This window comes from Anolis carolinensis, chromosome 5 (assembly GCF_035594765.1).
Source record: "Anolis carolinensis isolate JA03-04 chromosome 5, rAnoCar3.1.pri, whole genome shotgun sequence".
In the NCBI taxonomy this organism is placed as follows: Eukaryota; Metazoa; Chordata; class Lepidosauria; order Squamata; family Dactyloidae; genus Anolis; species Anolis carolinensis.
Window position 1 is genome coordinate 149,886,726 of NC_085845.1, and position 243,793 is coordinate 150,130,518.

Here is a 243,793-nt window from a genome sequence, read left to right on the forward strand (position 1 = left end):
GGCTTTTTCAGCCCCCAAAAAGAGATAAAAAAACCTCGGCTTATCTTCGAGTATATATGGTATTTCTCTTAGCTGAATTCTCAAGATGTAAGAGGAAGTCATTCATATATTTCTTCTGTCATGGGTGTAGGAAAAGTAGATGTTTGCGCCCTTAATGAGATTAAACTAGAGGGGCCGAGCTCCCCTGAAATGATTTAAGAAAACTGATCCTGCGCCTAAGTAGCTGAGCCTCTTCAGGAATTATGAAGCAAAAGTATACTAAATGATCAAGCACTAAAAAAAATCAAGACACTGATTGCCATTGAGTATAATAAAGCCTGCCTGCAATCTACTATATGCACAATTACTTGGGAATAAGTATATGGATGACACCCCTACAGATATATTGTACAGTGCTTGCAAGAGTCTTCAAATTTAATTATGCTTGAAGGATATAATTTGCCGTCCTTCTGCAAATATCTGTAAGTAGACAACACTAATTACAATCTGACTATTCATGTTTACTCTCCCCCCTCAAAAAAAAATTCAAGACTACTGGTTTCCCTAGAATGACTTGAAAGGAAAAGGGATATAACAATGGAAAATTAACAGTTTTTCTCTTCTTTAAGCACAGGGAAAGAAGACAGACCTTGAATACTTCTGCAGATAAATATAGGCAGAATTACATATCAAAATAAAAGGATAGGGGGGAGACAAAGGGATATAAAGTAAGGGAGGTGGCCATCCCGACAGAAACAGAGATAAAAACCAAGGCATGTCTGTATACATTTTTCATTTTCATTTTCAGTCCATTTCAGAATCTATAAATTTATAAGGCTACCCTATACTGAATAACTCTATTGTCATTGTACATTGCACAACAAAAATAAATGCTTTCCCCAGCACACATCACAAAAACAACACACCCATCCCTCCACACTCCAACCATCATGGCATAGCCCCCAATGCCACATCAATGCGAAACCATGAAGTTCAGTATAGTTACAGCTCTAGGATAAAAGCTTTCTCAACAACAACATCATTTTATGATGGTTCAAACACCCTTATTGCTCTGTAAGTGTACAAAGTATGCAAGGTTAATAAGATTAACAACAGCTGACTGATTTAACACACATTTGGATGAAATTAGCAGCAGTTAAAACTGATTAAAATATGGAATTAAAACTGATTGGAGCCATACAAGATAGCTATGAACATAAGTAAAAGACTACAGAAGGCACCAGGCATGTTTCAGCCTGTGTCTAAAATGGAGAATTGTCTAATCCTGGCTGCCACGGAAAGAAACTTGGCAACAGCCAGGGTCACGTGGGGAAGATCATCACCAAGTAAAAACTTCACATAAAATTTCATTGGACGGGCCGGTAAGTTTCCCAGTAGGGGATTAATTATGTGTGCCTGTGCTTGTTCATAAAAACTGCATGACAGTATAATATGGTAGCTGCATTCTACTTTCTGCTTGTTATGTGGGTAGAGTCTTTCATTAAATGGGATACCTGCAAATCTCCCACACAGCAATTCAGATGGGAGCATATTACACCTTGCCTTGGAAAATAGGCAGTGGTTTTTGGCCAACATCAAGTTATTTAGATAATTTGCTGCATGGAAAGGCCCAACATAATGTATGGACAGGGCACTTGGGGAGCAAGATGCATATGAACGAGAGTGCAGTTCACAAAAAGCAATATACCACAGTCCCTGATTGATTTGAGAGCCATGGTGAATTAAACTGGATCCTAGACTGAAAACTCTGATCTTGAGCCAATATTTAATTGCCCACCACCAGACTCTGATTCAGTGGTTCTCAACCTGTGGGTCCCCAGGTGTTTTGGCCTACAACTCCAAGAAATCTGAGCCAGTTTACCAGCTGTTAGGATTTCTCGGAATTGAAGGCCAAAACATATTTCCGTATCCACTGCTCTAATTGGTAAGGGTGGTTCCCCAGATTCAAGTAGCAAGACACAGGATGGTACACATCTGGGGAACTGGAAGAGGGATCTCAAAAACTGTGTTTGCTGTTGGTCTAAATTTTTATGTTAAGCCACCAATCCAGCAGCAGGAAGTAAAAGCTATCTCTCAGTCTTTTTGTTCTTGTTTTTCTCATTGTGTATCGTCTGCCAGACCAATGGTGCCATGTAGTCCATCCATGTTTACAATTGGACCTCCAAAATCTCTGCCCTTCCTTGTTGCCTGTTCCTTTTTGCTTGAGATGGAACATCAGATTTTCTGAATGCAAAGCACGTGTTTTCACATGAACTCATAGCCTTCCCATTGTAATTACCCCCTCAAACTAGATTCAACATTTTATTCTATTTTTCATACATGAATAAAAGATAACACATTTTTCTTATATCAGATGTCAATAGCAGCTACTTATTGCCATTTTGCATATAAGTACCTTCCAAGCCTCTTGTTCTCCAGACACACTAGCTAGAACAAAATTATATGCTTCATAACTTTGTCTTTAGTCAGATGCACAGTGTTTACTCAATGCTAGGTTTTACATATGGGACATGGGATAGTTTGAGACTTCTATTGGGCACAGGAGTAGCTGCATAAGGTCTAGAGAACGGATCATTTGAGTTCCTGTTTCATGTTTCAGATGCAATCCGTTTAAAATGTATGTATTTTTTCTGCATCTGCCAGTTGCTCACTTAAACTGCACAAAGTGCTTAATTTGTATGTGATACCAAAAGGATGTGAGAAAGATGCATTTGCTCATTATCTGCCTAGTTAAACATTCAGAGCTACTCAAACTAAAATGAGGGTTCTATCCAGAATGCTCATGAGACATTATGACTTAACCTTTTTGCAGAGTGTAAATTAATACAGTACTAATATGAGTTCAGCATAAGCATTTTGATACAGAGGTGAAAGAAAAAGATTTATAAGATCTTCTAAAGTAATGAATTTTAATACTGACAGTTCTACTTTTTTATATACCATTACCATATCATCTAGCTAGATCTGGAAAACTGTCCATTAGAAAATTGTGAAACTGCTTTCCTTAATTAAAAAGAAAAAAACTGACAGCAATGTGTCAGTTGTATTAGAATTTAGTGATAGTCAATTTCCAAACAGATGTCACATTCTCCAGCTGCTGTGTGATTAATTTTACTTCCATAATGGCTTGGTGTCACACACTCTCTCTCTCTGAAAACATTAATCATTTACCTTATAATTTTAATAGTAATCCATGATAATACATACCAAGGCAGCCAATGAAGATTGCTTTTTGTAACCCTAGCTGCTTGGAATTGAAGTAGAGGCATACTTTATCTTGCAATCTTGTCCTATCTTTTCTCCTGGGTTCAGGAACTGCTTTCATTAGATTTTCCTGCATTTCTAATTCTTCTCCATCTTAAATACACAATTTTCCCATTTTCAAAGCAACTCACATCAATGAACTTTACACACACACATATACAGTAGAGTCTCACTTATCCAACATAAACGGGCCGGCAGAACATTGGATAAGCGAATATGTTGGATAATAAGGAGGGATTAAGGAAAAGCCTATTAAACATCAAAGTAGGTTGTGATTTTACAAATTAATCATCAAAACATCATGTTATACAACAAATTTGACAGAAAAAGTAGTTCAATACGCAGTACTGCTATGTAGTTATTACTGTATTTATGAATTTAGCGCCAAAATATCATGATGTATTGAAAACATTGACTACAAAAATGTGTTGGATAATCCAGAACGTTGGATAAGCGTTGGATAAGTGAAACTCTACTGCAGGGGTCCCCAAACTAAGGCCCGGGGGCCGGATGCGGCCCATCGAAGCCATTTATCCGGCCCCCACGGCACAAGGGCAGAAGGGGGTTGGGCTAAATGACCCAAGAGGTCTCTTCTTCTCTTAAAACCATTATTATTATTATTATTATTATTATTATTATTATTATTATTATTAGAAACACAACAAGATGAGTCCACAGCAGACACTCTGCTGGCTGTTGTATTGGATCATATGTCGGACACTTCCCAAGTGTCTAGGACTGTGTGATGTATCGGCGAATAATGCGTGCAGATCCCAGTAAGGTGGCCTTCTGCAGCTGACAGATGGTAATTTTGTTAGCGCCGATTGTGTTTAAGTGCAGGCCAAGGTCTTTAAGCACTGCACCCAATGTGCCAATCACCACTGGGACCACCTTGACTGGCTTGTGCCAGAGTCTTTGTAATTCGATCTTTAAATCCTCATATCGTGTCAGCTTTTCCAGTTGTTTGTCCTCAATCCTTCTGTCACCTGGGATTGCAACATTGACAATCCATACTTTGTTTTTTAACACAATTGTGAGGTCAGGAGTATTGTGTTCCAAAACCCTGTATTATTATTATTATTATTATTATTATTATTATTATTATTAATTAACAACATTGAGGCTGGGTGGCCATCTGTCAGGGGTGCTTTGCTTGTGCTTTTGGTGCACAGAGGCAGAAGGGGGTTGTACTAAATGGCCCAAGGGGTCTCTTCCAACCCTCTTTATTATTATTATTATTATTATTATTATTATTATTATTATTATTATTAACATTGAGGCTGGGTGGCCATCTGTCAGGGGTGCTGTGCTTGTGCTTTCGGTGCACAAAGGCAGAAGGGGATTGGACTCAATGGCCCAAAGGGTCTCTGCCAACCCTCTTTTTTATTATTATTGTTCTTCTTCTTATTATTAATTATTGCTCAGTGGCCAACTATAGTCCGGCCCTCCAATGGTCCGAAGGATCATGACATGGCCCCCTGTTTAAAAAGTTTGGGGACCCCTGCTCTACTGTATGTATATATATACACACACACACTATATATATATATATATATATATATATATATATATATATATTACAATTCAGTAATCGTTAATGCCAACAAAGGGTTGCTGTGAGTCTTTCAGACTGTATGGCCATGTTCCAGAATGTTTCACCTACATCTGTCGTAGGCATCCTCAGAGGTTGTGAGGATTCATAGCAACCCAGTGATTCCGGCCATGAAAGCCTTTGACAATACATTAAAACCAACAAAGTTTAGATGTTGGACCAGTGTTCAAATCACAATTAAGCCATGGAAACCACTGAATGATCTCAGGCAAGTTATTCTCTCTCAGACTCAGAGGAAAGCAAATGTGTGTGATTCCACCAACAACGGATGATAGGTGATCCTGCTACTAGGAGTTGCCAGATGACTATAGGAGGTCAATGGTTATAGCTGAGGACAACATTTAGTTGTTCCCAACTGAACAAATCTTGCCAAGAAAACTGTGATAGGTTTGGCTTTGGGTCACCATAAGTTAGGAACAACTTGAAGGCACATAGAAACAACAATCCACACCACAACCTAACCACTGAAATACACAAAACCAGAGCAAACTAAATGTCTCCAGCTATAATCATTGAACTCCTACAGTCCTCTGGCTATAGCATGATCATCTATCATCCTTTGTTGGTGGAATTACACAGAGATATGTCCTTCTAGAAGAGATGGATTTGATTTGACTGAGTTATCTTTTAATCTATGGTTGGTTTTAATTGTTGTTGCATTGGACATGTTCCCCATGTAAGCCGCCCCAAGTCCCTCCGGGGAGATGCAAGCGGGATATAAAAATAAAGTTATGTTATATTATTATATAGAAGTGAATCAGACAGAGAAAAGGGAGTCAGCTCTTCCAAATTCACAACTCTCAAATCAGTCCTTTCAATTAGATGACTCTGAAAAACAGTGATTGGACTACGGCAATATAATTCCAGGAGGTAAGCAAATGGAGTTGAAAACTCCATAGTGAAGCTTAAAAATGTTACTTTTTATGCACTTCCAAGCATCCAAGAGGTGATATTCTGTAGAACAGAAATTGTAGCTAACCAAAAATGATAGACAATGAAGGCCATAGTACCATGGAGCTAAAAAAAATTAGGGAACAGCATCATTTCCAAAAGAAACAAAACAAAACAAAACCATGGCATTGTGTATCTGAGCCTTTAAGATCTAGGATGCAATGTATACCACAGTCATTATACATTGGCTTCAGAGAATGGAGTTATCTATATACAAATTAACCAAGAAAAGATGTATGCTACAGAGAAATGCAGATTTTGGTGCCTCCTTATGTTTTCATTTGGGTAGCATTTTCAACAGTGACTTGTCACAATTAAGATCATGCATCTGAAAAGAAGCCAAACTGAATGGGATATTCTGGGAGTTGTAGACAAAAATAATAATTTTTCGAAGCTGTCACTTACAGAAATCAGACTAGTTTTATTTTCTTGTCATCACAACTGTGCAATAGTAATTTTTCAGTGTCATTAAGGAAAGAGATGCCCATAATCCATTACAAAACGGGACACACTTTTTATCTGCTGGTATCATAACCTAAATTGTATTTATTATAAAATCTTATACTTCTACAATCTGTCTATATTCCAATGCCGGATGAGTTATTACTTTCTACCTATCTTCTCCATTTTTGAGCAGAGAAAATGGAAAGAACAGCTTGCTGTAATTTTAAAGAATGCCATTTCAATATGCTTGATGTAATATTATTGTTTTTATTTAATTGATTTTTCATGCTGTAATTAATATAGATTTTTCTTCCCTCTTTATGGAGCTCTAATTATTGGAAAATAATGTCAGGATGTGCAGTGAATATTTTCTACTATATTTTGCAAATGATGGTATTCTCTTCTCCCTGGTGGCAAGATACAGATAAAAGATCTAAGAAAAGATGGTAAAATAGAATTTGAACACAATTCAGTAATCAGAAATCACTGAGATTTTCAAAGCATTGGCCTGTATCCGGTTGGCTCTTGAAGTAATTTGAACCCTAGAAGTAATAGTTAGAGAGAAGCTTAGACCCATTCTTTTCTATCAAAAAATGTAGTTCTTATATGTATTTTAAATAAAACTTTTGAAACTTTAAGGATTGAAGTCTTTGCCTCCTTAGCACAAGAATTCTTTGACAGCCACAACACTACACCTTCTGCTTGCTGTGAGCTAACTGCTCAGTTAAGTATCCTGTTTTGTATTTTTAAATACGCTGCTATTTTGGAGATTTCCCTAACAGGGAGTGGGTTACCCAGTGGTTTCCATGGCCAAGCAGGTATTCAGACCCTTGTCTCCAGAATAGTAGTCTGGCATTCAAACCACTAGATTATGTTGGTTCTCACTGGGGATTACACTAGCACAGTGATTCTCAAACTGTGGTTCCCCAGATGTTTTGGCCCTCAACTCCCAGAAATCCGAACAGCTGGTAAACTGGCTGAGATTTCTGGGAGTTGTAAGCCAAAACATCTGGGACCCACAGGTTGAGAACCACTGCATTCACATATTTTTTTCTAGTGTTGTGCAAGGTGGTTTCTAGTGCCTTTTACTGCACTGTGTATGACAGTCAGAGGGTGCCCATGAACAGTTCTTACCACAAACAAAATGCATACTAGTTTCCAAGGGGAGCAGTAGGAAATCTTCTTCAGTGCCACCAACCCATTGATGACCATCATCTACTTGAACCTTCATGTAAGTACATTGGTGAAGCTTTATGCTCTGCCATTGTTTCAAGTGAATTTTACCTCTCAATGTAGCGTCTGCATGCTCAGACGATTTCCTCTAGGAGCCTGGAACCTCCATAGCCCACAAAAATTGGAGGGAAGGAAAATATCTCATTGTGGTCACATTAGGGTGTCTGAGAACTACTGATCAGCTTCTGTCAGAGCAAAAGTCTAGTTAGATCCTATATATAATCTTTTGAATACTGAGCTCTCCTACCTACTTGAGACTTTTCCATTATGGAGCAGAGTTTTAGCTCTAATTCTTGACATTCTAAACAGTTTACATTGCTGGTTAAAATACTGAACTGGGATTCTGTTCTCGCTTCCCTGTTCTTATCAATATGACATTAAATGAGCAAGAGATCAGATGAACTTAGCCTAACCTAAGAGAACCCAGGTTGAGGCATCCTCCCAGAATACAAATAGACAGGCCAGATTGACACCGAGAAGCACAGTGATAAACAAGGACAAGCCATTATTTTTGCTTCCCAGTGGTATGAGCAAATTATCTGCAGCAGAGCCAAAATGAACACAAGATTCAGCACTGTTAAAAGAATACAGAGTTCAATCCCATCCCCATTCCCCAAATGATTTCTTCCAAAAGTTTGTCAGATTAGAGGTCCAATTTCTCTGAAACTGACAAATGTCGATATTCTGTTACAAACCTATTTGCTACAATGAGTCCTTATTTAGTATTATTTCAGACATTGGAATTGCATCTTGCACCAAATCAAGGCAGGCATCAGTTTTTAAGTACTGCAGAGAGTGGTGGAGATGGATGTAGTCTTATATAAAGGTGTGAAAAGAGAAGAAGAAAATAGAGGCACCAACCTCCACTAACTATTTTTTCACACTCCATTGGGATCCTACTCCAGAGGAACCGAACTCGAATCCTGTGGTGGCTTTACATTGTCATAAATGGACATGGCTTGGAAGATACACAAGGGTGACATCCTATTCAGATTTGTGCAAACGATATGAGCAGATGCAGATTGTAGTCATTTACCCAGTTCCTGCCTTAAACTTTAGACTTACAAGGTTTGCCCTAAGTCTGAAACAACTTGAAGACACACAACAACAATACAGTAGACTCAAACCCAGCCAGATCACCTCATCTTCCAGACTCTTCTCTTCCCCATTTCCAATCCACATGCCTTGTACTACGGTATAAGAAACATAATAGAGATGCCATAATCATAGGAGCTATAGCAGTTGTTCTTCCAGTTTGCTGGCTACAGTCCTGGCCCTATAAGAAAAAATGGGTTCCCAAGGACTTGAACTAACAAGTGTCTGCTAAATGGAATAATAACAAATGTATTAAATATCATTATACATTGTGTTATACACAATAAACAAATATAAAATTCAGATAAATGATTACAAAAGCCAATCAAACTGTTGCATTCACAGTATGATGAATGGTAGTTACATTCACAATGTAATCAACTTTCTTGGTTATTTTCTTGTTTCTTCATCAAAGAACAGTCCTGGCTCTACCATTAGAAAGTGGGAAGCAATCACCTCAGGCAACAGGTACTAAGGAGGCAACAGTAATTCAGCCTAACAAAAAAAATTCTCATTGTCTTGGCTTTTAGGCCTGTCACTGGTGTTGATTGGGGCCTTGATTTGGAAGATTGCATTTTTTTTCATGTCAGGAGCAACCTGAGTTACTTCTGGAGTGAGAAAATTGGCCGTCTGCAAGGACGTTGCCCAGGGGACGCCCAGATGTTTTGATGTTTTACCATCCTTATGGGAGGCTTCTCTCATGTCCCCGCATAGAGCTGGAGCTGATAGAGGGAGTTCATCCGTGCTCTCCCTGGGTGGGATTCGAACCTGGCAGTCTTCAGGTCAGCAACCCAACCTTCAAGTCACAAGGCTTTTATCCCCTAGGCCAACGGAGGCTCTGGAAGATTACATTGAATAGACCATATCACTCTGGTTTCTTAGATATGGTTATCATGATTTTTATGGGTGAGCAGATGAAGACTGGTATATAGCATATGCTCTGCATCTCAGAAAATAGAGCTGATCAGGGAAAACTGGTGCGATGTTTGGAATCAGCATGTCAAAGATACCCATAAACAGGTCTAACATGCGAGGCCTCAAAATGTGTGTTGCCAGTGTAATGGCAAGCTTTCGACTATTCTTTCTGGGCTTTTCAGCTGTGGCCTGTTTGAGTACATAGCTATGTGTGCCATACAACCAGTCGTGAGGTCCCTAAACTAGAAACTGTGTCAGGTGTAATGGGAAACTATCCTACCACCAGTGTGAAATGCCAGTCTGTCCATTTTCTATACATGAAATGGAAGTGGGAGGCAACCTGTCCTTATGTCACCCAGTGAAATCTTTTGAGCCATCCCTGCTGGCTAAGAAAAACTGCAGAAACCGATTATCCATTCATCACAATTCAATTCAGTTTTCTTGGCAGCAGCAATTTTGTGCCCCAGTAATTATTTCTATTACTGTGCCTACTTTCTATAGAAAGACATTGGCTTGACAGGGTTTACGATGGTTGCTTCTCCAGCTTTTTACCTAAATCAATATTAGAATTTTACTCTGAATGAAACTGCAGCACCAGTGAAACATATAGAGAACACCTAAATTTACTTGGATGAGACTGCATTTTAATGATGCAGTGCAAACCCTTCCTTAATTTGAAACATTTGTTGAGCTAATGGGGAAAAGGACAAGCAGAGACTACTATCCAGACTGAAATTGTCATTATTACCCAAGGCAGATGGAAAATAGAGAAGAGGGAAATGTCAGCTCTTTAACACATAAAACTTTCTTTCTGCAAATGGACCTTGCTATGACAATTTGGTTTTATTGCCACTTAAAATACTGAATGATGAAATCATGATGTCAGGAAGTCATTTATAAAATAGTCTAACATTCCTCAAGCAGTTGGCAAAAACCTAGCAAGACAGAGTATGGAATTAAAAACTGCATTTCCCCCAATATTGTAAAAGATATATATTACAGTCTTATGTTCTAAGCATTAACCTCTCACAAAAGCTAGCAAATAGTCAAGTGGAAGGCTCTTATGAAAACAAGCATCTAGACTGGTGTGTTGGACCAGGACTCTGGGAGACCAGGATTTGAATCTCAGCCATGGAAACCCGCTGAGGCCCCTTCAATATTGCCCCTATATCCCAGGATTTCACCCCAGATTATCTTCTTCTTCTCCCAGATTATCCGGCAGTGGAGACTCATATAATCCAATTTAAATCAGATAATCTGGGATCCGATCCTGGGATATAAGGTAGTGTAGAAGGGGTCTGGGTAATCCGAGGTATAAACAACGATGGCTTCATGGCACACTACATATACAAAAGTCCTCACTTCTGGACATAGAACTCAGAGTTTTTGAACCCAGGGAAACCTGAGTTGTCTGTGTAGCATAGAATGATTCCGTTTTATCGTCCTCATAAAGGACATTAGTAACTAGTGACAGCTAGAAGCTAATTTGCTAATGTATTTATTTTTTATATTTATTTATACCCTGCTTTATGACTCAAATGCTAAGCATTTGGTTGTGTAGAAACATGAGCTTGGATCTCCCAGGTTAAAGTTCAACACTATATACTGTGTCATACTTTTAACTCCAGATGTATTAAAGAAATCTGTATTCATTAATTTTCAAAATTGGTTTGCAGTTACAGTAGAGTCTCACTTATCCAACACTCACTTATCCAATGTTCTGGATTATCCAACACATTTTTGTAGTCAATGTTTTCAATATATCATGATATTTTGGTACTAAATTCGTAAATACAGTAATTACTACATAGCATTACTGCGTATTGAACTACTTTTTCTGTCAAATTTGTTGTATAACATGATGCCTTGGTGCTTAATTTATAAAATCATAACCTAATTTGATGTTTAATAGGCTTTTCCTTAATCTCTCCGTATTATCCAACATATTCGCTTATCCAACGTTCTGTCAGCCCGTTTACGTTGGATAAGTGAGACTCTACTGTAATTGATTTGTTATGTAAAGGCTCCCCGTAGAAAAATGTGAGGGTTTTGAACTACTTTGTACGAGTAGATTTTGAGAGTATACATACTGCCAACGAGTTTAATTATCTTTCTTCCCATGTATTTCAAACATTACTCCTGCTCCTTAGAAGTTTTCTTTAAAATATGGTCATTTTAGGTACAGTTCCCTATAAACTAAAAGGCACTAAAGGACAGACTAAGCAATTGACTACTCAATAGCCAGATGCTGAATTGGTGTCATTCACTATTTAGCTCTTGTATCATTATTTAGTTATAACTATGCTATGGTTTTGTTTTTGTTTAAAAATTAACTTTAACTTTAAATGATTTTGATGTTTGTGTATATTGTATCTGTTTGTTGTTGTATAGCATTGAATATTGCCAACTTGGAAGCCTCTTTGAGTCCCCTTTGGGGTGAGAAAGAGCGAGGTAAAAATATAGTAAATGAATAAATATAGTAAATAAAAAATAAATAATCTCAAGCAAGCCACCCTCTCTCAATCTTAGAGGAAGGCAATAAACCTCTTCTGAATAAATCTTGAAAGAAAACTCTGTGATGGGGCTGGCATAAACTGAAGTCAATTTGGAGATAGATAACAATAAAATATGCGTTTTTCAATTGTTTTCAGGGGATGAATTTGAGCTTTATGTTTGGAGTGGAAGAAAGATAAATACATCTTCCATACAAGCTTCTGTAAGCCAAGGCTTATTTTACCACAAATGCTGAATGGTGGAAGAAATCAGTCTCTAACTGCCAATATGTCATCCTGGTAAACATTTGGAGTAAGTCTGGGGACTGGCATTGGGTATAGTTTTGGGATGCGACTGTGTACCTAACCACTTGAAGATTGAAAGATTGTAAATCATAACTACTAAAGAAAGTGTACTGATATTTCAGTTGTAATGACTCGGCTCCCTAAATTCTTCAGTTAATACTGCATTTGACTCTAATGGTGCAATGGAGTTTCACTCCTCAGGCCACACCATTTGGGCAGCTGGCAAACTTTCCTGCCTCCAAAAGCTTGCCAAGGACTTTATAGGATTCTTCCCCAAAATTTAGAAGCTGTCAGAAGGATGCAAGTCTGAAGAAAGATAACTCCCTGCCGGATAACTGGGGGACAACTTCAGTTCTCAGAAAATAATACACCCTTATCTGAAAAATGAGGTAAGATGTAATAAGTGCTTTGTAACTGACAAGTATGTGTTTATACTTCATGTTTGGCACTTCCTGTGCTAAGGCTATGCTAAGTCAGAGGAAAATCAAGCCTAGGTGGAGGATTCTTGCAAGTTCACTAACTCTTCACAATCTTGTAATATTGATCCCAAAACAGTTGGAATTATCATTGGTTGAGAGCATGCATCAATGACATTACAGACTAAACCAAGATACTGCCTTGCAGGGCCGTAGCCAGAAAAAAATTTCAGGAGGGGTTTTGAAAATTTCGGGGGGGGGGGGTTGAACCCCTAGCACACACCTCTCCCCGCTACAAACCTGTCAATATCTGCTTGAGATAGTGCCTGGAGGGACTCTTAATGTTTTGCGTCTCATAGACTTAGCATGGAGATTTGGTTAACCAGTTAAAATTCATGAGTAAACCAGGTTTTTTTTATAACCTGAAAAATTTCGGGGGGGGGGGGTTTAAACCCCTAAAACCGCCCCCTCGCTACAGGCCTGCTGCCTTATATGCTGCCTTTTCCCTCAATGCAGGATCTCAGATAGGTTGCAATATAGGTTTCATCTACATGAAGGAATGTATTCCAACAGCACTATGTAATATCCTACCCTGGTTGGACCTTTTTACAGCCACACATACCTGTTCTAATCCAAAATAAGATCAGTTTGGAAAGCCATATTGGTTCCCCATTGTGTAACCACCCTGGTGCAAGCGGGTGCTTTAAGTGTATGCACATGTTCATGGTATCAGTTTCTGTCTGAGTGTATGGCTGCAGCAACTTTAACAAAATCCTGCAATGCCTGCAAATATTTGTATATTTACTTAATCAAATCTGCTTTGTTTCCCCTTTGTTCTGATTATTCACCTGCACATCTATAAAATGAAGCTTGAAGAGCAGTAAGAGCTAAAATGTCAACTTTCAAACGCGTTCAGTGAAGCTGGCAGAAAAAGGGAGATGAAATGCAAACCTATTTGCATAATAGTATGTATATAAAGATTTACATACAGACATTGAATCCAAATAAAAGGCAACACTGATATTTTTATGCCAGTTCAAACAAATAAGCTAACCTTCCTTGGTGAAAATGGCCCTGTGACCTTGGTGACATCCCACCAACTTGGCCACACTTTCCTTCAACCCAGTGGTTCTCAACCTGTGGATCCTCAGGTGTTTTGGCCTACAACACCCAGAAATCCTAGCCAGTTTACCAGCTGTTAGGATTTCTTGGAGTTGAAGGCCAAAACATCTGGGGAGCCATAGGTTGAGAACCACTGTTCCAACACTAAACCCATTTCCACTGCAATCCCAATTCACGAGTAAGACCATACATTTTAAAAACCTGATTTTTCCCAAAACATTACAGTAAACTGGATCCTTTTTGAAATTGTTTTAAAGCCCTCTGTCACTGAAAAGAAGGTGAAGAACACTGTGACCAATAAGCCTGTGAGTGAGGTGAAGACACATTATTTATTCTGTGTAGATTTAGCCATAAATTAAAACAGAATATGATTGAATACCACCATAATATTTTTAAATGAAAATTTTAGCTATCACATTTAAAACAACCAAATTAAAAACAGTATTTAAAACATAACACACAAAAGTGCAGTGTTCTCCATAAAAAAGTCCACAGCCATGACAGTTAAATGTATCTAAATAAAAATATTTCTGCCTGCCCAAGAACATGGGGGAGCCATCTAACTCAGGCTGGATCTACACTGCCATATAATCCAGTTTCTGAATGCAGATGATCTGCTTTGAACTGAATTATATGAGTTTACACTGCAAGGCTGCATCATGATTTCATAGATAAACCTTGGCTAGAGAACAATGGCTAGAGAACAAGCAAGTGCAGGAAGTTTGCTTTGTCCTTTTCTTTCAGAAAGGCCATCTACGTGAAACTGAGACTAAGTTGGTTCCATTTCCTAGACAGAGAAGGAACTGCTGCTCTATTGCCTACTGCCTTTTTCCTCATTGTTCCTTTTTCCTTTACTGTGAGCTTTAGGCATGGACAGTGTTTCGGAAATTTTAGTTGCTTGATAAATAATAATGAAGAATAATATTTCAGTATGTGCACAGTGCTTAAGGAATTTTAGGGACTTGATAAACAATAATTATAAAAAATAATAATTGGATAAATGTCTTAATTCTTGACTTAGAATCATAGAATCTTAGAAAGGACTACAAGGGCTGTCTAGTCCAGCCCTGTGCCATGAAGAAATACATAACTACTTCACTCCTGAAAGATGCCCATCCAAATTCTATTTAACCATCTCCAAAAATGGAGAGTCCCACTCTCCAAGGACAGAATTCCAAAATGATGTTACTATAAAGGACACATTAAACATATGATGACATGGGTACAATTTCATGTAGATCTAGGCTTTCTGGCAGAGGCTGATTGGGTTTCACCTAATATTTGCAAAATCAGTTTTTATAAGTAGGGAGTGGAACCTGGTATCTCACACAGTTTAATATTTACTGCTCATGACACAGTTCTAGTCCTCTGCTATTACAACAACTGTACAGGCTACCAACCAGTTCATTTCTGTAGGGAACCTCAGTGATGCAATGGGTTAAACCCTTGTGCCATCTGAACTGCTGACCTGAAGGTTGGGTTGCTGACCTGAAGGTTGCCGGTTCAAATCCGTAATATGAGGTGAGCTCCCGTCTGTCAGCTCTAGCTTGCAGGGACATGGGAGAAGCCTCCCAGCAGGATGGTAACACATCCGGGCATCCCCTGGGCAATGTCTCTGCAGACTGCCAATTCTCTTACACCAGAAGTGACTTGTTCTCAAGTCCCTTCTGATACCATTTTTAAAAGTTCATGTTGGTAGCAATATTATTGTTCTAAAAATCTGACTCCTTCGTTCTATTTGGTGATATTACATTTCTGACTTATTTTCTAGGTGGTTACTACCACACTTCTGTTATATAAAATCATAAAGTGTGATACTAAAATAAAATATATCGGTATACAGGTCAATAAGGTGGTAAAGATCTACCTAGTACAGTATTTCCAGTTACCATCCCAGACACCCTTCCAGAAAAATACTGTAGTCAGTAAGATATTTGATTGCTAAATAGCCACTGAGGTTTTTCTAATAGAGTGACCAAGAGTTATTACAGTGCTAAACTTATACTTTAAACAAACTGAAATGATTTGTTTGCATGTGCTAAATAGCATTATTTGATTAAATGATCCAAAGATTCTCATAAAAATTAAATGAGAAAGTTATATGACTTTAAAATTTTCATTATAATATGAACAAAACAGAATTTCATTAGACTGAGGCATAATTAAATTCTCCTCTGCAGCCAAGAGGAGTCAAGCTGTGAGAAAAACAGGTAAATTTTGGCATTGTAAAATAGAAAAATGCTACCTGAATTATAATGCACATGCCCTTCTTAAAGAGCCCGAGATAACGTAAAACTTTATTTATGTTGTCTATTGCCACTCTTTTGAAGAATAAATTATGCTATTAACTGACATTATAACTGTGGCTGCAGTCAGAAACAATTTTGTGGGTAAAATACTGTTATACTTTTCTTGCTAACCTTGACTTTTGAATAGCTATATAATGACTGTAAGATAGTTCTCTATATCTCTAATGGTATGGCTTCCTAGAAGTTGTTTCAAGGTCAGTTGGTTTTCAAAAATGCACTAAAACTGAAAAATGAAGCATTAATTAACTGAGAAAGATAGTTATTACTACTATTAAGCATTTAAAACACACTATATATTCTAAAATCACTAATCTAATGGGGTTTTATGACTGGGATACTGAAAATCTAAATTCTAAATAAGCGGGTCTGATGTAATTAAAAGCTAACAATTTTTCTATAACATAAGCTTTTTTCTATGCTAGTTTTCATGCTGGTCACCAAATGACTTGTTGGAATTTGTGAAAGATTTATTGGCAAAAGATTGCAGAAAGAGAGATCTATGAAATGGGCTCCTTGCTGGAGCAAAGTAGGATTCTTCCATGCTGCTGTCCAAGGATTATCTAAGACCACTACTGTCTTGGACCATCCTTGAGCTACATACTTACCCTGCTATACGCCTGTGAAACGTGGACTGTCTACAGATGTCACACTCAACTCCTGGAATGATTCCATCAGGGCTGCCTCCGAAAAATCCTGCACATCTCTTGGGAAGACAGGCGGACAAATGTCAGCATGCTGGAAGAAGCAAAGACCATCAGCACTGAAGCGATGCTCCTATGCCATCAGCTCTGCTGGACTGGCCACGTTGTCCGAATGCCCGATCGCTGTCTCCCAAAGCAGTTGCTGTACTCCCAACTCAAGAACAAAAAACGTAATGTTGGTGGAGAGAAAAAGAGATTTAAAGATGGGCTTAAAGCCAACTTTAGAAACTGTGGCATTGACACCAAGAACTGGGAAGTCCTGGCCCTTGAGCGCTCTAACTGGAGGTCAGCTGTGACCAGCAGTGCTACAGAATTTGAAAAGGCACAAATGGAGGGTAAAAGGGAGAAATGTGCCAAGAGGAAGGCACATCAAGCCAACCCTGACCAGGACTGCCTTCCACCTGGAAACTGATGTCATCACTGTGGAAGAACATGTGGGTCAAGAATAGGTCTCCACAGCCACCTACGCATCCACCACCAAGATACTACACTTGGAGGGCCATCATCCTTAGGCTATGAGGGATTGCTTAAGTAAGTAAATAAGTAAGTAAAGTAACACAACAAAATGCCTGAAGAAAGCCAGCTAAGTGCAAAAAATTCTAGAATTCTACTGCACCCATCCCTAGAATTAAAAACATAATAGTAAGATGCTGAATACTGTTAAAATATAGCCAAACTATCTAAAACATTTAAAACAATGTAAAACTCCCATCTATAGATCCTACAACAATAAATGACAATGTCTACATCACAAAGTGAGTGATATTTCTTTACCATGACATCATGGTAAACCCTTCAAAATTTGATAAAGTAGAAATTCTATATGTAGGTATTTGTAAAACAAAGCATTTACCACACTGTCACATAGTTTATGAAACATCAAAGCTTGAAATGTTATTTTGAAGTGGATTGTGATTTTAAGGTGAATACAATGACATGCTGTAGTAATACATAAATGAGCAGCTTTTTAGTCTTAAAAGTAATTAGGGAAAGTTACTCTTACAATTCTACTTCACAGAACTATATGATGAATTTGGGAAAGGTTATTAAAAAAAAGCAATTTCCTGAGCACTGGATAGTATTGTCTGATTAATTTGGTATGTATAGAGACACATATGAAACAAAGAAAAGACTTTATTTGTCAGGAAAGTGAGAACTTTCCTGATGGGACAGGAAAGGTTAACCAACATTCACCAAAATTTGTAGAATCAATTTGGGATATTCCATTGCTGTTTGGGAAGTGGCATTCTCAGATATGAATCATCATGGGCTTTTTGACCTCCCGAGTTCTTCTATAGTTTAATTAAGACCCACTTGGGGATTGGAATGCCTTAAACCTCAAGGGTAGCATTGGGGTTTGGACGGGTCTTGCATTTTATTCAGGATGTCCTGGATTTCCATTTCCTTTGTGGTCTATTCTCCTAAGGGAGGTTTGCTTTCTTGCTCAAGTTGTTCTGCCCTTATGTGCCTGGAACAATCAAGATAGAGGAAAGAGCTGGTGGGAAAATGGGTTGCTAGAATTATGCAGGCACCTTTGGCTACTAAGTACAGATTTATGTTGCCGCCTACTAATTTGAATGATGATGTTAATTTGTGGTTGACAAGTTAGTCTTTGCTGAATCCTGTTTCACTGCTCTCCAGTATTTAGCAGGGGAAATATAGGTAATAGAGCTTTTTCATACAGACACATGGCTTCTAGCACTACCAGCCAAAAGGTTTATCTTTCTTGATAAACTTTCTTAGGGGGAGGGAAAAACTGGAAGAAATGGTTGTGGAAAAACACTGCAAGGTTAGAAATACAAAAGAATGGTATCTAGACTTCCCATAAAATTCCACAAACAAGAAAGTGGGGATGCTCATACAGGCAACCCAATAATTCTGCTGCCTAAATTAGAGAGGTAAATAATATCCAAATCAGGACATCTAGTACCCAAAGCAAGCCAAACTAGTTTGGTCTATTAAAAAAAAATATCCTGCAAGTTTTTTTCCTTTCTCAGGCAGTAAAAATAGGATAGCAACAAGTTATTTGCTGCCTTTCATTATACTGATAAACTGACACAACTGTACCACTCAGCCTAATGGTTTGTTGTGATGTCCCTTCACATAATTTCTGACTTATGGTAACTCATAACCAAATCTATAATAGTTTTTTTTTCTTGGAGGTTTTGTTCAGAGGTGGTTGGCCATTGTCTTCCTCTGAAGCTGAGAAAATGTGGCTTCTCAAAGGTCACCCAAAGAAGTTCCATGGCTGAGTGGGAATTTGAAGCCTGGCCTCCCAGAGTCCTAGGAGACGGGCTTAGCACAGCAGGCTAAACCACTGTGCTGCAGAAAAATCCTGCCGATTGAAAGGTCAGCAATTCGAGCCCAGGTCGGGGTGAGCACCCGCCATCAGCCCCAGCTCACCTGCCCACCTAGCAGGTCAAAAGCAAAATTGCAAGTAGATAAATAAGTACCATTTTTAGTGGGGAGGTAATAAAGACACCCTTAAGAACATCAATCAGAGAAAAGCTCCTCAACATGGAAGATGGAGTGACAGCCCCTCGTGGCCAAAGTCGAGCACAGCCTCCAAGATGCCGGAAATAAGATGGGGAAAACTGCCTTTACCTCTGTTTGTGTTGCCTGTCTTTGTTAATTGTATTATTGGCATTGAATGTTTGCCATATGTGTGTTCTGTAAGCCGCTCTGAACCCCCTTTGGGGTGAGAAGGGTGGGGTATAAATACTGTAAATAAATAATAAATAGTGCAACACCCAAATGAAACATCATGTTGGCTCTCTGCATAACGTGACTGCATCATAAAATACTTATTTGGAAACACCCAAAGTTATTTGAAGCTATTCTTTCCAGGGCTTTGCATAAGCTGCCCACCAAAAACATGCTTTTTAAACACACATATACAGCAATTTACATAATTTGGATACCACCTTTGCATACTGATGTTTCAAGAATTTTAAATACTGCTTGTTACATAATGTCACCAAAACTCGGAAAAACTAATTTTTGGTATACTCCCAGAATTCTTTAGCCACCAAAGCCAAACTCTGTATCTCACTATTCATATAACACAGATTCACAATAGCTTCAACATCTATTAGTGCAGTGGACCTACCTCAACCTGCATAAATTAATCATAAGACAGTGCATTATTTCAGAACTATCGGCAGATAGTAGAAACCTTGTCAGTGAGGCACTAAATCTATTCCAGATTTTAGTGCAATCATTAAAGGAGCTATCCAAGGTACTTAACTAACGTGAGGATTAGCATTTGGTATCTTGGATAGCTCCTTTAAATTGTGGATTTTCCCAGAGCAGTTTCACTGTCTCACTAACCTGAAAGCCAGGACTAAAAATAATAACCTAAAGTCTGATTTCTCTTGCTAAGGCCAACTAAAATAGACCATTAATTGAAAGTTTAATTAATGAATTTGCATAAGTCTTGGCATTGATTTAGTAAGTCTGCTCTAGTTGGGACCAATGATAGATTTAGGCCTATAATAGTAACACAGTCTTATTTGTCATGTTTGGTCAATCCTTTCAATTCATAATATAGCACTCCATGTATCTCTTCCTGCCAAGTCTTCTCCATACTCTGCTGGAATAATACTGCAAATCAGGACTTCCACAATAAATTGGTTTGTAAAGGTATATCACATTTACAGAGGCTGTAGGACTGAGTCTCTCCCAACTGCAATTTCCATACATGAATCATAATTATTTTTCCTCTGGTTGCTGCTGTTCAGCTGCTGTGACTGATTTTGCCTGTGTAGCTGAATTAGGTACCAGCCACATAAAAGACAAAGGTATTGCAGATAGCAGAACAAATATATACTGTACTGTATTCTTTAAAAAAAATCTCAAGTAAAGGTTAGTACATGCTAGTGGGATAGAATGTGTATTGAATGCTGTACATTGTTTTTCTGTAAAAAAAAGAAGTGCTAGATATTGTCGTGAGCCTCTGAGGTAAAGAGTGCTTAGGTTAAGAGCCTGTGGAAGAGAGGTCTGTGAGGTTTTAAAAGCCTGTTTTGTTCTCTTGTGAGGGAACATAGTTTCTGAAGAAGCCAAGTTAAAAAAACATTTTACGTAACCAGCCTCCTTTTTGTTCAAGTTCGAATAAACATCTCAATTCTGTTTTTACTTCACCTCAAGTTTTCAGTGTGTCATTCTGTATATCAATATTAGGAGGTGGCCTGTCTGCTTATTAATCATCACTCTAAAAGTCAGAGATTCCCGCCATTTTTGGGTGGCTCTGTGTGCTGGCTCCGGTGAGCGGTGGCACATATGTTATAATTGATGGCAGCAATTGTACATATAATAAAATTGGTGGCAGTAAACGGCTATCATCTGCTAGAGCATACTATACTTTGCGTGGGCATGAGTGACTAAAGCTTCCCACCAGCAAATCCAATGAAAAGACACACACTGTATTCAGATAACAAAAGGCCGCAACTTACATAAGGGAATCAGGGTTGGCAGTCCTGCATGGGTCCTGGATCTGGGGATCGGACCGCCCACTGCTGTTTGATACCTCTAACCACTTCAGGGGGTGCTCCTGTTACCAACTGCCACAATGCCATGATCCTGACACCGTTGCACCCTTGGATAACCACCGGACCTCCCCGCCTCCAATACCGGGGGGGGGGGGGGGGTAGGCAAGCCAGATCCATAAATTTGTGTACTTTTTGATCAGCCAGCTGGTAGTTCTTGTGTGTTTTTAAATCTATATTCTCTAAAAACAATTTTAAAAGGCATAGCTTAGAAAGGCTTTATTATATCTGGAAAAGCATTTTTGGTAAAGATTTCTGAAAAGACTTGAGTCGTGACTGACCATACTGAGTCATACTGATGTAAGTGGAGGTTTGCTCCTCACCTGCACTCAAAAAACTGTTTGCAAATGCCATTCATTAGTCAAGCATAAACAAGAATAATGAGAACTTTGTTCATGTCTGCAACTTCACTGCAAAGCAGAGCCAACCAAGAGTGCAAAAGCAGATGTATTATGCCAGTTAAGTCTGGGACGTTTCCACAACAACACATCTATACCTGCTGTTATATAAAAGCTTATGTGAAATTATTGGGCAAATCCTTATCATTGTGCACCAGAACTTTTTATAAAAATCAACACATTGAAGACCATCAGTCACCTTGGATCCTGTACAAAAAGAAGGATGGGATATATATTAATGAAGTAAATTATATGCAAATTAATTAAATGGATAGCATTGTTTCTTTTTTAGGAGTAAGCTAGAATGCAGTCAGTGATGATGATTCCAGAAGCCTGTAATTAGCCAAAACTATAGAAATAGCTAAGAGTATAGAAAAACGGTTAAGTCAGTCAAATGAAAACTCTTGTGGCCAAAAGCAAAAAAATATATAATTAGAGAGTGTAAATCAGAACAGAATAACCCAATTAGGCCTATCAGTGAAAAAGGAAACACAGGTGCTCTACATAAAAATACTAAGCATGATTACAATGCACACTATTAACAGACAGTGAGAAGGAAGAAAAAACTACAATAAAAAGCCATTAGTCAGATGGAACCACATCTGTGCTCTTTACAGGTGATCTAACTTGTTTAGGACTTACAGGAACATATAAATAAAAAGCTATTTCCAGGTGTATTTAACAGGAAAAAGTTGACATTCTTTCAGGATTTGAAGAGAAGCTAACCTTTTCTAATTGGTGCTGTATCCCAATTGTTTCTTCTGAAAGAGAAAAATTTCCTCAAGGTTTCATATGTGCAGAAAAGAGAGAGAGGCAAATGTAGCCCAATGGTCATGAGTAGACATAAGGAATGAATAATTTCCTGAAGACCCAGATAATTGGCCTAGGACTGTCAGATTTTCAAACTGAACATGATTTAGGAAAATGTAATATTGGACTCCTTAATTTGCCTCAATGTAGTCAGGAGGAGCACTGAAATAGTTGAGATGGGGAGAAGGTATTAAAGCATGACAAAATCATTAAGTGTAGCCTCTACACCAGGGGTCCCCAAACTAATGCCTGGGGGCCACCTGCGGCCCATCAAAGCCATTTATCCGGCCCCCGCAGCAGTGGCGACTCCTCCTCCACGCATGCCTTTCCCACCTCCTCCCTCACCTGGTGAACACCTTCCAAAGCTTTGCTTGTTTATAATGGTATTTTAATTATTTTTAAATTAATAATTAATTATTAAGGGGTGCTTTGCCAGTGCTTTTGGTGCACAAAGGCAGAAGGGGGTTGGACTAAATGGCCTAAAGGGTTTTTTCCAATCCTCTTTATTATTTTATTATGATTATGATTATTATTATTATTGACACAAAGACACAGTATAACACAGCAAACAAGATATATATATGCTGGATTTTGTATCATAAAATCATAAGTTGAACACTTCCCCAGTGTTTAGGACTGTGTGAAGGATGATGATGATGATGATGATTAACAACATTGAGGCTGGGTGGCCACCTGTCAGGGGTGCTTTGCTTGTGCTTTTGGTGCACAAAGGCAGAAGAGGGTTGGACTAAATGGCCTAAGGGGTCTCTTCCAACTCTTATTATTATTATTATTATTATTATTATTATTATTATTATTATTATTATTATCTGAAGGACCATGAACTGGCCCCCTGTTTAAAAAGTTTGGGGACCCCTGCTCTACACTAATAGCAGCTGATTATGATTGCGCTTCAGCACTGCTTGAGAAGTTGCACCTTAAAGGTTTTCATTATGACATAAGCTACTTGCACATTATATAGCAGTTACTCCAGTATTTGATTATGTCCTCATTTCTTACTGATTTAATAGAACTGATGGGATATCATCAGGGATATAAGGAGTCCAGAACTGATAATATACATGATATCTTGTGGTTTTATTTGTTTGTTTCAACAACCAAATTACCCTCCTGAAGACAAGTTGCACTATCATCTTACTAAATATGGTGATAGTATTTTACCTTCCACCCAAAGAGTTATTAGGACTAATCTTGGAGTGTTGTTTCCTGTGTTCCAGTTTGGTCTCCTGTGTTCCAGTTTGATCCTGTGCCTTCAACTAACTTCAATACCTTGCTTGGACTAATTTTGATACCTTATTGGGACTAACTTTGATATCCTGTTTGGATGCAGCAATCACTTCATTGATATTAGTGACTTCCGCTGCATTGGAAGCATTTAAGTCTCATGTTAATTATCTCTCATGTTTTATCTCTATAGTTCCAATTCCTGTAGAGATAATACTGGCTAAAGCAGATCTTTCCAAGCTATGTGTTGCAACACGTTAGTGTCTTGGCTGCAGTGTGTAGGCGTGTCACGCAAATGTAGCCAGAAATCTCTGAGTATATGTAAACTAAGGAATAAATAATACATATTTAAAAATACAAATGAAAGGTTTTTATGAGATATTTCAGGAACCCCCGGTGGCACAATCGGTTAAACCCTTGTGCTAGCAGGACTGCTGACTTGAAGGTTGGGTTGCTGATCTGGAGGTTGCCGGTTCGAATCTACGGACAGTATGGATGAGCTCCCTCTGTCAGCTCCAGCTCCCCATGTGAGGACATGAGAGAAGCCGCCCACAAGGATGGTAGAACATCAAAACATCAAGGCATCCCCTGGGCAACGTCCTTGCAGAAGCCCAATTCACTCACACCAGAAGCGAAGTTTCTCACACAACACACAAAAATGAGATAATTCTTTGTTCCCATATATTTCATTATTACAATTTATGTATGTGTCCGTATCTCTTATAAGATTGGTTTACCCCCAGGTTTGCTAGTAATGAAATGTCATGAAATGTTGCATGTCTAAAAAGTGTTTCACCAACCAACATGAAATGTTGGAAAGCTCTGGGGAAAAGGATAACATTGCATTCAGCAAATGTAAGATATGCAACAATTTATGTGTTGAAAGTTGCTTATTACACTTTTAGATGATAGATGATCAGGAATTGTTTTCAATGGTCTGTATTGTTTTAAGTGAATCCTGCCCTGTGATCTCGTGATAGAGATCTTTTAACATGAAACATAGAACAGATGGGCAAATTGTGGTCAGATTGTACTGCAGCTCCTAGCATTCCTCATTGCTGGTTTTACCAGAGTTCATGAGATCTTCAGCCTAAAGAAATCCGAAGATATATACTTGCCCATTCCCAATTTAATTTAAAACTTCAAGATGAAGAAGAAAGATACCTTTTGATTCCTTAAATTTCATGAAAAAAAACTTGCTTTTAGAAACCAAAAGAGAACTTACTGGAAACAGATTGTATCTGACTCTGCTCATCTCAGAAGATTATCCACACATCAGCGAATTGTCAAGTTTGTACCGCAAGTCTGTTTTAGGAGGGACAAGTACCTTGGTTTTTCTTGCCAAATGCTTGAAAGGGAGATAAAATTTCATGAGGTTTTATTTGAGAAGGCAGATAGAAGTGTCTTCCTGGAAGAGGCCCTTATTAACTGGATTAAGTAGAGTTTTTAAAACAATGGATGTTGATCATTCCTACCCACTTTTTAATGTTTCTGTTGCTTGTATTTTAAAGACACACACAAAAGCTGTTCACTGCCTAAATCAAGGCATACCTAGTAGACAGGCATTTCACTGAAGTAGAGCCAAGCCTTCTCCATGGACGCTTTATTTTCTGACCCCGAAAGCAGGAACAAATGCGTACATACTGGCATGGTTGCTACTTGTACATACACAGCCCAGGTCGTATTTCCTGAACAATTTCCATTCCTTTCTTTATATATTTTGTGAAACTGAGTGATTCCTTCTGGCATGCAAAAAAGCAAAAGAAAAAAAGGGAACAAGCAGGTTGCTTTTAGCTAACCCTATTCTGCTGGGATTTATTCACAATTTTCCCTACACAACAAAGCCCACTGAGCCTCAAGTCTGGCCTCAATGTCTTCTTTTTAATTAGTCCTAAATAATTGATTATTTATGCGTTGAAATAATGTATGAAAGGTTGTAGAATTTTTTCCCTTAAGAACTTGAAACCCAAGTGCACAACACAGCTATAAATAATTCCCTTAACGTACAACAAGATTTTTTTTTTTCAGAACTCTTTTCCTGTCTGAGAAACAATTACAGTATAAACAAACTTGTGATATAAGGCTCCTGTCTTGTCACCTGTGCTTAAAACCATTCCCTAAGATATGATTTTTCAACCATTTCTTTTCATCTCCCTATTTTAAGTAATACATACAGTACCTCCATCTTGCACAAACATCTTTATCTCTTCGCTACATTTTCAAAAATTATCAGGGGATTTGTGGAATATAAGTGAATGCTATAAATATGTTTTAAAGATTTAGAAATAACTTTTTCAAAGGTTTTTAATCTTTAAATTCCATCAGCAAGCAATTCATTATTCTTGTTATGCAACTAAAACAATATATGAACAGAAGATGAAAACAGATTACTTTGACTCTAAGCAAATCAAGCGACTATTCCATGGCCCATATTTGAAGACTATACCATGACTGAGCAGCTGCAATAGCGCAGCAGATTAAACCACTGAGTTGCAGAACTTGCTGATCTGAAGGTCGGTGGCTCAAATCCATAGGACATGGTGAGTTTCCGTTGTTAGCCCCAGCTTCTGTCTACCTAGCAGTTCGAAAACATGAAAATGTGAATAGATCAATAGCTACCACTTCAGCGGGAAAGTAACAGTGCTCCATGCAGTCAGGTCAGCCACATGACCTTGGAGGCATCTACGGACAATGCTGGCTCTTCGGCTTAGAAATTGAGATGAGCACCACCCCCCGAGTCTGATTCGACTAGACTTAATGTCAAGGGGAAACCTTTACCTTTACTATATTATGCCATGATTGCTTTCATTGTGAAGAAAAAAAGACTAACAATAAAAAATTGGTTTAAAGCATTTAGCTGGAAGCCAATTCCCAAATTCATTGAGACTTCCCAAGGAACTTGGGCTTTGTCAGAGGCCCTAACATGGTAGATGATGAGACTGGATTTTTGTTGTAATTATGAGAAGTACAAATATGATGAATATCTCATCTTAACGAATACACAAGCATAGTAGGCATCAACAAGTTAAAAAAATACAGAAAATCTTGGAATTTGTCCAGAACATGAAGACAAAGGTGAAAAACATCTGGAAATCAACTATTGGGGATGGATCTACATTGCCATATAATCAAGTTTCTGAATCCAGATTATCTGCTTTGAATTTGGTTATATGTGTCTACACAGTTATATAATCCAGTTAAAGCAGATAATCCAGATTCAGAAACTGGATTATATAGCAGTGTAGATGAGGCCTGGGTGTCACGACCCAGGCTGTAGAGCACCAATAACCATACACAGAGGCCAGAATCTAACTAATATCTTTATTAAGGAATTGTATAAGGTAAATAAAAGCAAGTGTAGGAAATAGTTCAGGAGTAGACCTTTCAGGGAAGGTCAAAATTAGTCCAAAGAAACAATGTCCAATATGAAATATTAAGGTCCAAAGTTGTAATCCAATAACCGAAACACTCACTTCGCCAAGCGAAGTGAGGGGAGATGACAAGGTCCTTTAGTCCATGAAACTTGAGCAAGGCTAGGTAATAACTTGATACTTGGAACACAAGGCTTGAACAAGGCAACAAGAAACGAGGAGCAAAACCAAGATCCGTGGAATTTACTTGGCAAGGTCCGGGAAGCAAGGCAAGATCCGTGGAAGTAAACAAGGCTGGGAACGAAGGCTTGGAAACAGGAACAAGGCTTGGAAACAGGAACGAGGCTTGGAAACGGAGTAGCTGTCCACACACGCTACTCCAGTAGCTGACGAATTGACTCCGCAAGATTCCAAAAGGGGCAAGGAACCTAAATAGGGCCTCGTTTCCCACCAGAGAACACTTCTCTGGGGAAACCAGAAACGAAAGTCAATCTCTGTGTCCAGATGTATGACTCCCTAAAATTTCTCATGAAAGCAGGCTTAATCATCAGAATGCTTTGCTGCGATTCTCAGGCTTCGGCGATTAGCCTGCTGAACTCCTTTTTGTTGTAGATAATAATTACGGCGAGAAAATGGGGGAGATTTTGACTCAGGGCTTGTTTGGCAGATTTCTGGAATACAAACCTCCTGCAGGTGCAAGGGCTCTAATTCAGGCTGGGAAAGTTCCCTTTCTGGCTGAAAAGGTGGAAAACCCAAGTTTTCCTCTTCATCTGTCACAACAGCACTAGGAACGGGACTACATGGCCCATGAGTCATCACACTGGGAGAGCTGAGTACATTTGAAGCAGTGAAGAGTGAGAGTGTCATCTTTTTTGTCCATAGAAGTCATAGAAGTGTACATTTGGTTGTCCATCTGGACTACAAATGCTGCTGCTAGGTGAAGTGGCCCTCTGTGATGTCACTGGGAAACAAAGGTTACATGTATATGAGGGGAAGGAAGGAAAAAAGGAAGAATAAAGGAAGAGAAAGGAAAGGAGGGAAAGGGAAAAGAAAGGAAGGGCATGAGGGAAGAGAGAGAAAGAGGGGGAAAGGAAGAGAGAGAAAAAAGAAATAAGTGTGTGAGGGAAATGGAACAGGGAAGGAAAAAGCCACAAAGAGTTTAGGTTGTTGTGAGTTTTCCGGGCTATATGGTATTTTTCCAGAAGCATTCTTTCCTGACGTTCGTCTGCATCTATGACAGGCATCCTCCGATGTTGTGAGGTCTGTTGGAAAACTATGCAAGTGGGGTTATATATCTGTGGAGTGTCCAGGGTGGGAGAAAGAACTCTTGTCTGTTTGAGACAGGTGTAAATATTGAAATTGGCCACCTTGATTAGAATTGAATGGCCTTGCAGATTCAAAGTCTGGCTTCTTCCTGCCTGTGGGAATCCTTTGTTGGGAGGTGTTAGCTAGCCCTGATTGTTTCTTGTCTGGAATTCCCATTTTCTGAGTGGTGTTCTTTATTTACTGTCTTGATTTTAAAATATTTTTAACACTGGCAGCCAGATTTTGTTCATTTTCATGGTTTCCTCCTGTCTGTTGAAATTGTCCACGTTTGTGGATTTCAGTGGCTTTTCTGTGTAGTCTGACATGGTGGTTGTTAGAGTGGTCCAGCATTTCTGTGTTCTCAAATAATATACTGTGTCCAGATTGGTTCATCAGGTGCTCTGCTGTGGCTGAATTCTCTGGCTGGATTAGTCTGCAATGTCTTACGTGTTCCTTGATTTGTGTTTGGGCAATGCTGCATTTGGTGGCCCCTATGTAGACTTGTCAACAGCTGCATGGTATACTGTAAACTCCTGCAGAGATGGGAGGAGCCCTCTTGTCCTTTGCTGAACGTAGCATTTGTTGGATTTTCTTGGTTGGTCTGGAGATAGTTTGCATGTTGTGTTTCTTCATCAGCTTCCCTATGTGGTCATCGGTTCCCTTGAACATTTTTCCTCTGGGTGGATCTTTGTCTTTACTCTCATAGCTTGCTCTTGGCCTTACAGCTCTTCTGATGTCTGTGGTGGAATATCCATTGGCCTGTAGAGTCCAGTTGAGGTGGTTCAGTTCACCTTGGGAGGAGGTGGGGTTTGCAGATTCTTTTTGCACCGTCTGCCAGGGCTTTGATTGTGCTTCTTTTTTGACTTGGGTAATGGTTGGGAGTTTTTATGTAGGTATCTATCCGTGTGTGTAGCTTTTCTGTAAACTGCGTGCCGCAATTGTTGATTGGGTTTGTGGATGACTAGGGCATCTAGAAATGGCGGTTTTCCTTCGTTTTCTTTTTCCATGGATGTTTGGGTGGATGCTGTTGAGGCAGTCCAGGAACTTATTTAGTTCTTCCTCGCCATAGGGATTGTGGGAGTTGGGAGTCCAAAGCACCTGGAGGGCCGAAGTTTGCCCATGCCTGCCCTACATTGTAGAATTAATATCGGTTAACACCCCTTGAACTCAACGCTAGGGGACTATGGGAGATGTAGTTTAGTGAGGCACAATGCTCTTTGTCAGAGAATGCTGAAGGCCTTGTCAAACGACAACTCCATAGCATGAAGTCATGGCAGCTCTTGTATCGATTCTACATTATAGATGTATCCAGAAAGGGGAATTTGCTTGAGACTTCCCATTAAGAGTAACCAGCTGATGCTGAGCAATTGAATGTAACCTAAAGAGAATTGGTGAAAAGAGCTCCTCATTGAGGCTCCCTTCCTGCGCTTTTCCGTCAGGCGAGTGCAGTAGTCGCCTCAGCGCGTCATGCCGCGGGGGTCTTTCTCCGTCCCGGCAAGATGGCGGCGCCCACCGGGCCCTGAAAGATGAGGCTGACTCGGAAGCGGGTTTGTTCGGCGCTGCTGGCGGCCTACTTGCTCTTCTCCCTCTACGCCGCTTATAGCGTCTTTCTGAAGCCTCGGCGACCTGTAGCCCCGCGGGCGGGGCAGAGAGAGAAGCAAGGGCGGGCAGGTAACTGAGCCCTCTCCTCCCCAATTCCTCTACCACAGGCATGGGCAAACCTCGGCCCTCCAGGTGGTTTGGACTTCAACTCCCACAATTCATAACAGCCGGTAGGCTGTTAGGAATTGTGGGAGTTGAAGTCCAAACCACCTGGAGGGCCGAAGTTTGCCCTTGCCTGCTCTACATCTTCCAGGATTTCATCTAATTGAGCCATGGCAGTTAAAGTAGTGTCAAGCTGCATTCATTATACAGTGTAGATGCTTCTAGAGGAAAATGTCTCGATTTAAGCACTTTCCTGCATCTCTGCTTTGTCTAGTAGTTATATTTTACATTAACTCCATCTACTACAACGTTGGACTGATTTGAATCCAGCTCACGTGTGCATACAGATCTACCCAGCACAATAATGTTAACGTATATGGTTACATGACTAATGCAGGTGTAAATGTTTGGGACCAGGAGTGTTTGGGAGTTTGGATTCTTTTTAATAAAGATTTCATAGAATCCTAGAGCTGGAAGAGTTGGTCATCCAGTCCAACCTCCTGCCAAGAAGCAGGAAAATCACATTCAGAGCACCTCTGACAGATGGCCATCCAACCTCTGTTTAAAAGCCTCCAAAGAAGGCGTCTCCACCACACTCCAGGGCAGAGAGTTCCGCTGCTGAACAGCTCTCACAGTGAAGAAGTTTTTCCTAATGTTCAGGTGGAATCTCCTTTCCTATAGTTTAAAGCCATTTTCCCATGTCCTATTCTCCAGGGCAGCAGAAAACAAGCTTGCTACCTTCTCTCTATTTTTAATTATGTCAGAAGTGACTTGAGAACGTACTGCAAATCACTTCTGGTGTGAAAGAATTGGCCTTCTACAGAGATGTTGCCCAAAGGACGCCCGGGAGGCTTCTCTCATATCCCCGCAAGCTAGAACCAACAGATGGAAGCTCACTCCATCTCGTGGATTCGAACCGGCAACCTTCAGCTCAGCAACCCAACCTTTAGGTCAGCAGTCCATCCGGCACAATGGTTTAATCCATTGCACCACCACCATTCTCCCTATGACTTCCCCTCACATATTTATACATGGCATCATGTTGCCTCTCCTTTGGGATGCCAGTATTTGCATACGGTATGCATAAGTAATCAGGTATCTTGGAGATGGAACCCAAGTCTAGACATGAAATGTATCTGTGTGTCACATGCGCCATGTACACATAGCCTCAAGATAACATTAATAATTTCTTGCATGCAGTAAAGTTTATCTGCCATCAAAACCTTCTGAAATCAAAACTAAACTCTCACTATCTCAACCAGGATTTTGGAATTTGAGGTACGGGTGAGTGCAACCTGTCCACAACTACATCTGGTGCTCCTCTTACATGTGGCTTGTAGTGGTTTAGCTAGGCATCTGTATTTAGAATCAAAGCAGTTTGACACCACTTTTAATTCCCAAAGCTCAGTGCTGTGCAATCCTAGTAGTTATTTTTTGGTGAGGCACCACTACTCTTGGGCAGAGAAGGTTGAAGATCTTGTAAAACTATAACTCCAAAAATTTGAATAGCATCGAGCCCTCCCAGTGAGAGTGGGTCCAGCTGCATTAATTCAAGTTCTCCAGTTATTCGGCTCCCATAGTGTTGAAGCATCAGGTATAGTCAGCCTTCCATATCTACAATTATTACCAGAAGGCAGCTGGAGATTCAGGCTCTAGTACCACCACTATATTGGGAATGTTCAATTCTATCTCTGCTTTCCCCACAGAGCTGTTTCAGTACTAAACCACAATCTTTTGTAAGTCATGGACTGGATAATGACAAACAGATTGAGGCTTAATCCAGACAAGACAGGGGTGCAGATTCAGCCTGTGCTGAGATCTTGGGTGTGCTCCTGGACTCAGCCTGGAGGTTCAGATTTTGGCAGTGGCCAAAATCACATTTTCACAATTAAAACTAGTGCATCAGCTATAACACTATGTAATAAAATTGGAAAAAAAATCTGATCCTGGTTTGAAAGTATTATTTCCTGTTTCATTGTGAAATAATTACTTTGAAAGTACTGTAGTTGTTATACTCCTGAAACTTCATTTTTGTGGCTGCCACAAACTAAGTTGAATTGGTTGAGACTGTGAGATATTGATTGAAAAACTATAGCAAAATGTGCTGCAGTATGTCCCGCAAAAAAAAGTTTTTGCAGTTTGATAAACTTTTTCATGTTTTTATGATAGAACCAACTAGGAAATGACATTTATATTCTAGAAACATAGTGCAATCTGTTCCTTGAGATATCAGATCTGACCTTGGCAATATATGTCTTGATTAGATTCACACTGCGTTACTGTAACACATTTTTAGAGCTATCTTTGGGAGCTGTTCAGAAACCTTAGCTGGTCCAATATGCTGTGACAAAACTGCAGGCTAGGGCTGGTTACAGAATGTGACTTTCTTGATTAAACAGCTTCACAGGCTTACCGTCCATTTCCAGGCACAATTCAAAGCTCCTGTTCTGACCTATAAATCTTTTAAGACTTGTGACCAGGCTGTCTAAAAGCCATCTCTCCCCATATAAGCCTACTCACTTTATGATCTTTGCAGGAGGATTTGCCCTCTGGATGTGGGTAAGCCTATATGTGCCTACTTCTGTGAAACTCTCATCCATTGACTCCATGCCCCCCCTCTGCGCTTCTTTACTGGCCTCCAGGTTTTAACTGATTGAGGCAGAAGGATGTGTGGTTTTCATTATATTTTTGTTTAATGTTTACATTTTTGTAGTACATATTATTTTAGCTGTCTTAATTTACCCTGCAGTATAAGCTACATTAGGGGTCAGTGTGGTATAATTGTTTGAGTACTGGGCTATGACTCTGAAGACCAGAGTTCAAATCCCTACTCAGCTATGTAAACCTGCTGGATGATATTGGCTAAGTCATACCCTTTGCCGCAGACAAGGCAATGTCAGCATCCTTCTGAACAAACTTGGCGAAGATAAGTGCTGTGATATGGTCACCTTAGAATCACCGTAAGTCAGAAATGACTTGAAGACAAACAACAACAAATACAGAGTTTTGGCTTCTTTATCATTAGAAAAGCAGGATGTAAAACAAATGAAAAAATATGGCACCATAGCAGGAAGCCTTACAGAGTAATTCACCCCTTCTATTAAGGGAGAGCAAATATGACAAAGTCATTGTAAGCTAAAGTAAAATGAAGAGACGAAAACACTCTACAATTCAGAAATCAGGGATTACTTAATGCTGTTATTAGCACATATGTTTCACTTACCTACCATTGTTTCCATAAACTAATCCAGTTGGTTGAAAACATCCTGTGATAGATTGGAAATAGCAAAAGTTGAAGAGAGAGAAGGGTTGGGATTACTGTCTATACTGAAGGAAACCTTAATAGAGTTTTGACTGCAGTATGATCCTTCATATTCTTAGGAGATAGGTTCGTGAACTTCCAGTGAAGACAGGAAACCATATTAAAATAGACAACTTCTGCAAGAAGTTTACATAGAGCAATGGTGCTCAACCTGTGGGTCCCCAGATGTTTTGGCCTTCAACTCCCAGAAATCCAAACAGCTGGTAAACTGGCTGGGTTTTCTGGAAGCTGTAGGTCAAAACACCTGGGGACCCACAGGTTGAGAATCACTACCATAGAGGCTCACTGAAGATCTAAAAATGTTCTAGAGAGGTAACGTCATAGGAATTTGCTGAGTCCTCCAGGGTAACTCTGGTAACTTACAGTAAAAGCATACCATAGAATCACCTGGAGGACATAGAAAATTTCTATGTAGGACAGATTTTGTCAGATTTGGCAAGATGAAACCATAAGTTTTGGTCTCATGGGTAGTGGTTGAGTAGGTTTGGGGATTGTATTGTTATTTGTTCATATAGTATCAGAGCATTGCTCCATCTGGTTCAGTATTGTTTCCATTAGCTTGCGGTGGTTCTGCAGATTTCAAAAGCAGTCTTTCTAAGATATATTTTAAGTTGCCAGGGATTGAAACAGTTTGCATACAAAGTGCTGCACCAACCTTGTTTCCATGGTTTAGGAAAATATTTATGTGTTTCTGGCATTACAGATTTAGCATTTATTGGTCACAAAATACTGTTATAGGAAGAGGTTTAGAATAAATTGCCTGTGTTTGTTGTCGAAGTAGTCTTAATCGTTCATACTTAGAGCATGCTGCTTTGAGAACTGATGAATGGAATCCTTGGGAAGTTGATGAAAAGAATGATTTGCAACAGAAGTCGGCAAGCAACTTTCACCTATTGAAAAAGATGGGAGGGCAAGAGGAACAAGCAGACCTCAGGGTACAAATCTGGGGGAAAGCTGCTATTGGTAAGTCCTGTACATTAATATTGTGATTACCATATCCAAATATAATTGCTTCCTGTTTCAATGCAATCTGAAATATTTCTACTGTGAAATTTTAGTGTAGTCAGATATTTACCTCTTCGTAAATTTTGGACTGTAGCATTTACATGGAAATTTGTTGTATTAGCAGCAGGCATGAATAAGCTCAGAAAGTCTGTCTGTCTGTCTGTCTATCTGTCTAGCTATCTATCTATCTATCTGTCTGTCTATCTATCTATCTAATGGGCCATAACATTATCTGCCAACTTGACACTTGACTTTTACTAATAATTTCTCTGAGTAAAATGATGGATGCTATTTCAGTAATATGAACTTGATATATTCAGTTAATACGCAGTTATTAGATGTTGTCAACAATTGATGAATAAATCTTATGAAAAGTAGCTCTACTCCAAATACATATCCTATTCGGATTTCTGTATTGAGAGTTTGGCGGTCCTTTTCAGTTTTAGTGATGTCAACAGCAAAACAGAAAAGATCCTTCTGTTGCCTATGGAATTTCCATTCTCTTTCCATTTGATTTCACGTGCATATGTGGGTTCTTATAAGTATGTATCTGAAACCCTCTCATAGAATCATAGAGTTGGAAGAAACTACAAAGACCACCCAGTCCAACTCCCTGCCATGCTGGAGCACACCATCAAAATATTCCTGACACAAAAACCAAAAGAAGGAGACTCTACCACACTCTGAGGCAATACATTTCACTGTCAAACAGCTCTTACTATAAGAAAGTTTCTTCTAATATTCAATTTGTTTTTTTCCCTGCAGTTTGAATCTATTGCTCCATGTCCTGGTTGAGCAGCAGAAAACAAGCCTGCTCCACATTCAATATGACATCCTTTCAAATATTTAAAGATATTTAAAAAACACCAGAATCAAGATACTATATAATGAACATGACTCAGAAACAGGAGAACTCCAGACAACAAGCACTCAAGGGCCAGTTAACACCTCCCAAACATAGGATGCCTCCAGGCAACAAAGCCCAGTCTACCTCTCTGTAGATACCCTCACTGATATGCAAACTTCTTGGCTACTCAAATGCTAATTCAAGCTTGCTAATTGAAACATTCACACTTGCTTTAAACAGATAAGAGTTCTTTCTCCAACCCTGGACATTCCACAGGTGTGTGTATGTATGTGTGTGTGTGTGTGTGTGTGTGTGTGTGTATGTATATATATACACACACACACACACACACACACGCACATCACTTGCCTTACTGCCAACAGAACTTCTGATGATGCTTGCCACAGGTGCAGGGGAAACGTTAGGACAGAATGCTGCTGGAACATGGCCATACAGCCTGAAAAACTCACAGCAACCCAGTTATTCCAGCCATGAAAACCTTCAACAATATTTAAACATAGTTATCATGTCCTTCTGAAACTTTCTCTTCTCCAAGCTCAACAACTCAGCTCCCTAAGCTGTTTCTCAAGGGACATAGGACCTTTGACCATTTTGGAAATCCTTATCTGGACATAATCCAGCTTGTTCATCTTTTTCCAGAACTGTGGTGTCCAAAATTAGACACAGTATTCTAGAAGAGGTTTTGCCCTCTCTGTGCGCAAAATTAAAAACAGTGGGCTAAGAAAGGATTTGGATAGGTTTTACCATAAGCCTGGTCTGTTCTCAAAATTGCCACCCATTCTAAAATATTTTTCCCATTCAAAATGTGCCATGGAGTATTTTGCTATGCATTGATTTGTGCCTGTTTGTGTGAAACGGCACAACCCATATGTGGAAGTATCACACTGTTCTTCTACCGTGTGTTCTCCTAACTTTTGTCATTCATTCTGCATGTTGTAAGCCATAAGTCTTTCTTCATAGAAAGAAGTAGGTATCTTCCCCTCTTACATAGAGGAGAAGGATAAAAACATATTCTAGTAATCTCATAACTCTCAGGAAATTTAGCTATCTTCTTACTGATCGAGTTTACACTCTTACAAGGAGAGAACTATATGCAGATAGATAAATTCTTTAGCTTTTGTTCAGTGAGTCTGTTCACCTCTTCAGTTTCACCTCTTCATAGTATAAGGGCTGTAGGTTTTTGTTTCCATTCTCATTTAATCATTCTTCATTGTTCTACTTTCTTTAGAATGTGTTTGCTTTGATACCAGGAGATAGCTTGCTGCAATTCACATTTATCCACGTCTTTGTCTAATTTATCTTAAAAGTTCCAGACTGCAGGCATTCAGAGGTATTATTAACCATGATAAATTGTGTTTTTATAGGTCTTTACCTGTGGCAACATATCTTTGAAGGTCCGCTTAAGCCTGCAGATGTTTCAGCTCAGTGGAGAGAAGGAAGCATAAAAACAGGAAGCTCATTTTTCAGGTACAGTTTGATGCCTCTTGTCAGTTTCGTCCAATAGTTTTACATAGTCTAGTTGTTGTATGTCAGCCTGTTCAGTCTGTGTCTGCTCCTACTGCACAGCTCGAGTCTGAAGTTCATGAAGGGAATGATACTTCAAGTGGGGGGCTTGGGCCTGAATTAAGAGTTAATGAGAGGCCTGAGCAGCCAAAATTAAGTGTAGATAAGCAAGGTTCATATGAGAGACCTGAGCAAGGGGAAGTGTTGGGGGAAGACTTTTCACCAGAGTTACAGTCTGGTAGTGACTCGGAGTCTGGTAGTGACTCAGGTGACAACGAGAAGATAACCTTCTAATTGGCCTTTGGGATTTAATGTTTGCTTTTAAAATTACTTTATCCAAGTTTTTCCTGTGGTTTTGTTTTGCTGTGTTTCCTGTTTTCACTTGCCTTGCTCCATGGAATTTCTACAGTGTGATGGTTTGGATTTAAACTTTAAAGACATTATTTACTGACTACTTTTTGGATTGTACCTTTTACTATTTTTTACTGCTTTGCTTTTATATATATAATATTCTACAATAAACTGCTTGCTTTTTAATCAGTTGGCATGTTGCTTACAGTTAAAGGGATTTCTGCCTTGGAGTGCAACACTAGTGCCATAACTATGCTAAGATTGGAAGTCATGATAAGCCATGGTGAATTGAAAATGGAAGCATAAACTTCAGATCTCCTCATAGCCCAGTAGTTCTCAACCTGTGGGTTCCCAGATGTTTTGACCTTCAACTCCCAGAAATCCTAACAGCTGGTAAACTGGCTGGGATTTCTGGGAGTTGTAGGCCAAAACACCTGGGGACCCACAAGTTGAGAACCAATGTCATAGCCTCACCTCATGGTGCATGAACTCATAAGTCACAGTTTTGTGTTGTTTCTGAACATTCAAATTTAGAACAAGTTACAAGTTGGAGTAGGTGGCTTCTTATTTCTCTAGATATGGTCAACAACAAAGCCTTTATCTTACAGAATTCCTCAGCCAGGATGGACAGTAGCCATTTGGGGGGAGTCCCCCAAAAGTTTTTTCTTTTCAAACTCTGAGCAGAACATGTGTTGCGTGTGGTTCTTGCAAGTAATCTCCCTCCATTCCCTCATATGACAACTTTGATTTTTTTTTTTACTTGGGGGGGAAAACAGCAATAACACCATCAGATTTGCTGCTCTTGCTGGGCTTCTCTCTGGTCAATTCCCTTGAGTAGAGTTGTAGATGTCAGCAAATGCTTGTTAACGTTCCTGGTTTCAGTAGCCCATGATCCAATGACGAGGGATGACAGTGGATAGAGGAGGACTCCACAAGCAACTGGTTGAATTAGATAAGGCAGCTCTTTAACATCTAGTTAAAATGAGTTGGGAGAGATGTTGTTATAGTTTAATTATAATTCTATAGTGCAATGAAATGGATGACACACTAGGAGCCACATTATCTATGTACTGTCTTCTGGGCACAAGTCATGGGCAATCATTTGTGGCCAAGTATAATTGACTTCTAGAGTTTTGGTGGTGGTTCTGTAAATGGAGACCTATTCTGGATCTTTTATAATGAAGACATAGATTTCCAGATGGAAGGTGGTCATGACAAGGGTTGGTTTGACCCGCGTTCCTCTTGGCGTGTTTCTTTTTCTCTCTCTATTCATTCCTCTTCAAAATAACACCGTTGGTAATAGCTGAACTCCAGTTACAACACTCTAGTGCCAGGGCTTCCCAGTTCTTGGTGTTTATACCACATTTTTTAAGGTTAGCTTTAAGCCCGTCTTTAAATCTCTTGTTGTCCACTGACATTCTGTTTCATGTAGTTAAGTTGAGAATAAAGTAGCTGCTTTGGGAGACAGTGATTGGGCCTTCGGACACGAATTGGAGTGCTTGCTAGATTATTTTTCAGTGCTGAGAATCCAAGCATATCTTGTGCTTCTTAGAATACTCAGTTTAAAAGTTAGACCTTGTAATGTGACATAAGAGAGCCAGTGTGGTGTAGTGATTTGAGCATTGGACTACAACTGTGGAAACCAGAGTTCAAACTCCTGCTAGATCATGGAAAACTACGGGGTGACCTCTGGCAAGTGCCAGTCACTCAGCCTGAGAGGAAAGCAAAAGCAAACCCACTCTGAATAAATCTTACCCAAAAAAATCCCTCCTGTGATATGTTGCCATGAATCACAACTTGAACCCAGGAACCCATTTACTTAATATGTAACTCAAGGACTGCCTGTATATGATAATAACAACAGTTTAAAAAGTTATCCCTCTAACCTTCAACATAGTCATAGACAATTAGGAAGACTTCAAATGCAGTATGAAATGCCCTAAGAAATCAATTTTCCTATTAGGATTGTTCTGCTTAGCTGCAGTTTAATACCTCACAATAAGTCACATTAAACTCAGTGGGAGATATTACTGAGTTAATATGCATAGAATTGCATTTTAGGTATTCAGTGCCTTCGTTTATTTCAGAATTTACCACTACTAGTAAGGCAAGCAGTTAGCAAAATATAAAAGAACTTTTATTTTAACACACACCAGCTGACGGCAGAAGGTTGGTTTTATTGAGCAACACATACATCTGTTTCCATATTAGCACTGTACAGTTTGATCTATAGACTTACAAAGTTGTTAACAGAAAATGTTATAGCTATAGTATGCAATAAAAGAGAATCACTAGCCATCAGCAGTTTACAACAGGAAGACTAAGCCAAGCAATAAGATCAATAAAAACACCACCAACATTAAGAAAAAAACAGGACTCAACAAATCCTAAAAGGTTGTATGAAAAAGAAATTGTGTGAAATCTGGTGCTTTTAGGATAGTTAGGCAATTGTGGGACTATACTAGCATAATTATGTATTTTGGTGTAGACTTTAATGACAGTACAGCAGAAGGTGGAGTAAAAAGGCATGTTTCCAAGTCAGCATTTTTTATTTCAAGAACACCGTTTCCCATGCCTTCACCCAAAAAGCCAGTATTGGCAAAAGGGGGTATAATTAAGTTGGTGAAAAATGTCCATGTAGTTAGTTAATGTAGGGACAATTGAGTACTACCTTCTGGAGGAACTCCTCACCATGCTAAGTAGCATCTTAGTACTGGTCTCAGTAGCCATTTTGTGAGCAAGAGGGCTCAAGTCCTGTCTGCAATGCTGTAGCTGGGAGAAAAAAGACATTGTTGCATATAAAATAAATATCATTCAGCAAGTGATGTCTGTTCTTTCCCCTCAGTTCCAGAACTGCAGTTGGTTTCTTCTCTCTGAGTGATGCCTGATTTTTTACCTCCAGGCTACAGAAGTGCAACCAGATGTTGTTCAGATACCCACACCATTCATCTATTAAATGTGCTGAGCAGTTGTGCTGCATTAAGACATTGCCTTGTACACCGGAGCAACAGAGGAGCTCTGTAAAAATTATACTTACAGAGCTTTACACTGTTAATATCACCTAAAATTGTCTCATTGCCTTTGCAGTTCTATTTAATTCAGGTAAAAATGATCTATGGACAAACAACATTCCAGTCTTTATATGCTCCATATGGCCTACCCTTGTTAACACCACAATGAGTACATTCTGATCCAGTGGTGGTTTTTGACTGGTACCCAATGGCTCCACATCTTGCATGAAAATACTCTAGTCTTGATACCATTGAGGCATTAATGGCTATGACTGTCATTTTTTTTCAGATAAGGATGCAACTAGGGATCCAAACTAAGTTAGTGAAAATCATTTATGGACTGAAGAGCCTTTATAGAGAGTATCCTTTGTAGAGAGAAAAAGTGGGGTATAAATAAACATCACCATCTAGAATAAAGGCATTGTCAAGATGACTCTTTAAACAGAGGAGAGCTGCGTTGTACAGTACACAACCCCAGTCACTTCCATCTCAGTTCATATGACATCGTCTAGTATAGGGGTCCCCAAACTACGGCCCAGGGTCCACATGCTGCCCATTGGAGCCATTTATCCGGCCTCCGCAGCGGAAGCTCCCTCCTCCTCTGTCGAGGAAGGTGCATGTGGCGCGAGGGAGGGGGGAAAGGCGCACACCTTTCCCGCCTCCTCCCTCACTCCTCCCTCGCCTTCCAAAGCTTTGCTTGTTTATAATGTTATTTTAATCATTATTTAATTTTTTAATTAATAAGAGGTGCTTTGCTAGTGCTTTTGGTGCACAAAGGCAGAAGGGGGTTGGACTAAATAGCACAAGGGGTCCTTTCCAACCCTTGTTGTTGTTGTTGTTGTTGTTGTTGTTATTGACACAAAGACACAGTATAACACAGCAAATGAGATATATATGCTAGATTTCGCATCACAAAATCACAAGTTGAACACTTCCCAAGCATTGTGTGATGTGTTGTTGTTGTTGTTGTTGTTGTTATTATTAACAACATTGAGGCTGGGTGGCTATCTGTCAGGGTGCTTTTTTGTGCTTTTGGTCCACAAAGGCAGAAGGGGGTTGAACTAAATGGCTCAAGGGGTCTCTTCCAACCCCCTTTATTATTTTGATGATGATGATGATGATGATGTTGATGATTAACATTGAGGCTGTATTTGTTCCCATTTTGTGTTTTTTTTTACTTCAAAATAAAATATGTGAAGTGTGCATAGGAATTGTTCATAGTTTTTTTTTTTAATTATAGCCTGGCCCTCCAACAGTCTGAGGGACCGTGAACTGGCCCCCTGTTTAAAAAGTGTGGGGACCCCTGGTCTAGTACCTCATTGATTGTGAACACATATTTAAAGTTTCAGCATATTGTTGGCTACCTCAGTTTCACTTTGACTCTTCAATAACCCTGTGAAACTCCTGGCAAATTGACATTTGAATAAATGAAAGACATTCAAGTTGGGCTGGTTAAGACACAAGCTGCTGGTTTTTGTGTTGACCCTAGGCTTATAACGGGGGCTATAGTTAAGCAGAATGGACTGTTAGGAGAAAAAAAAACAGTGTTATCAGATTTTTGGCTGAAGCAGAGCTTGGGATTGATGACAATAGTAGAAACACAATGTTGATTAGGGCTAATGGAATTTACAGTCCAATCAAATCTGGAAGGTCAAGCGATACCTATTTCTTTTATAGAGATACAGGGATTTACGGATATCTGTAGCTAAAATTTGTTGGCACACGCTATGAACTCCATGTAAAAACCAACAGATTAAAGTTATGAAGGAGTATGGGATGCTAGGTTGTCTTTGGCCAGTCTTACAGCTATGCCCTCTGATGTTACAAACACAGGAAAAAGGCCAGCTAGAGGAAATAGAAAGAAGGATTGGTTAACTCCTACATAAAGAGTTATTACATTCTGATGGAAGGGGATATGTAAACAATATTGTTAGTTACTGTCAGTTTTGAGAAATGCTACCCATGTCAGAATTCCTGACCTTATTTTGAACACTAGCTTAATCAAGCCTCCCATCTACACTAACTAAAATGTAATCTCAGAACTCCACATTAAAAAGTTAGCATTCTTCATGTTTCTCCTTTATTATCGCTTTGGGAATTTGTCTGAAAAAAAAGCTAAATCAGAATTCCTGAACAATCTCTACATTAAAATATTACCCAGTTTTCTTGTGAATCTATGATAGCCTCCCCTATGTGGTACCCTCTGGATGTTGTGGACTACAGTCCTCATCTGCCCCAGCTAACATGACCTGTAGTGTGCAGTCATGGGAGCTGAAGTCCAAAATCTGGGGAGTACCAGTAGTCTTTGGAATCAGTCCCCAAATCAGAGCAAACTGAATTTAATTATTCAAACTTACTCTAATTCCATCCTTCATTTTCAGCTGAAGTTTTAATTTTACATTGTGAACCTCTTGAACTCAGTTCAAGCTAAATGTTAAAGTTGCAGTCCAGTTGAAGAAACTCAGATGAACTGCATAATAAACAGCAGTTCTTAATATGCATACTGGGAGCATTTTAGCCTATTATACTGCTGCTCAACTTCTCTTTGTTTCAGTATATTGTTTCGGGAAACCTTCATGAAATAAAAAGAGTTTCTGCGGTTGCTTGTTGGATTGAGCTTTCTTATTGAATGTGACTGTGCTAAAGAAGACATTACACTCACACAAATCATGAACGTAAGCATTAATCTGCAGTGCTGTTGTGACGCATGGTTGTCAGCAGTTGGTAAATTTAACGCTGTGTACGTAATGTTGGTGCAGCAAGCTCCGGTCAGGACATGAAGACCTGACATTGACAGATTATGGAGAACTAAGCTTTATATTAACCTTACTGTCATTTGAAGAAGTCATACGCAGGTTTTACATTTCACAAGTGCTAAACGAGGAATACAGAGCATAAATAAAACAGCATAACAATGATTATTTATAGCCTTTCTGCTGTAACAGAGGGCTACCATGGCATTGTGGTTCCCACTCAGCCATGGAAATCCATTGGGTGGCCTTGGAAATTCCTACTCTCATCCTCATAATGGCAGATCACCTCTGAACAAATCTTGCCAAGAAAATCTTGTGATTGGTTCACCTTTGAGTTGCCATAAGTTGGAAGTGACATAAAGGCACACAATACCAACAGTCTGCTATATTATACAGAAAGCCCCTGCTTATCTGATGGGTTAGGGGCTGGAGCACCATCAGGAAGAAGAATCAGCTGAAAAGTGAACCTAGATTATTGTAAACTTACTCATGCATTTTGACTACTACAAAACGTAAATATAATGCACTATATGTTACATGCTACTATGTACATATTTCAAACTTGAATGAAGAAGGGGCTCACTTTTTCCATGGGTAAGCTTTGGGACCATGCATGTGCTCATGAGCACTTTCATAGGCAAGTAGAATGGATGAAGAGCAAACCTCTAGTCAGATTAATTGAACTCTTCTGAAATTTGCAAGCATTGAAAGAATGAGGTGTCTGAAAACAATGTTTCGAAGGGTAGTGAAGGCCTGTTATGTTGTTGTTTATAATATCTGCAATAGCTAAAACTTTTTATGTTTGTGTTTTGTCATTCACAGTTTCATCACAGGTCCAGCAGTCGTCCCTGGCTACTTCTCTGTAGAAGCTGACAATGTGGTTTTAGTGCTGAATGGCAGGGAAGAAGGAAAGATCTCCTCCGCCACCCAGTGGCTGTATTATGCACAAACATTAATAGAAACGCACAAGCTGCGGCATGTTGCTGTTGTGTTGCTTGGAAGTGAACAGTGTAGAAATGAATGGATTTACCCATACTTAAAAAACAATGGAGGGTTTGTGGACCTCCTCTTTGTAGTATATGACAGTCCCTTAGTGAATGAAGAAAATGTTTTCCAGTGGCCTTTGGGAGTAGCAACGTAAGTATTTTTGTTAATATTGATTAAGATAGAATGCAATTTGAACATAAGTCTTTGTGAAACTGCTGTTCTGCTATGTTATGCAAACGGTTGCTTTAGTACACTAATGCAATACTACAATAATTATTTGACCATGATAATATGTTTGTAGGTTTCACCTTTTTTCTAATGTAATCATTTCCTACCTAATTTCAGTTTTTTTGTGAGTGGACTGCTAGACTTACCTCACATTTAACAAGTAAGCTCCATTGGATACAATGGGACTTACTTCTAAGTCAATACATACAGGATTGCACTGAATGTTTAATCTTCAGAGATTACATTTGGTGACATTTAATATATATTTGTGCTATAGGTAGAATATAAAAATTTTAATGAAAAATACTGGTGTGTATGTAAAATTTAAAGAAGAAGTTGCTGTGAGTTTTCTGGGCAGTATGGCCATATTCCAGAAGCATTCTCTCTAGATGTGGGCAAAACATCAGGAGAGAATGCCTCTGGAACATGGCCATACAGCTTGGAAAACTCACAGTGACACAATGATTCCAGCCATGAAAGCCTTCGACAACACATAGTTAAAACATTTCTAAATCATCTTTCTGGAGTTTCCCTTAACAGAGAAGGAAGTACATATAATCATAATGTTGCCATGATGGTCTTGATAGAACAGAACTGCAGGGAAGGACTAAAATTTAAATTATGTAACTGTAGAATCTATATATATATAAATGTAATGTGCATTTTATTATGGAGTAAACAACAAAACCATTGAACCAAATCACACCAGATTTGGCCACAAAAGACATAGTCATCCAAAATACGTCTTTCAAACAAACAAAAAAAAACCCTAGAAAAATAAAGTCCAAATTAGAGGAAAAGGAAGAACTGTTTTTTTCCCTTTGCTGCCAGTTAGAAGGGGAGGCTCTGCCCACTTCGTCTCCTAGCAACCCACTCAGCTGGAATGGCGACCAGGGCCTCTTCACTCAGGCCTCTTCCACACTGCCTATAAAATACAGATTATCTGATTTGAACTGGATTATATGGCAGTGTAGACTCAAGGCCCTACCACACACCTATATAACCCAGAATGTCAAGGCAGGATAATCCACAGTATCTGCTTTGAACTGGATTATCTTGAGTCCACACTGCCATATAATCCAGTGTGGATTTTATACAGTTGTGTAGAAGGGGCCTCATATAATCTAGTTCTAAGCAGATAATATAAGATTATAAATATAATATTTAAGATTACTGTGGTATAATAATATAGAACAATATAATCTCTAAAATCAGGACAGTAAATAAAGAGCAACACTCTGAAAACAGGGAAATTCCAGAAAAGAAACAACCAGGGCCAGCTAATACCTCCCAACAAACAATTTGCCCAGGCAGGAAACAGCCAGGCTTTGAAGCTGCAAGGCCATTAAATGCTAATCAAGGTGACTAATTACAGCATTCCTACTTGCCGCATCGAGACTATTCATTGCTATTCAACCTGGCCAACCAAAATTTCCCCTAGATAGAAAACCCTCAGGTTTTGAAGCCACGAGGCTACTCCATCCCATTTAACCTCACTGCTATTCCACCTGGCCAACAAATGATTCCCATAAGCCACAGCAATGCACAGCAATGCATGCACAGCTAGTTTACTATAATTGTGTAGTCTTGTACATATATACCCAAAGATTCAGTATTATAAAATTCAGTGCAATATAGAGTTATGTAGTAGCCCTCAGATGTACTGGATGGCAACTCCCTTTATCACCATCCAGCACAGCTAATGCATTGTAGATTGGACAGGGCAGATACAGTGTATGTGTGGTGAAATTCTACTCATTATAAGTGTACTTATGCTGTTTGTTTGTTTGTTTGTTTAATTTCAGCTACAGAAATTTTCCTGTAGTTGAACCGAACTGGTCAATGCTGCAGTCACCAAGGTTGTACCAGTGTAATTTCTTGGGAACGGTATATAAGAATTCAACACGTGAGATCGTAATGAAAGTTCTGTTACAGAATAGACTTAATAAGCTCTGTTGGATTTCACCCAGAGAAGAGTAAGCTCAAAATGCTGGTCATTGCCTTTACAGTGTTGGCACCATGATATTCTGTTTAAAATAATATTGTTGAGCAACATAGGATGTTTTTATTTTAGGCATTTATATGAATCTGTTGTCAGTGTTTACAGTTGACTCTGCAGGAGATGCTTCAGTTGTGTTTAATAGGAAAATCAGACTATCATGCCTTGCAAATGCTGATACATCTGCTCCAAGTGCAAACAGATGACTCTGATGGAGCAGAGGATCCAACAGCTCGAGCACCGTATTAAGACCCTTAAGGACATTCAGGCACTTGAGCTGTTCTTGGACACTGCACAACACGCTGCTGTAGATCTACAGCCTGCATCACACCAACACCACCATGACCATGATCAGGAACCTTATGGGGAGATCAACTCAAAGGTAGACAACCCTCAGGCTTGGAAGGAGGTCACCCATAGAAGGAGACACAGGACCAGGCAACCTCCGCAGAACTCCTCTGCTCAGCTGCATTTACACAACAGATTTGAAATTCTTACATCATTAACATACAATCAGGAAACACATCTTGTGGAGGACCACAGTTTCTTAGATACCACTCAGTGGACCACCCTGGATCAATGCGCAGGGGATAGCCCTGACGGGGACAGTGCATCACCACATTCACACTTATGTAATCATGCAAATGCTCCATCCCCAATCGTAGACCAGGAGCAACAGGAACATCCTTGGGAGAGTAATGGGCTCTCGGATGTATCTCAATGGATTGTCATTGATGAATGCACTGGGGATGTTGAGGAGGAGGACAACACTTTACACCTACATGATTCACTTCAACAGGAACACTCTTCAGGGGACATACACACTGTCTTGCACAAAAGGGACCCTGTCAATCCTCAAAGGAAACAGGTCTTGGTAGTAGGTGACTCCCTCCTTAGAGGAACGGAAGCCATCATTTCCAGACCGGATGGGATGGCTCGAGAAACATGCTGCCTCCCGGGGGCAAAAATACACCATATCACTCAGAGGCTCAGCAGGCTCCTAAAGCCCCATCACCCTCCCCACCTTATGTTGATTCATGTAGGTACCAATGACACCGCTAGGCATACTTTTCAAAAGATCACAAATGATTTTCGAGCTCTGGGAACAAAGCTAAAACTGTATAATGTACATGTGATCTTTTCATCCCTCCTCCTCGTTGTAGGACACGGCTCTACAAGGGCCGGAAAAATAGTACAGGTCAATAACTGGCTCAGAAAATGGTGTCAAGAGGAGCATTTTGGCTTCCTTGACCATGGTCTACTCTTCCAAGAGGATGGACTACTGGCAAGTGATGGGGTGCATCTCACACAAGTAGGAAAACATCTTTTTGCACACAGACTCACAAACCTCATCAGGCACACTTTAAACTAGATCCACTGGGGGAGGGGAACAACAGCCTGGCGAACACTATATTACCCACGACCACAGGGAACCGCCAAAAGGCTAAATGGAGGGCTGCACAAACACAGCAACGACCAAGTACAGGGAGCACAATAATCCCAAATAAACAGCTCGAGGGGAGGTCACAGGGGCTTACATGTCTTTACACCAATGCTCAGAGCATGGGAAATAAGCATGACGAACTCCAACTCTTAGCACAGCACCACACGTACGACGTCATAGGCATCACTGAAACCTGGTGGGATGACTCCCATCACTGGAATGTAGCCATTGAGGGCTATAACCTCTTTCACAGAAATAGAACAAAGGGGAGAGGAGGGGGAGTAGCTTTATATGTCAAAAACAGTTACGATGCAGAAGAAATGCAAGACTGTAATCTGGGAAACCAGCTTGAAAGCATCTGGATAAGAATCAAGGGAACCGGGACTCAAAAAGATCTTGTCGTGGGTGTCTACTACAGACCTCCGAGTCAGGATGAAGGACTTGATGAAGCCTTCTGTCAACAGCTGACCAAACAGGCACAAAGAAGAGATATAGTCGTCATGGGCAATTTCAATTATCCCGATATCTGCTGGAAAACAAACTTAGCCAAGAGTACAAAGTCCAACAAATTCCTCACTTGCCTTGCAGACAATTTTATGGTACAGAAGGTAGAAGAGGCAACAAGGGGATCAGCAACTCTTGATCTAATCTTAACAAATGTGGAAAACCTGATCAATACAGTTGAAGTGGTTGGATCCTTAGGGGCAAGTGACCATGTGCTTTTGCAGTTTGCAATACAAAGAAATGCTGAAACTAAGACAAGTCAAACACGCATTCTGGACTTTAAGAGAGCTGACTTCCAAAAAATGAAGGAATTACTGAGCGGCATTCCATGGACGCCGATATTAAAAAACAAGGGAGTTAAGGATGGATGGGAGTTTTTCAAAAATGAAATACTCAAGGCTCAAATGCAAACAGTGCCAACAAAGAAGAAAAATAAGACAAGTGCAAAGAAGCCAGAATGGATGTCCAAAGAACTTCTAACTGAGCTAAAGCTCAAAAGTGACATGCACAGGAAGTGGAAAGGGGGAGAAATCACCAAAGAAGAATTCAAACGTATAGCCAACTCCTGTAGGGAAAAGGTTCGCAAGGCTAAAGCGCTAAATGAGCTCAACCTCAGCAACATGGAATGGACGAAGGATTGGGGGAAATCCAACCCCAAATAGGGAAACAAGTTGTCCAGGAACACCTGGCCACTCTAAACGAATTCAAGTCCCCAGGGCCAGATCAGCTACATCCAAGAGTATTGAAGGAACTAGCGGAAGTTATTTCAGAACCACTGGCAATTATCTTTGAGAGTTCTTGGAGAACGGGAGAAGTCCCAGCAGATTGGAGGAGGGCGAATGTGGTCCCTATCTTCAAGAAGGGAAAAAAGAACGACCCAAACAATTACCGTCCGGTCAGCCTCACATCGATACCAGGCAAGATTCTGGAAAAGATCATCAAGGAAGTGGTCTGCGAACACTTAGAAACAAATGCAGTCATTGCTAATAGTCAACACGGATTTACCAAAAACAAGTCATGCCAGACTAATCTGATCTCTTTTTTCGATAGAGTTACGAGTTGGGTCGATACAGGGAATGCTGTGGATGTAGCGTACCTGGATTTCAGTAAGGCCTTTGACAAAGTCCCCCACGACCTTCTGGCAAACAAACTAGTAAAATGTGGGCTAGACAAAACTACGGTTAGGTGGATCTGTAATTGGCTAAGCGAACGAACCCAAAGGGTGCTCACCAATGCATCATCTTCATCATGGAAAGAAGTGACAAGTGGAGTGCCGCAGGGCTCCGTCCTGGGCCCGGTTCTGTTCAACATCTTTATTAATGACTTAGACGAAGGGTTAGAAGGCACAATCATCAAGTTTGCAGACGACACCAAACTGGGAGGGATAGCTAACACTCCAGAAGACAGGAGCAGAATTCAAAACGATCTTGACAGACTAGAGAGATGGGCCGAAACTAACAAAATGAAGTTCAACAGGGACAAATGCAAGATACTTCACTTCGGCAGAAAAAATGGAAATCAAAGATACAGAATGGGGGACGCCTGGCTTGACAGCAGTGTGTGCGAAAAAGACCTTGGAGTCCTCGTGGACAACAAGTTAAACATGAGCCAACAATGTGATGCAGCAGCTAAAAAAGCCAACGGGATTCTGGCCTGCATCAATAGGGGAATAGCGTCTAGATCCAGGGAAGTCATGCTCCCCCTCTATTCTGCCTTGGTCAGACCACACCTGGAATACTGTGTCCAATTTTGGGCACCGCAGTTGAAGGGAGATGTTGACAAGCTGGAAAGCGTCCAGAGGAGGGTGACTAAAATGATTAGGGGTCTGGAGAATAAGCCCTATGAGGAGAGGCTTAAAGAACTGGGCATGTTTAGCCTGCAGAAGAGAAGGCTAAGAGGAGACATGATAGCCATGTACAAATATGTGAGGGGAAGTCACAGGGAGGAGGGAGCAAGCCTGTTTTCTGCTGCCCTGCAGACTAGGACACGGAACAATGGCTTCAAACTACAGGAAAGGAGATTCCACCTGAACATCAGGAAGAACTTCCTCACTGTGAGAGCTGTTCGACAGTGGAACTCTCTCCCCCGGGCCGTGGTGGAGGCTCCTTCTTTGGAGACTTTTAAGCAGAGGCTGGATGGCCATCTGTCAGGGGTGCTTTGAATGCGATTTCCTGCTTCTTAGCAGGGGGTTGGACTGGATGGCCCATGAGGTCTCTTCCAACTCTACTATTCTATGATTCTATGATTCTATATGTTAATCAGTAAATGTTTGATTTTTATACTTATTTTATATATCTATATATTTGGTGTCATGTATAAATTTCTTGGGTCAAAGGGGGTTAAGATTGCAGAAGTTTAAGAACCCCTGAGATTTTTTTTCTGTGTCAGGAGCAACTTGAAAAACTGCAAACTGGTGTGAGAGAACTGGCTGTCTGCAAGGACGTTGCCCAGGGGATCCCCGGATGTTTTTTATCATCCTGTGGGAGGCTTCTCTCATGTCCTTGCATGGGGAGCTGGAGCTGATGGACAGGAGCTCATCCTGCTACCCGGAATAAAACTGTCCTGCCGGCACAAAGATACACCTGAGCTAAAGGATACTTAAACCTTATCAGACTTTTTATACAAGTGACCCTGAATCCTGTGGTATCATTTTGTCAAATATGCTGTGGAAACTGAGTCTTACACACACACACACACACACACACACACACACAATGACTTGTGTCACTCACGTCTAATTTTATACTAATCAGTTCCATACCCAGTACCTTTTCACATGTGAGAACAGGGTGAGATCTAACTGAGCACTTCAGTATAGTTATTTCTTCATTTGACCTAAATCAAGCTTTCGCATCCATTTTCCGAAGCACTTTGGTGAGATTAAACGGTGACTTTGTGAAAAGGATTTTTGACTGCTTGTGGAAATTCCCTTTTAGAAAACTCCACAGGGTACCCGGTCTGCCTGTCGACTTGCTCTCTTCAGGAAATAACTTGCCCTCTTTCCCTGATTGCCTGAGCTCTTGAAACTTTTTTGGAAAAAAAATCCACTTGCAGCAGAGCATGAAATGCCAGTCTGACGTAATCATTAGTCAGTGGGCTAGAAATTACTTTATAATCCTGGATAGATAAAGGTTACTGATTTTATACAGTGCAAACACATGCCATTCTCAAAAAAGTAGAGTGGGGGCATTATTGAGCTATAGAAAATGCTTGGCAACTGTTATTTTCCATAAAAAGGGTATTTTCTTAGCAAGTCATGAGTTTGGAGTCCTACATATCAAATTATTTTGCTATTTTAATGATGTTCAATACCTGCTATACAACCCTATGGTAAAAAATATTGCATATTACTATTTTATTATCCTAATGTTTTCATTCAGATGAATAGAAGAGCAGTCTCAACATAAAAATTAATAACAATATTTATAATTATAATAATCTAATATAATGCAAGATATTAAGTAATGAAATAAACCTTTTTTCACAAAAGCGTTCTGCAAAGTGAATGGTGTAGATAGGCCTGGAATTTTGCACCAATACAAATTCATAATTCGAAAGTCACAAGACATCTTGATTTATTATCTGCATAATGCAGTTAATGTAAATTTCTTTGGATTGTAAGTATTCTTCTACATAAATATTTGAAAATATTTGAAATGTTCAGCCCTCAAGTTGTAGATTTTTCTGCTGCTTCTGCTGCTACACTTGATGAGTATGTTGAAAGTGTGACTTTATCTTTTGGTCACTTCTGAAGGCACAGACTTGAGTCCTTATATCAGGAGAAAGACAGCATAACAATGAAGTAAATAAATAATAAATCAAATTAATAAATATTTTCAATCTCCTTTTTTATTTCTTAGGTGGTGGCCTCAAGAAACCAATGAGAGCCTTCGAAATTATCAAGACGCATTGCTGCAAAGTGATCTCACACTATGCCCAGTGGGAGTAAATACAGAATGCTATAGAATTTACGAGGCTTGTTCCTTTGGTTCTGTTCCTGTAGTAGAAGATGTAATGACACCAGGAAATTGTGGCAATTCTTCTGTGCACCATAGTGCTCCATTGCAGTTACTGAAGGCCATGGGAGCTCCCTTTATCTTCATTAAAAACTGGAAAGAACTTCCCGCTGTTTTAGAAAAAGAGCAAAATATGACCCTGGAACAGAAAATTCACAGGAGAAAAAAGTTAATGGAGTGGTATCGGCAGTTCAAAATACAGATGAAACAAAAATTTATCAGTGCATTGCAAAAATCATTTTTACATAAGGACAGAGGAAGTTAACTATTGCTCTGTATACAAGCATGAGTAAAGTGTAATTTCTCTTGAACTTTTTGTAATGATGTAAATTTTCAAAAGTCCTTTCTTGCAAGTTGGAACTGCCTCTTAAATGATTGTTGTATTTGTATATACCGGTAAAATAATATAATATATGTAGATAAATGTATTCTGGCAGACGGTTTGTTTCAATGAAAAAGTCTTGTCTTCTAAAAGTACTTTGTTCATTAACCGATAGCAGAGTCAATCAGCACATGAGATTCTTTTGTCAGAAGTGAAAATCCCTCCAGAATTAGCCTTATACAGGCTTGCTACTCCTGGAGTCATACATTTTCTGTCTAGGATGCTCTCGATCCTGTAGAACAATAATCAATTTTCACTTGAAGCTGACCATAGAGTCGCACTGAGGGACGTAGTAATTTCTAGAGAGAACATAATAATCAAATCCACAAAAAGTGAAAGCCACAAATATGGAGGCCTGACTGTATGTATATAGATATGTGTGTGTATTTATGTATATATGAAAAAAATGTGTCCATCTCTAAAATAGACTAGTTTGCTTTTCATTCCCACTACCTTTTGAAAAAGCATACCTGTTTTAGGTTGCTTTCATACACACATTGAAAATATCAGTTCACACTGGATAATTCTTTCACTTCTTCCAGTGTAATCTAGCACAAGGAAGTGCTCCATCAGACCTAATGCTGCTTGGAGATTGTCATATGCCCTAGTTAGGAAGAAAAAGAACAAAAATCCATCTTTGACCTACCTTGACAGGTAGGCATGGACACAACTTTTTATGAGTAGCGCATAAAATACAAGGTAGGGTAGGAAAGGGTTCAAAAAGCAACACTGATGCATTTTATGCCGAACTGAACAATTTTGCTCCTTGTTGTGGAAAAGTGATTTGTTACAGGCAATGAGCATTTCTGTAATGAATTATTTCCAAGCACTGGAGAACAACACAGGCCAATCCTTGAATTATGTAATGTTCTTCCTCTATGATTTATTATTATTAATCTTTAATGAAACTATATCATCCTTGTAATTATAAAAGTAACTAAAAGTTGCAATTATATCACAAAATAAAGTTACTGGTTTTTATTGATTCTAAGACTCACCTTTTTTTATGTAAACATCTCATAAAAATAGGTGTGTCTTAGAATTGCGGGTGATATATATATTTATTTCTGTTAGTGCAGTGGTTCGCAACCTGTGGGTCCCCAGGTGTTTTGGCCTACAATTCCCAGAAATCCCAGCCAGTTTACCAGCTGTTAAGATTTCTGGGAGTTGAAGGCCAAAGCAGCTGTGGAACCACTGCATTAGTGTGTGTCTTACAATCAATGGCATATTAGAATTGATGAAATACGGTATATAAAAATAGTAGAAATTAGGACTATACTTTAGTTTCTGGAACAGTAATTAGTTACTTCAGCGCTGAATGCATATCAGGGCTGACCCTGCTTAGCTTTCAAGATTAGATGAGATCTGTTGCTTCTAGTATTCCAAAGTAATGGGCAAAATCCCTGGACTGATAGCGGCTTGGATACAATATGACTTCGGTTGTCCTGAACCCTAATGTCAGTTCAGCTTGCCCTTAACCCACATTGTACTCTAAAAGTTATATTCATTTGCTTTTTCTGATTTATTCAACACAGAAAGATGTATTTTAAAGTATTGCTGATCATAATTGAATGTTAACTATGTGAGATATGACCTCATTTGTGTGTCAGTCCCCAAAAGTCTTACATGATTGAGATGAAGTTCACAGTAATAACTCAGATTCATAGGAAATTCTGAGTTTCAAATGCATCAGATCTATAGCATTGCTTTATATATCAGATGTTACATATCATGTGTGACATTTAATCATCTACTGTATTCCATTGGCTCAAAGTAACACATACACCTAGTACTTGAATATCTAGTTGAGCCAGTGATGGGGACTAGTCACTCTCTTTGTTGTTGTAGAGATCTGTTTTAAACTGAAATGTTACTGATTTTTTATCTTTCTAAATGTTATGATTTGAATTGTGTTCTCATTGTGAATAGTTCAATTCTGTTTTTGTATGTTTTGTACTTATTTTAAGGCCTTGAGTTTCAGCTGAGGGACAGGATGGCAGGAGGTGGAGGATTGGTGTAGATTGTCGTGTAGGGTGTGTATGTAGTCCTGGGACCAAACTCCAGTGAATACCAAGGGCCCACTGGGTTACATGGGGAGAAACTTAGGGATGCATGAGTATGTCTTAGGCTGGATGTATATTTTTCCCTATGATTATCAGTACAGTAGAACAGTTTGTTGATTTTGTTTTCCTGTGTCAGGAGCGACTTGAGAAACTGCAAGTCACTTCTGGTGTGAGAGAATTGGCCGTCTTCAAGGGCACGCCTGGATGTTTTTACCATCCTTGTGGGAGGCTTCTCTCATGTTCCTGCATAGAGATGGAGCTGATAGAGGGAGGTCATCCGTGCTCTCCCCGAGTTGGATTCAAATTCGCAACCTTCAAGTCAGCAACCCAACCTTCAAGTCATCAGTCCTGCTGGCACAAGGGTTTAACCCACTGCACCACTGGAGGCTCAGTTTGTTGATTACTTTATTACAAGAACTTTGGGCACTTTAATGATGAATGCAAATGTATGTGGTGCAAACCAGTGTCTGGTGGAACCTGGCTATTTGTCTGGGATTGCATCCTTGAAAGTATTTGTCTAGCATTAATTAGTACTAATTAATGTATACTATGTATTAATAGCATACAAATTAATTTATGTTCATGATTTTCTGACTCATTTTACACATATAAATTCCAAAATATTTTTCTTTTCCTCCTGTCGAAGCACATTTCCAATTACTGTCTGGCCTAGTTTCCTAAACCCACCAACACAGTTGTAGCAATTTTGTCCTGACAGGCCTTAAATGCTTTTCTGATTACTTGGCAGAAATGTGTCACATAAAGCTGTTACACATTATTACATGTACACATTGGAAGAAGGGGTGACATGCTGAATTTGGTCCTGTCAGCCGTTAAAGTATTGGAGTAAAATGGAATTCCGAGCTCAAAGCTTTTAGTTCTTATTGATTTAGTTCACTTATGTCCTATTGATTCTATACACAATTCTATTATTACTTCCAATTAGAGTAGACTCATTGAATCAATGGACTTTAACAGAGTGGGGATTTACCATTAAGCAGTCGATTGGGAGTAACCAACATGATTTTGAGAACCATTCATGAACTTTCTCACCAGTTTTATCTTCACAATTCCCTGAGCTGTGTTGGTGGACCAAGATTACCCAGTGACCTTCATGATAGACTACACAGCTGAACCTGGATTTTACAAACCCTATTTATTATTTTTTCATTTACAGTATTTATATTCCGCCCTTCTCACCCCGAAGGGGACTTAGGGCGGATCACAATGTACATATACATGGCAAATGTTCTATGCCATTAGACATACGACACAGACAAATACACAGAAGCTATTTAACATTTCTAGCTTCAGGCTTCATGAGGGCATGCACGATTCCAGCCACAGCAGGAGCTGCTGCTTCATCATCCACTGTGACACCGAGTCCTTGATGGAGTACTTCCTCATCTTCCAGCATGCATGTTGCTGGACATTTTTATGGTGACGTAAATTAGTTAAATTAGCCTCCCCGCATAAGCGATCCCTAAATTTCCTACTTGACAGATGCAACTGTTATTCGGGTTGCTTAGGTAAATAATGAGCTGGGGCTATTTAATGGTCGGGCACCCAATCCAACCCAGGCTTTGAACTCATGGCCTCTCGGTCAGTAGTAATTTATTTCAGCTGGCTACTAACCAGCTGCGCCACAGCCTGGCCCCTAGTCCAGCAATAATTAGATCCGGATGGGAATTCTGTAGTCTTCCAAATATTTTTCAGCTTCATCTTTCAGCATTCCTCATCTCTGGCTATGTTGATTGTGAATTCAGATTTTGAGGAAAGATGAAGTATAAATAAAGAGGAGAAGGAGTAGGAAATTATGATAATGTAAGTGTTATTGGGCAATCGAACATCATCTGAAGGGCCACTAATTCTCTATCCTGTAGATATTGCTTGCAATACTTTTTACTAACACAATTGATAAGTGCTTAATATGACCAAGAGCAAGTACCACATTAACATGAATAGATTGCCCTCTACCAAAGCCCCTTGCTTACTTATTTTGTATGCCTGCCTTTAAAATCCTTCCAATAGCTGATTGTGCAAGGGAAACAAATTTATATTGCTTACACAAGCTCGACAAAGCAAGAAGGCACCAGATCCTTTTCCACTCAGTGTCAAATACCTATTAAAGGTTAAAAGCAAATCACTGAAGCAGATTTGGGTACTCGTTTCTCTTTCCTCATACCAGCTTAAAAATATATAATCATTTCTGTTGATTTTGTTTGTGCTTCTTAAACTTTGTAGAATGGTTTCCATCAGGCTGCTCTAAATATAGCATGATTTTATGCTTCCCTGTTGATGAGCACATTGCTTGAAGCTTCTGGTGCCCTCAGCCATTCATGCTTGTTTGTTCCAGTAATTTCTCTCAACTAATTACATTTACTAATGTAAAATCCTAAATTGCTAATCAGGTCTCCAGGGTTCTGAGCACTAGGGTTGCAAGCAATTTCCATCAAGCTGATTCCAGTCTAAGATTTTGTAATGGGGGGTCCAGAGTATGTAGTAAATGTTAATACCTTTTGTGGAGAGGTGGAATAAAATGAAATGCATCTGTAACAAATAAGGTTAGATCTAAAAAGCAATTTTTACAGTGATGCCATTGAAATCTTCCATCCTACCCCCCGAGAGACCTTTTATAAAAAGTGGTGGCATAAATTGACAAAATTGATTTCAATGGAAAGGTGCTTGTAATGGAATCTTTTTAGGACCCCAAATGAACTTTATATTTCCCTAAGGATATAGTATAGTAGTACAAAAAGCATCAATGAATATAGGAGGTCACAAATTCAGTTCCCAGTGGCACCATCTGTTTTCTCTAAGGCACACAGCACCATATACTCAATCATTCCATGTTGCCTATGGGTGAGGTCACCTCTATGTACTCAATTCCTTCAGTGATTGTAGTCCACACTTCAGAAACTCCCATTAATCCTGTGAACACAGACAGGGCATATACAACCTCTAAAATGCGAGATTATTCTTATGCCTTGCTTTACAAGGAAATTTGGCTTCCAGGAATATGATTCACCATTGGGAGGGGACTGTTTTTCTCGCTGAGAGCAGAAGAGGATGGGGCAGTGGTTGGCAGGGCCTCAAAATGAATGGGTCCGCATGTTACCCACAAACCACATACTGCCCAACATTGCTTTACGCCCTGTTAACCATGTTAATGTTGCATGAAGACTAAAAAATCATTTGAAAAATATGCATACCAATTACTTGAACATTGTACAAAATAACTGAGTGGTGCAATAGATCCCTCATCTAAAAAAATAAATATTATAAATATTTTGCAGTATTTGCATTCTGGGAATTGTGGTCAGCTGAAGGAGGAGTCTAGCCCCTGCATAAAAGGCATTGCAGCAGAACTGAGCTACAGCTAACTTCCTTCTATAGATGGTTTCCCTCCTCTTTTTGTTAGAAATACTCAGGAGAGTATAACAAGTAGCTACTCATGCTAAATCCATCCATTCAGCCAAAATAGCTAAACATCTAATGCTAACTTTAAAAAACCTGTAGCAATTTGGGTTAAGCAATGTACAATAGATAGGCCCTGAAATCTATCTGAAAGATGACTTGATGCTTCCAGGAAGAGCTGTCTAGTATCTACCTTTTTTTTCTCCTGCCAAAGGTATATGGAAAGAAGATTGGGAACCAGAGCTAACATCTTGGAAAAACCTGCAAATTAGGACTGAAGTATACCTACCTATACTACATATAGGTATATGTATATATACATACATAGGTAAAGGTAAAGGTGTATATGTATGTATACATACATACATACATACACACACACACATAGACAGACAGATAGATGATAGATAGATAGATCTTAAGCAAATATTTTTAAACTTATACTACAAAAAATAAGCATTGGCTTTTAGAAGCCTAGAACATTTTATTTACTGTATTTTACCCCGCTCTATTTCAACTCCGAAGAGAACTCAGAACAGCTTCCAAATGGCAATAATTCAATGCCGCATTAACATAAGACAAAATACAATATACATTGTGCGTTAAATCATGAAAACCATAAAACGCTAACATATATACATAAATAAGCTGTTAAAAGATCACACATAAACTAAAAATTGTAATCTAGAAGCCGTTCCAATCACATTGCCATTCACTTCATAGCTGTATATATCCCTGTGCTACTCTCCATAAGTTAGGTTCCATAACATAACAGTTAACTCTTTGAATTCTGCATATTAGTCATGCATTCCTTAATTTTTTTCTAATTTCCAATATACTAATATATTGTATATACTAATATACCAACAAGCTAATAATGAGAAATTTGCATGTATATTATTAGGTAATATGAAGAGCATTGTGAATTAAGGGTGTATTTCTTTTATACTTCCACTTGTCAATCCAGTGGTTACTAGTGGTCTCCATACCAGTGGGTGATTAATCTATTTTAAGTCTTAGTTCGAGTTAAGGAGTTAACCAAAATGTATATACAAATCTGAAAATCTGAAATCCAAAACACTCCTGGTCCCAAGCATTTTAGATAAAGTGATACTCAATTTGTACCATTATCCACAGAGACATTGGTAAGTTTGCTATGTTATGTACACCTGGTACTTCCTTTTTTAATAAGCTAGGTGATCATTATCATGATTTGCCATGTTAATTCTTTGAAGATGAAATTATTATTACTCCAAGGTCATGTTATTGCTCCCCTGGTATGCATAAAATCATGCCCAACAAGAAACATATGGGATTTTGTTAGCACAGCTGTGCAACAAAAGGACATGAAAGATGATGGTTTCCTGTGCTGGAGGGAAGATATTATTCTTGTCGGTATTTAACAGGACACTTCAGTTTCATAAACCTTGCAGATGGTGTACCTATCATTGCAGCTGCTCTCTCTCTGGACTGAGGCATAGATTAATGATTTTTTCTATAAATCATTCCCTTGTTTTCCATGTAGGTAAGGGCTGATTAGCTCTACCTGACAATACCTCTGTTTCCTTAGGTATGTTTAGCCAGCCAAACGGAGGAGACAAAAAGAAATCTGTTACTTCTGCACAATATCTTGGTTCAAGTTCATGTTCAAATATATTTTAATACCAGTTACTAACGTGATCTGCAGCAAGAGGGTATGGAGTTTTCACTGAGTAGCTCATCGCTTCTTAATATTGTGGAAGGCTTGTGAGGATGATATCTGTGTCCCTCGGCTACAACTGTTTGTTTCCTTCCTAAATGTTTGCTGTGGATTGGCAGCCAATAGCTCACAAGCCAGCCCTGGTACACAGACCACCACTTGGAGTAGCACTGGAATAGTTTACAGGTTTTTGAATTCAGTTCTTGTTCTGTATGAGCAAAGAGGGAGGAAGAAAAAATAATAAATCTCTTAAGTGGGTATTGTGGTCTTTGTGTTGGAATCCATGCAGAAAATATGGCTTATTGATTTGAAAAGCATTACCACTACCACTATATATAAAATCAACTATCTTTATAAATGTTTAAACTAGATTGATCCCATACCTTTCCATGCACTTAATACTGTGTCTGTGCTAGCTTTATTCTTTTTCAGCTTATGGCGGACTCCTTAGTCAATCCTCCACAAGGTTCTTCCTGGTCCACAAAACTTATATGGAATCTTAAAAAACCTCTCCCTTGACACATAAACTTTGACAGATCTTTCTGCCATTGCTTGAGTAGTACATCACTCATCAAAATTAGTATAATTTGAAATAGAAACAATGTTCTAGCCTGATCTTGCTTTAGTTAACATCACCAAAATTGTGTCTCAATGAGATGTACAGTAGACTCTCGCTTATCCAACTTTCACTTATCCAGTGTTCTGTATTATCCAATCCAGTCTGCCTTTTAGTAGTCAGTGTTTTTGTAAGTGTTTTCATACATTGCAATGTTTTGGTGCTAAATTCGTAAATACAGTAATTACGACATAACATTACAGTGTATTGAGCTGCTTTTTCTATAGATTTGTTGTAAAACATGATGTTTTGGTACTTAATTTGTAAAATCATAACATAATTTGACATTTAATAGGCTTTCCCTTAATCCCTCCTTATTATCCAACATTTTCACTTATCCAACGTTATGTCGGCCTGTTTATGTTGGATAAGCGAGACTCTACTGTACTTAAAATATATAGTAGCATGTCTCTGTGTACCTGTCTGTCGGTATTATAAAAATGTAAAGAAACATATACTTATGAGCCACAGGAGAGACATGTAATAAGTATATCACTGTTGTTACTGTTATTAAATAGTGAAGTGACAATAACAACTTTCTCTGGAATGTGGATGAACCTCAAAAGAGGATCTCAACATTAAGACAGGTTTATACAGAACCTAATAAGTGCAAATTCATCTGTTTACTGCATTGAGAAATGAACTTTATCATTAAGATTGCCATTGCACTCAAGTATTTCACCAGGTTTGGAGGTTGTTTGTTTTCACATGTTAACGTACGTCAATTATGGGAGAAACAATAATAATAGAGAGGTCGATTGTTGTGTGGCTTTCAAGGTGTTTCTGACCTATAGAGATCCTAACAACCCATCACAGTGTTCTCTTGGCAAAATTTGTTCAGAAGTAGTTTGTCATTCTCTTCCTCTCTGGCTGAGAGTCTGTTACTTGCTCAAAGTCACCCATAAGTTTTGTGGCTAAGTGGGGATTTGATCTCTGGTCTTCATAGTCCAAAGTCAAAAATCTACACCAGCTTTTCTCAACCTGGGAGTCGGGTCCCCGGAGGGAGGGTTGCGAGGAGTGTTTCAGAGACCATCAGAAAACACATATTTCTGATGGTCGTAGGAACCCAAATCCCTCCAGTATTTTCTGTTCATCGTGGGTGTTCTGTGTGGGAAGTTTGGCCCAATTCTGTCATTGGTGGGGTTCAAGGGGCTCTTTGATTGTAGTGAACTATACATCCCAGCAACTACAACTCCCAAATGTCAAGGTCTATTTTCCTCAAATTCCACCAGTGTTCAAATTTGGGCATATTGAATATTCGTGCCAAGTTTGGTCCAAATCCATCATTGTTTGGAGTCCACAGTGCTCTCTGGATGTAAGTGAACCACTGATCTACATACACCATGATGGCTCAAGAAGTGGAATTGAGTGTGAATGTTTTTATTTCAAAAGAAGTTCACAAAATTGCATCAATCAGTAGAAAACACCAAAATAATGCTTCCTTTTATCTGTGGTTAGATGACCTTTGTTAGAATTTGTCTTCTTTTGCCAATGCACCGTGGAAGGTTTCCTATATTCAAGAACATGCATTACAACATTGATTTCATTCTTTGATTCTATTTTGTTCATTTAGAAACAACAGTGCTTTCTGCACAATCTATATTTGCAGGAGACTAGAGATTTCTAGATAGTTTTTCAACCGTATTTCTCATCCACACCAAGAACAAAGCTGCTTTCTTTGCTATGTGCCCTTATTGTTGATATTTCTTATGAGAAAAAAATAAAGTGAGTGAAAAATGAAATATTCATTAAAATATGTTTACCAAATCCTTTTGATGTGTGTCTTTGGAGAAAAGATTTAGTGACCATGTTTGTTTTAACAGTGCTTGAAAGGATTAGCCCATATATTGTGGCCTGTAGCAATCCCAGCCAATCTCGTGGTTTTCAGAACTCCCTCCTGCACTCAAACAAATTATCATCAGGAAGTTTTAAAATACCCTTCAATTTTGAGAAAATTACAGACTGCATGGAACTAAATACTACATGAAATGTAGTATAATGACTTTGTCAGCAGGGCTGGAAGCAAGGCTGTACCCCATAATTTAAAAAATTATTATTTCCATATTTAGAAAAACACAGCAAGGTTGGCGTTCTGCTAATATTTTACTATCGTTATATAACCAATTTGAGACTGGATTATTTAAACTATTATATTTCTAATATTTTTTTGACTTCCTTTGCACAGAAATTTTCAGTACAGAAGAAAGTGCTTTGCCTCACTTACGTATTACAGTTAAGCTTCCAGTAAGTCTGTGGGCTTGGTTAGGCTGAGATATGGTCACAGAGACAGAAAGACTATAAAAATAGTCAAAATTATAATGGAACAGAAATTTAAAGATGAATCTTGCCAGTTCCCAAACCAATGTTTGGAGAAATTCTAGATATTTTAGATCCCTTCTCCAAACACTGGCATAATGCTTCTTCAGATTGGGAGGCCCTTGTAAGATAGCTCTCCTATATTATTCTTAACTGATGCATTGACTGTCATATGACATGATTTGAACACCCATTGAGGTGGTATAAGGTTTAACTTTAGGGTGGTCATCTTGGCGACACTGTGCTCCACATGTACTATGCTGCTGCTTAACATTTCTTAATGCAGACACTGAATTTTGTAATCAAAAAAATGTATTTGAACGGTTTCATCAGAATGTTTAGGATGCTTGGTGTTGTGTTGATGTCATTATCCATATTAGTTGAGAGGAGCATAGCAGGTTGAGTGTTGGATTAGGAAAATATAGGAGACTCGGGTTCAAATTCCTGCTTGGTTATAGAAACCTAATGCACGGCCTTCAGCCTGTCATACTCTCTCAGGACTTCATCCCACAGATAAGTCAAGCATTTTTCCCTTAAACTTCACCATTTGTAAATTAAATGGAAGATTTTCCTACCTTCATTACACTGTTTCTGCCCTCTGCTTTCTTTAAGATTTATCTGTTCGATTTGCCATCACACAGTAAAGACTTGCTCCCCCCACTGTATCTCCCCCATTTTCTTTTCTTAAATTTTTTTTCTCTAATCCTGAGAGTTCAATTTACAGCCCAAAAAACTCACAAGGGATTATTCTTCCATTACAGTTCTTACGTTACAGAGTACAGAACAGGAGGGGGGGGGGGGAATGAAGCTTTATCTCTCTTATATGTCTCTCTCTGCTAGCCTTTTGATAGACAAAACAAAAGCCTGACAGCACAGCAGAGGCAATTGAAAATGTTTAAAGAGGGAGCTTGCTAAGGTTATAGATACACTAGAACAGTGGTTCTCAACCTGTGGGCCGTTCCCTAGCGGTGCGCCACAAGAACAAAAATCCAGTCTGTGAACCTCCTTCCTCTTTATTTATTTATTTTATTTTATTTATTTTATTTCTGCCTCTTTCTGCAGAGCTGACCATTGCATTGGATAGACTACATCAGGTCTAGATTATTAAATATGGTTTTCTGTGGGAGAGCAGATGGCAACTACTGGATGGCATATGTTCTGTTTCAGAAACTAGAGCTGATGTGGTCCATCCAATGCAATTTTCTGAATCAGCACCCCAAATAACTAAACCAAATCTAAAGTTGACCAAAAACTGATTCGTAACCCTTTTGGTACTAATGTTGGAGAGTAGGCCCTGGTTAAAGTGGGCCCTTGTCAAGTGGGCCCTGCCAAAAAAAGGTTGGGAACCACTGCACTAGAAGAAGTTCAGGATTTGCATGCTTGCTATTTTCTCCCAAATGTTTTTAATATCTTGTTTGCTATACCTCCTCAGTCCCAAAATGGTAATGGTGGCAGAAATGAATTGATTCTGTCAATCTGGGCTCTTCCCTCCATGATGATGTCATCATTATCTTTACAAACGGGCAAGAGGTAATTCCCATCACATGGTAAATTCAACATTTTTATAAGTCTCTACACATGGAATTGAAAAAGAAGTTGATTGCCAATCGACTTAGGAATTGTGGGGAAAACCCACACTTTAGAAACGGCATGATACCTCTACCCCACATTTGAAGCTTGCATCATGTGAAGGCACCATTAACGGCAGTGTCTTAAGTGTGCAGAAATGCTTATTTAATTGTGTGTGATGAAGTCCTCAGTCTCAGAGAATAGCAATGGTAAACAGATCTTGTTAAGGAACTGTGGTTATAGGTTCACCTTAGAGCACCCATAAATTGAAAATAGTAATTCATCTGCAGGTCATCACTCACTATAGTACGTAGGTGTGATGTGCTTTTATATCAGCAGTATAATCTACTATAATTTGGAAAATTGTCTCAGATATCTTTAACGATTTCTTCACAAGAACATGATGTATAAGATTTGGAACGTTCTGAGATACATTTTGTCTTAGTTTTTCATAATATATACAAATGAGGTTATTTTAAAGCTTTTTCATAGACCCCGAAGTAGTTGCTGGAGACTTTGCTTTGCCAAGGAATGAGGAGGACATGGGCACACTTTTCAAGGTGATTTTGAAAAGGGCTAAAAATAAAATTCTTTCCTCTCCCTCAACATGCTATTATACCGCTCACCAAGTGCAACTTTAAAAGGCTGGCTGATGGCAAGAGAGTGGCCTTTCTTCTTATATATGTATAACAAAATGTTTTAAAATACAGTATTTGAAATGGCTCTTGGAGAGCTCTTTTTGAATTACAGAATTGTCTGTTCCGCTTGACAGATTCAACTCTTGTCAACTGATAAAATGACTGGCCTTATCATTCACTTCTTTAAAATGTAATCTCCACTGGGTCGAGGGAAGTGTTCAATTTTCTGGAAAAGGTACTGTAAGTGTGAGCGTATGATAGAAAAGCTCCCAAAAATTAGTTTAATCTAGCTCACCCTTGCAGATCCTTAGAGCTTAGATGGAAGACTTCTCTTAATATCTGGGCTCTTGTCTGAGTAGGTAACTGCAGTTGAGATCAAATATAAAATCAGTACATTTTTGTAATAGTGGACAAGTGCAAAAGATTGAAGGGCACTTATGAACTGCAAGACAAGTGAAGCAGAGGCAGGTAAAATGAAGCAAAATGAGGACACAGCAGGAAACACAAATAGCAAGACAAGAAAATCACATATGGTGGAATATAATGAGAAGCCATGCTGATTTACAGATGAGTTGAAGGCTGAAACCCGTGTATCATTCTGGCTGATCCTGAGGGGATGTGGGAGTCAGGACAACATGCCCAAAGACTTTTGTCTCTCAAGGGGAAAGATTGCTAGTGCTTGAAATGAAAAACTCAGGCCCAGGAGAACCACCCCCAAATTCCAGGATGAGAAGTAAGGAAAAAAGTGGTTTAGAGATCAAAGAAGAAGGGAAATCTTTTCTGGAAACTGGTCCCAATACACAGATACATGAACACATAACATTATTTTTTTCTAAGATGCAAGCAATCTTTTGAGGGCACAGCTATGGTGTAGGATTAATGCAGTTTGACACCACTTTAACTGCTATGGCCAAATAGAATTGTGGGAGTTGTAGTTTTACAAAGTCTTGAGCCAATGCCTCACCAAACTATAAGTCTCAGGTTCCCACAGCAAAGAGCCATGGCAGTTAAAGTGGTGTTAAACTGCATTAATATAACAGTATAGATGCACCCTGAAGCATTGAACTATGTGAGCCAAAAGGAAGTTCTGAAAATTTACTTTATTTGTAATTCAGCCTTCACCCTGGTGATGCTGGCTAAGCCATTCTGGGAACTGCAGTTCGAAAAAGGCAGTTTTCCAAGCTCTGATTCAGAAGTTCGGCCATTCAGAGTTCGCTTGCACACCAGTATCACAGGATACTGCAGGGTGCATCCAGAGACCCACTGTTTTGAAATACAATCAAGTTATCACATTTCTTATGACTATCCCAAGACTGATGATTAAAAGCTTATAGAAAGTTACAACATTCCTTAACATTAACATATGAGTCATACAACAAATGCTTTTCAGTTTTCCAGCATTTTTGTGTTTATTTCTTAACTTATTCTTACATATTGCCAGTGGCTGTTGCCTAGAATCCTAGGTAAAGGTAAAGGTTTTCCTTTACCGACTCTAGGGGTTGGTGCTCATCTCCATTTCTAAGCTGAAGACACCTCCAAGGTAATGTGGCCAGCATGACTGCATGGAGCGCCATTACTTCCCGCCAGAGTGGTATCTATTGATCTACTAATATTTGCATGTTTTTGAACTGCTAGGTTGGCTGAAGCTGGGGCTAACTGCTGGAGCTCACCCCGCTCCCTGGATTCGAACTGCCAACCTTTCAGTCAGCAAGTTCAGTAGCTCAGCAATTTAACCCGCTGCACCATCGGGGGCTCCTGCATTTTATCCTAGAAAGGCCATATTCATCAGATCCATGAAAGGTCTATCAGAGTTGAGCTTGCAAATGTGGAGGACCAACTATACAGGGTAGTTACAAAATAATGCCCCAATTTCAAAACTTCATGGTAAACGTTTTAGTGAACACACACGTATGAAACCTACATCAATGTGAAGGGGAAGTCTTCAAGTTTTTTTCCACACTCATACATACCACCCGGATGGGGTAATTGCACGAGTGGCCACCACAAATAGAGCTAGCCTGGAGATGGGGATACCTCAACCAAGGATCTGGAAGGTGCTCAGGAAGCATCTCCGCACACACCTATATCACCTGCAGTTAGTGCAAGCTCTCACATGCAATAACCACATTGTGCGACGCAACTTCTCAACTACTATGTAAGAGCAAATGGAGGATGGCGGCTTTTCTGCAATGCTCATCTTTAGCGACAAGGCTATGCTTCAGCTTAGTGGTAAGGTGAATCGGTGCCATCAACCATGACATGTTGCAACGTGTGTGGCAAGAGTTGGACTATTGTTTAGATATGTGCTGCATGACTGGCGGCAGCCATATTGAATATCTTTGAGTGTGGACAAAAATGTGAAGACTTCCCCTTCACATTGATGTAGATTTCATATGTGTGCATTCACTAAAACATTCACCGTGAATTTTTGAAATCAGGACACTCTTTTGTAATAACCCTGTATTCATCACCCCATGGTCCAGCCTACGCCAGAGCTCCCTGTTGGCCATCGCCACCCCCACTCCTTCAAGGTCAAGCCAGTCACTTCAAGAACAGCATCCATCCATCTTGACCTTGGTCGGCCCCTCTTCCTTTTTCCTTCCATTTTCCCCAATATCATGATCTTCTCCAAGCTGTCCTATCTTCTCATTATGTGGCCAGAGTAATTCATCTTTGCCTCTAATAACCTTCCCTTCAGTGTGCTGTTGGGCATTATTTTCTGGAGAATTGACTGGTTGGATCTACTTGTGGACCAAGGCACTCTCAGAATTTTCCTCCAACAAAGGTGTCTATCTTCCTTCACTCAGCCTTCCTTATGATCCAGCTCTCGCATCCATAGGTTACTACGGGGAATACAATTGCTTTAACTATGCGGACCTTCGTTGCTAGTGTGATGTCTCTGCTCTTCACTATTTTATCGAGGTTGGTCATTGCTCTCCTCCCAAGAAGTAAACGTCTTCTGATTTTCTGGATGCAGTCTGCAACGGCAGTGATCTTTACACCTAGATATATAAAGTCTGTCAACTGCCTCCATGTTTTCTCCCTCTATTTGCCAGTTATCAATCACCAGTATACAGTAACTAAATTAAAACATCGTCTTCATCACCACTACCACCATCTTCATAATAATGGTTTGATCAAAACAAAGCTTCACGACCAGTTGTACTAAGCAAAGAAACAATGCAGTGACCAGATAATTAGAGATTGTTGCAACACTTTTTAATCTCCAGGCAATATATGTAGTTATTTGCCTTTAAAAAAGCAATTGTAGCTCACCTAAAATCATGGAGCAGGACACAATAAAAGCTCCCTCAGTGAAACGAAGTCACTGGACTTCCCACATTAAGAAATGTATTTAGAACTTAGGTCATGGGAAGATAAGAGCTTTCCTATCTTTTTTTCCCCTCACTTCTAATGCCACACGAGGGAGCTGTAGTATCTGAAATACAAGCAAGCTGATACAATTAATATGAACCAACCAAGGTCAAATCCTTTTAAATTCCATTGATTTAAATGGTCCCTTTCCACTGAAATCAACAGCATTTTGAAAACATACTATAATACCCATTGCATCTGTTCACTCTGTAAGTATACAGATTTGTATGTTTCTGACTAATTCGGGATATTGTACATTTTCTGTACAGTTGACATTAGAAGACAAAACATTTTAATCTGCAGTGTTGCAGGATTTAGTTGTGTAAAGGAATTGCAACAGCTAGAATAGGAACAGTAAGCTTTTTCTATTTTGCAAGCCCATTTTATTTAATCATATCTGTTCATAGCTATAACTTCTCATCAGAAAAACAGATAGGGAAACATGTATAAATATTGCTGGAAGTTTTATCCTGACATTGTTTCTCTTTGTGTTTCCTGAAAGGAAATATTTAATTTATGAATGTTTTGGATATTGTTCTTCAGCCATACTGAGGTGTTGTGACAGGACAAGCAAATCTTTAGTTACATAATTGGTTGTTACTGTAGTTTTACTTCCATTTATAGGGAGAAACGTTTTCTACTTGTAGAATCTTCTGTATCCTGCATCAAAATGACTTTTTTAGCCCCCTGCTTTGTGACACTTGATGTTTTGCGTCAGACAATAATTCTTTAAAGACAGAATAGCAATGTCACGGGGCATACTATTCCAGGCAGCAGTTTTTTCAAGTATGAAAGATACTTAAAAGGCAGCCATTTAGGTTGCTGCTTCCTTCTTCCTTCATAGTTTCCACATCACATCTGTGATGGTAGTGCTGGTAATTGTTACTGATTTATGGTTTGTATAAGAACGGAAAATTGTCACAGTGAAATAATGGATAGAAGTATTATGATCATTGCAGGTGACATCATTCAGTCATAGTTTCTGTGATGGGTGATGTGGAAGGTAGGCACTTCTTCAATGTCTCCTCTCCAGTGCTTTCTGCCTATACAATTATCCACCAGAGGAAAATCCTAGATTTATAATAAAATGTAGAGCTTGGAGAAGCCTTGGGGGTCATCTTGTCCAATCAGTAGTCAGAAATCCACAGCTTGAGCATTTTTGACAGATGGCCATCCAGCCACTGCCGGAAAAACTCCAATGAAGGACAGTACAATCTGGACGGAAGGGTGGTAAAGCATATTTTTAAATTACTGTATGAGACCAACAACAAACATCCAAAAGTTGCCCTATACAAGTGCTCTGCATATTATCTCTGCTCAAGACTGTTTCTGCATATTTGTTGGCCTTTCTTTACAATAGTGTTTACTATGTTATGTAGTTTCATGCGGCGTGGGCGGGTTGACATTTCAAGCCAAGATCTTTTTCCTGTTCACAAAGACACAATAGATATATGTTCATAAAGAGTTCATAAACAATGATTCTAGGCCTCACAACCTTCCAATTATTTCATAAGATGAGCCAAGGCGGCAGGCTCAGGCAACAGGTTTGGGATCTCATGAAGGGATAATAAATTGTTAGTTGTTTCACTGTATTTTTACACCTGGGGTAAAAGAAAGGTGCATAAAGTATCATCCAGTCTCCTTTGACCAAAGTAATTTGCGTTTGGGTGGTTATTAAACATGGGTGAGTGGAAGGGGCCACTTTCTGTGCTAACTCAGGCGGCATGATGAGCAGCTTTTAACCACACCTTCCTATCCTTTCATAAAGCTGCCTTCCAAGGGTACACATGCAAAACAGAAATGCTTATTTCACCACCAATCTCCCTTTTATTTCAAAAATCCCCTTTTGATAATTTTACAGAGTCTTCCAAGATATCCTAAACTGCAGAACACACAGGAAGGACTCAAGTTCCCAAGTCTAAAAAACCAAAAGACATAAAAAGGTCTTGTGCCACTGCTATTTCTGTGCCCCTTGGGCTCTGAAGTTTTCACTTAACTTGCTTCTGCTACTGCTCTCCTTTATGTGCTGCCAAGTTCTCGAAACCATAACCACCAATGTTTAGAAGAGTGGAGGAGAAAATAGGTATGCAGGTCAACAACTAAGTGAGCCCATCTGTATGTCCTGATTAAATACATGCTAGCATGTCTACATTCAGCAGCCCATCAGGAAACCTCGGTGAGTTCCTTTCTTCTGTGGCTTCAGCTGAATTGCTTCAGACAAAGATGCTATTAATGAGACGCAAAACTGAAACACTGTCATTTGGTTATTTTCTCTCCTATACATATATATATTTAAATTCCATTTTGGAAGTCTGTTTGACCCTGGGGCCCTTTAACTATGCTGAGGAAGCATAAGTATAATTGTAGTTTGGTAGCTAGATTTTAATCTAGTCAAAACTGGAAAAGTTGTTTGCAAAAAAATTGTTAGCTACAGTCATGGGATGATTCTACACTGACACTTAAAGCAGGCTTGAACCCCGGGGTCTGGCAGCTTGAACACGTTCAGGTTTGCCTCCAGGTTAGTTCAACCACCGTAAAGCCATGTTAAGTGGCTTTGTCGCAGATTAATGCTGATCAGGCCTGTGCAACTACAAACCTAAATCTAAATCGTCAGTGTAGATAGAGCCCAGGTTGCAAAATTCAAAAAGTGCTTAGTTACCATTATAGCAGCTATCTCAAAACAGGAATGTAGTTCTCATTCGTCAAAAGTAATTTATTGGTTTTACTTACTTTTTTAACATTCAGGATACTATGAACAGCTGGCCTGTCATAAAAAACTCACCTAAGTACTGAGAACACAAACATTTGTCATATAAAATAACTCAGCTATACCTACAATAAAAAAGAAATAATTATCCCCCATTAAGTTACAATTGCACTTTACTTAGCTATTATTTATTTCAAAAAAGGAGCTAAATAGTTTTATCTAGTTATTTGACATGCGAGTGTGGAGAAGGGCAAACCACAGACCACATATTACAATGCAGTCTGAGCCCTGCCACATGCTCAACCGAGGACCTTCTTATAGCAACACCAGAGGCACTCCCAAATGGCCAGATACTGGTCAAAGGACATCGAGTATAATGCCAAATTTTTAACTTTATGTTTTCAAATACATTACAACTGTACCCTTGGTTCACTTCTGACATGATAAATAAATCTAGTTATTTATATCTAGTTTTTTTTGAAGTGTTAACTAGCTTAATATGGAAATGCATTGGGCTTCCGGATGTTTTGAGACCACTCTTTTCTATTGGCCATTCTGATTAGGGCTTCTGAGAGTTGAAATCCAAAACATCTGGAAGGCCAAAGGACCTTCCTAACCCTGATTAGGGGTTATTATTCTCATTAAATGACACAGCACCCATACAAATAGAAAAAGTCAAAGTAAACAAACTTGTGGCTTTGCTGTAAGATCCCAAACAGGTTTACCCAGGAAAAACTCCCAATCAGTTCAAAAAAATTACTCTGTGGCTTCTCCTTCTCCAAGATATGGACTGGTATTACTTAGTCCTTAAATTGTACCATGAGCCATTTCCTTACCAGGTATAGCTATCTTACCGTGTTTCCCTGAAAATAAGACAGTGTCTTATATTATTTTTTGCTCCCAAAGATGCGCTAGGTCTTATTTTCAGGGGATGACTTATTTTTCCATGAAGAAGAATTCACATTTATTCTGGAACAAAAAAATTAACAATATATACTGTACAGTAGTTGTCATCACAAACCAGCATAACCAAACTGTGAATCCTATCAAGAATTTCTTGTTATTACCATTATTTCCAAGTGCAAGACTCTATGATATGTACATTTACCAATCCCGCATGCTCTGGTGTTCTGTTCGGCGAGAATGCTTCCAAACAAAGACTTTGCTAGGTCTTATTTCGGGGGAGTTATATTTAGCAATTCAGCAAAACCTCTACTAGGTCTTATTTTCCAGGGATGTCTTATTTTTGGGAAAGCAGGGTACCATTTGCTTCTCCTTAGAATGAGTTTTATTATATGAGTTTTTAAAATCTTATTTTAAAAATAGACTGAAGTAAACCTTTATGAAAATTTTACATCTTAATGGCCTAGAGTGATTTAGGGTGTTCTTTCCCAAACAAGGCATTGGAGAAAAAAGAATGCCCTTGGGAACAAAGAACAAAATGTCCTTGTAGCTACGAATCTGGATGCCAGCCAAATGATCGGATTCTCCTTTAACTTTCCTTAGTGCTGACTCTTCCATTAGCGAGAATAAAGCAACCACTGTGGGCAACAAATACTAGAGGACAACCAAGTCAAGTCTCCGGCAATTTCCCCCTCAGTTTCCAGCTATTTGCCTATGTGGGAGGCAATGGTGGTTCATAAACTCCTTCTCAATGTGGCAAAGGGGGAGGATGGTTCCCTGAGCAATCCACAAACCATCTGTAAAGTGGAGAACAGCCCCAGATGGCCCATGCAACTGCATACAGTCTGTCCTGCCACCCAAAAGGAGCCTCCTGTCATCAGGTACAGAGGCGGACAGTCCCATCAGCATTGTGTGTATTCTTATCTGCATTCACGTCATTATGATAACCCACTATATTATTAAAACAAAATCAAACTGTCAATCCAGGTTGATTCTTCAGGCAAAAGGGGAGAGTGGGGCACCATCATGTTCTTTCCAGGAGCCCCCGATGGCGTAGTGGACTAAAGCCTTGTGACTTGAAGGTTGGGTTGCTGACCTGAAAGCTGCCAGGTTCGAATTTCATCTGGGGAGAGTGCGGATGAGCTCCCTCTATCAGCTCCAGCTCCATGCGGGGACATGAGAGAAGCCTCCCACAAGGATGGTAAAAACATCAAAACTTCCGGGCGTCCCCTGAGCAATGCCCTTGCAGACTGCCAATTCTCTCACTCCAGAAGCGACTCAAGTTGCTCCTGAAACGAAAAAAAATGTCCTTTCCAGATAGGAAAGCATCTCAAGTCAGTGCTGAGTCCCAACCAAATAGCACAGCTTTCTAAAGCTGCTTTGTTCCCCTTTTTGCCCATTCATTATTTCCAGGTGTAACTCCTGAACACAAAGCTGTATTACAGCTAGTAGTGCTGCTAAATCATTTTAGACTAGACATGGGAATGGTGTTGGACTACATCACCTAGCCACCTTAACCAGCACAGTTAGTGCAGGTTATTACCTACAAAGCCCTAAATGGTTCGGGTCCAGCCTATCTTAGTGGCCACATCCCCCTCACCCCACATGAACTGATGCGGACTCTGAAATTTCCTGGGGAGGCCCTCCTCTCAGTCTTGCCACTGTCACAAGCACAGTTGGTGGGCACGAGGGAGAGGGCCTTCTCGGTGGTGCCCCCCGAGCTCTGGAACGCCCTTCCCAGAGAGATTAGCCAAGCCCCCACACTGTCCACCTTCTGTAAGGACCTGAAGACCTGGATGTTCAAACAAGCATTTGAGAACGTCTCTAGTTGTTCTACGCAATTGCTATGCAGCTTTGCACTACATCCCATGCCCTCGTCCCATGGTTGCACCTTGGCACTTATCCTATTCCCTGCCCATTGTTTACAGCCTGGCCATGTTTAGAGTTGCTTACTGCCAGATGAGCGTCATTTTAATTGAGTTTTAAGTTGTTTTATATGCCTATTTGTTTTATATGCCTATTTAATTGCATTTTATATTGTGTTTTATTTTATGTTCTTTTTTAGGCACTTTTGTGCCATGTGTAAGCTGCCCCCAAGTCCCTTCAGGGAGATAGTGGCAGGATACAAGAATAAAGTTGTTGTTGTTGTTGTTATTGTGAGGAATGCTGGGAGTCGCAGTCCAAAAGCTCTATAGGATTGGGACTTTCCAGTGGAACTCTCTGCCTTAGTGTGTGGTGGAAGCTCCCTCTTTGGAGACTTTTAAAGAGAGGCTTTGAAGGTGCTTTTCCTGAACACCCATGTGGTTTCTTCCAACTCTACGATACTATGATTCTATGATTGCACAGTCCCTGTCTTTATTAGGCGAAATGCTTTTGTGGAATCCATCATGTTTTAATACTGAGGCAGATTATTCTTGCACCTCTTACCCCTTTACTATGCTACACTTTACAATGGGTTTTATGTTCCTGTTACATTAATGCAGTTTTATTCAGCTCTGTGTTTATGTCCAATGAGCCCTTTCCACTTTTACTGCTGTTCCTACACATATTTTTTACATGTACTATCTATATCTATTCTAGCCAGATTTGAACCAAGAAACATTTGCACAGTCTAGGATTCTATGTTAAGTAAAATACAATAACAACTGTTCAAAGAGGGTATGAGAAAGCTAAGGGAATATAACCTTGCACTAACCCCTGAATTCAAATTCCTGCTGTTCATCCCTGAACATGCTGGGTAGCCTTGGGCAAATCGCTGGTTTCTCACTTAAAATTGTTCCCTGGAAAATCATCTTTTCTTACAGATTGCCATGAAGAGGAATGAGATAAAGGAAACACTGTACAAATTATGAGTAATAACTTATGCTGTGAGGCAGCACTGATATTTTCAAGCACTGTAGCGATATACATTATTAATACTGAAGCCATAACAGAGTACATTATTCAGGTACTGTGGATTTTTCAAAATCTGATCTTTAGAATTTCATTAATTTTCAAGTTTCCAAAGATTTAATAGCAGCCAGTTGGGGGAAATTAAGTTAAGAAATCATTTCCCCTTCTTTCTTCTGAAATTAAGGACACAGACAATAGCTGTGCCTAATAGCCAGTTATTAAGGGCTGGAAAATAGATCTAAATTCTTCTTAATACCTATTTGAAAGAACTTATGTACAAGTGATGTGAGATTGAATTTGATAACATTAGCATCTCTGCAAATTGTTTATTACCTGTATAGAATGGGAACACATAAGAAGGTGAGTGAAAACAAGATATGTCTGTTTCCTAATAAGTGTCTGTTACCACACTGCCAACAGCTAATCTTGTGTGTATTTCATCATCATCATCATCATCATCATCATCATCATCATCATTTAATTACTTATTAATCGCCCTCCATCCACGATGTTCTAGGCGATTTACAAGATTTACCCAATAATCAGCAACTGATCTTAATGGGATTTACTTTCAGGTAAACAGCTAATTGGGTTAACGTAATATGATGGTCTGAGCATTGGTCTATAATACTGGGGACATGGGTTTGAATATCTCCTTGACAATGGAAACCCACTTGGTGACCTTTGGCAAATCACATGTCCTTATCCTCAGGATATCAGCCAGCATGTCAAGGCCTTAAATCAAGAAACAGCCTCCTAAAATCCACAGAAATACTCGCAGGAACACATCAGCAAGTGCGAGTCCAAAAGAGGCAGGCTGAAACCGAGAACCTCAATCCTTGGCTGATATCAGATGAGAAACTCCTCCCTGGACACACAGAAGAATGGGTGACTTGGAAGGCATTGAACAGGCTGTGTTCTGGCACCACAAAATACAGAGTCAATTTTAAGAAATGGGGCTATAAAGTGGAGTCCACGATATGTGAGTGTGGAGAAGAGCAAACCACAGATCACTTGCAACAATGCAACCTGAGCCCTGTCACATGCACAATGAAGGACCTCCTCACAGTGACACCAGGTATTCCAAGTGGCCAGCTTCTGGAATAATGCCAAGTTTTAAACTTTGTGTTTTTAAATACATTATAACTGTATCCTCAATTCACTTCTGACACGATAAATAAAATAAATCCTCAGATGAAGGCAAAGAACCCTTTGAACAAATCTCGCAAAGAAAACCCTGTAATATAATTTCCTTATGGTCACCGTAAGTTGAAAATGATTTGAAGGTACATAACAAACGATGACTGTTGGGAATGTTCAAATCTGGCCACAATAATATGGAAGGATTTGATTGCACAGACATTATCTTATTCATATTCATGATAAAAGAGGGGTGTGACTTCAATTTCTGAACAACTGTACTATCATCTCCTCCCACAAACTTTCTTCAAGAAAGCCCTTGCTATCTTCTTTGGTATCTCTTTCTTAGGAAAAGATACTGGCTTTCTTCTCTGTACCAAAGTGCACATTTTTCTCACTATTACTCTAGAATAAAATACTGGGGAACAAATCTGGATCGAGACTCTATCTGGCTTTGGTTTTTGCCCCCTGCACCACGCCGCCTCATTTTCAATCTTATCCAGGGTGATCTACACTGCAGAAGTAATGCATTGACACCACTTCCACAGCCACAGCTCAATATTATGGAGTCACGGGAGTTAGTTTTCAGGGTCTTTAGCTTCTCTGCTAAATAATGCTGGTCCCTTATCAAACTACAAAACCAAGGATTCCATGTATGAAGCCATGGTTGTTAAAGTGCTGTCAATCTGCACTGATTCTATAGTATAGATGTATCCTCAGACTCCTATACCTGCAATTTGCATTGCTTTGATGCAGTAGTTCTCAACCTGTGAGTCCCCAGATGTTTAGGCCTCCAACCCCAAGAAATCCCAACAGATGGTAAACTGGCTGGGATTTCTGGGAGTTTTAGGCCAAATCACCTGGGGAACCACAGATTGAGAACCACTGCTTTAATGCTATGCCTTGTGGCAAACAGATCTCTTTTTGATAATATAGCTGTTTCTGAGATGCATCTTTGTTTGTTTAAGTAGATACTGGAGACAGAATTGGGAAGATAAAGTGGCTTTTCTTTTGATTTAATAATTCAAAATATGTGAATCAAATCTTGAATACACGCCAAAAAAATGATATACTGGGTTACAAAATGGTAATGTGGCTTTATAACTTACTTTCAAAGCAAAATATTATTAACTTACAGCCATATTTAAATGGAGTAACTATGACTAATGTCTGGATCAAATCAGAATTAGTAAACTGCTGTTTATCCTTTTGTTTGTCTTGGTACATATGAGATTTGTATACAAGCTAGAATAGTGATTACTATATACAGATAACATGTTAGTATCTTACATAATACCTTAAGTTGTAAATAAAGTCTATTCTGTCAATAAAACATCCAGACATTTGTTAATGTTGCCAACATTGCACAACAGTCCATGTGTTTCAACACTGGCAATTATTAGCACTTTGGAGTAGTAATAATAAAAGGTTTTTCCTTTTTAATTAGTGTTTGTTCTTTTATTTACACGCAATGACCAGGCAAAGGATAATTTATTAAACATTTTCATGAGGCATGATGATTTTATTTTTGCCATCTGCTCTTTCTTTGAAAAATTAGTGTCTGGTTTTCTCATTTAAGGAGGCTGATGGGATTCATTTTGCTGTAAGCTTAGTCTGTTTCAGAGATGTTCCAGGAAAAGCACTCGGTTAGAGGGTGTTGTTTTATTAGTAGCATAAGCCATCTATTCCAGCAGCTAATGAGAACATATACTGTAATGAACTCTCATAATGAAAAAGCTTTCTGTACCATTATGTTATTGTTTTGCATTTAAATTGAGTTTTAACACAAATCATTGCTTTATTATGGAGGCAATTAAGTGTGCCAACCCCTGTAAATTAAAGCTCCCAAGTCGAAGAGCCACTTTTAATGCATTCAGGTAATGCTAACCAAATATAACTGATATGTGCATTACAGCAGTATGAAAGGCTTTGTTTACGTGCTTCACTTTCGCATTTCACTCCCATCAGGAATTATCCGAACATCAGGCAGAACGAAGCAGCTATCTTAGTCAGCAGCAGATGCAAGATATAAAATGGAAGCAAAATATTTCTTATTTTGTTAGTTGTTGTATGTTTATTGTAAGAAATAGTAAGATATATTTATGTTTTGTTTTTGTTTTTACAATTCAGCGCACAAAATGAGATGGCTAGCTTTGGGTGCTGCATACAGTACTTTGATGGAAATGAGGAGCAACATAATATACTGTGTGTACTGAGCAACAAGCTGCCTTGGGTTTACCTTATCTTTCACAAATTCTTTGCTAATCCCAATTTTATTTATTAATTCTTCAATTATACAATACAGTTGTATATATCTATACAGGCAGTCCCCAAGTTACAAATATCTGAATTACAAATGATTCATTGCTAAGAACAATGGTGAAACAACAGAAAGTGAGAGAAATCAACCCCTAGAAAGGGAAATTCATCCCTGAAAGAGTTGTCCTGGGGACAAGGTGTCTCAACATAAGCTTTCCCACCAATCCTGGTTTCTACAACAAGACTTTTTTTTTTCCAAAATTGAATTATCGCAGAGACAGAAACTGAGGTGAAATCTTATAACAGGGGCAGAGACAGCAAAACAAACACCACAAGGGTGTTAACCAGTCCCTATGCTATATGTACGTGTATACATATATGGACTGGCTAACACCCCTGTGGTATATATAATACCTGTTCCGATTAACATACAAATTCAGTTTAAGAACATACAGAACTTATCTTGTTCGTAATTTGGGGACTGCCTATACGATGCTCTGAATGACCTTGGTACCTTACAGAATCTGCTATGCAAAAAATAGAATTCTGCCTCCATCCTTTTATCAGCAAGGTGAGGTTCTTTTGTGTGTAAAGTACATTCAAGTTACCTGTTAACTTATGGTAACACCATGAATTTCATAGGATTTTCTTAGAGAAAAGATACAAGAGGTTTTGTCAGTTCTTTCCTCTGAAATACAGCCTACAGCACCTGATGTTTATTGGCAGTTTCCTATCCAAGTCCTGATCAAGACTGACCCAAGATGAGATGGGATCTGATGCTTTTGGGGTATTTAGGCCCTTATATGGTATATACCCGAGAGTAAGCTCAACTGGAATTTCTAAGGAACTGGGTATCCTCAGCTACATTGGTTTCTATCATGCAATCAAAATAGTTGAATGTTAAGACCACAAACTCTAGCCACCCTTATCTGGAATCAGTAGCATTAAACTTAATGAAGCATGCTTCTGAGTATACATACATATATGTGCATGCAGAATTCGAAGAGACATGAATAGAGGGCTTAAGGGAGAAACATGCCAAGAGGAAGAAGCATCAAGCCAACCCTGACCGGGACCGCTTTCTGTCTGGAAACTGATGTCTTCACTGCAGAAGAATATGCGGATCAAGAATAGGTCTCTACAGTCACCTGCGCATCCACCACCAAGACATTACACCTGGAGGACCATCATCCTCGAACTACAAGGGTTCACTTAAATAAGTAAGTAAGTGCAATTGTATACTCGACTTGCCATTCACTTGTAAGACCTATAGTACTGTACCAACACATGAAACAATGAGGATCTAAACAAAATATTGTATTGCCATTTGAAGTTTCTGTGTGTCTATTTAAGACTGAAAGCTGACCATAAAGAAATGTATTAAATAAATACAGCAATAAAGACACAGAAAATGATGGTCATATTAAATAGATGCTAAGGTTCCTGGGGAGAATCCAAATAAACGATGGTCCAGCATTCCAGTCACTAACATCTCACAAACTGTGAGTGGGTTTTTTAAATGCCAGGGGGTTTCGTCATCACTGAACAATAAAATATTACTTTATATATTATATTCTAAACCGGATATTGTAGCATATTGAAGTAGTTAATAAAGCAAGTTAAAATAATCAAATGCCCATCAAATGTGGATGATAAGACAGGGTTCATTCGCATTTGTTTCTTCATACTACCACAATTGCATAATTATTCTTTTGGCATGTAGTCTATACTGTGTGTCCTGGCTTGTTGATCGCAAATAAGCTAGGATTCATAACTAATAATAAATCCTGGAATATAATTCTACCTTACAAAGAGCGCAATAAAACAAAACATGGATTGTTTGTTTAGTCTGTCATGCTATTGAGCGTAACGAAATGGAAAGGAATGAGTACATGCACTAGGACATAATCACATTCACAATAAAATGGGCTTAGGGACAACTGCAGCTTATTGTTCTGTAGGAGTGTAGTGTAGTCAATGTTTGATCATGATTATATCCTTTTTCCTAATCTGCTGCACCCATAAGTGGACCTCTGTCACAAACTGTGCAATCTAAAATTTATGTGCTGATAAACAGATTTTTTTCGTAAAGGGAAAACTAAATAGAAACAAAAAGGTAAACACTGTGTGGAGTTAAGCCAAAATGCTTTTTTTAAAAAAAAAAACCACAAATTTTAATGAGCTCAGCTTTAAAATGGACTCGTGCAGGAGTACAGCTTGATCAGCTAAAAGGAATGAAAAACACAAAAACGCAAAAGGCTTTTTTTAAAAAAAAAACCCAAAAGCATTATATTATGAGATTGCCTTCCCTGTTTTGTTTAAAAGGCTTTCTATAATAATCAGGCACGTGTCCTCAGAAGTTCTCTCGATCTTCATCTCTGGTATTTAAAAAAGCCTAAATTCTCCTGTGACTTACACTCTATGATCCAAGCCACCGCAATGTGATTGCATGTCATGTAAATCAGAGCCGACTTTAGTCTGAAGCCGTGAGCTTATTGACTCTTTCAAACATCTTGGAAGAAGATTACACCCATGTAATAACATACAATCCTTCTGCAATCCTTGGGGAGGGGGTGGATGGCCTGGGCATGCTTATTTCAGTTAATTCAACTGAGTCACTCTGGAGTCCAAATATAATTCCCAAACTAAATTTTATCTCTGTGGCCCGAGGAAAGCTTCAACCCCTGGCAGGTTTCCAAGCCAGCCCCGAAACACAAATCCACATGTCATAGATGGGAAATGGCTCTCCCTGAAAACCCTTCTGGATGGACTGCAGGAGCTTGCAACCTGGAGATAGCTTCAAAGGCAGCCGCAAATGCCTGTCTTTCACAGACAATTGCTCTTTCAAATAAATGTATTTTCTTCAGCTTTAAATAATACAAGTCTCAAAGTGTGTGATGAACTTCCTGAAGAACACCAGAGCAGACACCAGATGGGTGCACGCTTTTTCCTGTCTGCTCCACATCCAGGCAAGAGATAGCTTGTTAAGTTTGAAGTCCTCACTAAAACTGAAAGAACCAGTGTGAAGCAGTGGCTTGAACACTGGACTTTGGCCACACCTACACTGACCATTTAATGTGGTTCAAAACTAGCTTCAAATTTCAACGGCCAGAGAACAAACTCCTACAAAAGTGTGAAAGAAAGCCCTTTGTGCACATCAGCGCTCTGTGATTTGTACAATTGCCATCTGTACTTCAAACTGGTTCTAGGATTTCCTATGTAATGGCACAATGGGTTAAACCCTCGCACTGGCTGAACTGCTGACCTGAAGGTTGGGTTGCTAACTTGAAGATTGCTGGTTTGAATCTGTGAGACGGGGTGAGCGTCCATTTGTCAGCTCTAGCTTGCAGGGACAAGAGAGAAGCCTCCCAGCAGGATGGTGACACATCCAGGCGTCCCCTGGGCAACGTCTCTGTAGACGGCCAATTCTCTCACACCAGAAGCGACTTGCAGCATGTTCTCAAGTCACTTCTGACACAGTAAAAAAAATAATCTGCACAGTCAAAATGTTTTCTTCAATACTGTTTTGAAACTGCATTAAATGGTTTAGATGGGGCCTATGGCATTTGAGAATCCCCTGCTCAGCCATGGACTCCAACTTGGTGACCTTGGGCAAGTCACACTCTCTTGGCCTCAGAGAAAGCCAAGGGCAACCCTCCCCTGACCAAATTTTGCCAAGGAAAAAAGCCCTGTGATGGATTTGCCTTAAACTGACATAAGTCAAAAACAACTTGAAGGCACGTGGCAATAAAACGGAAGCCCAATGGCCTTATCACAGAGTTGGTTATTAATTTCAAGCACAAAGGAGGTTACTTAGGTATTCATTTAATGAGAATGGGAAGCAATGGTTTGTGCCTGTGGGTTTTACCACTGGCTGCTTTGCTTAACCCATGATTGCCTAGCTAGCCAAACAGGCTTTTTGAAGCAACTTCCAGCATGGTTTTTGTACACCACCACAGAGCCGGTTCAGCACTGTCCTACAACTCTGAAGAGACCAAGGTTCGAATCCCTGCCTAGCCATGGAAACCAATTGTGTGACCTTGAGTAAGTCACTCTCTCGGCCTCAGAAAACCCAGTGAGAGGGTCTCCATTTGCCAGAAACTCCTCCGAGGCACCCTTCAACAAAAGCAAGCAAAAGTTGTTGTTCATTCGTTCAATTGCTTCCAACTCTTTGTGAGCTCATGGATCAGCCCATGCCAGAGCTCCCTGCCATTGTCACTCCCAGTTCCTTCAAGGTCAAGCCATTCACTTCAAGGATCCCATCCATCTTGCCCTTTGTCGGCTCCTCTTCCTTTTTCCTTCCATTCCCCCCAGCAACACTGTAATCTCCAAGCTTTCTTGTCTTCTCATTATGTGGCCAAAGTACTTCAGCTTTGCCTCTAATATCTTTCCCTCCAGTGAGCATTCAGGCATTATTTCCTGGAGTATGGACTGGTTGGATCTTCTTGCAATCCAAGGCACCCTCAGAATTTTCCTCCAACATCACAGTTCAAAAGGGTCTATCTGCCTTCACTCAGCCTTCCTTATGGTTCAGCTCTCGCATCCATAGGTGATAGGAATGCCATTGTTTTAACTATGTGGACCTTCATTGCCAGTGTGATGTCTCTACTCTTCACTATTTTATCAAGATTGGTCATTGCTCTCCTCCCAAGAAGTAAATGTCTTCAAAGGCACTAGAGGAAGTAAAAGATACAACTGGAAGTGACAATGGGGAAGAGCCATATATGCTACTGCAAGGACCTTGGAGGCAAGATGGCATAAAGATAAAATAGGGTGAAGCAAGAGAAGCAGAAGGGGTAGGATGGCCATCTCTCGGGGGTGCTCTGATTGTGCTGCTCCTGAATAGCTGCAGGTTGGGTCCTCTTCCAACTCTAGGATTCCAAGTCTCAATCACTCCCATTTCCAGCTTTGCACATGTGAACACATTCTCCGCAAGGATGGGTGCGGTCACGTCGCATTACAAAGGAAGCCGCTTGGATCTATGCGGGAAGAAACTTTATGTGAATATATATAGAGAGCTATATCCATCTATCTATACAAATAATAAAAGTGAAAATCTGTAAGTGTGCATGTAGCAGAGGTGTCCACTTACACAGACAGGCTTCCCGCCTCCCCAAACAGCTACAACTCACAGTGCCGAAGAGCCACCAAAGCCCTCCCTCCACTGACATTGCAGGTTATAGCAAGCACCATGAACACACTGCAGGGGTTTATGAGAATTGACTTTGATTTTGGGAGTTGAACCCAGCCAACGTTTGGATCTGCAACAAACTTGGCACACAGATCCAAAATGGCCCACTGTGCATACAGTCCTGGTTTGGGGGTGATTACCTTGGCAAATGGGACTTGTAGTTCACCCTTATCCAGAGAGCCATGAACTCAGCCAACAAATAGCCCAGCCATCAAATGCCTTTTTCAAATAACCCAGGCACCGCTAGTCTTCAAGCTAGTCAGTAAATATTACTCAGTGTTAGGCCCTTACTTCCTGTGTGTCCCCCAACATGGGCAAGTGCACAGAAGACATAATGGACAGCTGCTTCCAGAGATACCATCTAGATTGATAAAATCCTTTGGGCAAGATCTGAACAACCCAGAACACATAGACTGAAATAAGTTGTCTACAACTGAGAATGAGAGGGCATTGGATGTCTATTTCCTGAACTCTCTCCTTCTCTAGTTTTGATGATATTGTTGAGACACGGGGGTGTCATCCTTTGCATGTCTTGAACTTCACGTATTTGAAGGGAACCTCCCAGAAAAGTCTAATACCACTAACATCAACTGGAGATTAAATCAACCAAGTGATAATCTGCATACCCACGTTATCATCTCCTTCAGTCTCAGGTGCCTCTGCAACAGAGTGGACCTTTAAACCAACCACTAACATAATAATGATTTTTTAAATCCATCTTATTACCTTAAACTCAACAGTTTTGTCATTTTCAATATATAGGTAAAGGTTTTTCCCCCGACATTAAGTGCAGTCGTGTCCAACTCTGGGGGTTGGTGCTCATCTCCATTTCTAAGCCGAAGAGCCGGTGTTGTCCATAGACACCTCCTAGGTCATGTGGCCGGCATGACTGCATGGAGTGCTGTTACCTTCCCGCTATTGATCTACTCACATTTGCATGTTTTCAAACTGCTAGTTGGCAGAAGCTGGGGCTAACAGTGGGGGCTCACTCCGCTCCCCAAATTTGAACCTGTGACCATTTGGTCCACAAGTTCAGCAGCTCAGCGCTTTAACACGTTGCGCCACCGGGGTTTTTCAATATATGTCAATATAATAATATATAATATTGTGTTGTGCCATGCTAATAATATATTATATACACATATAATATTACTAACAATATTATTATAATATAATAAAATATAATACATACTACTAATAATACAATATAATAATATGTACACATATAATACAATACTAATATATTAAAAAACAATACCGCTGAATATATATACAGTAGAGTCTCGCTTATCCAAGTTTCTGGATTATCCAACACATTTTTGTAGTCAATGTTTTCAATATATCATGATATTTTGGTGCTAAATTTGTAAATACAGTAATTACAACATAACATTACTGCGTATTGAACTACTTTTTCTGTCAAATTTGTTGTATAACATGATGTTTTGGTGCTTAATTTGTAAAATCATAACCTAATTGGATGTTTAATAGGCTTTTCCTTAATCCCTCCTTATTATCCAAGATATTCGCTTATCCAGGCTTCTGCTGGCCCGTTTAGCTTGGATAAGTGAGACTCTACTGTAGTTGCATTGTATTGTAATATTTTTAACTGTGAGCTACTTTGAGTCTCCATATGGAGAGATAAAGCGGGATATAAATAAATAAATAAAACTCGGATCTCCCCAACGAAGAAAGCACGCTGCTCTATCGGTGGGTGGAAATATTAATCGCCTCCCCTCAAAAATATAATAAGAAGGGGCTGCAACCCTGCTTTAAATCGGCCCCTTCGTTAGCAGAACACCCCAACCGCCCTGCTCCCCCGTCAGCGACCAACTGAGCCCTTTCGCTCTCGGAGGCGGCTCACTCAAGCTAAGTCCCGCCCACCGCCCTCGTGCCATTGGGCGGCACTGGGAGCCGGGTGGTGGCGATTGGAGGAGGCAGGCGTCGCTCACGGCGGGGAAGAGGGCGGGTGCGTGAGGAGAACTCGGGCGGCGCTGAAGAGATTGCTGGGCGCTCGGCTCCCCTCGGTCCCGGCCTGAAAGGAGAAAGTGAGCGCGGAGGCCGGCGGAGAACTTAGTTTCTTAGCTGAGGCTCCGCGGAGAGAAGAGAAGGGGCTTCGCTGGAGGACGAAGTTGGGGAGAGGAGGCGGGTCTCCCCTCAGGCAACGCTGCGGGCGTGCGGGCGGCGTGACTCTGGCGCGGAGTTAGCCCGGGAGGAGCCTCTCTGGAGGGGGGAGGAGGAGGAGGAGGAGGAGGAGAGTTCGCCTCAGTTTGGGGCCCAGAGATGGTGCCGGCGCCAGGGTTATCCGCCTGAACTCTCTCCCTCCGCGTCGTGCTCTAGCTTCTTTGCGCCGCTTCGCCCTCAGCCTCCTCTTCTCGGGAAGGGTTGCGGGACCAGGGGAGCCTCTCCCTGCCTCTTCAAGCAAGGAAGCGCCGCGGGGAGCATCATCCTCATCATGTCCACCCCGAGCAGATTCAAGAAGGACAAAGAGATCGTGGCCGAATATGAAAGTCAAGTGAAAGGTAAAAAATGGAAAAAGGTTGGGGTGCGGCTGGGTGGGGGGTGGATGGGTGGGCGCCTCTCCCCCCCCTTCCCCTTTCTTCCTTTCTTTCTATCTTTCCTCCTTCCCTTCCTTTCTTTTCTTCCTCCCTTACTTCGTTTCTTCCTTCTTTCCTTCTTTCATTCCTTCCTTCTTTTCTTCCTTCTTTCCTCCCTCCCTCCCTCCCTTCCCTTTTTCTCCCTTCCTTCCTTCTTCTTCTTTTCATTCTTTTCTTCCTCCCTTCTTTCTTTCCTCCCTCCCTTTTTCTCCCTTCCTTCCTTTCTTCTTCTTTTCATTCTTTCTTTTCTTCCTCCCTTCTTTTCTTCCTTCTTCCCTTCCTTCTTTTCTTCCTTCTTCCCTTCTTTTCTTCCTTCCTTACTTCTTTCCTTCCTCACTTCCTTCCTTTCTTCCTTTTTCTCTTCTTTTTCTTCCTTCCTTCTCTCCTTGCTATTGACGAGCTGGAAAGCGTCCAGAGAAGGGCGACTAAAATGATCAAGGGTCTGGAGAACAAACCCTATGAGGAGCGGCTTAAAGAGCTGGGCATGTTTAGCCTGCAGAAGAGAAGGCTGAGAGGAGACATGATGAGGGTCATGTATAAATATGTGAGGGGAAGTCATAGGGAGGAGGGGGCAAGCTTATTTTCTGCTGCCCTGGAAACTAGGAGGCAGAACAATGGCTTCAAACTGCAGTAAAAGAGATTCCACCTGAACATTAGGAAGAACTTCCCCACTGTGAGACCTGTGAAAGCCTCTGAAGCAGGAGCCTCCACCACATTCCGAGGCAGGGAATTCCACTGCTGAACAGCTCTCACAGTTAGGAAGTTCTTTCTCATGTTCAGGTGGAATCTCCTTTCCTGTAGTTTGAATCCGTTGTTCCACATCCAAGTCTCCAGGGCAGCAGAAAACAAGTTTGCTCCCTCCTCCCTATGACTTCCCCTCACATCTCTATACATGGCCCTCATCATGACTCCTCTCAGCCTTCTCTTCTGCAGGCTAAACATGCCCAGCTCTTTAAGCTGCTCCTCATAGGGCTTGTTCTCCAGACTATTGATCATTTTAGTTGCCCTCCTTTGGACACATTCCAGCCTGTCAACATCCCCCAAAATTGTGGTGCCCAGAATTGGACACAGTATTCCAGGTGTGGTCTGACCAAGGCAGGATAGAGGCGTAGCATGACTTCCCTGGATCTAGACACTAGACTCCTATTTATGCAGGCCAAAATCCCATTAGCTTTTTTGCCGCCACATCGCATTGTTGGCTCATGTTGTCCACGAGGATTCCCAAAATCATTTTCACACATACTGCTGTCGAGCCAGGCGTGCCCCATTCTGTATCTGTGCATTTCATTCTTTCTGCCTAAGTGGAGTATTTTGCATGTGTCCTTGTTGAACTTCATTTTTTTAGTTATGGCTGTTAATCTGTTAAGATCGTTTTGAATTCTGCTCCTGTCTTCTGAAGCATTGGATATCCCTCCCAATTTGGTGTCGTCTGCAAACCTGATTATCATGCCTTCTTAACCCTTTATCTAAGTCATTAATAAAGATGTTGAACAGAACCAGGCTCTGGTTCTGTTCATCCATTCTTCCTTTCCCTCCCTCCCTTCTTTCCTCCCCCCCCCCCCACCTATTAGTTTTTCCTTCTGCAAATGCTTCATATCACATTAAATTTACCTGAAAAGACTCACACACCCACCTGGTTCTGAGTGTGCAACTGTTGTTACGGTGACTCTCACCGGAAGTTTAAAAATGGAATCGATTTCTAATGGGAGTGGGGGAAGTGTACCTTTGGACCGCTCACTGATGGTGAGCCTGGCAAATGGCTGTTCTGGGGGGAGGGGGATGCTGGACTCCAACAATGATGTGAGATCAATGTTCCGACTTATAAGTGGAGAGTCATCACAGAGTCATCAGGCTCATAGGAGTCAGAAGACTCTCCACTGAAAAGGAATGTACTTGTGGGTGGAAATCTGGAAGACCCTTCATTTGATTACTCTTTCCCAGCCATCCTGTAAGAGTTAACCTTGAACCAATCTGCAATTGGAATCTGATACTATTGGATTATGCTGTTCTAACAACATAGATCTCACTCTTTGTACTAAATCACTTTTATTGTGCTCTCTGAGTCGTGTATGTATTGTTTTCTGTATGTATCAGTGCTCATTTAAATTCTGTTGAACATCAGTTTAACAAAGGCAAAGGGTGGGGATGTAATTGGTTCACAGCTCCTTCCTAATAGTGCAGTGGCTGACACCATGCGTACACCATCCATATAGTCAGTTCAGAGTGCTCAGCACCTTTTCAAATCCATTTTGCAACAATGGAAGACACAAAAAGAAAGAATTGATCATTGCGCTTTTCATATGGCAAAGCAGTTGGGTTTTTCCTCAGTTGTTACCCAGAAGATGTATTGTAAAATTTCAGAAAATCGTTTGACAAGTTTTGCTGTCCTATTCTATCCCTTCATCATAATCTGGCTTCCTGATAAGTAGATCTTTTCCTGTAGACTTTGGAAGCATTTTGATTAAAAAAATGTGTCGGGGGTAATAAAAATACATTTTTTCTGAAATGTGGAGTTCATAATGTGTGATGGTGAATGTTCTTTACTTTGGTGACTGAATCCTAATGTGGGTTATATCTGTACGTGCAATAAAGTTCTGTATTTCCATTTTGAGTGTGTCTTTAGTATCTACTTGGAATATATGATGGATATTCCTGGGGTGGGCAAAGTGTAGCCCTCCAAATATAGTTGAACTGCAACTCCAACATTGGCAATTATGAGAAAAGCTGAATTTCAGTGCAACAACATCAAGAGAATTTTAGTTTGCCCACCTCTGTATACAAATGCAGGAGATGTGCATTAATCTCAAGACCTCATCCATATAGCTAATGTTCCTGTTGGCTTCTGTCTAACTCTTTTCAGTAGCTCAGCTATGACCTGTGGTGTAACACTCCCCACTGGCTTGCTGTCTCTGACTCACTGTCTCTTCTTCATCCTCCAAGCAAGCAGTCTCGCCTCACTAGTTTCTTGCCCTTGTTGTTTTCTTCATTAGAAGGCTATGTGCATACATTTTCCATGAGTTGTTGTAATCTCCACCTCCCCCCTTTTTTTTTTACAGGTTTGCATTGGTTTGGGAAGGACAGTGGGTTTGAATGCTCTGGTTGGCTTCCATTCCCCCATGTTCCCTGACTTTTTGTTACTCAGAGCTGCATAGAATAATGCATTCTGACTATCAATTTATTTGTTCAGCAGGGTAGTGCTTAAAGGTGCTTATATCCAACCAGGTTGGCAAGTTTGTTATGTTGAGCCAGACAGAAAATGGGGAGAGAGAGGAAGAAGGGAAGATGCTGCATTTCTTCAGGTCAGGTATGTAGTGCATGAGGAAACAACAAAAGTGTAGGGCAGTTATTCTCAGGTTGCCTGATGTGATGGTCTAGAAGTTATTTTTTCCAGTGTGCAGTGAACTGAGCTAAATTTGTGCCCAATTCATATAGTTGTTACTTTCCTGGAAATTTGCCAAGAAATGTTATCAGGCCATGGGCCATCATGTTGACTTGCACTGATAAAAGGTACAGAAGACCTGTTGGAGGGATTTATAAAGCAGATTTGTAGCATTTGTTCATGCCGAATCAGTCCTAGTTTTTCTCATCTGACTACCTAAAAATATGCTTTTTAAAGCTCAAATTCCTGGAGTTAGCACCCAGTATCTATTTTTGCATTTGTGCATTCCAAGTGAATAATTAAGTAACAGATTATGTGAGTTAAAACATCATATAAGAAAAAAATAAATTGTTATAGAGAATTGGCTGTGTAATTGATTTATGAATAAAAAGTGCATTTTTGGTTAATTGAATCAATTAAATTAGAAGTAAAGGTAGCAGTGATACATTGCTTAGCATGTTACCAGGTTGCAGGGATCATATGTGTACATTATTTTAATAGAAAGTAATTAGAAACATACATTTTTTCATTCTTCCTTATGAAAAAGACATTTATGAGAACATTTCAGTTTCTTTTAAGAGTAGAAGCAGGATATAAATAAATAAAATAATAACATGACATAAAATATTTGCCTTGTTAGAAATGTAAGCCCATCATATTTGTTTTCACAATAGTTCTCTAGGTGCCTGTGTGGAAAGTCCACAAACAGCATTCAGGTGCACTCAGTTGTCCATGTGTTTTTGTAATTTATATGATTACAACATTTCAATAAGCTAATCCAGTGTACAGTTGGCCCTCAATACCCAGACTCTGTATCCATGGATTCAACCATTTGTGGCTTGAAAATATTTTTAATTTTATATTAGGATGCTATTTTAGTATGTTGTTCTATATAATGGAACCAAACCCCAGCAGGGACCTGGAGCCTGTTGTAGCGTGATCTATAGATAAGTTAGATGGTGAGCTACATACTATGCAGCATTACAGGCTGAGAGACTGTCTTTTCGAGACTCATAGCATAATTGGGTAGGTAAAATACTGTAGTTATTTCCCTTTTCAGATATCCTGAAAAGCAGTGATGATGGGTTGGTGAAAAGTAAATTAACTACCATTCAGGACTTGATAATGGATGTCCTTGCTAACCTGGGCTGTTGTGTACCAAAGAATTGGGCAGGGTTAATCTCTTTCATCTTTGTTCTCCAGGATTCTCTGCCTGGGAGCATCTGAAGCCTATGGGATAGGGAAGTTCCAACTTGGATGCCACAGTTGATATAGTTCCAGTGGATATAACTCTGTCTACCACTTCTTTGATGATAAGAGATACTTTTCAGTGTGTACAGCTAAGGAATGTGGACAGGTTCCTTGGAGAGTTATTAGATACCATAGCTGTACATGTACTAGATCTTTGCCCCTCCTGGCTTGTAAAGTAGAACAGAGGGTGATTAGGTGAGTGAGTAATATGTGTGTATGTATGAGTGTCTTTCAAGTCACCTGTTGACTTTCATAGGGTTTTCTTAAGCATGGCATAGAGAGGTGTTTTGCCTGTTCCTTCCTTTGAAATATTACCTACAGCACTTGACATTCATTAGCGGTCTCCCATCCAAGTACTAGCCAGGGCTGACCCTGCTTAGTTTTAAAGATCAGATGGGCTTTGGCCCTGACATCTTCCCAGGTTTGTTTCTTGGGAACAGATGAGGCTTTTTTGGCTGCTGTTCTCAAAAATTGGAATGTCCTCCCTAAGGAGACCAGAAGAGCTCTCTCCTCGCTTTCCCTCTGCTGTGCAATTGGAACTTTCCCTTTTATTTATTTATTTATTACAATATTTATATCCTGCCCTTCTCACCCAACAGGGGACTCAGGGCGGCTTTTCATTGGGCTTGTAGGAATCCACTGTGATGGGTTTTTAATGATGTCCTGTTTTGTTTATTTTTATATTCTGTTTCTAAAACAATATAAATTGGTTTTAACACAATTTAACTTAATGGATTGTGTGATTTTAAAAAAATCAAATTAGTTACTGTATATAATAATACCAATTTATTTGCATATATTTAATCAATATTAGTTTTTAAATATTTTATGGAGTTTCTGTAAGAAAAAAAATACATCACTAAAGAGGACATAGAAAAGGGGCATAGCTGAACCAAACAAACACAACATAGTCCAATTAAATAATATTTTAAAAGACACCACTTCTGTGTCTTTTCTAGACTTCCTTCCTTCCCTTTGAGATGGACGTTCTTCTTTAGTCTTCCTGTGTTCCATTTGGTGAAAATAAAACTTAAATACCTAATGCTTATTTTGGTCACAGAGACTACTATTGCTTCTTTATTTCCTCAAACTTTGAAAAACTATATAAAAAGAAGGACTCAAAAGTCTTAAAAGCTTCAATATTAGTTTAATAATTTGTAAACTGCATTGATTCCTAAGATTGGAGAAAGGTGTGATATAAATCAACATATAATAGTAAAGTAATGTTACTGCTGTTGTTATCAAGAAAAACCATGGCCGTACAGCCCGGAAAACTCACAGCAATGCTAAGAAAATAACCACTTTTTCCCTAATAAGGTTTTAACTAGCTGCACATATCCAAGGAAAGGGTCAGCTACTTTTGTCTATTCATCTTTATAGAAACCAGCGATTATAATTGCAAGGGCCAGCTTACATATTACAGCTGTCAAGTCGAAGCTCCTCCAAGTTGTTCCATCTGGCAGCTGTTTCCACAAACAAGCTCTATTTATTTAGCATTCAAGATGCTGATTTAGCATTCTTTGTCTGAGTCCTGCAAACCCAAAAGGTTTGGTATAGTCTATGCTGTAAAAGTATGTATTCAAACATCTTACATTTGGAATAGCTTTTAAAAAAATTGATTTCTGTTGTGACAGTTAAATGTTTTCTCTTCTTACCTCAGGGTACAGTAGATCTCTCTTCTGACAACATGAGTAATGCTCTGGAAGAACCAGGAATAGTATCATTGTGAAAAATCTTATCTAGTATGTACTTGCCATACTAGTACATCCATACTAGTACAGCCTTTTTTACCCACAGTGAAGATATGTTAAGGACTAGTAGAACCTCATCCAATCCAATTTGGATTGAGATGGCTCAGGACCATCAGTGCTAAGAGAAGAGAGGCATGGGAATAATATTGTGCTCTTCCAATGAAGTAAAAATCTAGTGGAATATATATACTCCACAATGAATTTTTGAATTTAGTCAAATGATATTTCCTTCAACATCCAAAAATATTCAAGGAGAAAAATTGAAAAAGGTATTGAGGACATACCTATCCCACTGAAGTTTCAAATATGGCCTAAAGCCTAACGGTAGACATAAGGAGAATATTAAAATTGGTTTTCAGATTTTTTTTTCTAAACCAAGAACAATTAGGGTCAAAAATTATGTTGTTATATTTGTGCTTTCGAGTCATTTCTGACTTATGGTGACCTAATACAGAGTTTTCTGAGTCTAAGGTCTAAGCTTATCTGTCCGAATGTGTCTCCTGCTACGACCCACCTTGAAGTTTAAGATCTTCAGGTGAGGTCCTGCTCTCGCTCCCGCCAGCCTTACAGATGCGGCTGGCAGAGACGAGAGACAGGGCCTTTTCAGTAGTGGCTCCCTGCCTATGGAACGCCCCCCCAGCGAAGTCAGACAGGCTCCCTCACTCTTATCCTTACGTAGGAAAGTTAAAACCTGGTTGTGGGACCAGGCCTTCGAACAACAATAGCAACATTAATTACTACTATGTGTGCTGGAACTCAATTGACAGACCCGTATTTTTAGACCTGATTGCGCCCATCTGTTTATTTATCACTGTATTTTTATGAATGTTGTTGTAATTAATTAGTTAATTTTAATTGATTTGCAGTGTATTTTATATTTTTATATATGTATGTTTTATTGTAAGCCACCCTGAGTCCCCTGTTGGGTGAGAAGGGCGGGATATAAATGTTGTAATAAAAAATAATAAAATAATAAGGGTATGATTTACCCAAAATCATCCAGTGGGGTTTAATGTCAAGTAGGAATTTGAACCCTGTTCCCTGCTAGTTTGAATAGTTTCTTGTTTCCTTCTTCCAGAAACCTGAATGTTTTACATGTCGAAACTGGATTGAATAAAAAATTCCCCATAGTTCAGTGATAGGCATATACTTCTGACAGTACTGCAATGTTTTTATGAAGCAGAGAGATCTGAAAAGGAAGATAGATGGATGGATTTCTCAGGGGATAAGTAACCTCTGGAAAGTATCAAAGCCAGTCATTTCTTTGATAGATTGTTCCAGGTGGCTAGCTTCTTGTTTCCTTTTGTGGCAAACCCTGTAATGTATATACAGAATGAAATGGTAAGGCAGTTTAAGAATTATTTGGGAAAGATTAGAAAACTAACACACACATAACTTCCCAGTGGGGTTATTTGGGTGCTGGCATCTTCTGTGCTCCTTTGTAATTCACCATTTTGGGGCTGCTCCAGAAGCCTGTGAAGATTTTGCAAGCTCTCGGGATGGCAGGTAGACAGCTATTGTTCAGGCGAGACTAGATTCCCCCCCCCCCCCCCCGGCTATTAAACGTTATACATTCAGCTTTATACGCTTACACATTTAAGCACTGGGGTTTCATCCTCCCAATTTTCTCTCTCAAGTGCCAGAAGAGGACACTGGAAGTGCTTGCTTCCAGTTTTCAACTCAACATGGGTCATGATGGACAACTATGTCTTAAGTAATAATTTGTATGTAGGCCAGGTGAACATTTTGGTTTTGGGCGCTGGCTTGTTTTCACACTATAGTTTAACCAGCAGCTTTGTATGCTTAGTAAGGTCATTTTAACTGAAAATAGAAATATAGTAGTCAGTTTTTCTAGCATGCAGAATAATGAAAGGTACAGGATGTATGGGAGTCCACCATGGCTCAGTCACAAAGTCAGAAACCATGCTTGCAATTGAGTTCATCCATTAATGTCTTTTAATTGGAATTGTGTCACTAAGTACAGTTGTGTACACTTTCATTTTGTAGTACAGTAGACTCTCGCTTGTCCAGCATTCTGTATTATCCTACGCAGTCTGCCTTTTAGTAGTCAATGTTTTTGTAGTCAATGTTTTCAATACATTGCGATGTTTTGGTGCTAAATTCGTAAGTACAATAATTACTACATAACATTACTGTGTATTGAACTGCTTTTTCTGTTGATTTGTTGTAAAACATGATGTTTTGGTACTTCATTTGTAAAATCATAACATAAGGCTTTGCCTTGATCTCTCCTTATTTTCCAACATTTTTGCTTATCCAACGTTCTGCTGGCCCATTTATGTTGGATAAGTCAGATTCTACTATACCTAGAAAAGAACTGGGAATAATTTTTTTTTAAAAAAATCAGATGCTGTCCCTAAATTTGTTTCAGAAAAATAAAGAAGTTCTGTTACATGAAGTATGCTGTAATGAAGCTCTTTATGACATGAAATATTATTTGGAATTACAACAACTCCGACTAATTTACCAGATGATGGCTTCCATGAAAGAATAATTGTAATTTAATCACAGTGGAGAAAATAAAAGGAGTACAGCATTTTAATATAAATGGGGTATCCAAGCTTTTAAACTGATGTATTCGTTCTCTTAAGTGCTGCCGATAATGTCCTAGCTATCCTATGGATGAGGTAGTGTTAGAGCATTTTTAGCTTGGCAGCAGATCTATATATTTCTGAGAATGCTCTCCTGTATGCACTTATCTGGCAGAAAGAGTCATTGTAAAGCCTGAGTAAATGTGTGTGGGGTTGCACTGCACATTGGTCAAAGTGTTTACTAAGGATAATTTTGTATAGAAGCTGTATCCTAAATACAGTTCTTTTGAAGTATATCTGTTGATTTCACTTTAAGTTGCTTTATTATTTATTTAATTATCTAGCTACCATGTTGAAATATTTGCATAATATAATAAAACAATTCCAGCCTTTCAGGCTTGCTATTTTAAAATCCCAGATTTTTTTTCTTGGAGGTTGTATCTTAACTGTACTGTGTTGCAACAAATTACCGGTATTTTATCCTGAGAAGGAACCTGCCATCAGTTCACACTCTCCTTTTTGTATGGCTCATAGATTTTAAAAAACAGCTGTTTCCCAAATGAACATTTACAAAAATTAAAATCTTAGTACTTATATATAACAAAAAGGGGGAGGGGGCTAAGACCAAAGGTGAGTTTTATTACTTTTGATCATGAAGATCAGTTTTACTTTTATCAGGGGTGGACAACTTTTTGATGACTAAGGGCCAGTTCACTACACATACCTCCTTCAAAATACCATTGTTGTTTTCTACAGAGCCCAGCTCAAAATGTTGGATGGAACTTATATCACATCACTTCTTAGGGTCCCTCTACATTGCTATATAATTCAGAATATCAAGGTTAATAATCCACATTATCTGCTTTGAACTAGATTATCTGACTCTATACTGCCATATAATCCACTTCAAAGAAGATAATCTGGAATTTATACAGCTGTGTAGAATGAGCCTTAGTCACCATATTGAGAAACGGTTAAGTGAAAAAATATGTATTTGGGGTGAGTTTGAGGGATATTTTTTTCCTTTTTTGATATTCGTGGGGGTCAAGTGTGTGTTGGCTTCTTTATACGCATGGACATAGTGCCAAAGTGGTTTCCTCCTACATAGAAATTACAGCCAGTAAATCTTGAGACACAATTTAATGAAGGGTGCAAAATACAGTATCTCATATTTAAATGCTATACAGAAGTAGTAGGATTATTATGAGAAAAGCAGAGATGTGGCAGTATTGGGTTCTATAGGAGATGCAGACTTAATTTAACTATTTCAACATTTGGATATTTTAAAATATAGATAGTAAATATGTATACATTTGAAAAGTGTTTTGTGTTTTTCACATGCTTTTTGTTTCTGTTTTCTTTTTAATTTGAGATTTGACAAACTTTCAAATGACTGCTGCTATACACTTATCATTTGGCAGATTTATACATATATGATAAAAAGCATTTTAAAGATGATATAAAAATGAAACCTTATCCTAAGCCATGAGGTGGTTTAAAATATGAATTATTTTACTTGGCAGACTTGGTTTGAAATTGCTGTCTAGCAGAATGTTGCTGAGCCAGTGTATGTTGATATTTGAGAATGAATAATTAGTCTTAAATCCTGTGAATTGGCAAGCTTACATTCTCCCTTTCCAATGTCTTTATTATACACTAAGCTCCTGCAGCTTATCAAGCAATGTTTTTGTGCACCCTTTCAGCCTGATCACATTTCTGTCATGCACACTGCATATTTTAGAGAAAGGCACTGCAATTCAAATGTTGGACTTGGGGTTTTGGGGTTGTGCAGCTATATCGTTAATTAGACGACCTATTACATCGCATGTCAAGTATGTTCTGACTTTAGTTTGCTGTAGAGTAGCCTCCGCCCTGTGCAAAAGAGAAACTTGTTCTTTGAGACCTTTTACCCTTGCAATTGATTTTAATAATGTTAATAGGTCAGAAGGTTAAAGTCACTGAAACATTTTGTAAACGAGAATTCTCTAAATCTTTAATTCCCTTATGGAGAGTGCAGCAGAATGCTAATAAGATCGTTCCAGAATGGCTTGAGGGGGATTAGCGTTAGGACATAGAATTTTTACCCTAAAGGCAGCCAGCTAGAGGTCAGCTATAGATCAGAGGCTGACTATAATATAGGATTTCCCAGTTGTTTGAAAGTATATTTTGTGTTTTTATGTTTTTTTAAGCTTTTAATAGTACCAGTTTTTTATTTCTCTATTCCAATATATCATTTAAATGTATTTATTGATGACATCTTTATTGTCGTTGATATAGTAGAATAGTGCACAATAACTCATGTTGGATATGTTGGTAGCTGTGAAATCTCTCTCTCAAGTATATATTTCATAGAATCATAGAATAGTAGAGTTGGAAGAGACCTCATGGGCCATTCAGTCCAACCCCCTGCCAAGAAGCAGGAAATCGAATTCAAAGCACCCCTGACAGATGGCCATCCAACCTCTGCTTAAAAGCCTCCAAAGAAGGAGCCTCCACCACAGTCCGGGGGAGAGAGCTCCACTGCAGAACAGCTCTCACAGTGAGGAAATTCTTCCTGATGTTCAGGTGGAATCTCCTTTCCTGTAGTTTGAAACCATTGTTCCACATCCTAGTCTGCAGGACAGCAGAAAACAACCTGCTCCCTCCTCTCTATGACTTCCCCTCACATATTTGTACATGGCTATCATGTCTCCTCTCAGCCTTCTCTTCTGCAGGCTAAATATGCCTAGTTCTTTAAGCCACTCCTCATAGGGCTTGTTCTCCAGACCCTTGATCATTTTAGTTGCCCTCCTCTGGACGCTTTCCAGCTTATTTATATATGTCAGGATTTTATGTATTAGAATAAATAGGTAAAGATGATGATGATAATTGAGAACAAAATACATGCATACACCCTCTGGGTAATGGGCTAGCATCTGTAGAAACAACACTTTTCATATAAATTAGCAAAGGTGGAAGACAAAAATAAGGTTTTATAGGAGGTGAGTAACCAGTCTGTTTTTACTTTGTGTCACTTTTCTACATGGCCACTCATGAAGCTATTCCTTTCTGTTTCTGCATTCACCTGCATTTCAGAGAAATCATGTTTACATTTTCATTTAGGTCAAAATACATTGTTAGCAACATGTTTTCTCTTGTACTATGTATTTTACTGTGTTTCCTGAGCAAAGAACTGTGGGAAAAATTTGAATGATGGATATGTCTGGAAGTCTGTTGTTCCCTCTTATCTGATGGCTTCGCCGATTTAAAACTTAGCAAGTTTGAATTGAAATATTCAATCTATTCCTCATCTATGTGGCATGGGTTTTAGCATACTGATTATGCCACTTCTTAATTGGTCATTTGCTGTTGAAACATTTGGTAAAGATTAGAGTAATCAAGCATTACATATTGCTGGTTGCTAGCTGCCTGGTCCCATGCTGTGCATAGAATTGATTCCCTGCAGAAAGTTTCCTGAACTTGTTTACTATTCATAAGTGCTCAGGTTGATTTTGAGATTTCCATATGTCTTATTAATTCATTATGATAGCATGTTACCCCAACCCCTGTCTCTATCGCTTGTCATTCTCTTCATGTACTTCATGTCAGAGAGCTTCACTTGTGCCTAGATACTCTTCACACAATTGGGAACCCTTTCAGTTCTTGTTCCAAGTGCATGGAAAACACTTGTAAAACAATTTCTCCTATTTAAACTTTTCACTATCCAGATGAGTAGAATGATCGAACTATGCAGGTCTAGCAGGTTCCCTTCATCATATGTTGATAGAACCTGTTGACATCACAGTTGAATAAAACTATAGTCCCTTCAATACACTTTGCTCACTATGCTTATCATAAAAGTACAGTAAAAGCCTGTCCCATATGAGCCATGTGGTAGATTGACAGCAGGATTTGGAACTTCTGTCTTGCAATAAGTGATGACAAAATTACAAGGAAGTTTTAAAATTAACAAGTGGGGAAATAATGTAAACTGATGACTCCTATAGTGAACTCTGTGGATATCGTAGTGACTATATGAAAAGGAGGACTAATAAACGGCATATTTCATCTTCTACTGGAGTGTTTGAGCCAAGGAGTGTTGGGGATTGGCTAATGGCGGAGCCAAGCACAATATTTTGAAAATGCTTAAGTTTGGCAGGAATCTGGGATCCATAGGAATGAGGTAGACTGTGATATATTATTGGTTGATTTTTCTAATTAAGCAAGAAGTGAAGTTTGAAATTGTTTGTCTCTTTAAACTTAATTCCATTTAAATGAGAGGGGAAATGGGGGAAAAACCTCCACAAATAGACATAGGCAGTCTATCAAATGTATCAAATACAGCAGTTTAGGAAAATACTGTAAATCATTGAGGGAATGGCTGAGCTGAGAATGAAAGTGTAGTGCTATCAGTTAAACAAGTTAATCTGATGATCAAAATGTTACCAGTTATTTATTTGTACAGGTTAGCAGTTCTAAGAAAATTCAGCATAGTGAGGGAAGGACCAATGGCTTATATCAATGGTGTCTTTTAGTTCTTGTTGATAAGATCAGCCTTGCTACTTTTTAGCTTTTCCTGTTGAAGACTTACAAGCATCATTCACTTTTCTGCAGTAAAAAAACTGGGAAATGTGTTCTGTATTTTTTACAGCATTTACATCTCTCTTTGTGTATATGTCCCTATGTACTTTCAAGTTACCTGTTGAGTTATGGCAACCCCATGATTTTAATAGTTCTTCCCCTCAGGCAAGGAATACTTAGAGGTGAGGGGAGGTTTGGCAGTCCCTTCCTCTCTAGCAGAGCTTTCCGTACTTTTCATATTAGTGACATGCTTTCTAGACATATCCTTTTGCAACACGGTAATTCAGTTTAACTAGAAAACCAGAGTTTCATAGAATAGAATACAGTAAAAATGTTTCCTTTACTCTTAAGTACAGTACTACAATTGATTCTTCTGTAGTATCCTCTATAGCTGTTGAACAGTGGAACTCTCTGCCTCAGAGTGTGGTGGAAGCTTCTTTCTTGAAAACTTTTAAGCAGAGGCTGGATAGCTATCTGTCAGAAGTACTTTGATTGTGCTTTTCCTGCATGGAGGGGGTTGCACTAAGGGTCCAAGTGATCTTTTTCAACTCTTATTCTATGATTCTATTATTCTAATACAGATGCAATATGTGCATTACCAGCTGCAACACTGAGCATCCTGAGTGCAGCACAAACTGTAGTTTCCAAACCAAGATGCAAACCAAACTAGTATTAAGGCTGGACCCATACTTTTTGAAACAAAACAAAATGGAAGTTACTATGGCCCGTTCTACCCTGCCATATAAAATCCAAGCTATCTGCTTTGAACTGGATTATATGGCAGTTTAGACTCCTTGTTCTTCCAGACAGGCACTATATCCCAGGATCTGATCCCAGGTTTTCTGCTTTAAACTGGATTATATGAGTCAGCACTGCCAGATAATCTGGGATAAAGAGAAAACCTGGGATCAGATCCTGGGATATAGGGCCTGTTTGAGACCCCCTCCACACATTTTAATAAAATCCCACATTTTCTGCTTTGAACTGGAATCAGATACCTCAGTTCAAAACAGATATTGTGGGATTTTCTGCCTTGATATTCTGGGTTATATGGCTGTGTGGAAAGGGCCCTGGAAGGGCCTTCATATAATCCAGTTCAAAGCATATAATGTGGATTATCTTCTTTAATAATCTGGATTATATGGCAGTGCAGAAGGGGCATTAGTTTCCAGCCTAGCTGATTACAATAATTTTCTTTGCCAATTTTCCCTTTCTTACTTCACTCCATAACTTTTGGGGTAGTTGAAACAGCTGAGAATATGGTCCATGTCAATTTTGTATCACCCTGAAACAGCTTAAATAATTTTAAAAAACGAAAGAGTCTAGTCACACAATGTTTAAATTGAAGTTTAAGAAGGAAGACAAATCATTGGAAAGCTACTTTGCTGTTTGTGAATATGAACAAAACATGAACCTACTAACAAAAAGGTTGACATTTTTGACATTTGAATCTTTTAAAACCCTTGTAACATCTAGAGACCTACTTTAAATCAATTGGATTTTTTTACAATGCTTCAAAAACAGGGTTATAAAATTATGAAAGCTAAAAGATTTAACTGCACAAAGCTTTGGGTGCTGTTACATAAATCATGCCATAGAAAGTATTTCTCAGCTGCTATCAGTGAATGTAGACATTTTGTTGACTTCATTACATTGTTATTATCTTCATCATCTCATCTTTTTTCACAATGTCTTCTTCAGGGTAGAATGTGCACGTGTGTATGCCTACAAGTTGCCTTTTGACACCATGAATTTTATGGGGTCAAGGAATACTCAGAGGTGGCTTGACATTTCCTTGGAGATTTTTAAAACCAGTACAAATTAAAAACCAAATAAAAACATCATATGTTGTAGTGTATCATTTAAAAACAGTTAACAATCTACAGAGCTTAAGCTATAATTCATTAAAAGTTTAAAACGCAGCAAACCATTGAAAGCTGGTTTATAGTTGATTTCTAAGTCTGTCACAAAAGAAAATGTATTAATTGCTGATGGAAGGAGAGCAAGGAGGGAGAGATCATAAGCTCCCTAGGGAAAAGTTTTAAAGTTTGGAAGCAGCCATTGAAGTTTCCTCATTTGTTCCTACCAAACAAGCCCGGGGAGGTAAAGTGACACAGAAAAGGAACTCTCCCGAGCATTTTAGAACACAAATAGGCTCATGTAGGGAGAGGAGTTCCTTCAGTAGCGTGGACGTGAGTCAAATAGGGTTTTGACAGCATTTTGAATTATACCCAGAAACAGACCAGTAGCCAGTAGAACTGTTGCAACAGGAGTGTGTTATATTCCCTGTTGCTAACCCCAATTAACAATATTGTTGCATCTCTTTGAGCTAACTGAATTTTTTGAGCACTTTTCAATACAGCCTCAAATAGAGTGCATTACAGTAAATCAAACGGGATGTAATCAAGGCATGTGTTACTATGGCTAGATCAGAAATCTGGGGTAATGGGAGGAGCTGTGCAGATTCATTTTTGGTCACTGAAGAAAGCTGAGGCTCTTGGATCAGGGCTGAGTCCAGGAGTAAAGCTAAGCTGCAACCTATATCTTCAAAGTGAGTGTATTGCAGCACACACTGAATCCTTATTCCTAGATCTGCTTTTGTATGAGCAGGATCATCTCTTGTATTTGTTGGATTAAGTTTCAGTTTGTTGTCATGCAGTACATTACATAGGCCGGGCACTGCTATAGCACAGAAACAACGTTCATGGGATTAGATGGAAAGGAAAGATAGAACTTGATCTTATCATGCTTCAAAATGGTAGATGCTTTCTTCCAGCATACAGTATATTGAATGGCATAAGAGACAAAAAGGAACCCAAAGGGACTCATCAGACAAGGTGTTGAATAGGAATCTGTCAGTACCACCTTCTGGGAGTGCCTCTTCAGGAAGGATTAGAGTCACTGTAAAATAGTGTTGCAAGCTAAAATACATTTAGATAATCCATCTCATGCAGGACCCCTGAAACTCAGAGGCTATCATATACTCTAGCACAGTGGTTCCCAAACTTATTTGGCCTGCTGCCCCCGTTCCAGAAAAAATATTACTGGAAAGGGGGGCATGGCTTAGAGGGGTGGGCATGGCTCCTGCTCAGGTGGGCGGGGCTGAGCCTCTCCCCTAGTCCAAGATGCAGGGCTGGGAGGGGGAGGGGGAGGTGGGCGGGGCCACAAATGGGCAGCCAGGACTGGGATGGGCAGAGTTACAAGCTTTGAGGCAGGGCTGAGCTTCTATCCCTGTCCTGCGGGGCCTGCCAGGACACAGGGGGTGGGGCTAGAGGAGGGGGCGGGGCCTCTTCCCAAGTGCCTGATGGAGCTGAACCCCTATACCCTGCCCCCGTGTTCTAACAAGCTTCACAGGGAGGGTATACAGAGGCTCAGCCCTGTCTCCTGCTCTTGGGAAGAGGCCCCGCCCCCTTCCCTAGCTCCGCCCTCTGTGTCCCAACAAGCACCTCAGGAGAGGTATAGATTCTCAGCCCTGTCTCGGGCTTTTGGGAAGAGGCCCCGCCCCCTTCCCTAGCTCCGCCCTCTGTGTCCAGCAAGCACCTCAGGAGAGGTATAGATTCTCAGCCCTGTCTCGGGCTCTTGGGAAGAGGCCCCGCCCCCTTCCCTAGCTCTGCCCTCTGTGTCCCAACAAGCACCTCAGGAGAGGTATAGATTCTCAGCCCTGTCTCGGGCTCTTGGGAAGAGGCCCCGCCCCCTTCCCTAGCTCTGCCCTCTGTGTCCCAACAAGCACCTCAGGAGCGGTATAGAGGCTCAGTCCTGTCTTGTGCTCTTGGGAAGAGGCCACGCCCCCTTCCCAAGCTCCGCCCTCTGTGTCCGAACAAGCACCTCAGGAGAGGTATAGATTCTCAGCCCTGTCTCAGGCTCTTGGGAAGAAGCCACGCCCACTCCTCTAGCTCCACCCCCTGTGTGTCCTAACAGGCACCTCAGGTGCTCAGCCCTGTCTCCAGCACTTGGGAAGAGGCCCCACCCCTGCCCTGGCCCCACCCCGAAATGCACCTGTGGCCATCACCGCCCCCCTGGATCGCTGCAGCCCCCACCAGGGGGCGGGTGCCCACTTTGGGAATCACTGCTCTAGCACGTTGCCCTAAAATTGAAAATTTGAGATTACTATATGGTTATCCAATCTAGTAGAATCTAGGGTAGTGAATCTCAGCTTGTAGGTCCCCTGATGTTTTGGCCTTCAACTCCCAGAAATCCTAACAGCTGGTAAACTGGCTGGGATTTTTGGGAGTTGTAGGCCAAAACACCTGGGACCTATAGGTTGAGGACCACTGATCTAGGGAATGATTTTTGAATAAAGATATTACATCTGTATCCTTCAAGTACAGTATGCTGGCAGCTGGCCTTTCTATAAAGAACCATTAATCGTTCCCATTACTCAGCTAGTCCTCCTTTGGTCTGCTCTTGCCTCTCCAAGGATCATGCCTGCATCCCCAGCTGCCGAATATGAAAAATAACAATTTTTACTGGACAAGGAAGGATCAGAGTTACATCCACTGGACCTGTATCAATTATAGCATCCAAGTCAGAGTGATTCTGAGTGACTTTATCCGCAAACTGCTAGACTGCTTCTTCATTGCAGGCTGTATAATTTGCATACTTACAACTCTATTAATACTCATTATGCAATGTCAATAGGGATAATGTTTGTTAAGGGGAAAATATTATTGAGACGAGAGCCAGTGTATTGCAGTGGTTTGAGCATTGGACTGCAGTTCTGGAGACCAGGTTTCAAATCCCCACTAGGCCATGAAACCCAATTGTGAACATTGGACCAGTCACACCCAACCTTGAAGGAGGGTAATGACAAACTTCTTCTGAACAAATCTTACCAAGAATATCCTGGAATAGGATTCATAAGGTCTCTATCAGTCAGAAACAACCCAAAGTCACACCACAATAGCAAAAACTTTTTATTGTATATAGAACATCCAGTATGGTGAACAGCAATGTGTTCCATGTGTGTGTGTGTATGTGCATGAAAGGGATTTGGAACCTGTTCTAGTTTCTCCTGTTTGAAACACAATCTTAACCTACACTCTTACCTTGTGTTCATATATAGTTTAGTTTTAATATCTATATTTAAAGATACTTTATAAGGTGGTTTCATGACAACTAAAATGTAATAGAGAAATATTCAAAAAACGGTTCATCATCAATTCTATGTGAAAACTGCAACTTTCTACAATGAATTGGGTCGCATGCACTAAATATAATCAGCAGGTTTTTTTGAATTTTTATTTAGACTTGCATGTGTGAAACCACAAACATAATGGAATTAGAGAATTGAACAAATCTATCAGAAGCCCAAATGAGCAAATGCTAACATTTACCATGCTGTCCGAATGATGTAATGCTGTGTTGCATAGGGCCAAATTTGATGACTTTCAAGTTCTGAATATATCTGTTTTCTTCAAAGAATCTGAAACTCTCAACAGGAAGGAATGTGGTAGCATTGAATTCAAATTTATTACAGACCCTATAAGAGTATTTCACAGTCACAGATGGTCTCCTCTCTTGCCCCTATCCGCTTACCTCCAGAGTAATTCATGTAACACAAAACCCGTAACAAGAAAGGGCACCCTCCAAAGAGTGGAAATATAATTAATCTATTTGCTTCATAGCCTACATTGTTAAAATACACAATGTGCTTCTGACAAATGCATGCTTGAAGTGTTACTCTTATATATAAATGTAGAGTTTCTTTTGAGGTGAATAATATTATCTGACTAATAGTGTAGAAGTGCTGTGTCACATTTTTTCAGCCAGTTTGTAAATTACTTATACGGGCATATGTCTTAGCAGGATTTTTTTTCATAACTTAAAACAAAATAATAGAAACATAGATTTGGAGGGGACCTCATGGGCTATCAACTTCAACTCCTTGTGTAATCCAGGATCTCTAGCTAAAACCTCCACGGAAGGAAGCTGTCCATCCTCTTTTTAAAGATATCTATGGAGTTATTATTGATACGTCAGATAGTTCTGGGAATACTAGATCAGTTTTCATCAGCTGGAATGGAAATGCTTGTATTTGGTAGAGACAATGTACCATATATACTTGACAAAGTCAGTCTCGTGGATAAATTAGGGCAAATGTTGGGTCCAGAATTACAGAATTTGCTATGACCAGTGAATAGGTCAATGGCATAGCTTAGGATCATATAAAAAACAACTACTTTCCTCTCCTTTTAAAAATGCATAGTGGGAACATACTTAGGAAGAGCTAAAGAGAAGAAAAGGATTTGTATGAGGGGTTACAGCTGGGAGGACATGTAAATTGCATCATTGATATTAAAATGTCTACCTCTAAACACAGCTAGGGAAGATATTAAAGTGGGGAAGAAGCCGTATCACAGCGTGGGGGGAGCCTGAAGAATGTGACACACCTAGGGGCCAGGACTGGTTTCTACTTTCACTCCTGCCCTAAAACATTTGTAATAGAGGCATACTGTAGAAGTCTTCTCTTGCATTCACAGTCTCTTTGGTGTAGAATAGCTAAGAAGGTGATTAGTATGCTTCCCACAGTTGATCCCAATGTACAGCATTGTGTACATTCGAATCCAAAGTGGATTGAATTTGCAGAACATGAATCTGTGGATAAAATGGGTCCATTGTACCTGGCTCTGGGTATGAAGAGATAGAGGAAGAGGAAGATCTTTAACCGCTGCTCTGTTCCATCGAAAGCATTCCAAATAGCTGGGTCACACAGCTCATTGAGCCATTGTCACCATCCAGGATTGACCCATGGATAAGTTGATTCAGGTTATTAAACTGAATTTTAGACCATAATTTCTTGATTTGCATATACAGTAAATATTCATATTTGAGAAATGATCACATAGCAGGTTAGTCCCTGATTTACATAAACCCCTCTTTTACTTAGTGTATCTAGAAGAGGTGTTGATTCACTTTAGAGATTATGTCTATCATGCTTATCTCTAGCTCATTCAATATTAACCTAGTTAAAGGACCTGGTTAAAAGAAGCAGTCTTTGTATACTGGGGTGTTATGTGATTTCCGGGTTGTATGGCTGTGTTCTAGCAGCATGTGTGATTGGCATTTTCAAAGGATCTTTTATATTTTTAAAATCTATATATATAAAAGAGTGATGGCATCACGGCGACCCACAAAACAACAAAACTACAGGCCCCCCAACCTCGAAATTTGACAACACAACCCATCATCCACGTCTCTAGGTTGATACAACAAAAAGAAAAGAAAAATAAAGTCCTAATTTGAGAGAGAGGAATAATTGCTTTTATTACAGGGCACGTTCAACGCCTCTGTTTAAGGAGCTCCACTGGCTGCCGCTTACTTTCCGAGCCCAATTCAAGGTGCAGGTTCTTACCTACAAAGCCCTAAACGGTTTGGGACCCGCCTACCTTAGAGACCGCATTTCCCCCTATGAACCCGCACGATCTCTTCACTCGTCGGGGGAGGCCCTCCTCTCGCTCTCACCACCCTCGCAGGTGCGGTTGGTGGGAACGAGAGAGAGGGCCTTCTCTGTCGTGGCCCCCCAGCTTTGGAACCTGTTCCCTAGGGAGATTAGGCTGGCCCCCACCCTCCTCTCCTTCCGGAAGAATCTGAAAACCTGGCTTTTCCAGAAAGCCTTTGATGAGTGACTTTTGTTGGTTTAAGATGCCTGCCTACGTAATAATAGACTCACTGATCTGCCCTCTTATTGCCACTATTGTCATTTATAGTACTTCATTGACTATGTCAATTATGTAACTATCTCCCCCCGACTTGACACATTCACCTTGGCCCAGACTTGTGTTTGATATACCTGTTTTAACATTTTATCTTGTAAGATTGTCCTTTTCGATTGTTTTACCGATATTGTTGATTTATTGTTGTAAATTTGTGTTTTTGTTTTGATTTTATATTGTGATGTTGGGCAAGGCCCCATGTGAGCCGCCCCGAGTCCCTTCGGGGAGATGGGGCGGGGTACAAGAATAAAATTATTATTATTATTATTATTATTATCCAATTGCTGCGAGTTAGAAGGCTAAGCTCCTCCAACCTGGTCTCCTAGCAACCCAATAAAAATAATAAAAAACACTAAAATTAATACAATAAAATACTATAATAACAGAAAATAACTAAAAAATAATACAAGAAAATAATAAAATATAATAAATAAAACTATAACTTACAATAAAATTAATAAAAAAATTGCAAATAACGTCAAATAAAAATTACACAACAATTTTTAACCAATACCACCACCACTTTGCCACAGCAACGCGTGGCTGGGCACAGCTAGTATCAAATATAATGTTTAAATATCAAAAACTAATTGAGAACTGATCTCATCAGAACAGTTTGGGCTTTTCTTTCTAAGAACAATTGTCTGGAGTTCATTAATCTGTCATGGCTCCTATACATGTCACAGTAAAGTTACAAACTTCCACATGTACTGCTTCAAGCTGTTACTCTGAGATTGCGCCATATATTGTCACAGGTTTATAGAGTATCTAATCATCCTTCTGACAGGGAAAAATAACTGTTTATGGATTATTAAAGGTGACAACATGAAGACTGACGATGTGAAACCAAATCATTAAATGCTCGCAAGTGCATAGTGTTTGCTTTTCTTTAAGATACGTTCATTTGCTTCTGTTGATTATTTAGGTGAAGCATCTGTAGGACATTTTCTGCTTTTGCTTGATAGCATTTGAGACAGAGGGTCTTTTTTCTTTTCACAAAATCATTTTATTTTTCTGTCAACTTTTCTATGCTATTCACTCAGCAATAGCTCTTCTTGCACAGACAGTTGCTTCATGCTGTACTGTACTATACTTTGTTGTACTGTTTGGTTAGCTAATTGCATTCAAGCCTTTTTGGAGAAAGGATGTAGAATTTCCCTTTATTTGTTGCACCTCATAGCCTAATATTCTTGTTGTTTTTTTTTACTCAAATAACCACACAAATTATTATTTGCTGGAAAACTATGTCTCTGAAAAAGTTTTTACTCAATTTTGTCTTCTCTTTACCATGGATATTTTAGACAAGTTTATGGATATGACTACATGGGGGATGGGGAGATTTCTGAAGTATCCCAAAAATGGAGCTGAACATGCTTATATTCTATGAAAACCTGTATTCAGCCATGTTAGTCTATATTATACCTTGCATCCTCCACAGCTGCTTTGCAATGATAAGGAGGTAATGAAGTATTCATGCTGACCTTGTATCCAAAGGAATTCTATCCTGGAGGTACTGAAAATAAGGAATAATTTCCTGTGACATACTGCTAATGTGAGCATTTGCAAGGGAGTAGAATGAAATCCCAGGGCATGAAACATACTGTGTCTAACCACACAGGATTTCCTGTGTTAGAAAGGAAGAAAAGCTTTGTGGAAGCCACATTTTTCTTTACCTCCTCTTAATTCATTAAGAAAAGCAGAGGTCAGTGGTATCATTGGATTTGGCTAATGCTGCTACTGTTAAAAGCTTAATTCAGCAGTTGCTAATGGGATGCAATCTGATACTGGAAAGATTCTTAGAGGGTATAATATAATAGAGTTACTGGAGTCTTTTCTTTTAAAAAGATTTTCTAAATCAATATAAGTTTGGCAATTGTATTAGCTGTAAATATATTTCCTGTTGGATTTTGAGTTGTTTTTTTTATCATATTGGATTATTTTAAACTCTTTAAGACTCTTTGGAAATATTCAGTATATCCTGTTATTTAGATTTTTGAATGGGATAGGAGGGATAGGTATTTTTTTGATGTATTCTTTCAGGTCTTTTCCAACCTGAATATTTTCAAAGTGTTTTCTTTCTTTTTCTTTTTGCAATATTTCTTCAGTTTGCCATGATCTTATTTTGTGGCTAAAGAGTGTGACATGCTCAGACTCATCTGTTGGGTTCCCATAGCTGAGTATGTATTTGAACCCTAGTCTCCTGGAATCTTAGACCTACTCTAAAACCACCACACCATGTGATATATTTAAATTTTAAAAGATCCTGAGGCCTGTATCAGTTATATGGAAATAAGAGACAAAGTTGGAAGCAATGGCCAGAAAAAGAAAGCTGGGAACAATGAGGAAAGGAAAGGGTATGGGTAGCACTGGTTAAATGGGGTGTCATTCTCCAAGTTTTGAGGTATACTTGGCACCATTACTAACACCAAACCTTACTGAATTTTCTTCCAAATTGCTGTTGGTGAGATATCTGACAGAGATAATGAAAAGAAGGCAGACAGAATAAGAAAACCTTGATTTAAGAAACCTGCCTTGATATTGGTTCTGGATCTATTTTGAATTAAACCATATTGATTTAGGAGGCCAATCAACACCAGATCCTAGTCTTCTCTCTATGTGTGTTCATTCTCTTTTTATTGCCTCAGCCTGCTTATATGTATTCTGCCTTTCAGTCTCATTTCTAAGTATTTCCTTCTCCTTGTTACTCATCTGCTAGATTCTTCTCTCTTATATGTCCACAGGTACTGTGTATCACTAACCACATACAGTAAAATAGTGTTCTTGCTAAGAAGTCAGTGTAAGAAAAGGTGTCTTGTAATGGAGAAGAAGAGTTTATAGCTACCCCAGATAATAGCAAGTCAAAACAGATTGGTAACAATGCATCATTAAAATGGCATTAGCGGTTAAGGAAAACATTTGCCCCCTTCTTCACAGTATCTTCACAGTAGTTCCAAACACTAGGTCTCCTGTAATTGGAACTATTAGTTGGATTTAAGCCTAAATACTTTAAAAACAACTTTTCATTTTCAATTTACATATTCATAAAAACAATGAAATAGATCTATATACATGTATATTATACATGAACCAATGCAATACTACCTAACATCTATACAATATTCATGTTTGGTTATACCCTTCTGTCGTCCCACCCCTCCCATTTTGATGCCTTCCAGTCCCTTGGGTTGGACATTCATATGTAATTCTCCTCTTCCTTCCTATTATATTATTTTCTATTCTTCTTTCTGTCCTGATAGTTATTATTTATAAATTCCCTACACGGATTCTAACAAATTAAATTATGAAGCCTTCTATAAAAAGTTTTCCCTTTTTCTTTTTTACAAAGTTTAGAAAAAACTTGGCTAACTTTTTTGGTGTTTTTTCTTTGTTCATCATTGCTAATTTGCCAATTTCTGCAATTTTAAAATTTCAGCCATTCATTCTATTGTTGGGAAGTCCTCCTTCTTCCAAAACTGTGCATATTATCCTTACTGCTACTATTATTATGTAGTACTTACAATAATTTATAGTTTAATTATTTGTTTGTTTATTTGACATTTCCAATAGAAATAATCTGGGCTCCAATTGAATATTTGATTGAAAAATCTATTGCAGTGTTTTTTAAACCTTGCCCCAGAATTCTTTTGCTTTTTTATAGAACAGGACCACCACATGTGGAAATCTTGTTTTTTACATTTCCAGCACTTGTTGTTTTGTCCGTTATACATTTTATCTAGTTTTGCTGGGATCACAGGTACCACCTGTTCATCATTTTATAAAAAATTTTCCTAGGGTCGTAGCACAGAATTTTCTTTAAGCCAGTAGTCCACATTTTTCCCATTTATCTAATTTTATGTTATGCCTGACATTCTGTGCCCATTTAATCACATTCTTTTATCAGTTCTGTTTTCATTTCCATCTTTAGTAATATAAACATACATACTTAACACATTCTGAAGTGTGCACTTTTTTAAAGCTTTCTTATTCTGTATGACTCCATAACGAATCTGATTTGTTGGATGATGTTGTCTCGACATGTAATTGCTGCTGGGTAAACATCTGACATGCGGAGAGGTCCTGAAAGCAGATTTTCAAAAAATGCTTTTAAACAAAGTAATTACTCATTCTCTCATCTGTTCTCCCCCCCATACTTCCTCTTTAAATAATTAATTATAGCAAAATTAGCGTGACAAAAATCAAGAGAAAGAAATAGACTTGCAAGTCTCATAGGAGAAGTAGATCCCACAGTTATTTTTCATTTGTCTCCATAGGTATATTAAAAATATGGAAAGAGTCTAGATATAGAGTCAATTTGTATGCAGACATTGAGTAGAAGAAACACTTTGAAGCTTGTGTTAAGTCAGTGATTGGGGAAACAAAAATGATTTTAGAGGAAACATTCACATTGTTGTTTTTCTTTTGCATATGTAATGCAAGAACCAGAAATCCAGTAGATTTTTTCTTCTATCCAAATGAATTGTTTTCACTTTGACAATAAAAGTCTTCAGTGGTGGTAAACTTATTAGATGACAAATTGACATGCCATCTTGTAAGTAGGGAAGAAGAAACTTTCCATTTTTGACAGACATACACTGCAAAATTTTATTGTAGTTTAATAAATTTGTCAGATACCTTCCTCATTTCTTTTGGGTACTCATGGAAATGAATTTTGACACTTTTTTTTTTTTTTTACAAAAGTGGAGGTGGATTGTCTTGGTTCCCATGAAATGGGATGTTCTTTCCCTTCAACTCTTCCCTACTTTATAAAGTGTAGACTAGTGAAAAGCTGGATAGCCTTTGTATCTATTCTGTGATCTAAACAACACATCATTTACATTCTTTTGGTTCCCTCTGTACTTTTGGTACCATTATGAATTCCACTCATGACATAGTGCATGAGAGAAAAGAGGGAGAGAAGAAAACCCTGCTCGTATCATAATTGACCAAAGTTCAAGCAGAATAAAGAAGATAGATGAGACTGTGGTGTGTTTATTCTATGACTGGATACAGTGTTGGAAACACTTGCTTTGAGGTATGCAATCAAGAAACAATGTAGTCCAGGCACGAGCAAATTTTGGCCCTTTGGGTGTTTTGAAATCCAAAATACCTTGAGGGCCCAAGTTTGTCCATGCCTGGTGTAGTCTGACATTCACAGTGATTATTGATTGTCTGGAGGACCCCTCAGTTAACTGCAAACTGCAGCTTTATCTCCTTGTTAAACCTAAAAAGATAAGCAGTAGGAAGGACAGGGAGAACCAAGATGGTGCCAGAATAAATTCTCTATCCGAGCCAATCCTTCCCTCTGTGCTTCCCTTCCACCTGGACTCCCTGATTTGGTGATCCAGGGTGTTGAAAGATGCACTGGGGAGTCGGCTTGGAGGGTACTAAGGCTGGAAATAGGGTAAGAAAAGAAGATTGGGAGGAGAGTCGGTTCAACCTTGCAGCTACCACCATTGCCATCACGACTGAGATCACTAGCACTCTGATAGTGCTCCTGACAGTGAGATTGGAGGTTTCCTTCTCTAAAGAACTCTAAGGAATGTATTAATTTACCATCCTTCCAGACACTGTGGAAAAGGACACTGTGTTGGCAGATGAAGGTAGTCTGGTCGCTACTTAATCAATTGAGTGGAGAGTTGCTGGTGTTTTGTGGCTCCACGGCCTTTTGTGGCCTTTTGCGTCCTGGCCTTACAACCCTACCATCGTGATGCCTCACCACTGTTGCCGCTGCTGCTTGTTTGGGCCGTTGCCGCAGTCCTTCCATCATTCCTGCTACCTACATGATGCCCTTCCCATCATTTCAACATCTCTGATGACCCTTGTCTTTGTTGATAAGTCTTGGTTTCCCCTGTTGTTCCTGAACACCTCCTGGTTCCTGGCTGCCAGAGTGTCATCATTTCGGGGGTCTTGTAATTTTGTCCTTGGTTGACTGTTGACATTGCCATGGCTGCTTCTGTCCAGCTGGACCCTGATGCATTGTGTTGTTGAGACAGGGAATTTTCCAGCTTCCTGGCCATCTTAGTTTGACATCATAATTCCACTGGGGTCCGGGGGGGGGGGGGGGGCTGCTATCGGGAGGACTTGATTTTATGGAGGAACTGTGTGGTGCAATTAGATAGTTGCTTTGTGCCCAGTGTCATTGGTGGCTGTGTCATCAAGTGACTGAGGCCCTTTGGGGCCTATCTGTTGATCATGCCGGCAGTGCCATTTTGTCCTGCGTCTTGGCCCGATTTGGACCCAGTCATTCCACAAAATCAGGGGTCCCCAAACTAAGGCCCAGGGGCTGGATGCGGCCCTCCAAGGTCATTTACCTGGCCCCTGCCCTCAGTTTTATAATATAACATTTTTATATCAGTTTTAATAATATAATATAATATATACATATAATATTGATAGTAATATTATAATGTAATACAATGTAATACTAATAATAATACCATATAATAATATTAATTATATATTATATATTACATGTAATATTATGAACAATATTACAGTATAGTGGTATAATTCAATATAGTATTATATAATGCTAATATTGTTCTGTGCTAAACTATAATATATTGTATATACATATAAATTGTAACCCACGCTGAGTCCCCTTCGGGGTGAGAAGGACAGGACAGTATATAAATGTAGTAAATAAATAAATAATAATAAATAAAAATTTGACTTAGGCTCGCCCAGAATTTGAAATGACTTAAAGGCACACAACAACAATAATCCTAATTAACTTGACTGTCTTGTTGGCCAGAAGCAGGTCCACACTTCCCATTGAAATCCTGATCGATTTGAGTTGGTTAAAATTGTTTTTATTTTTAAATATTGTATTTTTCTTTCGTTGTTGTTGTTGTTGTTGTTGTTGTTGTTGTTTTTGCACTACAAATAAGACATATGCAGTGTGCATAGGAATTTGTTGGGGTTTTTTTCAAATGATAGTTCGGCCCCTCAACAGTCTGAAGGATTGTGGACCGGCCCTCTGCTTTAAAAGTTTGGGGACCCCTGCACAAAATAAATGACCAATGCCTACAGGTATAATCAATGACTCATCATTTCTATTTTTCTCCAGGGACTATTCATTGACTCCATCTGTGTGTCACTGCTTCTGGTTTTGAATGTCACTTGGAGTTAGTTATTAATTTTGTGACTCCCAGTACAGTACTTCTTATTAGAAGTCTAGCTGCACTAGCACTTTATGGATATTGATACTAAAAGTGATTGGCACCTATCAACCTGACATTTATAATCCAATACTAATATTCTGATATCTTAACATCCACCCTCATCTTGCTGTAACAACTATAATACCATATTCCCTTGGGTTTTGTGGGGAGTGCAGAGGGGGAGGGGAAAATGGGAAGGAGTTATTGTAAATTTGGATTACCATTTTATATTTTATCATTCCTTTTGATACTAGTCAGGGGGAGGGTTTTGGTTGGGTTTGCAATGAGATACATTCATAGTTAATGTACTGGCTACGTTAATAAGTCACTGCTTACCAACTTGTTAGCCAACTACAAACTGCCAACTACTCTTCCTATATAGTGGTATCCTTGGGGATGGGAAGTTCCAGGGATGTGGGGCACCAAATAGAAGTCCTGCAGGGGAGGAGGAGATGTGGTCGAAGATTCCACAAGGGGAAGCCCAATAGAGTCCTTGTGGCTCTAAAACATGCTCCTATTATAAATAGTTTGTATAACCAAAATGGCAGGCCCGCTAGGTTAAAAGTCCTGCTGCTAAGCGCCAAGTTCATAAACGGTAAAACAGCAGCCATCCAGGATCTAATCCTGGATGAACATTCGGACCTGGCTTGCATCACCAAAACCTGGTTGGATGATCTGGGGAAGGGGTTAATCTCTCCCAACTCTGTCCTCCAGGTTTCAAGGTGCATCAGCAGGCTAGGCCTGGGAGATGAGAAGTTTCGGTGGTCTATCGGGACTCCCATCTCCTTGATCAGGTGCTCCATCCTGAAATCACCCAAGTTTGAATGCGCCCATATCTTGAAAAGCCGGATTTGGCTATGGTGGTCCATGCCTTACTTACATCTCATATGGATTACTGTAATGCACACCACATGGGGCTGCCATCAAAGATGACTCAGAAACTTCAAAGATCAGCAGCCAGGCTGATCTTTGAACATACCATTCCCATGCTAAAACATCTCCACTGGTTGCCTATGTGTTTCCGGGCCCAATTCAAAGTGCAGGTTATCACCTACAAAGCCCTGAACAGGTTATGTCCAGCCTGTTTATGCAATCACATCTCCTCTATGAGCCTGCTCAGGCTTTAAGATCAGCCGGGGAGGCCATTCTCACAGTCCCACCTTTGTCACAGACATGGTTGGTGGGAACAAGGGAGAGGGCCTTCTCAGTAGTGGCCCCCCAGCTCTGGAACATCCTCCCCAGGGAAATTAAGCAGGCTTCCACCCTATTGATCTTTAGGAAATACTAAAAAACTTGACTATGGAAGCAAGCTTTTGAAAATGGTTAGACATTTTATTGTTCAGTTGATGGGTGACTTAATGGGAATTTTACAGTAGACCTAACTAAGACAGTGGCAAGGTTATTTTAAGTGGTTTTATGGCGTACGTATTGTTTTATATTATTTAAAAATAGATCGTTTTTTATGTTCATCTCTAATATGGCTGTTCTAATTTTTGTTTTGCTTGTTTATTGTCTTGTTTATTTAATTTAAATTCTTTTATGCTATCCATTTTATTTTGTTTATATTGTTACATTGTTTACTGTTATACGTTGTGAGCCACCCCGAGTCCCTTCAGGGTGTGGGTTATAAATAAAGTATTATCGTTAGCTACTTTTGAGTAAAATTAAGCACATTCTAACATTGTTCCATTTCACATTTGTTGTAATCAGAGCTTCTGTTACTTGAAAACTCAAGAATGCTTTCTTTCCTTTCATCTGTCTGCTTGGAAGCAGGTAGAACAAATGAAAACTCTACAGACAAGGTCCAGCATCTTCATTTTTCTTCCTGCTGTTTTCTATTTTGGCTGTTTGTGCTCCTTTTTAATGTCTATAAAAGTTTGGAATGGCAGGGCTTAGTATGCTCTTATGTCTTGTGCTCTTTGCAGGCCTTAGCCAACGGATCCTATCCAAATAACTACTGTGCAATTCATTTAGCTCTCAGTCTGTTTCAATCAAGGAAAGTTCCTTAATCCAGATTCAAACATATGAGCATCAACAGCTTGGCATGCAAATGGTTGTCTAGAGTCTGTTGTAATTTCATGAAAAATCTAAGGAAAATTAAACTGAGTTTTTATGTTAAAGAGGAACACATATGTTTCAGATGTCAATGAAAAGCAAATCTAAGTGAAATAGTTTCTCATTGTTGGTCACCTATATTTGCTTTGAAAGTTCATTTCGAGTAGAGGTCTTTACTTTCTGTATAATTAACTGGTCCTAAATCCTAGATTTGCATTTTGATATGTTAACCAAAGCAATTTCTTTAGAAGAGAGTGCTTGTTTCCAGTTTGTCCTTTGAATATGTTTAACGTTGTAATGATTTTTGAATTTTGCATATTTGTTTGGAAGCTCACTCCATTGATTTCAATAGGTTTAGTCCTTAGTAAATTTTTGATTGCAGTCTAAATCTTCTTTTGAAAGATATTCACATGTTTAATTCGCTCTGATAATTATTAATCATATTCCTTTCAAGAATAAAGATAAAAGTCAGAAGGAGTAGATATCATAAGTGGATACAACATACACAAAATCCATGTATACAAAAAAAATACAAGAAAATCCCCAAAAAAGAGAGAGATCTTTTTTGGTCAACAAAAGTGCAGAAAATACATCATGCAGGCCTTTGACGCTTTGCTGGCTTCCTCATTAGGCAAAAATGTTAAAAATCATGAACGAGAATACAATGTAAAATGTCACAGGCCTACAATGTCTAATTTCTACAGATAGTAGCCACTCTGGTGTCCGCTGTGAAAAAAGTGGGTTACAGATAACAACAACTTCTGCCATCAGTTGACAAGACATAGAGAGATATCATAGAATCATAAAATAATAGTTGGAAGAGACCACATGGGCCATCTAGTCCAACTCCCTGCCATGCAGGAAAAACACAACCAAAGTACCCCTGACAGATGACCATCCACCCCTTTTTTAAAAGCTTCCAAATAAGGAGCTTCCACAACACTCCGAGGCAGAGAACTCCACTGCTGAACAGCTCTTACAGTCAGGAAGTTTTTCCTAATGTTCAGGTGGAATCTCCTTCCCTATAATGTGAACCCAGTAATCTGAGTTCTAGTTTCCAGGGCAGCAGAAACAAGCCTGCTCCCACTTCCTTATGACATCCTTTCACATATTTATACATGTCTATCATGTCTTCTCTCAGCCTTCTCTTTTTCAGGCTAAACATACCCAGTTCTTTAAGACGCTCCTCATAGGGCATGGCCTCCAGACCTTTGGTCATTTTAGTCACCCTCCTCTGGATACCTTCCAGTGTGCCAATATCTCTTCAGTGAGACAAGTTGCTAGGTTTTGAACCAATTTAGGTTCAGACATAGTTTTGTGTAAACCGTCAGGTTTGAAAATTAGATTGAAGCCAGGATCATTGTGAATGTGTGTGTGTGTTTTATTTTCTTTTGAAAAATCTTTTATGTTTCAAATAGAGTCAACATTTGTGAAATGGGTAGTAAGCCATTTCTGTTTAGGAAGTACCTGCTGCATCATCTAATGAAATGAAGTGTATAAAGATACACATTTAGAAAGACATATATGGAAAGAAAATAAATGAAAGCACATAACAACTATCTAGGTTACATTATTTCTCTCTCTCCTATCAGTATTTATCAAGTGATAACTATTACACACTATGTGAAACATCTGTCACAGATACCAATGATGAAATGCTGCAACCATCAATAGAAAAGATTTTATCTTAGGTGATAAGGCCTTATCATTTGAAGAACTACATTTCAGAAGTTTGTGAACTGGCCTTGAGGAAGAAGCAGATTCAAGTGTCTATTAATAGATGATGGTGGTATATATTCAATGTAATTTCAGTTCTTCAGGAACTAATTTCAAGGCCACTGAAAATAAGTATAATAATTATATTGAACTGGGTTACATGGGATTAGGATTAGGAAGTTTGAAGTCTAATCTTGCATGCATCCAGGCTAATCCTGATCTAGTGTGAAAACCTTTAGTATCAGAGAAATACTTTACTACCTGTTGTTACCATAAGTATATCAATGGCTGATGTATCAAGCCTAGGAACATAACTGTAATGTAAATTAAAATGCTTTTATAGAAACTGGAAACAGAGCTTTTAAAAGCCATGAGAAAAATAGATGGCACAAATTCATCTTCCTGGTGCAAAAATAAATGAAAAAGATGAAAGGTTTGTGGTTTATTGTCTAGAGCAGAGATCCCCAAACTAAGGCCCGGGGGCCATATGTGGCCCATCGAAGCCATCTATCCAGCCCCTGGGGCAGCAGCTTCCTCCTCCTCCACCGAGGAAGATGCGTGCGTCACGGGGTAAGAGGGAAAGGTGCATACCTTTCCCGTCTCCTCCCTTGCCTAGTTCGTGCCTTCCAAAGCTTAGCTTGTTTATAATGGTATTTTAATTATTATTTAATCAACAATTAATTATTAAGGGGTGCTTTTCTAGTGCTTTTGGTGCAGAAAGGCAGAAGGAGGTTAGACTAAATGGCCCAGGGGTCTCTTCCAACCCTCTCTATTATTTTTACCATGATACGGTTATGATTAACATTGAGGCTGTATTTATTTCTGTTTTGTTTTTACTTCAAAATAAGATATGTGCAGTGTGCACTGCATAGGAATTTGTTCAATTTTTTTAAACTATAGTCTGGCCCTCCAACAGTGAACAGTTTAAAAAGTTTGGGGACCTCTGGTCTAGAGAGCTACACTAAGACAGAGGTAGGGCTTGATTCAAAAAGTGAGCTTTGAAAACCTAGCACAGCAGCTGTATTCTGAGCACTAGTATCTACTATTAATACTGAAGGAGATCATAGCAACTATCACCAGGGAAATAAATGACCGCTCAAAAAATGCCAAGTCCTGGCAGGAACAATTATGGAGGTTTCTGATTCTGTCTGTTGGATTTTTCACAATAGAGTCACTGAATTAGCAAATCATTCATCTGGAACTACCCTGTTGGATGGAAAATGTATTTCTTACACTCATAACTGCATTAGACTTAAAGATATGTAGAGTGCAGGCACTTTTTAAATATTTTTACAAACGCTTACATTTTTACTTTGTAGACAATGATGTTTGGTTTGTATATCTAGCTTAATGACAATATAATCCATCTAATTACAATAAATTATCATTAAACAGAAGTAAATAAATTTGTAAGACTTCCTTCTGGGCCTGTAAGGGGGGTTAAGGATTCAAAATGTTTCAGGTTAAAAAAAACACTGGTTTACTCATAAATAAACCAGGTTTAACCCCACCCCACCCCCCATGGCTACAGGCATGCTTCTTTCCATATTTATGTATTATCAGATGTATTTCTAGTTCTTGTTTTCATTTGATCTTGATACATGAAACAGATGCTATAAAAATAAAATCTTATCAAATTAAATTGTTAATGCTTAATGTTAACTGATTGCAGGCTATTAAATCCTTCCTTAGTTCTGCAGTTATGGCTGGCATGTCTGATAATTTTTTTAGTTCTTCTGCTTTTGATAATCTGGTTTAGCCCTCGCAGAAGCTTCCAGTCGTGATCTCTCTTTTCACCTTTGAGTTTATTGTATGCACAGTATACCTGATCTTACTGCTTCATCTTAATGTGTCATTCTTGTTGTCAATCATCCCAGCAGTTTCTTTTCTGAAAGCTTGTTAAGGAAACCTCCACAGAAAATACACTGCAATGATGTAAACTTAAGTTGGCTAAGTAATGATTCACTATGGACAACTGCCCTAGGCACTACAGTGCTAGAAAAAAGAACTCCTGGCCACTGCTGCCACTGGTCCTTGCAGAAGCAATGCAGGCTTAAGCTGTTGGCATGTAGCAAGCTACATATCTGATATTTCTTAGAAAGTCCTATCAGAAGAGATTGTTCATTGCAGTCGTGAATTAGAATGTTTATTGATCCACAAGAATTCTTTCTTTCTTGAGCCTTGAATCACTTATGATCCAGTTTCTTATTGCATCCAAACGATAATTTAGGGCATCTACAGCCTCCTTGACATTTGAAGAAAAAATGCCATATTATTTTTTTCTTACCTCCAAATTGGAAATAATCTCTTCCAGTGGTAGGTCGTCATGTCACTGTAAAAGAGCATAAGGAACAAAATAGAACAAAAAGCTAAGGGGTTTCCTGAACAATCTTTTGGGATGCTTGGTGAAACTGAACAGGAACCCGCATTAGCTAGACAGAGCTTACTATGTTTAATATTGCATGCTCCTTAATAATACTGAACGTGCTGCGAAGCATGACTTTAATACAAAACCCCCAAAATATAATTTAGGCATGCATTGGCAAATTACTTCTTTTGCCGGGGTTTGTAATAGTTGGATGATCTTTTCTCATGTATTGGTGTGTATTTTAATTAGCCTTGTTTTATTCATTTGTACTTTTTTTGTAAATCCCCCTAAGTCTCATGGAGAGAGACAAGATAATATCAAATAAAGATATTCTTACTCATCATTTCTCCAGTTTTCAGGAGGCTTACTTCACCCATCACAATATGTGAAGTAGGTAAGGAGGTGGTCGGTAGGGATCAAGGACTTCATCCGATGAGGAGGGGGAAGCATCACATTACCGTCGCGTTATGTCCCGTTGTGTTAGAAAGCAAATGGTATTGTTTCTCATTTTTCATCACATGTTGTTTCTGGCCCCGAGTTCTGAAGTTATCTGTTTTCAGATTTATCACATGGGTGAGTTCAGTTCCTGCCCAATCCCATCTTTTTATTTTTTTAAAAAAAATGTTGTGGACTTCAAATTCCCAAAAGAAAAGGCAGGAAAAGCACAGTTGCTAGTATGTAAAGGAACACATATAAGGAAGAGATGGAAGCTATAGTTGCTTGCCCTCTACCAAATGTGCTATTTGTAATAACATAACAAAGAATTACTAACATTTGAAAAGAGCTAGCAGGTGGGTCACTTTTAACCAGCTTACACATTGTGTACCTTGCACAGTTGTACTAGGCATGAAAATCAAAGAAATAAACAAAACCATACAATATTTGCCTTTTTGTGAATGTATGTGGAAATGTGGCCTCTGAAAACTCTGCAGTAAATATCTGAACCACAGAAATTATTGGTTTTGTCTTTGTTGGTAACATAGATCTTTGGCTATAGTATTGATGGTTCCGATACATTCCTCTAGAGATCTGATGCAATATCACTCCTGAACTCGTAATACATTATGAACTGCAGCAATATGAAAACACGTTTTGTGTGTGTATTTTATAGCTTTAAAAAAACACAATTCGTTTAGATTCATTAATGGCATTTGTCTTAAAACAAGTTGTTCCTGTCATCTTCAGTAAAAGAACGCAAGTAATCATTAAAATAAGCTGTTTCAAGAAAGGAAAACTTTAACCGCACAAAGGTAGGATATAACATACCAAATCCTGTGAAACTTATAAAAGGTTAATGGAAGTGAGATAGGAATTTAATGAGGCAATCACATGACTTGAATGGAACTTCTGATGAGTCATTGAGATGTGAAGTAATGAGTTGAAAGATTGAAGTGATATTGGACGAGTAGTTTGAAGAGTGAGAGGTAAATTAAAGTCTTAAACATTGGGTATTAAACTTCAAGTTATATCCTGTGAATTAAAATAACACAATTAAGTTTATATGGGTGTTGCTTTTAGCATCAATAATTAGAGGTAGCAGTTGTGGCTCAGATTGCATCCATTGTCAATTTTTATTTTGACTTTATTTAGGACTAGCTTGGGGAACCAGAGATGCCCGGGCTATTAGAAGAAGGCATTGTATGTTTTGGGATGTTAGGTAATATCACTGAAGTTTGGTCCAGATCTGTCGTTGGCTGGGTTCAGTGCTATCTGGATAAGGGTGAACTTCAACTCCCTGATTCCCAGGCCAATCACCCCCAAACCCTGTCAGTATTTGCAGTTGGCCATGTTGGGTCTGTGTGCCAAGTTTAGTCCAGAGCCGTTGTTATCTGGGTTCAGGGCTCTTTGGATAAGGGTGAACTACAACTTCCAGATCTGAGGTCAATCACCCCCAAATCAGGCCTGTATACACAGTTGGCCAAGTTGGGTCTGTGTGCCAAGTTTGGTCCAGATCTGATGTCAGCTGGGTTCAGTGCTTTTGGGATGCAGATGAACTACAACTCCCAGAATCAAGGTCCATTCCCCCAAACCCCTGCAGTATGTTCAGTTGGTCATGGGGCTTCGCTGTGCCAAGTTTGGTCCCGGTCCATTGTCAGTGGGAGTCAGTGAAGGTACTGCAAGTCCCATTATCCGTGGCAAGTTTGGTCCAGATCCATCGTTAGGTGGGTTAACAGTGCTCTCTGGATGTAGATCAAATACAACTCTTGTAAATCATGGTGAATTCTCCCCAAGCTTCTTGTTAGTTGCTGATCAATACTTCTGTTAACTGTGTGCCATAGGAAAGGGTAGGAAAGGGTTAAGGTAGAGGCAGTGGAAATTAAGGAACCCTGGGATGTGAATTCTGGAAGAAAAACAGAACAACTAGGATGAAATGGTCCCCTCATGATAGCCTTCACTTGCGTGGGGGGCAGAATGGTGCCCGGGCTTGGGCTACATGTTCATGGCTCTCACTATGTCAGTGGAAGGAGGGCCATTGCTGTCTACTGCTCAGTGGGAACTATAGCCAGTTTGTGGAGGTGGGAGGCTGTCTGTGTAAGTGAACACTGCCTCCACATACACACATACACATTTTCACTTTTATCATGTGTATAGATTATGCTTTCACACCAAACCATAGCAGCTAAAATAACATTACATCTGCATTTCTGTTGGTAATGATAATAAGTTGTTGGAAAAAAAAAGATCTTATTTCCCATTTCTTATGACCATACTTTTGACGGGGTGATGTCAAATTGCATTAATTCTGCAATATAGATGCACCCCTCATCATTAAGGAGTCAAATTAATCATTTTTGCATTTCCCTAAAAATCATAATTCAGTCATATGCCTTATTTTCACACTTAGCAGACTTTTGTTTCTAAATGTATGCCTTACATTTATGTGCTTATACATGTATTGTTTTGTTTTAAAGATTTTGTGTAAATTCAGTTTGTTGAATTACTGTATTAATTATAGAGCTACTGCATTAAATGGTGTATTCAATATTTGTCTTTTGAAAGTGAGCATTTATCAGATTATTTTGAGGAAATGTGTGATGTAGTAGTTTTGAGCAGTGGGGTTTTTTTATCGTGTCAGAAGAGACTTGAGAACATACTGCAAGTCACTTCTGGTGTGAGATAATTGATCTTTTACAGAGACGTTGCCCAGTGGACGCCTGGATGTGTTACCATCCTGCTGGGAGGCTTCTCCCATGTCCCCACAAGCTAGAGCTGACAGACAGGAGCTCACCCTGTCTCCCAGATTGGAACTGGAAATCTTCAGGTCAGCAACCCAACGTTCAAGTCAGCAGTCTAGCCAGCACAAGGGTTTAACCCATTGCGCCACCGTGGCTCCTAGCAGTGGGCTGGAGACCAGAGTTAGAATCTACACTTGGTCATGAAACCCACTGTGTGACCCTTGGGAAATCACGCTCTCTCAGGCCCCTTCTACACTGCCATATAAAAACCAGATTATCTGTTTTGAACTAATTATATGGCAGTGTAAACTCGCATAATCCAGTTCAAAGCGGATAATATGGATTATAGTAGAGTTCCGGTTAACCGACTTCCAGTTATCTGACCTACCGTATTATCCAAAGTGCCAGGCCGGCCCTTGGGAAAGGCCCAGTGCATGTTGCTAGGCAGCAACACACACGGGGTTTCCTTAAACTGAGTGCTTGCTGGAGGGATGAGGGTCATCCGTCCAGCAAGCACTTGGCCCTTTGGAGAAGCCCCATGCACATTGCTAAGCAAAGGCAACTCCCCCCCCCCCCCAAACAACTCTTGCCAAGAAAATTCTGTGATAGGGTTACCTTAAGGTCACAGTAAATTGAGAATGATTTGAAGGCACTTAACAACAATCAATTTGCTGATCTGCCATCATGTATCTCTCTGTTGTGGCCTCTTACTACTCCAGTTGCCACAAGAAGGGCCACTGGGGAGCCCTTTGTTGCTATGACGGTATAGAACTCATCATCAAATATCAAAACTAGAAAAAACACAAGAAAATAAAAAACCAGGAAGGGGACAGCAAAACATGTACAAGCTAAGGAAAGTAGAACACAAACCATAGTGCAAGCATCCATTCATATGGGCAACTCAATTCATCTTGTTTTTTTTCAGGTAGCAATGGCATAATTGATGTAGTAATTGGTAACATATTTTACTTTTTGTTGTATTTTTCCAAGAAAGGAACAAAAAAAAAACTCCACAAAGCAGAGTGACAAGTCATGAAATCATGCAATCTTTTGCATAACTAATTACTATTTAAAAAATGTCTGTCTCAGTCCTACTAATGCCTTGCTGGCTTTCCTTTTCCCCAATTTCCTATGTTATATAGCTGCTCCAGACTTTTAACTATTGAGCCTTCCTTAGAAGCTTATGTGACCAATTGTCTTCATCAGGAAATCTTTCCTTGGTGTCAACTCCCCTCAGAGCTCCTTTGCCTTCATTCCAGAACTAGTTTTCTAATTTTCCAAACTGATTTACTAACAACCTTTGTTTAGCTTTTTACAGAGAAATTTCAAACTGCATTGGTGCACTTGCTTATTTAATTACATAAGAGGCTTGATCATATCTTCCAAAAACCAGGAGAACTCTGAACATAGTATTAAGAGGAAACAAATGGCACCTTTAAGAATTTTGAAAATAATGTAAAAGATAACACTATGTTAACACGATTTTTGTTCCTGGGTTATAAATGTCATTTTCTAATTGGTTCTATCATAAAACATGGGAAAAGTTTGTTAAACTGCAAAAAAAAATTATTTTTTTTGCGGCACATCCTGCAACACTTCTTGCTGTAGTTTTTCAATGAGATCTCATAGAGTCTCAACCAATCCAACATAGTTTTTGGTTGCCACAAAAATAAAGTTTCTGGAGTGTAGCAACTACTTTCAAAGAAGTGTACTGCACAATTAAACTGAAAATAATACTTTGACACTAGAAACAGATTTTTTTTCAAATGTTGTTACATAGTGTAATTTGCCTTTTAGTATCCCAATGAATGCTAAAGGATGCTTATTTAATAGCATGTGGCATCATCTATGAATTATGCACAGGCACCATATGGAGAACGGTGAGAGTCTGAGGGAGTCATTAAACCTGTTATCATAACAATAGTTGTATATTGCTTTTATATGTCTGGATAAGAGAGTTACATCATAGGCCAGGACTGCGATTGTTGCTTTCAAAAATAACAATTAATGGAAACATTGGAATACATTTTAAACATTAAACTAGTAATGTTAAACTTTATGCTGTTAAAAATAGTTCTGGTCATCTCCCCCCCCCCCCTTGTATTGCAGAGCATGTGTATCTGTGTGTATTTTTAATCTGTTTTAAAGCCTATGTTTGTAATCTAAATCTGCACTCCAGATGGATAGCTTTTAATCATGCAAGTTTTCATTTGATGATTACTGCTATAAATGGCATTTTAAAAAGAATAGCTAAGTGTTATTAATGTGGGCTTTAACCTTTCAGTTAATATCTCATATTATAGTTCTGATATTTGATTGTGTAAACTGCACATTTTGTAACGAGCATTTTAAAACATTGGAATGTATGAATTAATAGTTAAACAATGGCAATTGTTTAAATGCGAATTCTTGGGGGGAAATGTGAATTCAGAATTTAACATAAATCCTACCAATTGCTGGTAATAAGCAATATGTGCCTCATATGAATATAGCTAACAAGCCAAAATCTCATTTAGTAGACAGATATTATCATATATAATGTATAAGTCTAGAAATTGTAGTCAAAATCAACTAAAAAAACCTGGGTCAGCTGATCTAGGTCAGTGTGAGTACCGTACTTGGCTGTGACTTCCATGTCAATGGGACAACGAATGCATTCTAGTGAATGCATTTAGTCCAGACTAGATAGTTTATACTAAATGTAGTCCCCAAAAACATTTTACACTTTTTGAATAGTTTGTTTAAAGTCTGTACCCAGAGCAGATTCATTTCCCCACAGACCTGGGAGCCATGAATAGCCACTGAAATATAGGCACCATTGGCTGATACAAAATGAGACAGGCCATCAAAGATATGATTACCTCATCAAGTAAATGATTTAGCAATTCTGCTTTTCATTAAGCATTGGGATCTTCCTTCAGAAGCTTCTGTTTAAAATGCATCTTCTGCATCAAGCTTAGAAAAGTTAGTCCTAAGAGTCTCCCAGCATGGCCACAACTATATCTTCCAAGTACTGTTACTTTACTTGTTTTTGCTTCATCAGCATGTATTGATTCATGATTGTATAGTTTGATAGTATAATCCCTTTTTATGTTGTATATGCCACTTGGAAATAAATGACCTCTAGGATTAAAAATTTGTTTTTCTGGCAAACCTTTCAAAATACCCTGACAGTGACAAGCTCACAGTGGGATCAAGTAGCATGTGTGTCAGCACAAATTCAATTTGGTCAAGGCTCCAATAACCTAGATTAGTATGATTTCAGGATGATGCCACTGATATATACAAAACTAAATAGTATTGGGAATTCTGTTGACCAGGAGGAAAAGCCATAATCGCTGTGGGAATTACCAGTGACCTGAAATAATAGGCAAACAGAGTTGACAAGGTATGAGGAAGCAAATGAGGATTTATGAAAAAGAATTGAAATGTAATACATTGACATAATTGTCCCATGGCATGTTGAGAGTTCCAAGGAGAGATTTTAAGGCACAGTTCATCAGATCCATTGAAAAGGGAGAAATGTAGAATGGAAACTCAGGGATGCATGTCAGATGGGCATTCAAAGTTCTTGTTCTCTCATTCTTTCTGTTTTGGACTCGTTCTTGGAGGGAGAAAGAACAATGCTGGCTGACCTTCCTTAACCCCTCCCGCTAACACTGTATACTTTGGTGGTTCTAATCATCATGTGTTAAGATGAAGATGAGAAAGGGTTGTTCTTGCATACAAAATGTGTGTCACTCAGGTTCTAATCATACATGCATTTCCTGACCCTGGGCAGGAGATGCATAGAATCTTTTCTTATCACTTGTGCTGTATCCAACATCAGAAAATGGAAAATATTGTTTAGTTATTGGTAGAAGGAAAGTTACATTTTTGGACCACAGCTCCCAGAATCCCTCAAGCAATACTACCAACTTCTGGCTTGGAACTGATAACTTGTAAAACAAAAAAAATTTACTTTAAAAGGTTTAATAGTTTAATATAATGATTACTAATGAACAAAAAGGACTTTCAGGTAGAAATTTGCACATTGTGTTTTATTTGTAAATACAAAAGTGCAGTAATACCACATTTTCTTTCAAAAGGAGAGAATGCACATATTACTGTCTTTTCACCAACTGGGTAACAAAAACATTTTAAGGCTATGAATGATTACAGAAGTACTCTTTCATATTTTAAGCAGCTTCTCCACCCTGGTCCTCCTTTAGTTTTTGCAGAAATTTGAGCATGACTACTTTTAGATAACATATTAAACCAGGTACGAGTAATGAGGATGAAGAAATACTTCTCTGTACCACTTCCTTAACTTTTTTCTTGAAAAACTTTTTTCTTCAAAAAAAGTACTCTTTGTATTTACAAAAGCCTCCTTGTACTATATAATAATTTCAATCACCACACATCATCTCAGTTGCTGAATGTGCAGGTAAACAGCTGCCAGGCACTGCTGCCTTTTTAGAGTTTTGACAATAAATCTCCTGAGACCTAGCAGATGTCTGTCGTTTGTTAAATTAAAGGAAACATTGAGGACAGTTTCCCTCTCTACTTCTGACAGCTTTTACTGACCTAAAATACTTCCATGTTCATTTTGAAAATATTTGTTTGTTTGAGCTACATTGTTGAGAAAGATTTCTAATGCAGTATAAACACCTAAAAGATTATTCCTAAAAAACCAAGAAGCATGTATCTTACTAGTTTTTTTAGATAGTGAACTGTTGACATCATTACTCTTGCCATTACTTGAGGCTGTGGCACATTTTAGAAAACATGTTTTTCATAGTTTTAAGGAGGAGGCATTCAAGAATTCAACATTTTATCTTCAAACATAAGCAGTGAATAAAGGAACTTCTAAGCAATAGCTCCCCAAAACAAAAATATGGTATGTCAATGTAGTTGATGAGATTTTGTAAATATTACAATTTCCCCCTTTTTTGTGGAAGTGGAAAGGATATAAGTGAACTGAAATATGTCATTTGTCCTTTCAATTTCAGTAGCTGATGTTTACATGTTACTTTACCATATACCAGTACTCTGTTGCTCCACCTGAATTCTTTGATACATCATCCATGTCTTCTGTTAAGTGCAAATTGTAATTTGCTGCTAATATCTAAAAAGTAATGTATGGTTTATGTTTGGCCTTCAGGTCACAATTAGAAACACAAATCAAACCATGATTTCCAATTCTTAAGAGATCAGAACAGCGTAGACTAAAACCTATAAAATATAATAAAACAATAATAAACAGAACAGTTTTATTGTTAAGACAAGAGCAAACCCTATTTTGTGCTAAATAGGAAAGTAAAAAAGCAAATGGGCTCATATAATAGCTCATGAAGAGAATCAGAATTTCACTTAATCTTCTACTACTGAAATCAAAGGACATCAGGGTATATCTGGGACTGAATTATGTTGCATTAAAATGCAGGGAACAAAACCAACCTCTGTACATGGCATTCATTGACCTTGCAAAGGCATTCGAAACAGTGAATCGCAGCACTCTCTGGACCATCCTCCAAAAAATTGGGTGCCCTGACAAATTTGTGAACATCCTGCGGCTCCTCCATGATGACATGATGGCAACAGTCTTGGATAGCAACGGCTCCCAAAGTGACCCATTTAAGGTGGAATCAGGTGTCAAGCAGGGATGTGTTATTGCCCCTACCTTATTTTCCATCTTCATTGCTATGATACTTCACCTTGTTGATGGGAAGCTTCCCACCGGAGTGGAAATCATCTATCGGACAGATGGCAAGCTATTTAACCTCAGCAGACTGAGAGCCAAAACCAAGGTCATCACAACATCTGTTATAGAACTCCAATATGCTGATGACAACGTAGTCTGTGCGCATTCAGAAGAAGACCTACAAGCCACTCTAAACACCTTCGCAGAAGCATACGAGAAGCTCGGCCTCTCACTTAACATCGAGAAAACCAAAGTGCTCTTCCAACAGGCACCAGCTGATCCCTCTGCAAAGCCAGGAATACAGCTTAATGGTGTAACATTAGAAAATGTTGACCATTTCCGCTACCTTGGCAGCGACCTCTCCACAAAAGTCAACATCGACACTGAAATACAACACCGCCTGAGCTCTGCGAGCACAGCATTTTTCAGAATGAAGCAGAGAGTGTTTGATGACCGGGACATCCGTAGAGATACCAAGGTGCTTGTTTATAAAGTCATTGTCCTCCCAACCCTGCTCTACGCCTGTGAAACGTGGACAGTCTACAGACATCACACCAAACTCCTGGAGCATTTCCATCAGCGTTGGCTCAGGAAAATCCTGCAAATCTCTTGGGAAGACAGGCGGACAAATGTCAGCGTGCCTGAGGAAGCAAAGACCACCAGCATTGAAGCGATGCTCCTACGCCATCAACTCCGCTGGACTGGCCATGTTGTCTGAATGCCCGATCACCGTCTCTCAAAGCAGTTGCTCTACTCCGAACTCAAGAACGGGAAACGTAATGTTGGTGGGCAGGAAAAGAGATTTAAAGATGGGCTTAAAGCCAACCTTAAAAACTGTGGCATAGACATGAGAACTGGGAAGCCCTGGCCCTTGAGCACTCTAATTGGAGGTCAGCTGTGAACAGCAGTGCTGCGGAGTTCGAAGAGGCACAAATGGAAGGCTTAAAGGAGAAACATGCCAAGAGGAAGGCCCGTCAAGCCAACCCTGACCGGGACCGCCTTCCACCTGGAAACCGATGTCCTCACGGTGGGAGAACATGCAGATCAAGGATAGGTCTCTTCAGCCACCTACGGACACCCCCCCCCCCCAAGACAATAGAGATGGAAGACAATCTTCCTCGAACTACGAGGGATTGCCTAAGTAAGTAAAGTAAGTAAGTGAAGGCATATGGAGAATTTCCAGAATTCAGCAGTGAGCACAGTAGTGGCCAGGAAGATGGGGATTCTAGGAACCACAGAACAAAAAAGTAACATTCCTAAACTTGGTTGCTGTCAATTACTATTACAATGTGCTCATCTTTAGTAAATTTAGAGCACTGTTAAAAGGGAAGATCTTTGTCTATCATTTAGCTTACAATTTGTTATTTTTATATGGTGATTTTTCTGTCTCATATGGATATCCTTGGCTATTTCTGTGGGGAAAAGCAACCATAAATTGGTGTAACTGTTTTTTTTAACAAAAAGTGTACATTTACTTTAAAAATGTAAGTATATATTGCAGATATATAAAACTGCAGGTTTGAAATAATTGCCCTAATAACAACAGCCCATATTGCTTATCTGGGGATATCAACTATCCTCTCACAATATCAACAGTTAAGAGTGAGGCACATGATTTTTAAAAATCCTTAATTTTCTAGTTAAAACACACAGAATGTTCATTCTTCAAGATTTAATGCTCTGAAAGAGCAAACCAAAGCTATCAATCCACCAACTAATGTCAAGGAATAAAACTCTAGGAAAGAAGCAGTCATTTTAGCACTAGAAACCTAAAGTGCTTATAAACCTGTCATCACTTCTAGACATTTTTTGATCTCTTCCATTTGCATTTTTAGTAGAATGATTTGTTTACAGCATGAAGGAAACCATGTCCTTGTTTTTCAAGATGTCATTCACTCTATGTTTAATCTTTCCAAAGTGCTCTGCCATATCTCAGGCACTCACCCTGAGTATTTATTTGCACTTCTTCCTTTTAAGTGTGCAAGGGAGAGACAGTCGAGCAGCTGCTATGTTAGAATGCCAAATTTTTTCTTCCTTGCTGGTTGTAATTCACCCACAGTCAACTCTCATTTGGATTATCGTAAGAGTGATTTGCTTCTGCATTGTACTTATTTTAAATGCCACAAAGCGTTAACTGACATCTGTCACGCAACACTACTGAGACTTTAAAAATGGCCCTTTAAAGTAAGCACCATTTGGCAAATCTAGTGCCTCCAGACACCCAAACCTCCCTCTATTGTAGTATGCAACAAAAAGGGGCTATAAACATTTAGGTTGAAAGTAAAGATGTTGAACACGAAGAGACTAACAACAACAGAGAAATAAAAGGTTCATCAAAAGAGGGCAAAGTCTAACAGAACAGAAAACCACAATAATCATCCATTCTTATTAAAAAAACACATAAAAGCATGTTGTTGCTTCTATTGCTAACATAATAAACTATTGAGTAGCAGTTGTTATTTAAGGGTTATATTCTCAATGTTCAGTGACATTATCAGAGATGTTAAGTTGGGTTACATGGCAATGGATAAGGGAAATAATGGAATACTGCTGATTCAGGTTGACCATCCCTTATCTGAAATGCTTGGGACAGAAGCATTTTTTATTATTGGGGATACGGATATTAGAATACCTGCACATTTACATACATTCATAATGAGATAATGAATGAGGATGCAAACCTGGGAATAAACTTCCAAGAAAAACCAACTGCACTCTTACAACTGCGGGAGCAAGAACAAAGCGTCCCATGTAGCCAAGCAAGGGATATAATACTTTATGTATGTACATATGATATTCATACTCCATCTTTCTCCCATAGATAGGATGTAAGGCAGCTTCCAATATAATTAAATAACAGGTACTGTAGGTACATAATAAAATACAAATTATGGTAGTAATAAATACCAATTTAAAACACAAATCACGTTGCAACAGGGTAAAACTCTTCAACAATAATAAATTATATTAACATATTAAAGAGTCAAACTCATTCGTCTGAAATGCCTATCTGTACCAGGGAGACAGACAGTTGTTGAAGACCCACTTTAATAGAAAGGCTTCTCTTGCGCATCTCAAAAGCCCAAGCAGGTCTGTGAGGAAGTATACAATCTTTTAATCTGGATACAAGTTCAAGGGCCTTATAGTTCATAATCAATACCTAAATTGTGCCCAGAAGTAAAATGGTATCTAATTGAGCTATTTTAATAAGTGACTAATGTATTCGTTGTAACCAGCTCTGATTAACAATTTAGCCGAAGCATTTTGGACCAGTTGAAGTTTCTGAATTCTCTTCAAAGGAAGTTCCATGTATGGAGTGTGACAGTAAATAAACTGGAGATAATTAACCATGTTTTACTGTGGCCAGATCAGACACACCTCAAAATATGATTTGCACACATGTCTTCTGAGTTAAAATTGCCAATATAGAATGGATACCTGAGGACATAGTAGACACCTTCTCTTCACTCTGCCCCAAGTAGCAGTAAAATCTCACTTACAAGCAACAAATGCACACCATAAAGAAAAAGGAACACTGTGCTATGCTATACATCTGCAAGCATGAGTAAGCTCCTCTGCATCAGGAAATGGGCAATGAAGCCAGAATTCAGAGCAAACACCTTGAAAGCAATCCTAACATCTTTACTTTGCTTAAATATCTTTACTTTGGCTGCAGTAGCAAAACAAAACCTTAGCTCACAGAGGAGAACATCACTATACTTAGATTTCCACGGGATGGGTAACTGTCTTGGCAACAACATTTAAAACAACAAGGATTTTTAATGTAGATGTCAGAAGCCACCATGAGCGCAGAGAGGGAGTTTGAAACTGGAAAAATACCAAGAGAGTATTGTTTGTTTATTCCCTTACGAGATATATAGGAGCAAGCACGAGATATTGAACTACTGATGTCCACATCTTTATTGTTTTCTGGCAGACCTCTTACTCGGGTTCGGCTCCAGATTTGATAGGGGTCCTATGTAAAAGTGCCATCTTATGGGCTCATTCTTTTTGTTGACAGGCCCTGGTAAGCTTACTAAACACCAGGGGGCATGAATGTTGATGTCCCACAATATCCATGTCTAAAGAAGGGGTGGGCAGTAAGAATGTTTTCCATCCCTAGTGCAATATTGATTGTAAGTCAGGGTTTACAATGATGTGAATCATTGTTAGACCTGATGAAAGCAGGCTTATTGAATCCATTGGATTTGCCCATACAGTGAAACCTCTACTTAAGAGCATCCCAACTGTGTTTTAACTAAAGAGATGTCGCTTGGCCTGGGTTTCGCTTTAACACAAGAGCAGCATTTTGAGTTAAGAGCTAGCATGAGAGGGAGCTTTGGAATGAGAGTACAGAGCTTTAGGGCTTCAAGGGAGCCGCCTCCGTGCCTCATGCTCTTGTCTGCTCTGGGAGATTGTGATTCGCTTTTCTCTTGTCCACTTTTAGGTACTTGGGTTAGTTGATTTTGTGTGGTTTTTCTTTTTGGTATGTTTGATTCCATGAAGAGAGAGAGCAAGAGAGGGAGGGAGGCTGGCATGAATACAGTATGAAGAAAATGCTTCTGCCTCTTCACATTGTACTTTGTGCTTCCTTGCCACAATTTTGTGCTTCTACCATTTTTAAAGTTTTTTAAAAAGTTGTTTTTGATTGTTTTATTGGAGTAAGGCAATGACAAAAACCACCTCTGAATGTTCCTTATCTAAGAGAGTCCTATGAAATTCATGGGATCACCATAAGCCAATAGGTGATTTTAAGGCTCATAAAAACACACTAGCACCAACTGCCTAGCAACACACTGCCTAGCACCAACAAAGATATTCTTATTCTTCTAGGCTTTTGATGCATTATTCTCATATAACAACTTGGTTGTTGTATTTTGGAAGTTGCTGCTAACTGTGAGAGAAATAAGGTTGAACATTGTGAAAGCCATCCACTGCATGGCTATCAGCCTCCTCCCTGTAGACTCAAATCAAGGAAAAGCTTCATGACAGCCACCACTCCTCTCAATGTTGCCCCATCAACAGCTAGAGTATCCCTCTCGGCAGCTAAACCAGGCCCAACTGGATGCCCTCCCATGAGAGTCTACCTTCAGGGGCAAACCAAGAATGGGTAACTTGGAAGTCCTTGAACAGACTCAGAGCAGAGTGGGCAGAACAAAAGACTATCTGGTAAAATTGTACTACCTAGAAGAATCCTCCACTTTGTGTGACTACAGAACAAAACAGACAACTCAGCATCTGTATGCTTGCCCACAATGCCCTGCCTCATGTACAGAGAAAGAATTGTTTTAAAACTACAGACAATGCAATTGTGTTGCCCGCTTTTGGTCTAAAACTATTTAGCTGCTTGTGATCCCTTTATTTTATCAGTTTTAAACTTATTATGTAATGCTAGTGTTGCTACGTGCAGATGCCATTTGTTTGTTCCAACAAGGCTCCTTTAAAATCTGCTGATCAGACAATGTTGCAACAGGTATAAGCAGTATCTAGCACCAGAGGCTATTAATAAGAAACTTGTATCTATTGGACAGCTATCAGGGACATAGGACTTTGCTAAAACAAGATAATTTAGAAGCCACATTTGTCAGTATCTGTTTCAAATCTCAACACATTGTTGAATTTTCCAGCTACATAACCACTTTTCCTCAATAAACCTTCCAATAACCCACTGTTAAATCAAAAAGGCCTTCAAAGGTCATTAGCAGTTGTTTAAATTAGGTCTTAGAACAATTTGTAGGGTAGTCAAACCAACATTGAAGACAATGAACAGGCGTGGCCATACTGGCTAAAGGATTATAGGATTGTAGTCTAAGAATATCCAAGCTCTGTCAAAGAATGAGCTTTCTCTAATAAATTCAATATTCCTTCACAATATCATTTGAACCATCTTCCCATTTCCTTTTTTAGTTATCCTTCCCGCTGAGTTACCAGTTCCTGTGCCTATCCAGTCATGGTTTACGTTCTCCCCTGTGCATCTTTTTGCTAAAACTTTGCTTCCCTCTTACACGCAGACATACAGTACAGTCACTGTGAGTTTCTACTGGCTCTATGAAAGTGGTATGCCCTATAGTGTCTCTATCACTCTTTTTTTTTTTTGCATTTGCTTTATCTCTGACCTCACTGTTTACCATTTTTCTTGCAACCACAGATGCATGTGAGGGTATGCATATGTGTTTATGTTGTCTGTAATGAACACATATGTGTGCTGTCTTAAATCTGTTAGGCCAGAATCCTATTGGTGATTTCTGCTGGAGTAATGTGCAGGGCTGTAGCCAGAAAAAAAAATTCAGGGGTGGGGGTAGAAACTTTTTTTTAGTGAATCATGAAGAGTAGTTCCATAATGCAAAATAATTCAGAAATCAGGCTCCATTGATAAAATTCAGTGGACAAGACAGATAAACTTCAGTGGACACTCATGGTGATTTGGTTAACCAGTTAAAATTTATAAGTAAACCAGGTTTTAAAAAAAACCTGAAAGATTTCAGGGAGGAGGGGTTGAACCACGACACATAACCCCCTTGGTAATGTGGTTTGAGATTTTGGACTATGACTCAGGGTTTCATTCTCCACTCAGCCATGGAAACCCACTAGATAACCTTGGTTGAGTCACAAACTCTCAGCCACAAAAACCCCTGTGATAGGTTCACCATAGCGTCGTCATAAATCAGAAACAACTTGTAGATACACAGCATATGCTCCACTGTTCTCTTGTAAGGCACTCTTTGGAGCAGCAGGCAATGACAGCAGGGAGAAAAGTATGTCAGTTCTCTCCAGCTCCAGAGCAGCTCTGGGCTTACCCTGTTTCCCCGAAAATAAGACAGCCCCGAAAAATAAGACCTAGTAGAAGTTTTGCTGAATTGCTAAATATAAGGCCTCCCCTGAAAGTAAGACCTAGCAGAGTTTTCGTTTAGAAGCATGCCCAGCCACCTGCCAAACAGAACACCAGAGCATTCAGGATTGGTAAATGTACATACTAGTTGTACATGGAAATAATGGTAGTAACAAGAAATTCTTGATAGGATTCACAGTTTGTCTGGTTATGCTGGTTTGTGATGATAACTACTGTACAGTATATAATAAATGTTCATTTTTTTGTTCAACAATAAATGTGAATTCTTCTTCATGGAAAAGTAAGACATCCCCTGAAAATAAGACCTAGCGCATCTTTGGGAGCAAAAATTAATATAAGACACTGTCTTATTTTTGGGGAAACACGGTAGTAGGCTACCTTTCTTTCTTGGTTGAGATTATTTCCTATATTATCCTTCCCATTATTACACAAATGGACATTTTACTCACTGCTGCAGTGTCACTTATATTAATGTAGTTACATCTGCCAACAGGATCTCAGTCTTTCCCTTTAAATACTACTACTTATTTTACCTCAAACTGATATGGTCTCTATGACTAATTTCACTTTAAAGCATTCTCCCAACAGGCATGGAGAAAATTTAAAGAATGTCTGAAACAAGAAATGGGTTTAAGGAACAACTGGAGATCTCCCCCTGTCTAAGGTCAACAGGATGGTTGGTTGTAGAGCTGGGGTGAATAGAGGAAATGACCAAAACATTAGGAACAATGAATTAGAAACAAATAACTTTAGTACAGCTGATGTCAGAATTCCAACTTCCTGATCCCACTATAACTGCAGGATAAATAGAAAGCTGCACAGTAGACTAAAAATGATGTGCTGTTGTCACCACAGATATCAAACCCACATTGTGTTACTCACTGTTTCCTACAGAACAAACCTTTTCATTCTTTGTTTTCAGCTTTACCCAAATGAAGAAGTCTTCATGTGTGCCTTTCTATATTGATATTTATGAGGTAAAAGGGAGTAAGTAGTGCTAGAAAAAAATGCCTGCAAAGATTCAGCAGTTGTCACTGGGATTAAGTACTGAAGAAAAGCAAATTCATCAAACAATGTCATAAAATGCACAAAAACACAACGAAGGAGAAGGCATGGCCACACTGATCTCCCATTCTCATGACAGGAAGATATATTAGACAGCCACTGAACTGTAAGACACATTAGGATCCTTTTTAAACATCACTTTTAATTTACAACAAAGTAGAAACTCCAAAAGCAGTACAGAATCAAATTTGATGCCTATAGTTAATGCAGCATTACTTACTTTACTTACTTACTTAGGCGATCCCTCGTAGTTCGAGGACGATAGTCTTCCATCCTTGGTATCTTGGGGGTGGGTTCTTAGGTGGTTGAAGAGACCAATTCTTGACCCGCATATTCTCCCACCGTGAGGACATCGGTTTCCAGGTGGAAGGCGGTCCCGGTCGGGGTTAGCTTGACGCTCCTTCCTCGTTTCTCCCTTAAGCCCTCCATTCGTGCCTCTTCGAACTCCGCAGCACTGCTGGTTACAGCTGACCTCCAGTTGGAGCGCTCAAGGGCCAGGGCTTCCCAGTTCTCAGTGTCTATGCCACAGTTTTTAAGGTTGGCTTTGAGCCCATCTTTAAATCTCTTTTCCTGCCCACCAACATTCCGTTTCCCATTCTTGAGTTCGGAGTAGAGGAGCTGCTTTGGGAGACGGTGATCGGGCATTCGGACAACGTGGCCAGTCCAGCGGAGTTGATGGCGTAGGAGCATCGCTTCAATGCTGGTGGTCTTTGCTTCTTCCAGCACGCTGACATTTGTCCGCCTGTCTTCCCAAGAGATTTGCAGGATTTTCCTGAGGCAACGCTGATGGAAACGCTCCAGGAGTTTGGTGTGACGTCTGTAGACAGTCCACATTTCGCAGGCGTAGAGCAGGGTTGGGAGGACAATGGCTTTATAAACAAGCACCTTGGTATCTCTACGGATGTCCCGGTCATCAAACACTCTCTGCTTCATACGGAAAAATGCTGCACTCGCAGAGCTCAGGCGGTGTTGGATTTCAGTGTCAATGTTGACTTTTGTGGAGAGGTGGCTGCCAAGGTAGTGGAAATGGTCGACATTTTCTAATGTTACACCATTAAGCTGTATTCCTGGCTTTGCAGAGGGATCACCTGGTGCCTGTTGGAAGAGCACTTTGGTTTTCTCAATGTTCAGTGAGAGGCCGAGCTTCTCGTATGCTTCTGCGAAGGTGTTTAGAGTGGCTTGTAGGTCTTCTTCTGAATGCGCACAGACTACGTTGTCATCAGCATATTGGAGTTCTATAACAGTTGTTGTGGTGGCCTTGGTTTTTGCTTTCAGTCTGCTGAGGTTAAATAGCTTGCCATCTGTTCAATAGATGATTTCTACTCAGGTGGGAAGCTTCCCATCAACATGGTGAAGTATCATAGTGATGAAGATAGAAAATAAGGTAGGGGCAATAACACATCCCTGCTTGACACCTGATTCCACCTTAAATGGGTCACTTTGGGAGCCGTTGCTGTCCAAGACTGTTGCCATCATGTCATCATGGAGGAGCCACAGGATGTTCACAAATTTGTCAGGGCACCCAATTTTTTTGGAGGATGGTACAGAGAGCGCTGCGATTCATTGTGTCGAATGCCTTTGCAAGGTCAATGAATGCCATGTACAGAGGTTGATTTTGTTCCCTGCACTTTTCTTGGAGCTGTTGAGCAGTGAAGATCATGCCCACTGTTCCTCTGGAGAGACGGAAGCCATTCTGGGATTCTGGGAGGGTGTCTTCTGAGACAGGGAGAAGGCGGTTTGCAAGGATTTTTGTGAGGATTTTCCCAGCAGAGGTTAGAAGGGAGATACCGCAATAGTTCTCGCAGTCTGTTCTGTCCCCTTTCTTGAAAAGGGTGATGATGGTGGCATCCTTGAAGTCTGCTGGGATTTTCTCGGTCACCCACACCTTTTCAATGAGCTAGTGGAGTTGTTGTAGCAGCTCAGGTCCACCTGTTTTGAAGATTTCAGCAGGGATCCCATCAGGTCCGCTGGCTTTGTTGTTTTTTTTGTTGTTGTTGTTGGCTGATGGCATTGCTAACTTCTTCCAAACTAGGCAGTGCTGCAAGCTCATCCCTGGTTTGTTGTTGCGGGATTTGTGAGAGGGTCTCTTCGGCCACATTGGAGCTGCGATTCAGCAGGTTCTGGTAGTGCTCTTTCCAACGTAGTGCAATTGATGTTTTGTCCATCTGTGTTCCATCTGGTTCCATCTGATGAGCGTATAGGCTGTATGCCATGGTTTCTTAGTCCGTAAATGATCTTTGTGGCTTTGAAAAATCCCTGAGCATCATGGGTATCTGCAGAGTGTTGGATTTCTTCAGCCTTCTTTGTCCACCAGATGCTCTTGAGTTCTCTGGTCCTTCTTTGGACCTCAGCTTTAGCACTGGCATAGATCTTTTTCTTGGCAGCACATTTGGTGTCTCTCTGCCATGTTTGGAAGGCTTTCCTTTTGTTATCAATTAGCTGTTGCATCTCTTTGTCGTTATCGTCAAACCAGTCTTGATGTTTCTTAGTTTGGTATCCAATGGTTTCTTCGCAGGCTGTGATGATGGAGGTCTGCAGTTTGTTCCAATGTTCCTCAACATTTCCGGGGTGTTCTGTGGGTAGATGATCCTTGAGTGTTGTTTGGAGAAGGGCTCGTTTGGAGGGCTCCTGAAGGGCTTAGGTGTTCATTTTGCGCCTTGTTTTTCTTCGTTGGAGTCTGCATTTGGGGACAATCTTGATAGCCATCGTGGATCGGATTAACCTGTGGTCTGTCCAGCAGTAATCGGCACCTGTCATGGCTCTTGTGAGAAGCACATCACGGCGGTCTCTGGCACGTATAATAACATAGTCCAAGAGGTGCTTTGACCGGGGGTGCTTCCATGATGTCTTGAGGGGGTGCTTCCATGATGTTTTTCTGGCGGAAGAGCGTGTTGGTGATGACAGGGTTGTGCTCTCCGCATTTGGTGAGAAGCAAGATGCCATTCGAGTTGCTGTTTCTGACCCCATCTTTTCCTATGATCCCTGGCCACAGGTCGGAGTCCCGTCCGACTCTGGCATTAAAGTCCCCCAGGAGGATGATTTTGTCCTTCTTAGGTATCTCCGATAGGATGGTGTCCAGCTGACAATAAAAATTTTCCTTGATGTCTTCGTCAGCATCTAGAGTTGGTGCATAGACACATATGATGGTTGCCTGTTGGTTTTTGGCAAGGTTAATTTGGAGGGTTGAGAGTCGTTCATTGATGCCAGTGGGTGCCTCAGTCAGGTGTTTCACTAGATCATTTCTGATAGCAAAGCCAACTCAGTGTATTCTTTGCTCTTCTTCAGGCAGTCCCTTCCAGAAGAAGGTGTAGCCTCCTTTTTCTTCCTTCAGCTGTCCCTCTCCTGCTCTCCGGGTCTCCTGAAGGACTGCTATGTCGATCTTAAAGCGTCCCAGCTCCCTTGCAATGATAGCAGTCCTGCATTCGAGGCATTCGCTGTCACTAAGGAATTCCAAAGTATGGATCTGCTGTCACTAAAGGAATTCCAAAGTATGGATCTGCGCTCACTGACCTATCTGTGCTTGCCCATTTGTATGTTTGGTGTTAATTAGAAAGAGGTGTGTGTACATATATATGTATATTATTTCAAGCTAGTGCTAAAGACATGGATGTCAAAAATTGCTCAGCAGATGTGGAATTGCCTCCTTTCAATGAGTTCAGTATCCATGTGGAGTTTTTTTTTGCATTTCTCTTCTTTTATTTCTTTGTATAATAATGTATTTCTAAATTAAATGCATAGGTTTCTGATTATTCCAGGAGCTGTAATATTGCTGACCGTTGAATACAACCTATCTTATATGGGGGAAAAAGCATTTTATCCAGGGTTGATATTTAAGTGTTGATATTTAACACTTGAATATCAACCCTAGATGTGAATTCAACATTTAGTCTCACAAACAGTTTTGACAGGGGCTGTTGTGCATTTCAAACATACTTGATTTTTATACCCATGCTGTGTTGCTTATTGTTTTGTTCTAATCAAATTTTAATTTGTGTTACATTGGGTCTTGAAGTCTCCAGCTTGGATCGTTACCTTGACGTGGTGTTGGGGCTTGAGTGCCTCGATGAAGCCATGAGCTATACCGTACAGGGCCACCCAAGACGGGAAGGTCATGGCAGAGAGGTCAGACCAAGCACGATCCCTGGGGAAGGTAATGGCAACCCACCCCAGTATTCTTGCCATGAAAACTATATGGATCAGTACAACCAGAGAAATGTCGGTGTACCATCGGAAGATAGGATCCCCAAGTTGGAAGATGGTCAAAATGCTACTGGGGAGGAGCAGAGGATTAGTCCAAGTAGCCCCAGATGTGATGACGCAGTTAGCTCAAAGCCGAAAGGAAGGCTAACGGCCGACGGTGCTGGAGGTGAAGGACGATTCCGATGTTCTAGAGATCAACACACTATAGGAACCTGGAATGTAAGATCTATGAGCCAGGGCAAATTGGATGTGATTATTAGTGAGATGCAAGATTGAAGATAGACATTCTGGGAGTCAGTGAACTGAAATGGACTGGAATGGGCCACTTCACAAAAGATGACCACCAGATCTACTACTGCAGACAAAAGGACACCGAAGAAATGGAGTAGCCTTCATAGTTAATAATAAAGTTGCGAAAGCAGTGATTGGATACAACCCAAAAAATGATAGAATGATCTCAATTCGAGTTAAAGGCAAGCCATTTAACATCACAGTGATCCAAACATACGCCCCAACCACAGCTGCTGAAGAAGCAGAATTAGATAAGTTCTACGAGGATCTGCAGCACTTAGTGGGTAACACACCACAAAGAGACATTATTCTCATTACAGGAGATTGGAATGCTAAGGTGGGCAGTCAAATGATAACCGGGATCACAGGCAAGCAGGATTTGGGACAACAAAATGAAGCAGGACATAGGCTGATAGAATTTTGCCAGGAAAACTCAATGTGCATAACAAACACTCTCTTCTAACAACCTAAAAGACGGCTTTACACATGGACTTCACCAGATGGTCAACACCGAAATCAGATTGACTACATCCTTTGCAGCCAAAGGCGGCGGACATCCATCCAGTCGGTGAAAACAAGACCTGGAGCTAACTGTAGTTCAGATCACGAACTTCTTATTACAAAATTTAGAATCAGACTAAAGAGAATGGGCAAAATACACAGACCAATTAGATATGATCTCACAAATATTCCCAGTGAATATGCAGTGGAGGTGAAGAATAGATTTCAGGGACTAGATTTAATAAATAGAGTCCCAGAAGAACTATGGCCAGAAGTCCACAACATTGTTCAGGAGGCAGCAACAAAGTACGTCCCAAAGAAAAAGAAAACCAAGAAGGCAAGATGGTTGTTTGTTGAGACACTGGAAGTAGCCAAAGAAAGAAGGAAGGTGAAAGGAAATGGCGATAGGGGGAGATACGCCCAATTAAATGCACAATTCTAGAGGCTAGCCAGAAGAGACAAGGAACTATTTTTGAACAAGCAATGCATGGAAGTGGAAGAAGACAATAGGATAGGAAGGACAAGAGATCTCTTCCAGAAAATCAGAAACATCGGAGGCAAATTTCAGACAAAAATGGGCATGATCAAAAACAAAGATGGCAGGGACCTAACAGAAGCTGAAGAGATCAAGAATAGGTGGCGAGAATATACATATCTGTATAGGAAGGATAATAATATAGAGGATAGCTTTGACGGTGTGGTGAATGAATTAGAACCAGATATCCTGAGGAGTGAGGTTGAATGGGCCTTAAGAAGCATTGCTAACAACAAGGCAGCAGGAGACGACGGGATCCCAGCTGAGCTGTTTAAAATCTTGAAAGATGATGCTGTCAAGGTGATGCATGCCATATGCCAGCAAATATGGAAAACACAAGATTGGCCATCAGATTGGAAAAAATCAATTTATATCCCCATACCAAAAAAGGGAAACGTTAAAGAATGCTCAAACATCTGTACAGTGGCACTTATTTCCCATGCCAGTAAGGTAATGCTCAAGATCCTGCAAGGCAGACTCCAGCAATACATGGAGCGAGAGTTGCCAGATGTCCAAGCTGGGTTCAGAAAAGGCAGAGGAACGAGAGACCAATATCCGCTGGATAATGGAGGAAGCCAGGGAGTTTCAGAAAAACATCTACTTCTGCTCTATTGACTATTCTAAAGCCTTTGACTGTGTGAATCATAATAAATAATCATGTTCTTGGTGGTATGGGGATACCAAGTCACCTTGTCTGTCTCCTGAGAAATCTGTATAAAGACCAAGTAGCCACAGTAAGAACAGACCACGGAACAACAGACTGGTTCAAGATTGGGAAAGGAGTGCAGCAGGGCTGCATACTTTCACCCTCCCTATTCAACTTGTACGCAGAACACATCATGCGGGGCTTGAGGAATCCAAGGCCGGAGTTAAAATTGCTGGAAGAAACATTAACAACCTTAGATATGCAGATGATACCACTCTGATGACCGAAAGCAAGGAGGAGCTGAGGAGCCTTATCACCAAGGTGAAAGAAGAAAGTGCAAAAGCTGGGTTGCAGTTAAACGTCAAGAAAACCAAGATCCTGGCAACTACACCTATTGATAACTGGCAAATAGAGGGAGAAAACGTGGAGGGAGTGACAGACTTTATATTTCTAGGCGCGAAGATCACTGCAGATGCAGACTGCAGCCAGGAAATCAGAAGACGTTTACTTCTTGGGAGGAGAGCATTGGCCAACCTTGATAAAATAGTGAAGAGCAGAGACATCACACTGGCAACGAAGGTCCGCATAGTCAAAGCAATGGTATTCCCCATAGTAACCTATGGATGCGAGAGCTGGACCATAAGGAAGGCTGAGCGAAGGAAGATAGACGCTTTTGAACTCTGGTGCTGGAGGAAAATCCGGAGAGTGCCTTGGATTGCAAGAAGATCCAACCAGTTCATCCTCCAGGAAATAATGCCTGGCTGCTCACTGGAGGGAAGGATATTAGAGGCAAAGCTGAAGTATTTTGGCCACATCATGAGGAGACAGGAAAGCTTGGAAAATATCACGATGCTGGGAAAAATGAAAGGAAAGAGAGGCCGACCAAGGGCAAGATGGATGGACGGTATCCTTGAAGTGACTGGGTTGACCTTGAAGGAACTGGGGGCGGTGATGGCCGACAGGGAGCTCTGGCGTGGACTGGTCCATGCGGTCACGAAGAGTCAGAGACGACTAAATGACTGAACAGCAGCAGGGTCTCGAAGTTACTTCAGTCTGTGGTATCTTAATATTCATTAAATTGTTTGGAAACTTCTTTCCCACTCTTGTAATTTTCATTGCTTATTTTTAAGCAATAGTTGACTGAAGACAGAAAGGAAGGGGCACTACTAATACTGAAACATCAAGAGAGGAAAAGTCAGAGATGCAGTGGAAAAAGGTTTCATTAAAGCATGTGTTTTAATTTTTTTTATACTTTTTAAGGAGCACCAGTTGAATAAAGCAGCCATATTACATTATCTCAAGAGTTATTGGGCTGGGTTATTGTTTTAGTCAATGCCTCTGAAAAAGAGTTATTAACTTGAAAATCACTGTTGTTAAGAAGAGAAGCTGACTGATTTTAGCAAGACACTAGTTGCATCTGTCAAGTAGGAAAATTTAGGGACCACTTACGTGGGTAGGCTAATTTAACTGATTTACAACACCGGATGAGGAAGTACTCCATCAAAAAGGACTCGTCGTCACAGTGGATGATGAAGCAGCAGCTCCTCCTGTGGCCGGAATTGAGCATACCCTCACAAAGCCAGGAGCTGGGAAGTTAAATAGCCTCTGTGTCTGTCTGTCTGTGTGTTGTTTGTCTAATGGCATTGAGTGTTTGCCATATATGTACATTGTGATCCTCCCTGAGTCCCCTTCAGGGCGAGAAAGGCCGAATATAAATACTGTAAATAAATAAATAATAAATAAATAGTATATTCCAATCCTTTCCCCATTTCTTATCTCTGGCTTCAACATTGGAATATACTGTAAATGTTTGGTGCATGCTCACTTGGATAATCTGAATCTTAAGAGGCATGTTTTATTTTTAGTATTCAAGTAAGAGAATTTTAGCTGGGTAAGCTTGCAATAATTTATGAGAATTTGAGTTGCCTTAAATGGACTCTACACCACAAAATATATCGAGAATATGAATTGGATATGAGAGGTAACTGACTGGACCTTCTGGGAAGGTTCTGGTTGTCTATCTGGAATATTCAAATACAGAAAACATCAAAAATAACTTCAACAAATCAGGATGTAAACTTGATTATTAAGAAGAATCAAAATTTAGTTTGTGAGAGCAAGTGGTAGACCTGAAGCAATTTGTCAAATGTCAGGTGGCAGTGGCATGAATACAAAACTCAAAACGGAAACCTTTTAAGGGAGAATACAAATTAGCAGTTATTCAGCATGCAGAGCTATTACTTTTTGAAACAAATATATATCATGCATTTGCAAGAATTAAGTTTAAATATACTTCTGTTAATGTTTAATTTCTTCAGTTTAATATTGATTTAGAAAAGAAACTGGGACATTTTAAAAGCAACTGAAAAAAATGGTCTCTGTTAAATTGGAGGGTATGCATTTGTTGTGTAGTGATCTTACTCGTTGGGCTGTAGGCATTTCTCTGTGGTTTTGTACATTTTAAAGCCAGGAATTGGAATAGTGAAAAGTCTGCATCAGAAAGTGCTATAATGTATTTATTGAGATTTTAAAGCAGAGATTGGAGGGTACTTTCTTCAGAAGTGCTTTAGTTGTATATTCCTGATGGCAGGGGTTGAACTAGATGAGCCTTGTGGTCCCTTCCAACTTTTATGATTTAATTATTCTTATTATTAATCTTTTAAATTTGTTCCTACTTGGTGAAAAGTAATTTACAACTGTGTTATTTGGTTTGCTGATTTGGAATATGATAGGAGCAGTTAGTTAACAAATTATTTGATTGTGGAATGACCATTACTATAATAAAACGTAGTTGTATATGTCATTAATAGGTTGAGTCTTCACACTAGAGCTTCAGGAGTAGGTAAATGTTATGCATTCCACTTTAAATCATGTGGCTGCCTACTGCAAAATGCCAGGTTTATATTTAGGGAGGAGCCTTTAAACTGCTCAGCCAGAGAGGGAAGCTGGAGAAGGTTTAAATTGCCTCTGCATCTCTGTCTCTGTTCTATATTATATGGCATTGAATGTTTGCCTTATATGTGTACAATGTAATCCGCTCTGAGTCCCCTTTGGGGTGAGAAGGGGGGAATATAAATACTGTAAATAAATAAAATAAATACATTGGGTCTCACTAAACCAGGCATGGGCAAACTTCGGCTTGCCAGTTGTTTTGGACTTCAACTCCCACAATTCCTAACAGCCAGTAGACTGTTAGGAATTGTGGGTGTTGAAGTCCAAAACACCTGGCAAGCCGAAGTTTGCCCATGCCTACACTAAACTATAAGCCCCAGAACTCTGCAGGAGGCAGCCACACAGGATTTCAGATGGGATGCATACTCTTTGCCTACTCTTAAAGCTCTAGTGTGACAAGGCATAGGGACCTCAAAAAAGACAGCATCTCCTTCCTTTATAACATGTTAAATTTAATTAAACAGACTCCTCAATCCAATTTTAAATTTCTAGCAGTGGAAAGCTAGCATTACACATCTTCTTAGCAATAATCAAAGTGTGTCATCCTCTCACCAGCTGCTTCGTCCCCTTTGAGGCAGGTTTTGGACTATTCAGACCTACCACACTGGTTTCATTTAGAGTTTAAGACCCAACTTTCTGGCTCAGAAGCTGTTAAGTCTTGTAAAATGTTAATTTGGTAAAAACATACATTTTGAAATTATAGATTTCTCAACTGCAAATTGTACAACTTTAAATGCATTCTGATCTTAATCAGTTTTCCATCTGCATATAATCTTGTTGTCCTGATTTCTGAAAAAGTATCTATGTGTATATGATTTATTTACTTATTGAGAATATATATACCTCACCCTTCAGCTAAAAGAAATTTTTTCCAGAGCATTTTACAAATAATTTATTTGACAGTTACCTGCCCTCAAACTTACGACAGGATGCCCAAGGAAAAGTGGAGAGTAGTATGAGAGTCAGTGAAGTCCAGCAGATACTGCCTACTCTTCATTCCCTCAGTAATTGTAGCAGGTTGAGGCACGATGTAGCTGGACCTTCCTCTTTTTTGCCTCCTCAATGGACGTAGAAGTGGCAGGTTGAATGAAGATAGGGCCTTTCATCAGCTAGTGGGACCAAGGCATGATATAGCTGTACTTGCCCTTTTCTCTCCCCCAGGGCCCACAGCATTCTGTTTAAAATTAAATAGTCCAAGATAGCACTAAGGAATATCATTAGACACAGTTCTGTGCTTTCAAATATTTTTCCCATTTTCACGAAAATTGATTATCTGGAGGTCAGCAAAGAATATGAGAAATACTCTCTTTGTTTTTGTTATGTAGTTTGCATCATAGAATTGTGAGACCCATTAGGGCATGCCGTCCATATACTGTGTGTGTGTGTGTGTGTGTGTGTGTGTGTGTGTGTGTATACACACACACACTTTTGCAGTTTTATATTTTGTTGGGACATTGCTTAATATTTCCTCAGTCTCTCTTATTTTAAATTAATAAAAGAAACCTCTTATATGCATAGAGATTACTTCATAAAAGAGAATGTAATGCATCTGCTTATGTGTCCATATATGAACATTTAGACTGTGTTCCATGCTTTGCCAAGGAAAAGCAAGGGCTCAGAGGCAAAAGAAAATGCTTGCAAATAATTGTTCCAACTCACTGCAAAAGGGATATGTGTGCAAGAGGTGAATGAAGATAGTCTGTTGGAGCTCTCTTTCATATCACCTGCTTCATTTTCTCCTTCAGTTTCTTGTATACAAACAGTCCATCATGATCAGGAGAAAACTGTTTCTCTCCTGTCAAACAGCACCTCAAAATGCCAAGGATTGTGAAAGGATTCTCATTTGCCTGTGTTTTATTTTCTGTCTGCCACCAGAGTGGATTGATCCTGTAAGGGAGAACACTGACTTTCAGAAATGACTGGTTCTGTTTTGTATGCTCATGCAGTTCCATGAGGCAACTCTTTAAGACAGTGCTGTACTTTGTAACAAGGTCAGTGCTTTAAACATCCTTGCTGAGCTTAGAAATAAGAAATCTGATTATAACAGTATTATGTTTCGAATGCTAGCTTCATTGTGGCAGATGTATAATGTCAGGTTGGCAGTATGCCTGCATGTTATTTTGTCCTCTTTAGGAGTGGCAAAGACAAAAGGTTGGATCCAGAAAAATGCAAGTAGATTTTCTCCGTCCTTTCTGCTATAGCCTGCTCCTGCAAAATTACTCCTGAGGGCAGGGGAACTCTTATGAACAACATGTGATGTAATTATGCAAGGAAAAGTGCTTTCCACTCATACAGGCTTTTTGGCTTCCAGCCAGAATCTATAGGAGGACTAAATGGAGGCAATATTGGCAATATTGTTCTGTCTTTTCACATACCCTTTAGTTTAATTTAGAGTTACAGAGCCGAATGAAACTTCCTGCCAGTTAAGTTTGTGTAATATTGTATACCTAGCGTGTGCGCCTTCCTGTTGCCTGCTGACCTATGGCCACCCTACCACATTAATCTCATATGGTTTTCTTAGGCAAAGAATACTGAAAGTTCTTTTTTTCTGAAAAATAGCCTACAGCACCCAGTATTTATTGGGGTCCTTGTCTTAACACATTGACTTGAAGCTCGTTCCATAGGTTGTGTTTTAAACTTGTGGTCTAATAACCCAACCTTAAACATGCTTCCCCAGCACTGCTGCCTTACTCACTGATTGAAACAAAAAATTCAATGCTAAAGCACTTTGGAAAGTTGGGCAAATTTGGGCAAAAGCTTATTAATTTAAAGATTTCTTGTATCTCCTCGGTTATTTTAAACTGGGTGTCATTGCTCTGTCATTGAAATTGCTTTATACACTGCAGTTGTGTCTGGTCTTCCATTATTTACCCCTTTTATTTTAATTGTCTTTGGCAGTATGCCTTAAATACAGAGGATTTACAGCCTTGCCTTTGGAGAGAATAGAACCAGTAGCAAAAAAAAATGCTAAATATTTTAATAGATGTAAATAAATCTTTCAGAACACAGTTGCAGCAGTAGTAGAAGATTACCCTCCAAAATGATCTTGTCAAAAGATTTTAGACACTTGGTATTTCCAGCAGTGCTACAGAAAGAAAAAGTCACTTGAAGGAGAGTTATTGAAGTCCTTTTCTTTCCCGTTTTTAGAACTCTCAGAGCACAGGAGGAGAGGAAGGTAAAGTACGAATATTAATTCTAAAACATCACATGACTGAAAACAAGATGTCAAATTCATTCTGGCAGCTCTTCAAACATTTTCTAGCCATCTCTTGTAATTCATCTGAGTTAACTGTAGGTACAGGTTTCCTCAAGGTCCCTGCTTATATTCATTCTTTTGTGTTTTAAGGATTTCCTTTCAGGTTTTAGCAATGCCTTTGATCTTTTTGACCTTTGAAATGATGACAGAAGCCTAAGATGACATAACATCAGAACTGGTCAAGTGCTGCAGGGTTCGGGGGCACTTGTCAGGTTGATCACCTGCTCAAGGGACACACACCCTTTTTACTTTGTTTTTGATGTTGAGTGTGTTAATAAAATTTATATATATGCAAATCTGTTAAATTTAAAATAAATTCATTATCATATTAAACCTTTCCCCATTATTATTAATAATAAATAAAATCCCTACTTCCTGTTACTTGATTACTCAATATTTATTTCAATATGACAATAATAATTGGCCCTGAACGTTCCTCTGTATGCATTTATGTCATATTTTACTTACATTGACTGTAGTGCCGACTGAAACAACAATGTTTCAGACTAATTCTGGACTATGATTTTGAACATGTGTGATTTTAATTGCTGTTTCAATATTTAGTTTTAATTTTAATTGTTATTTTTGGAATTTGTATGTTTGGCATCGAATTGCTGAGTCCCCTTCGGGATGAGTAGGGCAGGGCATAGGAATGGAAAATAAATAAATAAATGTGTTTGGGGGTGTAGGACAGAGTTAGATATCCATAATTGGAGTAATGGTCTTATTGGGTTCTCCATGTGCCATTATTTGCCTTTCCAGAAGCCATCAGCTCTATTCTTATATCCAAAAGCTACTTCTAATGGTCATCTTACCTCCTAAAACTAAGAAATAACGGTTAAATATGATAGGGTATTAACAGACATCTCTGCTTCCTTCAAGTAGTGATGCTTGCAAATCAGGCACAGAGGATTGATTTAAGAGAAGACATTGTTCTGTTCCTTCATTTGACCTCAAATTCCCAGACCTCTCCAGCCAGAGAGCAGAAAACAGACTTTGCTGTGTAATCAACATGAAGTACAGATGTAGTGCCAGCATTTAATTGCTGGCACAGATGGCCTGTTTCTGCAGAAGAAGTGGTTCTCAAAATGTTACTCAGCATTGCCACTGTGATGTTTGAGATCTACCAAAATGTGACAGGCAAAGTGCCATCCATTCAGATGTCTACCAGTGTAAGCAGCCAAATGACTATTAGCTGTGATTATGAATAGCTAAGAACAAAAAACCAAAAGGTCTTGCAGCTACAGGAAGTATTTTGGCATTATTCACTATGTCTTAGTGAGTAGCATCTTAATACAGTTTAAGCAGCAGCTAGGAATTTGTCTGCTAGGATCCTGTTGATAACTGCAATGCAAAATTTACCCTTCATGGAGAAGAAATATTGTATTAATCTCTAGCAACAACAAAAAAAAACAAATGTTGTGGATCTTCTGAGCAAAACTAATTTATTTTGGGAAGAATTTCATTAGTGTCATCAGATGAGTGAAGTGGCCTGGGAAGATGGTATGTGTGTATATGCAAAAATAAAGAGAAAGAGACAGAGATAATTCTATATATTGTGCAAATTACTATCAAACTATGTATTCAAATAAGCAGCTATTCAAAGTGAGAGAACCACCAATAATCCTTAGGCAAACCCACTAAATATTGTTAGTCTTGTTGCTTTCTGTTTCTAATATTTCTTGGATCATAATGGGTTCGTGATAGTTGCAAGGTTCAGAACCAAAAGGAAAGACTGCTGATTCAGGTGAAGGTGGAATGTACCACAGCTAGCTGTAGCCTGAAGACTCAAGCAAGGAAGGGCATCATGTTATCCTCTAGATATGTTTGAGCCACAACTCCCAGCATCATGGGTTTGCTGGCTTGACTCCTGGGAATTACATTCTGACGATATTTGGAGAGCCATATGATTCTTCTTATTTAGGTTTAGGATATGTGATAGATTTAGAGATGAACAGATGTTTGAATCACCAGAGATCATATTTTATTCACAGATTTTATCCCCACTTTTGACATCCCAATTATTATTTCAGACTTGATCTAAATTAATTCACTTTTAGCTATTCCTTTTCCTTGTGTATACAATTCAGTACAAAACCAACATGATAACAGGTATTTAAGTAAAAATGTAGGCCAGTATTCTTTTGCCAGCTAAAACATTTGTGTTTCCCCCACTGCGGTGAAGCAATGTGACCCATTTATTATGAATGTGACAGAATTTAATCCTCACATTTCTTTTGAAAAGGGAATTTTTATATTACTATAAGATATCAAAAGTACTAGAGGAAAAAGATATTCAAACTGATTTGTGCATATGTTAAGTTAGTAGTCAGAATTTGCTGTGGCTGACCTAGGTGCCAAATGTCTGTACTCTTTCAAAAGTTCCTGAAAGATTGTTTGGGGCAGCACAGCAAATTGGGAGCAGGGTGTTTTGTACAGCACTTGGATAATTAGTTCAGACTCTGGTTATATGCCCCCAAATGGGTCATGAGGATTGGCTCTTTGTTGTAGTGCACTGTAATTATTATGTAAAAAGGCATACACTGCAAGTTATTCTTGTGTTCAACATATTGAAGAATGAGGATACCCAAAGGGTTTTACTTTGCTTGTAAGCAGACTGGTGGATGGGACTATAGTTGTCCTGCTGGAGTTAAACATAATCCTGGTCCTTAAAACCTGCAAAGTAATCAGTAGTAATTTGCTGTTTGCTTCTGGTAATAACAGGGCACAGTAATTTGTTTTTGTTATTTCAGCAACTTTTGGAAATACAACTTGTGAGACAAACAATTGTAAAATGGTTTAACAAACCTGGTTCCACTGCATGTATTTTTTCAGGAAAAGGAAGGCACCTGCAAGTAAGGAGAATTGAAAAGAAAACTGTGACTCTGCAAGGATTGTAATTTAAATCCCCCCCCCCTCTCTCTCTCTGAAAACAAAGTCCAGAGCTCCCATAAGAATGTCCTCTTGCAGCTCTTCTGCAAGTTGTGAACAATTTCTTCAGCATCTGCTGGACAAATAACAGCCTGAGCTGCCTGACTAAAATCCTGGCAAGTTGTAGGAGACAGAATGGATTTTGAAACAAAGATAAACCAGAACACCTCTCAATTTAAAATGCACACAAGTCATACAAACCTGTTTTAAGGCAGGCTTACAGGTCCGGGTGCAAGTAGATAGGAACTGGGCTTTTTTTTCAGACACAGTTTAGGCAAATGTACACACATTTGGTGTTTCATTACTTAAAGACCTAGAGGTGAAAATGTCAACCATCAGCGCTTTCCCTGAAAAGTAGTGTCCTTAAGGTGGTGACAGGGGATTTGAAAGCTCTTTAGGTTTACACTCTAAGCTGTTTTACTCATGCAAGTGCCATTGCTTAACATTGTACTTACTGTGTGCTTTTCCTTAATGCCTCCTTATTATCCAACATATTTGCTTATCCAACGTTCTGCCGGCCCGTTTATGTTGGATAAGTGAGACTCTACTGTAGTTTTATTTACATAAAAAGTGGGGGAACATAAGGTTGATTACTCACTTCACACATCTTTGACAATAGGAAGAATATCCCAAATAAATAAAGATCAATTCACATTTGTCCATATTGACATTGTGAATCACTTCCTCACACTTCAGTTCCATATTATGCTGATAATATGTGTTGGCTAAAGAGCCCCATTAGTGACAAGAAGAATGTGATTCCTTCCATGTACATGTCACTTTGTTTCTTAGCAAAGCAGCACTGAAAACTGTAATCAAAAGTGACAGCAGACAAGTTTTTAGATAATAGGGTTTCATAATAGAGATGGCATTTCCAAGTAAGCTCTCTTTCTAGTCATCTCATGCATTTTCTTGGTTGGCTGGAAGGAGGACTTGTGGAGGCTCCTGTGAAAAAGATGGTTCTTCAAATCACTCGGCTCCATGTTGTTTAGGGCTGTCAACAATTTGAATTGTGTCTACAAATAGACCAGCAATAAATTCATTTGCATTAGAGTTATCACCAAATGAATAAATGTTCTATAAATCATTTACATAATCTCGTTTAAAAACCTTGATAATACTGAAACATTTAAGTCTCACAATGAATATTGATGTGTTACAGCAACTGTTTTAGGAAAGATCCCAGGAACACTATAAGTAATAAATGCCTCAGGAATCTGTATTTCATTTCCATTTCTTACTTCATCAGAAGTCCTTACAACATGTCAGTTTGGTAGTTACATATGCCACTTATAAAGTGATGAGTTAACTCAACTGAAGTACTACATTATCCAAATGACAAATTTGAAATTTGAGATCATACCATGGGTTCATATATTCTCTCTTTCCCATGGATTCCATCCAATCTTTTTTAGTTTGCAGAACTATATTTTGTCATGCTACCCAAATAGGATCTGGAGTGAAGTACATGCATACACATATAACACACACACACACACAATTAGTCTTTCTAAGCATATCTATCCCTTCAGTAATTGCTAGCATGAATCTAACACAGGTGTGGGTAAAGTGCAGCCTAGGACAACATGGGAACAGAGCAGTTTTTGTGACCCCTGAGATTCCCTCATATTTTGAAAAATACTTTTGCTCCCTAAAGAGCCCTATCATGTTGGGGGAATTTCACTGTGTTTTTGTTATCCCTGGATTTCCAAAGAGGGGTAGGTTCTGTGGGGTCAATAAAGACACCTAACCTGTGATAGTTGCTTACCCCTGATCTAATGGGACTACTTTCCTATTCAGGCTTACCTGGAAATGTTTGTTCTGTTTAGTAGCAATGAAAAGTCCTATACCATTTTTCGAAAAATCTTGTTGCTGTAGATTAACACAACTGTTCTTTTCTGGAATACAGCATTATAGAAACATAGGGTTTGGTTTGTTGTTGCTTAATTCTTGTTTATATTTCAGATGTTCACAATTAACGATTACATTGGTTCATCATTATGTTATATTTATATTATGTTAGCTTTTGTGTTATGCCAAATACCTTTTCTTTGTGGAAGATCATGAATTTGTGTTATAAAAGAAAAATGAGGTGAAAGGAATGTGAATGTTTAGAACTTGGAGTCATAGTTTCTGTTCTGCTAAATTTACATCTGTTGTGTTTCACTGGTGTTTGAAAAGATATGAGAACTAAATATGAACTATGGCAAAGACACTCTGAATTGTTTCCCTAAGATGCTCTCATAATCAGAGAATTACTTAACACTCTCTACCATAACAGAAATATGAGCTTTAAATAAAAGTTACCAAATGCTAAAATGTTTGTGCCAGCTGATGAGTAATTCTAGTGGGGAAAGTGGAAAATATGTGCCTTTACTTTTCATTCTAGATAAAGAGGGTAATTCACTTCAAGGCAAAACTGGATGTTTTAACAGAAATACCACAATTCCGTGTCTTCTTTCTTTTGTAACACTTAACACAAATGGAATACAGCATATCATTGCATTATATGTTTTCTTGACCTCTGCAAATGATGTGAGTCAGAGAAATGTGCTGTGCAATGACATTGTGTCATATGTTATTTGTGTTTTATGATGTAGCGAAGTGAATTGGGAGGGGGGGATGCAGAAGCAAGTCTGTTTAAACATCTAATTTAGCCTTTGTATAAGTCACAATTAACTTTGCCCTACAATTTTAAGAACACTTAAATTGCAGTTCTTAAGCTACTTACCATATCTTTTTAAATTTTTACCCTGCCCTTTAGTTTGTACCATGAACCATTTCTAAATCACAATAATAAGAAAACATGATATAAAGTAAATGATTATTTTTTCATTTTCTACAATTAGCGTCAAAAGAATTTGCTACATTTTCTTTTAAAACCAACAAGAAGTGAAAACACTATACAATAATTAAACTGGTCAACTTTAGATATTGAAACTGTCACCCTGAAATAGTTCTGAGATTTAGTTGATAAGGAGTGGAACTCCTTCAAGATACATTAGAGTCTCGCTTATCCAACATAAATGGGCAGACAGAATGTTGGATAAGTGAAAATGTTGGATAATAAGGAGGGATTAAGGAAAAATATATTAAACCTCAAATTACATTATGATTTTACAAATTAAGCACCAAAACATTATTTTTTACAACAAATCGACAGAAAAAGGAGTTCAATACACAGTAAAGTTATGTAGTAATTACTGTATTTACGAATGTAGCACCAAAACATCGCAATGTATTGAAAACATTCACTACAAAAACATTGACTACTAAAAGGCAGATTGCATTGGATAATACAAAATGTTGGATGAGTGAAGGTTGGATAAGCGAGATTCGAATGTATATATGTTTGCCTAGAGTCTGTTAACAACTAGATTTTCATAACTATGAGGATGATTTGATTTTGAGATATTTTTCAGGGGGAACATTATTTTATCTTTATGAATTCATCACCTTTTTGTAGTAACTTTTTTGTGTTTCTTCTTCTAGAGATTCGAGCTCAATTAATAGAGCAACAGAAATGTCTGGAGCAGCAGACTGAAATGAGGGTGCAACTTCTTCAAGATCTGCAAGATTTCTTCCGTAAAAAGGCAGAAATAGAAACAGAATATTCTCGCAATCTAGAAAAATTAGCAGAAAGATTCATGGCAAAAACAAGAAGTACAAAAGACCACCAACAATACAAGTAAGTCTAAGTTTTTTATATAATCAGTGGTTTAGTTTGCATGTCCATCCAATCCAAAGGAATGGAAGAATAATAAAGCTTATAAAGTTGAAACAATCCAAAATAAATTCAGCAACCAAAAAAATCATTGGTTTGTCCACCCCTGATCTTACCAGATATGTACTTACAATGAGTTGTTTTATATTGTAGCCCTTCCACATTTGCTGGGGTTAGAGGCAGAGGTCTCCCATGAAAGTAAACAAATCCTTTATTTTCACCTGAGAGAACACCTCTCAAGGCATTTGTGGGTTTTCCAGTACGACTCTTTGTGGAAGTTGAACATACAATCGCTCTAGAGAACCTACAAATGGCTAGAGAAATGCTCTCTCTCTAGGACTCTCTAAGTCCTCTAGCACACTGCTTCTTAAATTCTGGGACCCAACCCCAAATCAGGTCCCCTTAGCTCAATGCTGGGGTCCCTTTTTCCCCCCTGAATGTCGCCTAGTGGCTGTTTTAGAAAATTACATGAATTAGTTAGTAACAATGTGCAGTGTTAACAGTGGACTCTGCAGATACTTCAGCTGTATTTCATAAAAAGGGAAAAACAGTCTGTTTCACAAAACTTGCTAATGCTGATTTATTATCAGTAAATGTTGGTTTTTACACTTATTTTATATCCATACCTGGAATCATGTAAAAAATTATTTGGCCAAAGGGGGTCCTGAGTGGAAAAGTTTAAGAAACTCTGCTCTAGAGTAGAGCTGATCATAGAGTTGTGCTGGAGGACCTAGAAATTCCTAGAGAGGAATGCCATATAAACTCATGTATAAATCAAGAGCAGGTTTGGGGACCAAAATTATGGACTTTGTTAAGACCCATGGATAAGTCGAGGGTCATTCCGAAGTGATAGGAAAGCACCAATGCTGCTTCGGGACCAACCATCCCTGGCCACCACCACTTTTCCACCCAGGCATTTTAAAAGGCCAAATTGTCAATATGATGAAGAGAATAGAGTGGGCCGGTGCCTCTTTTAGGTTCTCCCAAAATGGACAAGCTCCTTTCCTTTTGCCATGCTATTTAGAGAAGGGATGGTTTCCTTTTTGATAAGGGTTAAAATGAAAAATTGGCCTGTGGAAAGTCAACTTAGATTTTTGAGGTTTATTTTTTCACTAAAATTTCTCAACTTATTATATGAGAATATAGGGTATTAATAAAATTCACAAATAATCAGTCCTTCAAAAGTCAAACCCATAAATGTGGAGGACTGACTGTATATAAAAATGTTTAATACAAGAATGATATAAACCTATATAAGTGATGGTCAACTAAGTATGAATATCAACAACAGTATCCTGATAATTAATACTATGAATAAGGTACAGTATAGGAAAATGACAGGTCTCAACATTTCACAGTTCAGTGAGCAATATAAATGTTACTTATTTCATAAAGTCCTCATTCCTAAGAGTGAGAATCTAAAATATTTATTAAAACATAGTTATGCACAACACAACATATCAAACTTTTGATTGAAAGGCCACCAAGCTATCAGTCTTGAGATTCTTCATACAACAATAAACCTCTCACATGTCATAACCTGAGACTGAAGCAGAGAGCTTTTATTTATATAGTTAACCTTCTGGTGTAGCTGCAATGAACCATATGCTGTCAGTCAACACAATGAAGCTTAATAAATCCTGAGACAAGACTAAGATTATACATATACTGAAGACATATCAACTCAGATATTGAACTTTAATAGAAGTATATAAACATGCCAAATTACTTATCATAGCCATGAAAGGTAGCAGAAGACTATTACATTTCAAAGCATATCTCAGTTCTATTCACACAAGAATCAAGTTCAATATGACATATATCTCAAACATACTCTTATGTTTTTTAGACATAAATGTATTTTTTTAATGAGTAACTCCAATTTTGGACTTGAAACAGTTTCACAACCTGGTTTCAAGGGTGCCCTTAAACCAAAGTTTTTTTTAATCTATATGCCAGAGAGAAGTGTTGTTCAAGAAACAAAGGTGTCTTTTCAAAGTCCAGACACACACAAATATAATAATAATAATAATAATAATAATAATAATAATAATAATAATAATAATAATAATACTTTATTTATACCCCACCACCATCTCCCTGCAGGGACTCGGGGCAGTTTACATGGGGCAAAAGCCTGAACAACACAATTGAACAAAATAAACAACAACATAAACAAAATTCACAGTATAAAAAGATAAAAATAGTAATACAATGTAAAATGAGAATATTATAACAGTTAATATCAGTCAACCACCAGGCCCAGTTCTATCATCTACATAGGTGGAGAAACTGAAGCAGCAATGCAAGAATAAAATGATGAATTAAATTGCATAAATGATAAGGACCTACTAAAATACAGGATAGAATTATAATACCATCTGGGGCTGATTATCTAATGACTGTCTCACCAAAGACCAACTGAAACATCCAGGTCTTTAGTTGTTTCCTGAAGGAGGATAGAGAGGGAGCTAACCTATTCTCCCTGGGGATGGAGTTCCAGAATCTGGGGGCCACGGCCAAGAAGTCATATGAATGGTTCTTGTTTTAGTGGTTATCTGTTTTGTTGTTTCATTTTTTCCTTTTGTTTTTTTATACATAGTATTTATGAAATCAAAAGCCAATTTGGTTTACTTATCTTTTGTGCTACAATAAAGCTATTTGGCACTTCACAGTGTTGAATATCTTATGTACATCTTGTGCTGACAATACCAATTAAATCCATTTCAGTTCAAGGTTGTAACATTGAAAAATGCTAGAAAGTAAAGGAGGAGAGGGTGAATGCTTTAAGATTATGTATTTGAGTTTAAAATTAAAGAAGGATCTGAAGCTGAAATAACTCATGTTTGCTATCTAATACTCTAGAAACTTGAGTATGTTATGTACACAAAATAACGGTACAAATTTAAACAGCATCATTTGCATAAAGCAAGTATTATTTTTATAATAGTTCTGTAACATACAAAAATAATTGGGAACCAGAAGATAGCTATGCTTTCCATTTGGGAATGCACATGCACAAAACAATCTGCTTTTTACAGTCTTTTGTACCTTCCAAAGAATGATTTTCCTGGTCTAAATGACGAGCTTCCCACAAAAGAGAGTGGGGATGTCCTGTCTTTAAGTTACTTCCCATATTTCCAGCTGCAGGCTGTAGGTCTATGTGGGGAAAACTAAAGCATGCCATCTGGACATGACCTTATTATGTATTGTTTGCTGACTTCCTGCAGTGATATAAATGACGTTGATGAATGGAGATTGACATGTCAAAGGTTATGGATTATCCTAAAAATGAAACATATTTAATTTTATTTTATGGCTAACATGTTTATGCACTCTGTTAATTAAAAAAAATGTGCTTTCCTGATAGGATCTATAACCATTAAGTGGCTTAGAATCCCAACACCTTTAAGTATGGATGGAAAAGATTAAATTTGTTCTTGAATCATCATAGTTTTGAGCATGAAATGGTACTTAAAGTGTGTTAAGAATTAATTAATAAAATTCTGAATGTTCCCTCCAATATGTTATTCCCTAATTGCTTAAGCAACAATATTTTTGTGGCTATGTTCTTGTTTAAACTGATAACATATCTGCAGCTATCACTAATTATGTAAAATATCTGTTCTTACTAGAAAAGACCAGAATCTGCTATCTCCAGTAAATTGTTGGTATTTACTACTCAACCAAGTGAGACGGGAAAGCAAAGATCATGCAACTCTGAGTGATATTTACCTGAACAATGTCATCATGCGCTTTATGCAGATAAGTGAGGATTCCACCAGGATGTTCAAAAAGGTACTAAATTGTGATTTTGCCAATGTTTTATTCAAATGAAAATTCTACCAGATATTCAGCATATTACTAAGTACTGCCTCATAATATTTGTTTCCATCAATGTAGAGAAGAAAGTGATTTTTGTGATGGAGGTTTCAGAATCTTATTTCTAAATATAAGAATGATAAATGAGCTTTTATTTATGAAAAATATTAAGTTCAAGAAAATGAAAATGCTTTATACATTTAATTCATGTTCTTTTAATACATATTTCTTGAAAGAAAGTTTGAAACTTGAAAAAATTAGAGAAAAAGTTTGAAGCAATACTATTTTTCCATATACCAGCATCAGCTTAATTAGAAGTTTGTTTTATTACCCATAACAGTAAATAAAAGAGTAATATGCATTGTAAAATCACTTTGGATTATGTTCATGACCATCCAGACACACTCATTTGCTATACAAGGACACATCAACTTGACTGTAAATCAATGACTGATATTCTGTTGATCAGTCTTAACTGAGGCTCATCTACATGGGCCATATTATTCTGTGCAGGGGTGCATCCACTCGATGCATGGGGCCCATTCACCTTAATGTAGCTTTGTCCCATTTTTAAAAAGGTTGTAGGGAAGTTTGAAAAGCTAGGCTACTTCCTATTTGGAAGCAATGCAGCTGTTTGCACAACTATCTCACTCTCTCTGGGGACAGGGGATGGCATTTCCCATCAATCACAAAACTGCAGGTGGTTGTCGCTAGGTACCTGTAATGATGCTAACCAGAGCGATGTAGCGATAAGAGAAGGGAGGGGGAGAAAGGAGGAAATGGTTTTTTGCTTTTTTGCTTTGGCTAGTGTCTCTACATGTACCAAGTGACGGCCACTACTAGTTCTGAGCCCAGTGGTAACTGCTAAAACCAGATCAATATGGAGAAAGTAAGGATGGTGGTCCAGTGGCACCTCACAGATTCTAGGGACACTAGGCTGTGCAGACACTATTTGACTGCCTGGCCAGCTTAGTGCCACATAGTGCAGACACCCACCAGCCCCTGAGCTAGCTCAGTTACTGGCTGTGTAGACTTCAGCAATGGTGACCCAAGTACCCCACTCCAGATCAGCATCAGCATTTGTAGCACATGTAGGTAAAAGGTAAAGGTTTCCCCTGACGTTAAGTCCAGTCATGTTTGACTCTGGGGGTTGGTGCTCATCTCCATTTCTAAGCCGAAGAGCCGGCGTTGTCCGTAGACACCTCCAAGGTCATGTGGCCGGCATGACTGCATGGAGCGCTGTTACCTTCCCGCCGAAGCGATACCTATTGATCTACTCACATTGGCATGTTTTTGAACTGCTAGGTTGGCAGGAGCTGGAGCTAACAGCGGCCGCTCCCCCCGCTCCCGGGGTTTGAACCTGGGACCTTTCGGTCTCCAGCTCAGTGCTTTCGCGCACTTCGCCACCAGGGCTCCTAGCACATGTAGATGATCCCCAAATTAATGGTTGAAATGAAGAGTTAACCCATAGGTAAATCCCATTGATTCAGTAGTTCTACTTTAGTCAGAATTGACAATAGAATTCAGTCTATTGTTGGAGGTGGTATATTTTTAAGCAATGAATGGAGTAGACAAGGATATTTAACTCCTAGCCTCTTCATTAAAGTAGACAGCAACACCCTACTTTACTGCCAAACTGGCAAGTGTGTGTTAACAAACACATATATGTCTGGTTTGGGCCTCATTTATGGATTTGTATTCATGTAAAAAGCCAAAGGGTAGCTGCATTGTGTGGCCATTTTTTTCCATTGTTATTAAGGTGAAAAGTACTGCCATTTCTCCTACAATGATATTTTTCATCCTTATATACCTGTATTACTCTAGCAACTTAAACAGAGCATGTTTATGTTTGAATCAATCAGAGAGAGATGGTTGATATTCTAATGTATATGCACAATACTTGTGGATATTCCTTATTCAAGGGGCATACAGACTGATGGCATTTTATACAGCTGAATACATTTAGATTTTTTTCTTTTGTTGTTATCCTAATCCATCTTAGATGTTATATCCCATTAATCACAATATCGTGATGGGAAGCATACTGTGTCACAGCAAAATAGTCTAAAAGTGTGATTATGACAATAGACCCTAAGCCGTGTACTCCATTACAACTTTGCATGAAAGAGATGTGCAGGTCTGTAGGTATAATGCCCCTTATACCTTTCTCCTTTCACATACCAAAAAGAAGAAAAGTGTGGATAGTGTTACACCTAACCCCTTTGATGCATTTCTGAGCTGTGATTATACAAGACACAGTAGTTAGCTATTAATTTTGTTTATTGCAAAACATACTGCAAGGTCAGAGCAACCTCTGTATTGCAGGCTTCCGTGCCTACCAGTGCTGAATCATTTGGTGGGCTTTTATATTATTCTGTTTTCTCTGTGAGCTGAAGTATTTTTAGATGATGGTATGTCCATCACTCATTTAACCATAACCTAGTTTTCAAAGATATTTTTGGCTTTCTAGAAGATGACAGACCAAGCACCGGTTGGGCATTCCCACTGGGCTTTCCTGCCTCTGTCCAGCTGTCAGAGAACGAGCCTTTAAAAACCTTTCAGTGCTCTCAGTTGAGCTGCATGTAAATTGCTCTGTGGAGAAGTCAAACTTATATTCCCTGTGCCATCTGTCATCACCATAAATCTATTAATTCCTTGTCTTGTAAATTATCTGAAGTTTCTAAAAGGATTTTGAACATCTATTCAATAGTACCAGTAACAATCACAACAATCAGTTTAGGGCTGCAATCCTGTGCAGATTTATTTGAAAGCGAGCCCTCTGAATCTCATGCAATGTCCTTTTATGTAGATATGCTATACAGGCAATCCCCAAACTATGAAGAAGATAGGTTCTGTAGGTTTGTTCTTAAATTTAATTTGTTTGTAAGTCAGAACAGGTAATTTTTTATGTGTAACTCCAGATATATATATACACATGTGTCAGCTCACCACAGCCGCTCCTGAATGAACACACGAGACTCTCTGTGGTATCACCAGGAACTTTTACTGTAGGAAACATGAACATCAGAAAAGCCAAGAATGGGAGGCTCCGGCCAACCCTCCTTTATATACCCTCCCCCTCATTTGAACAGTCTCTTCCCGCTCAGTAAAACCCCGCGCAAATTCCCCGCCAAGTCCAGCAGCCGTTTCTCCTCCGAGTCCTGGGACGCAGGTGTCTTATCAATGTCAGTGACCCTGAAACTCAGAGCCACATCCAGGCTCTAGTAGCAGGGTTCTGACATGGCGTCCTCCTCCCCTTCGTCCTGGAAGGAAAAGATTAAACACAACTATTGTTCTCCGCTGTCCAGAGTTCCTTTATACTTTTTTAACAGGCTGCAATGGAATACCGGGTGTACCTTTCCTAGGTCCTTTGGTAGCCTCAGCTCATAGGTCACTTCGTTTATTCTTTTTGCTACCCTGAATGGCCCTATATAGCGTGGAGCCAATTTCTTGGATGGGAACCCCAATTTCAGGTTTTTTGTGCTCAGCCAAACCAGATCTCCTTCGCCCAATTTGTCCCCCTCTCGGCGCCTACGATCCGCAAAGAGCTTGTACTTCTTTTGTGTTTCCCGCAATGCCTCTACCACGGTTTGCCACCCTTGCTTGATTTTGGCCGGCCATTCCTCGTCGGTCTGGCCCTCCCCTTCCTTCCACTCGGGTAGCCTGGGGAAAGGTGCCACCTCCTGTCCGTATACTATTTCGAATGGGGCACGACCTGTGGCCGAATGTACGGCCCCGTTAAAAGCCATCTCAGCAAACGGAAGAAGGTCCGCCCAATCATCCTGTCTATAATTGGTGTACATCCTTAAGAATTGGCACAGTGTCTGTTGGGTACGTTCGACCCCCCCGTTGGTCGCGGGATGAAAGGCCGAGCTCAGGTTCCTTTCTGCTCCTAACAGCTGTAAGAATTTTCCCCAAAATTTTGCAGTAAATTGGACTCCCCGGTCACTAATTATCTTGTCGGGACACCCATGTAGGCGATATACATGCTTCACATACAAATCAGCAAGTTTTTCAGCTGAAGGGAGTTTTGGCAGGGCCACAAAGTGTGCCTGTTTTGAGAATAGGTCCAATATTGTCCAAATGTATCTGTGGCCTCTGCTGGGGGGTAGTTCGCCTACAAAATCCATGGCTACGCATTCCCATGGCCTCATGGGCTCCACCACCTTCTGCAATAGCCCCTGGGGCTTCCCCGGTGGTGTTTTTCCCTCTGCACATAATTCACACTGCGTGACGTACCCCCTGGCGTCTTTCCTCATTCCGGGCCACCAGCATTGTTTGGCCAACAGTTTAATAGTCCTGGTGGGGCCTAGATGACCCGCACCCTTGTTATCATGGTACTTCCTTAACATTTCTCGTCTTAAACATTCAGGAATATACAATTTCTTATTTACAAACACCAAATCCCCACACAATTCTCCCTTTTCTTTGTTAGTTTGTAACCATTTGTCCATTCCATACGCTCGCTTCAACTCTTCCTCCCATATTTCTCCTCCCCCCGTGGAAATGGCAGTACGTTTGTTTTCTTTGGCCGCTTGTGCTCGAGTTAGTACTGCCAGGCCCCATTGCTTATCAAGAAAAATACTCCCTTCAGATTCCTGAATTCCTCCCCCGTGCTGAGGCATCCGAGAGAGAGCGTCAGCGAGTATGTTATGTTTCCCCTGGAAGAATCTGAGTCTGAAATCAAAACGGCTGAAATATTGGGCCCATCTAATTTGCTTCGCTGATAGTTTACGAGGGGATCTTAGATACTGTAAATTTCTATGGTCAGTCCACACCTCAAACGGTGTTCCACTTCCTTCCAGAAAGTGTCTCCAGCACTCTAGTGCTTTTAGAATCGCTAAGGCTTCTCTCTCCCAAATCGGCCAGTTTTTTTCTGTATCGCTAAACTTTTTTGACAGATAGCCACATGGCTTCAGGTTCCCCCCCTCGTCTTTCTGTAGCAGAACTGCCCCATATGCCCGGTCTGACGCATCGCAATGTAATACAAAGGCTTTAGACATATCAGGGTGCTGTAGGACAGGCTCCTCAGTAAAACGCTTTTTAAGGGCTTCGAAAGCTTCCTGGCATTCTATTGTCCAGGTCAGTTTGGCCCCTGGGGCCTTCACTTTGGCTGTTTCTCCCCTGCCTTTAGTCTTTAACAAATCCGTTAATGGCAAAGTGAGGTGCGCAAAGTCCTTGATAAATGTTCTATAGAAGTTTGCGAACCCTAGGAAGGATTGCAGCTGCTTCCGTGTTTTGGGGGCTTCCCACCCCCTCACGTCTTCTACCTTCGCAGGGTCCATCGCCACTCCCTGGGAGGAAATCCTATACCCCAGAAAGTCTATCTGGTCTTTATTGAACTCGCACTTGGCAAGCTTCGCATACAGTTTTGCTTCTCTCAACTTTTGCAGGACTTCCCTGACTAGTTCTATGTGTTGCTCCTTAGTCCGAGATACTAACAATATGTCATCTAAAAAAACAAAGACTCCCTTGTACAACAATGGATGCAACACTTCGTTGATTAATTGCATGAACGCGGCGCCTCCGCCGCACAAACCGAAAGGGAGCACACGATAATTGAATAATCCGAATGCACAGGAGAAGGCCGTCTTCCACCTGTCCTCTGGTTTAATCTGCAATTTATGGTACGCTTCAATTAAGTCCAATTTAGTGAATATCTGTCCCTCCGATAACTGGGCGATCAAGTCCTTCACTAAAGGTAGGGGGTATTTATTTACAGAACTGATTGCATTCAGGCCCCTGTAGTCAATGCAGAGCCTCAGCGTTTGGTCCTTTTTGCGCCTGAACAACACAGGCGCCCCTAGAGGGGAATTTGAAGGCTCTATGAAACCCCTCGCTAGGTTTTTATCAATGTATTTTCTCAGTTCCTCCTTTTCCCTAGCCGACATTGGGTATATTTTTGCCTTAGGAAGCTCTGCTCCTGGGACTAGCTCTATCTTCACTTCAACTCTCCGCTTCGGTGGGAAACTGTCTGCTTCCTTCTCATCAAATACGTCCACAAAATCCCGATACTCTGGGGGTAATTTATCTGCCAGTTCTGCTATCCTGATAGAGTCTTCCTCCCCCCTTTTCCCCGGCTCCCTCTCCACTTCCTGGCTCCCTCCTTCCAACTTCATCCTGAAGATCATGCTCTTATCCTCCCAGTTGATTTGCGGGTTGGCCTGCCCCAGCCATGGCATGCCTAGTATAACATTATAGCTGGCTATTTGTGATATCACAAATGACACCTTTCCTTCCCAACTCCCTATCTTACACTTTACATCTTCGGCACTGTACTTAGCTAATGATCCCGATGCTGTGGATCCGTCCAACTGCGAAAAAGCTATTGGGGATTCTAGGTTCGTTCTTTCGCATCCCAATCCCTCGGCTAATTCAGGGGAGATGATGTTCCTGGAACATCCACAATCCACAAATGCTTTGCAGGTTGCTTGTTTGCTGCCACTTTCCAGCTGAATGGGGACCACTATCATGGCTTTGTCCTGACTTACCAACCCCCCCGAGTGGTGCCTCATCGGTGGTTCTTCCTCGGCGCGTTTCCCTGCCACGGCTCTTGGTTTGGGCGGGCCTCCGCCTTCCCCTTTTCTCTGCCAGCACTCGGCAGCCCTGTGGCCCAAACGGCCGCACACGAAGCAGCCCCTCCTGCTGGTGCTCACGTTCCCTGTCGGCTCCGTTCTCCTCCCGGCTGGGGTTGATCCCTCCTTCCGGCTCCCCTCTTTCATCTGCGGCCGCTGCTGTAGCCCTCCTCGGTGCCTCCTCGCCTGGGCCAGCGATGTCTCGATGCGCCCCGCCAGCTGAATCCATCCGCGCAGTGTGTCAGGCTCATCACGATGCACCGCCCAGGAGAGGATCTCCCGCCTGAGCCCCTCTTTGAAGAGTTCTATCTTTGTCACTGCAGACCATTCCGGCACCTTTTCAGCGAGGCATTGGAACTCCTCCGCATACTCAGATACCGACCTCTGCCCCTGGGAGACGGTCTTCAACCCCTCCCTCGCCCGGATCTGCTCCAGTGGATCTCGGAAACGGGTCTCCAGGGCCCCCATAAAGCGTCGGAGTGACCCCAGACATGGGTCGCGCCGCGCGTGTAGTTGAACGTACCAGCTGGCCGCTCCCCTCTTCAACACTGCACCAATGGCCCGTACCCGGCTGGATTCCGTTCTAAAAGTGTGAGCATTGTCCTCCATATAGCCCCTCACCGTGGTCAGGAAAAAATCCAGTTCAGAGGACTCTCCCCCAAACTCGATCCTTAGTTCCTCTCGTCTCGGTAGGGGTCCCTGTGGTGGCAATCCCCAATTCTCCGCCCGTCGCAAGCCCCCTTGCGGGCCAGTGGGCCCCGCTGCTGCTTCCCTTTGTCCTGTGCCACGCCCGGCATTCGCCAGGGGCACCAGGGTCTCAGTTGGGAGCGTAGCCGGGATTCTCGGAGGCTTTTCCCCTTCGTCGTCACTCTCCTCCACCCGCGTCAGGCTCGTTTGGATCTTGGGCCGGGCACCGGGCTCCTTTCGCATTTCCCTTCCCTTCGGTGCTGGGAGGTCTGCAAAGCCCTGGCTGCTTCCCATGCTCACGTCCCACATTGAGCTAGCCCGAAGTTCCCTTCCTCGCTCCGGCTCCGCCAAAACCGCCAGGCGCTCCATCGCCCTCGACATCACTGCCAGGGTGGTCTCCATCGCCGACATCCTCTCCTCCAGAAACACCATCTTTTGCGGGCCTGGGGAAGGTGAACCTTCCTCTCCTCCGGTGCTATCTCCCCGCACCACTCCGCGCCTCTGGGTTACCCCATTTGGCTGGGCATAAGCGGTGGATGACGCCAGGGCCGCCAGCCGGTGGAACTCAGCGTCCGGCTCGGGAGTGGCCCTTTCCGACCTTCCTCCTCCGGCGCCCAAGAGCTCTTCATCCTCCACTTGCATGTTACACCTCACCGCTACAGCGGGATGGTGTCCGTATTCTTGGCTTAGTGTCAGCTCACCACAGCCGCTCCTGAATGAACACACGAGACTCTCTGTGGTATCACCAGGAACTTTTACTGTAGGAAACATGAACATCAGAAAAGCCAAGAATGGGAGGCTCCGGCCAACCCTCCTTTATATACCCTCCCCCTCATTTGAACAGTCTCTTCCCGCTCAGTAAAACCCCGCGCAAATTCCCCGCCAAGTCCAGCAGCCGTTTCTCCTCCGAGTCCTGGGACGCAGGTGTCTTATCAATGTCAGTGACCCTGAAACTCAGAGCCACATCCAGGCTCTAGTAGCAGGGTTCTGACACACATGCATGCATACATGCTTAGGACAGCATAAGGAAGAGTTAATACCCCTGTGATGTTTGTTTTGCTGTCTGTGCCTCTGTTCAGAAGATTTCACCTCACTTTCTGTCCCTGTGATAATTGGATTTTGGCTTCTTGTGGAAACTAGGATTGGTGAGAAAGCTTTAGTTGAGGCACCTTTTCTCCATGATATTCTTCAGGAGTGAATTTCCCTTCCAAGGAGTAGATTCCTCTCGCTCCTGTTATCTCACTCCTGTTCTTAACTATGAGTCATTTGTAAATTGGATGTTTGTAACTCGGGGACTTCTTGTAAATCAAATAAAATGATACATTGTGGAACAGCTTTTGGTGCATACATCATATTGCTTATTTTCCTGTTAAGGAATCTCACAGTGTTGCTTAGGGACATCAAACAACTATATAATCCCTTCACATTTAATTTAATTAGAATAAGCTCTTTCAATTAAGATGTTTACCACAGTTACACTGTGAATTCTGTGTTTGTGATAAACATTTCTGTTTGAAAAAACCCAGGATTAATTAGATTAAATCTGTCTCTGCTCTCTGATTGGGATCAGGAAAAGAGTCATTGCTTCTATTTGCTATCTAGATAGAAATATGAGATGCTTGAAGGACATAGGATTCAGTTAACTGGGGAAAATAATGTATACTTTTCAGCATGAATACCAGCTATATATTTCTAAAAACATTTAAACCGTATAAGGGTAAGTTATTTTTTCCCCACACATGCTATTTTACTAATGCCTAGGACCAGAAGTCTTTTGAATTTAGCACTTCTTTGGAATTTGAAATACATGCAAGTATATAATGAGATGTCTTGGAGATAAAACCTAAGTCTACACACAAAGCGCATTTATGATTCATTAATGCCATATACGCTTAGACTGAAGATCATTTTATAAATAAATATTTTTAATAATTTGTGCCTGAAATGAAGTTTGTGTACACCGAATCATCAGAAAGCACTATCCCAGCCACCCTGTGGACCATTTTGTGTTTTGGTCAATTTTGAATTTCAGAAACCTACCCCGATAAAGGATGCTCAACCTGTACAAACAGACATACTAATTCAAATAAAGTGTTCCTTAATACAGTATCAAAGTGTGTGTGTGCGTGTGTGTGTGTGTGTTCCTGTAGGTTGCTTTTGAAGTTACCTGGTCTGGGAACCTGATTTCATTGGGAAAGATGAACTTGCTAGGAGATTGTCAGGAGAATGGGAGTGAGCAGGCATCACTGGGTGATTTAGAAGACAGGAACATATCAATGTTACCCAGAATTTTGGAATGATATATGAAGTTTTAGAATGAGGCTAAGAGACTGTGGTTGAACTGTAACTTTCAACATCTCTGATCACTGGGTGATACCTTTGGGAAGCTGCAGGTAGTGTCCCAGTCTTATTTTGTCTTCAGAGAAAATGGTTAAGATCATTATTTAGAACAGAGCTTCTTAAGCTGTGAACCCCAACCCCAAATGGGGTCCCCTTAGCTCAAGGTTGGTGTCCCATAAAGGTTTTTTGAACATCACTTAGTAGATGTTTTAGATATTTATGTGAATCTGTTGTGTAGTGTTTACAGTGGACTCTGCAGAAGATTCAGCTGTGCTTCATAAAAAGGAAAATCAGCCTGTTTAGCCTGCCTTGCAAATGCTGATTTGTTATCAATAAATGTTTGATTTCTATACCTACATTATATACCTACATACCTGGGGTCACGTAAAAGAAATTCAGGCCAAGTGGAAAAGTTTAAGAAACTCTGATTCAGAAAACCTGTACCAGTAATTGAAAAACCATTGACAAAACACCAGGTAATTATTTTGCTTTTCAGGAAATTATTTCCAAGGTGTCCATTGTTTAAAGCTTGACTATGATGTGACCAATTTCTGATATTAGACACCCACCTGTGCATGTCTGGTACCTTTGAGATGCATGGGTTTCCTCTGCCATTTATATACATATTTGTTTTGACAATTGCTAGTGTGGTATAAAATTGTTTATACGAATTTATCTACTGTCGTTGTTGTCTGGTGACCAAGAGTGAGTAGACATCACTTGGTTATTGAGAAGGTAGGAGATAACAGATTTATGAATGGTGACTGGGAGAACCCACACCTGACCCCCCACTGATTCAATGATTTCAGTATTTGTTTTTTAACTGTACCACATAAAGGGCTTTTTATATCCATGTTTGCTTTCTTTACTTCCAATCCCTTCAGTATTGGTGCCTTTCAGGGGGTTAGACTATGAGCCTGAGCAAGCAGAACCTGGCAACTCCTCTCAAACACTGTAAAAAACGAAGATCCCTGTGGCAGCAAAGCAAACAGCCTCTTCCAGGAAGGGCCCAACATGCAGCCTAGCATGAGGTGAAAATACAGCTCTGAACGCCACAGCCAGGATAACCACCCAAACCAGGCAGTCAGCCACATAATGAAGATTTATACTTCCAATAGAGTGTTTGTGCCTTGCTCTGAGGCCAAGAGAATATGACTGCACCGCTTCCAGAACATACCAGATCTGATGCCTTCTAGTTTGTTAGACGATGAGCCTAAACAGGCAGAACTCAGATACAGGGGAGGACCACATGGCCTCCTCCAGAATGGCCCCATCCTGAGTCAACAACAGCCCAAAGGCATGAAGCCCAACATAAGATCTGAATAAAATGTAGACCTCCAAATGAAGGTTTCCTAATATACTGGCAAAGGCTATAAAGCTTAACACGAGGCTTAGAACAAGATGGATGCCTCCCAATATAATGGCAAGATTTAAAGCTTAACATGAGGCCTGAAACAAAAGAGACCCTCCCCCCTAATATAAATGCAAGAGGTAAGTCCAACATGAGGCCAAGGCTTAACTCCTAGCATGAAGCATGTAATAAAATGTAGGCCTCAGTATGTGATGACACAGTTAATGAGTGGAATTGCCTGTGCCTCCCTGGGGCTGAGTGTGACTTCCTCCAGACAACAATTCATTAAGCATTATTTTAAAGGAAGAAGATGTCTGCAGTCTTCCTCTGTGGCCTAGCAATCATGACTTGAGGCTGAGAGTGTGTAACTTATCCAGACAACAGTTTATTAAGGTGTTGTCGAAGGCTTTCATGGCCGGGATCACAGGGTTGTTGTATGTCTTTCGGGCTGTGTGACCATGTTCCAGAAGTATTATCTCCTGACGATTCGCCCACATCTATGGCAGGCATCCTCAGAGGTTGTGAGGTATGGAGGTTGTGAGGTTGTCCATACCTCACAACCTCTGAGGATGCCTGCCATACATGTGGGCGAAACGTCAGGAGAGAACACAGCCCGAAAGACATACAACAACCCTCCAATTTATTAAGGGTTTATTCTAAAAGGGCGGGGGGGGGGGGGGGAGGCCAAACCTCTGCTACAGGATGTGTCTTCCTTGAGGCAATCCAGAAGGGGAACTCTGCTTAGTGCAGCCACCCAAACCTCCAGCACTTATGCTCTGCTGGTAAATCCTTGCCAATAAATGCCAAGGACAGAAACTGCCCAAATTGTAGGGTGAATCCCTAGGGCAAAAGCATTGCAATGGGAATCCTATTACCCTCTGGAAAGGGGGAGGAGAGGGAGCAAGGAGGAAAAGTCCTAATCCCCCATTAGAAACCTGCCTCCTTTCTCAAACTGAAGCAAAGAGCGCAGTGGGGAGGGGTTAGGGAGCAGCCTTAAATAGCCTACAGCTCTGCTGCTGTCAACCGGCCTCACCAAGTCTGGTCTCCTTCATGAGAGCCTTCAAATTTCCCCCTGTGCCATAGGTTTTGCTTACTGGTTGTGGGTGGGCCAACTTGGTTGGTTCTACTATATCAGCTACTGCTGCTGTTGCTTTGTAAATTGATGGAAATGACAGTGTGAATAAATGGTCAAAATTTGGTTGAAATAATGCTTGAAGTTCTGGAGGGATTCTTAATTTTTGCTTCTCATAAACTTAGTATGGGGATTTGGTTAACCAGTTAAAATTAATGAGTAAACCAGTTTTTTTTAACCTGAAAAATTTCAGAGGGGGGTTTGAACCCCTAAACTGCCTCTCCCCCCCCCCCCCCCTTCCTGGCTACAGGCTTGAGTATATACTTTCTTCACATGGATGCCAGTAGTATTCAACAAAAACTAGTTGCATGAAGATATCAACAAACTCTGATAAGACAGGTTGAGCTTGCCTTATTTGAAATGTTTGGAACAAGGCGTGTTTATATACATTATTTTTTAAATTCTGCTTATTAGATTAGGATCTTTATACTTTTTGCTCTCTCATATTCAAGTTCCTCTGTACCATGAGATAGCACGTTATCATATCCCTAATCTCTGTCTTCAGTTATCTTCAGGCATCTGAATTTTGTAGTATTGCCATCTCCTGTAAACTATTCTCTAACTGCTTTCAGCATTTTTCTTAGAAATTTGTGAGTTCCAGAGAGAGAAAGGACAGCACTGTGTGCCTAAATTTGTTATTTCCTATTATATGCAAAACCGTATGTTGAATTGATTCCAGGGATTAATGGTCTCAATTTGTTATGGCAAACAAATGAATCAAGAAAAAAAAACATTTTGAGCCTTGAGGGCTAAGGCTGAAATCATAAACACACTTGACTGAAAATTATCCCCTTTAAATGTCTAGGATTTGTTAAAATATTCGAGTTTATACTATAACAGATTTTTTTTCTGCTTGTCTGGACTAGGTCCTATTTTGTAGGACAATATGAAGTGTTGCCCTCAGCTGGTAAAAACAGATAGTTACATAAATAGAAACAGTGAAGTCAAAAGATCATAAAATACAACAGGTATAATCTGTGGCAGTCTCTCTGGATGGACTAAAGGAGGAATAAAGAAAGCAATGGGTTTTCCCCAACATATTATCTGGATATGTATCTTTTAGAGAAGAAGTGGTTAGGTGTTCTGCTGGTTTCAGTTTACACTTTATTACATTTCTACAATTTTCATTTGAGCGCCCCCCCCCCCCCTTTTGCCACTTTTCTTCAACTTACCATATATTCTGAGTGGATTCCATAATAGGTCTTTGAAGCACCACATTATTTTTTTTTAAAGAATTACTGTAGATGACTCAAAACAGTGCTTTAAAACAGTTCTGTAGATTAAAAGCTATATAACTATATAAATGTGGTTGTGATGTATAGATCAAAAGAGCTGAAGTATGTAAGACTCCGCATGGCTTTGGTGAATAACTATACGTCCTTGAAATTTTGTCAGCAGTCCTCTGTTTAGTTCTACTAACTGAAGCAATTCTGTTAATAAAGCTACAGTGATGGATCCCTCCACAGTTACATAATATGTGGGTTTATTATATGCATAATAGCAAATTCTAATACATTTTTTACACTTGAGAGTCCCTTTACATGTTAAACTTTAGCTCTTCTCATTGGCCCCCAGTTTCCAATTATGCTGATCAGCTGTTTGGTGTATATTAGAAGACTTTTTGTCCAGCTGCTGCATATCAGTGCATCATCAATGCTGTACTGGAATGCTGTCAGAATATCATGTTTATTAGTTCTTCTGCCCTAGCTTTCAAGTATAAATGAATAGTTCAAAAATACACTTACGGACTCTAAATAGCAAAAATGGTCATTGTGAGAGAGGATATATGTTTCTTTTCCCTGTATCTTCTTCATGAACATTTTTACTAATGTTCATAAAGAGATACATAGGGGCTTTAGGCACCTGGCAAAATCTTCAGTGAAAATGCTTTTCATTCTTTTTTTTCTGTTTCAGTTCTAGTTTTATGAGTCTTTCCCTAATAATTTCTTTTTAATTACAGAGCAAAGAGATTGCATTCCAGCTACATGAGGATTTAATGAGGGTTCTTAATGAGCTTTATACGGTAAGCATTTTGATTCAGATTTGGTTGAAAGAAATGTTAATTGAAAATCCATTTGTCTACCTTTTAAATATTTTTAATTGAGTTGACCTGCCATAGAATAATATTGTTTTTAGTCTGGGATACCTAGACAAATAAATGTTTTCATTTGTCATGAAAAGACACAGTTTTCCAGCTTTTTCTGATGCCCTTCAAGACTCACTGTTCTTTTAAAATCCACCATGTACACACCTCATAACTTGCATAGTTATATACTTAATTTAATTATCTGGTTCACTTTAATTTGTACTTCTGTGTGCTTAGAGCATTGTCAAACATGTTTTTCATTGCACCAGAATTTAAGCAACTATATATTTTCTTTAAACTATGTCCGGTTATTTGTGTGAGAAAGTACCTTATTCCTTTGTGTGACAAGAAAACCCATTTTCTTCCATTTAATAGATTTCATAGTGATACTCCTTTATTACTGCAGGCCACTATAACTTCTGGTCTTGTGTTTGATCCTGTCACCATCTGAGTAACTACTTACTTGCCAGATTAGTTTTACGAGTAGAATAAGGAAGATAATAAAACATGCATAATTAAATAATTAGATGTATAATTTATGTATAGTTTGGATTGCATATACAAGAAATAAAATTTGAAATAGAGCTTTTTACATTTGTAGATGAGTAAAATAGAGACGTCAGTCTGATATAGTGATTTGATTGTTGGACTGGGATTCTGCAAGTTCAAGGTTTGAATCGCCACTCAGGCCATGAAAGCTTACTGGGTAGCCTTGGGCAAGTCATACTCTCTCAGCCTCAGAGGACGGCAATAGCAAACCTGTCCTAAATGCATTTTGCAAATAAATCCTTGTAATAGGTTTGCCATAGGTCAAAGTCAACTTGAAGACACATATCAGTCTAAACAAAATAGAAACAAGTGTGAAATTAAAAACTAAAATTCTGTTTGTCAACAAAAACTTAGTTTTTTTGTTGCAAGAATTGCATTGCTTTTAGATGGAATTAATCTCTCAGAAACTAGAAAAGCGATTTTTTTATACTTTAGCTTTGAAACTCTCCCAGTAAACCATCCATGGTGCCTGGAGCAGTCTGATATTTGTAACACATGTTTACTGATCATGTTGTTCTTTATATATAAGTAATAACAAGATTGGTGTATCCAAGCAAATATTAAGTGGTTTCAGCAAACATGTATAGAACTTGATCACTACAGGGTAGTAACGATGCCCCAAAACTCATATGGACAAAGTATGGCTCTGGGCTGCATGTAGCCAAGGCTGTTTTTACAGTCTTTACTTGTCCAGACTCCCTTGTGCATCCCTCTTCTGTGCCCACAAATGACTGAATTGTACTTCCTAGAAGTCTGTAAGAATGGAATTTCACTTTTAAAATTGATGTCAGCCTTCCCCCTACTCCCCCCCCCCCAAGTTCATAAAATATATCTATTTTTTTTAAAAAAAACTAAAAACATCTGCACATATTCATTATTGTTTGCCTTTGATTTTTTGGATGGTTCATGAAGCCCCTGGAGATTCCTAAGGACAAAAAACTGGACTCCAGCTGTAGTCCTTGGATTCCTCTATCTGGCAGCATGAAGAAACAAGTGTAGATCAACCATATATAATGTGCTTAAATTCTATACTAGTCAATATATGACCATGCTATACTCACTAGAGTTCTCAAGTTTGCTTTAATACATCATTTCCATTGACACATAATATATGGCGAGGCTGCAGAATGTGATGGCATAATACCTGAAGGGTATTGTCCTGAACCTTTACAATTCCCTGTAGCATTTTGGACACAGTTGAGGTTTTAAGTTTAGCCTATAAATCTCAAAACTCTTGTGGACAGAAAAGCAATAAATATTTAAAATGAGGAAATAAAAATATGTTTCTAATATCACAGAGGCTATTTTCTTGCCTGTTTCCCCAGCAACCTCCCCTACAACGTCCCCACTTTCTTTTATTCACTGGCTGTTTACAAAACATCTAACTTGCTGCTGTCATCAAACTGTCCTCCTGCCATGTTTTATATGTTTAATATGTTAGTTGCCTAGAACGTTCATAGCCTTCATAGTAGAGTAATATTCAATATAATATTTAAAACACTTTAGATTGAAATAATTGAAAAACAAGTCAATGAAAATTTTAAAATGTCTAATACTTAATAATGGCAAAAACTATGCATTCCCCTACTTATCCCAATAAGAATGTGTTTGTAGCGTTCTCTACCACCTGAAGTTATATCAATATGTTCAAAGGCAGCTTCAGATAAAGTATTTTGTAGCAGCCCTAACTGGAGTATGAATGAGAGGCTTGCAATGAAAAAAAAAACTCAGTTATGAAGCCATTTTTAATGTACCTGGGGTGTTGAATTTCGTAATCCTAATAAAAATCTCATACCTCATTTTTTTCAGAAACTTAATATTTGTATCAATTTAATTTCTGGTCAGTGTGTTCGCTGATGTTCTTTTAGTGCTTCTGGACTGGTTTTTGTGTGTCATATCAGAGAAATGGAAGTATTTTGAAAATCTATTAGAAAACTTTAATCCCTTTCTTACTATTTACTCCCCAAAGAGATATTGCTCAGTCTCATCTTACAAAATAAAAACCTCAAAATGAGTTGTGAAAAAACTGTATATAATTGTAGCAAATCTGATGTCCTTTGTGGACTTAGAAGACCAACTTCCTGTAAAATAGGCATACATATTTTTAAAGTTTTTATTCAGGTGTATGTTTGACATATACATCGTTCAGCTAAGGTCCATTTGCCATAGATAGGATTGTATCCAATGTCCTAATCAAGTTGATTAAAAGCTTCTGATTACTACTACTCTCTTTGTTTTCCGCAGTTAAAAATGAATCCTGAGAAACCTTTAAACTACATAAACTACTTGGTCCTTTGGCAGGAGTGCAACCCAATTCAGTACAGGCTGGGCTGGACTGGTGGATTACTTCTCATTATTATTACTATTAACTTTATTATATCTCACCTTTCTTCCTGTAGGGACTCAAAGTGGCCAACAACCACACAATCTAATAAAAAAACAAATACAAAATTTAAAAAACCAATAAATATTAGTGCATGGGTATATGTTAAACTACAATAAATACAATTAAAATTTAATTTAAAAACTTAACACCTCCCTCAAAATCCCAGCCATAGTGTCTCCAGCAGTGTGCCCCTCATCCTTCCCCAAATGCCTGGCAACAAAGAAATTTCTTTACCTGCTTGCAGAAGGCAAGCAGGGTCGGGGCCATCCTGGTCTCTCTATTTGGGGAGGGAGTTCCAAAGTCTTGGAGCAGCCACCGAAAAGGCCCTCTCCCTTGTTCCCACCAAACGTGCTTGAGCAGGTAGTGGAACAAAGAGCAGGCCCTCCCAAGAGGATAATAGATTTCTAACACATTCGTAGAAAGAAATACAGTACTTCAAATAACCTAACCAGCCCCAATTAGCAATCTGGCTGCAGCTCTTTGGGCCAACTGAAGTTTCTGAGGACTTTTCAAAGACAGCTCCATGTAGAGCATGTTACAGTAGTCCAGCTGGGATGTAAACAAGACATGTGGCCAGATCTAAGTTCTACAGGAACAAGTGTAGTTGACGCACTAGCTTTAACTGTGCAAAAGCACTCCTGGTTACTGCTGATACCTGGCCTCCAAGTTTACCGCTGAATTGAGGAGTACCCCCAAACTGCAAACCTGCGTTTTCAGACTGAGTCTGACCCCATTTATTACCAGATCTGTCTTTTGACTGACCAGGAGCACCTCTGTCTTGCCTGGATTAAGTTTCAATTTGCTTCAATTTGTTTACCCTCATCCAATCCATTACAACTACACACTGAAGTTCCATTGCAGGACTACTTAACCCGTGAACTACTGGATATATAACTAAGGACATAATACTCCCAATCTTCCTTTGTTAGTATAGTGCCTTCACAGAAGTAGCAATTTGCTTCAGGTAAATGAGTGAATAGTTGATGCCGCTACGTTGCCTCATTGGTTTGCTTGCTTTCGTGTCAGTGTGTGTGTACGCGTGTGTGTGTTTTAGAATGAGCAGTTCCCAGAAGGACCAATTTTAACATTTAAATTACTGGATCCTCATTAGTATTCAGGTATGTCATAGAGATGTGGAGCAACTGTGTGAGAAAAAGATTAAAGCCTTTAATCTGCTGCAGCAGAGTGTGGAAAGGGGTTCTTAATATGTATGCTTCTGTAGTGTAGTAGATTGTTCTGTCCTATATTTCAGAGGAAGGAACTGGCAGAACTATTTCTGAGTATTCCTTGAAAATCATAGGGTCACTATACGTTGACAGCTAACTCGAAGGCACATAGATACACATGTACACAATCTGCAGTGTTAAACATAGTCATGTCATTAAAATATGCTTCACTTGGAAGTAGATAAAATAATATACCAGTTAAACATTAAACTGTTCTGTTAATCTGGACAGAAGCAAGGCCAATACAGTATACAGCTAAAAAATATCTTGAAGAATCTAGGGTTACACTTGAACCAAGTTGGAAAAATGGGTTCTCCCAGACATATATTGTATAGTTTTCATTGAATTTCAATTTAAAGACAAGGATGAAAGCTCAGCCTTCAATCTGGTAGCTGTATGAGTGCATTTTAATACCCCTAGGCAGGTATTCATAGGAGTCAGTATCAAATTGAAAGCATCAGTACTACTTGCATTCTACTCCACTGACTGTGGCTTCTTCATGGGCTAAATGGTCAACAGCTTCCTGCTTTCTAAACCATGTGAATTTGGTTGTTTAAGCTCTGTGCTTTTCCTTTTATACAGGTTATTTAATCGTTTCCAGTTTTGTTTGAAATATCAAATTAACTCCTTAAAGGCAACATAAACTTCTATACACCATCACTAATCGTGTTTAAGAGATAATGTTCATTTCTTCTAGATCATAACCCAACAGTACAAGCCCTAAATCCCTTTCCACGATGATATCTTGGAGAGGTAATGAGCTGAAGGGAATTAGACTCAGATCCTTCCACCTAATAGTTCCTCAGAGCCCAAAGGGAAGCCACATCCATCCTCACAGTCTGAAATAACTGTGCTTAATGGGACATTCACAGCTGGCCTTGTGCATTTCTGAAGGCTCACTGGTAAATGCACCTGCTTTCACAAGAAGACATTAAATAGTGTTTGTATATGTGCGTGCATATATTATAAATGCATGTTGATAATATAAAAGAAATTCTGCAGCCCTCTGCTGTTGCAAGAAATCTTCCAAAACTGCATGCTCGATTGGTAAATACCCAGTCTCTGCTTAAAGAGTTCTACCAAAGAAGAGTCTGCCTCATTTCAAGGCACTGCATGGGAGGTTGCTTAAGGAAGTAGTTCTCTATTTTCATTCTTCCAACAAAAAAATTAAAATCAATAGATAAGTAATGCTTTACTTGTATAAAAAGAAATGGACCTATGGAGAAGAAGTTGGTGGAATGTGGCCTTAGAGCATGACCAGGCTTTTTGATTATGTAAAAAAGTAACTCCTTTTACTAAGGATTTTTTAACTGGTTGAAAGTCTGATTTTCTCTGAAGCTCAAAATTCCATCCTTTGAAATAGACTACAAAGTATTTTGCAGCAGATCCAATATAATATATGTGTAAACATGCAAATGAAATGAAAAATATCTCCAACATTCACATCTTTATTAGCATATTAAAAATCTGCGAAGCCTTGTAGAACACTACTGATTTAATATCCACTTACATCTATACTCCAGCATAAATACTAATATATGTTCTTCTAGTCTTTCCTTCACTATATTGTTATTTATTCATTCAGTATATAGAAAAATATTATCTTTTGTTTTTTGAACTCAGTGCGAGCTTGTAAAAATACAGTAATAACTCTCTACAATCCGAAACTAAGTAGTAGACTCCCGGTTAACCACCACCCATGGGGATTGGTAGCTGCCAGATAAATGTAGTTTCTAGTTTCTTGAGAATTACTGTTAAAAATAGTCCTAACTAATACTATATTCCATACTTATACTATAGCATAAACTTTGTATTGACTTGATAATATTGGAACACAGTAATTAAAAGCAAATAAAGACAAAATTAGTTTAATGTAACACAGCTTAACTGTATTATACATTTATTTTAATTTTTATTTAAAGTACTGTTCAAATTTTTGCTGGTTGCTTGAGAGTTTTGGTTGCTCAATTTTCAGTTAACTGAGAATCTACTGTACATTACATGTTACTTTTAGATACCACTAATCTGATACTGTAAATAAGCAGAGCCAGGTGATGTAGATCTGGCTTGCATCTGATTACTAAAAAGCATGTTAATTTAGTGATAAAGAAGAGGATCTGTAAACAATAATTAGAAAAATGATGCCACATATGTCATGAAATATGTTCTATTGTTCACTCAATTGCTATTATCCTGTTACTATCTAATGTTTGGTCAATTAGGCATGCATATGAGTGTTGGGTGGGGGAGTATCATTGCAGAGATTCATTTTCTCTCCCATGTTTTGCAGTGACTAGTTCTCTAGGACTCGATTTATGCAATAACCCCTTTGAGTAGCTTTTCTCTGGCTGACAAAAAACACAAAGATTGGAGCAATCCCTGGCTGTACACCATAGCCAGGTACAGATGGATGATATCAAACGAAGGGAGACCCCCTACCCACTGTCCACCAGTCACATAATGATCTTTCTGATCCCCCTCCAACCACCACCACCTTTCCTCTATCCATAGAATGGCCATTCAGAGCAGACTTTCACAAGAAAAGTATGAACTCTGGAAGTGGTAGGGAGGTAAACACTGCATAATGCTTTTTAGAAAGCTCTGATGCTGTGCTGGGCAGTGTAGGATCTCAGCCAATGACTGTTATAATCAAATAAAATCTTAATACTTTTAATAGGTGATAGTACCATCAGTGGCTATGTTACCTGCAGTTATCAGCAGAATTACTATATGTGATGAGAAAATGCCGTGATATTCACACCCTGCTTGTGGACTTACTATAGGCATCTGGGTTGGTCATTGTGATAATTAGTTTACTGAACTAGATGTGCCTTTGGTCTTTTTATATTTTATTTCCACTAGCTGAAATAGTTGTCTCTATTTTGAAGTGCAAAACATTTTCAGAAAATAATCTAATGTTTAAAGTTTGAAATCCCAAGGCAAACTATAGCTTGTAGAATCAATGAGTTAAACATTCCAGATACTTTAAATTATTAAATTACCTTTATTCCTCACCTCTCAACATTTTACTCCTATCTAAAGTCTTTCACTAATAGTACTTGTATACTAAGCTAATTCATACAGCTCCTATATTGAAAAAAATATCAAATTTTAAACTTGTTATTTGTATTATTATTATTATTAGTTATAAAACATCTCTATTGTGGGAGAGGACCATAGACTATGAGCTTGGCCTGGGTCAGCGGAGGATCAGAAGTCAGCCTATCCAGGCTTCTGATTCAGTGCCCAGCTAGGAGGGAGAATAGCATACAGTGACTGATTTCAGATAATAATGGGAATATCTTTGTATGCCACTCATTTTTATGCAAACTATGTAAAATCAGCCTCACATTCAATCAGCATTTCCATTTACCCCAGCCTTAGGAATCAGCCAGTGTCTTCAAGTGCCAACTAAGATAACTTCACTCTCCCATACCCTTCTCTGCATCTGTGAAAGGAAAGCATTCCAGAAACCCATTTAGCCCAGTCTTAGAAAGCCAGTGTCTTCAAGTGCCAGCTAAGATCACTTCATTCTCCCATACTCTTCTCCAAACTGTGAAAAGAATGAGAAAGAAAGCCAGTTACTCTCAGCCGGTGTCTGCTGGCATCATCTAAAAGCATTTCACTGTTCCGTCATCTTGTGAAGATTTCCAGCAAAGAACTAGGAGCGCAACGCTATGTTATGATGGACTTCCTTTTAGCTATCTTGTATCTCATACCATTCAGCTTTATTGGATGAACCTAGGTTCTAGAATGAATTAGAGTCAAGAGCAAAACTCCCTTTTCTCTACAGTGTACATAATTTTATATACTTTTTATGCCTTTGTTAGTTATCCATTTTTCCCCCAACCAAATTATCTTACAACTTCATTCTTTCAACTACAGATCATTTCGTTTGCTTTTTCATATATCTTTTCCTGCTGTGCAATATCCCTTTTCAGGTGTAGTGACAAAAACTGCTTACGGTATTGTAATTATGGTTGTCACCAAGTATGACAAGTGTGATATCACACCAAGTGTGATAAGTATTGGCCACCTTATTTCTTGTCTGGTGATTTCTAACATGGATTTTTTCCCATAGCTTTCATATATTAATTGATCCTAGATCCTTTTTTGCTCTGTTATTGCCAGCCTAGCCCCCCATCAATGTATATGTGAAAATTGTGTTTTTCTTCCTCGTATGTACATAATTTTCTGCTTACTTACATTGGACTACATTTTGCCATTTAAATGCCCATTTACTCCATCCAGAGAAATCATCTGGAAACCTTCACAATTATTTTAGTTTTAATAACGTACATAGCCAAGAGTAGAAGAATGTTGGGGTTTACTATTTGGCAATATCTGGAGGACTATATGATCCCGATGCTGTCTGCTACTTCTTGCAGTTTTTAAATTGTTTGTTTTTTAAATGCTGGAAATTGTCCTGAGCTCTAGAAATAGAACATACAATACATCAAGTACAGTGTTATATGTCATCATGTACAAAATTCCTCCACGTTTTCTCTGGTCTCACATTTAACTTCTTCTATCATAGGTCATGAAAACATACCATATGTATCATACAGAGAGCATCAGCGCAGAAAGTAAACTGAAAGAGGCCGAAAAACAAGAAGAAAAACAAATTGGCAGGTCAGGAGAACCTGTTTTTCATATTCGTCTGGAGGAAAGACACCCAAGGCGGAGTTCTGTGAAGAAAATTGAAAAAATGAAGGAAAAGGTAAGGAACAGTCTCTGATCCTATATTGTCTCTTAATGATTTGGAGTTATTTGATTTTCGTTCCAAAATCCCATGAGGGTGCATTTGTAATTGGACAGCCAAGCATCATAACCTGTAATTGAAAGAGAATTGTTGTAGCATGACCCACCAGCCTTTTCAGACATCATAATCTCCATTGTGAAGAAGTATAGAATTCAGTATTTGATCAGTTCTTTGACCCTGACTTTGTGCTTCTTTTCCTGCCCACATTGGAGTTAGCAGTTTTTGCATAGGTGAAATCAGAGTATAAGAGCTGAAGACCATGGATCAATCAGTCACATCAGTCTTTGTCCTATATCCCCAGATATCTCCACCTCAAGGTCTCCCTCCTAGGAAATAATGGCCTTTGGTCTCTAGATACCAATATTGTGTTAGCATTAACTGTGTGTGTGCATGTGCCTTAATGTCACCTGTCAACTTATTCTGACTCCTATGAATTTCATAGGGCTTTCATAGGCAAGAAATACTCAAAGGATGGTTTTATCAGTTCCGTCCTCTGAACTATACATTACAGTAACTGGTATTCATTGGTGGTCTCCTATCCAAATCTCCTGGTCCTGCTGAGTTTCAAAGATCAAGCAGGATCTGGTGCCTTTTTTAGGCCAGTTTTTGAGGAAGCCAGACTATGTAGTTCACTGGCACGCGTGGAAACAATTGAGATAGCTAACTTTATGCCATGCTTCTTCCCTCGGTTCTACTAATAAGAAGGAAATATGGCCTTGCACTTTTACAGGGAGTATACACATTCTGTAGTTAGAGATATATAGGGAAAACGCATCAATATTACCAAACCCAAGTTTATAATTCTATGCTTGGACCTTGGAGTAAATTAATACACACTAAAACAGGACTTCCTGTTAATCACAGGTGATTTTACTGCAAAAGTAGGAAACAGAACAGAACAAAAGCCTGAAAATTTGACCAAAAATCAAAAATGAACTAGGAGAGCCAACAGCTGTTCACTGTAAACACATTCTTGAAGCAACCAAAGATGGCCAAAATAAAAATCAAATATACAACAAAATTGGTGTCAGAAGATGGAGAAGCTCAATCTTCTCTGGAAAAAAAAACAAATACAGGTGCAGATGGTGGCATAGATCGTGAATTACTAATTTCAAACATTACAGTGAAGCTAAAATACAAAATCAACTATTATACCAAAATACAGTTTGAAGAACATTAAAGATAATGTAAAAATATTTGCAGTATTAAGCCAAGGAATTAAAAAAGACCCTGCAACTAAAAAGAAAAGAGAAGCCTCAACGGACAACAGATATCCAAGACAAGAGGCTATCATCAAGACAGAGAATGGAAAAATGAAATTGGCCAGGGGATTGGCAAGGTTGCAGTTTATTACTCCTTCTATTTAACTTATAAGGTGTGTGTGTGTGTGTGTATGTGTGTGTGTGTGTGTGTGTGTGTGTGTGTGTGTGTGTGTGTGTATATATATATATATATATATATATATATATATATATATAAAGTTGAATTAGACTTAAAGCCCCCGGTGGCACAGCAGGTTAAACCACTGAGCTGCTGCACTTACTGACCAAAAGATCACCGGTTCAAATCTGGGGAGCAGGGTGAGCTCCCGCTGTTAGTCCCAGCTTCTGCCAACCTAGCAGTTCGAAAACATGCAAATGTAAGTAGATCAATAGGTACCACTCCCGTGGGAAGGTAATGGCGCTCCATGCAGTCATGCCAGCCACATGAACTTAGAGGTGTCTACAGACAATGCTGGCTCATCAGCTTAGAAATAGAGATGATCACCAACTCCCAGAATCGGATACGATTACACTTAATATCAGGGGAAAACCTTTACCTTTATCTAGACTTGGAGGAAGGCATGAAAAATTAGAGGGATTAAAACCAATAATTTAAGATATGCAAATAAGTTAAGTAAGAAAAAGTGCAAAGGCAGGTTTAAAGTTAAAGTATATGGTGAAATCAATGAAATAGTCAAAGATCTTCTATACCTTGGATCAGTCATTAATCAGAATGGAGACTGCAGTCAAAAACCAGAAGAAAACCAGGATTTGGAGGAGCATTTTCCAACTAGACAAGATTCTGAAATATAAAGTTGAATACTACAGTTAGAATCATCCATGATATCATGATTCCAATTTCTATGTGTAGTGTAAAAACTTGAAAGTGAAGGGAGCTAATGGGAAGAAAATCTATTCAATTGAATTGTGGTATTGGAAAAGAGAATACTATGAAGTGTATTCATTGTCAGTTCGTCAAAGACAACTTGATGGTAATGAGCAACAAGTGCATGTTTGAACTTAAGATTTTGACTGGGCTTTTCTACCTGGCATTCAAGTGGCAACTTGAAAAGAAGTATTGACAAAGGCATTTTACAAAATGCCGGTAGTTTTTATATTATCTAAGTAGAATAAATTTGGTATTACTTTGTAAAACACTCATATGTTTATAATTGGTTGCAGTTAAATTCAGGTTATTAAAGCACTTTTGCCATTTTCACATCCTTTTTTTCCCCAGCGTCAAGCGAAATATTCTGAAAACAAGCTGAAATCCATTAAGGCCAGAAATGAATATTTATTAACTCTTGAAGCAACAAATTCTTCTGTTTTCAAGTATTACATTCATGACCTTTCAGATCTGATTGATGTAAGTAATTGGTATTCATGCTATTCTAATGCTAGAGGAGAATATTTTGCATTTCTGTTATTTTCTCTTAACAAAGATATAACTAATGGCATGTTAATCACAGATGTAATGGAATATTATATTTTTATCCTTTTTGAAGTTGTCTACAGATTGTGTGTGTATTTGTTTGTTTATATATATCACTGATGGCTTATTGGAAGAAGGAATGTAATCATATGTTTAATGTCAGGATCATACTCTTAACAATTAGGCTCACTAATCTAAATAAGAAATAATTTATTAATGGAAAAGTTTAGTTTGAATTCTGTTGGGAATCATAACTATAGTAGACAATTGAAACAACAAGATTTGCATTAGTCATAACTAGATATCTATTTCAAAGACTAGGTAGAATCAGCTGTTAGCCTTTTTTACTTTCTTATGATGAAATACAGTTTTCTTGAGCAAATATTGATATTGTTGCTATATTACTCTTTTCTCATGGTGTTTATACTTTTGGTCTTTTGGGGAAGTGATTTCAGCTGAAGTGTAGATGCAGAAAGGAGTTTGGCTACCTGCATAGCGCAGTCTTGGCCACATTCTTTGTCATAGTAGTACTGTTTATAGAAATACTGTTCTAAAACTCCCAGGGCATGCCAGATAAACAATTGATAGATATCAATTTAGTGATAAAGCTGTGGAACTTAGCATGTTCCTAATGATTCCATGGGCCCACTCTAATTGGAACTTAGAATTAGACTAGGCATAAGATTAAAAGACTATGAAACACTGAATAAGTATATAATAGCTGGAATTCACACACCTTCTAGCTTGGTCTCAGATGCAAATTATCTTTTTGCCCTTCACAACATCTTCTGAAATATGTAATATGATATGTAATAAATGCTACCAATAACATTCTGATAATAAGTCTTGCCATTCTACAAATAGTTGTTTAGTATAGTATACACTGCCATCAGTATAGCTTCTTGCAGCAAGTGCCAGGAAGTAGCAGCCAATAATGAAAGGACCAAGGCAGTGACATCTCTGGCCCATCCCCTGTTTAGATATCAGCCAGCACACCAACACCTTAAATCAAGAAATAGTTTTCTAAGATCTACAGAGATACTCGCAGGAACACCTCAGCAAACGAGAGTCCAAAAGTGGCAGGCTATAACCCGGAACCTCAAGCCATGGCTGATACCAAATGAGAGATTCCCCCTTTGCACACAGAAGACTGGGTGACTTGGAAGGTGCTGAACAGACTGCGCTCTGGCACCATGAGATGCAGAGCAAACCTTAAAAAATGGGGCTACAAAGTGGAGCCCACGGCATGCGGGTATGGAGAAGAGCAAACTACAAACCACCTTTTACAATGCAGTCTGAGCCCAGACACATGCACAATGGAGGACCTTCTTATAGTGACACCAGAGGCACTCCAAGTGACTAGCTCCTGGTCAAAGGATATTTAGTATAATGCCATTTTTTTAAACTTTGTTTGTGTTTTAAAATAAATTACAACTGTACCCTTGGTTCGCTTCTGATATGATAAATACATAAATAAATAAATGTAGCTTCTTGCTTGACAGAAGCTTGCAGTCTCACCTCTGCAGAAAGGTAGTGCCAATGGTGATATTTTCTTCTTAGGATCATTTGGAATAATAATTCATAATTGCAATGTTGCTATTGCTACTGCTCTATTACTAAGTCTTTTAGATCCTATTTCTTTATTGCAGAAAAGTATAAAATCTATATGTTACATTTCTTGCTATTAATAAATAATAATAATAATAATAATAATAATAATAATAATAATAATAATAATAAAACTATTTCTAGACAGCCCTCTCTCCCCAGAGGGGAGAGAGTTCATTAACATTTGTGAAGTTTTGAAAACATTATTATGTATTACTATTATTCTTGTTGCATTTTTCAATAATTGTATTGCAATTTGCTTTCTTCTCTTTAATGTATTTTTTCTTCTTTATATTCTGTTAGTGTTGCGATCTTGGATATCATGCCAGCCTGAACAGAGCCTTAAGAACATATCTCTCAGCAGAGTACAACCTTGAAACTTCTCGACATGAGGGCCTGGACATTATTGAGAATGCTGTTGATAATTTGGAGCCGCGAAGTGACAAGCAGAGATTCATGGAGATGTATCCTACAGCTTTTTGCCCTCCCGTGAGATTTGAATTCCAGCCCCATATGGGTGATGAGGTCAGTAGCTGGTGGATCTTTAAAAACGAAACAAAAACAAAAAAGGATAAAAGTCAAGCAAATTTTTGTTTGTGCCTAGATGAGGCACTTCCTTCTGTTGTGATCTGTGACTTCCTTTTTGTTGGTGCTTTGCTTTTATTCAGTCAAACAAAGAGTCTAGTTAGAGTAAAATGAGGCCCAGTATTATTCATACAGACACAAGAAGATCAGCAAACAAACTAGACCAAGAATATTATTCAGAGAACATTTTGTTTGAACTTAATTTGCCAGCTGCTCTAAACAAATCCCCTGCCAAATGAAACCTTCATTACTGCATATTGAAATCTGCCACAACACTGGTAAACCTTCTGTAGCTTGGCCAAATAGCTTCCAGCATATAAGCATGGGAGAAGAAAGTTGGTTTTATATAATTCTTATGCTTCTCATGCTCCTTCTGAAGTGCCCCAGGCACATTTTAAAGTCAGACAGCAGCTGCAAACAGACTTTTCAAAGACTTACAGAACCATCTTTGCCTATAAGTAAACACATTCATTTTTGTGTGTATTTGTTTGCCCCATCATGATTTTCAGTCAGACTTGTATTTCGTGTTTCTATAGAGATTCAAGCAAAGGTAAATTCAAGGTAATGGTGATACTAGTTTTCAGAAGTTCATCAGGCACCTCTGCAATAGGGTGTGCACTTCATCAGTGGCCCAGGATACCTGAGGGGCAGTTCTTTTCCATCCATGGCAATGAATACTATAGTTTTGCTTTCAATATTTTACAGGCACGGGTGATCTGTATCCACAGGGCTATTCCTCTGATACACATCTTCATTATTCTTTTTAGTCAGGGCAACATAATAAACCTATTTTTATTCCCTCACAATTGGAGATGCTATTCATTGCATTTAAGCAGAATAGTAGGTGCCTTTGTAATGAGCTTTTTCCTGCTGCCTACAACTAATTTTTCTGTTTTATATTCAATTTCTTAGGTTTCTCAGGTCAGTGCTCAGCAACCAGTCCAAGCGGAACTTATGCTTAGGTATCAGCAACTTCAGTCACGGCTAGCCACGCTTAAAATTGAAAATGAGGAGGTAAGATATGCCTCTGCAAGTCTCAGATCCATGGTGGCAACAGCCTGCAAGTAGGGATGAAACTCTGATGGATTGTGATTGAATTGAGGCTCCCTTAGGCCCAGTGTTTTTGGCATTATTTAGTGAGGAGAATATCCTTATTCTCTGCTGGATCATTTATGGGGCACTTTCTGTGGTTTGGGCAAGTACTTGTTCATGTGCTGTAAAATTTTAATGCTGACATTGGAATAGTCTTATTCTGGGACTTCGATCTCCAAAAGGTTGACAGTTAGGAATGCTACATGTACATGGTTATAATGATGAATATGATTATTCTGCCTATACACTTGAAACTTTACAAAAAAGGAAGTACAAGTCCTCGTTCCATGGCCTACCCCAACCTTAAGAGGAAAATATGTGATTTTTTGTCTTATTTTATTTTGTATTGATTGCTGGAAACATAAGTTCTACATCTAGGTCTTAATGAAGCATTATATTTGTACAGCGAGATACGGTGTCCTTATTTCCTATCATCATATAGCATTAAATGCTAAAACTGAATGAGCTAACTTGTTGAGGTGGAAAACAGGCCTCCTATCTGCCAACACTTCTGATAGTCTGCAGATAAGAAAATGATTTTCTACTACTTCAGATCATGTGGTGAGCCTCATAGATAAATAAGATGCTTCTCTTCAGAAATGTGTACTTCATTTCTGGAGGCTGACAGTAGCTACAGTGTAGGGATGGGGCTAATGTTCTCCCTCTACTCACACAATCAATTTACCAAATTTTAGAATGCCTGAATAAGAGTCTTGCATACCTTTCAGAAAATTAATTTCACTCCTGTACTCTTATTACTAATCCTGAAATATAATTCATTCATTCTTTTTGATTGAATGAAATGTGCTTGTTAAACATAGGTGAAGAAGACAACAGAAGCAACTTTACAGACAGTACAAGACATGGTCACCATTGAAGACTATGATGTTTCTGAATGTTTTCAGCATAGTCGCTCAACTGAATCTGTGAAGTCAACTGTTTCTGAGACTTACTTGAGTAAGCCTAGCATTGCTAAGAGAAGAGCTAACCAGCAGGAGACTGAGCAGTTCTATTTCATGGTATAATAAATACTTTCCAAAGTAGCATACTTAAAATTATTCTTTCAAAGCTGAATAACAGATATTGATACATGAAATGTATTGCTCTTGCAGAAATTCAGAGAGTACCTGGAGGGGAGCAACCTCATCACAAAGCTCCAGGCAAAACATGATTTATTACAGCAAACACTTGCAGAAGGTAAATGGTTCAGAATAAATTGTATTGTGGGTTTTGTTTTTGTTTGTTTTTTTTAAAAAACCTGTTTATATATTAGACCAGTGGTTCCCAACCTTTGGTCCTCCAGGTGTTTTGGACTTCTACTCCCATAATTCCTAATAGCTGGTAAGCTTGCTGGGAGTTCTGGGAGTTGAAGTTCAAAACAAGTGGAGGACCACTGTATTAGACAGTTTGGCTTGGCTCATTAAACCATGGTTTCTTGCCTGTCCCTTTCATATCCTCTTTCGTATTCCAAAAAGGGAGAATGAATGTATGCACTCAACTATCAAGCTAAAGTACCTTTCAATGACCAAACTTAGAACTATGGTTTGTTTAAACCAAGAGTAGGAAATCTTCCACCAAGATGTACCAAAATCCCCATAATGTCTATCAAAGACATCTGAAGAACAGTTATCCTACCCTAGACTAGAATCATTGAAACCATCAGGATCAAATCGTCATTTCATATCATAAGCCATCATACAATCATCACATGCTAGTTATAAAGTATTTCAGTTCCTCTTCAAGTACAGAAAAGCACAAAAATATGCATAAATTAAAACAGAACTCTGTTCTGTTTTTTTGGTTTTTTAATTTATTGGCTCATGGAGATTTGACCAAGTGGTGGTGGTGCGGGGGGGGAGGTGGGATCCAGTTACAAGTAATTATTGAAGAAAGTCTGACAATCTAATAATCAGGATGAAATAAAAGACAAATGGAGAAACTTTCCTGTGGCAAAATTAGCTATCATGCTGTGGAAGACCACACATGACCTATTTTGTGTATGAACTGTTCTATTATAACTCCTAGGAGTCATGATCTTTCTCTCCCTCTGTCTTTTTAAATAACGTTACCTTACATCTTTTGCTGTAGTATATATTAACTTCTTCCCTGTAGACTGAAATACTGCCTCCTAATGAGCAGAATATATTCCAGACAGTCTACACACCAGCATGGTGTTACTAGTCTGTTCATTATATTGTGTGTCCTGTATTTCAAAATGAACTCCTTGTAGAACAATTCTTTTAACAGTGGGACTTCTGTATTATCATGAATCAAAGAAAATCTCTTTCATGCTTTTCAGGGGAATTAATAATCTTGTTGTTGCAGCCTTGTGAATTTTAAAATATCTACAAAAACAAGATTTAAAATACCAATTACCAACAGAAGTTAATACTCTGCCAATCTATATACCCTCTTCAGAACTTGGAAATTTACTTTTTAAAAAGGAATTAGTTATAGAACCAGTTTATTATTCTAGTTAATTTTTTTTAAAAACTCTGAATTTTCATGTTTTTCAATGGTAACTACATGTGTTTATTTTAGTTATTATTTTGGAGGAAAATCCTTCAAACTGTGGTATTCAGTATTTAGAGCCAGTTAGAGCCTGCATTTGCCCATATTGCTTCATTCACATCAGAGCTTAGTATCAGTCTATATACATCAAAAGAAATGCATTGGCCCTGCTACTAAATGGGATTGGATACTCTTCCCAGTCCTAGTCTCCATGGTGGTGTACTCATCGGAAAGATGATGACAATTGCATTGATATCCAAAAAATACAAATTGAATAGTTCTTTATGAGCCCAAGTGAGAACCTTAAATACTAATGGAAGTCCTTCCAAGTATAAGTGGAACTCTGTGTAAAGAACAACTCAAACCTCTCATTCAAAAGTGAATCTCAGTCATATTTAAATCACACTTTCATAATTCTGAGTTTGGACTTTCCCCCCAAAAAATGTCAATAGAGTTATACTTGAAATAATCTGCCACCTGATTACCATAATTATATTCATTTAGGATAATACTGAAGTGCTAACTTGATAAATTAGGGCACACTGAGTTATTTTCTACATTTCAGATTAAATATTTTGTGCTAGTAGCAAGCCACAAAGCTCTATGGCAGGCCTGCACAATCTATGGTCCTCCAGGTGTTTGGTACTCCTAGTTCCCAGAAGCTCTGGCCAGCTTGTTCAATGGTCAGGATCTCTGGGAGTTGACATCCAAAAAACCTGGAGGGCCACAGGTTTTACAGGCCTGCTCTATAGCTATTAAACTTCACTTAAGGGAGTTCCTCACAGTTCTACAAATTTATACCCATTAAAACCAAAGAAGAATATACACCTACATAATGTGCTTCCAGGGCCATGACCCTATCATTTGCATATACATTGCACTAATGCTTGACAAGTTCACTACTTTCACAAAGTGATATCCAGTAACTCTGCACAAGTACAAAAGTGATAAAATAGTGAATGAAAGTGGGCAGCTCCATCTTTAGAGAAAAATAATGTGGCATGCACCTTCAAAGGAGGCTAGGCTATCCATAGCTACTTATCCCTTCAGTACTTGTCTGAAGCTGAAGTGTAGGTGATTTCTCAAGCCAGCCCTCCCATGATGCCTCGCCTGCAATGCCCCTTTAGGCATTTGAAGAGATCTGGCATGACAACACCTGTGGGCCATTCCACTCTGCTGAAACTGAATAAGAACTCAGCCCTTGTGTTTATAAGATGTAAAATGAAGTTACACATTCTTACATGGCATATATTAAATATTTACTCTACTAACTACAGTTACATCTATGCATATTTTAACTGAATGGCTTTTGGCAGTATGTCTTTCCAGCCTGGCAACCTTTTCTCCTTATTTAAACTTTGAATAGAACATTACAATAGACAAAGTTTGGACTGAGAAGACTGCTTGAAATGTTGTTCTGCTTAATTTACACTGTGAAAACCCTTTACTCTTATAAAAGGGAAGCTTTAGAAACTCATGATGGAAATGGAAAACCATTCCTTCAGTATGCAAATATAAGTATCATGAAATAAATATGAATATTTGGAGTTTAAAAATAACTGAGCATTGGAAAAGAGGGAGCCAGTGTAGTGTACTAGTGTGGACCAAGACTCCAGGAAACTGGGGGGTCAAATCCCTGCTTGCCCATGGAAACCTTGTGGGTGACCTTGGGGAAGTTACATTCTCTCAGAGGAAGACCTCTCTGAACAAATTTTGTTAAGAAAAACCCTGTGATAGGTTTGTCTTAAGGTTATCATAGTTATGTCAGAAGGCACACAACAACAAACTGAGGATGAGTTAAATATTAAAATAAATATTAGTAGGAAAAGCAGTGCTAGTGCCATGGATTTAAAATTATTGTTCCCTTATCTTTTAGGTCATAGAGCAGAATATATGACTACAAGGTAAGACATTGAAAGCATTCCTGTGTTTTAGATTGCTAAAGTTATTAATGAGTACAATGTTGTTCCCCAAAGATATGTATATTATTCAGTTCATTATGTAGCTCAAAGAAGTCCAGGAACCCGAATTCATGCTCAGTAATGGTCACATACCAAGTGTCCTCTGGCCGCTATGCATAAATCTACCTGTGGAGGTGTCTCTGGATCTTCAAGTAAGGAACTAGCCTTTTTAGCCAGATTGTAACATGAATACGGTCTATATTTGGGTGGGGAGCTCTGAGGCTCAAGGAGAAAAGTTGCACCTTGAGAAAAGAGTGTACGTGAAGTGATCCAGACACCTTATTAAGTTGGAATTAGAATGTGGTAACTTGGTGGTAAAATTTTCTTCTTCGTGGTCTCTGTGAAAATCACACATATGGTAGTTTCTGCACCTGCCCAGTAAGCCTCAAAATCTTCTGGAAAGCTTTAGCCCTTTATGGCTATAACCCTACGCACTCTCCCCAGCATGTATATAGCCAGTGGGAAGGACTGTCACCTCAGTTCCTTTTGTCCAATGACTTAACAGCAAGTATAGGAATCTCTAAAATCATTGACTAGTTACTACAGTGTATTGATCTACAGACTGTTTGACTACCATTCTTCATTACATCCTATGGATTCTTGACCCGGACTTTTACTGAAAACAATATTCAGGCCAGTTATGTCTACTTCAGCTGTTAAGAAATGTGTGTCTTATGGCACTAAACTGCCAGACGCTGATGGACACACAGTATGTTTACTGTATTTGGGGGAAGGGCCCAGGGTAAACTCTTGTGAGGTATACCCATAAAGGGCTAAGGCTTTCCAGAAGATTCTGAGGATTACTGCCCAGGTGCAGGAAACTACTATATGTACGAATTTCATAGATGGCCACACAAACAAACATGGTTACAGTTAAGCAACTATTCCTTTCATTAACACTTGCAGAAACCGTTATGTTTGACAGGATTGTACAGTTTTTTATAATACATTTTATAAGATATTTATTTCATGCATTTTATAAATAAGTAAACATATTTCAGAGTACAGGTTTATAAAATATGATTATCCCATTCATAGAAGACAATTTTTGAAGCAGGCTTTAGTTCCATTAATTAAGGGGATCATCCCAAATTAATATTACATTAAACTGGTTCTGAAAATACAGATTTTGTACAGTGATTTTGGTTTCCCGTGATTAAGAAAGTTCTTATGCAACATGAATTCTTTTTTGTATGTTTTTACTTCTCTGTTTAAAGTTTTCATCCTGTTTTTCTGTTGTTTTTTCTAATTACACATGAAGTCGAGCACGAAGGAACTCGCACATCAGACATCAGGTATAATGCTGGTGAACTGAAAATCCTGAATTAGTTTTTCTAGGTTTTTGTTGCCTCTTAACTATTGAGAAATACTCATGTGTTTTCAGTCATGGAGTGTCCTTTATAAGGGTTTGTTACACTCAGGTGGATACTTCTGAATTAGTCCATGTTTGCTAGGAAAAACATAACACTTCAGTTTTCCTCGCAAGATTCAGCAGTTCATTGTGGATTTCTTCTCAGTGATAGCATTTGGCCAGCTTAGTTTCTCAAGGTGATTTGATCAAATCTGATTATCTGTCCCAGTAAAAGCACACTATAAATGTGCCACGAGGGATGCACATTTCTGTTTGCTTCCGACAAAATTGAAGGTGATAAATCAGTTCATATAGGGGTTTTTTATTTTATATAAGGTGTTTAACTCTTGAAATGCATTTCTCATAAACATGTTATTCTAGGAATATTTATGGGTCTGAATATGTAGGGATAGCAATAATTCTTATTTGCAGAGAAAAAATATATATTTTATTGTTTATGATAGATATGGGATTGATTTTGTTTCCCACCAGGACTCAGGACAAGTAATCCCCCTCATAGTAGAAAGTTGCATCCGATTTATCAACTTGTATGGTGAGTTTTCAGATGCCATATAGGTTATTCCTAATGGTTGTTGGTTTCTTAAGAATACCGTGGTTAATTATTATGCTTTCTTCCTAAATGTTTGAGCTACTTCCTAATTACACCTCTAGGGTTGAAATAAGGAGATTCACTATAGCAAAGTGTGAGAGTCACTAGAATAGTAAAACAGCTTGAACAGGAATGAAACAAGTATCAAAGTATCAAACCTGTAGGGTTCAAGAAAGACAGCAGTAAAAGGTAATATTACAATTTTACACAATGGGAGAAGCAATGTGTGGGCAATGAAAAGAAAAAGGGGCTGTTTCAAGGAGGTGCTGCTCATGTTCTGCATCAAGCTCTGGGGGCAGCTAGAAGAGTAAGAATAAGTTAGAACTCGTATCTCATAATGCAGTGAACTCTGTCTCAAAGTATTGTGGACTTTTTAGAGGACCTGACAATTACCAAAATGGATTGTAATGCTAATAAATGAATACCTTATATACTCATGTGTAAGTTGATCTCACATTGTGAGCCAAGGACAGTTTTTGGGGGCAAAATTATAGGTTTGACTCTGAGTATATAAATGAATCAGTCAACGATAAAACAAATATTTTCCTCGCCTTTTAAAAATGTAGAGGGAACATATTTACAAAAAAGTAAAGAGAAAGTGAGAATTTTATTTGCATTGCAGCGTGTAAATTGCATTGCTGATATTAAAATGTTCACATCTATAGAAATACAGACCAAGAAAATAATATAAATGAGGGAAAGGAATAAGAATGTAGTCTGAAAAATGGGGGAGCATATGAGAAGAAAGTATTCTATCCCTATTAAGCATCCAGGATGAAGGCAGTTATTAGAAATGACTGGCGCTATATCTCTTTAGAGACATTTAAACGGTAAACCTGTAGTAAAAATGGCCACCACCATTATGCTGCACCTGAAGTGCACAAAAAAGGGGGACACACTACATTCTTCAAGCTCCCACACATTGCTGCTGAATGTTGCTAAATTAGAAAAAAGGGTGTGGAAGTAGGGCATGCTGCCTTTCTTTCTCCAATTGTGGCAAAGGCGGGGGGGGGGGGGGGAGAGAGTGGGATGGGAGCTTCTTGTCTCTATTTGTCATTTGTGCTGGGTCCCTATTCTGGCATTGACTCGTATATAGAGTATATACAGTATGTACATTGTTATTTTCCATTTGCAATAGATTTGAGTCTTAATACTCAATGTATATTCTCATATTTCTTTATTATTCTTATTTTTCAGGTCTTCAGCACCAAGGCATTTTCAGAGTCTCTGGTTCCCAGGTGGAAGTCAATGATATTAAAAATTCATTTGAGCGAGGTGATTATATCCCCCCCCCCCCATACACACATATATAATCATATTTTGTTCCATTTCGGTAATGTGAGATCCAGCATTCTAAGCTTTTATGCTTCCATTCTTTGAAACTTAATCATTATTGCATATAATGGTGTCCTGATAAGAAAATGCCTCCTAGGGAGACCAGATTGGTGGGTTAGTACAAAACCAAAGGTGGAAGAAGCAAGATACTTGGCTGCATATGATTCTACCTGTCTGTCATTGTGTGAAAAGTTGTAATTTTCTAGGAAGACATAGAAATTTCCAAAAGAATCAATAAAACTCTTCCTGGTTTTAAAATATGCAGCTTCCAGAAATTGGTTACAATAGGTCATCATATCAGAATGTAGATGGGAGTATGGCATGGAATTTGCCTTAGTATTCCTTCATATTTTCCTATTCTCAGCTTGAAAGGTAACCTGATATGTTCAGGTTTAGAAATACTCCATTTCAGTATTCAGTACAAGTATATGGACTTACAGTCCTTCTACCTTTTTCATCAGATTCTCAGGTACAAGAAACATTTGACAATTGCAGGGAGGGATGATTGGCTTCAAAGGTATGATTGCCCTTGTGAATTTTGAAACAGTGTAATCCAAGGACATCTTTTTCCCCAAATGCTTGAATTGCATCTCATTTACAGTTAGACATTCTGATAAAAGCTTTAAAGTTGAAAGTTCGCTGTAATAAAGTTTGAGAGCATCTTAGAATGAAGGAACAGCTTGACAGGAAATGAGGTATGCACAAAACAAGAAGACAGTAAGATTGGAGAGAGGCATTCTTAATTGAATAACAATTGAATATAAACAGTGGTAGAACAGGAAGTAATAATTAGCAGTGGGAAGGAGTAAGAAAGACAGGAATTAAAGCTCTTACTCTGGAGAAATCTGGGAGATGATCACTGCCCATTTCTCATCATTTTCCTCTTCCTAGGCATTTGTAGACCTCGAATGCCCAAATAAGCTATCTGCCTCTTGTGTTCTGTGAACTTAAGTTGCTGCTGCTGCTCGGTCGCATAGTCGTTTCTGACTCTTTGTGACCTCATGGACCAGTCCACGCCAGAGCTCCCTGTTGGCCATCGCCGCCCCAAGTTCCTTCAAGGTCAACCCAGTCACTTCAAGGATACCGTCCATCCATCTTGCTCTTGGTCGGCCTCTCTTCCTTTTTCCTTCTATTTTCCCCAGCATCATGATCTTTTCCAAGCTTTCCTGTCTTCTCATGAACTTAAGTTAACAAGACAATATTTGTTTGTTATACTTTCTGAAGAGTTTAGTTTTTAAAACACATTGTGAAGGCCATAGAATAACGTGAACGTTATTCTAAAGATGTGGCCAATGCAAGATTTGATTTTCAGCAATTAACGCAGATTCACATGAAACTATAATTATTTAAAAAGTAATAGCTATGTATGCATACACATATGTATGCCCTCCTTTAGCATCTTGCTGGCTGTTATTTAATTTGGTCAAATATGAAATCATTTCTTAATTAAATTAATCCATCAAGGAAAGGCAATTCTTTAAATAAAATGCAAAAGGTTAAAATTTTCAGTTAAGCTCTCTAATACAACACTACAAAAAAAACTCAAACATCTCAGAATACATATTTGTAAATCAAAGCCTTTGCACAACAAAATTTATTTTTGAAGCTAATGTTCTTGAAAAAGCCTGCTTACATTTTTTTACATATTAAATGTTATGCTGCCAGCCTGGGATCTCAATAATAAATGCTTGCATCACAGCAGATTAAGTTGTATAAGTAAATCTGTGGTCTCAAACCTCCTTGAAATTGTCATCCACAAAGGCTTGCTAATGTTCCAAGGGAATGTAGGACTTGCGTATTTCTCTACACTTTTGTTTCTTATATTTTTAGTATTTCCATTGCTTTATTTCTTCTCCTATCATCACTTAATTTTCCAAGTGATCTAACTTTACCAGAAATCCCTCTTTTGTTGTTCTCCCTTTCAATGATCCTGCACTTCAGTTTGCCTTTTCCCAGTGCCCTCAAATTAAGTCTGGCAGGAAATCATCTCATTTTCAACCAGCTTGAGAGTCTGATGGGGCAATTGATTCTAAGACACCTAAAGTTGATGCTTCTAGGGTGAGAAGCACCTCATAAACCAGAGAGTAAAAATAGAAGTTTTACTTTATTGTAGAAACTGATACTGCTAAACCCATTTGTCTTCCTCACCCCAGTTCTTTTCATTCAGGCTTCCTTATTGTTGCTTGCTTTCTTCCCAGCTGCCACTGTAGTCCTTTCTTTGCCATAAATGGAAACAGTCTTTACATTGATCTATTACTTTTTTATAAATTCTGGGGGAGGGGGGAGACACAAAAAATCGCATCTTCCCTTGTTCTTTGTGGTATATGACCGCTTCACCTAATCCTCACTTGTCTAGTCACCTTGGGCATTTGATATTTTTGTCGTAGAGCAGAGCACCACTGAGTTTCAGATCTGAACTCATTCCTTTGAAACATTACATTGTTCTTTAAAAGGCTTAGTAGAAAGAAGGATGTTATGGAAGAAACCAAAAATAAATGACTGACATTATAATCCTGTTTTGCAAACCTATGATGCAGCTATATTTCATGTTCTGGCTATGGTGTTCTTCCTCTACAGACACAAATATTGCAGATTTGGAAAAGAGCAAGCATAATTATTATTGTGCTGGAGCAGTTTTTCTATTGAGAATGTATAAACTATTGGGAAGATTAATGTCACAAAGTGACAAGTAATAGTGGACAAATCATAGGTTTATACAATTATGTGGATAAAGTGTGGATAGATAGAAAGCACTTTCTTTCTCTTCTAATATTAGAACTCAAGGTCACCTTATTAAGGAGAATGATGGAAAATTCAGAACAAAGAAAAGGAAGTACATTTTCTTGAGAAACTGTGTCTTGGGACTACTAGAACTTGGTTCAAGGGGACATTGTGGAATACATGGGTTTTATCTATAAATAGAAGAAAAGGAACTTAATACTGTATAACTCTCCCAATCTTTTCTTTCTGAAAATGTAAGACAGGGGTAAATACTTGCAGTGGATTTTGGGGTGGGTTCTGCCTTCTGGGACTGTTCAGGAGTGTCATGGGTACCCAGAATGCCCCTAAACCCCAAAATTGAGGGCTTCTTGTGACCCACATTAATGTAAGGCATGGCTAGGATATAACAGCAACAGAGTTATCTAAACCTAATAAAAAATTTAACCATATATTGTTATTAATTTATGACAGCTCTGAATCTATGCAGCAAATGCTAGCATTTCTGTAAGTATTTAACTTGGTCTGTCTTTACAGGTGAAAATCCTTTGGCCGAAGACCAAAGTAACCATGACATTAACTCAGTTGCTGGAGTGCTGAAGCTTTATTTCCGTGGGCTAGAGAACCCTGTCTTTCCTAAGGAAAGATTTAATGATCTTATTTCTTGCATCAGTAAGTAACATTTTTATTTACAGTACTCGAATTTTCATGGATATACATAAATAGAGAGAGAAAGCATATGCACCGAAGACCAGATTAACTACCATGTATTTCCTGGCCCTGGTGCATACTATCTTACTCAGATATATTCCTCATTCCAGTCTCTTCACTCAATAGGAATAGCATACAATGTGTGTCTTGCCCATGTAATAGGTGGTTTCTTGTATCTTTCTTCAGATAGGGCTCTTTTCTGACCACCATCAGCTGATGAAGTATGTTAACCTTGAACAAAGGTTGTCTGTGGCAGAACACAGAGGCCATGCCTATGACCAAACCCTCCCTTTGGAGCAGCTATGCATGGAAAGCTTGACTAGAAGTTGTTATGTACTACATCTGGAAAGCACTATAGATTAGTGTAGGTAATGTTATGATGAAGAGCAGTTTTAAAATCCTTAAAATAAATCAATCGCCTTGAAATGTCCATCTGTTATGTTTTTTCTCTATTCAGCCTACCAGAGAAAGTACCCTTACAGCATAGAATACTGAATATAATTATCTTTGATTTCTTTATAATATCAAATAAATTGATTTTTTTTGTGTAGAGGACATATCAAAGAATCTCCCAATGTACCGTAAAATTAGCTGTTTAGCTATTGTTGGATCTAGTTCCATTTAAGCTGAGCACATTTAATAGTATAAACTTCTGTCCATTGAAATAAAAGGGTAAGCAAAGTGGAACACGGCAAATGTTTTTGGACTGTAGCCACTGTGGTTTTTCACCAGTATAGTTCATAGTCAAAGGTTTGGCCAGTTACAGTCCAACAAAGTGGAAGCTCACCATTTTCCCTTGTAGCAAACATATTTGTTTTTAAACTGACTCTCTATTAATGTAAGTGGAACATCATTGTACAATTAACCTGGTTGTTAATGAAGGCCAAAGTTCATGTGTGTTTTTGTAGTACTAGTATGATGGAGGTTCCGCCTTACCAGATTGCTAGCACAGGGAGCAGGTTGGGATTGAAACCCTTTTGAAAAGTATTGTAGTCCCTGTTCCCTCACAGTGGATTCTTAGGCCCCTTCTACACTGCCATATAATCCAGATTATCAAATCAGATAATCCATATTATCTTCTTGGAACTGGATTATATGAGTCCACGCTGCCATATAATCCAGGTCAAACCAGATAATCTTGATTTTATATGGCGGTGTAGAAGAGGCCTCAGTTTACAGACACAAAAAATTATGCTGGCAACTTGTGCAATTTAAAAAAACAAACCTGCAAACAGACTGAATTCCACAATAAAGTCATGCATAATTTGTCCCTGGGATTAGTCAATATGGATGAGGATTCTTGTGTCAAAGAATCTTTCAAATTACAAGATATCGTGATCAGTAAAGGAGCAGATGTTTTCTTTCCATCTAAACTACTTTAAATATGAACCTAAATACATGTTTTGGTGATGTAACAGCATTTGGAACGATTGTGTAAATAATACTGACAGGAAATATCAGAAAGGATTCAGCTGCCACCACATAACCAGAACTATTTAAGTCATCTACTTGTGCATTACAGGAATAGAAAATCTCTATGAGAGAGCTCTTCACATACGTAAACTCATCCTGACTTTGCCAAGATCAGTCCTTATAGTGCTGAGATACCTCTTTGCCTTCCTCAATCAGTAAGTACTTCTATCTTCCCATGAGAACATTAATGATGATTTGGGGGGGCGGGGGGGGGGGGAGATGCATATTCCACCTTTGTTATAACATAGAGACAGCTATTTTGTTGACAGCAGAGCAATGATTTTTCAAGAAAACTGGAATTTACACTTTAAAGGAGAGAAATGTCAGAAGTAGCAATGAAAAGGTGGTTTCAAAGTGGGATTTATGGAAATATAAAACAAAATAGCCAGAGATTTGCATAATTGCAAACTTTAGCTCTTGGAAGTTTTAGTGATAATAATGTCAATAGGCCTCCAGTAAGTTCTTTAGAATGGGGTAGCAATACTGAATGTTAGTTTCCATCACTACAAAACAGTTGAAACAGATCTTCTTCTCCCTATGTAGCTGGTGCATGGTAATGTAGGTTTAGGGGTGACCTACGATCATGGCAGTAGGGCCATAATTGTTACTTAGTTGTGGTAATAAATACAAAACAGTCATGAATGAATAAATCCAGATAATCGTATCTAGAATACATCTCATCACGTTAAAACAGTTGATGTGGCTCTTAATGAGTCATGCTGCATTATCACCGGATATCTACACTCTACACCACTGGAGAAATTATACTGTTTAGTCGGTATTGCACCACCTGACATCTGTCAGGAAGTAGCAGCCTGTAATGAAAGGACCAAGGCACTGGCATCTCTATATCATCCTCTGTTCAGATATCAGCCAGAAAGCCAACACCTTAAAACAAAAAATAGTTTCCTAATATCTATAGAGATACTCACAGGTATACCTCAACAAGCGAGAGTCCAGAAGTGGCAGGTTAAAACTCGGAACCTCAATCAGTGGCTGATGCCAGATGAGAAACTCTCCCCTGAGCACACAGAAGACTGGATGACTTGGAAAGTGCTGAACAGGCTGCACTCCGGCACCACAAGATGGATAGCTAACCTTATGAAATGGGGCTACAAAGTGGAGTCCACAACATGCAAAGTGTGGAGAAGAGCAAACCACAGACCACCTATTACAATGCAGTCTGAGCCCTGCCACATGCACAGTTGAGGACCTTCTTACAGCAACACCAAGGGTACTCCATGTGGCCAGCTTCTGGTCAAAGGAAATTTAGTATAATCCAAAGTTTTTAACTTTTTGGTTTTTTTATACATTATAACTATTCTCAGTTCGCTTCTGACACAAAAAAAATAGTATACTTAATTACATAGTTAATATAGCATTCTGGCTTATTTTGCTTATTTCGTTTTTGAAAACACAAATTATTTCAAATGTTTTCTCCTCACTGGGGGAAATTGTAAGAATTTCCTCAGCCAGTAGGAAAATAATGAAAGCCATTTTCTCAAAAATGATGAAAAAATTATTGTTTTGAACAACATATTGCATTTCAAGTCTATTTGGACACAAAAAGTGAACAGTTGTTTTACATAGCAATCTTGTCCTTTCATACATTCTTTGAGGCACAAAAATGGACTTTATACAAAAAATGGAAATGTAAAAAAGATCTTGCAGAGATTGAAGATTTTTGACAGCACATCTCAAGTGTGTCAAGTTACTCGTTCTTTGAGAGAATCACACACTTTGAAAATGGTCTTTGTGTTCATAATGTAAAACCACATTTACATGAATAAAGTGCACAGAAATACAGAGAAATAGTAAGAATAATTAGAGGGGATTTCCCCTCAATCACTTATAATAACAGCATAAATTTCCGCATGGCTTAATCTTCGGTTGGGCAAAGTGCACACATTAATTGAAAGATGGAGCCTGTCAGAGTTGTGAGCTGAGGAAAGTAATAGGAGGAAATTGAAGCTACAGTAAGGCTGAAAGGAAAGAAACTGGTAATACCAATTCGGAGCAGAAATTGGCAATATACCAATTCACATGTGTTCTCAATGTTTTTCTTAAAATAGCAGAGGCAGAATGATTAGATCATAAAATCAAACGGTGGCTGAATGCATTTCAACCGTTGGCTTTTCTTAAATGCCTGTGTGTAAAAGATTTACTCTAATTACAGAAAATCCTGTATGGCACAGACAACAGTCAACTGGTTTTTTAAAAGAAACACGTGCAGAGAATGCCATTCTTAAGATAGCCCCATTTTAATCTTCATATATTAAATATGAAGGTCTATGAACTGGAGAAACAGAAATGACAGTAATGAGAAGTCCTTCTTTCTACTGCCATTTAGAGAAGTACAGAAAGAAAAATGGATGCACTGTATGTTCGTGGGAAAAGAGAAAGATAATTGGGTAGTAGTGCTGAAGAAAGATCAATGGAAAGAGAAAATGAAGTGAAGATACAGATATACGGTAGCACAGAGAAAGATGATGCAATGGAGAGCAAGGAGATGCTCTCCGGGTTCCAACGCGCTTTTGAATAATAAGTCAGTTGTAATTTATTGCTGCTCAGTCACAACTGTTTACTGCCCTGATCTCCAGCACTTATTCCTACTCCTGATTTTTGTCCTGCATTTTGCACATGCTTGCCCCTCCCTTGTAATTTGAATAGCCCCACCTTTCAGTGCAATATTTGCTGATGTATTTTATGATGTTTCATTTTACTGCTTAACTGTTTTAATTATATTGTTGTTGTGTTTCAATTTTTATCTGTTTTGACCTCTGGGCATGGTCCCCATGTGAGCTGTTCCGAATGCCTTCGGGGCAATGAAGGCGGGCTATAAAAATAAAATTATTATTATTATTAAAGAATGAAGCTAAAACCAGGGAAGAGTTCAGAAATATTGGTGTGGAGCAGCAGGTGAGGGAGACATAGACGTGTGCAATATGATTCAGAGAGGAAGGAAGTTTAGGGGAGGATAAACACACATGGGTTAAAATGGCAACATTTTTGGGTAGAGAGATAGTCCTTTTGAGTTAGGAAAAAGTATACCAGTAATCCACAGAGTGAGGAGCCCCCGGTGGCACAGTGGGTTAAATGCTGAGCTGCTGAACTTGCTGACCAAAAGGTCGGCGGTTCAAATCCGAAGAGCAGGGTGAGCTCCTGCTGTTAGCCCCAGCTTCTGCCAATCTGGTAATTTGAAAACATTCAAATGTGAGGAGATCAATAGGTACTGCTCCAGTGGGAAGGTCACAGCGCTCCATGTAGTCATGCTGGCCACATGACCTTGGAGGTGTCTACGGACAACGCTGGCTCTTCGGTTTAGAAATGGAAATGAGCACCAATTCCCAGAGTGGACATGACTTAATGTCAGGGGAAAACCTTTACCTTTAGTCCACAGAGCCCTGGATACTCACTGCCACCACCCAAGTAGCTGCCCCTAAAAGCTCATAATTTCTGATCATTGCTTAGAAGAGAACAACTTTTTCATATGTATGACAATCACTCAAATGTTAAAGATTATTATGGTTACCTACTTTAATGCTTCCTGTAATTAAGGTTCTTTATTATTTTTGCTCATCAGTGCTGAATCCGCTCAAAGTTGATCTTCTGCTTTAGATATTCTACTGATCATTCACAATCATTCTTTAAAAGAAATAACCCATATATTATCATATCGTTGCCAGTCAGAAAAATGGCTCTTAATTAAAATGATTGTATGTGTGTATTAATGATACAGCAGTACAAGACTAACTAACAGAACAGGTTAAGTGAGCAATATGTAAACAATGTCAATTGTATGTTTTTATTCCTTCCTTTTCCTTCCTTTTTCATCTTTTTTAAAAACAGCCTTTCACAGTACAGTGATGAAAACATGATGGATCCTTATAACCTGGCCATTTGTTTTGGTCCAACACTGATGCCTGTTCCAGACATACAAGACCAAGTGTCATGCCAGGCTCATGTGAATGAAATAATCAAAACTATAATTATTCACCATGAGACCATTTTCCCTGATACTAAGGAGCTTGATGGCCCAGTTTATGAAAAATGTATGGCTGATGATGAATATTGGTAAGTCCTCTAGTCTTTCTTCGCAGTAATTTTGCCCTGGTTTTCTAGGAGTGACCCTTAATTCAGCAAACATGTACAGATGCCTGTAGCTCTGGATCAGCTCCGATCATTTTTAGTCACATATTTAAAACAAAAGCCAGAGTGGTGTAGTAGTTTGAGTTTTGGACTATGACTTTTTCTGGAGACCAGGGTTCAAATTCCGTTTAGCCATGGAAAGCAACTGGGTGAAACAACAGCAATTTAAAATGTGTTTCACCTTGTATCTCTCATTTTGAAGAACAGCAGAGAGAAGAGCATGATCCCATCCAGCATCAGGGCCCTAGACTGGTATGAAAGAGAAAAAGTATTCATCTGGGAGTTCAAGCCAGTTAATCCTACAGTTTCAGAACTGACAGCTGGTCATTTAAAACAAAGTGATGGCCTTTGAAATAAAGAACACAATCCTGTACATGTGTTCTCAGAAGTAAGTCCCAGAAGTGTGTATAAGATTACATCCTAAGGATAGTACTTCTCCCTTTAGTAAGTGAGCCACACCAACAGCTATTTGTGGTATGGCTAGCTTTGTAAATTCTAAAGGTGCAACCAGTTCATCCTCTGTGACAAGAATGGAGGACCAGAAAATCTCTACCTGTTGCTGAACTACATCCCCCCTCATGCCTGATCCTTGGTTGTGCTGCCTTAGACTGATTAGAGTTGCAGCCCAACATGATCTTGGAGAGCTATAGGTCCCCTGCCAAAAAAAACTATGATTTTGACCCTGAAACAAGAAGCATCAGTTCCCAAGCACCACAGTTGAGTTCTGTCCTGCTATTCAGCTCACCAATTCCTTGTGGAAAAAGAGGGAAGTCAGTTATGGTCTGCTTCTTAAACTGTGAGTCTGGACCCCAAATGGGGTCTTCTTTTAGCTCAACTTGGGGTTGCAATTATTTTTCTGAATGTTACCTCGTGGCTATTTTAGACACTGAAATGTTATGCCATATTTACAATAGTCCCTGCAGAGGATGCTCCAGCTGTAGTTCATATAAAGGAAAATCAGCCTGTTTAGCAAGCCTTGCAAATGCTGATTTGTTATCAGTAAATGTTTGGGTTTTATACCTGTTTTATGTATCTATATACCTGGGGTCACATAAACAAATTATCAGGCCAAAAGGGATCCTGAGTGAGAAATTTTAAGAAGCCCTGATTTAGACTGTCTGTGAGTAGAATTTTTGAAATTATAGAAAGGAACTAGTGAATGTATTTAAAGATGGATACAATATTTTGTCTTACCTCAAAATGTTACGTCATATTTGTGGGAGAGTTTGGTTTATATGGCAGTTTGCTATATTTTTAAATTATAGAATATTAATTTGTGCTCTCTTACTTTTCAGTGATAGTCCCTATAGTGAGCATGGTACCTTAGAAGAGGTGGATCTGGATGCAGGTACAGAGACACACACCAGTGAAGATGGTATGCCTGCTTTTCCTCTTGTTTGTAATGATCTTGTCTCTCTTTTAAATTGAACAAATACAGAACTCACAGAGGAAATGCTGTTTTCCTCATTATCTCTTGTTTTAAATGAAGAGTCCCTGACACAGTGTCCTTTAATTCAAGTATGTGTATGTCTGTGTAGATTTTTGTTTTTTAACACTGGCCCATCTGTCAATGGCCAGCTGTTTCCTTGCTTTTTCCCCCTGATTGTCACAGTTACAGGAAGGTCAAATGGGGAAAAAAATCTGCATTCCTCAGCACAAATTGCTTGCTCTTGCAATGTTACATTCTCAGGGCCATTTCTGCTATGCAGAAAATTATGGTCCACATCACTACCTTCAAGTAAACGCTATTGTCTTGTACACTATCTCCTCTTATTTTATTTAATTAATGAATTTATGTATATCTTGCCTTTCCCCTGGAGGGTAAACCAAGGCAGCTCACTAAAGGACTCTATTAAATCCCACAAAACTTGAAAAACAACTAAAACCATCACATTATAACAATATACAATTATTTTAAGACATACAGATTTTTTTTATAAAAGCCTCCCTACAAGTAATGTGACATCATTTCTGCATTTGGAGTCCCCCCCCCCCAATTAATTTTATATTAAATTTAGGGAGATTTAGGGGCTGGAGGGTTAGGGGAGACAACTGTTGCCTTTCATGTAGTTTTGGGATAATTTGGGGGCAAACAATTGTCCTCACATCAGCTCAGTTTTTTAAAAAGATTTGGGGGGGGGGGGGTGATCTGTTGCAGCATGTGGCATGCTTTTGTTGCTTTGCATGTGTTAAATACAAAGTGGGTTTTTTACCCAAAAAGCTAAATGTTTTGTGTTGTCCAAACAATATTTTTGATCTTATTTAATTCACTTTTTCTGCAAAGTTTCTTTTTAAATCAAATACTGATAAATATTTAGTTATTTGGGTTGCTGTGAGTTTTGGGCTGTATGGCCATGTTACAGAATTTTTCTCTCCTGATGTTTCACCCATGTCTGTGGCAGGCATCATCAGAGGTTGTGAAGTGCCTCAGAGGATGCCTGCCACAAATGTAGGCAAAATGTCAGGAGAGAAAACTTCTGGAACATGGCCATACAGCCCCAAAGACTCAGAGCAACCCAGTGATTCCGGCCATTAAAGCCTTCGACAATACATTTAGTTGTTTGTTTATAGAAATAATTAGTTATCACCAGTCTAGGGAAACATTAGATGTGTTCCTTTGAGTTTGTTTCTTAGACTCTAATTCAGTCATTGCAACTTGATGATGTGAAGAAGATCCAACTTATCCTAAAACATACTGTAGAAGCTTGCTTCTTGCCATCTGGATGGTCAGAGCTAACAGAAGCAGATAGATCAGACAGATCCAAAGGTGATACCATGTAAGGGAGAGATGGGTGCCCAGTGCCTTAAAAACCCTGTGCTATGCCCTCTGTGAACAAAGAGGCATGTGAGAATTATTTCTCCATCACTAAAACTCCTTGTGATAACACATAAAGTCCTAAATAGCCTAGGGCTTAATAACTTGAAAGTGCATTTCACTTTATATATACCTGTCAAAAGACAGAGGATTGCTAAAATCAATGTGTCAGGCTAGTGGAAAGGGCCTTTACTGCTGTAGAGCCTCAGTTGTGGAATATCTAACCCTTGGAGTCTGATTTGTTCCAACACCAGCTTCATTTTATCCATTCTGTATATTATTGTTGTTGTTGTATCTTCTATTTGCTTTACATTTTCAGATTATTTAAATACTTCATCACTGTTTTAGATTATAAATTATTTAAACTAGTTTTATTGCATGCTACTATTTTATTATAGGACAAGATATTAATATTTTCTCCAAATACATATATAAATAAATCTTCTGTGCATCTTATTAAATAGTTGTGTAAGATAAAATACAACTCCAGACTTTCTCCATAGGGATGAAATTCATGTTATCCACTGCTCTGCATTGGGGGGAGCAAATTAGTATGATAAAACAAGCAACAGGAATAGGAGACTGAGCATGACTGGGAACATAGCATATAAAGAGATGCTCAAACCACCCCCTCCCAAGTAATCTCACACAAATTATAATACAAACATACACCCTGGCTGACAAATAAGAACCTACTGAAAACAGGCAATAATAAGAAACTATTAAAGTTGCTATCGGAACTCCAAAGCAACGGGCACTCAATCTCCTGGTTCCAATATATTCAAATGGCAAGATGATCAAAAAGTGGGTATTCAAGAAACAGGTACAGAATTAGATCTACAACTGCAAAAAAGAGAAAGTGATTACTAGAATCTACAAAGTATTACTAAAAAACCACACAAAGAACAAGTAAAAGACCACATGATGAAATGGGCACAAATCATTGTACATAATATTGAAATGAGTACATGGAAATGCATGTTGAAAAGGGGGATAAAATTCACCTGCACCTATGGCCTCCATGAGAAGTCAATGATAATCTATCATTGGTACATGCCAGAACAACTAGCTAAAATCCAACCTTAGAGAAAGAATATTTGTTGGAAATGTGAAGCAGCAGTTGCCTTCCTTTAACATATGTGGTGGCTATGCTCACAAACTACATACAATACACAAAAAATACACAAAAAATGGAAAATATGGGTTGCTATGAGTTTTTTTGACTGTATGACCATGTTCCAGTATTATTCTCTCAGGAGAGAATTATACTTGAACATGGCCATACAATCTGAAAAACTCACAGCAATCCATGAAAGCCTTCAACAACAGAATGGAAAACATATTAAACATCAAAACTATTTTAGAGCCCGAAACCTTTATATTAGGTCTCATTCATAAACAAATTTCAAAAGACTATGAGATAAATTTTCAGTTCATGGTATCCACAGCCAGGATATTATTTGCAAAATATTGGAGACAACAGACAACGGCAACCACGAAGAATGGAAAACAGCTCCTAGAACTCTCCAAAATGTCTACAAAATCAGGATGCAAATGCTTTCAAAAAAGATTAGAAACCGTTAACTGTCAACTTGGAAAATCTAAAAATAACAACTGGCTTCTTAATTTGAATGAAGTAAATTGAACTGACGAAGGATTCAAATTGAACAACAATTGATGGAAAGAATCTTCCAACATTACTGAGAACACAAGGTGGAATTGCCTCTACCAACAAACATCAAGTTACCTATCTTCTTTTCCATTTTTAAATTCTTGTAAATAGCATAATATAATGAAAAGAAATAAAAACAATTTTAAAAAAGAAAAACAAACTTCTGTTACCCTGCAATGGGTAATGGAAGCTCCCTTCCTGGGGGTGACAGCTGTCTTATGATATAGTGGAATGTGGGTGGATGAATTCTTTTTAAGTCCACAATGATGGGGAAAGGATTTAACCTCATTCCACACATGCCACCCATTCTATTCTGCCTTTTCTTGAAAGCAAAAACAGAATGCACTGATGCATTTAATGTGACAACTGTTTTGCTGCTTTGTTAAAAAAAGAAAGGACAAAAACTGGGATGCAGCACACACCTACCTTGAATTAATTGATAGCTTGATGTTGGGGCTTGAGACTTTACTGAAATATTCCATTACTTTTATATATTTCAAAGTTATTTCTTTGAAAGTTACTTTCCAGTACTTTAGATAGAAATGGTTAATACTATGTTGGTACTAAAACATGTGAACTCGTCACATTGGAAAGGTTCAAACACATTTGGAAGATGTTTAGTGCTGCCGAATCTACAGTGATGATATGCAACTGCACCACATAGAACAAATTTATTTTAAAGCATAACGGCAAAATATTTTCCTGGTAATTAGCCATAGGACTGCATTCACTTGGACTGACCTTCAGAAGATTGACCCAAGAACACAATCATAACATGTTTCATCAGCAGTATCTAAAACACTTTAGGATTTATTTTGTTCTAGTTAAAATATGAATAATATGGTTTACTATATATGTTTCCAGAGGAAATGAGAAGGAATTTCCTGAGGAAGCTCCAAACAGATGGATAATAACTGGTGTTGAATTCACACAAAAGGGATTCGGTATTGCTCTTGGCCTAAAGTGCTGTCTTCAGATGGTGGGACACACACACACACACACACACACACACACACACACAATAACAGTCAAGGAAGTAGTTGTGTCATGATCCAAATAAGCAGCTAAGGGGGAGGTGTTTTATTCTCTTCTGGCACTATAAGAACACTATATATCATAAGGCTTCTCTTATCAAGTCTTCTTGAGAGACATTGTCTTTCTCTTTTTCTTTGCACTGGTCACCAGAAGGATGCACCCTTTAGAATATGTATTTTATTTCTTTACAATTTGCCTCCCCCCCCCCCAACCACAAACATACACTGTTTATGCTTTCACGTTGCTATAGAAAACTGGTTTTTAGGTCTATAATCATGTAATGTTTTCTTCCCCCTCCCCACAGAATGTGAACCCATAGAAGCTATTGCCAAGTTCGACTACGTTGGGAGATCTGCGCGAGAACTTTCTTTTAAAAAGGGAGCCTCCTTGCTTTTGTATCATCGAGCTTCTGATGACTGGTGGGAAGGAAGACATAATGGGATTGATGGTCTTGTACCTCACCAATACATAGTGGTTCAAGATATGTAAGTAAGAACTAATTTGAATGAAATGCCAAGCCATTGCTTTACCCTGGCATGCTCATGGTTGCTTAGCCAGCTGGGAGATTCTGGAAGTGACTAGGAGAAAAGCTACAATTTTGTCCTTCACCACTGGGCCTTTAGCCAGAGATGTAGAGCCTGTATCATTCAGTAAAGCCATAATTTCAAGTTGCAGGAAACAAAGGCACTCTGGAGTATTCCTCCCATGCTCCCTGTCCACCCCCTTTCTTTGAAATCAGAGCTCCGTGTAGCAGACAACCTATTTGACACTCCCTATAGTAACCTGTCCTCCCAAAGTGCAGCATTGTCCTATCACCAGTGATGAAATAAAAGTAAACTACCAATCCAGTGGGTTTCTCTTTATGGAAACTGGTTTCTGTTTTCAGAGAGCCATTCTGTTTTCTGTTTTCAGAGAGCCAGATGTCTTGCTCTGTTGCAATTCCAAAGCTATGAGGTAGGGACACAAGAAACCAAGAGCATGTTTGCAAATGCTGGGACTTGGCAAGCCTTGGTGCTACAAGGGTTGAATGAAAAGTAATGTCTCGACCTTCGTAACTCAACAGATGGCAGTACTGGTATTGGCAGGTACTGGCTTGTTCACTAGACTCTCCTCTACAGTTCCATTTGAATGGTTGTGTTGTTAAAGTGCGAAGTATGGAACCCTGCGCAGACGGTCGGTCAATGCGACTTAGGCAACGTGCAGTCATTGAATTCTTGACAGCAGAATTCTTGACACCAAAGGAGATTGATCAGAGAATGCAAGCAGTTTATGGTGATTGTGTTGATGTGAATACTGTGCGTCGTTGGGCGAGTAAGTTCAAAGATGCTGAAATGGGAACATATGACTTGCGCGACAAACAAAGAGTTGGACGTCCTGTGACGGCAACCACTGAGTTTCACAAGCAAAAGATTGACAGATTGATTCAGGACAATCGTCATATCACTCAGAGAGAAATTTCAAGCATAATCGGCATTTCACAAGAACGTGTGGGTCACATTATTGCTTTGCTTGGCTATCAGAAGATCTGCGCACTATGGGTACTATGAGATGCTGGTTGTGGAAACAGAGTGTCGACTTCTTCCGTTCTTCATCATTGGCAGAAATGTATCCAATTGTCTAGTGATATGTGGAAAAGTGAATAGTGGGAGTTAAAGAGCACATTCTAAGGATTATTTATTTGTTTGATTTATTAAAATATTCCCATCTAAACCCAAGTAACGAAGGTGGAGGCATTACTTTTCATTCAACCCTCATACATAATCTCTTGTATGTATGTATGTATGTATACTCTTTCTATCTCTTTAATCCAAGCAGGGTTGCTGCTCATAGCATTTGAAGGGTGTATAGATGTATAGAAGAAAGCAAAATCCATTACTGCAATGATAGTGTAATCTTTACATAAACTGGAGATAGTATATTTCCTGTTTCACTTTGAAGACCATGTTTTCTAGTTTCTGAAAGTATCAACATTTTTATAAATAAATGCAAAGTTGTTTTGTATGTTTACTTACCATAATCTCATTTCGCTTGTATTCTAGACTTCATAATGCCCTCAAAAAAAAGCCTCTAATTAAAAACCAGAGCTGATATGGAGGGACATTCTGGCTGCAGAGGGCTTTTGATAATGTTTATACTGTAAATTGGATTTTATTGAACATTTACACAATGTCTTTGGAAACAATGATAATAATGGCTGTTAATAAAAATGAGACATTTGAAAATGAGAGCAGAGGCAAGAGGGTTAAGAAAGATGCATGCTCCCTTTTTTGTCCAATTATAAGGTCCAGTTTTATTACAAAATACTTTGATGTTTTCTGCTTAGGGATGATGCATTCTCTGATACATTGAGCCAAAAAGCAGATAGTGAAGCCAGCAGTGGTCCAATAACAGATGATAAAGCTTCATCTAAGGATATGAATTCACCAACAGATCGTCATTCTGATATACATTCAGGAAGGTAAATTCAATTCAATGTTTTAACTTGATTCTTATATTTAAATTTTACTGGAGCATCCCGATTCTATCTACAACAAAACTGAAAGATGCAGTGATGTAGGGCAGAGATCTCAAACTCATTTTCATCAAGGGCCACATCAGCCTTAAGATTGCCTTCAAACGGCCATTGAATCAATGGACGGAGAATCCGTGGACATAGAAGGTGAACTTTATTTTTATATATATATAAGAGTCAGCGCTCTTTAGTTTTTACCTAGTTTGGGTCCCTAGATGTTAGTGAATGACAATTCCTATTACTTTTGATTATCCGCCATGCAGACTGGGGGTAATGGGAATTGCAGCTCAATAGCATTTGTGGCTCTGAAGTTGGGGAAGGTTAAAGGACATTTTAAAGTCAGACATCATATCCACAAGCTTTGTATCTAAATTCAAACCCCATTATCCTGACTAAACAGAAAAAAACTACAGCCTTCCAAATGTTACTGTATCACAATACATGATATCTAATGATGAGGAATTCAGGAGTTGTAGTCAAGCATCTGGAGGGCCCCATAAAATGACATTGTGTGTATGTGTGTGTGTGGGGGGGGGGGGGGGGGGACTGATTAGACTTGCAGGCCTTGAGTTTGACACATGTGATATAGGGGATGAAGCCAGGCCTCACACAATTGAAATTCCACAAATTTTCAATTAGCTGGGACAATGGCACTTTTTATTGTGCCCTTGGGCTTCCTTGTTCCTTCTAAGCACAGCCAAAATCCTCACCAATAGCATTGTTTTAGGGCACAGCAAATGCCTTTGTCTCACATGACTCTCCTTTGTCTCTTTTCAGGCAACGCAAGAAAACTGAACTTCCCTTGTCCAGCAGACGTCCTGGCAGGACCAGTGACGGACACTGCCCAGTGCATCCCCCCCACAGCCTGGCCAATTCATCTCTAGAGTTAGGTTCCCCCAGTTTGGCAAGCCACAATCTTTCTCGCACTGTCCTACAAAATCGCAGCCTCAACACCGACAGCCCAGAAAGGAGGCGCAGGCCTGGTCATGGCAGCCTTACTAATATTAGTAGGCATGAGTCACTGAAGAAGATAGACAGTCCTCCAATCAGAAGGTCAACATCATCTGGCCAGTACCCGGTTTTCAATGATCATAAACCACTTGATCCAGAGTCAATTGCTCAGGTGGGTTTTGTCTGTAAACTTATGGATTGTTCTTTAGTTTTGCTCAGGGCATATTAGTATGAGTTTCTTCTGATAGGTTAATGTTTGATAGCCAAATTATATATGAGATTGTATTCTCTTTAACCGCTCATCACCATTTTTTAAATTAAGTTTTTACTTTCCATGTCTTGTAAACTGCCTGTCCATCCATGCTTACAAAGTATGATTTATTTACTTTTTGGGTTGCTGTGAGTTTTCCAGGCTGTATGGCCATGTTCCAGGAGCATTCCCTCCTGACGTTTTGTCCACATCTATGGCAGGCATCCTCAGAGGTTGTGAGGTCTGTTGAAAACTAGGCAAGTGAGGTTTATATATCTGTGGAATGTCCAGAGTGAGAGAAAGAACTCTTTTTGTTTGAGGCAAGTGTGAGCATTGCAGTCGGCCACCTTGATTAGCATTGAATGGCCTTGCAGCTTCAAAACCTGGCTGCTTCCTGCCTGTGGGAATCCTTTGTTGGGAGGTGTTAACTGGCCCTGATTGTTTCCTGTCTGGAATTCCCCTGTTTTCTGAGTATTGTTCTCTGTTTCTTGTCCTGATTCTAGAGTTTTTTAATACTTGTATTTACTTTTTGTAGTTACAGTATATGTGTTCATATCATTTAGGTAATGATAAGTATGTTTACTTCTTTGTTATTAATGTATTTTTCATTAGGGCTAGATATATTTTATGATATAGATGAGGGAAAGGTCTTCCTCCTTTCCATATTTTAGTTAAACTTGATTTCCATTATAAGCATATGGGTTTTTCTTTTTGTATGTTTCCAGAGCAGCTGCTAATTTGAAAGGACCTGAGTTCTTTGTAAAGTTACATTTATAAAAATATCCATAACCCTTTATGGTCTTTATGCTTCCCACTGAATTCCAGTGTAAACTTCACACCCCCCACCTAATAGGCTGCATTTGCTGTGATTGATGGGCATTTGTTTGCTCAGGATGTAACTAGATAACATTTCCACCCCTTCCTGTGACGCTGTCGCTTATGCCATAAATACAAAGTTTTATGAGATTCAAGACAGAGAGAAGGATTAGGAGTTTTGGGTTTGGAATTGTATTTTGCTGCTTATTGTTTGATTTGGTTGAAGGGTTAGTTTGTGTTGATAAATAAGAGATGAATCGGTCTGGAAGGGCATGACCTGAGGTGTGGGTAATTATTATCAGACAAATTATTTTATACAATCATCATCAGGAATCTTGGGGATCAAATGTAAATTCCTTTCTTATTATTCTTTACTATCCTTGTCCCTTTTCACTATTTTTCATTTTTCCCCTTTATCTTGTATTGCATTTATCTTGTAAAAAGGTAAAGGTTTCCCCTGATGTTAAGTCCTCTCCTTCAAAAAATAGTTGAAAACCTACTTGTGCACTTTAGCATATAGAGAGGAGGGGGATTAGGGAGTGACAGTTTGTTAATTCGTTTCTGAACGGAGATTACCATGGCTGGCATTGTTAGATACTATGGTAATTATAGACTGTTACGATTTTTAAAAAAAATTTAGCGAACCTCTGGGAGCTCATCAAACCAAGGTTCATTTTTTTTGGTCAAAATAATTTTATGTTTTTATGGTTAGATACAATTTTAGAATGTAACTGTGTAATTTTAGATTTTATTTAATAATAGGTTGTCTGATGTTTGTTGCTTTGGGTGGGTTGTTAATGTATTTATGTTTGCACTTGTGGTGAAGCATTGAATGTTTGCCTCTATGTTTTTGTTTGTTTGTTGGAATCCGCCCTGAGTCCCCTTGGGGAGATAGGGTGGAATATAAATAAAATTTTGTAAGTTTTATTATAGAAAATGCTTAATAAAAAATTAAAAACTGCTTCTATTATACCCCCCCCCCAGGCCTGGTTGCTAACAAGCCATACTGAGATTCAGCAACACATGTTGCCTGTAACGTGGTGTATGCCCCCCCCCCCCAAATTGGTGGCAAAGATCTACAACTGGATGCCAGCCTATGTCTTCACAATGACTTGTTTAGACTCCACTGTAGACTTTTCCTTCTTTCTCTTGTCAAAGTCAAATATATAATGTCTATTGAAATTATCCCCAAATACTTTTTTGAAAAGCCATGGGCTCAGAGGAGGTCCAAGATAATTTTCAAGTATAGGCGAACAGAAATTTTGGCGCCCCCCCCACACACACACACACACACACATACACCAATCACTGAAAGATAAAAGCGTTGATTCTGGTCATGACAACACACAAATTATTATTATTATTATTATTATTATTATTATTATTATTATTATTATTAAGATCCAAAGGAGCAGGGTGTGAAAATAGGATCCCAGGCCAGGCTTTTGATGTTAAACTGGATTATATGAGTCCGCGCTGCCACATAATCTGGGATAAACAGAAAATTTGTGATTGGATCCTGGGATATAGGTCCCGTCTGGAAGGGCCCTAAGTGGCATATAAACTTTGGCAAGCTGGGCATTCCTTCTGCATGCTACAGCAGGCAAAAATGCAAATCATGGGTCAGTTGAGCAACATGACAAGGAGGCAAAGAGAGAGGACCCTTGCACACAGCCATATAACCCAGAACATCTGCTTTGAACTGGATTATCTGAGTCCACACTGCCAGATAATCCAGCTCAAAGCAGAAAATGTGGGATTTTATTCAGCTATGTGTGGAAGGGGCCAGAGGGAGGACCCTTACAGAGCCCTGCATCCCATAATAACTGCTTTGAACTGGATTATCCAGTTCCAGATAATCCAGCTCAAAGCAGAAAATGTGGGATTTTATTCAGCTATGTGTAGAAGGGGCCAGAGAGAGAACCCTTACAGAGCCCTGTATCCCAGAATATCTGCTTTGAACTAGATTATCTGAGTCTACACAGCCAGATATTCCAGCTCAAAGCAGAAAATGTGAGATTTTATTCAGCTATGTGTGAAGGGGCCAGAGGGAGGACCATTACAGAGCCCTGCATCCCATAATAACTGCTTTGAACTGGATTATCTGAGTCTACACTGCCAGATATTCCAGCTCAAAGCAGAAAATGTGAGATTTTATTCAGCTATGTGTAGAAGGGGCCAGAGAAAGAACCCTTACAGAGCCCTGTATCCCAGAATATCTGCTTTGAACTGGATTATCTGAATCTACACTGCCAGATATTCCAGCTCAAAGCAGAAAATGTGAGATTTTATTTAGCTATGTGTAGAAGGGGCCAGAGGGAGGACCCTTACAGTGCCCTGCATCCCAGAATATTTGCTTTGAACTGGATTATCAGTCCACACTGCCAGATATTCCAGCTCAAAGCAGAAAATGTGAGATTTTATTTAGCTATGTGTAGAAGGGGCCAGAGGGAGGACCCTTACAGTGCCCTGCATCCCAGAATATTTGCTTTGAACTGGATTATCAGTCCACACTGCCAGATATTCCAGCTCAAAGCAGAAAATGTGAGATTTTTTTTAGCTATGTGTAGAAGGGGCCAGAGGGAGGACCCTTACAGAGCCCTGCATCCCAGAATAACTGCTTTGAACTGGATTATCCAGTTCCAGATAATCCAGCTCAAAGCAGAAAATGTGAGATTTTATTTAGCTATGTGTGGAAGGGGCCAGAGGGAGGACCCTTACAGAGCCCTGTATCCCAGAATATCTGCTTTGAACTGGATTATCCAGCTCCAGATAATCCAGCTCAAAGTAGAAAATGTGGGATTTTATTCAGTTATGTGTGGAAGGGGCCAGAGAGAGAACCCTAGATAACCCAGTTCAAAGCAGATATTGTGAGATTTTCTGCCTTGATATTCTGGGTTATATGGCTGTGTAGAACAGCCCTGGTGGTCCTTTCAAACAGCCATATAACCCAGAATATCAAGGCAGATAATGCTCATTATCTGCTTTGAACTGGATTATATGGCAGTGTGGACACAGATAACTCAGTTGAAAGCAGATATTGTGGGTTATTCTGCCTTGATATTTGGGGTTATATGGCACACAGCCATATCAAGGCAGATAATCCACATTATCTGCTTTGAACTGGATTATATTGCAGTGTGGAGTCAGATAACCCAGTGCAGAGAGAGTGGGAGAAGAGAGCCATGGAGATAAATAGCAAAGATAATGGGCTTCTTGTTGAAGAAGAATCACTCAATGTGTTGTATCCAGAACAAAATAATAGAGTTGGTAGATCTAGATATGTGTATTAATGAAATAAAAATAAATCTCTTGTTTGCACTTGTGTGTCTTGTACCATTAATCTGTGTTGGGTAATGTTTCATGTATTTTAAATTTGTTTTAATGATTCCTTTGTAGGTTTAATTCTATTTTAATGCTTATTGGTATACAGTATACATTAATAGTAATATCAAAAATAAAATATAGTATCCTAACAATAATGCTAATTAGCACAACTTCTAGTTTTTAACACATTTTCTAAATTGTTGCTATTTTAATGGATATTCTCTGCTTTGGAGCATTTTTAGAGGGGAAAAGGTGACATACAGAATAAATAAATATAAGTAAAAGGTAAAGGTATTCCCCTGATATTAAATCTAGTTGTGTCCAACTCTGTGGGTTGGTGCTTATCTCCATTTCTAAGATGAAGAGCCAGCATTGTCCATAGACACCTCCAAGGTCATGTGGCCGACATGACTGCATGGATCACCATTACCTTCCTGCCAGAGCAGTATCTATTGATCTACTCACATTTGCATGTATTCAAACTGCTAGGAAACCCGATAGGTTTCCCAAGGAGTCATAAGACCCTAGTATGGGAGAAAGCTGAACCCTAGGAACCACACAGTCAACAGGTGGCCATCAGGCTTTTGCTTTAAAGCAGGCATGGGCAAACTTGGACCTTCCCTCCTTCCCTACCGGCTGTTACAAATTGTGAGAATTGAAGTCCAAAACACCTGGAGGGCTGAAGTTGGCCCATGCCTGCTTTCAAGCCTCCAGAGAAGGAGGCCCCACTGTCAACTCGAGAGAGAGAGAGAGAGAGAGAGAGAGAGATGGGGGAGGGAGGGGAAGAGGAGCTGGCAGAAGGCTTTTTCCAGCTCCTTTGCCGGCTTTCCTTCATGCATATAACAAATAATCACCTAAAAATCCCATGACATGAAATAGAAACGGAGGGCTGGAGCATTCTCTCCTGATGTTTCACCCATATCTATAGCAGGCATCCTCAGAGGTTGTGAGGTCTGTTGGAAACTAGGCAAGTGGAGTTTATATATCTGTGGAATGATGTCCAGGGAAGGAGAAAGAACTCTTTTCTGCTTGAGGCAAGTGTGAACGTTGCAATTGGCCAGCTTGATTAGCATTAAATAGTCTTGCAGCTCCAAAGCCTGGCTGCTTCCTGCCTGGGGGAATCCTTTGTTGGGGGATGTTAGCTGTCCCTGATTGTTTTGTGTCTAGAATTCCTGTCTTCTGAGTGTTGTTCTTTATTTACTTTATTTATTTAGAGTTTTTTTTAAATACTGGTTGATTATTATTTCCAATAACCCCCACAATTCCTAATGTTGCCATTGGCCACCTTGATGAGCATTGAATAGCCTTGCAGAGGGCTCAGCTGGGAAGGGAAGGGAGGGGGCGGAGCAGGATGCATATAGATGCACCCCTCAGGTAGGGGGCAGGGAAAGTGGTGCCAAACTGCCTCGGAGCCTGCATGTAGATGCACCTGGGGGGCACCAGGCAGTGGGAGGGGGGCTGGATGGCAGGGGGAGGAGGGAAAGTGAGGCAGAGGTGGAGCGGGAGCCCCAGGAAGCTCCAGTTTTCCTGGAGGCCCTTGGTTACTGTTTAACCCCTCCCCCCTACTCACGTTTCAGCAGTAAATGGATCCGATGAGTCCAGGGCCCCGGTTCTCTTGGCCCGGCAGCCATTGAGCCCAGGGCTGCCCTCTTCCCTCCAGGCAGAAGGCAAGGGGAAAGGGCCGGCGGTGCTTGCGGCCTTCCCTTCAAACAGGCCTCATTTGCAGCCCTGGCCTCGAGTAGGGGCGGGGCCACGGGGGCGGGGCCGCATGGCACAGGGGCAGGCCAGGCTGCGTGGCCCCGCCCCTGCACAGTCCCGCCCCCCGCAGGAAGGCCTGGAAAGGAGGAAGAGGAAGTGGGGGCTGGTGCCATCCTCCCAGGACCTCAATGGCGCCCCCAGACGATGGCGCCACAGGCAAATGCCTCCCTTGCCTGGTGGGTGGACCGGCTCTGCATGGGCTAACAACATTAAAATGAAATCAACATTTGCACCAATTGGGCCTCCATGATGGAATCAATCTACTAACAATGTTCCATAGTTAAGAAGTCCCTTTCCAACACAATATATCATCCTCAGTGATAGGATGCAACAGGGGTTTCCTTCAGCTTCTCAATCTTTATACATATAGAAAGAGGGGCACTCTTTCAAACATTGCCGTCCCAAACTGTTTGAGGTTTTAAATGTTATCATTAATACCTTCAATTCAGATCCAAAACATTGCATTTTAATTGCAGCCCTGCAGGGACTTTCCTATGAGTAAATCCCATTAAACTCAGTGGGAAATTATTGCTCAGGAAGTAAGAGACTGCATTATAGGAAACATTGAAAACAATGGGACTTTATTTTTCAAACCAACATCTGATTAGAATATAGTCGCAACTAACAGAGCCAACATTTTTCTGTTCCATAAACTTGTAGTGGCCACCAAAAATGTGTCCCTATGCCTAAATACTATAGTTGTTTGATCATAGAAATGTATGTGCATGTGTACCACTCAGAGTAGTAATTCACGGCTCTATTAATCTACAGCAAACTTCTCTTCCCCCAAACAGGATATTGAAGAAACAATGAATACAGCTCTGAATGAACTCCGAGAACTCGAACGTCAGAGCTCTGCAAAACATGCTCCTGATGTAGTGCTGGACACTTTGGAACAAATGAAAAATCCTCCCTCCAGCACCACCTCATCTGAATCATTGAGTCCTCATCACAATGTCCTCCTAAGAAGCACTGAGCCTCAAATTCGGCGCAGCACTAGTTCTTCCAGTGACACCATGAGTACCTTCAAACCCATGGTGGCACCCAGGATGGGAGTGCAACTGAAGCCCCCTGCACTTAGGCCCAAGCCCATCGTTCTTCCAAAAACCAATCCAAGCCTAGGCCCATCTTCTCCTTCTCAAGGTTCAACAGACAAGTCTTGCACCATGTAAAGACTGTGGAATGAACTCCCATAAAAATGGAACACTGATAGCTGTCTGGACTCCGTCACACCTTTAATTTGTGTTTATAACTAGAGAACTTTTGTTTTTTCAGGGTTTTTAAATGTAATGTCTCAAGCTACCTACATTAATGTGGGCATTTGATATGAGTTCAATTTTTAAACTGGACAACTCCGTATGATATTGTAAAACAACAGGAACACACAGTTACTTGAAACTTCCACACAGCACCTTTTTTCTAATAAAAACACTACAGGTCACTGCCAGCCTCCCAGGAAGTTCAATAAATTTACACTGACTGTACTTTTTAGATCTCACAAGGAGTTATTATGAATGGTTATTTGAAATGAACTTACTCATTTATTATCTTCTATTTTCCTTCTAATATGAACCAGATTTTTATAAGGGCTGAGAGTTTGCATCTTGAGACTTATTCAGCAGGGTATATAAAGTGAATAGAGAAGATAAGGTAGGATCATTCTGACATTGCCTTTGAAACACTTGGTATAGGTATTGGCATTCCTCGTAATCTCAGATGGTGGGAAATGAGGAATTAGTTCTCTTTCTCACCGATGTAGATGCTGGCTTTCCAAATCAAAGTGAAAGCTTGTCAGAATGGCTGTAGACTGATTTGTATTGGTTGCACTCAGGCTTTCTGTATTGCAATAAAGCTAGATTTTTAGCCACTGATTCCTTCAGATAACTATTTGCAAACAATTCACTATTAAAAATGTTTACATTCCTATGAGCCAATTGTTTGGGTATCTCGGCAGATAGAAAGTCTTAGTTAGCTTATGATTTGTAACTAAGCATTCCTGGAAAGTTTGAAAGATAGTTGTGGAATTTAACAATTTGAAGCTGCTCTATCCTTATGGTTATGGAACACAACATGTGCTGGTTGTTGGTTTTGTCTTTCTTTCACTTATTAAAATGCATTATCTATTTCAAACTGGAATAGCTCCTTATGTTGAGGCAAGAGGTTGTTCACAAGATGATGTCGATTTCTATTCTAAAATATGTGTATATGTGAGAGTGAACACCATGAATACTGCTGCACCATTTGAAACTTGTTACAAGTGAACTAATTATACAGCTGTCTTGCACAATCTAACACTCAGCTGTATCATTTCTGTGAATGTTTTTGGCAAGGTCACCTCTCAACCTCTCACAGGAAGAGTCTTTGCGTGTAATTAATCAAGCAACCACTTAAGTACAATCATAGCTTCTATCTTCAGAGTATAATACCTTGAGGGAAAGATGGGGTGGGGAGTGGATGGGTTCATTTACTACTCATCAGAACAGACAAACCTGAATCCAAACGAAGAGGTTCATTTCTCACGGCACTTGTCACATTAGGAACTTGCTATTCTTCCATCTAAATCCTTTTGTTTGGCTGCTTTGCGTTATCTGGAATTGAATGGAAGAAGACAAGCCATCCTGAGATGAGAATTGTTAGCACGTAGCAGTCGAAGGGCATTGTAGCCTATTATAGTTTCTTGGCTTATTCCCACTGAAACTTAATAATGATATTTATGGGAATGAGGCATGGGCATGACAAAGACATTTTAAAGTTGCCTTCCGAAGAAGTCCACAAACCAACCTGTGCACATATAGCTGTATCTGTTATTTGTGACCAGAAAGAAGGAAAAATGTGATAAGGGACTTTATATAAGCTTCCAGTCCTAAACGAGAAGTACTTTTTCTCCCTTAAATCATCAACTGAGTGGCTCTTTACAAGCCTTGGAAGAGAAAATAAATCTGCTAGGTGGTTTTCATTTATTTGGCAGCTCACTAAGATAATAATTCACTTAAAAGACATCCAAATGTAGTATATAGAATGATATTATTTGCAGCGGGACACTGGTAGTGAAGAAATGTTATAAGGTGCAACTATGTAGAGAGGAACTCTGTCATATGTCCCTTGAGTGCATCTTGGAAGCTTAATTAAGGCCCTAAATTCTGTACTGGGCATTTAGCTAATACTGTGATGGTGAATTCTGTTCTTACACTAGCCTACATTGGGAACCCATGGGACAAACTGGTATGCCGGCTTTCTTTTAAGTGCATTCTTGCCTAGCTATTTTATTAATTAACATATTACGTGGCATAATCCAGGTGGGTTCCCGTATCTTAAAATGACATAGAGAAGCCACATGTCCAAATAATTGTGCTGCCCTCCATACTGCTTATATTAGAAATTGTTTAGTGAAGAAAAATAGTAGAAACAGTACCTTTCGTGAATGCTCCCAGTTTGAGCATTCACGTGTAACATGAGTTAAATGTGTGTAGTTTGATGGTTTATTATAGCGACTTCAAGTATAGTGAATGGGTATGTAGCAGGAAAGACTGATCAAATCACAGGCATAGTAAAGGGTAAACGCCTGTCTACCTAATCAAATCAGTATTGTCCTTGGCTGTCAGTTTGATAGATTGCAGTGCTGGTATCTTCCTGCTTGTTGACTGTTGCCTAATTGTGTCAATGTACATCTGTAAGTATGTACATGTGAAAGTGCCTTTACATTTTTAGAGAAGCTTTAGCCTTGCTCTTGTACTGTTGCATTTCCATGTCATTTTCTGCTGCTCTTGTACTGCTGCATTCTCACTGCATTCCTTCCATACCCGAATAACAGAAGATTTACAGTTGCACAGTCCTCAAAGATGGCAAAAAAGTACTGTTAAGCTGTTGTGACAATGCACTTTTATGTATAGTACTGTACATTTGAGCATGTACCATTACAGGCTTCAATATGCATTCAGATTTTTTTTCTCATAAGTGTAACTTTATAATAAATAAGAATAGCTTTCTCTGTCTGTTTTGTTTTCAAGGCGTCTCATTGTCAGTGCATTTTTGCATACATTACCCCTGCGGATGCTCTTTCTTTGCTGTAAATAAGATCCACATAACATTGGTTTTTGCTCCTTATATGAAGGGAAGTTCCAGGACAACTTTAAACAATCAATTTCTTTTGTAAAGAGGCAATACTGGTGTCTCAGAGTATTCTGTACTAGCTGGGTTTAGCAGTATACAAGATGAGCAGGTAAACAAACAGTCATACAGATGTAATTTAGCATCCAGCTCAAACATCCATGAAGACAACTTCTGCTAAGTAGCATAATAGACTTGGATCAGATTTCCCCTTCTCTGCCCAGAATGAAACTCAACAAGCTATCACTTTAAACCAAAGTTAATGGAAGTGGTGCAATAAGAGTCTGGAAAGTTGAAGCAAGCACTGTGCATCTATAAAAAGAAACGCCATACCGCAATCACCATTTTACAAAGAGGGTGTTAATAGGTTAGCACAATGGTCCACCTATCACAGTGGTTCTCAACCTGTGGGTCCCCAGGTGTTTTGGCCTACAACTCCCAGAAATCCCAGCCAATTTACCAGCTGTTAGAATTTCTTGGAGTTGAAGGCCAAAACATCTGGCGACCCACAGGTTCAGAACTACTGACCTATCATGAAAATGCCAATTAGGCAGGTATTGCATATACATTGATCTATATATGATGTAAACCTCATACACACCAAGCTTCATATACATGTTATCCATAAAGGCCACCAGATCATTATCATGTCTTTAAGAACAATGAAGTACGAAATATTTACCAGCTGAGATACAGATTCAGCCACATTCCATCTGTATTGGAAGTGAGTAACATCTGTAGCTCTCCAGAGAAAAAGAAGTACTCCAATTACCCCTCAATATTAGTAAAGTCAGTGGGAATCTGGAGGGATATAATCTCCCCATCCTGAAATGATGATGTAACTCAATGGATGATAATGAAGATAGAAATGAACTACCTTAAAATAAATGAAGAAAATACAGTTTTCTAGGAGCTTGTCTGAAAATTTCACCATTCCATATCATTAGTTACCTTGGCTTGATCAAATTTGGACTCCATGGCACTAGCTGTTAAACTATCCTATGGATTGGAAGGAAGCAAGCTTTGCTGAAAGCAATGTTGAATGCATACTAGAAATAGTTGTGCTGTACATACTTACAAATAGTTCACATTTGAAATAATAGAATCAGAGTTGGAAGAGACCTTGTCGGCCCCCTGCCAAGAAGCAGGAAAATTACATTCAAAGAAGCAGGAAAATCCCCTTCAAAATCTATCATGCTGTCAGATATTCCATACAACCATAGCAAATGCACTCATAATCATATGGCAGATATAAAATACAAGTCAGAAGTAATTGGCATACATTGGTACATAGGGCACTTCCTCCGACCATAAGTCTACCCCATGGAGAGGCAAAGAGCCCACTCCATATTTTAAATCCAAAAGGCAAACATTGATTTTGACGTTTTTATATATGGTGCACCATTTTACTAGATCATTGTATATAATAGGAGTTGAGTAGTTGTTTGTATTCATGGGGGTCCTAAAACCAAACTCCAGTTAATATCAAGGGCTCCTATACAAGCTACAATGTGAACTTGCCCTTTCCCAGCTGAGATATTGAGGGCAAATTCCTAATTAATCAGTGTCTACATAGTAGTCTGCAATAAATTCATGTTACAAACAAATTCAGGAAGTTAAACCGAGAAATCACTATACTATCATCTATGCAAACCCACATACTTGCCTGTTTTTTCAGGACAAACTTCAACTGGCAGGGAAAACCTTTATAGAGATACTTTGTGGGAGCAGCTGAGCCAAAAGGAAAATGTCATCTTTCAACAAGCGCTTGTGAGCCAGTTATGTTCAATTCAAAGACTGCTGATATTGAATTGGCCTCCCACACAGATCTTGTTAAGCTTCATTGCTCATGGCAAAGTTATACATTCAGTCAATAAATGCAAGTTTCCAAGCCTACGTCTGCGAGTAAAGGCCTGTGGGCACCTCCAGGAAACAAGCAGCAAATGGGTGAACTATGCTTAACCCACCCACTGCCTCACGGCTTTCATCTAATTCCTCTCAAATCTTCTCCCCAGATGGACTCCAAGACTATAAAACAGATCCGTTTGGAAGGAAAAGAGCCTGTGAAAAGGATAGGACTTGGAAGTGTTCTTGTTTTAGATTGCAGTCCAAAAAATGTTTGGTAAGCGAGAAGGCAGTAGGAAAAAAAAAAGAAGAAAGATCGCATTCCAGATGGATAGACTCAGTGAAGAGTCTGCAAGACTTGAGGATGTTGTGATTTGGAGATCTCTGATATTGGGAACTGACTGGATTCGACTGGTTAAGATCACAACTCAACGGGGTATAGATTATGACCTGTTAAGATCACAACCTAATGGGATAGCAGGATTTATTTGGTAATGTGTGATCTCAGGGCACATAGATATTTTGTTTCTATTAGATGCTTTCAATAGACAATGATGCAAGCAGACTTCTTTCAAAGATAAGATTGTTTACGGGTAACTTTGTGTATTTAAAGATACAGGCTCATTTCTTTTCAGGTTAAAAACTTCGAAACATTTAGAGAGTTTGTATCTTAAACTTTTAAAGTTTAACAGTCTCTTCATAAACTATATTGCTTTGTACAGCTCTCTTTAATAAGTATTTACTTCCTAAGAAAACACAAGCCTCAAGGCTCAACACTGACTTCTAACAGGCTCAAGGCTCAACTGACTTCTCTGTCATCCTTTTAAAACTGATCATTCTAAGCCGTCACTGAGTCAATCACATGACCTGCAGCCCCTCCCACTGTTTTAAGTATATAGAGATGAGGCAACTGCAAACTAAATTGACATATACTTCAGGATATAAAACGACAGACAATAAAACAGGCAAACATCAAATAGAGGAGGCTTGAGAAGGTTGAATATATCATTTAAGGGGGGTCACCATAAATGGAAAGCAACCACAGTTAACAAAAACAATATAACATACGGAACTGCAGCACTTAAGCCCACTTGAAGGAATATGGAAAGTAAAAGGCGTAACTTACACATTTCCAACAGTCTACTAAGCTTAGATGTCTTCTAGAACAGTCTTCTAGAGTGAAACCATAATGCATTAACAATATAACAAGGTAATATGTAAGATAACAGCGCTCCATGCATTAATGCCAGCCACATAACCTTGGAGGTGTCTACGGACAATGCTGGCTCTTCAGCTTAGAAATGGAGATGCACCAACCCCCAGAGTCGGACACGACTGGACTTAATGTCAGGGGAAAACCTTTACCTTTACCTAATATGTAATAATAGGAAGAAACTAAACTCCTAGAGGAGCTTGGAAAGAAAGAGAGCAGCTAGAAAAAAAACTGCCCAACTTTTGTCAGAGAAAATTTAATTTTCTTTCTCTTGCATCTTTGTGCTGTCATCTAGAATTGCATTTCTGAATTGAGAGAGGTCTTTTGGCCCAGTCTGAGATAATTGGTTGCCTACTGCGAGACGTCTGTGAGACACTTTAAAAATAAAGTTGCATGCGCCTGTCATGACTTGCAGTCCTTTGCGAGTGCAATTTCCACAATTGTAGTAAATTGAGGTTTCCAGAGCACAGTTAGTCTTTCCGACACAAGCCACAAACCATTTAATTCTCAGACATTTTAAGAATGACTTCTGTGCTTTCGATCCTGCTGCACTGTTGTTGTTTTTTTTATTCCTTTGTTGGTATGCCACACCAGGATTTTTTTATATCTGTTACCGATTTTATCTTGTGCTACTTCATCGCCTCCCTTTTTATTGTGACAGATCTTGTGCTTTTTAATGTACTTTCACGCCACCTAGAGAATTTTGGTCTTTAGACAATCTATAACTATAATAAACTAATAAATGAACAAATAAACTCAGTGCATTGTGTGGCTTGCAGCTGGGCTTGTTTTTTTATTACTGCAATGCCCCAAGGTGCATATTATATTTAGTTGTGTCTCCAGAAATAGCTTTGTTCCTTTGTTCAGCAGAAGGGCTGTAGCTCAAAGCTATTAAATGATGTTGTAGCTGTTCCTGTATACAATTCAGTCTTCAATCTTAGTGCCTGGAAGGTACCATTCTTTATCTTTCCTGTCTGTCTTTTTTTTTAAAAAAAAAAAAACTTAATTCTGTCCCTGTGCACTTTAACAAGAAGCTTGCTTCAATATTTTACAAATACAAATGTTCCTTATTATGTATGCAATAGGGAAGTGCTAGGTGGAAATGTGAATATAGAACAATTTGGAAAGGTTTTGTTAAAGGGAAACATTGATGCTTAAGTGCTATCCATCTAAAGAAACAGTAAATTAGGTGGTTAAAAAATAACAGAAATGAGCAAAAGGGAATCCCAAGATTATGGGAAATATTAATATTATTTAAGCAATATGTTTCTCTTTTTCAGTGGAGAGGGAAATCAACATGATGGCATCAAAGGCCTCCTCACCATTTTGGTACAAGGTCTGGAGGACACAGAAGCCATAACAGAAAGGAGATATTCATGTTTATGTCCCCAAATGGTGCTGTTGTAAAAACAAACGAGAAGTTTTAACAGCTTACGACACTGCCATCTTGAACATAATAGTAGTCAACCCTCTATATCCTTGGATTCCACCATCCACAGGTTGAAAATATTCAAAATTAAATTCCCTTGATTTTATATAAGGGACACCATTTTAGGAGACTTGGGCATCCACGGATTGTGGGGTCCGTGAAGGGTCCTGGAAGTAAACCTCGATGAATACCAAGGGCCCACTCAGGGCCGGTCCAACATGGAAGCGGATTAAGCCGCTGCGTTGGGTGCACGTCAAGGAGGGGCGCTGTCAAGGCCTCAACAGCGCCCCTGTGTAAATTTAACGCCAGTGTTTGTCAAGGTGCCGCCGCCGGGGACCATCGCTCGCCAAACGGCCGAACAAGGAAGGCCAGGCTCCAGGAAAGCCTAGCTCTTCTAGGGAGACCTCGCGAGGTCTCGCAGTCTCATGAGGTCTTGTGAAGTCTCCCGAGGTCTCCCGAGAAGACCCTGGCCTTCCTCATTCGGCCGTTTGGCGAGCATGTGTATTCAACAGAAGAATAGCAAAGCACAAGGACAGATGTCTTCACTGTATCTGAGGACGGAGAATTCCCTTCCAAGACCTTGATGATTCTGAGCCTAGGTTCAACTCCCAATTATCAAAAGAGGAAAGAGGAAAGCTTTGGCTCCTTTCTTTAGCTATTAGTATCCTTCTTTTGCCAAAAAGCTGAGTTATACAAACATTTATATTGGGATGCCTATTTAAAGCACCCATTTTCAGCTGAAGAAGCACTTTGCTGCTTTTTTTGCCAGACATTCCCCATGCCTACTTAAAGGATCTGATGTGACATTAATCTCTTGCCAATCTACTTCTTTCTTTTGGACCTTTGTTTCCAATACTGCATACTCTCCAACTGTCCTGATTTAGCAGCTAAAATCCCAATTAATATTCTGTTCTCCCGTGTTTTTTTCAGTTGCTTTAAAAATACCCTAGTTAGCTGCTTTGCCCACCATTTATATCAATTGTTTCAAACTGAGTTCCCTTCCCAGGAGCTCCAGCAAAAACGAACTGCTGCACCCTGTCCTACATTGCCCATCTTTTTTCATTCATAACCTTTGTCATCTGGATTAAATTCTGGTTTGTTTTGGTCCTATGTGTCCCAGTTTTCATCTGTGAAATATTACAGGGTATATTGAAACTTCACGGCTATTCATTCAATGCTAATCAAGGTGATTAATTGCAACATTCACACTTGCCTCCAACAGACAAGAGTTCTGGACATTCCACAGGTACATAAACCCCACTTGCCTAGTTTCCAACAGACCTCACAACCTCTGAGGATGCCTGCCATAGATGTGGGCGAAACGTCAGGAGGGAATGCTTCTGGAACATGGCCATACAGCCCGGAAAACTAACAGCAACCCAGTGATTCCGGCCATGAAAGCCATCGACAACACATTACAGAGTATGATACTGTTGAGAGAACATCTGCTTTCTGCCAGAGTCAAGACCAGTATTACTTGCTCAGAACTTGGAAAACTTCATTTTTGTAGACTACAACTCCCCGAAATCTCCTAGCCAGGATGGTCACTGTCTGCACAGTGACAGAAATAACAAAATGCAGCAATATCTTCTATTTGCCTATTGAACCCCTTTGCATGTTCAGTTATGTAGATGGGAGAGAGAAGAGCAAAAACGTGGGCATTGGAAAAGAGGAGTTGGGCTTATTAAGGGCATCTTGCCCAAGCAAGAAATCTAGGACAGACACTAACTCCAGTCCTGTTGCTTTCCTTGCAGAAATAGCTGTTTGAACCATTCAGAGCAGAGATTTCTGTCTGAGCAAAGATGAAGGGATCTGGGTGTGGCAGAGACTTTCAAAAATGCCAATACAGCAGAACAGCAGGGGACAAGGAAGGAGTTTCAGCAATGAGGTGGGCAGGAAGTGTCGGATTTACATGGTGCGTTATGTGAAGAGAATCAACACATTTGGCAAGAAAATGGATTTGAAGAAACAAAGAGCAGGAAGTACCGGCTTTGTCTTTGATTCCTTTCTTTTTTTCTTTGTACAACGACCGAGACCTGTTCTTGTGTATCGATACTTCATGTCTAGACTACCGATGGCACAGGGCGCTTTTTTTCCTCTTTGTTTTTTTGCAACATGATTACATTGAAAAATTGCCTGCAGTTTGCTGTCTGCAAAGAAATTGATGGGGGAAAACTTGAGCGCCATGGCAACTAGTATATCATTACCATAGTAACCAACTGAATATTGCCATCTTCTAAACCCAGTAGTGGCTGAATGGGACCAAGGGGAGGGAAATGGCATCCATTGCAAAGAGATTAGCCTTCTCAAAGTGAGCATTCTTAATTTCCTATTTACAACTCCGGCCCAAGATGACTGATGTCCTACAGTAAAACAGCTGAAATATTGCTTACTAAGGCAGAGCAATAGCTAATGTACTTTTTTCCTGTCTCTATATTCACAGCAGAACAATGTGTTAACTATACTATAAGAGACTATAGTGGTGCAACATTTAAAGTCGCGGTTTGAGGATAGCATAAATTTAGCAAATCAAATTGTCAAATGATGTGTCAGAGTAATTAGAGAGAAAAGTTGTTCTATTGTCTTAATATAAGCTCTGTTGCATTAAACAGCATATTGTACAATTACTGTTAAATCTTTTAAAAAACTGTTACTTCATGGCAAACAACAGACTACCAAAACTGTGCCTGTTAGAGAAGACAAAAAATCAGTATTGGCTAGTTCAATTGACAAAATACATTAGGAGTTGTGAACTTCCAATTCTATGGACTTCATCAGATTATGCTGGGAAGTGTTCAGAAGTGTTCAGAAGAAGAGAGTCCATTTCATAATTTATTTATTTATTTATTTATTTATTTATTTATTTATTTATTTACAGTATTTATATTCCGCCCTTCTCACCCCAAAGGGGACTCAGGGTGGATCACATTACACATATAAGGCAAACATTCAATGCCTTAACATAGAACAAAGACAGAGACAAACGCAGGCTCCGAGCTGGCCTCGAACTCATGACCTCTTGGTCAGAGTGATTTGTTGCAGCTGGCTGCAGCTGGCTGCTCATCAGCCTGCACCACAGGCTGATACGTTGGGAAAAATGCTGCCCTCAACATTTAAAAGACTCAAAAACTGCACTTTAACCAAAATGAATGTAGTGAATCCAGTGGAATACCAGATTTTAAGTGCAGAACTCAGTGGAATTTAAGTTATGTGATGAAGTGGTATATCCAAATCTCCTAGAAGAACTAGATCCAAGGATGATCGCTCAACGAATACTGGATATAGAAGCTCAGAAAGATCTTGCTACCCTCAGTAAAGCAGACGCACTGAAATGGCAAAGTCGTTTCAAACATATGTTGCAAACAGCCCAATATCTAAAGACAGAAATGCCCAAACACCTCAGGAGGGTATTCACCAGAACTAGATTTGAACAGCTGGACACAATGGTCAGACATGGAAGGTTTAACCAAGTCCCATATAATGAACAATTTTGTATCTCTGGAGTGACAGAGGTAGAAGATATCCCACTTGTAACTGTTTAGCTGTAACTTGTATGAGAAAGAAACAAACCAATACCTCGGACCATACTTTATACAAAATACACACTTGTATAAAAACTACATTTTTATTGGTTGGCCAGAATGCTAAAATAACATACAAAATGGCCCTTTTTCTATTTAAAGCAACTCAGTTGAAAACGGCATATTTGGAGTCGATTGGGGTAAATTGTAGGGGTGATGCAGATATTTGATCTGGATCAGGATCTTGATCTTGTGAACAGCTTGCTTATTTTAACTTTGATTGTAATGTGGATTGTATGTTCTATGTGTGTGTGTTAAATGCGTTTGTTAAATGTCTTGATACAGCCGATGGGCTAATCAATAAAACATATTGAACACAAACTGTTACTTATTCTAATAAAACAATTGAATGAGACCAAACCTTGGGTTGGGAACATAATATCCATTGGAAGAGCATGCTCCTCTTACAGCCAAACTTTTCCTGTTTCTCTGCAAAATTCTCATCATCATTATCTTGATCTGTAATCCCTACTTTGGTGGCTTGAAGCACTATCACAACCGCTGTGAATACATATGAAGTCATCAATTAGATGCCTAAATCAAGACCGCAAAAAAAAAAAAAAAATCCTACTAAATTTAAGTCCTAGCTTCTTGTTTGCTGCTTTTTGCCAGCAGGAAGAAAAAAGAATACAGCAATAGGAGCTCTGGAAGCATCAAATTAAAATTTAGTAAAAGTTAACTTCATTGTTAGGATCCCCCAGTGGCGCCATGGGTTAAACCCTTGTGCCAGCAGGGTTGAGTTTCAAATCCGGGGAGAGTGGGTAAGCTTCCTCTGTCAGCTCCAGCTCCCCATACGGGGACATTAAAAAAGCTTCCCATAAGGATGGTCAAACATGCGAGCGTCCCCTGGGCAACATCCTTGCAGATGGCCAGTTCTCTCACACCAAAAGCAACTTGCAGTTTCTCAAGTCACTCCTGACACACACAAAAAACTTCATTGTTAATGAGCTAAACGTATGCTGCAGCTTAGAATACTTACACTGCAGTTGTGGATATAAATACGTAGTGATGATAATGCTACAAACCATAAGCAGCTATAATAATTCAGGAATGCAAAATGGAATGATACTTCTGTGCATGAAAAGAAAGAGATGGAGAAATCAAAGTGCCAGCAAAACGTCCATATCCAAAGAGCTCCAGGTGGGACATTATTCACATTATTATTAAAAATCCAGATTATTCGCATGAATGAATGCAAGGAAGCATGCAGTACTCAAATGATTCCCATCTAGAACCTGACCAGATTGTGACTTGCTGAGCCTCACTCATGTATCACCTGCCTTCTGACACATAGATCATAAGCCTCTATCATATTCTGTGTCCATGAAGGGAATCCATCCAAGCACAATGTAGTGGGGCAACACTTTTGTCTTTATCTTCAGCCTTACAGTACTTATTCAGTACCATTCCAATGATGGAAAGGAGAGTTTCAGATCTTCCCGAAGCGAAAACGGATCTTTCAGCTGCCAGATCAAAAAACAGAATTTTACCCACCCAAATGTGGGTGAAATCCCGAAAAACAGATGGGGGGCACTGAAATCTGGACACCGAAAATGGCAATGGAGCTTAACCAAATTGCACAGCCCTACAAGGCATACTTCAGTGTTTCATTCTGCACCTGATTCCTGCTGGGCTCGTGGAGGCTCTTTCACAATATCTGGAGAAGTTTCCACAAATACAAGGAGTGTCTCTTCATTCAGAGGTCAAAGACACATCTTGGCAGAGTTACTTTTTTGGGCAATGATTTCCAGAATTACTTATCTAGTATTGCACAGCTGCTGTCTTGGAATACTTTGCCAAGCTCTGATCAGGAACAGAACTAAGCAAGAGGATTTTGCACTGAGGACTGTGTCCACAATACCTTTTCTTCACAAGGAAGCTCGGTTGACTAACACATGAATATGCCATATGCAGTAGACTCTCACTTATCCAACATAAACGGGCCGGCAGAACATTGGATAAGCGAATATGTTGGATAATAAGGAGAGATTAAGGAGAAGCCTATTAAACATCAAATTGTGTTATGATTTTACAATTTAAGCACCAAAACATCCTGTTATACAACAAATTTGACAGAAAAAGTAGTTCAATATGCAGTAATGCTACGTAGTAATTACTGTACTTACTAATTTAGCACCAAAATATCATGATGTATTGAAAACATTGACTACAAAAATGCGTTGGATAATCCTGAACGCTGGATAAGCGAATGTTGGATAAGTGAGACTCTACTGTATATTTATTCAGTTGGATCTCCATATGCACAGATTCCTCATCCATGGATTCAATCAACAAGCTGGAAATGCCTAGTATGAGTAAGCAGATATCAGAAGCAGATAAAGGCCAGGAGCAATTTCCATATTTGTATCTATTTTGGGTGTGGAGTTAATCTAATTTTATCTATACAGCTGGCCTTCCTCGTTTTTGATGAACTTTTGTGGAGTTGATTAATACGTTATCTCTAGGATTCCCTGGATCCTTCAGTGCAATTCTGTGGCCAACATCTGCCTTAGTTGACCTTTATATTTCCCTGGAGGGCTGACAGAATCCAAGGCAGCTGTTCTTTGAAGTAAAAAATAGTATAGTTTTGATTCATGTTTTTCCACTTTTGCAAAGGTTCTGCACCCCAACACTCATGAATGTGGAGGGTTTATTGTACTGCTATCATCAGTGAAAAAATTCTCTATAAATGAATAACTGTCTGTAGAGGAAATTAAATAAGAAACACTGCACAGTGAACACAGATGAAGTCACAAAGTTTTACATGAACATAGACAGATGACTAAAGGGCAAAGCAGATGTGAGATAGAATAATTGTGATTAGTAATTTTTTTAAATGGGAGAAATATCAAGGCGAGGCATTCAAAATAGGACTGGATCAGCAGTATGTGGGTAGTAATGTGCAAAAGCTCTTAATCTTCCATACTGTTTTCCTGATCTGAGTCAAGCCCATCCCCAAAGCTGCTGTCAGTTCAGCCTGGGGCAAGGGAAAACACAAGCATAGTAAAGATATATCTGGGTTTTTTTTTAAATCTTAAATAGGCAAGGAGAATAGCAAGGAGGGGAAGTTGAATACTTGCCTCCCATAACATTTCTGATCTGGTCAGTGCCTTTACAGCTCCTTTTAAAGTTGCCATACTTGCACTGGTTGGGCTATTTCAAAGGTGTAAATGTCTGGGAAAATTGCTAAAAAGAACCCCAATGAGTGAAAATTAAGGCATGCGAAGAGTCAGATGATTTAGTCATGCACCAGCATCACATTTGTTGACTAACAGCTCTACATGTCATCTAAGAAGAAGAAAAGGATAAAAAAAATTACCGTATATACTCAAGTATAAGCTGACCCAAATATAAGCCAAGGCACCTAATTTTACCACAAAAAAACCTGGGAAAACATTGACTCCAGTATAAGCCGAGGGTGGTAAATTTCAGAAATAAAAATAGATACCAATACAACTACATTAATCAAGGCATCAGTAGGTTAAATGTTTTTGAATATTTACATAAAGCTCACATTTAAGATAAGACTGTCCAACTCTGATCAAATCATTATTCTCATCTTCTTCAATATAAATGTGCTTATGTATCCTTTTAATAATAATAGAGTAAAATAATACATGTAATAATAATGCTCGGGCTGTGGCACAGGCTGGAGAGCAGCTGCAATCAATCACTGCAATGAATCACTCTGACCAGGAGGTCATGAGTTCGAGGCCCACTCAGAGCCTATATTTGTCTTGTCTTTGTTCTGTGTTAAAAGGCATTGAATGTTTGCCTATATGTGTAATGTGATCCGCCCTGAGTCCCCTTCGGGGTGAAAAGGGCGGAATATAAATGCTGTAAATAAATAAATAAAATAAATAAAATAATAATAATAATAATAAATAATACAGGAAAATAATACAAGTAATAATAACTAGAGTAAAATAATACATGCAATAATAATAATAATAATAATAAGATCAGAGTGAAATAATAAATGTATTAGTAATAATAATAAAAATAGAGTAAGATAAATGTAATAGTAGCAACAATAATATAGAAAAGTAATAAATGTAATAATTCCAGTAATAGAGAAAAATATTAAATGTACCATATATTCTCGAGTATAAGCTGACCCAAATATAAGCCAACCAGGACCCTCACCCGAGTATAAGCCGAGGGGGGCTTTTTCAGTCTTAAAAAAAGGGCTGAAAAACTAGGCTTATACTCAAGTATAGACAGTATTTGTATCCCAAAACAATGCCATATAGCAGGCATGGGCAAACTTCAGCCCTCCAAGTGTTTGGCTGTTAGGAATTGTGGGAGTTAAAGTCCAAAACACCTCGAGGGCCAAAGTTTGCCCATGCCTGCCAATAAAATAAATACCTAGCCTTTCAATTGACAACCTATAGCCCAAATCTTTAGTTTGCCTCCCTAATATTGCTTTTAAAAGCAATGCTCTAATTTCATCTGTCTAAACATATTTGTTTGAAGGGATCATCATGAATGCCATCAATATATAATTCATATATGGAACCTTTACTTCATTACCATACATTCCTGTTACACACTATCTATGTTTTGTTTTCCCTCCTCTTGCTTTATGGGAAGGGCTGCGCACAGTACATTGTACCACTAAACTGTATGTGCTGGGTTTTTCAGGTTTTTATCTCAGGATCCCCCTCTAGTGGCTGTTCCTGGTTGGCCTTTCATTTGAAAACTTTGGGAAAATTTCTGAGTTTGTAATGTGGACAGGGGACCCTTGAAATTGCTTGAGTCTGTTTCCAGGATCCCTCATGGATGTCAACATTCATGGATATTTATTGTAAAATACAAAATACCATAATAAAACAGTGTCGTTTATATAAAATGGCCAGTCAAGATTTGCTTTTTGAAATTGTCAAAATGTATTTTCAAGCTATGGATGGTTGAATTCATTGGTGCCTATTTTGTGGATAGAAGAGCTCACTGTACTACCTTCTCTGGAGCCCCACAATAAATTCTGAATAATCTGCTCCATGGGTTAAGATACAAAGATAACAACAACAACTACTACTACTACTACTACTACTACTACTTTATTTTTGTACCCCGCCTCCATCTCCCCAAAGGGACTTGGGGCGGCTAACATGGGGCCAAGTCTGGATAATTACAATAGAACAAAATAACATACATCCACAATACACTTCATCAACAGATAAAAATACATCAAGATAAAAACACAATTATACACAGTAATATGGTAAAATTAAAATAGGGACAATAGTATAGTTGAACATAATTTAAAAAGCCAGAACAGGAGTTAACGAGAATGAACTGGGTCAAAGTGCAAGGAGTGCATATCGTAAACCCAATGGGTGAGGTAGAATAATAAAGTGCTGCATTTAGTAGGAGACTTGGGATGGGATAAACAATGAATTTCCAACTGATGGACCAGAATAAAGTGCCTCAAATATAGTGATTGTCACTGAAACGGGACCTGTCATGAGGATTAATATTCATTTTCCAAAAGCACACTGGAAAAGCCAAGGTTTAAAACTTTTCCTAAAGGCTGACAGGGTAGGTGCTTGTCTAATCTAATCTCCCTGGGGAGCGAGTAAAAGATCCTTTCACTTGCTCATATGGGGCCTTATTCAATTGCCACTTGCACACTGGTTATATATTAGTTCCAGTATCAAAGGCAGTATTCCTCCACGTAGCCACTTGCTAGCAGACACAAGCAGGGAAATGCTACTGCCCTTGTTTCCTAATTTATCATATAACAGTGGTTCTCAACCTGTGGGCCCCCAGATGTTTTGGGGTTCAACTCCCAGAAATCCTAACAGCTGGTAAACTGGCTGGGATTTCTGGGAGTTGTAGGCAAAAAACACCTGGGGACTCACAGGTTGAGAACCACTGTCATATAGGCATCTGACTGATCACTGCGGGAACAGAACGATGGATGACATATGTCCTTGGTGCGACACAGAACAGATGTGAAGGAATGATCCCATAATGAAAATCATAAAGACCATACACAACATGCAAATGTGGAGGGTTCCATGAAACTCTTGAATCCATGGACACCTCCCTAGAGTCCCCAAAATTGTTTCAGGAAACCCTGAAACAGAAATAAAAATGAAACTGTTCTGAAAGGGACAAAGTCACTTCCAAACACCAAGAATATCACTTCTGGTTGCTGTCAGAAAAAAACTATAACCCACTAAAGGTCCACTGGAGCCAAGATTGGCCTGCTGATCCTCAATATATGCCCATCTTTGCTGCAATTAGACCAATTTTCTTCTGGGTCATTCCATGCCAAGCAGTCTAAACGTTCACACCATCATGTTCTCCATTTTTGTTAAAATGTTAGCTGTAGTACCAGTCAGGTGTTAAACTAAGTTTCCCAAAATGGGAGGTCTCTAATTGCAATAGTTGCTGATCTAGATCCCCTTATCTGAAGGCTAGTCAGTCAGTGTGCACATGACATTTAACAAAATGCCATTTGGGGGGTCTAATAAAATTGAAATTAAATGTGAAAGAATGGCTAATAAACTGAAATACTGTAGTTTTTTTCTGCTGAAATTAATTTTAACATTATGAATGCAAAATCCAGTCAAACAAGTTGACTTAAAGTATGCATCAAAATGTGTCTCAACAAATTTTGACCAATATTCAAACTGCAACAATTTCCATGCAAACAAAGATACAGACTTGAAATTTTGACCAAGCATTATGCTTGTGCTGGACATAATACTGCCAATTTTGCAACTACCCAGCATCTATAACTGCCCTGCAGGATCTCTTCAAATTTGGCACTGTCAGCACAAATGGTAAAATCTACCAAGGTCCAAAGCCAACTATTAAAAAAGAGTCAACCTGAATATGCTTATGAATAGTATCATCTGAAAGAGAACATTTTGCTGTATAAGACTGATATGTTTTTATTTTGCAATGTGATCATTAAGTATCCATTTCCTCAAAGTATGTTATATTTTGTGCACTTATGCATTATGTTTTATGCATCCGCGTGTTCCTGCTAGTTACTGCATGACTATTGGACGTGGCTCCTATGGTGATGGGAATGCTGGTTTCAATGTGATATATATATATAACATATATATAAGATTGGAGAAAATGATGATGGGAATGACCCTTCTACTTTCTTCCAACATTAAAACTGTCCCTGAAGAAGAACCTATCCAGGCAACAACATTTATTGTACATTTCTTCATATTCACAACTAGCCTTTTCTTGACTCAACTCCAAAGACTACCAATTAGCCCCTTTGATTTACCTCCTCTCAGAGCTCCTCAGCTTCCACAACAAAATTTCCATGTTTTGCCATTCTCTTTTGTGTCTGGCTAGCTAGCAAGGAGTAAAAAGAAACCTAAGCTTTAGTCTCTTTTCTTGCTAGAGGCTCTCTTTTCACTCCACTCCTTTCCAGCTTTTGGATGAATTGCTCTAAGGATCCTGACAAGTTCAGCTCACTTTGTGCTCATTTAATTTTAAAAGCTATTCACAATATTTCTGAGCTTCTGTCTGCTTGATTTGTTAAGAAATATACTGAAAGGAAAATTGGAGTTGATCTGGTTTCCTTGCCTATTTCCACAGTTGGCTTCACTCATAAACTAGACTACTGACGGAAACACGTGGAGCTGTGTATTAAGAAGTTTCCAGGAAGTTCTGAAAGGGACTCGGTCCACTTTTCTCAATGGATGTATATAATTTGGAGGTTATGTTGCTAGAAGTTTTTTAATTATGCACTTTTCTCACCTCCTTTCTCACATCTTGATTTCTTAAGACATTGTAATAATTGTTCTCATAGCTAGAAATAGTTTAGCTGAATATTTATAAATCACATTCATATTGCACCTCATTGAGCTGGATTTCAGATATATTGTTTGTTGATTTTTACATCTTTAATATTTAAAATCCCAATAAAAATAAGCTTGGATTCTCACATGTCCAGAGAGTATCAAACCAATGGTAGTGGCATTGCCATAGGAAGAGAGAAAGGATGACTTGCAGCTGTCCTATCTCACAAAACTAGAAGTATAAAATACCTGTGTGTTAACACACTGGCATCTCCATAGTGAACTTAGAAGAATGGGAGAGAATATCATTCATTCATCTCCTTCTAAATTGCAGGTGTTTTCCTCTTCCCTTCAGCAATGAGCCAACAGGTCAGGAGGTCTGTCGCCATCCTCACATCAACATGGAACAGTTAAAGAGTATTCATTCTACCCTGGTCAGCCTTCCCCATTGCAGTGGCGCAATGGGTTAAACCAGGGATCCCCATACTTTTTAAAAAGGGGGCCAGTTCACGGTCCCTCAGACTGTTGGAGGGCCGGACTATAGTTTTTTTTTAAAAAAAAACTATGAACAAATTCCTATGCACACTGCACAAAACGGGAACAAATACAGCCTCAATGATAATAATAATAATAATAATAATAATAATTATTATTATTATTATTATTATTATTATTATTATTATTATTGCCATCCCAGGTGACAGTCGCATAGATGAAAAACAACAGGAAAAACTCAGCCGCTATCAGGACCTCAAGATTGAACTTCAAAGACTCTGGCAGAAACCAGTACAGGTAGTCCCGGTGGTGATGGGCACACTGGGTGCTGTGCCAAAAGATCTCAGCCGGCATTTGGAAACAATAGACATTGACAAAATCACCATCTGCCAACTGCAAAAGGCCACCCTACTGGGATCTGCACACATCATCAGAAAATACATCACACAGTCCTAGACACTTGGGAAGTGTTCGACTTGTGGTTTTGCGAAACGAAATCCAGCATATCTATCTTGTTTGCTGTGCCATACAACGTCGTTGTGTTGATAATAATAATAATAATAATAATAATAATAATAATAATAATAATAATAATAATAATAATCTGCTGTAAGAAAATCGCACAGACAGACTATAAACAGAGGCACAACTATGTGGCCCAAATGATTCATTAGAACTTATGCCTCAAATACCACCTGCCAGCAGTAAAGAACTGGTGGGATCACAAACTTGCAAAAGTATTGGAAAATGACCACGCAAATATACTGTGGGACTTCCAAATCCAGACTGACAAAGTTCTGGAACACAACACACCAGACATCACAGTTGTGGAAAGGAAAAAGGGTTGGATTATTGATGTCACCATCCCAGGTGACAGTCGCATTGATGAAAAACAACAGGAAAAACTCAGCCGCTATCAGGACCTCAAGATTGAACTTCAAAGACTCTAGCAGAAACCAGTGCAGGTGGTCCTGGTGGTGATCGGCACATTGGGTGCCGTGCCAAAAGATCTCAGCCGGCATTTGGAAACAATAGGCATTGACAAAATTACGATCTGCCAACTGCAAAAGGCCACCCTGCTGGGATCTGCACGCATCATCCGAAAATACATCACACAGTCCTAGACACTTGGGAAGTGTTCGACTTGTGATTTTGTGATATGAAATCCAGCGTATCTATCTTGTTTGCTGTGCATACAATCATCATCATCATCATCATCATCATCATTCTCATAATAAAAATAATAAAGAGGGTTGGAAGAGATCTCTTGGGCCATTTTGTCCAATCCTCTTCTACCTTTGTGCTCCAAAAGCACAAGCAAAGCACCCCTGACAGATGGCCACCCAGCCTCAATGTTAATAATAATAATAATAATCATCATCATCATCACAGTCCTAGACATTTGGGAAGTGTTCAACTTGTCATTTTATGATACGAAATCCAGCATATATCCCGTTTGCTGTGTTATACTGTGTCTTTCTGTCAATAATAATAATAATAATAATAATAATAATAATAATAATAATAATAATAATAATAAAAAAGAGGGTTGGAGGAGACCTCTTGGGCCATTTAGTCCAACCCCCTTCTGCCTTTGTGCACCAAAAGCACTAGCAAAGCACCCCTTAATAATTAATTAAAATAATTAAAATACCATTATAAATAAGCAAAGCTTTGGAAGGCATGCACCAGGCGGAGGAGGAGGGAGCTGCCACCGTGGGGGCCGGATAAATGGCTTCAATGGGCCGCATGTGGCCCCCGGCCCTTAGTTTAGGGACCCCTGGGTTAAACCCTTCTGAATTGCTGACCTGGAGGTTGGGTTGCTGTCCTGAAGGTTGCCGGTTCAAATCTGCGAGACAGGGTGAGCTTCCATCTCTCAGCTCTAGCTTGCAGGAACATGAGAGAAGCCTCCCAGTAACACATCCAGGCGTCCCCTAGGCTATGTCTCTGTAAAAGATAAAGGTTTCCCCTGACATTAAGTCCAGTCATGTCTGACTCTGGGGGTTGGTGCTCATCTCCATTTCGAAGCCGAAGAGCCGGCGTTGTCTGTAGACACCTCCAAGGTCATGTGGTCATGCGGCATGACTGCATGGAGCGCCGTTACCTTCCTGCTGGAGCAGTACCTATTGATCTACTCACATTGGCATGTTTTCAAACTGCTAGTTTGGCAGAAGCTGGAGCAACAG

General features: G+C 39.2%; 2 protein-coding genes and 1 long non-coding RNA gene across 5 annotated transcripts; 2 read left to right on the top strand and 1 right to left on the bottom strand.

Moving 5' to 3' along the window:
* Positions 1-29,833: 29,833 nt before the first annotated feature.
* rxylt1 (ribitol xylosyltransferase 1) lies at positions 29,834-55,307 on the top strand. Its single transcript, XM_062982552.1, has 6 exons — positions 29,834-30,204; positions 34,361-34,522; positions 36,797-36,899; positions 43,873-44,187; positions 46,071-46,241; positions 52,073-55,307. Exons 1-6 carry the CDS (start codon positions 30,060-30,062, stop codon positions 52,491-52,493), a joined length of 1,317 nt encoding a protein of 438 aa, XP_062838622.1. The 5' UTR covers positions 29,834-30,059; the 3' UTR covers positions 52,494-55,307.
* A 30,180-nt stretch (positions 55,308-85,487) lies between these two features.
* Positions 85,488-225,151, top strand: srgap1 (SLIT-ROBO Rho GTPase activating protein 1). Of its 3 annotated transcripts, none has more exons than XM_062982553.1 (23): positions 85,637-85,917; positions 89,180-89,296; positions 156,078-156,273; positions 159,945-160,107; positions 174,177-174,239; positions 183,001-183,183; positions 185,725-185,853; positions 187,831-188,052; positions 189,025-189,126; positions 190,026-190,223; positions 190,317-190,401; positions 193,592-193,619; positions 194,938-194,971; positions 195,520-195,580; positions 196,835-196,912; positions 200,228-200,362; positions 201,924-202,029; positions 205,724-205,948; positions 207,319-207,398; positions 211,850-212,030; positions 213,869-214,003; positions 214,835-215,180; positions 221,954-225,151. In XM_062982553.1, exons 2-23 carry the CDS (start codon positions 89,230-89,232, stop codon positions 222,329-222,331), a joined length of 3,195 nt encoding a protein of 1,064 aa, XP_062838623.1. In that variant the 5' UTR covers positions 85,637-85,917; positions 89,180-89,229; the 3' UTR covers positions 222,332-225,151. The 3 variants fall into 3 exon arrangements, with proteins under 3 accessions (XP_003221227.2, XP_062838623.1, XP_062838624.1); XM_062982554.1 differs by having other exon boundaries at positions 89,183-89,296; XM_003221179.4 differs by lacking the exon at positions 89,180-89,296 and having other exon boundaries at positions 85,488-85,917.
* Positions 179,861-221,168, bottom strand: LOC134299518 (uncharacterized). The gene is made up of 3 exons (XR_010006739.1): positions 220,972-221,168; positions 185,199-185,289; positions 179,861-182,016 (listed from the first exon to the last, which is right to left on the bottom strand). It is a non-coding gene; the product is annotated as an uncharacterized LOC134299518 (long non-coding RNA).
* Positions 225,152-243,793: the final 18,642 nt, after the last annotated feature.

Bases quoted from the DNA above. Each gene is read 5' to 3' on its own strand.
- rxylt1 (XM_062982552.1), top strand. From the start codon at position 30,060: ATGAGGCTGACTCGGAAGCGGGTTTGTTCGGCGCTGCTGGCGGCCTAC. The intron at 36,900-43,872 runs GTACAGTTTGAT...TGTCATTCACAG, and splicing joins ACAGGAAGCTCATTTTTCAG to TTTCATCACAGGTCCAGCAG. The intron at 46,242-52,072 runs GTAAGCTCAAAA...TTTATTTCTTAG, and splicing joins TGGATTTCACCCAGAGAAGA to GTGGTGGCCTCAAGAAACCA.
- srgap1 (XM_003221179.4), top strand. From the start codon at position 85,851: ATGTCCACCCCGAGCAGATTCAAGAAGGACAAAGAGATCGTGGCCGAA. The intron at 195,581-196,834 runs GTGAGTTTTCAG...CTTATTTTTCAG, and splicing joins CCGATTTATCAACTTGTATG to GTCTTCAGCACCAAGGCATT. The intron at 202,030-205,723 runs GTAAGTACTTCT...TTTTAAAAACAG, and splicing joins CTCTTTGCCTTCCTCAATCA to CCTTTCACAGTACAGTGATG.